The 260,692-nt window shown below is 47.6% G+C and overlaps 2 protein-coding genes and 1 long non-coding RNA gene across 8 annotated transcripts; 2 read left to right on the top strand and 1 right to left on the bottom strand.

Annotated features, from left to right (window-relative positions):
• The first annotated feature begins 23,119 nt into the window (after positions 1 to 23,119).
• ZHX2 (zinc fingers and homeoboxes 2) lies at positions 23,120 to 200,629 on the top strand. Of its 5 annotated transcripts, none has more exons than XM_070477057.1 (5): positions 23,121 to 23,619; positions 105,664 to 105,732; positions 162,402 to 162,476; positions 181,076 to 183,820; positions 199,373 to 200,629. In XM_070477057.1, exon 4 carries the CDS (start codon positions 181,300 to 181,302, stop codon positions 183,814 to 183,816), a length of 2,517 nt encoding a protein of 838 aa, XP_070333158.1. In that variant the 5' UTR covers positions 23,121 to 23,619; positions 105,664 to 105,732; positions 162,402 to 162,476; positions 181,076 to 181,299; the 3' UTR covers positions 183,817 to 183,820; positions 199,373 to 200,629. The 5 variants fall into 5 exon arrangements, with proteins under 5 accessions (XP_070333160.1, XP_070333158.1, XP_070333159.1 ...); XM_070477058.1 differs by lacking the exon at positions 162,402 to 162,476 and adding an exon at positions 90,866 to 91,008; XM_070477059.1 differs by lacking the exons at positions 162,402 to 162,476; positions 199,373 to 200,629 and adding an exon at positions 186,389 to 189,852 and having other exon boundaries at positions 23,120 to 23,619.
• A 31,828-nt stretch (positions 200,630 to 232,457) lies between these two features.
• DERL1 (derlin 1) lies at positions 232,458 to 257,139 on the bottom strand. Of its 2 annotated transcripts, none has more exons than XM_020879032.2 (8): positions 256,765 to 257,139; positions 247,082 to 247,193; positions 243,064 to 243,128; positions 242,005 to 242,031; positions 241,326 to 241,421; positions 239,786 to 239,838; positions 238,239 to 238,349; positions 232,458 to 234,315 (listed from the first exon to the last, which is right to left on the bottom strand). In XM_020879032.2, the coding sequence occupies exons 1-8, from the start codon at positions 256,915 to 256,917 to the stop codon at positions 234,177 to 234,179; spliced, it is 756 nt and encodes a 251-aa protein (XP_020734691.1). In that variant the 5' UTR covers positions 256,918 to 257,139; the 3' UTR covers positions 232,458 to 234,176. The 2 variants fall into 2 exon arrangements, with proteins under 2 accessions (XP_020734691.1, XP_020734692.1); XM_020879033.2 differs by lacking the exon at positions 256,765 to 257,139 and adding an exon at positions 248,583 to 248,708.
• A 53-nt stretch (positions 257,140 to 257,192) lies between these two features.
• On the top strand, positions 257,193 to 258,525 carry LOC139038443 (uncharacterized). The gene is made up of 2 exons (XR_011491411.1): positions 257,193 to 257,348; positions 257,724 to 258,525. It is a non-coding gene; the product is annotated as an uncharacterized lncRNA (long non-coding RNA).
• Positions 258,526 to 260,692: the final 2,167 nt, after the last annotated feature.

Below are 260,692 nucleotides of genomic sequence, written 5' to 3'. Positions count from 1 at the left end.
TCAAGAAAATCCACCCCAAGTACCAGCAGCAGCCCGTGCCGCTTTGTCTACAAACTGGAACCCACCGCCTGTAACGCCTTTTCAATACTCTCCGGTGACCTGTCCGCTGCCTCCCAGCCTTCCACTGGGTGCCACATGCTAAGTGGTGGCCACCGGCTTCCTCCTACCATCGGAGCCTCGGGCTCCTCTACCTGCTGGGCATCCTGCCAGGTATCCTGCCAACTACACCAATTGTCTCACTGTTTCCAAATTCGCTGAACCCAGGGTAGGCAAGACACAAGTGGGGAAGCGGGAAGAAAACTCGAAGGGGTATAGGATATGCAGACATGCGCTTTCTCTCTGGGCTGGTGCAGCAGCAAAAGGGGTTTCTCAGGTGGGCCTCATATAGGCCTACAGAACAAAAGTGGCCGGTGGCCAAGCAAGTACATCGTGACCCACACGCACGGTGCTATCAGTGTTCTAGCTGTTACATAACCATGCAAAATCATTGTTTACAGGATATGGGGCGAGGGCGGGAGGGCGTGGGCCGAGAGAGTCTGCCTGATGCCATCTTGGCTACGTGCTATTTCCCCACACATATATAAGTGATATATGGTATTTGTCTCCCTCCCTTTAGTTTTTTTGTGGTTGGTTGCTTGCCTGGGGTGGTGGTATTTAACCTGATCTTTGACAAGGCATGTGGTATTAAAGTCTGAGATACTTGGGTATCACAAGTTGCTACACAGCTCTCTGGTTAGGCTACAAGGGACATAGACTAGTTCTGGATGACAAATTCTAGAAGCAGCAGAGCTAGCCAGGGAGATAAGTATTTTCTTCAAAGTACTCTTGATATAGAAGAAATTTTCAGATCATCTAGTCCAACCCTGTGCACTTTCTCATTCTACAGATGAGGAAATTAAGAATGATCAGAGAGGGGAAAGTGACTTTCTTAAGATCACAGAGCTTTTACACGTCTTTCCTAAGCATCTTCCCTGTGCAAGGCATTATTCTGAGGCAGAATAATGGGACCTGGGGCCCTTTGCTGCAGTGAGGCAATTCTTGCACCTGGACACACCTCTCCTTGAGTTACAAAGTACGAAGAAAATTTATGGAATTAAAAATAACTGCGTGCATGTGCAGTTGGAACAAATTCTGGACCAAAAGTCATGTCTGACTCTGCAACCCATGGACTGTAACCTACCAGCTTCCTCTGTCCATGGAATTTTCCAGGCCAGAATACTGGAGTGGGTAGCCCTTCCCATCTCCAGGGGATCTTCCCAATCCAGGGATCAAACCCGTCTCCTGCAGTTCCTGCATTGGCAGGCTCATTCTTAACTCCTGTGCAACCTGGCAAGCCTAAAAATTACAAAGACAAAACAAAAACAAAAACCCAACCGCCATTCTGGAGAGTTACAAGCAAAAAAACTCAAGTGTTGGAAGCAAAAGCAGGGTACTGCCCATACCCCATGCACTCGACACCACAAAGGGTGGACAAACTACCTAAGCCACCTCTCCAGCCCAACCCCTGGACACACTCTTACCTTCACCCCATCCATGGAAGGAATGAGCTTGCACCCACTCAGGGAGTCAGCAAGCAAGGGAACTTACTTTTTTGCTTCTTCCTGCAGCCAGCACAGGAGCCCCAGTAAACCCTTACCTGAATTTCTTGTCTGATCTCTAGTCAATTTCTATTGATTGAGGAAGAGCAAACACCCTGGACAGTATCCATTCTATTGCTTGAGATGATTCCAGGATGAAAAAGAGCATGATCTCCATCCTCAAGGAGTTGAGGGTCACATAGGGGAGCATGTAACACAAGGCAGTGAAATCACGACTAAGAAGAAATGCCTGAGAAGGTTGGAAGAACTGAAAGACCTTCTGATTGGGAAACGAGACAGGGTTTCACAAAGAATGTGGCATCTGTGCTGAACGTCACAGGACGAAAGCACTGGGGACCCATGGCACCCACACCGGAATATTTATTGTGTCACTGGTTGTCTCAGGCACCCCTCTTGGAAAACAAAACCAGAATACTAGGAGATTAAAAAATAACAATAATAAGGCAAGAAGGGAAATTGAGAAGAAACAGACTGGGAAAGGACAAGCAGAAAGCAGTACGTTAAAGGTAATAAAGGGAACATTGTCTTTAGGAAAATAAATAAATAAACACAAAACACCTGCTGGGGGCTCACATAATTTAAAATGCAAAAAGCAAATCAAAGAGTAGGTCTTTTCTGATCATGCTAAGAAGTTAAAGCAACTTGGTAGGATTATTCAACATAGTTATGGTGCACTAACCTTCTCAGATGTATAAACTATCCATTAGATCCATACTTGAGTTAAGGCAGAAAAGACCAGATAAGAGGGAAAAATACAAAGAAAAACAACTTTGAACTACATTTCAAAATGTGCATGGGCTGGAAGAAGAGCCACTTGTGTGTGGAGATCCTAAGCCCTGCCGCAGGGGGCCAGGTCAGCCTAGAGAATAGGAACCTGAGAGATCAACAGGCATGATGTCATCAACATGAGTGATTGATTATTAAAGGCCCGGGTAGGGTAAGAAGACCCAGCGAGAGTGCGTGGGGTGAGAGAAGAACCTGGACCAGGATCTGGGAACCTCTGACCTCTCCAGGGCAGGCAGTAGCAAGGAAGAGTCAGTGGTGACTTAGGTGATTTCTAGGGGAGCAGAGGGCAGAGTGCGGTGGTTTGGGGTAGATGCAAAACAATGAGAAAGCAAACCAAAAAATGTCTTTAAAGCCACCCTCCTGGCATCTCTACAGGGGACAAAAGCTACTCCATCCAGCAGTGGGCATGAATGCAGAATAATTAGACCCTGCCACACACACTGGAGAGCCAGACACTCCCACGGGCCAAAGGAGGAAGCTCACAGGCAGCTCTTGGAGGGTGATTTGCCATCAGACAGCTTTAAAGCTTCAGGAAGTGCTTTACTGTCTGTGTGTGAGCATGCTAAGTCACTTCAGTTGTGTCCAACTCTTAGCGACACTACGGACACACCAGGCTCCTCTGGACCTGTGGACTGACTAGGACCCATGGGATTCTCCAGGCAAGAATACTGGAGTGGGTTAACATGTCCTCCTCCAGGGGATCTTCCCGACCCAGGAATGGAGCCTGCATCTCCAGCAACTCCTGCTTTGCAGGCAGATTCTTTACCGTGGAGCCACCAGGAAAGCCCATTTCACTCCCTACACACCCCCAACCATGTGCACACACACACACAGGAATAATACATTTTAAATTTTATTTATTCATTCGTTGGCTGCACTGGGTCTTCATTGCTACTTGTGGGCTTTCTCTGGTTGTGGCGAGTGAAGGCCACTCTTCGTTGTGGTGTGTGGGCTCCTCATTGCAGTGGCTTCTCTTGTTGCAGAGCACGGGCTGTAGGCGAGCAGGCTTCAGTAGTTGCAGCACACAGGCTCAGTAGTTGTGTCCTGTGAGCTTAGCTGCTCCTCAGCATATGGGATCTTCTCCAACCAGGGATCGAATCTGTGTCCTCTGCATCGGCAGGCGGATGCTTAACCACTGGACCACCAGGGAAGCCCAGAAATAATTCATTTAATTAGGGGACTAAACATCCCAGCATACATCTGCTGACCTGGCATAATAACTGGTGGCATCCCCTTTCATTCCGCAAGGTATATCAGTTTGGAAAATGGATTCCATGTGATTGCAGAGGGTCAGGGATGGTTGGGACAGGGGGTGGGGGTGATTACAGAGGGGAAGCGAGGGAGAGACGATTGTGGTGATGGAATAGTTTTACAGCTTGATTGTGGTGGTGCGTACATAAATGTACTTGTGATCAAAGATGAATAGCAATACACACACACTGTACGTTGACACACAATGTCAGTTTCCTGGTTGCCGGAGGTAAGTGAGATGTGATCACTGAAATTGAGCGAAGGGGACAAGGTCCTCTCAGTACTATCCCTACAATTTCCTGTGAGTCTATAATTATTTCAAGATGGAAGGGCTGGGGTTTTTTAAATGCTCTGGAAGCCTCCCCGGAGCGCTGGAGCAGGGACTTTGGAGAACGGACGTTCATGCCTCCAGTATTTGCTCGGATCTGTGCAGTTGCTAATAGGAACATAAGCAGCTGCTGCAGATAGGAGTTGGAGAAGGTTCTGTTCTTTAAAGTTTGGAATTATAAGACAGGGAGACCAAGAATTCTTGGTCACTCTTTCATGAGCTCTGGTACAAGAAAATAACCATTTCAGTGTGAATCAGCAGAGATAAATGTACCTTGTGGAAGTGGATCAGTGGATGGCCCAGAACAGCTTAGAGACAGCGAAGGGGATTAGGAAGCAGAACGAGGACTTTGGCATCCCCAGGATATGAGCTTCATCAATGTTCAGGAACTTTACAAGTGGCTCAGTGGTAAAGAACCCGCCTGCCAATACAGGAGAGATAAGAGAAATGGGTTGGATCCCTGGTTGGGAAGATTCCCTGGAGGAGGGCACGGCAACCCACTCCTATATTCTTGCCTGGAGAATCCCCATCAACAGAGGAGCCTGGTGGGTCATGGTCCATGGGGTCTCAAAGAGTCGGACACAACTGAAACGACTTAGCACGTGCACAATGTTCAGGAAAATAGAGAATTAATAGTTAACCTCAGACACATAGATGGTTTGGTCAATGGCTTTCAGTTTATTCCTATCACAATTTTTGTCCTTCTCAACCACTCAGCTGATTTTCTTATTTGTGTCACAAAATTAAAGGATCCCATGAGATATTTTTTTAAAACCATTTCCATTTCTTGAGTGTTTTGCATTTACACCATTCATGTTATTTCATTTCGATCTTCACACAGACCTACAAAGTGGATATTATTACCCCCACTTTGCAGAGGAGAAAACTGGTACTCAGAGAGGTTAAGTAACTTGCCCAGTGTCACACAGATAAAAGGAGGTAGGGCCAGGATTCAAGCCCAAGTCATTCAGACTCTGAGCCTGCCTCAGCTCCCCGAGTGCTATAGTGCCTCTCCTGGGGTGAGTTAGACAGGGGTAGTGAGAGTCACAGGGTCACCTGAGCTAGGTAAAGCCAAGTGCCACCAATCACAATGTCGTTGCTTTGGAGGGTGGACCAGAAGTTCTCCCTTGGAGTAAAGCATCGGAGTTGGCCCTGTGCTCTGTCCAGCCCTAGTACCAGGTGGAGCGAGGGATGCCTCGGGTTTGCCCGTCCCTCCCTTTTTCCTCGGAGGTCTGAGTGAGAAAGAGGAGAACCCTCCCTCCTCGCCAGAGCACCTTCAGGCTCTGTGCAGACGTCCATGGACTACGGACACTCAGGGCCACACATTAAACTGAGACCCTGGCAGAATGGCCGGATGCCCCCAGCAACTCTGCATACGGAGGAGGTCCCAGAAACCCGACCACAGTGTCTCTCTCACCGCATCATCCTTTAGGTAAGTGGCATCTGCCTCGCATTAGAGAAGAAAGAATTTTCCTGGCCTGCAAACATCTCCAGCAAGAGCTCCACTGGGGAAAGCCTGCAAATTTCACTCTCACAGTGAAATCTGAGGATTCCAGGCCAAGTCGTTAGATCGGATATTCTGAAGCCAAGAAGGGGAGAGCAGCAGCTGAGACGTGGCTGACATCTTGACAGTTAAACTCCACAAACAGCGCCAAGGATTTTGTCTTCTGCTCACGTGACTCGGATGGGCGAATTGAAACGCCTCGGGGTCAGCCCAGGAGACTGGCGTGGTGACCGTACACAGCTCGAAAGTCTCTCTGCCTTTATCCTCAGACGTGGTTACAGAGGAAAGGGACTGAGAACAATTAGTGGTCAATAAAATATGCTTAGAAACTAGCAGCTACAGTTTCTTCAAGTGTATTTGCAGGACTTGAGTTGCATTTACGTCACTGAGGCCTCACAAGAGTTACACAGATCCGTTTGATTATCATCCCCATTTTACAGGTGAGGAAACTGAGGCCCAGGGGCATCCAACAATTTGTCTAAAGTTCTGTTGATGGGTCAGCGCAGAGAGGATTTGAACCCAGAGCTTGTGCTTTTCACTGTCACTTTATCTCCCACATGGATGATAGTTGGGGTAGAGAGAAGAGAGAAGCAGAACTAGACCCAAGGGCTTCCCAGCTCTAAAGCTTGTGCCTACTCAAAATATTCCATACATGTAGTTGTTTGGGTGTGGCCCACACACTTGTCCATGCACAAGAGCCTACAGCCAGGCAATGAGCAAATACAACCACCTTAGGAGCCTTCACTTGGAGAGGATGTTTTTTTATAATTTTATTGAAGTATAATTGATTTAAAATGCTGTGTTAATTTCTGCTGTACAGATAAGTAATTTATATATATATATATATATATATATATATATATATTATATTCTTTTCCATTTTGGGTTTATCACAGATATTGAATATATTTCCTGATTTAGCATGTACACACACACATCATATCTTGGACTTTATTGTTTATCCAACCTGTATATAATAGTTTGCATCTGCTAGTTGCCAACTCCCAATCCTTCCCTCCCCCACCCTTGGCAGCCACAAGGCTGTTCTGGGAGGGTGTTTCCATTGGTTATACCTAGTCCCAAGTACGCAGGAAGGCCCTCCAGGCTCACCACATTGCGAGTGCCACTCACCTAACCATTAACCAAACTGGCTCTGGCTAAGCTGGGAAACAGACAAAGGTTATCCTGTGGAGTGATTGCATCAGCTTCTCAACCCCGGCCCTGGCACCGGGTGGCCTTAAGCTGACCCGTAGTCTGTAGGACCGCAATTGCTGTGCCCCTTTCCAGGCCCGTTGCCTTACCCTTCTGTTTCCAGTGCCTTAGGGTTTTGCGACCCCAAAGTTAGCAGTAATAATAGCTTACATCTATCATGTATTTAGGGCATCCCAGGTGGTAAAATGGTAAAGAATCCGCTGCCAACACAGGAGACTCGAGTTCTCCTGGGTCGGGAAGATTCCCTGGAGAAGGAAATGGCAACCCACTCCAGTATTCTTGCCTTGAGGATTCCATGGACAGAGGAGCCTGGCAGGCTTCAGTCTATGGGGTTGCAAAGAATAGGACACAACTGTGACCGAGCACACACAGGTACTCACGCAGACACACGCATGGTATACTTACTGTGATCCATGGATTAGTTTGTTTAATCCCCACAAACACTCTGGGAGTTGGGCACAATTATCAGCCAAATTTTCCAGGTGACGATACCGAGACTCAGAAAGGTTAGAGTACCTTTTCCTGGGTCATGTGTGGGCATGTGTGCTAAGTCACATCAGTCATATCCAACCCTTTGCCACCCCATGGCCTGTAGCCCTCCAGGCTCCTCTGTGGGATTCTCCAGGCAAGTATACTGGAGTGGGTTGCCACGGCCTCCTCCAGAGGATCTTCCTGACCTAGGGATCGAATCTGCATCTCTTACGTTTCCTGCAGGCAGACTCTTTACCACTAGTGCCACCTGGGAGGCCTCTTCCTGGGTCACATAGCTTATAATTGCAGAGCTGGTACCTAATTTAAGGTATTTTGATCTTGGAGCTGAAGCTGATCCTACCCTTCATTGCAGCCTCCCTTTCAAAGACTTTGACCCAAGAGTGGGAGGATTAAGCAGCCAGAATGGAGGATAAATGTTGGAGGAAGAACACACTGGGCTGATTTTCATGTCCTCCTGAAAAGGGAGTTCTTCACCATCAGGTTGCCTTCACCATGGGCCAATCATGGTCATGGTCATAGTCATGGTCAATGTGAATCTTAGAAATGATGTGTCATGCTTTCTAAAACATGCTTTCTGAATAGACAGACTTTAAAATTTTTATTTATTTATTTTTATATGAAGGATTTATTTAAATGATAATTCCCTGGTTATGTGCTAAAGTTATCTATATTCACCCCAATTGCTGACCAGACAATGATCACTGACATTCAGAAAGATCAATATCAGACCCTGGAAGTTCACGGTGGTCAAAGATATTAACAGGGCTTTTATCCTTTCTGTGACAGTAAAGGTTATGAATGTATTTTTTAAAAATTTCGTTAAGAATTGAAAGTGAAATGCCTAACATTAAAAATTAAAAAGTAATCAAACAAAATAGCATATTACCCACATATTTCCATCATCTGAGGTATTTCTGTACAACATTTTGACTAAAGTACTGAAAAGACAGACTTTTTTTTCTTAATTTATTTTTTTTATTTTTCCATTTATTTTTATTAGTTGGAGGCTAATTACTTTACAATATTGTAGCAGTTTTTGCCATACATTGACATGAATCAGCCATGGATTTACATGTGTTCCCCATCCTGATCCCCCCTCCCGCCTCCCTCTCCACCCGATTCCTCTGGGTCTTCCCAGTGCACCAGCCCCGAGCACTTGTCTCATGCATCCAGCCTGGGCTGGTGATCTGTTTCACACTTGATAATATACATGTTTTGATGCTGTTCTCTCAGATCATCCCACCCTCGCCTTCTCCCATAGAGTCCAAAAGTCTGTTCTATACATCTGTGAAAGACAGACTTTTTTAAAACTGCAGCATACCTTTTATCCTAGCAGTTCCACTTCTAGAATTTTATCCTTCAGATACACTTGCACATGTGTGAATGGACATATTTACAAAGCTACTCAGTGTTTGTAACGGCAAAAACTTGGGAGAAATCCAAATGTCTATCACTGTGGAATGGTTAAATAAATTGTGGAATATAAAAAAATAGTTGCTCGGTCATGTCCAACTCTTTACGACTCCATGGACCCACCAGGCTCCTCTACCCATGGAATTCTCCAGGCAATAATAGTGGCGTGGGTAGCCATTCCCTTCTCCAGGGGATCTTCTCAACCCAGGGATTGAACCCAGGTCTCCCGCATTGCAGGTGGATTCTTTACAATCTGGGCCACCAGGGAAGCCCACTTGGAAGCAACCCAAATGTCTATCACCATGGAATGGTTAAATAAATTGTGGAATACGCAGATGGTAAAATACTCACCAAGCATAAAAAAAGTGTTTAAAGTGAGCTATATCTGCAGGGATACGGAAGAGATATGTAGGCATGTATAGGATATAAATCTCCACAGCAAACTGCTAAGTGAAAAAAAGTAAGACCAGCTTGTATGTTATGCCTCCACTTATGTCAGATGTGGGGAGGGAGGAAAATAAATGCAGGTGTTTTCTCAGATATGCATGGATGACCTGTAGCAGGAGCTAGAGGAAATGGGTACCATTTGTTGATTTCAGAAAGAACCTAGATGCTAGGGAGACAGAAGTGCAACATGGAATTTTTGTTCTATCTCATTATATTTATCATCTGAATGTGGGCAGCTATACAAAAATAAATCTATCTATATAAATATGCACACACATATGAATAATCATAAGGGAATTTTCATGGTCCATTAAAAAAAAAAAGTCCCTGGACACAGCAGCAGAGACCTCGAATTTGATCATTGTTTCCGCCACCTTGGAAAAGCTACTGGATGTTTCTGAATCCAGGTTTCCTCCATTATAATGGGGATGGTGAAGAGAGAGTAATAACTCTCTTCCCAGGGGTGTTGGGAAGACTAAGAGCAAAATGTATTTGATTCTTACTTCTCCAGATATTTGTAGAACACTTGCTTTGGTCTAGGCCCTGGGGTCTAGGCTCAAAACTACATATAAGGGACTTCCCTGGCCGTCCAGTGGTTAAGATTCCACACTTTCACTATACGGAGTGGAGGTTCGATCCCCAGTCAGAGAACTAAGATCCCACATGCTGTGCAGTCAAAAATTAAAATAAATAAAAATCATAGCACCTCAAAATGAATGCTTTCTTAAAAATGTAAATCATTTAAAAAATAAAGGTAATGACCATGGGAATTCATGTGACATTGTTAGGAATTGGAAGCTGTATAGCAGAGTGTTCTAAAAGAAAAGTGAAAGCCAATCAGTTGTGTACAACTCTTTGCGACTCCATGGAGTGTAGTCCATCAGAACTGTAGCCTTCCAGGCTCCTCTGTCCATGGGATTCTCCAGGCAAGAAAACTGGAGTGGGTTGCCATGCCCTCCTCCAGGAGACCTTTTCAATCCAGGGTTCGAACCTGGGTATCCTATAGTGGCAGGCAGATTCTTTGCCACCTGAGCCATGCACTAGTGGTAAAGAATCTGCCTGTCAATCCAGGAGACATAAGAGATGAGGGTTCAATCCCTGGGCTGGGAAGATTCCCTGGAGGAGGGCATGGCAATCTACTCTAGTATTCTTACCTGGAGAATTCCAAGGACAGAGGAGTCTGGCACACTACAGTCCATAGGGTTGCAAAGAGTTGGACATTACTGAAGCAACTGAGTATGCACACATGAGCCACTTAAAAAGAAAAAAAAATACATAAAAGCAAGGTGTGTCCAGGAGCTATGCTTTCCCATCATGCACTGTGGGATTACTGGCTGGTGGGAAGATGGGCATGAAATCAATACAGAGCTATGCAACCAGCTGCCTGTTGTCAGAAATATTGCAGCAAGACAGAGTGGCTCTGGGAGAGAGACTATCACAGGGCTTATACGAGGCCTTTCCAAGGCAGTCACACAAGCTCAGACCCACAGGCACTTGCCTGGCCAGGCGAGGAGGAAGGAGCATTGCAGGTGAGAATCCTGAACCAGAAATAAACTTGGAGAGTTCAAGGAAGCAGAAGACAAGCAAAATGGCTAGGGAGCAGAGAGCTTGGGGGAAGCAGAGAGCTGGAAGCATCAGGGATGGAAACATCTGGTGCCTCCAGGGATGGTGGGAAGGACCCCAGGGGGTACCTTCCAGGGGCAGTGAGAAAACACTCACTCATCTCAAGGTAAATGTGGCGGGTGCAGCGTGGCAGATGAGAGAGCAGGCTCAGACCACCCACTTCAAATCTGGGCTCTCCCACTTCCTGGTGGGGTACCCTGGGGCAGCCCTCTGCCTCTCAGTAAGGAGGCAAACAGTGCCTCTGGGTCAGCCTGTGAGGTTTAGGCGCATCCTAGGAGGAACTCTTAGCTCCATGCCTGCTGCCTCTCACCTGTCAACAGGTGGCTTCGCAGCAGCAGCAGCCATCATAAGAATTGCGGTACGTTTCTAGAAAACCATTCTAGAGCCCGGCTGGGCCAGTGATGGTCCCTGGACCCAACCTCAGCCTACCTCCTACTTTGTGCTGTCCACAAGCAACGAGTGGTTTTAATTTTTAAGTTAGCTTGACAAAACAAAAGAATAGTAGTAATAATTCATGACATGTGAAAATCTTATGAAATTTACATTTTAGCACCAATAAATAAAGTTTTATTGAGACATGGCCAACACCATTCATTTACAGATCCCGTATGGCTGTTGCCATGTGCCAACAGCATCGTTCAACAGCTGAAACAGAAATCGAGGGGCTGCAAAGATATTTACTCTCTGGCCTTTGAGAGAAAACTTCTGCCAATCCTTGCTCTCCAGATTGGATTAGAGAGGCTCAAAAATACAAGGAGGAAGATTGGTTAGAAGGCTGTTACTGAGAGTGAGCTAGGGAGAACAGTGAAAGGAAGAGAAGGAAAGAGCTGGGAGGAGGGTTCTGGAGAAATGCTTTGAAAACTAGGAAGGGCTTACAAACATTGGGCTTTGCCAATCTTTCCTACACTGGTCACGGTCATGACTACTTCTGTCCACAAGACTTAAGAGGTTTTTGTGGTTTTGACATCAGTTCCAACATTCTATAGTTCTGAGATACTTTATGGTAACAGCAGAGGATGATTTCAGAGTCCAGGTGACTGACAAGCTGGTAGCATGACAGATGTATAATGCTAGCATGCTCTGAGCAAGCCCAGTGCCAGGGTATATAAATAGAAGTCAGAGGTCATTAGGAAGTATTCCTGGGGCTGAGGTCATCCTCCTGTCACAACGTCATGGCAGGGCCAGGTGAGATCTAGGTCCACATCTATTGTTGCTGTTGTTCAGTCACTCAGTTGTGTCTGACTCTTTGCAATTCCATGGACTACAGCATGCCAGGTTTCCTTGTCCTTCACTGTCACCTGGAGTTTTCTCAAACACACGTCCATTGAGTCAGTGATGCCATCTAACCATCTCATCCTCTGTTGGCTCCTTATCCTCCTTCCCTCAATCTTTTCGAGCATCAGAATCTTTTCCAGTAAGTCGGTGCTTTACACCAGGTGGAAAAGTATTGGAGCTTCAGCTTCAGCATCAGTCCTTCCAGTGAATATTCAGGGTTACCCAACAGCAAACTAGAGTCAGGAGAACATGATGGATTGGAGAGGGGGACAAAAAGTCAGCTGGAGAATAACACCTGTGAAAAAGTTAAAACAATTGGATAATTATGGATTATCCAATAATGGTGGGTGACAGGTATGAGGCATCAGATGCCCCAGATGTTGTTGTCAGCTGTTCACATGAATAATTTCATTTCATCCTCACAATCAACAGTACATGGTAGCTACCACAATTAGCTCCATTTTTTAGATGGAGCCAAAGAGAGAAAACCCAAGGCAGTACAACTTGTCCATGGAGGAGTCAGAATTCCATTCCAGGAGATCTGGTTGGAGCTCCCGGACTTAACCACTATGCTTCACTATCCTCTGTTCCAGCCCTTGGCAGGGCGGGGGGTAGACGGGCAGGGTGGTGAAGACAGGGGGTTATTTAGGAACTATATTTAGGGTCCTTTTGTTATTTCCTGTCACAACGCCCACGGAGTATAATATCTACAAGACAGCATTTATTATCCTGTGATCGATTTATTGCTTTCTTGAAGTCATATGTGACCATTTAATCCTTGCTCATCAGTCTGCAATGCCATCCTCAAAACGCACGCACACACACACATCTCATCAAGGATGGATTAGGATTTCCAGTGGGCTTTTTTACAAACTGCTGGTAACTCTCAAAGCACCCAGAGCACCCCTGGGGGCTGTGGACAGAAGGCCACCGCTAGATACACAGCTCAGACCCTCTCCAACTCCCCCTGACGTATCACCGGGTCAGCTCTTCCACTTAAACCCAACCAAGTGGTATGGGCATGCTTATCCGCATAAGAAACAGAAGCTAGACCAACGACAATGATAATTAGAACTGCCAATCATTAAGTGCCCTGTGCCTTCAATTTAATCCTCCCAACCATTGAGAAACTGGGTGGGGATCATCATCCCTGTTATTCACAAAGGAAACAGAGGGTCAAAGAGTTCAAGCACTTGCCACAAACCCTCAGGGAGAGGATGTCTGAGTCCATATCCATGCTCAAAACTTCCTGATTCTGAATCCTGCCTCCAACTGCAAGGCCATGACGACTCCACAAAGGAATGAATGAGCAAGGTCTAAGGAGCAGCTCTGTTCAGTGGATGGTTATTGATCACACACTACATGTCCAGTATTGTATTAAGCCTTGGAGATGCAATAAGACAGAAATGGTCCCTGCCTAATAGAATCTAGAGTCCAATGAAGACAACTACAGAATTTATTCATTCAACCAATATTCACTGAGAGTCATCATGCCAGAGCCGGACACAATTCTAAGTGTTTAAAGATGTGGCAATGAACAGAAAAGGCAGGAATACTGACTTCATATTTGGGCATTTCAAAACACTGTGATGGAGCATTTTAGACAGGCAATAGAAGAACTGGAAGGGGAAACAAGTCTGGGATGTGCCTCCCCAGCCCTCCAGGGAGCCATCCAGTGTTGGTGGGAAGTCTGGGCTCTCAAAAGGGCGGTCACCCACCCAGGCACTTCCCAAAGTCATATCCCAGGAGAGGGTCTGGGAAAGACAGGCGGGTTTCTAGCCCTGGGTAGCTAAAGAATCCCAGTTGTGCTGAATGCCCTGGGATTCTCCAATTATTAATATTTTTAAGAGATGTCATGAAGTTCTCCTCCCAAGTGCTCCAGAAGAGATGAATTTTAATCTACTTTTATGTAAAGAGTGACTAAGTTGGCAAACAATATTCTGTCATGGGGTGGGGATGAGTGGCATGAAAGGCAGTGCCATGATATTTAATGCCTGCTCCAAAATGTTTGAGAATAAAAGAGATATTTTTAATTAAGCATCTTAGAAGTGGATGCAGAGAGAGGGGACATGGTTGGAAATTTTCAAACAAAACAAAGCAGGTTTCCCCTCTACCACCATACTCCACAGAGTTCAAGACAACAGTGCATGGAGGTTTTCCATAACTGAACCACTGCAAGGAGGACATGTTTTATCAGAATCTGGGTTAGGGTAGAGGTGGCACGTTGACATGACAAGCTCCAGCCACCATCTCCTTCAAGTTGGGACTGGGACCTCAGAGGACTCTGAGACCAAATGCTGGTCCTGGCTGTGCCAAACTAGCCTGACCTTTCTCCTGCCACATTGCCCAAAGGGGCACACATTCCATGGCCATGTGAAATTTCCTCTTTAAAGTGAGTCAATTTGGAGGGAAGTATTCCATATACAAGGAAGCAGGTGGTCCTACATGACAAACTCAAGCTGGTGCTGGATAAATGGTTTTTTTAAGTTTGAAAACCTTGATTGGACCTGTCCCCATCTTTCCTGAATTTGAGACGGAGAAACTGAGGCTCCGAAAGTTGAAATGAATTGCCCAAGGACACACAGCAGGATGCTTCTACTCACCCCTTCTTCAGTGTGCTGTTCACATCTGTCACACAGGAAGCTTCAAACTTTCAAGAAAGAAATGGGATTCAAATGTGGAAGATAAGCTAAGAAAGCCTGTGTCAGTGGAGGAGGGGCCAGGGGGGCACAGATGGAAATGTTTCCTTTATTTCTCTAAAAGGGAAATAGATCAAGATCCTTTAAAGATACAGGGTACATCTAAGGCAAGTCTTCCAATCAAGATGTCCCCACAACGTCTAGTTCCCTTCATAAGAGGAGCTGAGCATCCTCTACAAAGCAGTAACAGTAGATTCACCATTGACACCCCAAGTACACATGGTAATCCTACAAAAATGGCTTTAAAATTCCATCACTTAGGAATTCTGCCTCTGGAAAGATGGAATAGATGTAATTTTCCCTATTCCTCCTGCAAAGGACAACTAAAATCCCTGGACATTACAGGCAAAACCATTTGCAAACCTACAGACTCTGAAAGGTTAAGAGAAGAAAGCAAATCAATTAAGAATCTCAGGATCTGAGGAGTGACATGGCTATGATTTCCCTGGGTTTTCTTTTGCTTTGTACACCCCACAGTTGAAGCTGACAAAACCAGCAACCTGCAGGGACCAAGAAATGCTGGGAAAAAAAACTCCAGTGAAACTCAACCAAAGCCTGCTTTCTCTAGTCAAAGGACCAGGAATGGAACAGAGTAGCAAGGCAAAATTTTAAGACAAAAGTATCTCTACCCCAGTCAAACAACACAGAAAAAAACTGTGGCCCAGCCTCAATGGTGCCTGCAAAGGCCAAGTGAGCAGCCCAGACTTCCACTGGATGAAGGATGAAAGACTAACAGAGAAATAATGCCCCAAACATCCCAAATTTCATAAAACAACATAGAACTACAGATTTAAGAAGCTGTGCGTGCTTAGTTGCTCAGTCATGTCCAACTCTTTGTGACTCCATGTACTATAGCCTGCCAGGCTCCTCTGCCCATGGAAATTTCTAGACAAGAATACTAGAGTGGGTTGCCAAACCCCAAACAGGGTAGTTGTGTATGTACCAAACAAAGGAATGGCAAAAACTGATAGAATGGAAAGGAGAACTAGACAAGTTCACAATCACCCTTGGAAATTTCAACAGCCTTTTCTCAACTTATAAAACAACTAGATAAAAATTAGCAAGGGTATAAAACATCAACAACATCATCAACCAACAAGATCTAATAAACATTTATAGAACACTTCACACAATAACAAAGGAATACACATTTTTTTCAAGTGGCCATGGAACACATACCAAGATAGACTATATCCTGGGTCTTCCAAACTCAGCGGTTATTGGCAGAATTCAGTTCCTTTTGGTTGCAGGACTGATGTCCTCATTGTCTTGACTGGCAGCCCAGGACTGCTCTCAACTTCTAGAGGTAGCTTTCAGGTCTTTGCCATGTGACCTCTCTACCTCAGCAGCAGAGAATCATCCTTTTTTCACACTGTGAATATCTCTGAATTCTTCTTCAACCAACTCTGCTTTTACAGAGCTCATAGAATTAGACAAAGCCTATCCAGAAATCTTCATAGTTTCCAGGTTATAAGGCCAACTGATTTGATATTTTAATTAGGTTTCTAAATTCTTTCACAGCAGTACCTTAGTTAGTGCTCAGTTGAATAAGCATGGCTGGGAATCTTGAGTATCTTAGAATACTACTACCCTACATTCTATGTTAGGCAAGAAATGAATACACAGAGATGGCTGGTAAAATACCCATCCTCAGGGGGTTACAGTCAAGTGAATGTAGCAAATACAAAAAAGTAACTGGACTACAGGGAAATAATTGCTAATTCAAAGAAAATGCAGTAAATATCCTGTTTACTTCAGAGGAGGCAAGACTAACTCTCTTGGGAAGAATGCAGGCAAGCTTCCCAAAGGGAATGACATTTGATCTGAGTCTTGAAACATAGAGGAGAAGGGAAAGCATTCCAAGCAGAGGGTGCATGACTTAGAAAGACGGAAAAGACCACAGCAAATTTAGGGAGTGACAAGTAATCTAGGGCTGAATCTTAGAGGACAACATTAGAAGACATGGTTTTAATTGATGCATGGATGTAGCATTAAATGGTCCTGGTTCTGAAAGAAAGCTATTTTGTTGCAGTTCTCTTTCCATCCTTTTAATTAGCTCAAGAAAAATTACTGGTTTGTTGTTAATACCTCTACACCTTTACCCTCTGGCTCTACCTTCTGCAAATGAAAGTGTTTAGCTAGCTTAATGGCATTCTTTCTTTCTGTGGATTATTTTTGTTGTTACCTTTCATTTGTTACAATCAGTGTTGGATTTCCTTTTCCCATTGTAATAAAAAGCTTATTATTATCATCATTATTAAATAGATACACACATTTAAGTTTTGAATATAAAATGTTAAATAATATTACAGATAGTACATACACCTCTGGGGCAAAAATTGTGAAGGTGGTTTGTAAATGAGCTAATTTAGGACACAAAGGTGTAATGAGAAGCAATCAAGATTAGCAGTCAGGATTTACAGTCAGTCAAACTTGAGTTCAAGTCCAACTCCTCTATGAGTCTTAGTCTTCTCCTACAAATTAGGGAAATGATACACCTACTCAGACAGTTGTGAAGACTAAGTGAAACCAAGTGAAGAGGCATCTTCAAGGTGTCTTCATGCAGCAGCTTTTAGAATCTGTATCACAGTGCATGTCTCTGAAGAATGGAGATACGGGCAACACCAAACAGGCACTAAACTCCAGCACCTACTGAGTATCTGTGCTAAGAGTATTCATCTGCTTAGGATCTGGGATGTGTGTGTGTGTGTGTGTGTGTGTGTGTGTGTGTGTGCATGCGTGCGCGCGCTGGGGGGAGGGGTGGTTCTTAGGCTGAATTCAGCTGTTTTGTGAAAAACAACTAATATCACAACACTTTTGTGAAAAGGTTGTCACTCAGAGGAGTGACCAGTGCAGGCATCATGGACCAGTCCCTCCAATCCCTTGTCTGGCTTTCTTTGTGATCTCAGAATGCTACATCCTACAGAGATCAGTGGGAAGTACAGCTGTAATATTCAGACATACATGCAAATTAAAACACCAGGAAAACACCTCCCATTTCAATTATCTATTGCTATATAATAGTCTAACCTTGGTGGTATTGAACAACTAGTATTTTATTATCATCTCCCATGATTCTGTGGGTTGATTGGGTTAAGCTGGGTGGATCTTCTGCCCCATGTGATGTCAACTGGGGCTGCAGTCAAGTGGGAGATCAATTAGCCTGGAACACCCAAGATGGCTCACTCACGTGGCTAAAGTCTGACTGGGAATCAGTCAGAAATCAGCTGGGGCTATTGTCCCTAGCATCTTGGTTTCCCACAATGTGGCCTCCCCTTGAAGCTTGGGCTTCTCACAACATGGCAGCAGGATTCCAAGAGGAAGGAAGCAGAAAATGCCAGACTCATAAGGCCTGGGCTCATATGTCTCAGAATATCACTTTCATAGCATCAAAGCAATCACAGGACTAGTCCAGATTCAAGGGGAGGTGAGATAAACTCCACCTGTTGATGGCAAAGTGTCTTTCATAAAGGGAGGGAAAGGATTGACTGCAGTCATCTTGGGAGGCCATGGTCCATGCCCCCTGAAACTTTCATTTACTGCAAAGGGCTTTTACCCTAGAATTATGTGTGTATTTCAACCCAGTAATGAGCTATCAAGGAATTTATTGTGAGTAAGCCATCTTGAATGGTTCAAGAGATTTGATGCAAGGTTTTCTATTGCTAGTGTTTTTCATGTTGAGAATACAAATGAGGACTGACTACCCATGCCGTGTCTCACCAGACACAAAGCCTATGCACCATAGAAATACAAGCCTGGATCCTGGTAACTGATGTGCTTAGCTAAGGCCATTCTAGGTAAACAGAAGATGTGGATACTCTTCAAAAACACTGGCTCCCTATAACTGGATAAGCCTTGACAAGCAGTGCATTTATTCCTTCCTTCCTTCATTCAGCATTCATTTGTGGTGCACCTGTGAAATGCCATGTTGGTTTAAACATAAGGATACAGCAGCAAGGAACTAAACAAAGTACCTGGCAGTAGGAAGCTTACATTCTAGTGGGGATTTAACCAAATAAATGCATAAGTAGATATAATAATGCTCCTCCAGGGTTCTGTAAGAAGAGACAGACAATATCTGATAGGAGCCACATTTAGACCCCTTTTGGTATGATTAAAAAGTGATGAAGATGGGGCATAGGAATAGCATTAGTTTTGCAGTTACAAGCCCTGGATTTAAATTGTGGCTCAGAATTTAGTTTGTGAACTTGAACTAATGATATGATCTTTACGACCCTCAGTAACCCCCTCCATAAAATGGGAATGATAATGCCAGTTCTGCTTTCCTGATAGAGGTGATGCAAGGATCAAACCAGACTGTAAAAATCAAAGAAAAAAATAAGCTCTGAGTTTTCCCCATTTGGTAAACTTTTAGCTCTCCACTCCAACAGGATCAAGTCGCTGCCAAGCCAAGCTCCTGCTGTAAACTTGAAAACATCAAATCCCAGCTCCAATGCTATCAATGCCATGGGGTGGTCTCAGGGCACGAGACATTTTACATCAAGCCATGGGGTGGGGAGATGCAGACATAAGGAGACAGCCTCTGTCTAGCATGCCTCCTTTCTTCCTTTCACTCGCAGGTATTCAGTAAAGCAATCTGAATGTTCTAAAAGGTCACACTCTGTCTCGCTTTGTTGTAAGTTGTGTCAGTGGTAGCCATTCCATACCACAGTTGGTAAATTGATATTTAACTGTTTTCATTTCTCTTAAGAGTTTCATAATGGAAAAAGTGAATAAATGTAATATATGGAAAGATACATATCAAAATTATAACCAGTGCCTGGTCAGACTGCTGATTTTTTTTTTTCTTGTTTCTCTGTTTTCTTTTTTCATTCATTTAGAAAAATGCTTATCTAGCATGTGAATGCAGGGATCAGATAGCTGCAAGGGGTGACCCCACAACCCCCATCTCAATTTCAAATCTTTGCCACCCCCCACCACATCTCTTTTGAGTTTGCAAGCCAGTGTGGATTTGTTGTCATTAGATTAAGGGCCCCATAAGGGTAATGCTGCTTTTTATTTCTTCTCCTCCTGCCATTTCTAAATTTTTAAGACTTCTTAACCTGGCCTAGTTCTCACCAAATTATGAACAGAAGCTGCTTCCTCCCTACTCGGCCTCTATAAATCACAGTGACAGACTCCTGTCTCTCCTTGGTTTTGAAGCCACCAGACAAAGATTGAATCCAGATTCTTCTGCTTACTGGCTGAGTGACTTTGAAGAAGCTTCTTAAGTTCTCTGAACTGCAGTTTTGTCATCTGTAAAATGGGAGAGAGAATACCCACAGGGAAGGTTGGTTGTAAGGATTTAACAAGATGATGTGTAAGAAGGGCTGATACATAATAGAGGCTTGAAAGACAATTGCTGCTAATAAAAGCAGTCCTGGGAAGCACTGGAGGCTGTTCTAGGCTGAGGGTGGAGCTTGAGTTGTTAATAAAAGCAGAATTGTACAATCATTAAGAACTCTGGCTCTAGCCTCTGAAAAATCTAGTGTAAATCCTTGCTCCCTCCATTTGCCTTGGACACATTACTACATTTCTAAGAGCCTTGGCTTCCTCACCTATAAAACGCACATAATAATAACTTACCTTAACAGTGGTTCTCAAAATCTTATCCAGGGATCCTGGAGGGCCCCAAGACCCTTCCGGGGGGTCCTCAAGGTCAAATCTATTTGGGTTATAGGGCTAAAATATTACTTACCATTTTCACTCTGATTCTTTCTAAAGAGTACAGTTGTTTTCCAGAGGCTACGTGACATATGGCGTCATTGCTCTGATGACACTGTGTACATTCCTGTTCCTTAATTTTTTCAATTTCTAATATGGAAATGTCAAGATGTATAAAACTCAGGTTAACCAAAGCTATTTGGTGTCCGCAATAATACTAAAAGTCTAAAGGAACCCAAGATAAAATATTTGGAGAATCACTGCCTAAGGGTGGTTGTAACGATTAAGTACTGTACCCCTGAAACAAATACAATATTACAAGTCAACTATACTTCAGTTTAAAAAAATATTCAGAAGCAACTGGTATATGTATACAAAGCACTCAGTAAACATTATCCCTATAATTATTGGTTCCAAAGCTCCTGAATCATATCAGATAAGGGTCTGCCTACTCCACCTACACATAAAGCAAACTGAAATCAAATCACAGCACTTAAGGCAAAAGTCACCTTTGTTTCATCCCCTCCTGTTTATTAATATAGCAAAGGTTGAGTCCATGCTAAACTCTGAACAATTTAAAGACACTGAGGCACATAAGAGGCCCACACAGTGCCCATGAGATCCAAGTGCCCTGAAGATATGGGAACTCAGGGGACAGTCCAAAGGGCTTACCCTGCTGGCTCAGCTGTGACCCTGCCATCCTATTACTGGCCCAGAAGAAGGAGGTAAAGGGGGGGGGGGGCAGAGGAAACCTGGCTTATAGAAACCCCTCCTAAGTGGTTGACCAGCAAAAAGGAGGTGCAGCCTCAAATAGGAAGAGCTTCCTTAAGGTTTCAGTAATTCCCATGGAAACAAATTGAGAGCTCTTATTTTCAAGGGAAGGTGGCGAAATGGTGAGATGACCTGGAAGAGTCAAGAGTAAGCAATATAAAAATATTAAGAGTTGGGGACATCTTTTTCTTTCACTCTTCAGACACACCCTTGAGGGAAGAAAAAAACAGCATCCCTAAATTCTGATTTTAATGGCAAGTAACAGATTAGGATTTTAGACAGTAGGTATCAAAAGAGTTTGAGAAAGATGCGACATGACCTGGATCACAATCATCCAGCAAGTTCTTAACGTAACACTTTAAAAGCCTGCCTGCCCGGGCAGCTCAAGCCTCAGGTGCCAGAGGGTCTCGGGAAGAGACACCCCCTCCCAGGCCAGAATCTAATTTTATGCACTGTTAACAAGCAAACCCTACATCAGCAATAACGGAACAAACAGGTGCAAGCCAGTAAGAAAGTTTTGCATACGAGCTATTTTTATTGCAAAAATTCCTGGGGACCCAAAGGAGATTCTGTTGGAGAAACGAGTCTCCGGGGAGATCCTGGGAAAACCTTTTGGCTTCTTTCTTCTCCTCAGCCTCGGAAACGAAAATGCCGAAAGGTCACTCAGTGCCTTGGCCACGCGGTCAGCCCCAGAGCCAGCCGTTTGCACCCCAGTCCCGGTCCTCGCCTTCAGCCACTGCGCCGCACCCGGCCACCTGTTGCTGCCCTCGCGTCCGGAGCGGAGTCGCAAGCCGCCGCTAGAGTTCGTTCTAATTCCCTGGAGCAAAGGCTGGCCGGGAAACCCCGACGCTCCGAGCCTGCTAATCTTCAGGGCAGGCGGGGACTCCGCAGGGCCTCCCAGTCCCAGGCTCCCTTTGTCTCCTCGCGGCTCTCAGAACATCAAAAGTCACCCCCAGACAGCATCCTCTCGCCCCCTCTCGGCTCGTGCGCGCTCGCGCTCAGCTCACACCTGGGAGATGCTGACGCTCGAGACGCCAACGGAGGGGGAAAGGGTACATCCTGGCAGGACCCAGAGGCACAGACAGGTTGCTCTCCGTGAGATTCCAGAGCGTCTCCTGAATCCCAAATCCCTTAGAGCTTCTTAGCTGAGCACTGTAGCTGCAGCGCCGCGCCCCAAACGCTAGTTCGCGGTTGCGGAGGCCGTAGGCGGAGAGCAGCGACGTCCTGACTCGCCTTTGCTCTAAGGCGCCCGAGGGAGGTCCAGGGGTAGGAGACAGTTAGGGATGCCCTCCCGCCAGGAACGCCGGAGTCGCAATTTCGAAAGTGACCCGCCTCGCTTCCGAGGGACTTGCTAGTGAGCGCCGCAGGGGTGTGCATTTCTGGAAGTCTGAGAATCCCAGCGAACGCTAGCCCGGCAAGAGTTTTTAAGTCAGCTCCCGGGGCGTCTGTTTGTTTATTGACGCTTGGGGGAAAAGTCTGAGGATGTTTAACCAACCTCAGACCTGGCGCAAGCGGAAATCTCAGACTCTCTTGGGCAAAAGTCCTCTAATTTCGAGTCGTTATATAAGTAGGGGCTCTTTCTTACCCTGCCTACCCTAAGCGCTCTCGTTCCTATTCCAGGAGCTAAATGTGTTTCGCTTAAAAAAAAAAAAAAAATTTTTTTTTAAAGTTGTCATTATTTCCCTGAGTCCAAAGGCGGGAGAACGCGCAGGCCGCGCCCCAGGGCGCGCGGCGGCCCCACCCTCGCGTTGCGGGAGGGGCGCGGGGTCCCTGGTGCCGCCGGGTCGCGCCGGAGCAGCCGCGCCCCGCAGTCCCTCCGTCCGCCACTCCACGTGGTCGGGATCAACAGTTTGCTGAGCTCATCAGTGACACCTTGAACTTTTAATAAAGAAAATGGGTATTGCACCGGGAGGGTTCGGCCGCGGCCGCCTCGCCGGGTCCTGCTTAATATTCAATGATCTTGCTCGCGCCTCCCCCTCCTCCCCTAGCAGAAATTCCACCGAGTCCGTTACTGGGCTCAGACTTTTAAGTTAATTTACGGGGCCCCCACCCCAACCTTGGCTAGTAACCAGCGCCTTGAGGGCTCGCTTCCCACCTTCCCACCCCTCTAGCTCCCGCCTGAAAATTGACATTTCGCCTGCGTCTGCGGAGGGGGCTGAATTTCACTTTGTAACTTTCTGCGGAACCCGAGCCCGGGTGGCAGCTCGGGTGGTGGTATCGTATGCAAATACGCATGCTGACGTTACAGATCATGTGGGTTTTGGCGTAGATTCCCCACTGATCGAGACATTTTTTTTTCCCCCTTTTTTTTTCCTTTTTTTTTTTCCCCCCCTTTTTAAAAATTTTGGCCACTGTTCTCCGTACGGGGGCTTCTGTCTGTCTGGCTGGCTGGCAGGCTGGCTTGGCCCCCTCTTTCCCACGGAGCCCGAGCCGGGCGCCCGGTGGGGAGTGGGGAGTGGGTGGGGGGGGAGCCAGCAGAGTTCCATTTTGGAACGCCCCTGTGCCGCGTCTCCGCGTTCCCAGCCCGGGTCCCCGCGCTCCCAGCCCCCGGCGCAGGTAAGAAACTTCGCCCCGGCGCGGAGCACCCCCCCACCGCCCCGGCGCCGCCGGCCCCGAGCCCCGCACGCCGGGCACCGGCCACTCCAGCCCAACTTTCCCACCGCCGCCGCCGCTCCCGAAAAATGTGTTGTTAATGGGACTTGGCCGGGTGTGTGATTGCAAAGGGGGGCGCGGGAGGGGGGTGGTAGGTAGTGTGCAGGCTTTTTTTTTTTTTTTTTTTTTTTGCGGGTGGGAGGAGATCAGAGGAGCCAGAGGTGGGGAAGATTTTTTTTTTTTTTTAAGAGTTCTGATTACAAGTTTGGATAAATGGGAGGCCGAGCGAGGAGGAGGAGGAGGAAAAAAACATGTCTACGTTTCCCTATGTCGACATAAGCCACAAAAAAATATGGCGTCCGCTTTCGACAGGGCGTTACGTAGACCCGACTGTGTTTTTATTTATTTATTTCGGGGCCGGCTCCCTCCCTCCTTGGCCCGAGCGCGGCGCTTTGTGCGAGCGGGGCCGGTCCCGCGGGGACTCGGCCGGGACGTGGCCCCGGCTCCGCGGGGTTCGGCGGGCGGGGGGCTGCGTGTGTGCTCCCCGGCCCCCCCCGCCCCGCGCTCCCCGCGTCTCCCCGCTCCCGGTGACGATTCGCCGTAACGTGGTGGCAGGAAGCATGACGCCGTGGGCTGAGGCTCGCCTCTCCGCTCCGCGCTCCTGGCGGCTGCCGGCGGCGCGGGCGGCGGGCGGCCGAGCTACCTGCCGCGCGGGCCGGGCCGGAGCGCGGCGCTGTCCCCACGCCCCGCTCAGGTGCCGGGGAAGCCGCGTGGGGAGGGGCGGCGGGGGACACCCCCCGGGGACCCCCCTCCCCGCAGGGCCCGGCGGCCCGCCCCAGCCCACCGTCGCCACCCCCCACCCCCCGGCTCGGAACCGCAGGGGGCGCGTTTCGTCTCGGCCCCCACGAGAGGTTCAGCTTTGTTGGTGTTACGGCTCCTCGGTGGGGTCCCCGGGACTTGGTCGACTCTTCGCCTTTGCAAACTTGCCCCTTTCCCAGCCGCTGTGCATGAGGCTGCGGAGACGCAGATGAGCGGAAAGTTGGAAACCAGTGAGCATCACAGGACGGCCCCCGTGGGCTCGTCGCTGTGCGGAGCTCGGGAGGCGGCGGCGGAGGGGGACAGGGGTGTGGGAGGCTGGGGGGAAAACTTGACTGGGAAGCCAAGTTGTGATTTGCTTAGGCTTCCACCTGATGGATTGGTTTCCAAGCCACTGGGGTCTCTGCCTTCACAGCTATTTCCGCGATGGCCTTTTGTTTGTCTGGGAGGTGGGGGAGGAGGAAGGTGGGGAAACCAAGACTTTCCCTGGACCCCTCCCCTTTGAAAGTGGCGCTGCCCAGCTTGGGCCCCAGGGGTCACCAAGTCTTTTCGGACCCTGGAGTTCTGTCCTCCACGATCCTCGACGGTCTCCCTCTGTTATCAGTGTTAATGTTGAAAGTTAGTCGTGTCCGACTCTTTGCGACCCCAGGCTTCTCTGTCCATGGGGATTCTTCAGGCAAGAATACTGGAGTGGGTTGCCTTTTCTTTCTCCAGGGGATCTTCCCAACCCAAGGATCGAACCTGGGTCTCCCGCATTGCAGGCAGATTCCTTACCGTCTGAGCCACCAGGGAAGCCGCCTGGTGTTGTTAATGTTATTAATAGCAGCTCCCCAAGTCTGAGGCAGGCCCCGGGGTGGGGGCAGGATTGGGGGAACAGGCATTGCCCCCTTCATTCCTCCGGTCGCTCAAACCTCCCACAATTATCCTCTTAAAACACACACATACAGAGACTCGTGCACTCACTCACTCACTCACATGCACATTCTCTCTCCTGTCATGTTGAGCAGAAGGGAATGCCTTGAAGTGTAGGGAGTGAAGTTCTGAGAGCTCTTCAAGATTTCCGTCAAAAGGTGATTTTCTGTTTATGAGGGCAGTGAGTTAAAGTAGTGTTGTCCCAGGGCAGTAATGTCAAAAAGCATTTGGATGACAACCAAATGGAATAAATATCTTGTAAAATGGCATGTTTAATAGTAAAAATAGATTAATGGAGCCGTCAGGTGCTTGAACGGGACTCACATGAAGGTTTAAGTTTAAAGGAAAAGTTAATATAAAGCTGTAGACACATCTTCTTTTAAGGCCAAAGGTGAGAAATCTACAAGTAAGATTGAAATGTGTCCCTGACAATGACTGGACCCACGATCTGGGAATATCATTGCTGTTTGACCACTCTGCTCCAGTGACTGTTCTCATGTGCGTGTTCACCTTCTGGCCAGGTTTGGTGTCAGTGAAGGATCCACTTGGAAGTTAACAGCTTCTTAAGGGGAAAATTCAGAGGCCAAGGTTTGGGGGTAAATTGAATATACTAATTCCCGTTTAAAGGCAAAAATCAAAACGCCACAAATGTTTGTTTGCACACAAGTATTCTGCCAGTGTAAATGCAACGTATCTTGACATGCCAAAAGGCAACCCCACCTTAAGTGTCCTGTCCCCGTCAGGACCATGAGAAATCAGTGGCATGCTGTGCATTTGACAAAAAGGATAATGACAGTGTTTGATAACAGTTGCTAACACTGTTTCAGTATGCCAGGCATAATGCTGTATATTTTACATGCTTTACCATTTAATTCTCACTATAACCCTGTGAGATAAATAGGATTATTATCCCAAGTTTACAGTGGAAGAAACTGAAGCTCAGAGAGGGGACAGAGACTTGCCCAGAAGCCACACAACAAGAGTTAGACTCTGCATTTGAAGCCGAGTCTTACAGCACTCCAGTTATAGCAGCTCCTCAGATATGGAAAGTTGTAGTTAGAATGAGAAGTAAAGGCAGAAAAGAGGAAACAGAGACCACTGCCCAGTGGTCCAAACTTGTAGGAATTTTCCTGGGTTTCATCTCTTAAGTGAAAGAAAGTGAAGTCTCTCAGTTGTGTCTGATTCTTTGCAACCCCATGGACTGTAGCCTACCAGGTTCTTCCATCCATGGGATTTTCCAGACAAGAATACTGGAGTGGGTTGCCATTTCCTTCTCCAGATCTTCCTGACCCAGGGATTGAACCCCAGTCTCCTGCGTTGTAGGCAGACACTTGACCTCTGAGCCACCAGGGGAGTCCTAATTCATCTCTTAATTCATTTATATTTAGCAACTCTGTGTTGATTTGTTTATTTCATAACTACAATATTCATCACACTAATAAAAGCCTAAAGTCATTAAGCACTTTTATGTGTCAGGGACCAAGTGCTTAGAATTAAACTATTTTGTCTTCATGACAATGCAGTGGAGCAAGTACTGTTATCCTCTCCTTTATATAGATGAGGACCTGGGAGCACAGAGAGGTTCTCTAACTTGCTCGAGGCCAAACAGTAAACAATTAGCAGAGTTCCAGACTCCAGAACATGCGCCGTACACATGCCAATACACTATTCTAGACATGATGGAGATGCTGAAGAAATGGAGCATCTCTCTAACCTTGATGTAAAGCCCTGCTCCGGGCACTAGGGAGACGTTAGTGGACTGAGACCCCTTACCCTCTAGGAGTTTGAGCAGCCAGCAGGCCACATCAAGCAGAATTAAATAGGTGCTAGAATTGAGAAAAATAACTACTGTGGAAGTACCATGAAGGGCACAGTTCTTGTGCTGTGGGGGACCCCATAGAGGATTTCCTAGGGCGGGTAGCTGGGAAACTACCCATGACTGAGGCGGAACCATGTCTGGAGCTGTGTCCTGTATCATTGCACACAGCTGTTAGCACCAGAAATTCTGCCCATCCATGACTTAGCCAGATGGGGGCCTATTTATGTTGGACAAGAAGAAAGTGGGTGAAATGGTGCCTCAGCTGTACCACTGGGGACCGAGGCTCTGTCTTTCTATTCTGCCACCCATAGAGCTATAGGCATTTGATCCCAGGTCTATCACCTCATGATGGGAAGGGGGCTGCTGCATCTCCAGGCCTCACATCTGCATTCCAGGAAAGGGGAAGTAGGATGACTGAGGCACACAGAACATTTACCTAGCATGGCTTTCCTGTTACATTTGGAAAGGGACACCCCTCTCAGGGACTTCTGTCCTTAGTTTGACCAGAACTGTGCCACATGGTCACCAGAACCTACCGGAGAGGGACAATCACATGTTTTTAGTTAGGCACATCAATGCCATAAACACACTGGGGTTCAGCTTGTAAGGCAGAATGGGTGAATGGTGTAACTGTTGTTGAGTTGGCAGATAAAGTGTGTGTGGCCTCAGATGAGAAAAGGGGTATATTCTGGATGAAGTTAAAACTGAATCCTAGGAGCCATGTGTGTGCTGCTGAGGTAGAGAGGGAAATGCAGGGAAGATTGTGCAGAGAGGTGATGCCAGACTTGAGGGCAGACGTGGAGGAGGTTGTTTTAATTTGTAGGTACTAGGAAGCCATGGTAGGCTTCTGAGGAGGGACTGTCCGGTGTTTAAAGAAGGTAAGATTGACTGACAGCCTTATGTAAAGAAATCAGCTTGGTTCTTATCTGAACTCAAATGAGTTCTGGAAAGTTTCAGACCAGGGGACCAGTTCTGCCTTAGGGCAAAAAGAAGACAGCACACTAAGAAAGTGAGGGAGATTTTCTTTTAGGTTTTGCCAATAAGAATCCAAAATTAACCTGATGTTAGTCAGCTATTGTGTGCATGCTCAGTCACTGCAGTCATGTCCAACTCTTTGTGACTCCGTAGAGTGTAACCTGCCAGGCTCCTCTGTCCTTGGGATTTTCCAGGCAAGAATACTTGAGTGGGTTATCCATTTACTTCTCCAGGGGATCTTCCCGACCCAGGGATCAAACCCCTGTCTCCTGTGTCTCCTGCATCAGGCAGATTCTTTACTGCTGATCCACCAGGGAAGCCTTTAGTCAGCTCTTACCAGGAAGCAGCCAGCTCTCCTTTTGCAGTAACTCAGTGAGTGGAACTGGACGCATTGGAAAGGAGCACCAGTTGACTCCCCAAACACGTTGCTTGCCTTTCTCCTGACTCTCAGACTCCCCGGGTCTCACCTGTAGCTCCAGCACTCATCAGCAGAATAATTTTGGTTGTGACCCTTCAGCTTTGCTTTTTTTTTTCTTTCACATTTGTTTAAAATTAGAGGATAATTGCATTACAGTGTTATGTTGGTTTCTGCCATACAACCTGAATCAGTCATAACTATGTGTATAAACGGAAGGGATGCTATCAGAGGCCCTCTGTCAGTTTCCCCACACTGGCTTCCTCCAGCAAGGCCACCATCCCTGATTCTCTTCTCAGTTAATCACTTTATGATTTGGGGCTGTTACATATAAACCTCAGTTTCCTTAGCTCTGAAATGGAGATTATTCCAGTAGCTGCTTTCTGGATTGTTGTGAAGCTGAAGAAAACTTACGAAAGGGTTTAGCATAGCACCTGACAGGTGGATTCTGCTCAGTAAGTGTTACCTCTTGCCACCATCCTCACCTGCCATCATCATCACTGCCACCACCTCTAGGATGTGACTTTCTTGTATCCTTGAGAGGGGCTAGGTAATTAACATACATGAATTTGTGCCATAGATTTCAAGACCCCAACTGTCCCCAGTTCATTGCAATTCTCCTCCATCCTGCCCTCCCCTGCCCACACTCATATGTGCCCATTTGTGGCAAATCTGAGCAACTTCTGGAATATGGCAGAATATGGCAAGCTCTCCTGGAATATCACAGTGGGACCCTGGTGCAGCATTCAGGTAATGTGCTGTGTCATGGTCAAATCCAGGCAGTGCCGTTCTGAAAAGATGCGCAGCTGCTCACATACCCCGGTGGTAGACAACAGAGTGGGCATTGTTCTGGGTACTGACAAGGTAGTTCTTTTGTAGTTGAAAAAGAGAAAGTCCTCTCGATTCCCCACCCCCAACCCTCCATCAAATAGGTTGTGATTTTAAGAACATCCACCCCAATCTGTTTCCTGTTTCTATGCTTGAAGTCATGCGTTTAAGAGGGGTTGATTGGCAGTGGGGTGTGTGTGTGTCTGTGTGTGTGTCTCCTACACACACACATGTAACAGACCCCCAAGAAGAAAAACTTTCTTGGCGACAGTCCATCATGTTCCACCCAGACTTTAAAAGGGAATCAAAGAAGACCAGAGTCGGAATCAAGTTTTCTTGCTGACACCTCTCTTTCCCCGCCACCCCACCCCTGGTGAACAGTTAACCTGTTAAAAGCCAAAGTTCACACACTTTCTTCCTCTTCCTGCCCGCCTCTTGTCCCCTAGTACTGAAACCCTTAGTGGGGATTAAATCTTATTCACAGTGTTTCAGTACAACAATATTTACCACATGAAACCTGTAGTGAATGAAATGCTTGTGTTGTTGATTCATGGGGGATCGATATGAAGGAGTGTGGCCCAGTCATTCACTCACTTTGGTATAAGAGGTTCAGAGTAGACTTTAGAGGTGCACAGGCTTGGTTTGGGATGGAGAAGTTCGAAGCACCTGCTGGGTTTACTTTCCTGGGTTTAAAGCCACGCCTGGCTCACCTTGCAGGGGGAAATCGGCAAAACCCTGGGAGCTGTTTGCTGTCAGGCTCCGGGCTGGGAGTGGATGCCTGTGCTTCTGGGGCCTCGTAGGGTAGCCAGGCTGATTTAGCTCTTTCTCTGGGAGGGACTGCTCCCTGTTGGGGGCCCAGAACAGACTCTGTGGGAGAGAGAAGTAGCCTGCTGTTGAGAAGGGTAGCGAGAAAAGATGAATGAGATTTCCTGGGCTGGTTGGATGCCTGCACCTGTGGCTTCTGGACTCCAAACCAGCTGCAGAAAACCGAGGAAGGACCAGATTCTCCACGGAGAAGCCTGCAGGCGTGCATGCAGGGGTAGTGCTAGCGTGACGGTTTAAATCACTGTTGCAGAAAGACTCAGGAAAACCAGTCCTCAGCGGGGCTGCCATTTGTATCCCTCAGAACCATCTCCCTGCGCCCCACAGGCCCCTGACCGCAGCTGTGTCCACTCTGGCTGGTGAGATTGAACAGAATACAAAGCCCCCTGCCCCCCCACCCCACAAACACAGTGCCCCCATCTTCAGGGCAGCAAGAGCATCCAAAACCTGAGTACCTACTGTGTGCCAGGCACCCTGCTGAACGTGCTCTCTTCACTGTATGCTTCAGGGTGACTGAGGAGTGCCTCTGGGGCCACGGTGGAGCCTCACCTCAAAGGCCGAAGGAGACCAAAGCGCAGAGCGGTCAGGTGCTGGCTCAAGGTCACAGAGAGGAGGTAGCCGAGATTCGCGCTCACATCAGCGTGATTCTAAAGCTGATGCTCTTAGGCATCACCAAGTCTTTTTTTTCCATTTATTTTTATTAGTTGGAGGCTAATTACTTTACAATATTGTAGTATCACCAGGTCTTTGTATGTATTTGTAACTATATTTATGTGTCTATTTTTGGCAGTGCCGGGTCGTGGTTGCTGCGGGGTCTTTAGTTTGGGTGAGCGGGGGCTACCCTCTAGCTGCGGTACTCGGGCTTCTCGTTGCAGTGGCGGCTTTTGCTGTGGAGCAGGGTTTCTAGAGCATGTGGACTTCAGTGGTTGCGGCTCCCGGGCTCTAGAGCACAGGCTCAGCAGCTGTCACACTCGGGCTTAGTTGCTCTACAGTATGCGGGGTCTTTGCAGATCAGGGATCGAACTTGTGTCTCCTGCGTCGGTAGGCTGATTCTGTACCACTGAACCACCAGGAGAGTCCCTCACCAGGTCTTTCTGATGTCTTCTGGAGGCCTGGAACTGTATGGGGGGAGAGGGACGGTTTTAGAATGGGTTTCTGAACAGTCTGACAGCTTTTCTGCTAAAGGAATGGAGGGGTCAGTGCACACAAGTGCGTGCACGCGCGCGTGTGTGTGTGTGTGTGGCGTAAGATTAGTTAAAAAAGAGAATTCCAGATCTGTGCCTGTTATCCTTAGCCACCGAACCCCACTCCCAAGACAATTCTAAGCGTCTGTCAGTGTCTACACCAGAACATTCTCCGGGGGGCACGCCACCCTCTCCTCCCTGGCTCTGGCGAGAGAAGGAATCCCAGTGGGCTGGCAGCTGAGACTTGGAGACGGAGGAGAAGCTGGGTGCTACTTTCAGGATACTGAACAGCCTTGCCAGCCAATGGGGGCAGGAGGTGGGGGGAGCAGGCGTTGGGAGGGTGGAGAATGGCTGGGTTGCTGTTTTTATACAATAAAAGAGGATCATTGTAATTGGGAGCCCTTGAATCATAACACGTCTGCCCATGGTTCTTTCCAGCTGCAGAGCCATTTAGTTAAATAGCACACAGAAAACTCCTTTCAGCTGACATTACGTTCCCGCTGTTCTTAAACTACAAGACCGGGCTGAATCGCTTGAACGAAAAAGACATCTCAGGCTCCCTTAGCCCCTGTGGGTATGCAGAGCCCCCATGGAATCTTCCTGGCCTGTGCAGGAGGAGGTTGAGAAATTATTTTCCTGTGCACTGCACCCTTGTCTTTTGAGGAGCAGCATCTTTAAGATAATTGCAACCCAGTCTGGGCAGAGCTGGATGTCGCACATGGCCAAGTTGTTTAGGATGGGTGGTGGCCCAGAGAGGGAAGGGAAGGGCCTCAGAATGACCAGGGCTGGAGGAGGCGGGGTGTGTGGACTGACAGCCAGAAGATGGAAAAAGAGACTGCCCCCCTCCTCCCAGCCAAGAAGCCAGGGGAAGGGATGCTGGTGGCTGCAGACAGGAGCACAGGCCCTCACCAAACCTTCCCTGATAGAGAGCACCGAGGTGGCCTTATCCTATAGAACAGCAGGAATTTAATTGATTCTGAGCGTGCAGTGAATTTCTGCCAGAGCCACACAGTTCAGGAGAACTAGAAGACTTCATATCGTTTCCAAGAGCAGAGACTCCAGGGTGTAGGAAGCCACAGAACAGAAAGGGTTTTGATTGCTGGTGGGTTAATGGGAGACCCTCCAAAGATGGGGGGCTGCAGTCGACACTGTGAGATTGAAAGTGGCCTGACTTTGGCACTTTTAGAAACGGGATTAATTGTAAAAAGTCTAATAATATTCTCTGGTGTCCCCAGAGGGGGATGTTGGGAGGATAAAAATAATAGCAGCATGGTGCATGAGTAGGATCAGGGAGTGTTCTAGCAGGAAGGAAGTTTTGGGGTTGCCTGCTCCAACTTGGGGAAACTGAGGCCCAGAGAAATAAGGGAGTTGACCCAAGGATGCACAATCATATGGCAGCGCGTGACTTTTCTTCTTCTGTGCTGTCTAGGTGAAGATCGTCTGTTTCCTTAGGACTCCTCTGACCAGCCAGCTCCATCACAGTACCCTCCCTGCCCCCTTCTCTTCCTCTGTCCAATCAGCGGACACTCACTGAGCACCTGCTGGGGGAGGAAACAACATCCCTGCTCTCAGAAAGGTCATGGTCATTTGGCACTTAGCAGCAACTGCTTCCTGACATCAGAGGCGCAGGGCCCAAGTGCTTTCTGTGGGTTAGCCCACGGCATTTCTGGGAGATGGGAGGACTCTGTTATCCACATTTAATCGATGAAAAAGCACAGAGTGGGGAAGTCCTTTGTCCAAGGTTTCTGGAAGCCAGGCAGTCCTGCACCACACCCAGTGCTCTTAAGGCTCAGGCTCGTGCATTCTCGCCTACCCTCTTGTGCACCTGCGGTTCCAGCAAGAGGGCTGGGGCCCCACCCCATTGATTAGCGCCTGGGGGGTCGAGCCACCAGCCCTTGCTGAGGATAACACAAGGATGGGTGTGTGTTCAGGGCTTGATGAAGAGCCTTCTCCTGCATGGGGGTTGTTCCCGATGTAATGAATGTCAACTCTGCATAGGCTCTGGGCCCCTCACACCTCACGTCATAGCCCAGGTCATCTGTATGGCAGTCCTGCTGAGCAGATAGTGGGGAGGGCAGAGACGGAACTCCAGCACACGTCTGTGCAACCCAAGACCAGAGCAGTTTCAGCTACATTGGGCAGGCATGCTGCAGCCAGAAGATGCTGGTTGGGGGTCCTGGGTGGGCAGGCCACTTAGGGACACAGCATCACCAGTGATGGGCCAGCTTAGTTTTCCGTAAAACTAAAGGTCTCTCTAAAAATAAAGGAACTTGGAAGCATTTTGGCAACTTTCAGTTGAGCAACAGATACTTACTTAATTTAAGCATAATAAAAAGTCCCAAGTGCTGTGTGTCGGGCACTGGGCATCTCTATAGCATAGATGTTAATACTAGTCACATTTTAAAAAGTAGTTTGAGAACAGCATTGAAACATGTGTATTATCATATGTGAAACAGATCGCCAGTCCAGGTTCGATGCATGAGGCAGGGTGCTCACAGCTGGTGCACTGGGATGACCCTGAGGGATGGGATGGGGAGGGAGGTGGGAGGGGGGTTCAGGATGGGGAACACGTGTACACCCATGGCTGATTCATGTCAATGTATGGCAAAAACCACCACAATACTGTAAAGTAATTAGCCTCCAATTAGAATAAATAAATTTTTAATAAATAAATAAAAAGTAGTTTGAGAAGTAACTTATATAGCTTTACATCCACCCATTTAAAATGTACATTCTACTGACCTTTAGTGTGTCTGCAGAGGTGTGCATCCATCGCCAGGGTCTAATCTTGGAACATTCCCATCGTCCCAAACAGAGATCCTGTGCCCCTTCCCAGTCATTCTCCACCCTTGTCTCCCATCCTCTCCCCGCCAACCCTAGGCAGCTACTAATCTTCTTTCCACCTGTATAGCTTCGCCTTTGCTGACATTTCATATAGAAGGAATCGTAGAATATGTGGTCTTTCATGTGCTTCTTTCACTTAGCATGTTTTTGAGATTCCTCCATGTCACAGCATGCATCAGGACTTTCATGGCTAAATGACATTCCATTGTATGCATAGACCACCTGGGGCTGCCATAGCCAGATACCACAGACTGGGTGGCTTAAAGGACAGACATTTATCTTGTCACAGATCTAGGGGCCAAGAGTCCAAGCTCAGGGTGTCAGCATCAGCAGGTCTGATGGCTCATGAGGTCTCTCCCATCAGCTTGCAGACGGCTGCCTTCTCTCCGCGTCCTCACCTGGCCTCTTTTCCGTGCACCTGCCCCCATGATGTCTCTTCTGTGTGTTCAGCTTCCTCTTCTTGTGAGCACTGGACTAGAGTCCACCCTTTCAGCTTCATGTTAACTTGATCACCTCTCTGAAGGCCTTGACTCGCATTCTGGGAATAGGGCTTTAACAAATGAATTTGGGTGGGACACAGTTCACATCAGACCACGGTGGCTGTTTTGTTCATTCAGTGACCTGCTGCTGGGCAATTGGTTATGTCTACGTCTGGCCGTTATAGTAACGTTGCTGTGAACATCTGTGTGCAGTCTCTGTGTGGACATGCGTTTTCATTTCTCTTAGGTGGCTATCTACGTGTGGAAGTGCTGGGTCTTGTGTTTCACTTTTTGAGACACTGCCAAACCGTTCTGGCTGTTTCCGTTTTACATTCCCACCAGCAGTGTATGGGGATTCTGATTTCTCCATATCTTCCCCACCTCCTGGTATTTCCAGAAGCTCCATTTTACAGATGAGAAAACTGAGGCAGCGGGTGGAGAAGGTCAGTCACAGGGCTAGAGAGTAAAGGGAACAGGCTTCACACACACACGCCACACACACCAGTCTGACCAGTTCCCTACCCAGAGCTGGGACTGATTAGCAAATGAGGCCCGTGTGTGGCATCCTAGATGGCGCTTGCTCTCGGGGTCAGCAGGTGCTGGCTCAGCATCCTGGTTTGCCGCTTGCCTTGCCTTTGTCCTGGCCCGGCCGCCACCCTGCCCTTGCATATGGGGTTCCGTGCTCCACGTTGCGGTTGGGGAGCGATGAGGGTGGGGACACAAAGGACCAAGCCACCACCCCTTCCCGGGAGGGGTCCTCCGTCTGGCTGGAGACTTTGTGCGTTTGCAGCTCCACCCAGCGAGCTGAGCTGGACCTGTGGAGGCAGAGTCCCTGCTCACAGGGTTGCTGCGCAAAATCACAGGGGCTCATACCTACGAGAGGCTTCCCTGGTGGCTTGGCAATAAAAAGCCCGCCTGCCAATGCAGGAGACACAAGTTCAATCCCTGGGTCGGGAAAATCCCCTCGATCCCCCTGCAACCCACTCCAGTATTCTTGCCTGGGAAATCCGATGGACAGAGGAGTCTGGTGGGCTACCATGCATGCGGTCACGAAGAGTTAGATGCAACTGAGTGACTATGCAGCAACAAATGCCTGTGAGGAGCTGAGCGTAGCACCCAGCACCCAGGCAGTGCCCTGGATGTGCTGGCCAGCGCCGTGGTGTTGGCACAGACGTACCTCACACCTGTGTCCGTGAGGCTGCCTGTGAGTCACTGTGGCTGAGGGAGGTCCTGATGCTTTGGGTCTGTGACTGGCAGCCTCATCCCCACCCCCCGGGAGAGCCGTCACCCAGCAGCCAGAGAGTGACCTGAGATGAAAGAAACCGACCATCCACCCCCTCCGCGGACCTGCTCAGCCTGTCCTGGGAGTGGTGGGTCCATCCACAGAGCCCAGCACTGGCTCTCTTTCGCCTCACGTGTTTCCCGGCTGGGCTGTAGACACTCCAGGTCTGGCTCTGTTACCATCAAAGCCAGAGTGCAATTCCTGTGCTCCCAGGTTGAGAAAGTACCTGATGGGTAATACCTGTGGGGATCAAGGTGAGCCAGGGAAGGGATGCTCTTTCAGGGTTGGGAAGACATATGCTGATTGGTCCTAATAGGAGATCTGGGGACTCAATTTCAAGATTTCTGGATATAGAAGATGTTTCAGTTACAAAAATGATAGAAATGATGAGACACTTCTTGCTCAGTTTGCTCAGAGGCCATGATGATGCTGCAGATGGCTTAAATGGACTCACCTCTCTTAATAGTTTTTTTTTTTAATTGGAGTATAATTGCTTTACAATATGTTAGTTTCTGGCGTACAACAACATGAATCAGCAGTACATGTACATACATCGCATCCCTCTGGAGCCTGCCTCCCACCACACCCCCACCCCAGCCCTCTTGGTCATCGCAGAGCGCCCAGCTGAGCTCCCTGCACTATACAGCACCTTCCCACTAGCTGTCTGTTTGACACATGGTGGTGTAATGTGTCAGTGCCACACTCCCAATTCGTCCGTCCCATGCTCCCTTTCCCCTCTGTCCACATGTCTGTTCTCTGCATCCTGTATCTGTATTCCTGACCTGCAAATAGCTTCATCTGTACCATTTTTCTAGATTCCATATATATGCATTAATATATGTATTTGTTTTTCTCTTTCTGAATTACTTCATTCTGTATGACAGACTCTTGGTCCATCCACATCTCTACAAATAACCCAGTTTCATTCCTTTTTATGGCTGGGTAATATTCCATTGTAAATATGTACCATATCATCTTTATCCATTCATTTGTTGGTGGACATCTAGGACTGATGTAGAAGCTGAAACTCCAATACTTTGGCCACCATAATGCGAAGAGCTGACTCATTTGAAAAGACTTTGATACTGGGCAAGATTGAAGGTGGGAGGAGAAAGGGACGACAGAGGATGAGATGGTTGGATGGCATTACCGACTCAATGGACAGGAGTTTGAGTAAACTCCGGGAGTTGGTATTGGGCAGGGCGGCCTGGCGTGCTGCAGTCCATGGGGTCGCAAAGAGTTGGACATGACTGAGCAACTGAACTGAACTGAACTGAGGTTGCCTTCTTGTCCTGACTACTGTAAATAGTGCTACAGTGAACATTGAGGTATGTGTGTCTTCCTGAACTATGGTTCTCTAAGGGTGTACGCTCAGTAGTGGCATTGCTGGCTCAGTGGTCCTGCCTCAGGGGAAGGCGGCTTGCTGGCAGTTCAGACCTCCTGGCTGACACCCTCCCAGCTCTGCACATGCACCATGCCAGCCACGCACCTGCCGGGAGCCTCGGTGGCCTGTGCTATGGCGTTGCTGTGTGTCTCACCAGTGGTCTCAGGTGTGTTCTGGCACCGTGACAAGACCTCAGTCTTGCTGGACATGGGGATTTACACTTTGATTCCTCCACCCCCACCCCCTGCCACCTGAACACTTAGCTCTGGTTGAGTGGTGGCTCAATACACCACTGCTCAATTGATAAAACAGAACCGAGTAAAATAGAATCTGTATGTATGTTGAGATAGGAGTGGGGAGTCATACTGGGTCTGACCACCCAAAAAGAAACAGAAATTTTTCTGGAGTTGGTTTTTCAGTAAGAGAGAAGGAGGAAGTCTTATGGTAAGGAATACGTATCATGGCAGACGTCACCATTCCCTCCCTACCTCCACTCCAATGACATGTGGCTCTAAAACACCAAATCTGATCATGTTCCACTGACCTCCGAAAAACCTCCCAGGAGTCATAAACCCAAATGCTCTTAGGAGGTTTGCAGGCAACAGAAACAGGTAAAGGAGTCAGTTGCAGGACAGTAGGAAGTGATCGTACATGCTAAGTCACTTCAGTCCTGTCCGACTCTTTGTGACCCCATGGACCATGGCCCACCAGGCTCCTCTATCCATAGGATTCTCCAGGCAAGAATACTGGAGTGGGTTGCCATTTCCTTCTCTGGGGCATCTTCCCAATGCAGGGATTGAACCCACTTCTCTTGTGTCTCCTGTTAACAGGGAGGTTCTTTACCAATAGCATCACCTGGGAAGTGGTAGGTAGTGGAGCAAAGTAGAAAGCACATGTCCAGCTGAAAGGCACCAAACCCCAAATCCAAACCATTTGAGTGGACTTTCCTGTCCATGGCAAGGACTGCTGCTTAATAACTTCCGACCCATAGGATCAAGCCCAGATTCTTTGAGAGCTGCCCTCTACCCACCAGACATATTTTGCCGTAACCACTGCCCGCTCCGCTCTGTGCCCCACACTTCAGCCATTCTGAACCCCACATGCTCCACCTTCTCCCCCTTTTCTTTCCTTTTCCACATGTAGGTCCTTCTCCCCAGCAAGACTCACCCCCCAGACTTAGCAGTTCCCTGGTGGCTCAGACCGTAAAGAATCTGCCTGCAATCGAACCTGCAGGAGACCCGGGTTTGATCCCTGGGTCAGAAAGATCCCCGGGAGAAGGGAATGGCAACCCACTCCAGTGTGCTTGCCTGGAGAACCCCATGGAAAGAAGAACCTGGCAGGCTGCAGTCCATGGTTTTATGAAGGGTCAGACACAACTGAGTGACTAACACTTTCACTCATTCATGCCCTGGAAATAACTGCTTAGAAATCCTAGCATGTGGATTTTGACCTTTTTGTACCTCTGTATCCCTGAAAAACCATGGACTACCCTCCGCCCCAAAGGAGAGTTTCCTCTTTGTCTTCATGTTCCCAGCACCAACCCAGGGCTGGCCCAGTGAGCAGGTTCCAAATACCTGTCCCTCGAGTGACTGATTGGTTCTACAAACGAGTGAATGATTGTTTGGCCTGTTTGGGAGCCTGTGTTCTGGGTCAGAAGGAGGTAAAGTAGCAGTTGCTACCCGCTGCTGCCCCTGGTGGCTGGCATTGCCAGTGCCTGGAAGGACAGTCACTGGACCATTTCGTCACAGGAAGCTGGCCAGACGGCTTCCGTCCCAGGCTGCCCTTGTCCCAGGTTTGGGGGCCTCTTGGCCAAATTCTGACGATCTGCCTGCCTCCCTGGCTCCGCCCAGCTGCCTCATCTGAACATCTGGCCTCTGTGTGCATCCTGGGTGCACTTCTTTCCTCTGACGTGGCGACAGCCTTTGTTTCCTTCCAGGAACAGCATGTCCACCGTCCTGCGTGGCACCCAGAGCAATACCACAGGTGCCACGGCAGTGTCTTTCTACCGCTTCCAGTAGTAAACAAACATTTTTTTTTTTGGCCAAGTCTGAACTTGAAAGCAAACTCTAAAGGTGGTAGAAAGAAGGACACGCATTGATTGAATGCCTGCTGTATGCCAACCATTGAATCAAGCATGTTGTCTACCCTACCTTATTTTAATTTCTTTCATTCCCCCAACGACGCCACTTGGTAGACATTTTTATACCCATTCGACATCTGAGGAAAGTGAGGCTTTATGAAATTAACTTGATTTAAAGCCAGGCCTGAGTGACCTTAGAGCCCAGGTACTTGCCACACTGCAGAGCTGGTGTGTTAGTTAGAGGTTATGAAGACTCTGTGTTAAGTGTGTCAATGAGTGGGATACACAGACGTTGACCCCACATTTCCTTCCAGAGTTTACTATTTTGATTATAAAAGGCTGCATGGCTAGAATGAGTAACAGAGGCGTCTTTTCTCATTCCTTAAGAAGGCTCTTCCTGGCACTAACACAGCTCCTCAGTCTCAAGAAATGTCCTCATGTGGTATTTTTAAAAAACAATTTTAGTTATTGACTTATTTTTTGGTTGAGCTGGGTCTTTGTTGCTGCCCAGACTTTAGTTGCAGCAAGCAGGAGTTCCTCTCCAGTTGTGGTGTGCAGGCTTCTCATTTCGGCGGCTGCTCTTGGTGCTGAGCATGGGCTCTGGGGTGTGCGGGCTTCAGTAGTTGTGGTCCCCGGGCTCTAAAGCACAGGCTCAGAACTGTGGTATACAGGCTTAGTTGCTTCATGGCATATGGGATCTTCCCAGACCAGGGATCAAACCCGCGTCTCCTGCTTTGGCAGGTGATTCTTTACCACTGAGCCACTAGGGAAGCTCCCTCACACAGTTTTGTTACCAATTTTTTTTTTTTCCTCTATGGAGAGGAGGAAAAAAAAAATTGTCTCAAGAGAGATGGCCAGTTTACTAAATCTTACAGGATCATCTCACAGGTTAGGAAAAATAATTATATGTGTGTGTGTGTGTGTGTGTGTGTGTAGTAGAGAATAACTGGCCATTCTGTGACAGACAGGCATGAACACTTGGGAACAAGCACTGAATAAGATGTGTAAGTAGTCAGGTTAGGCTAAGCTATGATGCAGTGACAAATAAACCCTGATATCCTACTGGCTTAACCGAACAAGCATTATTTCTTACTTTCATGAAATCCACCAAAGGGCAAGAGCTCTTCAAGGTAGCTGTGACTTAGGGATCCAGGCAAGCTGAATTTTTTTGGCCACATCATTTCAAAGAATTGGCTTTCAGGCTCCTAGAGAGGAAAAGAAGACCAAAGGGTCACACTCTTTAAATACATCAATTCTGCTCACACAACCCTGCCTAACTGCAGGAAGTCTGGAAAAACACAGGGGAACACATGGATGTTTGTCAAGTAGGATGAGCAAATCCTACTTTGCTCTATCCAGCAAAGTCCTGGGCATATGGGATCTGGGCATATGGGATCCTGAGCATATGGATAGAGTAAAGGATGACTTTGCTCTATCCAGCAAAGTCCTGGGCTCACTGGCCATGTTGAGTCTCGCAGAGTAAAGATTACCAGTAGCAAAGCCCTGAGCTGAACAGAACTTCCTGCCACTTAGTCGAATGCCACTTCTAGCTCTAAGAACAGTGTCCAGTTATCCTGCCCAATGGTATGTGAGGAAGTGGTCCTGGTGATCCAAAAGACCACGAAACATAAAAGGTTGTTTTTTTTTTGCAGCATATTTATTTTTCTTACATTTTGTGGAGTACTAATCCAACTTGGTTCTGCCTTAAGCATCCAGTCTGGCACAAAGGAAATTAAAATTTAACGAGGCCCTATTTACTGCCAGGCACGAATGCTACTAAGTACAGGAGTAACTCTAATGGCTGGTATTTACCGTGAGTGAGCGTGCATCATGCCACATGGATTCTCAGCACTGGTGGATTGATTAATTTATATACTCCCGCCACCTCCCCTCGGAGGACCTGACCATTCCTTTCCTCCTGAGAAAGGCCTGGTTATCTGCATGTAATAGATGAGGAGACTGAGCCTTGGCAAGGTGAAGGAACACAACCGGGAAGGGACAGAGCTTGCTGAGCAGGATTGTCGTTGTTGTCTCAGTCCCTAAATCACGTCCGACTCTTTTCGACCCCATGGGCTGGATCACACCAGACTCCTCTGTCTTCCACTATCTCCCAAAGTTTGCTCGCGTTCATGTCCGTTGAGGCAGTGACGCTGTCCAACCATCTCATCTTCTGTTGCCCTCTTCTTCTGCGAGCAGGATAGCTGATAGCCAGCACTTGACTTGTGAGATTGGGAGTGTGGGGGGGATGCAGGAAAGGCCAGGGATTAAATATTAGTGTCATTCAGGAAAGTAGTTGAAAGCTTTTTGTGGATTCAGCTATGCATATACATTCCGGCATCACCGACTCAATGGACACGAGTTTGAGCAAGCTCCAGGAGTTGGTGATGGACAGGGAATCCTGGCGTGTTGCAGTCCACAGGATTGCAAAGAGTCGGACACGACTCAGCGACTAAACTGAACTGATACATTCCGGGGGAGGGGAAGGCAGTGTCAGAAATGTTCTGGGTGTTGGACACTTTGGTTATTCATACAAGATGTATTCCAGCTCCTACTATGGGACAGGCACCATGCAAGACAGTAGGAATGCCATGGTGGTGAAAAAGATACTACTTCAATCTAGATTTATTTTTCTATGGAACTTTCTAGATTTATTAAATGTCTTTTTAAATTTTTTAAGTATTTTTATTTATTTGGCTATGCCAGGCATTCTTTGTGGCATTAAGAATCTTTAGATATGGCATGTGGGATCTAGTCCCCTTGACCAAGGATCGAACTCAGGACTCCTGCTTTGGGAACACGGAGTTTTACCCACTGGACCACCAAGGAAGTCCATAAAAGTCCTTGAAAAGTAACTTAAGAACCTTGATCCTAACATCCTGCTCAGGAATGACCATGTGTTTGAATTTTAGCTCTGAAAACATTGAATGTAGCCCCTGGGACTCTGCTCAGAAAATAAACACCCTCTTCAACCAGTGGATCCCATAGTCAACCAGCCAAGTATTTGTTGGTAATCACCTTTGCATAGTTCCTGTCTTGGTCAGTCAGCCAATATGAACCCGTAGCCTCCAAGATCATCTAGTCCAACCCACTGAGGTCTTACAGGAGAGGAAACCCAGGGTTGTAAAAAGCTGAAGGCCCTTCAGCTACTTTAAAAGGTTCCAATATCAGCCCTTCTTCTACTTTAAAAGGTTTCAATATCAAAGCTGGGTCCTGAATGATGCAGTGAAACCAAAAGCGCTCCTCTCTCCTCTACAGTTACATTCAGGAATGTTAAGATAAAGTGTTTCACCTCTCTGAGCTCTTAACACCTTTGCCCATAAGCCTTTCCACCAGCCCAGAGTGCCCAGGGCAGGAGAGCTAACAAGCCTGTCTCCCCACCCAACTCCTCGGTTTAAGCAGGAGGGAATGAAGACATTCTGCCCTCCGCTACAGAAGGTAAATGACACTTGCCAACATCAAGTTACCAGCAGTGAGAACTGGACTAGAACCCTGTGCCTTTTGCTTGTGTTTCATTATTTTCTTTCTTTCTTTTTTTTTTTTTTTTTAGTACTAGAATTTCATGCCAAGTTCTCTGACCAAGTTACTCACTTCAGACTGGAACAGGGGCGGGGCAGGTAGAAGAGATACAAATCCAGAGAAGTCTATTAAATATCGTTTTGGTGAACTTCACATTTTGTAGCTGGTTTGATGTCCAATAAATCCTGGTGTGTCCTGGTTACCTCTGCAGAGTAGAGGGCTTGGTTGGAGTGAGGCTGGTTGTCCAAGGAGGGAGCCGGACGGTGCCCAGTCTATTAGGAGAAGCTCTTGTTCTCAGTGACCCTGCTGGACGCTGATGTGTGGTCAACTTTTTGTTTCTAACCTTTTGGATGAGTCCCATCCACCTGGCTCCCACCAGCCCTCTGGCTTTGCTTTGCCCAAATAACGGCATTTGAATTTACTTTTGAGAAAAAGAAAATGCTTTTGGTTTTTGCTAGCTAGTCCGGTATAGCTGGAGTCTGTCTTGCAGTTCAGGTGACTTTGCCGACAGAAGAGGCCGGTCACCATTGGGTGTCTTTCACCGTGCCCCCTTGCATCCTGTTCTCTTCCTCTGTCCTGTGTTCATATAGAACTGGTTGCCGGCATCATGGTGGCCCCGTAACTTTTCTGCTCTGCTGGGCGCCCACAGAGGAAGCTGGCGTGGGGCCTGTAACCCTTGGCTTCTGCAAAAACAGTGGAAGGGTGGAGAGGGGAGGTGGTTTCTGGATCCTGGATGGCAAGGTGGAGCCCCCAAGCTGTCGTGGCCACCCCCGTGCTCAGTAAATATTTGTGGAATTCCTGAGGCAGGCAGCACCAGAGGGCCCACCGTGACCCTTATCTGGGAGTTGAGCTGTTGGAGATTTGACGTTCCGTCATTTGTTCTGGCAGCTGATGAAACGTCTTTGCACCACATGCTCTCCGTCACCCTGAATGCAGGTTAACAGTGAAAGGCTTGCATTAACCGTGAGAATAGCTAGTGGTCACTTAGCCGAGTTTTTTTTTTTTTTTTTTTTTTCCTGAAGGGGGCCAGGAGATGAAAATCCTATTAAACTCCAAGAGCTAAAGAACAAAGAACATGTTTTGTTTTGTTTTTCCCCCTTTCAAAACCGTGTGGGAGGCTTGCCTGAAAGACTTAGAAAAACAAAACAAAAACCTACGACTGGAAGTTGTATCATGTGTAGACAGGTGCACACACACAAACAGAACTAAAACAGCGCAGCTGGAAAGATGAATATTTTTGAGTCTTTTCTTTGCTGGTGCCTAGGTATTGTAACCAACTTTAACAGCAGAAAATAGACATTACGGCTGATAGTCTGTTATAGAAGTTCCACGTTGTAGACCTCCAACTCTGTAAATCAAGGCTTTCAAGGAATGAAAAAACTAGACATTGGTGGTTGAAAATAACAACGCATAGAAAAATTCCTGCCCCTGGGTTTGCAGGGAGGGTTTACTTATTGCAAATTGCCTACTTCATTCTGGCTGTCTGTAATAAAACTCTCAGGGCAGCATGGGCAGATTATCATTTTTAGCAAAATAATTTTAATTAAACGTATTCCAGCACATTTCCCCCATAATGCCCCTTCTTGTGAAATGGAGTGCCGGAAGTTGGGTCTGACAGCTGTCCTCACGAGCAGGTTTTTTGACCCGGGGCTCGTGCCGGGGGACTCAGGGAACCGAGGGCAGCGTGTTCCGTTCAGAGGAGAACTCTACAGACTGAGGGAGCAGAGCTGTTCAGCGGCGTCCTCCGAAACCCAGAGGCTCGCTTGGAGGAAGATGGCTGCCGCTTCCCAGCCTTCTCTGTCTTTCCGTTTCGAAGAGTCGATGTGGAACTTTCCCACTCTTCTGGCACGAGTATGTGTCCTGAAAGAAATTCCATACACGGGTGAGGGTCGGGAGGCCCGGGGTCCCGCGCTGCCTGCTGGCCCACTCCCTCTCTGGCCTCAGGGCCCCTGCTCGTCAAGAGGACATGGGTTCACAGCCTCGGGGTCACTCTTCCTCGCAGGGGTCTGGCGCTTGGGTTCCCTCTGCCCGCTCCGGGCTGGCAGGGCTTCTTCAGGTCGGGCTGCCTGTCAGAGGCCCGCTGCCACCCTGGCTGCCTCAGCGGAGCCTGTTGACTCAGATCTTTCTGGAAGCCTTGCACGTTAAGAAACTGCCCGCGGAGCTGGGATGGCGTTTCCTCGGGACGCCCCTGGGGTGTGTGGAGCAGCAGTCCGCTGTGCGCAGCTCCCGAGGCGGTGGGAAGATTTATAGGGAAGAAGGGAGAAAGGGGAAAGAGAAGGGGCAGCTGCTGGGGGGGGGTGGGGGGAGCGGGCTGGCATGCTCTCAGGGCCCAGCGCCTGCTGGAAAAGTTAATGGGCCGGCTCAGTGAGGGTGAAGGGGGAAAGCTGGCCCGGCCGCCCTGCCGGCCCTCGGCCTCTGGAATGCTCTGTTTATTTACGACTTCGTGGAAGCCTGATGCCTGTTTCTCTTGGGAAATCACTTCTTCCAGGGCTACGGGAGGCTGGCAGGATGTCTCCAGAGAAATCTTACCCCCAGCCCACTAACTGGAGCTTTGGGGGGACCAGGGGAAGGCCGCGGGAGATGCTTTCGGAGAGAGGAGGAAGGGAGCCCGCAGGTGGAGGTGGGGGCCTCCGGCGGTCCGCCTGAATGAACACCCTCTGCTTCCCTCTTTCCGGTTCTGAGCCTGGGAAGGGGGTGGGGACTCCGGGCTCTGGGGACTTAAAAGTGAAAGCAGCCCAGCAAAGGCCCCCACCGGATTTCCCTCGCCCTTCCCCCGCCCAGCCCAGCCGACACCCCCAGATGACACCCCGAGCAGAGGTGTGAGAGCTCGCAGGGGGCATGAGCGAGACTCGGCGGTTTAGCCATCTGGCGTCCTTCTGTGCGAGGCTGTGACGGTGGGCTCCGGGCGCAGCTCACACCCCGTGCTCCTCCGGGCCAGCTCCGGGAACGGGCTGGAACTCTAATGTCACCTCCACAGGGTGGGGGGTCTCTGCGCCCCGTCGTCCCCCCACAGCAGGATTTCTTCCCCTCGCCGCCGTTGCCCCTGGGGATGGCGAAGTCTTTGTCACGCAGGCCTCCTGTGCGTTACAGGGTGTTGGTACTCAGAGCGCCTTTCCTCCAGTTCTCTTCAAAAGCATCTCCAGGTGTTGCCAGATGTCTCAAGGGAGCAAAATTGTCCCATCCTTTCTTCCCCTTCTATTGAGGACCACAGACTAAATCACATCCTCTGTTTTATTTTCATCTCAGCCCTCTTCACTCTCTGAAAAAATGATCTTACTTTAAAAAAAAAAAAAAACCTTTTTATTTTATATTGGAGTGTAGCCGATTAACAGTGTTGTGAAAGTTTCAGGTGAACAGCAAAGGGACTCAGCCATACATACATATGTATCCACAACCCACTTAGGTACTCTTGCCTAGAGAATTCCATGGACGAACAGCCGGGCAGGCTACAGTCCTTGGAGTCGCAAAGAGTCAACACGGCTGAGCAACTAACTTTCACTTTCATTCTCCCCAAACCGCTGCTCCCACCCAGGCTGCCGCATAACATTGAGTAGAGTTCCCTGTGCTATACAGTAGGTCCTTGTTGGTTATCTGTTTTATTAATAAATATAGCAGCGTGCCCATGTCCATCCCAAACTCCCTCTCTTCCCCCCTGCTTTCCCCTCTGGCAACCGTAAGTTTGTTCTCTAAGTCTGTGAATCTGTTTCTATTTTGTAAATAAGTTCATTTGTATTATGAAATGATCTTACTTTTTTTTTCCACTGGATCCCTCTGATGCACAGCCCAGAAGCACATTATATTCACCTGAGAAACATATATTACCATATGTAAAATAGATAGCCAATAGGAATTTGCTATATGACTCAGGGAACCCAAACTGGGACTCAGTAACAACCTAGAGGGGTGGGATGGGAGGAGGGAGGTGGGAGGAATGTTCAAGTGGGAGGGGACGTGGGTAAACCTATGGCTGATTCATGCTGATGTTTGGTAGAAGCCAACACAATACTGTAAAGCAGTTATCCTTCAAATAAAAATAAATGTTTGACAAACATTCATGAAGTGCTTGCTCTGTGCCAGGTGTGATGCTAAATATACAGGTGATGCAAAGTTGAGCAAAACATGACCCCCATCTTTTAGGCACCTCCAGTCCCCTGGGAGGCACAAAAATGCAAAGACACAGGGTTTCCCATCTCAGTGCTAGACTGGAGGTATATGAACGGCAGTTAAAACAGAGAGTAAGCAGTTCCTTAAAAGACTCTAGAGAGGAACCTAGTTTCTCTCCATGAATTGTCTTACTTATATTTCACACTTGAACATCATCACAACCTTGCACAGTAAGTGTGGCCCCATTTTGCAGATGGACAAACTGAGGCACTGCATAACTTCTGATAGGGGCCACCTGCCTGCATGTGGCCCAGCCTGGACTCTAACCGAGGTGTGCCTCTCTCGAAAAGCCCACATTCTTTCCAGCACATGACGCTGCATCCAGAGCTGAGGCTCGAACAGAGGATCCTGAATTCTCTTGCACACACAGCCTGCGCGTAAGATCGATCCTGTGTCTGCCATCAACCACCTACTGACTGTTTCCTGCCCGAGAAGTTACCCCTGAAGTCCCTTTATTCTGTACTCTTTCATTCTGGGAAACCGACAATTGGCCTGTCTTTGTCTGGGTTGCCCAGAAGCACCCCCCTCAAGACAAAAATCTAGATGTATGGTGTTTATCTGAGAAGTGAAGGGACCTGGAGCATTTTCAAGAAAGTTACCACTGAGGGCACCCGGGACTTCCTCCCATGGGGACCTCTGGTCACCTGATGGCTGAGACCTGTGCGGTATTTACTCGACAGCTTCCATCAGCCATGGCTGTGGGATGTTCCCCAAGGAGCCAATACTGTGCTTCAGGCCTGCCCATCAGGAAGCAAAGGGGGCCTGGAACCAGGGAGAGACTCCAAGCAAGGAAACCCAGGTGTCAGCAGTTGGAAGGAAGGCTGCGGTGCACTCGAGCGGGAAGGACAGGGGGACATGGGCGGGGTGTGGGCAGCATCTGCTCAGAGGAGCAGCTCTCCACGCTCTCTTTTTTTAGTTCTCAGTCTCACTTATGGAGCACCTGTTGAATGCAGGGGCTTCCCTGGTGGCTCAGGCAGTAAACAATGCCTGCAGTGCAAGAGACCCGGCTTTGAACCATGGGTTGGGAAGATCCCCTGGAGAAGGGCATGGCAACCCACTCCAGTATTCTTGCTAGAGAGTCCCATGGACAGAGGAGTCTGGCCGGCTACAGTCCGTGGGTCACAAAGAGACACAACTGAGTGACTAAGCACACACACATAAGAGTGCTATAAAATAATAATATTGTATGCAGAGCTCCAGGCTAGGTTTGACATAGAAAGACATTCTGTTCTGATGGAGCTGGCCATCATGGACAGATGACCAGAGCACTTCCTGTCCAAGCATCAGCACCAAAATGTCTCGGGTCCTAGCTCCTCAGCTCAGGGGTCACACCTCCTCCTCGTCAGGACAAAGACCCCTCTCTTTCTTCACCTCCCCTTCGAGTTCTGTGCTTCAGGACTTTGGAACTGCTTGTAGCTCCTGATAAAACTCCTCCTCTCTGACTGTCCTCCCTCTGAACCCTTAGGCCTTCCAGTTCTCCCTTGGGAATAACCCCCACCCCCACCTCTTATGACTCAGGTTAATATCACCTCCTCTGGGAAGCCCTCTCTGATTAACTCCAATCCCAGGTGCCCTTGGCCTTTTGTCAGGGTCACTGTTCTTATTCCTATCAGAGTAGTCATCACTGCAATACTGTCATTGCCTTTTCTCTGTAAACTTTGGGGAAGTCAGGGATGCATGTGTCATTAACACTGGGCGTTAAAGCCAGGCCTGGGCATTAAAACTCAGCCTGAAGTTGAAACTCAGCTTCACTACTTCCTAACTGTGGGACTTGGGTTGGACTTTAAGCCTCAGTTTTCCTATCCTTAAAAATGGGCACAGTAATGCTTCTTTCATCGAGGGGTAGCGGGAGGCAGGGAGGTGTTTATAAGCATTAGAGAAAATTCTTGAAAAACTGAAAAAACAAAAAACACAGTATGTACAAGTGTCTGAGTTAGGGTCCCAGCATGTAATGGGGAGGTAAGAGGAGCTAATGAATGGTTATTGACAGGCAAGTGGGCAGGCTTATGCAGGGCCAACAAGACATGGGGAAGCCCTGGGCTAGCAGCAGCTGAGAGCCCCGCCTCCCCTACACCTGATGGGGCAGGAGGCCTCTGGAACTCAAGAGTCGGGTGGCTGGAGCAGAATGGCCCTGTTAGTTCTTACTCCAGATAATAAGGATTAGTAAGAACTAACATTTACTATGGCCAGCACTGTTCTAAACATGTTAATTAATTTCAGCCACATTCATGGGGTAAATGTTGCTATTTGACCCATTTGGCAGATGGAAAAACTGAAGCACAAATTCTTTTTTTTCTGGATCCCACAGTGGGACCCCACTCACCTGGACATAGTGGTTAAGGACCCCACTGAAACAGTCCAAGGGGTTCACAGAGCAGGGTGAAGAAGGGAGGAAAGTGGATCTGCAGGGGAAAGGGAGGTGATCCAACACAATAGGTGACTGGTAAGTGGGAGTGCTATTGCTAGTGCTACCACTATTATTGTCGTTGTCGTCGTCGTTGTTGGGTCATCAAAGTGTGGGGCTGTGCCTGGCCCCTGGGGGGCTCAGATATTTTCCAGTGGAATAAATGAACCACTGTCCTGCTAACTACAAATAATAGCAGTGTGGCCCTAAATAGCATTTTTATTGAGTAGTATAATTGAAAATATTATCCCTTTGCAGGGCTTCCCAGGTGGCGCTAGTGGTAAAGAACCCGCTTGCCAATGCAAATGTAAGAGATGTGGGTTTGATTCCTGGGCTAGGAGATCCCCTGGAGGAGGGCATGGCATCTCACTCCAGTATTCTTGCCTGGAGGATCCCATGGACAGAGGAGCCTGGCGGGCCACAGTCCATAGCATTGCAGAGAGTCAGACAGGAACGAAGAGACTTAGCACAACATCCCTTTACGCTTCTGGTGAGGTAGGAAATGGTTCACGCCTAAGAGTTTTAAGACTATTGACTCAGCGAATTCTTTTTGACATTTATTCAGGACTTTCAGACTGTATGGGAAGGAAAGCAAAACACCACCATCAGTGTTTTATAGGCAGAACAGAAAAGTAGATTTTTCCATTCGAGTTGAAATGTTAGGCACTTGGAGGTGGCTTTTGGATTTAGGTTGACAATTTAACACTCCTGCCTGCAGCCACCTGGAAACCACAGGTGATGCCCTGCCCAGTGGGCACCTTACAGTCAGGAGCAAGGGCGTGGTGCTGATACACACGGCGTAGGGTTGATAGGATGTAGGAGGCCAGGCTGGCCACCCGAGGCTTAGGATCAACAGCTGACACTCACCGTGTGCTTCCACAGGCCAGGTCTTTTCCTGAGATGTTAGCAGGGTTTTCTCATGCAATTCCCCTGACTACCTTCTACAGTGGATTCTGTTATTAGCCCCATTTTGCAGATGAGGAAGCTGAGGACCAAGGAGGCTAGATAATTTGCCCAAAGTCATCCAGGTAGTAAGTGGAAGACCCCTAATTCAAGTCCAGAGTCTGACGTTGGGAACTTAGGAGACCTTTCAACTGCAGTGCTGATCTCTTCTCTGTTAGAGAGTGGTGGAGAGGCCTTGGCTTCAACTCTTATTTTACAAAGGAGTCTCAGAGAGGTACAGTGATTTACCCAAAGGTACCCAGCCTTAGCAGGAACATTAAATGGGTCTTCATGACTGCTTCTGACTCTGTGCCATCCTGTACCTTGGGCAGGTCACTTTTTTTTTCTACTTACTCATCTGTAAAATGGGACTAATAATTGTACTTTTTTTAGTTTGCTTATTTTTAATTGAAGGATATCTACAATATTGTGTTGGTTTCTGCCACGTATCAACATGGATCAACCTCAGGTATACATATGTCCCCTTCCTTCTGAGCCTTCCTCCCACCTCCCACCCCATCTCGCCCCTCTAGGTTGTCACAGAGGCCCAGCTTGAGTTCCCTGAGTAATAATTATACTTTTAAGAGATATTATCACTTCTGCCCTTACTCCTCTTAGATACGAGGACATCATATGATGTGTACTGACACCTTGGGTAAACTGCAAGGTGCTCATCAACAACAACAGTACTGATAAATAATAGTAGTATGTCTGGAGCCCTGGTTCTGGTCAGTAGAGTTCAAAGCTCTCATCTGTTAACCCTTGTCATTCATTATTCATAATCCATAGTTCTCACCACACTCCTTCCCAGTTTACAGTTGAAGAATCAACTACAGAGAAGGGAATAACTTGCCAGATTTCCAAAGCTAGTGAGCAAGTGCCATTACTAAGATTGGAACCTGACTAATCGGGGTTGGTGCTCTTAACCAGTAGCTATATTATCAACAGATATTGTCCATGTTGTCACACTTTTTACTGCAAATGCATGAAACCAAGAGAGCTATTTCTTCATGAACCTCAAATCTGGAAGGGACTGTTCTTTCTTGCAATGTCCCAGTGAAGATGGTGATAAATACTATACAGACCATCTTCTAGGATAAGAGACAGGAAGACGTGAGGTTCCTGGAGAGGAATATGAGGGTCCCAGAGACTTGCCCTGTGATGTCACGTTGGCTGTTGTATCATAACAGAAAGGGCAGAGATGTCTGAAGTGGCTGGAGGAGGACAGGCGCAGAGACTAGAAAGAAGAGTTGAAAACAGACCTCCCAGGAAGAAAGACAGCTCATGTGTGTAATCCCATGATGTCATTTGGTTGTGTCCTCCACATGTGATTTTGGGCAACGAGTGACCTTAGGAGCCATCCTGGGCCCCTATGACCTGAGCCATATCCTTCACTCGGCTTCAGATGTGTCAGCCACAGAGCCTCAAGTTTTAAGAGCAGACCCTGGAGGGAGGCAGATGTGAGTCTGACTCCGGGCTCCACCCCTTTCCAGCTGTGTGACCGGAGGCTACCCCACCCTGTCATCATCTGTGAAGAGAGGTAATAATTCTGTCTGCATCATCAGTCTTTTGGAAAGTTAAGAGAAACCCTGTACTCAGAGAAGTCACCAGCAAAAGAACTGGAAAACAGAAAGACTTGCTTTTGCGGGGTGGCTAATTTTTATTATAATCTGGTGGCTTTCATGATCAATCTCTGTAGTTATTTGATTTCTTGACCATGAACATGTATTTCTTTGCAAATATATATATATATATATTTTTTTTTTTAAAGCATTTTAAGAGGTCCTGAAAATCAACACCACACACAATGCTTGACAAATAGTAAGTGCAGGCTGTTGATGTCTGTGTCCTCTGACGGCTCTGTCAGTATTGCCCAGATGCTTCAAGAAGGGTTGGCGGGGGTTGCTGTTTCTGCAGAGAGCTGCCAGGGCTTCAGAATTACAGTGGGAAAGGCGAACCTGCTGGCTTGAGACCTCTCCTTGCCAAATGGATTGTCTCGCTCCCTTTAGTTCAGTTCAGTCGCTCAGTCGTGTCTGACTCTTTGCGACCCCATGAACTGCAGCCAGGCCTCCATGTCCATCATCAACTCCTGGAGTCCACCCAAACCCATGTCCATTGAGTCAGTGATGCCACCCAACCATCTCATCCTCTGTCGTCCCCTTCTCCTCCTGCCCTCAATCTTTCCCAGCATCAGGGTCTTTTCCAATGAGTCAGCTCTTCCTATCAGGTGACCAAAGTATTAGAGTTTCAGCTTCAACATCAGTCCTTCCAATGAACACCCAGGACTGATTTCCTTTAGGATGGACTGGTTGGATCTCCTTGCAATCCAAGGGACTCTCAAGAGTCTTCTCCAACACCACAGTTCAAAAGCATCAATTCTTCTACGCTCAGCTTTCTTTATAGTCCAACTCTCACATCCATACATGACCACTGGAAAAACCATAGCCTTGACTAGACGGACCTTTGTTGGCAAAGTAATGTCTCTGCTTTTTAATATGCTATCTAGGTTGCTTATAACTTTCCTTCCAAGGAGTAAGCATCTTTTAATTTCATAGCTACAGTCACTATCTGCAGTGATTTTGGAGCCCAGAAAAATAAAGTCAGCCACTCTTTCCACTGTTCCCCATCTATTTGCCACGAAGCGATGGGACCGTGCCATGATCTTAGTTTTCTGAATGTTGAGTTTTAAGCCAACTTTTTCACTCTCCTCCTTCACTTAGCCTGTGCCACTCTCACCTCTGTGCCACTGACTTGCTGGTGGGCAAGGTCTTACTCCAGTTCTAAGCTTCTACCTGGACTCAGCTAGTGTGATCTTAGCTGCTTTAAATCTCTTGGTTCCCGGGCTGTTTCCAAGGCTGTTTTGTCGGGGCTTAGAAAGGGCAGAGGGGCTTCCCGGGTGGCTTAGTGGTAAAGAAATCTGCCTGTTAAGCAGGAGATGTGTATTCGATCCCTAGGTTGGGAAAATCTCCTGCAGAAGGAAATGATAACCCACTCCAGTATTCTTGCCTGGGAAATCCCGTGGACAGAGGAGCCTGGCGGGCTATAGTCTATGGGGTCGCAAAGAGTCAGACATGCCTTAGCGACTAAACAGCATCAGCAGAGAAGGGCAGAACTGTGCTCACTGGAATCCAGCTCCCTGGACTCCCTGGGTCCCTGATTAACTCCCTGATTAACTTCAGGTTTTTTCATCGCTTTTTAGCCAGTAGGTATGTGTTGGGGGGAGCCACAATGAGGCATCGCTCGTTGTCATTACGGCGCTTGAGAATGCCACTCGTGAGCGCCTTGGGAACATGCTGGAAAAATGTTGGACGGGTCCTTTGGAGAAGTCTGCAGGTTAAATCACCACCCCAAAGGGTGCCAGTGGACCTGAATGAAATTGCCTGGACCAGGATTCCTGGGAGTGAGCCCGGGGTCTCTGACTCACCCCCATTCTGTCCATATGTTTATCTATGGCTTAAAGGAAGACCTAAATGCTTGCTCTAGAAGCCATTCAGTCTAGACTTTTGAATTCACACTACTGCTTACAAGCTTACAATGACACGTAAAGACTCTTCACTTCTGAAAACCTCAATTTCCCTGTCTGTAAAATGGGACATAGTAACACCTGCCTTGTTGGTTTCTTTTGAGGACTAAACAGGTTCAGATAGGTCTGAAGAGAGCTGGGCCCCAAGCCTGAGACCTTGCAAGCATCTAGGCAGCTGTCACTATCATTTCTCTGTGGTCAGAGATAATGCGAAGCTGGGAGTGATAGTATACGTCTTAGTGGTACTAACACGTCGGCTGATAGTACCCTCGAAGATCTCAAGGGACAGGGAGAAGGAGTCAAATCTAGTACAGAACAGCAGGGGAACAGGGGATGGAGCCCTGAGGTATCTCAGAGTCTGGGTGGAAAACGGGTCAGTGGACTGCAGGTCCAGGAGTGACCAGCAGTGGAAGCACGGGTGTGGAAACATCTTTTCACAGCATTGATAGAGTGGGGTCCAGTCGGTGAGCGAATAACAGCCCTTCTCCCCTGGATCACAAACCTCACTGTAGAATCGAGCTCAGCCTGCAGTGTTGTATGTAAAGTGGGACGTCCACAAACTAACACATCAGAGACAATCCAAAAGGGGAACCACGAGGCTTAAGACTGACCTCTTTCTTGCCAAATGGATCGTCTTGCTTCCTTATCCTTTGCGATTCTCACGTTCCTGCCACTGACTTGCTGGTGGGTGCGCAGTACCTTGGTGCTTTGCTGCTGGCTCAGTGGTAAAGAATCTGCCTGCCAACACAGGAGACACAGATTCGATCCCAGGGTCAGGCAGATCCCCTGGAGGAGGAAATGGCAAGTCACTCCAGTATTTTTGCCAGAAAAATCCCATGGACAGAGGAGCCTGGTGGGCTACAGTCCACGGGGTAACAAAAGAGTCAGACATGACTTAACAACTAAATGACAATAGCCACAAGCAATGCCTTAACTCCAGGTCTAACCTTGCACCTGGACTCAGCTAGGGATGGTCTTTGCTGCCTTAAATCTCTTGGCTCCTGGGCTGTCTCCATGGCTGCTTTGCCAGGGCTTAGAGAGGGCAGAATGGTGCTCACACTGACTTCACGTCAGACACCGGGACTTTCAGAGCTTAATTTCAAGATGACTTTCAAATCCTTCCTAAAGAAAGAAGTCCCAAGTAGATCCCGTCTCCCGTCCCTGCTTTTGACTTGAAGCATGACTGTTTCTACTTAGAGTCATTTGAGAAGAGAAAGAAACCATCGCGGTGGATTGAAAACAGGACTCAGTGTATCCGCTCTGTTCATCATGGTGATGATGACTAGCACTTATGCCTCATTCACAGTTTCCAGCAGACTGTCACCCATGGTCATTAGATCATTCTGCCTTGCGAGGTTTATAGGTTGTCACCATTTTATGGATGAGGAAGCTGAGATGAACTGGGGAAGCTAAAATGATTTGCTTAGTCACGGTACTGATAAGGTAGGTGGAGAGAGACTTGGAGCAAAATCTGGAGACAACATTTGAGCTATGACTCAATGCTGGCTCAACAACCACACTCAAAAAACATCTCCCTTAAGGCTATGGGAGTCCTCCACGCGAGAGAGAGACTTGCATCCTGTCTTTCTTCCTGAAAACAAGCACAAAGAGTCATGGCAAATTCCTAGGGGCATCATCTCAGACTCAAAAAATATTAGAGAAACCAGTTTCTAGGATTGAGCCCCTACTAAAAAAATCGTTTTCATTCCCTGGGATCTGGCTGGCTGTGTTGGTTTTAGTCACTTAGGTTTGTGAGAGATTGACACCATTGCCACGTTTAGGAGTTTGTGTTGATGTAACTGTTGTGGAAAAGCACATATTGGTCCCCACCATCTATATGCCTGCGACTAATTTTTTTTTTCTCTCTTCAATTTCGTGCAACTTTGCTTACAGCCTACTTGGCATAATTGACACATTGGCTCAGACCTCCAAGGCTGCCAACTTGGAGCCTTGGATCAGTGAAATTAGTTATGACAGATGTGATTATTTACAAGAAAATAGAAATCACTATAATTAGATCTTTGAAGGAGTACATTTGGGTAGAGAATGAGGAAGCCCAAGTGTAACCTGGCATGATATGTCTGGATGTCAGCCCTGAGCAGGTCCTTCTCCATGCCGTGAAAGGAGGTGTTGAGGGTGGCTGACACCCTCCATAGACAAGGCCACTTATCAGTGCTCAGGGCACAGTTCTCAAGAGATGGAAAGGCGGCTAGTAGAACGAGCATTAGACATGGCACCAGAAGTGGCTTCAGTTCTCAGCTCACTCATTTGTCCTCAACATTGATTTCTTTTTTCGGCTGTAATATGGGGATGACAGAAGCCCCATCTCATCACAAGGTTTTGAAAATTAAAAGTGATAAAGTAAGACAGGTGTCCAGCATTATGCCTAGCATGAGCCAGCAGGCAGAAAGCGCTGAGTGGTAGATGTTCTTACCCCTCTTGAACATAGCACTTAATCTCCTTGAGCCTCGCTTCTTTTCATTGGAAAATATAGATGAAACCATCTCACACAAAGGATGTGAGCACTGGAGGAAATGAGGTGTGTGAAAAGGGTTTCATAACCATTTGTGGCTATTTCATGTGTCCATCTTCCTATTATTATTTTTTAAATACCCATAATAATTATCATTTATTGCATGCATCAGGAGCCAGGCTTTGTAGTAAGAAGGATCAGTTTCTTCATTAGGCACAATAGGCATGGTGCCCAGAGCCCACAATACTTTTAGGGCCCCAGAAAATGTTTCATTTTAACTTCTCTTAGAATTAGAAGAAAAAACATAATGTATATTAAATTGAATATTAAAATAATAAATAATAATAAACAAAATGGTTAATCCAGCCTGGAGTGTATTTGTCTTTATATCAATGTAACATTAAAACCTGATTTTTTATGGGTTTTGAGTTTTTTTTTAACATAGGAAGGGACATGCAGAGGCAAAAATGCCTAGGGCTTGCAAAAGTCATGGTGCACCCTTGGTTTGTGGGAACTTTACAAATGTAAATCCAGTCCTTCTTAGGAAGGTTTTTTTAATTCTCATTTTGTAGATGAGGAAATCTAAACTTAAAGAGGTTAAGAAACTCATCTAAAGGTTACGTGGTAAATGAAAGTCTATATTAGTCAGATTGAACTAACAGCTGTTAACAACCCCAAAATTTTAATTGTGTAACAACTTAGGAGTCTATTTCTGCTCATACCACAAGTCATTGTGTATGTCCAGCAGACCGTGTTCCACACCGTGATTCAGGCACCCCGGCTCCTTCCCTCTTGTGGCTCTTGTCTCCCTCTAGTCCTGGGAGCTCTCTCCATTCAGTGGGTGGGTGGAGAAAGGAGAGAACCCCAAGTGGGAGGTTTTTAGGAGCCAGGTCCGCATCACTTCTACTCATTCCATTGGCCAGAAAACTGTCATATGACCACCTGTCACTGCAAGGAATTCTGGGAAATGTAGTCTAGCTGCTGCCTGGTAGGAAAAGGAGAACGTGGATACTGAGGAGTGCTCCCAACCCCTGATGCAGGGATAGTCAGTGTTGGATGCCAGCCCATGTCTTGTGTACACAAAGTCCATGCTCTTTCCACTCAGATGGTTCTTGTCACTTTTATCTTCCACAAAGCCCCTTTATGGGCCCTTTTCTCTTGCCAGACTTGCCTACGCACTGTTGGCAGCACCAGACCTTCGCCTGCTTGGTCCCCGTTGCTGTGGTAGCACCGGGAGGGAGCTCCTCCCTGCCCCAGCTTCCCTTTCAGGTTACCTTAAGAAGGCTGCTGTCTCTATCTCCCAGTCCCAGCTCCCTGGCTACTTCTGGGCACGTGATGAAGCCGGTGACCACCTCCTCAGTGTGAGAAACGGGGGCCCACAGAGGGTTTCAGAGGCAAGACAGAAGAAGTTTGAGCTGTAGTCTTGGCCGGCCCATGAGCTGTGGGCACAGCACAGCAGGAAGGGGGTGGTGCCTGGCGGCTGGGCAGCACCAGACAGCTGCAGTCTTGGTGGTGTGATCATCTACCGAAAGTGACTCGTGACGTCTGCCCCGAACCCATTGATGTGTGCTGCCTTCGAACGTCCGTGATCGTAAAGGACAAAGCTGCTGGAGCCAGCTGGAGGCTAGATGCCCTGTGGGCGCTGTAACTCTTGGGCAAGCCCAGCGACCCTGGCAGTGTTGTGGTAGTGCTGGTGTTGGTAGGCACCCGGCTCCTGTAAGACCAGGTCACAGCGATCTGTTAGGAGACCTCTGAGTTGGAATAAATCCCTCCTCCAGGAAGCACTCGGTGATTCTCCTTCTCTTCAGAACTCAAGGGCACTTATTGTCATTCATCTAAAGGCCCTGCTGTGCTTTGTGACATCTCTCACAGTCGTCCTCTCTTTATCTACTGTTAGCCTTGGAGGCAAGGAACCGAAACCGTGTGTGGCCAGAACCAAGTGGTCAGGATGCTCTGAGCACTCTGTAGGCCTCACAGACTCAACAGGATTTAGTCAGTTCTAACATTTCATCCAGATTCATATCCATGACTGGTCTGTTGTAAGAAGAAAAATGGTATCCAGGCACCATCCTTTCTTTTTATTTGATGGGAAAAGCACACTTTTTATTTATGTGATGGGAAAAGCATACTAAGGGGAAAAAAAAAGATTCTGCCCATCGTCATCTGAGATGCTCGTGGTCATCCCCCTCATCTCTGTAAGGTGAATACAGTCGTAGTGGATAACCTGTGTCCCTATCCAAAACAGTACAACTTCAGGCAGACCTGGTCACGTGCTGGGCTGCCATTCGCCAGCTGATTGGCCCTGGACACATTCCCTCATTTCTCTCTGTTTCCTTATCTGTCAAATTCAGATCAGACTGTGGCTAGCTCGTGGAGTGGCTGCAAGTTTAAAAGAAAAGCATATCAAGACAGCTCTTGGCACGCAGTTCTCCTCCCAGGCCCCCCCCCCTTAGACTCTCACGCAGGCGCAAAACCTTGCTTCATAATGTGTCTTGCAAGAAGACTTGGCATCCAGGACGCGCCCTGGGAAGAATTTGTTTTTGTTTTAATGCCGAGGACGTTTGCATGAAAACAGGATCTTCGTTGCTTAGGAATTGATCAACTCCTGCTGCTGCTTTTCCCCTGCTGAAGTGCCAGTCCCATATTTGTCGCAGGCAAAAGAGGAATGGTAGGGATGGCTGGGACCTCCGCAGAGGCAGGATCGTGTGGCCCCTCGGGGTGGGTGACAGAGGCCACGGAGTCAAGAGATTCAGGAATCCATCCCAGGGTGAAAAGAGCTCACAGGTAAAGGGTGTCTTGGCCAAAGGACTGCCACATGAGCAGAGATTTTCTGCAGGTCTCATTTGACTCTGAGAAGAGAGAAGAGAAGACGGGGTTTAGACAGTGGCCTCCACCTGCAAGGATAAAATGCAACAGAGAAGATGGCAGGCAGGAGTGATAGGAATTACTGTGTACAGTGGAGAAGCTGGGAGTGAGGAGCCGGACAACCTGAGTGGACATGTGCTTAACCTCTCTGCTCCCCCATTTCCTCATTGATGAAGCAACATCCTCTTTCAGGGTCATTATGGAAGTTAAACGAGATGTGTGTGTGTGTGTGCTAAGTTACTTCAGTCTTGTCTGACTCTTTGTGACCCTATGGACTGTAGCCCACCAGGCTTCTCTGTCCATGGCATTCTCCAGACAAGAATACTGAAGTGGGTTGCCGTTCCCTTCTCCAGGGGATCTTCCCGACCCAGGGATCAAACCCACGTCTCCTTTGTCTCCAGCATCGGCAGGCGGGTTCTTTACCACCAGCACCACCTGGGAATGAGAGTTAAATGAGATGCTCTGTGTTAAATGGCTGGTGTTGAATAAGCCCTCAGTAAAGTCAAACCATTCATATTAACAATAACCATTCATGACAATACCAGATGCTCTCCATCCTAAGGAAGAGACAGCCAGATAACCACAGAAAGCTGTTCAGAGGAAGGACTTGAACTTGATTTGGTACAGCTGTGTCCCCTGCAGACCATTCTGGAGGAGGTTTGGAGATACTTTCTAAGACATCGAAGTAAAATTGCCCACGTGAACTTAGAGGAGGGTTCCCAGGACTCCTGCTCCCTGGGGCCATGCCCCACCCACTTGTGGCCCCAGCCTGGTCCCAGGAGCATCAGCACAGAAAGGAGAAGATGAGAAGAGCCTGGAGTGACAGCTCAACCGGTCAGGTCCTTCTTGCCACTGCCATGCTTGGCTTCCTGAAGGCAGTTGGGTGTTTGTGTCCAAATGCCCAGGAGAGGCCAGACACCTTTCTCTTTCTGTATCCTTAATATATGCTAATCAAAGCTGAGAGCCTGCAGAAAATATCAGCTTGGCCAAGCCCTGTTCCCTTGCCTTGGCCTGCCCACCCTTCTCTGGGCTTCCCCTCCCATCTGCCCATCCAAGGGTGTCCATAAATCCAGCTTTTGGAGCCCTCGGGGGCTGGCAAAGCCGCCACGGACCTCAGTCACATCGCAGTGGAAACAATTGAAAACCACTTGGCAAAACTATGGGGTGATCTCATGTTTTATAGGGAGAATACATTTTTCCCTCCCCATTCTTATTCAAGCCTTGGGGGGAAAGCCGGCCTCCCTGCAAGCTCCATCAGGCTGGTACCCCAGGCTTCCTGACTCTTTCCTCTTCTGTCTCAGGTCACCCCGCCATGGGGAGGCCAGGCTGCCCAGCTGGCTCTGGCCTCCTTGCAGGCCCCAGATCTGGCCTTACCTTCCTGGCTCGCCTGGCTGCCTGAGTCCCCTCAGAGGTGCGGCTGTGGCCACAGGGGCCTGTGGGGAGGCCCATATATGGAGCCTGGGGAATGTGGGCTCTGGCAGGTGGCCTGGAAAAAAATGGCCGTGTTCTGAGGGTGAACTCCGCCGGATTATAAATAGCACCGCCTCCCTTCCCCTTCCAACTTGCTGTCTGTCACCGCAGGGCTGAAGGTTTCAATTCAAGAGGACGGAGCAGGACCAGGTGCGGGGTGGAGAGTGGGGAGGAGGGGGAGATGCCGGATTGTGCAGGAGGTTCCACTGCTGTCTTGGGGTTGATGAAGAGAAGCGTCGCCAGCCAGACGGTGGGGCTGAGAGAGGGGGACGTTTTTGTAGGGAGGGGAGCAAGATGACTCTTGATTTAATGCATTTTCATAAACCGAATAAGCACTGGGGTAAGACCAAGGGAAGGTCTAACTTCAGGAGGTGGTTTTAGAGAAGCTTTAGCGCCTCTAAAAAATAATAATGAAAAATCAGCTGCCTCAAAATATAGATGGTTTCTCCTTGGTTCTGAAAGGTCAGCCATTCTGACCCCCAAATCAACACCTACAGCCAGGTGCCCACAAAGGCCCAGCCCTTGAGCCTTCTCTCAGAGGGTTTCTCAGTGGGTTTTTGTGTGTCTCTGATGCCAAGGAAGCAGGGTCGCTCACTGCTTCTCTGCGGACCTCAGCACATTTTGCTCACCACGAGGAGGGGGATGAATTTAGAAGGTGCTGGAAAATAAAGAAGTAAAGCAGTGTGGGGCCCTGGCTATAGAAAGCCACCCTGTCCTTCACACCTGGGGAAGAGTGATGGGGGAGATTTTTCAGCGAATTCTGAAGGAGGAGGGGAGGCCTGGGTCTGCAGAGTCCTTGTCTGTGTCTTTGGCTCTGTGCTCCTAGGGGCCAGGTCTCCTGACTGACTGCCCCTCTTCTGTGGTAGGCACTCCATGGTCGGGCCTCCAGGAGCTCTGCTGGGTGCCATGTGGGAACACACGTTCCTGGGATCATGTTAGGGGCGAGCATGCCTCCACTCGTGTTGGCGACTCCTCCGTGAGCAGGCAGGCTGGCCATGCTCACTCATATCCTTCCTTCCGGCACTTGTGCCTTTTGCGTCACTAGCAATGATTTGGAAATGGGTTAATTGATAGAGTCCTCTCCTACCTTTGTTGTTATTGTTCAGTCGCTCAGTTGTGTCCGACTCTTTGCGACCCCATGGACTGCAGCACACCAGGCTTCCCTGTCCTTCACCATCTCCCAGAGTTTGCTCAAACTCCTGTCCATTGAGTTGATGATGCCATCCAATCATCTCATCCTCTGTCGCCCCCTTCTCCTCCTGCCCTCAGTCTTTCCCAGCATCAAGGTCTTTTCCAGTGAGTCATCTCTTCGCATCAGGTGGCCAAGAGTATTGGAGTATTGGCGTATTGGAGCTTCAGCTTCACCATCAATCCTTCCAATGAAGAGTCAGGGTTGATTTCCTTTTGGATTGACCAGTTTGATCTCCTTGCTTTTATAATCCTCATGTCTTGTGCTCTGTGGAGTGATGTTTGAAATTAAGCATGTGAAAACCGCAAAATTAAGGAGGAGCAGGTGAACTTTTGTATCTTTTGAATGCTTCTCAAAGGATCTCTAACCCCACAGAATATAAGCCCCGAGCAGATGTGAGGTGGGTGTGGGTGGACATCAGAACTTGCCTGGGTTGGATTTGGAGCGACCATCTAAGGGAGTGGTTTTGAAGCTCTGCCTCAGCAGCTCTGTTGGGGGAGGTGCCCCAGAGGCCAAAACAGAAAGAGCCTCCCAGACCCTCGCTCCTATTTTAAGCCAAGCAACTCCATTTTTACCTGTTTTAGGTTATCAGATTACTTTTTTTTTTAAATGGACTTTATGCCTTAGAAAGTTTGGAAACCAGCATTGCAGCTCACTCAATCATTTTAGTGCTGAGTAAATGGAAGAGAGGGAAAGGGAGTTTTTCAAGGTCATGCCCCAAGGCCAAGACCTCTGCTTGGGTACATCCTCATGGCTCTTGTGTTGAGAAGGGAAATCCCAGGGTCCTTGGACTAGAAAGGACCACAGAGAGCATCTTATCAACACCCTTTCTTCAGTAACTGAGGCCCCAGGAGGTGATAGGATTTGTTCAAGGCACAGTTAGTGCCAGACCTGGGATTTGAAGCCATCACAGGTACTCATCAGAGAGGCAGGACGTGCTGTAAGAACCCCAAATGGCAGCGTCATCCAATCTAGACAGCTTCCCAGAGGAAGCTCATACTGAGCTGAGATGAAAAAGATGATGGGCGGCTGGGTGACGAGGAGCGAGGAGGGCATCCACACAGAGGAACCAGACTCAGGCTTGGTCCTTTGCCCATCTCACAGCTTCAGGCAAGCAGAGGCTGGGAAGGGACAGCAGCTCTCGTGGGCGGGCTGCTCCCACCTGTCTCTGCGTTGACCTGTCGCCGAGGAAGCGTGGACGGTGAGTGGCATCTCCACCTGCCAGGTCAGGCCATGTGCTGCGGCCTCTCGGAGCGGCCCTCTGGCAGACCTGGAGCCCAGCTTATCAGGAACAGAGCCGGAGCAGGATGGCGGCTGCTGGGAGCTTCCTGCCCGCAGGACTTGAATGCATAATGCACCGCGTCTGATGTGAGCTCTGAGAAAGTCCAGATGCCTGCCTGCTCCAGACAGGAAAGGACATCGCGGGGACGCCGGCGTTCACTCTCAGGGCGGCTCCCTGCAGCTCTTTTGCAGACAGACACTGTTAGTCTCTCCCTCTGGACATGAACTTTCCACGAGGCTAGGATGTGCCCCGGGTGGACCTCGGATCTTATTTCTGGTCCTAGGGAGTAGAATGTATTCCTTTATCAGGACCGAAAGAGGACTTGGGTAAAGATCCCTGGAAATGGGCACATTGCTCGTCATCACCCAGACACAGTGTAAAAACAAATACATGTTCTTTAGGATGCAGCATCCTAGGAAAAGGATCCCCGTTCTCTGCTTTCTGGGACGTGTGAAAAACAGCACATGCTCATGCCTACAGAGGCCGCGTTGTCTAATCTTGGGCTCTCAATTATTCTCTCATCCAGCAGCACCAAAGGGGATCTAGGGCCACCCAGGAGGGAGTGTGAGAATTGCCCCAAACCCAGAAGTCCAGCAAAGACTTCCCGGTCACTCCCATCGTCTGATACGCCTTCAGAGGGGGGACTTCTAGGTGACGTGTCCTCCTTTGTTTTCATGAGATTCACAGCCTCCATCCTGACATGCCCACCTCAGTCCTGGGAGCCTGCGCGGGTGCCAACATCACCCTCCAGCTTTCTCTGTGCCAGCATTTCTCAAAGCCCATCTGAGGAGCAGGAGTCCTGCAAGACACGTTATGACACAGGGTTCCATTCTCATGTTAGCTTGGGAAGCGCTGCACACGGATTCCTCCTGCTTGTGAGGACCCGGTTCACAGAGCATCACCTCCGAGGGGTCTTTCCACACCTCCACCCACACCTGCTCTGTTCCTGAGTCCTCTTCCATCCTGATTTTACACGTGTCTGTTTACTTTTGTGTAGTCCATCTTCCCCCACACTAAGTGATCCTCTCCCCATTCTTGCTTGCCTGTTTTTGTTCAGGCCTGCATCGCTCGTGCCCTGGACACTGCCTGGTTCAATAAGAGAATGTGTCAAGTGTACACATGGACCAATTAATGTATTCAAACCCTCCAGGGCTCCTTCATGTAGAATTCTGTTTAACTCTGTTTAGCTCAGTATTTTTTTTTAATACTTATTTTTATTTATTTATTTGGCTGTGCCGCCACATGGGATCTTTGCATGGGATCATTGCAGCATGCAAGATCTCTTTTAGCTGCAGCATACAGGAACTTTTTCTTAGTTGCAGCATGCTAAATCCCTTAGTTGCGACACGTGGGATCTGGTTCCCCGACCAGGGGTCGAACCTGGGCCCCCTGTGTTAGAAGCATGAAGTCTTAGCCACTGGACCACGAGGGAAGTCCCAGCTCAGTACTTTTTCCTACTTCTTCCCCCTTTTCTTTAATTGCCCAGCTTGTCGCATCACCTAGGACCAAGTCACATTGGGCCCTGGGAGGCCAGCCCTGCTGAGAGTAGCCAGCTTCCCAGTCCCACTCCATCTCATCCCCAGGCCTCACTTCCTTTGTGATCTGATGACCAGTGGAAACTGACCACTAGTTCACTCACTCCTCTGCTCTGAGCACTATGAGGGCAGGGACCTTGCCTATCCTGGTTCACCACTGACTCCCGCATGCCTCGAGCAGTGCCTGGGAAGTGCTCGGGGTGATTTCCTACATGATTAACCCCCTTTTCTGACTCCCCGTCATCCACAGCCCATAGGACTTCAATTCTATCAAACACGCTCCGGGACATGTGATTTTCTTTTTTTGGCTGCATCATGCAGCTTGCGGGACTTTAGTTCCCTAACCAGGGGTTGAACCTGGGCCCTGGCAGTGAAAGGGCTGAGTCCTAGCCACTGGACCACCAGGGAATTCCCGGGACATGCTATTTTCTGTCAACACTCACAGCCAGCTGCCAGCCATCTGGTACGGTGGCGACTCCCTTTATCCATCAAAACACCAAGTGTCAAAAATGGAAGAGACCATGGCGACTGTCTGCCCAGAGCCCCTGTGTTTTGGAGGGAGAAATAGAGGTTCCAGGAGGGCAGTTGGTTCCAATTCAAGACTGGTCCCCCAAGACTCCTGTCTTACTTGCGTTGTCCTCCTGCGTTAGTCTTCCAGGGCTGCTGTGACAAACTACCACAAACTTGGGGGCTTAAAGCAACATGCAGGCTTGTTATCTGACAGTTCTGGAGGTCAGAGGTCTGAAGTTAGTCTCACTGGGCTAAAGTGAAGGTGTCAGCAGGACTCTGCCTTCTGGAGGTTCTGAGCGAGAATCCAGCTCCTTGTCTTTTCCAGATTCTAGAGCTGCCTGTATTGCTTGGCTCGTGGCCCCTTCCTCCATCTTCAAAGCCAGCAGTGGCCAGTTGAATCTTTCTCAAGCTGAATTGCCCTGACCCTGACCCTCCTTCCTCTTTCACTTTTTTAAAAAAATTAAATAACTTCTTTTGCTGCTCTCGGTCTTGGTTGTGGCACTCAGGGTCTTCACTGATCACTCGAATCTTGTGTTGCTGCATGTGGACTCTCTGATTGTGGTGCCCAGGCTTAGCCGCTCTAGAGCATGTGGGATCTTAGTTCCCTGACCCACGTTTTAACCGCTGGGCCAGTCAGGGAATGGAAATGGAAGACAGGACCAGATCTTCATGAGGTGCCACTATTCGAATGCTCTAGGATTCTGTGAGGCCAGGATTGCTGGGGAGAGCGGAAGGCATCTGCTAGGAGGTCCGGGAAAGATCTCCCTTTTTCACGTCTAAGGACCTTTGTGATTATATTGAGCCCATTCAGATAAACCAGGATAATCTCTCCATGGCAACTTCCTTAACTTAATCACATCTGCTAAGACCCTTTGCTGTGTAAGGTGACATATTCACAGGTACTGAGGATTAGGTCATAGCATCTCTCAGTCAAAGTATTTGTCACATCACTGTATAGCTCCTTCAGTGTCTGCCTGCCTGGCTAAGCCATGACTATCTCACAAGCAGGGCCTGGCCATCTCTGTGCCCAGCTTTGGCACATTTCTGGCACTGAGAAAGCACACAGGGAGTGTGGGTCTCCTTGGCTGAGACAGAAGTGGTCCTTGTTCATTTTACTGCACTCTCCCCACCCCCATTTCCATTCAGTGATGAAGGGGCCGCACCCCCCACCCCAGGTTCTAGTGTCCAAGTTCTGCCATGGGATCAGTCCTCACCAAGATCAAGAGAGATCCAGGCCACATCCACATTTTTAGACTCCTCACATGCTAAAATATGAAGAAAAAAATGCAAGCTGATTATAGACATTGTAGATCTGTAAAATAATTAAACTAGTAAATTAACTCTTTTGACATCTAAAATACAATGCAATAGAATTGTCTTGCAAGCTTACTACAGGTTTATATCTAAAATACATTCATTCAGGGTATTCTCTGGGTGTGCATGCTTCAGTTGTGTCCGACTTTTTGCGACCCTATGGACTGCAGCCCGCCAGGCTCCTCTGTTCATGAAATTCTCCAGGCAAGAATATGCAGGCAAGAAAACTGGAGTGTGTTTCTGTGCCCTCCTCCAGGGGATCTTCCCGACCCAGGGATCGAACCAGCATCTCTTACTTCTCCTGCATTGGCAGGTGAGTTCTTTATCACTAGTGCCCATTCTGTGGGTGTTAGAAGCCCAAATTCAGATTGCCGCATATGTGTCTTAGGGGACTGTGAAAAGTTCAAGTGTGTGCCCTTTCATGAATGAGAGGCCTGGCCCAAGAAACCTTCCTATTTATATCTCCAGGCCTCTGGCCTTTGCTTGGAATAAAGGCTGCAGGAAAGGCCTCTGGGGTGCTGTGTTTAATACTCAGAGTCAGACATTGGGCAGGTCACATCCCTCATCCAAACTACTTGTACTTAGCTGGTCTGGAGCCCATGTTCCAGGTTCCCTTTTCACCAACATCTTGTCACCTGGAGGGACTTAGGACAGATTCTGGCACCTGGTTTGAGGTTCTGATGTAGCCACAATGACAGTTCTGGTTCTGGCCTGAGCCACTAAGTGATTGGATCACTGACCTGCCTTTCCCAGACCTCCTAGCAGATGCCTTCCGCTCTCCCCAGCACTCCTGGTCTCACAAAATCCTAGAGCATCCGAACAGTGGCGCCTCGTGAAGATCTGGTCCTGTCTCCCCATCTGCAGTCAGAGAGGGCAAACTGCCTTCCCCCTGCACCCAGGTTGGGATTGAATACCAGGTCTCCCTGCTCACCCCCTAGTATTTCAGCTACACCATATCAGCCTAGAAGTAGGGTGGTTTCTTACTCTGCAGGGAGTGCAGATTGAAAAGCACAGAAAACCCTGATTTTGAAGCAACTTTGATGGCTTTTTGAAAGAAAACAGAACCAAAGGCGGGGGCGGGGGGGGGGGGGGAATCATCATAAACAGTTGAAAATAATTTGTATGTTATATGCTTTTCTATGTCCTATTTTACAATAAAAACACAATTTAATAAGCCACAAAAACTAAATAAATGGTGTTCCAGGCCTCAAGTCAGCCAGGAACCCTTAACTATTTTTTCTGAGCTCTCCCAGGCCTGCTCTTATTCCACTCACATTGCAAAGCCTCCTTAGCCTGCTGTCCACCATGGAGCCTGCACGCCTGCATCTGTGGTTTGGGCTGGTCCCTCCATCATTCATTTGCTCCTCAAAGTAGTTGTGATGGTCCTCATTTATTTAATGCATCATATACCCCCAGGTTGGGCTTCCCTGGTGAGTCTGCAGTAAGGAATCTGCCCACCAGTGCAGAAGATTCAGGAGACAGGGGTTCGATTCCTGAGTCAGGAAGATCCCCTAGAGAAGGAAATGACAGCCTACTCCAGTGTTCTTGCCTAGGAAATCTCATGGACAGAGGAGCCTCAAATGCTACATCCCATTGGGTCACAAAGAGTCAGACTTGATTTAATGACTAAAAACAACCCCTCGCTTGCCCCTGACAGCACACACAATGTAACATAGTAAAAACAGCACGGACCCAGGTGTCCAACAGAGACCTGTAAGTCTCCTGTCTTAATCTCTCTGAGCCTCAGAGTCCTTATTTGCAAGTAAAGGGCGTGTCCTAAGTCAGGCTTGCAAACCCAAATGCATACATAGGCCAGGCAGGCAACAGAATGCAGGAGGCTAGCCAGGGGTGAGTAATAGGGAGTGGTGGTGACTTTGGCAAAGTAGAGCATCCATGCCCAGTCTAAAAGGGACACTTGCCACCGAGTTCCCACTGAGTGTCCCCATGCAAGGATGTGGATTCAGTGAGGTCGGGGAGCCCCTTTTGAATTTTTCAAGAAGACCTAGAAGTCTTGATTTTTATGAGATACTCCCAAAATATTTAAAGCATTGTTTACAGTCAAAGAAAATATATCTAAGGGCCAAATCCAGTCCCAGGCACCTGTTTGCAAGCTATGGGCTGGAGCCTCGATAGACCGTTTGACTTTCCCAGTCAGATAGGGGAGACGCTGCCATGTCGGCCTCACTTCCTTTGGGCCTGGATGTGTGTTTCTTTCACTGCAGTCAAGGCTTTGTCCCTGGAAGACAGCAGAGGCTCAGTTAACTCTAGGTATAAAGGGCTAGATCCCCACATTATACTCCTGTGTGCCATCCCCACCCTCACTGTAGCCTGCCAGACTCCTCTGTCCATGGGATTTTTGCAGGCAAGAATACTGGAATGGGTTGCCATTTCCTCCTCCAGGGGATCTCCCCGACCCAGGGATCGAACCTGTGTCTCCTGTGTCTCCTGCATTGCAGGCAGATTCTTTATCCACTGACCATCAGGGAAGCCCAAGACCAACACTGCACTGGGTATACAGAGATACGACCAAGGAGTATGTACTCACTAAATAAGCAACAACAGCAACTTGTAATGATATTATGGAATCAGTTATGGAAAAGGAGGTGGACAGAAGCCCATGGATTTTGGCAAAATAGGTGTAATGTTTGGTAAACAGGCTGATTCACCTAAAACCTCTAAGATTAGAGACGCTGGTCTGTGATTGATCCTCCTCCCTTCTAAAAGTGAGAGAAATGGAGTCTTGCTGGCTTCTGTCATTTTTCAAAGGCTGCAGCAGCCCCTCCGGGCCTCAATTAATTTATTCCTTCAAGCCATAAATTTCTCTCTCATCCCTTCTTTATTTCCTCCTTCATTGTCTCCTGCTCCCCAGGAGGAGCCAGTAGACTTCTCAAGGACACGTCTTACTTACCAGGGGCAGGACTTGGGCTTTGGGCAGAAAAGCAGCCCATTATGCCCCAAATCTGTGGCTGTGAGAGTGATCACACCTTCTGCGGCTGAAGGGAGCACAAAGAAACACTTGAGCCCAGTGGCATCAGCTGCTTTTCTTCCCCGGAGGGAAAATGGGCCATTCTTCTAAATGCACTCCATTCCCACCAGTCCTCCGCTTAACCTCCAAGCAAGAGAGGCCCCAGTTTCTAGCAGGTTTCCCGGCTGGACACTCCAACAACATATTAGCATATTTTGCATTAAAAAAGGACTTGGAAATGAATTAAATGATTGGCACCGTGTTTCTAAAGGTTTTTTCCAAACTACTAGTAATTGTGTGGTTTTAGAATTCACCACCCCTGGCTGAAATACCCAGGGCCTGGCAGCCAGCTTAATCAGGAGACATTGTACCAGGCGGGGGCATATTTTAGGGCTCGTGATACCCAGTGATTGCCTGAACAGTACCTGGAGACTTGCTAAAGAGAACCTTGTCCTAGTTTTTCAGCAGAGCTGGCAGTTCATTTTCCTTGCTTACAGAGAGAGCTGAGATTTACGCCCATTCAAAACCTCTTTTTATGAGAGGGGCTGGATCTGCCCTGGAACCATCTGCTGAGGCGCCAAGCAGTGTAGACAGTATCCAGATCTGACAGTGAGCTAAGTGAGGTGGAGCTAGGTGCTCAGTTGGTCACTTATGGCCCTGCTCTGAGCCAAGAGAACTCGAGGTAGGGGAGCAGGGGTGTCTTGGAAGGCGCAGGTGTGTTGGAAGCTTCCAGAACATGCTTGAAAAAGTGTTAGTCAGTCGTGTCTGACTCTTTAGAGCCCCATGGACTGTAGCCCACCAGGCCCTTCTGTCCATAGGATTTCCCAGGCAAGAATACTGGAGTGGGTTGCCATTTCCTACTCCAGGGGATCTTCCTGACCCAGGGATTGAACCCAGATCTCCTGCTTTGCAGGCAGATTCTTTACCATCTGAGCCACCAGGGAAGCCCAGAATATGCTTAGGAAAATGCTATTCTGGTCCAGTTCAGTTCAGTCGCTCAGTCGTGTCCGACTCTGCAACCCCATGAACCACAGCACGCCAGGCTTCCCTGTCCATCACCAACTCCCAGAGCTTGCTCAAACTCATGTCCATCAAGTCGGTGATGCCATCCAACCATCTCATCCTCTGTCGTCCCCTTCTCCTCCTGCCCTCAATCTTTCGCAGCATCAGGGTCTTTTCAAATGAGTCACCTCTTCTCATCAAGTGGCCAAAGTATTGGAGTCTCAGCTTCAACATCAGTCCTTCCAATGAACACCCAGGACTGATCTCCTTTAGGATGGACTGGTTGGATCTCCTTGCAGTCCAAGGGAGTGTCAAGAGTCTTCTCCAACACCACAGTCCAACCTCTTCTTTTTTTCAAGTGAAAGAGATGGAACCCAGAGAGACTATGACTTGCCCAGGGTCACCCACCATTTTCACTAGAAAGAATTCAGATCTCCTGACTCTTCATCCAGATTTGTTTTTTTTTTTTTCAAGTCCAAAAAAGAAACCAAAAAGAAAAGATAACTAGGAGATCAGGGTGTGGGGTTGGAAAAGATTCCTAGGGGCAGATTAGGAAGGTTGAGATGGAGGAATTTAGGAATGGCAAACTGTGGTAGAATCTCTGGTTTTTTAGAATAACAGAGGGTTTTTAGTCATTACTTTAATTAATGATGATAATGATAAGGTAATAATTGGTAACGTGTGTGCTTTCTTGGAGCCAAGCACTGTGCCTGCTGCTCCACCTGTTACATCTTCTTTAATCCTCACACAGCTCTGGGAAGCAGGTCAGTACGGACATATCCCTGTTTTACAGATGGGAAAACTGAGGCCCAGGGTGATCCAGCTCTGATTTCAGAACCAGAGTCTTTAGGGGAAAAAAAAGAGACTCCGTAAGTAAGTGATCAAGAAATGGCAGCAGCAGGCCCTGGAAAGTGTTAAGAACAGAGCCAAGATGAGGGAGGAGAGAGCGGGAACACAGGAGGGCGCCGGGGGCAGCCAGAAGGCTCCCGTCCCGAGAGCAGAGTGAGGCGCGGCCGCAGGGGACAAAGGGGCCGCAGAGACCCCGGCCCAGGTCTGTCTGCGCAGACCGCAGCTCTGACCTCAGGGCCGAAATGCAGACCTGGGCTCAGGAGGAAGGAAGCCGGAATCCTTGTTTTTTTCAGGAACTGGAGAGAGAGAGAATACCTGAAATGTGTGTGTGTGTGTGTGTGTCTGTCTGTCTGTCTGTCTGTCTGTCTGTCTGTCTGTGTGTGTGTGTGTGTGTGTGTGTGTGTGTGTGTGTGTGTGGTCATTTTGGGCAAAAAGAGAAACCAAACAAAACCTGGGAGGGCAGGCAAAGCCACAAGCGCTGCGTGTCCCCCAGTGTCCATCCACAGACCCTCAGGAGAAACATCCCGCCCTTGGCGAGCTGCTCGGCCCCGCTGTAGAGAGAATGTGCGGGCGGCTGGGCGGGAGATGAGCGTGAAGGCAGCCCAGTGCACGTGGGGCCGAGGCGGACGCCGGCATGGTGGGGAGGGGCCTGCCCTGAGGGGCTGCGTGATCTGTTTCATCTCAAATATTTCCGCCACCCCTTCCTGGGCTTCATGGATGGTGTGTGTGAATGGGTCCCTGGTTGATTCACTCCAGGTTATTCTCATTGGAATTATAAACTAAATACTATGGGTTTGGGCTCTACCAGGGCCTTGTGGGTTGGCTTATATTCTACACAAGAGCACCCAGGAGATGGCAGATACGAATTCACTCATCCTACAGATTGAGGGTTTTGTTCTTTTCTTAAACCATCGCTGAAACACTGCATTTCAGCAAAAAGTTAGAAAACATTGACTTAATGAGTAGAGTATTGAGTAGAGTATTGAATGAATGAGTATTACACAACTATTTCAATGTTGGGTCTGAGGACTGTGTAATAATAAGGGTAGATACTTGCATGGAACATTAGGTAAAGCAAGGAATATATAAAAGTGTATTGGTAGTAGAACATTTTTTGAAGAATCTGGATGTACCCAAAGTCAGAGAGGTTAAGTAACTCACCCAGAGTCACACAACTGATAAGTGGCTGAGCCAGGATTCAACCCAGATTGGGGGCCGGGGGGGGGGGTGGGGGTGGATCCTCTCAATCACCACTACAGTATACTACCAAGGGCATCTTATGATACATTTTTAGCTCCAAAGCTTCAAAGCCAACATCATTTGTTTTGATTCTGCAAGATGTGCATGTAAGCAAGGCCTGTGACCTTTGCTCTCATTAAAGAACTTTAAGAAATTACAGCAGCGATTAGAGTGGTTAGAGTTACACTTTTCAAAATTTATTTACTGAGCTTATACTCCCTTTAGAAGGATATGCACATAAATCCATGCATACAAATTGGAAAATAAGAAAAAAAAAAAAGCAACAGGAGAACCCTCCCACCTTATTCCAGGAGCAGAGCAAGTGTCTCTACTTAGGCACTGTTGGAACTCTTAGTCCCTTTGGGCTTCTATGATAAAATACCATAGACTGGGTATATGTATTTTGGGTTTATGGCTCATGAACAACAGAAGCTTATTTCTCACAGTTTTGGAGGCTTCAAGTGCAAGATCAAAGGCTGTCAGATTCAGTATCTGGTGAGAGCCCACTTCCTGGTTCACAGACGGCTTCTTGTGGGGGTCTTACATGGAGAAAGGGGAAAGGGCGCTCTCTGGGGTCTGTGTTGTAAAGGCACTAATCCTCTTGATAAGGGCCCCATCCTTGTGACCTGATCACCTCCCTAAGGCCCCACCTCTTAATACTATCACCTTGGGCATTAGGATTTAACATGTAAATTTTGGTGGAGGGCACAAGCATTCAGTATAGCAGGGACTGAACATAAAAGACTGGCTCCACCTTCACCTGCTAAGGAACTCAGAGGTGAGACCAAATGTATAAGTGAAGTCATGTGACAACAATCACAAAGCAACAGCTTCGGGAGTTGAGATCTCTGAATATTAAGGGTGCTGAAAGGAGACTTCCCTGGTGGTCCAGTGGCTAAGACTCAGCGCTCCCAACGCAGGGGGCCTAGGTTCGACCCCTGGTCGGGGAACTGGATCCCACATGCCACAGCTAAGAATTTGCATGCCGCAGCTAAGACCCCACATGCCACAATGAAGACCAAGTGCAGCCAAATACATAAATAAAAATAAATACTTTTTTTAAAAAAAAGTGCTGAAAGGATACAGAATAAATGACACCACAGATGGAATTCAGTCTGATGGGTTTTCTTCTTATGAAAAGTTACATTTGGAGGGGCATTGTGAAATATCAGTGGCAGAAGCAATGGCATGGACTGATTGCAAAGGGTATATATACTATTGTTGAGGAAGTGGGCTTGTTGTTCTAGACAAAGAATCTGAACTTGCCCTGTTGAGGTGGTTGAAGTGAAAGTGAAAGTTGCTCAGTCATGTCTGACTCTTTGTGACCCCATGGACTATACAGTCCATGGAATTCTCCAGGCTGGAGTACTAGAGTGGGTGGCCTTTCCCTTCTCCAGGGGATCTTCCCAACCCAGGGATCGAACCGAAGTCTCCTGAATTGCGATCTTCCCAACCCAGGGATCGAATCGAAGTCTCCTGAATTGCAGGGAGATTCTTTACCAGCTGAGCTGTGAGGATTGGGGGACATTTCCCCCCCTACCATTCTTGAGGTTTTTTTGGTCTGGCCTAATCATTAAAATGAAACATGACAGATTAATGTGAGAAAAAAAAAGTTTTCTCCATAAACATAGAACTGCCGTAGAAATGGAGCACCTTCTCTCAAATGACCAAAGCAGGCTGTTTGTACATCATTTTTTGACAAAGAAACAATTCTTGGTGAAGATAAGGCAGAACAAAGGGGCTTGTGCTTGGGGTAGTAGACTAATGGGGAAGTAACAGATTGTTTCTGTAAACAAGTTTCTATAACTTTCTTAGCCTTGAATTTGCTAACCCGATGAGAAGGATGCTCTCTATCCTTCTGGTCTAGGAAGGGTCACTTCACGTGGGACGTTTATATCCCACTTTCAGGGGGAGAGACAGAGTTGGAGTAGGTGTTTTTTAAATATTTATTTTACTGTGCTGGGCCTTAGGTGTGGCACTCAGGATCTTCCATCTTCATTGCAGCATATGGGATCTTTAGTTGTGGCTTGGGAACTCTTAGTTGCAGCAAATGGGATCTAGTGCCCTGATCAGGGATCGAACCTGAGCACCATGCATGGGGAGCATGGAGTCTTGGCCACTGGACACCAGGAAAGTCCCCAGAGTCAGTTTTTTTAATGTCATTTTTTTTTTTTTTTGCCACCGAGTGTTTCTCAGGTAACTTTAAATCAACATAATCACTGTGTCATTGAGACACATCAAGGGGTAATCAGCCCTCCCTGCCTAAAGGGACTTTGTCCTGTGAAGTTTTGCATATGACTGGACATCCAAAGAAAACCCACCCAGGCAACCAGCAGCAGACCCCTCTTTGATCTTGGTTATTGTATAAACTAGCCTGACTGCAGCCCTAGCAGCCTTCAGGTGTCCACCATCCTTTCCAAGACAAGACCCGGTTCAGTGAGGTCACCTACTGGTCACCCCACTTGCGTTTGGTGGTCAGTGCCACTTCCAGTCGCTCAGTCGTGTCTGACTCTCTCTGACCCTATGGACTGCAGCACGCCAGGCTTCCCTGTCCTTTACCACCTCCCAGAGTTTGCTCAAACTCATGTCCATTGAGTTGATGATGCCATCCAACCATCTCATCCTCTGTCGTCCCCTTCTCCTCCTGCCCTCAATCTTTCCCAGCTTCAGGGTCAGGGTAAATTCAGCTAAATTAATTTTGCAGATTCCTAGTGTTTTTACAGGTGGGAATGGAGGCCCGAGAATTTGAGATTTAGAAATGAATTTCAGACATACCGTCATGTTAGAGCTTCGTTTTGGTCCGTTGGGGGTGGCCACCAAGTAAACAGCTTGATTTCCCTCCCCGCTGGAGGTACAAAACGCAGCATTCACATTCGCCAACAGATAAATGTCTCCAATCCCTGGCAGTGCTTAATGGCTTTTAGTAGAGTTAAGGCTGGGAAAAAAGAAACGGACTTCCTCTTATTGGGTAAAATTAAAACCCCGAGGAGACGATTCCATTTCAGGCAGACCCTTTCCTTCTCCGATGACTCATCCACAGCCCAGCCAGCTCCCTTTCAGCTTATTCAGGTAAAAATGGAAGATAGAGGCCACCCGCCTGGGCAGGCGGTGGGGGTGGGGGTGGGGGTGGGGCTGATGATCTGGGTGTTGGCGGTGTGTCAGCTGAGATTTGCATTTCTATTAAGGGCCACGTCCTGGGGAGCTGCAGCCCAGTGACTGAGTCTCTCTCTTTTTTAAAAAAATAATTACGTATAATTTTATTTTTATTCTTTAATTTTTACAGGGGTATAATTGATTTACAATGTTGTATTCATTTCAAGGGTACAGCAAAGTGAATCTGTTATACGTGTACATATATCCATTCTTTTTTAGATTCTTTTCCCGTTCAGGACATTAGAGTATTGAGTACAGTTCCCTGTGTTACACAGTAGGGCCTTACTGTGGCTATGAGTCTGTTTCTCTCTCAAAGTGCTCTGTTTTGCAGGGACCAATGCAGGAGTCTTCATGGCTCAGATGGTGAAAGATCTGCCTGCACTGTGGGAGACCCGGGTTTGATCCCTGGGTCAGGAAGATCCCCTAAAAAAGAGAGGGAATGGCTACCCACTCCAGTACCCTTGCCCGGAGCATTCCATGGACAGAGGCTCCTGTCCATGGGGTCGCAAAAGAGTCAGACATGACTGAGCAACTTTCACTTTCACTTTCTGAGACCCTGTACTGAGACCCTGTAACAGGGTCTTCCTAGGGAAGACCTTCCTGGCCTGAGCCTGTAAAATTCTATTTTAACAAGATGCAGGGCTCACTGGGGAAGAGTCCTCACCAGACTGTCCCTCACCTCCCTTTGTCTTTGTAAGAGAAACATGAAATGGTGCACTCCGAGATTTTGAGATTTATTGTTTTCTCCGAAAAGAAGTCCCCAGGCATGTCTATCCCAGCATTATTTATACAGTAAAAAAATTAGGAAAAGAAAAACAATGTTCAACAAGAGATGAATGATAAAAAATTCAATGATTAAGTACATTAATCATTAAATAAATAAGTAGTAGAAATCCCTAAGGCATACAATAAGTCTGTTAAGTAATGTGATTTTTCTAAATGTTAAATGAAAAAAATGCTGTACATAGTTTTTATTTTTTAAAAAACATACACACAGATGGAAGTATAGCAAAATGTTGAGGTAGTTCATCTGGAATCAGATCTTATGTTTCCTCTTTTATTTCTTAATTTCCTATACTACACCTTTTTTCCCCCTGGTCATAGAAGTTAAATGTCACAACAGGAAACTATCATATACCCTTGTTTCTTTTTTTCTTTGTTTGTTTTCCTTCCTTTTTTATCTCCTCACAGGAGAACATCAGTTATGCTGTCAGTGGAACCGCCTTGTTCTGTGCAACAAACACTGTATTGCTAACAGGAACCAGAAATCCACAGGGGTTGGGACAAAACCTACCCCTCACCCGTCGTTCCCTCCTCCTCCGTGAGTCCATCTAAACCCTTCTTGAGCATGTTTATAGTTTTAGCTGGTACAGCCTCTCGGGCCCAAGGAGTTCCCTGTGTTTTCCACCCTCGGTGTGAAGTGGCAGAGGCCTGCACGAACGGTATCCTCAGATGACCTCCTTCAGAGTCCAAGGGTCCTCCCTGGTTTTGCATTTCTAGGACTGAGCAAACAAAATGAGAGCGAAGACTACACATTCGCAATTAGCCAAGTACACGTCCAGACAGCTTTGTTGAACTTGGTGTTGGAAGAGACCTCAGAAATTGTTTAGGCCAGTGTTTTCCTAAAAGTCCACATGATGGGAGTCAGTATTCCAGAAACCAGTGGAAGCTGTTCACGACCCAGGATATGGTGGCACTGGCTGCCTAAAAATATCATTTGGGGGGAAAGGGGGGGCTGTTTTCATTTTGCTCTGGGCTGGAAGCAGATAACAATGGCTACTTTGTTTGGATCAGAAACTCCAGCAGTTGCACAAATGCTTCACTGCTTTGTTAGTGGAGAAACTAATTAATGTATGAGAGACAAAATCTTTTAAAATTGGGTGTGTGGGAAGGTGGACATGGATACCGCCCATTATCTGGGTTCTACCTAATAGGTGGCAAAGGCAGGAATATCCCCCATGCCTGATGGATGAGAAAATGGATTGAGGGCGGTGCCTCACCCCAGCTAAGTAGGCTGCCATGGAGACCAGTGGCTTAGAATCCAGGTGTCCACCTTGGAGACCTGGGCTGCCTCCAGGGCACCCAATCTGCCTGTTTAAACCAAGCCCCTGAGTTGCATTTCCTGTACTGAAAATAACTTAGCAGACTGAATTTTTGACTGCTCCAGCTGTGATCTTTTTTTGTAGACTGAGTCCTGAGTCTGGAAAATTATTATTTTCATTGTCTTTCTACATCTTCTCCCATCTTTCCCAGCTGTGGAATACAGACTTCCAGGTTCAGAAGATTCCAGTAGAAAGGCAGATGGGCTCTGGAATCTTGACAGCCTGGGTTGAAATCCTGCTTCCCCCACTCACCAGACTCTCATCTCAGGTGTAAACTTCTCTGAGCCTCAGTTTTCCCCCAACTGTAAAATGGGAATAATGATAGTATCTGCCCTTAGGATCATTGTGAGGATTGAACCACTTAATGAATGAAAAGTGCTTGCCTGATACCTGGTGCCCAGTACGTACTCAGTAAAGATGAGCTGTCACCCTCAGCACCATCGTCATAGTATCAGTTTTCCGTGGAAGAACCACAGCCAGGACCCAGAGTCAGCTTTGAACCTATTTTGCTTGGCTGCACTAGGGACAGTGACTCCTCCTGCTATGTTGCTTTATCTTCCAGGGCAGAGCAATTCTTTAGCTCCTAGTCACCTGGTACCCATTTTCAAGGTCCTGAGAACTGACGTAGTTTACTCAATCAAGGTCACACAGCTCCTAGGGGCAACGGGAGAAATCTCCCATGCAGCTCTCTAGAGCTCATCACTCTGCAGAGCTCTGCCCCTTGTGGACACCTCCTCAGATCCTCCAGCCCAGGAAAGGAGGGAGAAATAGGTGAAACAAATGACCAGATTCTCAGGAATGCTCATTGGAATAGCCAAGTGTCTCCTGCATGCCTGCTGCTTGCTTAGTCGCTTTCCTTTATTCAGGAGGTTTCAGTGGAGCTGGTGCTTCTTGTTCCATGCTCCTCCCCTCCTGACTATGCCGGAACCGCCAGCCACACCTGAGCGTCTGGGATGCTGGGGTGGATGATGGGGACACTTGGGGCCTGTGGCAGGGCCAGGAGTCGGCTGGTTTGAAGCCCTCGTTCCTGCTCTGCTTACCCCAGCATGGGGTGTTAAAGGAACTCTGTGAGGCAGGTGCACCCCTGAAAAGGCCCTCGTAGGTCTCTAAGTCCCCTCTGGCCGGAAGCCTCCCTACCTGCATCAGCCACTTCCCGAGCACACCTTTGAGATGGCGAACAGTCTGAGACCACAGAGCTGAATGAATTGCACTTCCTGCTTTCATGGCAGCTCACTGGGCAGGGAAAGTCAGGCCCAGACTGTAAGCCGAATCAGCGGGGATCCTTGCGCCTATAGGGTATTGGGGGACGACATTCCTAAGCAAAAGCACTGAGATGTGACCTTGCACGCAGCGGGAAGCCCATCACTTGCTTGCTGTCTGGCTGCTTTGAGTGTGTTTCTTCTGCCCTGGCTAGATGGTAAGTGCCTCTAGGCAGGAGATGTAATGAGCCTTGCTCCTTCTCTAGTCCTTGTGCCTGTGGGCTGATAGACAGCTTGGCAAGCACCTTCACTTGAGTCATTTTATTTGACCTGCTCAGCAGCTTTGTGATGTCAGATTTTATCCCCATTTTACAGATTTGGAAACTGAGGCATTGAGAGGGCAGTTTGGTGGCTCAACTACTCAGTGACTGAGCCTGGATTTTGCATTCAGGTCTGAGCTCCAACTTGACCTCCTCCCCAGATCTCACCCTCATGGTCAGCACTGGGGGAAATGCACATGGATTCAGTGCTTGGCAGAGAAGGCGAGACGCTGAGAGGTAGCCAGCATGAGAGCATGAGCTTGAGGGGCTCAGTGGAAAAGACTTTGGCAGGGAGATCCCTGGCTTAAGTTCCTGCGTCTCCAAGCATGAGCTATCTGCACTTAGAATAGTCCCTTCCCTTCGGGGCTCAGTTTTCCTGGATGGAAAATGAAATGATAGTAGGAGATTCCATCTCGCAAATCTATAGAAGTACGATTGAGAACTTTGGTCTTCAGCACTTTCTCATCTTTCAGCAGCCCCGGTCTACTATGCCCGCACTCCCAGCCTCCTCCCAGGCATCCCCACCCCTGGGTCTCTTCCAGCCTCCATGTGTCCCTCTCTCCAACCATCCCGGTCTCTAGCCCAGTGGGATCACCTGGGAGCCTGTTAAAATGCTGACTCCCAGGCAGCAACCCAGAACCTGATGGCTCTGAGTCCCGGGGAGATGGGCCCAGGAACCTGCATTTCTCCTCTGAACACTTCCAGGAAATTCTGCTCATCAACTAGTCTTGGCAGTCATTGGGTGAGCTCAGTAGTCCTCCAACTTTGGCAGACATCAGTCCCTTGGGGCAGGGTGGGGGTGGGTTATGAAATGACTGAGCTGCACCCTCAGAATTTCTAATTCAGCGTTCAGAGGTGGGGCCCACAGATGCACTCTTCAAACAAATTCCCAGGTGATGCAGGGATCACACCTGGAGAACTACTGCCCTAGCTCATTCCCTAAGCAAAGCAGCAACGACATCTTAACTCGTGGGCGACGGCTGGGTGGAGCGGTCTTGTCAGCACATGAACTTTTAACAGAGACCTTCGAAATTACTGAATAATTATAATAACAGCTACCGTTTACTCTGACATGTGCTACATGCCAGATCCTGGCCTAGATGTCTATGCTCAGTGTCTCGTTATTATATCTGGGTTTACAGATCCAAAAACTGCGGATGCAATGAGGTGATCATCTAGTTTATTGTTGTTTATCAGTTGCACAGTCGTGTCAGCTCTTTTCGACTCCATGGACTGCAGCACGCCAGGCTTCCCTGTCTTTCACCATCTCCTGGAGCTTGCTCAAACCCATGTCCATTGAGTTGGTGATGCCATCCAACCATCTCATCCTCTGTCATCCCCTTCTCCTCCTGCCCTCAATTTTCCCCAGCATCAGGGTCTTTTCCACTGAGTTGGCTCTTAGCATCAGGTAGCCAAAGTATCTATAAGTGCCACCAGGACTTTCTGGAGGAAAGCCTGGGCTGTGTTCTTTATCCCATGAGGCCTCTCTTTGCCGTCTCTGGCAGGAGTATCAGGAGAATGTCAGCCAGGTTCAGAGAGAGGTCACCACACAGGTTGAGGGTGGGATTTTTGGCTGGAGGAACCTTTCATTAATTCCCCACAAATCGTCCCCTGCTGGTGGTGGCCCTTGGCTCACACCCTCGGGACAGCCTGTCTGCTGCTCATCTGCTGGTTTTGCCCACTTTGAAGGGGCCCCTCATGTAAGCAGGGGTCCTTGCAGCTCTAGCAGCCTGAGCCCCTTGGGTGAACCTGTTTGTTCTTGTTGTGCATGCATGCTCAGTCGTGTCTGACTCTTTGTCACCCCATGAACGGTAGCCTGCCAGGCCGCTCTGTTCGTGGGATTTTCCGGGCAAGAATACTGGAGTGCGCTGTCATTTTCTTCTCCAGGGGTCTTCCCGACCCAGGGATCGAACCCCCGTCTTCTGTGCTGCTTACCTTCCAGCCCGCTGGGGTTTCGTGTGGGGTCTAGCCTGGCTGATGTTCTGTTTGCCTGTAAGGGCCTTGGGGTCTCAGGGAACATTCAGCAGGTAGCAGTGGAGAAGGTTGAGTCGTGACTTCAACTCTCCCAGCTGGTGCATCTTAGCAGGGGAGCTTTTTTCCCTCTAGCATGTGAAAATTGGCCTGTTGTTTAATAAGAAGCTCACTGATTTGTGAAAACATGTAAAACACAGAGCAACTAGAAAATACAGGTGGCCAGGAGGGTTTTATCCATGCTTAGCGCACAGATCATCATGCTGTGTCTGTGTGTTGTTTTGGTTTGGGTTTTATTTCAGTTGTATCTAGCAGGGATCTCAAGCTTTCTAAGGCAGCTAATGCCTTTCCTTCAGCTCGTCCTACTTCTTCTAACTGTTCTCTTCTCTTTGCAAAGAGAAGAAAGGAAGGGAAGAAGGAGGGAAGAAGGAAAGGGAGGGAGGGAGAGAGGAAAAGAAAGAAGGAAATGCCCTCAGACACGGATCCATTGGGGTGGCCAGGGACCTCCATACAGTGGCTTCAAGGTGTTAGCGCTTTCTGTTTTAAGAGGATAGACGTGTATAGTACCAGCCCAAACTCTGTCTGCACCCTTGAAAGCCTCTTGGTGGAGTCCATCCATATTGGAATTGGCCTTGAAAGTCAATAACTCTAGTCCAGAAACTGCCGCTTAACCATGCCAACTTCCCCCAGCCTCCCGTGAACAGACTGACCTGCCCCGTCTCCTCGGGGAGGTGGTGAGGGCAAAAGAGATCATGGATCTAAAATCTTCTGTCCAGTCAGAGCTGGGTGGAATCCCAGGAATCCAGGTGTTTTCCTGAGAAACCTGAGGCCCGGAGAGAGGAGGTAACCTGCAGAAAAGCAGACCTGACTTCAGTAAAAGAGAGTTTTGTCCTGGGGGTCTTGTGTTTTGCAAATGATGAGTGAGGTATCAGTGAAGGGGAAGAAAACTTCTCTGTGAATCTCTCTGGCCAGAGCACCTTTGCCAGCTGCTAAAACTGAACACTTCGAGACTAAATACTCAGTTTGTCTTTATTTCCATCTCTCTGTCTGTCTCTCTCACACACAGTCACATGCATGCACACACATTTCTTGGTATAAATAGCAAAAAGGCAGTGACTATTCTTTATAAGGAAAGAATTATACTCTTTTTCACTGATTATGGGGAAATGTATTGAACATTGTCTAACTTTGCAAGACAGAATGTAAGACATGAAGGAGTGAAGCTTGACATTAAGAAGAATCTATTGCCCAAACTCCCTTGCATCCATGGAACCTGGTGGCCTTGTATTTGCCTAACCCCCAGTTTCCCTATTATCTGTATCCTCCTTTCACAGACAGACACATTCCTGGTTCTTCTGTCCCCAACACACATAGGGTAAAACAAAAGAACGTGGGTTATTAAAACAGAGGAGTGGAACTATTTGTCAGTAGCAGTGTGACCTTGGGTAAGTTACTTAACCTCTCTGAGCTTCAGCTTCCCCATCTGGACAATTGTAACACCACTTACTGTTCTTTTAAGGACTGATAAAGGTAAAGCAGTAAAAGTGCTTAGGGTCTTCCTTGGCAGTCCAGCGATTAAAACTTCACCTTCCAGTGCAGGGGATGCAGGTTCAATTCCTGATCAGGGAGTTAAGATCTCACGTGACTTGGGGTGGAAAAACCAAAACAGAGAACAGAAGCAATGTTGTAACAAATTCAATAAAGACTTTTAAAATACCACCCCCCCCCAAAAAAAAAAAAGTTTTTAAAAAGTGCTTAATCCAGCACAGGCACAGTGTAGGAGCTTAAGAAGCGTTATCTGCTGCTATTGAAAGTGTTAGACATTGAAGATCATGTTCTTGCATCGTTTTCATAAGGGAATGGCCTGGTTTATCATTTAAATGAGATCTCTCTCTAGGCCTCTAGCAATCTGACTGCTCAGTAAAAATTCTAATTTTTCTGCCCAGGGCAGAACAAATATGGGCCTGGTTTTAAGCGCATCATAGCTGCGTTGTTATCTTTGGAATACTGAGACGCCGGCATGGGAGTTTTCAGTACTATCTTCTGCATATAGATATCCTTATATCTGAAAAGGATATAAAATTGCAAACACTAAAAGATAGAAATGAACTGGAAATCATGAAAACAAGAGTGAAAACACAAAAGCCCAATTATAATGGAATAGAGGTTATGTGGCGTGCTTGCATGCATGTTCAGTCGCTTCAGTCCTGTCTGACTCTCGGCAACCCCATGGACGGTAGCCCACCAGATTCTGTCCATGGGATTCTCCAGGCAAAAATATTGGAGTGGGTTGCCACTTCCCTCTCCAGGGCATCTTCCTGTGCTGCATTTTCTGGTTTACAGAGCAGTTTTAGCTGTTTCTCATCCCAGTGGCTTCACGACCAGCCTGGAAGGCAGGTGTGATTCTGCCCATTTCACAGGAGAGAAAAGAGAGTCTCAGGCTGATGCTGAGTGGGAAAGACAGGAGCCACGTCACACCAGGCCTTGCAGAACTTGGTAAAGAAATCTAAATTGTTCCCAGTTCAGCGGGAAACCTTCAAAGACTTAAGCGGGAGAGTACTGCAATCTTATCTACATTTTTAGATCTCTTGGTAGCGAGGGGAAGGAGCCAAAGTGAAGTCAAGGAGGCCACGTGGAAGGTGGCTTTGGATGTTCAGGCAAGAAGTGATAGACTCCCCTGGTGGTCCAGCGTGAAGAATCTAGCTGCCTGGGCAGAGGACACCGATTCAACCCCTGCTCTGGGAAGACTCCTCATGCCGCAGAGCAACTAAGTCCCTGAGCCACAGCTACTGGATCTCAAACACTCCGGAGCCCATTCTCAGCAACAAGAGAAGCCGCCGCAGTGAGAAGCCCTTGGCACCGCAACTGGAGGGTAGCCCCCAATCGCCGCAACGAGAGATAGGCTGCTTGCAGCAATAAGGATCCAGCACGGCAAAAAAAAAAAAAAAAAAAATTTTTAATTGTTTCTTTCACCCTGGTGACAGCAGGGGCTGTTGTGGTTTTTTTTTTTTTTTAATATATATAAAGAAATTGTATAGCACTTATGGAGGTAAACTTCCCTGGTGGCTAAGCTGGTAAAAAATCCTGAAATGCAGGAGACCCCAGTTGGATTCCTGGGTTGCAAAGATCCACTGGAGAAGGGATAGGCTACCCACTCCAGTATTCTTGGGCTTCCCTGGTGGCTTATCTGGTAAAGAATCCACCTGCAATGCAGGAGACCTGGGTTCGATCCCTGGATTGGGAAGGTCCCCTGGAGAAGAGAATGGCTACCCACTCTAGTATAATGGCCTAGAGAATTCCATGGACTGTATAGTCCATGGGGTCACAAAGAGTCAGACATGGCTGAGCGACTTTCACATGGAGATAAAGAGAAGGGGGTGGTTGGAGATGTGGTGGTCACAGGGTGGTCTTAGGGTGGGTTGACTGTGGATGTTGATGAAGAGGGAGAACCAGGGGTGGTGCCAGCTTCCTGGTGGGTCAATGGGTGGTTGATGATGGGCATGTCTGCAGAGGAACAGGTTTCTGTGGAGGTGGGGGAGGCTTTACTTGGATTTATTTTTGGAAGGAGGGTATCTCCTTCCAATCACTGGGCCTTCTTATGGCAGAGAACAGGCTGTATTTTCCTGCTCCTGGGCACTGAATAAATGCTTTCTGTGAGCTGGGTGCACTCAGGTCCAACCCAGGGCAGCCTGTCTGCAAAGAATGCCACCGTTGGCCAGGCACTGCGTTCCTTCTGCCGCCAAGGAACCAGGGAGCCATTAATGACCCCTTCTGAGAACTCTGGGCCCCCGTACAAGAAACAAACAAAAAGCCCTGATGTCCTGCCTTCTCGTGTTTCAGGCTTTGGTAGCTTTTTCTTTTGCCAGTCTCCACGGGATCTTTCCTCTGCTAATGTCGGAAAGCGATGCTGTTTTGTTTTTTTTTTTAATGTTGTACTCAGGCCTTAAATAACCTTTACCATGAGTAGATGAAGCCTAGTAAAATGCTATTAATATAATAACATTGACAATAATGATGAGCTTTGGTAGAGTGTCCTCTTTTATATACACTGTTTGAGTTTAGCCTGGAGACAGTCAGGTGAGCTAAGTGGCAGGTTAAGCTCTGTTTGGGAGGCCAAGGAATATAGTAGCCACGGGCGTTAAAGGTGCAATAACAATGGCATTGCTGAGACTTCCCTTGCTGTCCAGGGGTGAAGACTTCGCCTTCCAGTTCGGGGGGTGCAAATTCAATCCCTGGCCAGGGAGCTAAGATCGCGCATGCCTTGCAGCCAAAAAACCAGAACATAAACAACAGAAGCGATCTTACAACAAACTCAATGAAAACTTTAAGAATGTTCGACATCAAAAAATACCTTTTGGAAAATGGCATCTCTAAATTATAAGAATTGAGGTCCTTGGAATGGGGCTGGCCTGTAAACAGCAGCTGTTGTTGTCTACATGGTTAGTTTATAGATAAACAGAGACACAAAGAAACTGCGACATACACACAGCAGTGGAATCAACCCTGAGTTGTGTAGTTCAAAAAAAGTTCAAAGTGTTAGTTGCTCAATCATATCCGACTCTGTGGACCCCATGGACTGTAGCCCACCAGGAAAGTTGTGTAGGATCTGTGATATTTCTGGATGCCATTCTCATAAGGAACCCATGTTCCAAAGTCATATTCAAGGGGATCCAGGCTGCTTCTGGGCCTGGACCCCCATGGAATCCCCTCCCCCATCCCCCTCTTTGGGCTTCCAAGGTGGCACTAGTGGTAAAGAACCCACCTGCCAATGCAGGAGACATAGGAGACGAGGGATCCCTGGGTTGGGAAGATCCCCTGGAGGAGGACATGGCAACCTACTCCAGTGTTCTTGCCTGGAGAATCCCATGACAGAGGAGCCTGGCGGGCCACAGTCCATAGGGTCACGCAGTCAGACACTACTGAAGCAACTTAGCACGCGTGCATGCACACCCCTCTTCAGCAGTTTCCACACCTCCCCCTTGCAGATGTCCTTCCCAGGTGAGGTGGGTCGAACACACCACCCAGGACTGCTCTGGCCTGGCCCTGCCTCCCTGCCTCCCACTTGGGTGCCCCCTTCCGATGCGCCCCATTCTTTGAAGTAGGGTTCAGACCCCACCTCCACCTCCTCCTTCCCTGAGCCCCACCCTCATGGCACCCTTCTCCAGTGGAGTTCTGCATCGAAGCCCTCCCGGGCCCCACCTTACCCATCCCAGGCGTGAGTCTTGGCTCCACTATCAGAAGCCCTGCCTTGTACCTTGTGATTCTCCAGCGCCCGTGTGCCAGAGCAGGTGCCATGATGTTATGAAACTGCCTTGTAGACAATAGTAAAATAACCATCCCCAGGACTCGCCTGGGCAGAGGAGCAGTGTGTTCATCCAAGTCATCCTGATGGGAAGTCTACTCCTTACTCCAAAGGTGGCACCTTGACCCAGAGCCTCTGAGGCCCCCAAGAACATTCAAGAACATCCCCAAACACATTCAAGAACATCCCCGCACACTGCACTGTTATCCTCCATGTCGTCAAATCTCTGCCCTTTGCAGGTGGCTCCAGGGCTCACATCTCTGGAACATGGACTGTGTCACCCTTTAGAAATACAGTTATGGGGGAGGGGTAGTCAGAATCGGGGTTAATTATACAATAATGTGCCCACTTTTACACTTCGCCTCCTGTCCTGCCTCTGAAGACAGCTCCAGAGGAGGTTTCCATACTTGTCCTGGGCACCGTGGAGATGACTGTGCAGGCTCTGCTTGTTGAGACAGTGCTTCGCTTTGGGCTGGGTCAGTTCTGGGACCGTGTTTTCAGTTGGCCCTCAGAGAGGAACAGACCAGTAAGTGTGTGCCTGAGTAGGACTTGGCTGCACCGCGTGGCCCAGGCATGCTTCTGAGGGTCAGCGTGTGATGTGCTTAGGCTGTCTGTGTATGGGCACCTTCGGGGAGAGAGCGGGGGTCTGCTGGGCCAGTCGGCGGGCCGGGGAGACAGTCCTGTTTTTGGAGCAGCCGTAATGTTCCTCCCTCCCCAGCCCCCAAATTTGTTTCAGCCCAGTGGCTCCCTCCACTGACCTGGACGTAATGATTGTATTCTTCATAAACAGAACATCCCCCCACCACCGATTCCCAGCCCACCCCCGACATGAACCGCCCTCTGCTCATTAAGGGCTCTAAAAACACTCTTCTCTGTGGGAAGACGCCTGGGCCCCTGCACAGGCCCTAATTGTCACAAGTCCCTCTGTCCATCTCTTAAAATGCTGAAGCTTTGACGAGGCATGGGGATGGGGGGAGGTGGGGAAGGATATCATCTTCCCTGGATCCCCAATATTTGGGTTTTGTCCGGTAAAATATTTTCCTGGGCATCAGACGGAGAGAAAATGGACCCTTTCTGCTTCTTCCAGGGCTGATTTCAGCTGCAGTCAGAGATTCAAGAGCAGTGGGTGTGCCCTGCCCCAGCTCGCCTCCCTCTTCAGTCCCCGTGTCCCCAGTGGGATGGGAGCCAAGAGGTTTTCAGGGTTGGTATCACAGAAAGAGGAGGTGGTTTTGCAATCCAAACGGTAGGCTGTTGTTAAGTGACTGTTGTGAACCTTGGTGGCACTGAAATCTATGTACCGAGGTCGCCACCCCACCAGGGTCTCTCTGGGGCCACTTGTTCCTGGACCCAGAGCAGCGGAGACTAGAATCTCCAGATTGGACGGCATTCCCAGCAGAGCCCTGGATCCACGTGGTGGCGGCCAAGGGGCACTAGACGGTCTGGACAAGGGCCTTTCTGGGTTTTTCAAAGTGGAGAGGTGGGGATCGAGAGCAGGGAAAGGTGTCCGCCCTCCCTGCTAGAAGCCCAAGGGAGCCTGGTCCTGTCGTCCACCAGCTCTGTTCCAGGTATGGCCTTGTGGCTCTGACCTGCAGTTCCTCGTTGGAGACACAGGGTGAACGGCACCCCCCTACTGAGTGAATGGCTCAGAAGGCAAACATTCCCAGCTCTGCTGCTCTCTTGCTGTGTGACGTTGAGCAAGTTACTTCATCTCTCTGTGCCGGACTTCCCTTGTTTTAGTTTCCTGTGATTGCTAGAACAGAGGACCACAAGCTTGGTGACTTAACAAAAATCTAACCTCTCAGTTCTAGAGGCCAGAAGTCCAAAATCCAGAGTCAGCAGGGCCCTGCTCCCTCTGGAGGCTCTAGGAGAGAGTCCTTCCTTGCTTCTTCCAGCATCTAGAAGTTGTTGGTGTACCTTGTATCTGTATCACTCTCAGCTCCGCCTCTGCCTTCACCATCACCTTCTATAGGGGGTTCTTCTCCAGGTGTTTCTTATGAGGACCCTTGTTGATGAATTGAGGGCCATCTGGAGAAGCTAGAGTGATCTCATCTTAAGAGCCTTTACTCTACGAAGACTCTTTTCAAATAAGATCACATTCACAGGTCCTGGGGACTAGGACATAGACATATCACTGGGGGAGAGCGGCACAATTCAACCTACTACACCGGGTTATTAAATGAGGGTGACGATGGAGATTACACAAATTCATGCATCTCATGTTCTTTGCACTGTGCCCAGCATACAGCAAACCTTCAGTGTCATAATCCTCACCAAGTCACATTTCATCATCCCCATCACCACCACCGTCATCACCATCACCACCACCATCATCACCATCACCACCACCATCATCACCATCACCACCACCATCTTCACCATCACCACCACCGTCATCCCCATCACCACCACCGTCATCACCATCACCACCACCATCATCACCACCACCGTCATCTCCATCACCACCATCATCCATCACCACCACCATCACCACCATCATCCCCATCACCACCACCATCATTGCCATCACCACCATCTTCACCATCACCACCACCATCATCCCCATCACCAACACCATCATCACCATCACCACCACCATCATCACCACCACCATCATCACCACCACCATCATCCCCATCACCACCATCTTCACCATCACCACCACCATCATCCCCATCACCAACACCATCATCACCATCACCACCACCATCATCACCATCACCACCACCATCTTCACCATCACCACCATCTTCATCACCATCCCTAAAGTTTGTGAAGAGGCTTCCCAAACTGGACACATCTAAAATTAACTCTTGACTCTCATTCTTCAACTTCTCAGGAAACAGGTACCTCTGTTTAAATAATCCTGGTTTCCTCTTTCTCTCTCCCGCTTCATTACATCTAATAAGTCCTGTCTATTCTGCCTTCAAAATATATCCCCAGTGTGACCGCCGTCTCCCAGGATCACCACGTCGCACCCCTCCAGGGGGCAGCCTTCCCATTTTGGTGGCAGTGAATGCCACCTTTGGGGTCATATTCAGCCCCGTGGTACTGCTCCCTGCCACCTCCATCCCAGTCTCCCAGTTCAAGCCCCGTCACCTCTCACGTGGGTCATTGCAGTTGCCGTTGGCTGTCCTCTTGGCCCCTCTCAGCTGCAGCCCTCCGCTCGCTTCATGCACAAAACCCCGACTGTTTCCTCTCCTGAAAACTACAGACCTCTTAAAAACACAGGTCAGATTGTCAGTTGCTACCCGAAACCCTACACTGGCTCCCCCATCTCAGAGCAAAAGCCAAAGTCCTTATGGTAATCCCAGGTGCATCGCCTTTCCCTCTGCCACCAGCCTTGACACACGCACTTGCCCTTGCTACTTCCTCAGTCTAGAACACTCTCTCCCCCATTATCTTTGTGGGAAAGGTCTCCCTCGTGTCACTCAGGTTCTGTTTAGAAGGCACGCTGTCATGGAGGACTTCCCTGCCCACTTCCGGGTCATAGCTCAGCCAGAACCTCTCAAATCTCCACCATCTTCTGTTTGTTTTTTTTTTTTTCAAAGCACATCTGGCTACCTGGCACTGGCTATTTATTTGTCACATTGTCTACCCTTCCCCATCACATTCCTGGAAAGAGGCACTGTGTTTTGATGGCTGTTGAGTCCTCAGCCCCGAGGAGCTGTTAAGCTCGTGCGAAGCACTTCCCGGACGAGGGAGTGATGACCGTGGGGCTCTGGGGCTCTGGTTTCGTGTGCATCTTCCAGCTCTCCTAACAGCCACTGGCGTTTGGTCCCCTCCTCATTTTGTCGGGCTCAGACAAGATTAAATAAACGTCCCTAGACTACTGAACTCAAGATTGGTAGCAAAAGGACCTGAACCGACTAGTCTCTTGCCAGAACCCACTTTCCGAATCACCATCTGTCAGGAGGCAGAAAGGAAAGACTGTCGTGACAGACCTTTGGAAATGGAAACAAGAGTGCAGCAGGGCGACAGTAACCCAGCGCAGCACGTCTAAGCAGATTGCTCCGAAATTATTTGGGTCTCTTTCCTGTTTAATTTTTTAAATTGTGAGAGCTTTTTTTTACTGCCTCCCCAGACAGTACAACATGAGGGGGAAAGAAACGTGTCCAAGAGGCCCTGTTGCTCCATTGAATTTTTACTGTCAGACTTCGGTGGCCCGGAATGTTCTGGAAATGGGGCACTCAGGCTGCATGAATGTGCCCTTTATTCCAAAAACAGGTCAGTCCATTTTCTGCCTTGAGTAAACATGGTGTGTTGATAAGAATCAAATATTTCAGTGTGGGGCTGTGCAAAGATGCATTCTCAACTCTACCACTGAGATAACCTGTGCCCTTAAACAGTAATAATAGTAACTCTTACTCCCTGAGTCTTACCAGGTGCTAGGGACATTCCAAGTGCTTTATAGGTATTAACTCATTAAGCTCCTCAAACCAATCTTGGGAATAAGTACTCTTATTAACCCCAGTCACCCTAGGTGGCTCAGTGGATAAAGAATCTGCCTGTAATGCAGGAGACACAAGAGATGCAGGTTCGATCCCTGGGTTGGGAAGATCCCCTGGAGGAAGGCATGGCAACCCACCCCAGTATTCCTGGCTGGAGAATCCTGTGGACAGAGGAGCCTGGTGAGCTGTGGTCCGTGGGATCACAAAGAGCCAGACACTACTGCAGCAATTGAGCACAGCACAGCAGTCCTAGTCACAGAGACACAGAGATGTTGGGCAACTTGCTCAAAGTCACACGGCAGAGCCAGGACATGAACGCGGGCCGTCTGTCTCCCGAGGATGAGTTTTAACCAGCTCTCTTTTGTGACTCTCAGCTTCATCTCTAGATTGTGGGAAATGCATTCAATCCTATTTCCAGTTGGAAAAATCTATGCTTTTAAGACTGAGAACCTGGCAGGAGTTTTGAGTGGTCAGTGTGAGTGCAGAAACGATAGGCAACTGGGCTGCAGCAGGAACAAGGCTATCCCAGTAAGGTCCACCGTCCTGGCTCCCTTTCCATCATGTTCTCACTTGTGTCTACTCTCCTGTCATTTGCTACTTTTCTTGCCTGATGTTTGCAGAAATAAGAGCCCATGTGTGCATGTCTACCCCCAGACATCTTTCCCCTCGGTGTGAAATTAAAAAAAAAAAAAACACAAAAAAACAAAAATGAAACTCTTGTGGTCCCTTGGTGTTGATTAGCTTTAAAAGCACTCTCACATGTCTGTTCTTACTTGATTCACATAGAAACCCTGTGTGGACAGACAGGGGAGAGTCCCATTTTACAGGTGAGGAAATAGAGGTTGAGATGGCTGATCTTAAGGTCGCAGTTATCTCCTGCTTCCTGTATTTCCTGGGTCCTTCCTCAGGGTTTTTCTTACATTTCTGTACTAATCTTAGCGGACAGAGTCTTCGATTGATCCCAGCCACTTCCCTCGCTATTGTCACCACTAGATTAGTTATAAATTCCCACCAGCATGGCAAATATCCTTTACTGAGTGCCTTCAATGTGCTAGGAACTGTAGTAAGGACTTTTCACATTTTATGTCCTTCTAATCCCCACGATGGGGCTTCCCAGGTGGCTCAGCAGTAAATAGCCTGCCTGAAAATGCAGGAGACGGGGGCTTAATCTCTGGGTCGGGAAGATCCCCTGGAGAAGGAAATGACGGCCCACTACAGCATTCTTGCCTGGGAAATCCCATGGACAGAGGAACCTGGCGGGCTACAGTCCAGAGGGTCGCAAAGGATCGGACATGACTGAACGGCTGAGCGTGCACGCAGTCCCCACAATACCCCTTTGAGATGTATAGCACTGTGACCCCCATTTTACAGATGAGGGGCCTGAGGCCACATGGCCCCAGGGCGACCCGTGCATGTAGTCACACAGTGAGGAAGTGGTTAACCCAGCATCCGCCCGTGTTAACTCAACTTGTCTGGTGACCCCTCCTGGTTAAAGCCTGCCGTGACTCCTGGTCGTGACTCCTGGATAGAGGACAGTGCTCAAACTTCTTGGGGTGGTGTGCAGGGGTCCCTGAGCCCGAGGCACTCACCCCTCTGGCCCGTGCCCTAACCCCTGCACCTTCACACTCAGCCACACTCAACCACCCTGCTCAGGCCATGCCCTTGTCCTGCACCATGCCTCTCCACTGCCCTCCTTGGAATGCACCCGCCTTCCCCTTCTGACTGGTGATTTCCTGTCCATCCTCCAGGGCCCAGGCCAAAGCCGCCTTCTCCCTGCAGCCTCCGGTGACCCGCCATCCCCCATGCCCTTCTCCCTGCCCAGTGTCACTCTGCCCCAGGGCACCCCGAACCACGCCCCTCTGCTGCATAGCTCACCTGCTGTCACTGGCCCCAAACCCAGCCCGCAGAGAGAGGGACAGGGACAGCAAGGAGCAGTGTGCTTGTGCAAGGACCGGGCTAAGAGCTATCTGATTCCTTGTGGTTTTTTAAAAACATGTGCCAGCCCAACAAAACAGCTTTGTGGCTGGTGCCCGGACCATGGGCCACCAGTGTGAGTCTCCTGGGAGCTCCTCGGGCATTCTTGTGCTTCAGTGCACTGTCGGTGCTTAAACGAAGGAGGGACAAAGAAGGAGAGGAGAGAAGGAGGACTTACCCTTTCTAGACCTGGCAACTTGGCTTCCATAAAACAAACTGTATTCATCTGCTCGAGCTGTTGTAACAAAATACCATACACTGGGTGGCTTAAACATGTATTTCCTTGCAGTTTCTGGAGGCTGGAAGGCCAAGAGAAGGTGCCATCCAGTTCTGTTTCTGGTGATGACTCTCTTCCGTGCTTGTAGGCGGCTACCTTCTAGTTGCGTCCTCATGTGGCCTCTCCTTGGCTTTTGTACTCGGAGAGAGCAAGCTCTCTGGTGTCTCTAAGAACACTAATTTTATGCCATCAGGTCCCCATTGTTATGACCTCATTTAACCACCGTTAGAAGTCCCATTTCCAAATACAGTCACACTGGGGTTAGGGCTCCAACATGGCTTCCCAAGTGGCGCGAGTAGTAAAGAAACCGCCTGCCAATGCAGGAGCCGTAAGAGACGTGGGTTCAATCCCTGGGTCAAGAAGATCGCCTGGACTAGGAAATGGCAGCCCACTCCAGTATTCTTGCCTGGAAAATCCCATAGACAGAGGAGCCTGGTGGGCTACAGTCCATGGGGTCACAAAGAGTTGGACACAACTGAAGCGACTCAGCACGCAGGCATATAAATTCAGGGTTTGGAGGACACACATTCAGTCCATATCACATGGCATGCAGATCACTCAATCCACAGGTCTTCCCTGTGTCCTCACTGTGGGGATTCTGAAAGCACCAAAGGCAAACAGCAGAGTCCGGTGGTCAAAATCACGGGCTTTCCTATCAGGCAAAGTCAAGTTTGATACCTAGTTCCACCACTTGCTGGCCGAGTGACCTTAGACAATCCACCCAACTTCTCTGAGCCTCACACCCCTTATTGTGAAAGGAGGAAAGTGATGCTGACCACACAGGGCTTGTGTGAGGATGAAGCGAGATCCAGGCATGTCCACCACGCCCAGCATCGCTGGGGACCCCACTGCAGGAACAATTACTGAGTGTATCCTCTGTGTATTGGGCTCTGAGCTGGGTGTGGGGTATCCAGTGGCAAGCAGGACAGAGCGATGCCTTCTTTTCATTCTCCCTCAAAGAGCCAGATGATAAACAAAGCGAATGGGATATGGGCTGTAAAGAAATAAAACAGGTAGAGGGCAGGATGGAAGGAAAGCCCTCACTGGGGAGGTGACTTGGACAAGAAGCTGAGGCCAAAGACTTGGGGCAGAGTCTTCCAGGTGGGGAAGCGGCAGTCGTGAAGTCCTGAAGGTGGGCAGGTTGGATGCCTGCACGAGCAGTTGGCATTCATCGTGATGGCTGCGGTTGTATTGCATGGGACCCCACCCTCGGAGGCTACCACCCCTCGGGGACACAGGACTGTTGCCCAGCCCTCCAGCCCTGGAGCAGGGCCGAGCCGAACCAGCTCTCAGAGGGGAGCAGAGCCTTGACTGGCATGCTGGGGATGGCAGGACAGGGGAGGAGGAAGATTTGGCATTGCGGGCTGGGTGGGGGGGGCAGCGAGCATCCCTGTGGGAAGAGGGGAGTTTGGTTGAAGAGCCTGGAATCTGAGGGACCCTCGGAGATGGCTCAGGCCTGAGCCCAGTCCAAGAGCAGTGTCAAGCCAGGAGCCCGAGGCGCCCCATGGATGAGCTCAGCGTGAGCTGATGAGGGCAGCAGCCCCCATTACCACAGCCGGGTGGGCAGGGTGCTCGTTCTGGAGACTGGGCGCCCCACTCGAGATGCAGGGCCCGGGTGGAAATCCAGCGCTGTGAGTCACGACCAGACATACAGCATGTCAGGGGGATCGGGGCCGAGGAGAACAGGTTTCCTGGAAGCTTCCAGAGTGTGGGGGAGGGGTTGCTGAGGACAGGTGCCGGTGGGGGCAGGGCCGAGCCAGGAGACCCGCTGGGGGGCTGGGCCAGCTGCACTGGGGCTGAACTTTCCATGGCCGCGGGAGGAGTCAGAGCCTGATGCCCGTGGACCCAACTGAGGCACGTTTGGGGTCCTCCATCTCCCTTCCCACAGTGTGTCTGGAGTTTCCTGGACTTCTGAGAGGTCGCATGCCCCTCGGGGTGTGGATGTGGGAAGAGCAGCCCAACTGGGACTTCTGCGTTGTCATCCCATAAACTTGGATTATGTCCAAGGACATCCCCAAGCCCAGCCCCTCTCTGGTCCTCCATCCTCTCACCTGCAAATCAATGGGATAAATTGGTAGCTCTCCAAGGTTCCGCCCAGACAATTCCTTTGTCTTCCTCCCTATAGATAGGAATGGGGGCTTCCCAGGTAGCCCTAGTGGTAAAGAACCCGCCTGCAGTGCAGGAGACATAATGAAACACGAGGTCGATCCCTGGGGTGGGAGAATCCCCTGGAGGAGGGCCTGGCAACCCACTCCAGTATTCTTGCCTGGAGAATCCCACGGACAGAGGAGCCTGCCAGGCTACAGTCCATAGAGTTGCAGGGTGTCGGACACGACTGAAGCGACTCGGCACACAGATGAGAGACGCTGAGGCCACGGAACAAGGAGCCTGCTCTGGGGAAGCCCATTTGGAGCTTGACGACATCTGCTCCCTCCCCCACCCCACCCCATGTTCCAGTGTCCTGCAGCCCCTTCCCGATCTCCTTCCTGGCCACCTCTTACCCTCCTTCTACCCGTGCTCCTCATCTGCAGACATGGAGGCTCAGCCATTCCTGGGGTGGGTGGATCCCAAGTCTAAGCCAAGTGAAGAACTCCCAGGGCCACGGCCATCTGTGTGTTCTCACTGGGATAAGCGGGCAGGACCTCCTCCAGCCACCTCCTGTCTGAATCCTACACATCCTTCAATCCACTTCAAATGGCACCTCCACCAGGAAGCCTTCCAGATCACCCCTACCAGAGTCATCACCTTACCCAGCCTCCCCCAGGCATCCCACTTTACAATTCTGCCGGTGCCGTTTTTACTTTTGTTGTTGTTGTTTAGTCGCTAAGTCGTGTCCGACTCTGCGACCCCATGGACTGTAGCCAGCCAAGCTCCACTGTCCATAGGGTTTCCCAGGCAAGAATACTGGAGTGGTTGCCATTTCCTCCTCCAGGGGATCTTCCTGATCCAGGGATCAAATCCACGTGTCCTGCACTGGCAAGTGGACTCTTTACCACTGAGCCACCAAGGAAGCCCCATTTTTTTACTTACTGGTGTTGTAATTGTTTGTGCAAACATCATAGCTCCTGTACACAATTCCAAACTCACTGGACACAGTCACCAAATTGCCTGGTTTTGCCCATGCTCATCAGCAGCCGCCTCTTTGGCATCTGATGTGGTGTTTGGATTCTAGTTTGGATTCTAGATATTTGCAGAATAAATGGAGTTTTCTTTCTTCTGTGCAGCAGAAAGATTCTTTCCTTGCAGAATGAACGGTTGGATGTGTAAGAGCATGTGTTCTATGACTGCGCTGGGTAGAATCTTAGCTCCACCACTGACACATGGCGGGACCCTGGACAAGTTACTAACACTCCTGCCTCAGTTTCCCCACGTGTAAAGCGAGGATCATCATAACCTCCCTACCTCACAGGCTGGCTGTGAAGGTTAAATGAGTCATGCTTGTCAAGTGCTTGATGTCATGCCCAGCAGAGACCTGATTCAGTAAGCAAAGTTGTTAGATTTTGGCAGTCTGATATGTAAATTTTTCTTTGATTTTTTTTTTTCTTTTTTTAATATTACACCGTCTTGCAGAATTCGAGTTTGGCTTTAGGTAGCTGCCAGGTCCTGTCCAATCCTTGCATTCATTGAACCTGTATCGGGTATTCAGTGCCATCTGCGGACCCTAACGCTGGCTTGGAGCAGGGGGCAGGGAAGGGAGAGACGCGCCTTCACTGGCGTAACTGCTCGCCAGCTCGGGGCTAGCAGCCACATTAAGCGCTCTTACTCAGTTCATGTGACTCGACAAATTTGGAATGTGTTGGGGAGAGAGAGTTTTTCCAGCTATGAGTCAGTACATTTATGCTCTCTCACACACACATTTAAAATTTTTAAAAAGAGACTTCAGCGAGAATTCATTTATGAGTGCAGAGTGGACATCTCTGAAAACTGTGTTTTGACCCTGAAGGCAAATAATACTTAAGATATTTAATAAAGAGTTCAAAATAAGAGTCAAGGGAGAGAAAACACAACTAGCTGCTTTTTTCCTTCTGTATTCTTAGTCGCTGAAGTGCACGTTGGAGGACCCAATATAGCATGGGTTTATAAAGCACCTCCTGGATACCCCAATTTATACTCAGCATAGTGGGGAAATAGACATATGAAAGAAGGGAGGCAGAACCAGCATTTACTAAGCACCTGTTATGTGCCAAGTAATCGGAGCTGGGGTCGGGGTACATGTCCCAAGTTCAAGAGACAGCGTGGGGAAAATGGAATAATTGTGTTCAGTCGCGCTTGGGCTCAAACCACAGCAGCCAACTTTTAGAATGTTTATATAAGTCCCATCTTAGCCCATTTTGTAGATGGCAAAACTAAGGCTCAGAGGAGAGAAAATAATTTGCCTATGGACACAAAGCTCTTAAGTGGTGGAAACCATATTCTAAACAGGGTCTGTTAACCTTCTGCCTTATGCCAGACAAAATATGTGATACAGCAGTTTTCAGATATCACACGAGACAACACAGTATTGTGCTAGCTGGGAGAAGGGAAACAAACAGCGAGTTCTACAATTGCACCAGCTTGCTGCCTCAAAGCAGTTTCCAGAATGCAGTATGAGGAGGAATCGCCCCCCAAAAAGAAAGATAAATAAACAAACTAGGTCTGTGAGTCTCCCTATGGTGAAGAAATTTGGACTAAATCAGTGTCCCTGAGGCTGAGTGTCCCCAGGAAGGAGGGAAGCTGGCACACCCATTCTCGGTGATCACACTTGCATTTCCTAAGCAGGTACCACTTTCTCGTAGACCAGTCCCTTTAACCACCTCCAGACACGACTGAGCGCGCGCGCACACACGCATTCACACACACACTTGACACAACTGAGCGCGCGCGCACACACACACGTTAGGGATGATGAAGAACCCGCGCGCGGCGCGCACACACACACACGCACACATTAGGGATGACGAAGAAACTGCTTTTCGTCCAGGCTGGTCCAGTCTGCTGTTGTTTACTTTAAAGAAAGAAACCAGCACCCGCCCAGAGCGCTCGCGTTTCCAGCTCACTTACATCTCTTTTGCACGGGCTCATTTTCATAGACTCCCAGTCTCCAGGGAGCCGTGTCTTTCCCTCGGAAACATGAGCTGTAATCAAAGGTGTATTCATCCGCACACATCTGCCGACAACCACGCCGGAGCCATGGTTCCCCAAGGCCTGACAGAAGGAGGCTCAGGCCGGGTGCCCGGGGACAATTTTTCCCTACACAAATCAGATTGCCCTGTGGTTGCTCTTTGTAAAGATGGCAGAGTCCCAGGCGGTGCTTCTCACGTTGCCAGAGGACCTGAGGGGACCAGGGAGCAAATAGGATTCCACCATCCGTTCAACAAAGACTGTTGCGGGTCACCATGTGCCGAGAACTACAGACCCTGAGAATCCAGCTCTTCTGGTGCCTTCTCATCACTGACAGGTATAAAGACACAGCTTTTTAAAGGCCAGCGAGTCCCTGGAGGAGCTGGCTGCTGCTCCTTCTCTGGCCTGCTCAGCCTTAGCCACTCTGGCCAGCTTCCATTGCTGGATGTCCCGTGCACCTCCTTCTGCCTCTGCCCTGTATACATTCCCTCTGGCTTTCTGGATTCTTCCTTCCTCTCTTGGCCAGGTTTGCTGCCGCTTGCCTTTCAGATCCAGCTGCCCTCCCCCAGGCCCTCCATCTGCCTCCCTGATGATCTTGCCACCATTGTGTGTGCTTCCCCATCACGTCATTGGAGTCTCTTCTCTGGCCCAGCTGCAAGGGTGCATGCGTGCATGCTAAGTCGCTTCAGTCATGTCCGACTCTGCGACACTATGGACTGTAGCCCACCAGGCTCCTTGGTCCGTGGGATTCTCCAAGCAAGAACTCTGGAGTGGGTTGCCATTTCCTTCTCCAGGGGATCTTCCCCACCCAGGGATCGAACCCACGTCTCTGAAGTCTCCTACATTGCTAGGCAGATTCTTTACCACTATCACCACTTGGGAAGTCCTGCAAGGGTAGGGCTCACTTTATCTCCCCAGTGCTGGCCCAAAGCCAGTGCCCCACAGAGAGCTGTTGGAGGGAGACTTCCCTGGTGGTCCAGTGGTTAAGAATCTGCCTCGCAATGCAGGGGACTTGGGTTCAATCCCTAGTCGGGGAACTGAGATCCTACAGGTCAGGGGGCAACTAAGCCCATGCTCTCTGGAGCCCACGCGCCACAAAGATAGATCTCAGGTGCTGCAACTAAGAACTTGTGCAGCCAAATAAATAAAGAAATATTTTTTAAAAGATTGCTGAAGGAATGAAGAGACAGCAGTGAGCAAATTAAACACTGCCCTGCCTGGTGCTGGGCGCATCTTCTTAGAGTGTTGATTATATTTGACAATTTTCAGGGGAAATATTTGGGAACAAACACAGACCAATTCTAGAGTAGCATGCAGTGTTCTCATCAATGTTCAATGCTTCAAGTTGCACCCACACACCCTGGGGAGGTTGTGAACTCAGCCTCCTCTATAGTCTCGAGTGGGGACATAGGGTCTTCGTGGAAGAGTAGGTTGGAGTTGGTGGAAGAGCTGGCCCAGTTTGCCAGCAGCTCCAGCCATGGAGTCAAAGTTTAAGGGGCAACACTAGGAGTAGTGGGGAATAGAAAGACCGTTCAGTCAGGCCTGAGTTCAAACCTGTCACTGGATGTTTCCTCTTGTGACTCGGGGTGATATGTGTGATCACTCTAAGATTCAGATTTGTTGTCTGCAAAGTGGGTATTGAGTACTTGCTCCTCAGAGTTGCTGTGATGAAGAGAGAGAAGCCGTGGAAAACCCACTCAGTGCCCAGCACAGAGCAAGCACTCAGGAAGTGGTGACCTTTGCGCTCGTCCTTCGCTGATCGCTCTTATGAATTAAAGGTGTTGTTGGTGTCCAAAGTGGAACATTTCCTGGTGCAAAGACAGGCAACTTAAGAGCACACTTCCAGCATGCAGACTTATGGCTGCACAGAAGTGGCCTGTAACCTGCCACCTTCTTTGAACTTGACCTTCCTCTCTTGTGCTCAGTCCACAGTAGCCCCAGCCCAAACCTGCTGATCCCCAGTACTGTCCTGCATGGGTTCTTCATTCTCTCCTCAATATGAGGCCATCACCCCAGGACATCATGACCTGTTTACTAGACCCGGAATTTCTTACTCATCTGCTAAATATTTGCTGAGTGAAAAAATGGACTGGAATAAACTGCAAGAGAGGGAGTAACCCTGGGTGTTTTTCTTCTTCTACGAACGGTTAAAACACTGTTCCTCTTTTTCCCCTGCAGTTGTCCAGCCATCCAATGGGGTTAAACGAGGCCGGCGGGGTCGGGATGGGGTGGGGGGATAGGAGGGACCTGTAGGGAAAATCCTATGGGCGGATTTTTCCTCATTGGGATTTTGCGCCTTGTGATCATTTCCTGGGGAGAGGTGTGCTGAGCCAGGAAGACTGGGAGAGCTTGAAAGGCAGTGGAAAGCCTTTTCCTTCATTTATGCTGCTGCTCACAACGTGAGCGTCATTTCCACATTCAGGAACTGCTGTGGGCACCACGGCGCTGAATCCCTGTGCAGCCAGGAGGCAGGTTCTCTTTAGAGCTCTACTTGGCTGGTGAGGAAATTAAGGTCCCAGGGAGGGCAGGGCTCAGCAGCAGGTCACAACACAAGTGCATAAGAGAACCAAGACCAGACTCAGATGTGTCATGTCCGAGACCAGTGCCCTCCCCCCGACACTGGTGAGGAAGGATCAAGTGTCTAGTGGGTGATGCCCCAGTGCTGAGTTCAAGGGGAGAGACTTCATTCATGGTCCTGTGCCTCCAATGCAGGGGAGCACAGGTTTGATCCCTGGCCAGGGCACTAAGATCCTACATGCATGTCCAAAAAAGTGAAAAAATAGAAAAGGCTAAATGGGAAAATGGAACTGATTCATTGAGACTCCCCAGCTCCAAGAAGAATTCACTGTTTGCAGCTCCAGCCAAGCCCCACTCCACATCTCTGTGCCCAAGAATAAACACCTAGTTAATTGGGGATAATAATAAGTATCACCAATAGTAGCTAACATACTATTCTGTGTACATGCATACTATATCTAGTGCTTACATGATTCTAAGGGTTTTGTATGCATTACCTTCCTGGGTCCTGCAGGGTAATTCAGAGTTAATTTGGGGAAGTGGGAGGACAGAGCATTGACTAGAGAGGGTCTAAGATAAGGTAGCCACATGGCTGCATGGAATCCAGTGGGTTCAAAAAGCTTGGGCCTCGGGAGCCCGTAACACAGCAGGGCAAAGGGAAGGGGGAGCGATGAGCGTTGGCCAGAGCCCGCAGGGTCAGAGGCCCTGGGTGAGGAGTGTGGTCTGTATCCTGAGACAAATGAGGGCATCCGTGAGCTGCTCCCACCTATACCACCTCTGTATACATTGTCCTTCCTCACCTTCAGTCTATTACGTATCTTTTTCCTTTTATATACTGTGACTTTCCTAAGGGTAGGGGTTGGATCTTATTTATGTCTGTCTACTGCCTAGCATAGAATCAGGATATGGGATTACTCAATGTGTGGGTAGTCAACAGATGATTGTTCATCAGATATTTAATATATTCAACGTTTAATAATGGTTTGTTGTTGTTGTTCAGTCGCTAAGTCGTGTCTGACTCTTTGTGACCCCATGGAGTGCGATGCACCAGACTTCCCTGTCCTCCACTATCTCCTGGAGTTTGCTCAGATTCATGTCCATTGAGTAGGTGATGCTATCTAACCATCTCATTCTCTGCTGCCCCTTTTCCTTTTGCCTTCAATCTTTCCTAGCATCAGGGCCTTGACATGGTAATATTTAATAACTATTGCAGTCCAAGGGGTCGCAAAGAGTCATACACAACTGAGCAACTGAAGTACAACATACATACTATGTGTTTGTTATACACAGATGTTAGTACCTAAAAGATAACTTCTGTTATGCAGGCAATTCTGCTCTAAAGTGTTATGTGCATGCCTATAAAACCCTGCATTCTGATAAATTAAAAAATCACAGCATTTGGGGGACAATTGGACTAAAGCAGAGTATTCACAATTCATACAACTCTGTAATGAAGCACAGTCCAAGCGACGATACCAGTCCAGTTCAAACGGCGTTAAGTTCGGAATTAGAATAAACAGTAACTATAGGGCCTGAGTGACTATAGGCCAATCAATATTGTTTTAAAGGGGGGAGAACTTGATGGAAGGGGCTAGCGAAGGGTTGAGGCTGCTGGGTGTAGAGGCAGAAGCGGGCAGATGTCTTCATCCCAAGTTCCTGGGGCAGAGCACTTTCAGGCCCTGCTGGAGTGTGGCAAGGGCGGTGGTCTCTTGAGCCCCCGGCCTTTGCACAAGGACCGGGGTGAACCAAGCAACACAAGCAGCTCAGACAGAGTGCGTGGCCACTGGAGCCCCGAGGAGGAGCCGGGAGGAGCCCTGTGGCTTGCCCTGCTCAGCTGTGTGTACCTTGCATCCGGCCACCCTCACTTGGTGGTGCAAGGTATTAACGTGCCAGGAACGTTTGCCGATGAGCCAGTGCAACGTCCAGGTTTTGTTGACGTCAGTCGCCTGTATGCCTTGTGTACACTGAACCTCCTTGAGGAAGCATGTACAGCAGAACAAACATTACATAACGGAATACATGACCGATACACCAAGGATGCCTGCTGGCCAGTTTACATCAAGGAACATACCAGTCACATACCCTCTCAGGGTTGTGGACTGTTTTCTTCTTGGTCCACAAGTCTATTTAGTAAACCCATTCTGTGAGCAGAGAGTAAGGCAGGATGGAGTTGGACACTAATCCAAGTGAAAGTGTTAGTCACTCAGTTGTGTCCAACTCTTTGTGACCCCATGGACTGTAGCCCCCCAGGCTCCTCTGTCCACAGAATTCTGCAGGCAAGAATACTAGAGTGGTTGCCATTCCCATCTCCAGGGAATCTCCCCAACCCAGGGATCGAACCCGGGTCTCCTACATTGCAGCCAGATTCTTTACCATCTGAGCCACCAAGGAAGCCCCCTAGACACTAATGAAAGTGAAAGTCATTCAGTCGTGTCTGACTCTTTGTGACCCCACGGACTATATAGTCCTTGGAATTCTCCAGGCCAGAATACTGGAGTGGGTAGCCTTTCCCTTCTCTAGTGGATCTTCCCAACCCAGGGATCGAACCCAGGTCTCCTGCATTGCAGGCAGATTCTTTACCAGCTGAGCCGCAAGGGAAGCCCAAGAATCCTGGAGTAGGTAGCCTATTTCTTCTCCAGCGTATCTTCCTGACATAGGAATTGAACCGGGGTCTCCTGCATTGCAGGCGAATTCTTTACCAACTGAGCTATCAGGGAAGCCCTAGACACTAATGAAGGGTACCATAAACCCGTGATGTGATCGCTTTCCCCATCAGAAGCAGCTGAGCTCACACCTCTGGACTTGGATTCAGAGGACCTCAACCCCATCCTGCCTGAAAGCTGTGCAACCTCAGGAGAATCACTTAACTGCTCTGTGCCTCAGTTTCCTCAACTGCAGAATAGCACCAGTGATACTCCCTGAGTCCTTTGAAGGAGCAGATGAGCTAGTGGATGGAAAGTTCTTTCCAAACTGTAAAGGGCTTTACAAGGTATTGTCCTTCCTGCTGATCAGTGCTGGGCTACCCAGGTCAGCTTGCCTCCTGGGGTGCCTTCTCCTGCCGGATGGTCAGTTCTAAGGGCAGAGGGCAAATCCAGCTACACTGGAATCAGAATAAATTAATAACTGGGATTAAATGCAGATGTTTGGATGAACTTTGGGAAATGTTGCTGGCCTCTGAAGACAGTAAGGAGGAGGGGAGCCCGGCCTCCCTCCCTATCCGATGCCTCCCTCACTGAGCACTCGCCCGTCAGCCTCCGTCTCCAGGCCTGAAGTCATCAGCCAATCCCTGGCCCACTGCCTCGCCCCTGGCCCCTCCCACCAAGCCAGGCCTGCCTGTCCCATCACCCTCTCATTTTGCTTCCCCAAATAGCACAGAAGAAGGGAACACTGATTCTGGAATCATGTGAACTCAGGTTTGGATGAGCTTTACCACTCAGCATCATTACAATCCTGATAGCCAAGTTGTGGTTTCTTGAACCTGTCTCTTCCCCTGGGGAATGGGCTATGACTTCCTGACTTCCTTCCTTCCTTCCCTGATGAAGTGGATTAGAAATGCATGCTTTGCAGACGTTAATGTGCCACAGAATCACCTGAGGAGCTTAAGATGCAGGCTCTGATGCTTAGGGTCCCGAGGAGAACCGGCCCTTCCAACAAGCTCCCAGGTGATACAGTTTCACCTCTGACATATGGGTCCGTGTTTGAAGTACCTGCCATAGTGATAGTACTTCGTGGTATGGCCATAAAGATTCCCCCCCCCCAAAGGGTGCTCCTTTGAGCACAGGGAGAAATGAATAGAGAAACCTCTGCTCCCCTCAGAATTCCAAGGGCAACAAGAAAAAACAAGCTTGGCTGTAAAGGTGGGCAGGGCATGGGGAGCAAGGAGAAGCGTGGTCCCAGCCGCGGCTCAGAGGCAGACTCGCCACGCGCACGTGTGCGCTGCAGGTGGGCCTCAGCCGGCTGCAGAAACCTCTAGAGCTCAGGCCTCGACTTGCCACGCTGGGAACGAACGCATCCTCCGAGCTGGGCGCTCGCCTGCTCCTCTGGCTAGGGCTCTCCTCAAAGCGCTCAGGGCTCGCCCAGCAGGAGTCTCCCAGGGCGGAAATCCACATTGAGGGCTTTTGTTTTCAGGGCTGCAGTATCTTTCGGACTTGAGGCCTGTAGGCAAAGCTTTCCTTCTCCACCCTCACCAACCGTGAACTGCTGCTGCCAAGGAACCGACACCAGGGACTGAAGGCAACTCGGAGTGGGGTTCAGGAGACGCCTCCCCAGCCCCACCCAGCACATCTTGCTTTTAGTTTCACTCTCCTAAAAGGCCTGCTTCTCAGAAAGCTGCTGACTCACCCAGAGTGTGAGGGTCTTTTTTTTTTTTTTCCTTCTTCTCAGCATCATCACAAAGCCCCGAGATTCTTGAGGTCAGTTTAACGAGTGGCTGGGCCTTGACCATTTCCTTTCTTCTCCCCATCTCCATCCCAGGATCCCAGGGCCTCAGACCTTCTAGAAATGGGAGTTGATACCCCCATTCGCCTTGTCCTGCTTTTAATATTGATTATTTCTTCTCTGTAGGTCTTGACGCACTGACTGCTCTGGAGTCAAAGTAAAAAGATTCCCAGGATGTAAGCAACACGGGAACTGGTGAGTGACCATGTGTTTGGCGAAGGTCGGGGCCTCCGCTGGATTTCAGGAAGGGAAGGGAGATGGAAGGGAGCTGGGCAGGGGAAGCGGGGTCCGAAGCCCGTCCAGGGGGTAGCTGAACTTTTGCACCTCTGAAATTGTTTATGTCGAGATGCACCTGGAAACAGCGTGGTGCAGAGAGACTGTGGGTCCCTTAGAATTCGCTTGGTCCCTGTCCACACCTCCCCAGACGCAAACTGGAGCCTGCAGGTGGCTGTGCTGACCTCTCTCTGCTCAGATGCCAGCATCTCAGGCTCACCCTCCAGAGGGCATGGGCTGGGGACTGTTCTCACAAACCTTGTAACCAGGGTTAGGGACGCATTCTTAGAGCACAGAGGGAACTCCGTGGTTCACACCAGTTTGTAAACCATAGCCCCGAGGAGACATGAGTAAATGGAGGTGAGAAAGCCACCTTTGCTCCTTTGAACGGCTGTCACTGGCAAGAGGCGGGCGGGCAGCTAGTGACTCAGCCTAAGGAGAAATTCCTACAAGAGGTCGGCAACTGTAAAAATCGACATCTTTTAGTAGTGAGTTCCCTGTCATTGGCAGAATCCAAGCACAGGTTGGAGAAGCGTGGATGGGAAATATTGAAGTGGGGTGGGGGGTGTTCTGACAGGGCAGTGTTTTACAGACTATTCCGTGATGACCAAGAATCCTGGAGGGGCAGGAGGATGAGGGGAGAGTTTAGGGAGAATGAACGACAGGACTTTGTAAGCTTACACGTGCATTCCTTCAGTGCTGTCTGTTTTATGGGGCAGGCTCCTGCTTTAAGGGCTTCCCAGGTGGTGCTAGTGGTAAAGACCCTGCCGCCAATTTAGGAGATGTAAGAGACACTCGTTTGGGTCGGGAAGATTCCCTGGAGGAGGACACAGCAATCGACTCCAGTATTCTTGCCTGGAGAACCCTATGGACAGAGGAGCCTGGTGGACTACAGTCCATGGTGTCACAAAGAGTCAGACACGACTGAAGCGATGTAGCGCACACACATGTCCTGGAAGTTGCTAGATGAGATGGTCTCTCCCCAGATCTGTTTCCACGGGCCAGCTGTAGCTGAGCTCGCCACACATCACACATGTGACCCCAAACACCTGATCAGTGTGAAGGGTGGGCAGCTCTCCAGGCATGATGGGGTCTCTGATCAGAGGCTCTAGAGAGCTCACTCCCATCCCAGGACCACCAAAGAAAAGAGTTGCCAGCGCATCATGCCATCGAGAGACTTGCCCAGATCCAGACCACACAGACCAGAAGGAAAGGCAGGGTGGGAATGCTGCGCTGGGTTCCCCCGAGTCCCCAGGCTTTGAGAGGACAGTGAGCGTGGCTTCCCCAAGGGAGCGGGCGTTCTCCGGCCCCACATTGTCCAGTGACCAAAACCTGGCCCGATGAGCATGAAAAGAATCGCTCGGTGGAGAAATTGCTCAGAAAAGACACCCGTCGCAAGGGAGAGGGGCTGAAGGTTTGAGTAGGGAGCACGGGGGCCTCCTTTGTGCTTTGTCACCGGATCTTCTTCCCCCTGGGCCTGGGTCAGCTGCCGCAGTAAAAGTGCACCGAGGGCAGGGCGCTGTGGGAGGCCAGAGATGCGGTTCTTTTTCAAGAAACTGACGGCCTGGATGAGAATCAAGTTTGACAGCCCCTGTGCAGAAGCGGCGTGTTAGCTGTGTTCTGAGTGCTGTGTGCAGGGGGTGGGAGAGGAAAGGGAGGGCGCTGGACAGCAGCTGGAGCTGTAACTTGGTGCTTCCTTGCAGGTCTGGAGGCACAGGTTGGGCTTTGAGGACAGAGGCTGTGTCCTTGATTCAAAGGACCTGAGATATGTGCTCAGGAAGTGACTGTTGAATAATTAAAGGGAAAAGGATAGAGAACTCAGGAGGCTGTGTCTGTGGTTAACATCAGACAGCTCGGGTTCAAATCCTGTTTCCTCCACTAGCCATGGGGCCTCATAGACAGAAGTTGCTGATCTGTCTATGCCTCAGTCTTCCCGTCTGCAAAATGGAAGCACCTACTATATAAGAGGGCCGGGAGGAGTCAAGGGAGTGATTCATGCAAAGCTGCTTGGTCCCCTGCCAGTATACTGTTAATGCCCAATAAATATTAGCTCTTATTATTCTTGTTCTGGAAATAGGATGTGATCCCGATTAAGGTTCAGTGTTGGGACAGGAAATAGCAGCATAGGCGAGAGGACAGAGCAGTGGGCCGGGAGTCAGAAGCCCTGGCTTAGCTGCAGGGAGGGGCTGCGAGAAGCATCACTCCCCCCAGGCTTACTCTACAGTGGAGATGTAGCGAGAAGGTGGTCAAGGGCAGCTCCATCTTTCCTGCTCTCTCTCCAGTGGTCCTGGCACTGTCCAAAGGCAGAGGCCACTCAGCTCTTTATTACCTGCTAGGGGGCCTCACAGAGAGTGGTTGGACTTCTCAGGACCTTTCCTTTTCCCAGTAAATGAGAAACCAACGTGAGCCGCCTTCCCTTGCAGAAGTGAAAAGCTCAGGTACAAGAGAGAGTCTGCTGGTGCCAATGGGAAATCATTTAAGACTTGCGCTTGGGTAGTGTCATCTGGGGCCTCACAGTCAGTGAGCATTGATTTCCCAGCTCTTCCCCAGGGAGCCCTGGCTGTCTCCTCAACTGGAAGATAGATTGTCCAAGTGATGCTTCACTATGCAGAAGGCATCATTCACCATCCCAGGATTTGTAGCATATTTCAAATAAAAATGGCACTTGCCTGAAAATTTGTCAGGGTCACCTTTCTTGCATTAGTGGTGGACATAGAACTCTGGAATGGGCTTACTTGGTGGCCTACCTTTTTCCTCTCCTGCTTCATCATGCTGTGATCCTAGCTGGATAATAAGATGGTTGTTGTTCAGTTGCTAAGTCGTGTCTGACTCTTTGTGACCCCACGGACTGCAGCCTGTGCTTCACTATCTCCCGGAGTTTGCTCCATGTCCATTGAGTCAGTGATGCCATCCTTCTTATCCTTTGTTGCCCCGTTCTCCTCTTGCCCTCAGTCTCTCCCAGCCTCAGGGTCTTTTCCAATGAGTCAGTTCTTCGCCTCAGGTAGACAAAGCATTGGAGCTTCAGCATCAGTCATTTCAATGAAGATTCAGGGTCGATTTCCTTTAGGACTGACTGGTTTGATCTCCTTGCTGTCCAAGGGACTCTCAAGAGTCTTCTCCAGCACCACAATTCAAAAGCATCAATTCTTCGACACTCAACCTTCTTTATGGTCCAACTCTCATATCTGTACATGACTACTGGAAACAACCATAGCTTTGACTTTCATTATATGGACCTTTGTCAGCAAAGTGATGTCTCTGCTTTGGTAGTTTAAACCAAAATTGTTTATGGCATAAGCACAGCCCCTGTACCTACAGGGCCCTAAAAACTGTCACTCATGTCAGTCTCCTTCTCTCTGTGTGCCCCCTAACATCCACCAAGTGACCCCAGCTTCAGTTTTGCCTTTAGTGGGCAGGAAACAGGGATGAGGCAGGGGGCAGCTTCAAAGACAAAGCATCAGAGAGAGGCGGTCCCGATTCCTGGTTCCATCAGCCATTGGCCTCTCTCAGCTTCTGTTCCGCCTCTTTTCAGATAAGGTGACTGGGCTAGGTCAGGGGTGGCAAGTAGATTTCATCTCCTGCCAATTCTGATCAATCGGTCATGGCTGCCAAGGGCACTGCATGGAGAAGGACTCTGAGGCATACCCAGGAAAGAGGGTGCTACAATGGATTAGTGATGTCTGCTGGGGAGCAGTAAGGAGGACGTAGCCCACATGCCACCTTTTGGCCTTTGAGAAAAAATGATTTCCAAGGCCCCTGCCTGCTTCTGCACATCGTGGTTTTACATCAGGGGGGCAAAGCACAGCAAAACCTCATTAATCTGGACCACTTTAGGGCCAACCCAAGTGATTGAAAAAGTCTTCATCTGAGGGTGCCTATTGCATGCAGGTGAGCTTTATTATCCTTCAGTTTGCAGAGTCAGCTCAGCCCAGCTAGCTGACAGGTGCAGAGGCCAGGGTGGTGGTGGTCTGTGCTTGCAGGTCTGACCATATGGCTGAGCACACCTGACCTGTAACACTTCTAGGGCACTTACTCTGTGAGTTTTAGATCAATACCAATGAAACTCTCAATGAAGCAAGGCTTTTTTGAAGTAGAAAATCATTCCATGGGCAGCTTTACTTCTGTTTCAAATTGCCAGGGGATCTGAATTAGAGAGATGTCACCGCACTAGCTGGGAAAAAGCTATTTTTCCAGAATTACATGCAGAAGATGAGACCAAGTGGTTCAGAACTACATTTCCTCTGAGTTTCCTGATCTGTAAAATGGGGAATTAATATACCTCACAGGGCTCTGCAGGAGGGTAATTGAGATAAAATGTGGAAAAGACCCAAATCGAAGATCTTGCTCACAAACTATGGTCAAAAGATGCTATTTCTGCCCCCCCCCCATCCCAACCTCTACCTCCATAATTACCTGAAAGCAGAGCTTTCTCCTTGTCATGCATTGGAGAAAAATGAGGTTACAGATTGTCTTAATAGTATCATAACTTCTCAAATGATTCCTGTTAGTTTTTCAGAGGCTCTTTTTTTTGTTGCTGATGATTCTCCCCTAGGAGCGGTCCAGGTAACTCGAGTTACTCTACTCTCAGTCTTCCGCAGGGAGTAGCTGATGCCCCGGGGGTCTGACGTGCATGCATAGGAATGCCGTGGTGACAAGTGTCTCTAGAGGGATTGAAGCCCATTGTGACTAGACCGTGTCTTCCCTTCAGCTCAGCAAGCATCACCACCTGAATTCACCCACTATAGGCAGAGTCCAGACAGCCAAGGGGGAGAAGAGCAAGTTGGAACCCACTGAATTTGAGTGGGAGCATGTCTAAAGGATGGGCTTTACTTGCTCAAAATGGGGAAGAAGTTGGAACTGGAACTCCTCTTTCAGCCTTAGTTTCTGAGATTCTTCAAGATTCAGTTTATACTTAAAAAAAATCAAGACCAGTTAAATCCATATGAAGGGGGGATTGGGACCCACGCACAGCTGGAGGAGCAGCGCCTCTGATCATGGAAGCCGTGTCGGGGTGGGGAAGTCCTGGAAGCCCAAGTGAGCCCGTTAGGACCCCTGGGTGGTTAGCCCAGAGCTGAGTTCTAAGGGGGCAACAGGCAGGCGCATACCTGTTACTCTGGCCATGCTGAGCATCAGTCCCCAGTCTTCTCCAGCCCCTGGCCTGTTCTGGGCTGGATAGCATCATGCTTCTCTTTGGTCCTGTCTCTGGGGCCTATCCCAGAACAGCTTCCCTGCCGCCTAAAGAGCTGTCCCACCCCCAGAGGAGGCATAGCCAGTGGTCACCCTACTGTCCCACAGGCAGGGATGCAGGGAGTGGGGCCCAGCCTGCCCTCCCGTTCTTCCCACTGAGGCTCCACTCCCTGCTGCAGGGACCCTGTCCTCCGTCCTCTCCCTTCATCCTTGCCTGGCCTCAGACTCCTAGATACTCCTTTAGGTGGAGCTGAGGGCACTGTGGACCAGGCAGGACCTTAGGTTTAAAGGTCGTAGCCCCGCCTCTAGAGGCCTGGGCAGGCACATCACGCCAGACTCAGCAGGTGCTGCAGCGTCCCCCTGAGGCCCGTGTCCCCTCTTGGGGCTCCCACAGAGGGTACCGTCTACACCACCCAGCGTGAGGCAGTGCCGCAGAGCACTTAAGACCACACACTCTGGTGCCAGATTGGCTTGGTTAGAATCCCAGCTTGTAGCTTTGCTAGCCCTGTGATCCTGACCAAATTATTTAACTTCTCTGTGCCTCAGTTTCCTCATCTGTAAAATGGGCCACCAGGTAGGGTAACGATGATGACTACGGAGTTTATGAAACATGCATAGAACAATGCCTAGCACTGAGTAAAAGTGTTAGTAAAATAAAACCAGTAGGGTAACTACGTGCAGAAGTCAGTTTGTTGTGTGATCGCCCAACCAATACCAAGATGGTCAGTTTCCTACCCGCAGAAATGAAGTCCCTCATTCTGCCTGTGGGTTCAGGGAGCCTTTCACTTGGACCCTGAGGAAGGGGCAACATTTCTGCAGAAGGAGAGGAAGGGGCAGCCTGGGCAGAGGTGCCGAGGGAGAGTAAGACGTGTAGAGGTTTGCCGGAAGGCTGATGGTGCTGGAGCTGGGAGAGCCTGGTGCGGGAGCACACGCAGCTGAGATAGGCAAGCTCGGCTTGGTCAAACCACAGACGTTCTCGAATGCTACGCTCAGGATTGGACTGTTGGCGGGAAGTAATAAGCAGGTCTCGGGAGTTTTAAACCAAATGATGCCGCCTTGGGTTCAGGAACCTGACATGGTCACAGTGTGGAGGTGGGGCTGCGAGTAAGAAGTCAAAGATGAGGCAGGAGGCCAGAGGCATCTCCAGAGAGGTGACCCCTGGAGAGAGGATGTGGCCACAGCAGGGGCCACAAAGAGGCGGTCACAGCAGGGGCTAGCAAGGGGGTGTCTGCAGAGTACCAATTCAGAGAAAGCATTGCCGGGACTCGAACATGGAAAGTGAGGAAGGAGGGGTCAAGAGCAAGCCCCAGACTCCCAGCTTGGAAATCTAAAAGAATGATCCTGTTAACCAGAGAGCAAACAGAAAAAGAAGTGGATGTGGCAGAAGGTGCTGGGAACATAGTACTGGGCACACGTGTGGGACACCCAGGGTCTGGTTGAACAGGTCATCTTGGAAATCCAAATGGCTTGCATTCAAATCCTAAGGGGTCGTGTAACTTTCATGAGCCTCAGTTTCTCCATCTGTATAATGGGGATCATGCAATTATTACCTGCCCAAGAGAGCTGTGTTGATCAGTACATGTAAAGTGTTAAGGGCTATGCCTGGCACAGACAGATTGCTCAATAAATATGCCCTGGAATTACATTAGTATTAGTATTGATAGTAATCCTAGGATTAGTGTTTGTATCATCATCCTAGTGGAAATGTCCACCATGTGCCTGGAACCCAGAAGCAAGCTTGGGTCGGGATAGATTAATTCAGGAGCCATACGTATATAGGTCAGTGATTATCTTATCAGCCTGGCCAGTATGTTCTTGGGGGAGGAAAAGATGAGCCTGACCTAGGTGCTTTTCTTTTAATGTTTATTTTTACTTGTTTATTTGGCTGTGCAGGGTTTTAGTTGCAGCCAGTGGGAACTGTAGTTGTGGCATACAAATTCTTAGCTGCAGCATGTGGGATCTAGTTCCCCAAGGAGGGATTGAATCCAGGCCCCCAGCATTGGGAGCATGGAGTCTTAGCCACTAGATCACCAGGAAAGTCCCTGACCTAGATTTTTTTCAAATATCACCTTCCCTAACTGCAGTTTAGCCCCCACCCCACCCTTGCTGCCCTATGAAAAATCAACATGGGCCAGCATCACCATTACCCAAAGACACATGCCACATCCCCCAGGCCTATTGGAATGGAACAAGGATGGACAGGCAGCTGATGGAGGAGACAGAGGGGCCATGGGGGACTGGACGCTCTCGGGGGCAGCTCAGAGCCAGAGGACAGAACCCGGGAATGCTGTCAACATGTAAGAGGCAAGCCCAGGAGAAACAGCTCAATCAAGGAACCAAGTCACAAGTGTCCCACATGACATCAGCGTGAAAGCCGCTCAACACGTGGACTAGATGTGAAGACTCCACCATAGGCAGTTGTTTCGCCTGCAGATCCAGGCGCAAGTTCAAACCATACTCCCATTCAGTAGCAGGTTGAGGGGTCTTTGGGGGCTTCCCAGTGACGCTAGTGGTAAAGAACCCACCTGACAATGCAGGAGACTTAAGAGAAACAGGTTTGATCCCTGGGTCAGGAAGATCCTCTGGAGGAGGGCATGGCAACCCACTCCAGTATTCTTGCCTGGAGAATCCCAGGGACGGAGGAGCCTGGCAGGCTATAGTCCATGGGGTTACAAAGAGTCAGGCATGACTGAAGTGACTTAGCATGCATGCACGTGGGGTCTTTACTCCCAACATTATAGCCGTAGAGTCAATGTCTCTGAGCTAAACAGGAGTGGGGAGAAGAGAAGTGAGAAATGGCAGCCCGCCCTCCCCCTACCGTCCACCTAAATCTTCACCCTAGGTGCCCAGCCCTAAACTCCACTCCACGTTCCTCCAGAGCCCAAAGTGTCAGCCAAGGAAGGGTTGACACCTGAAACTGGTAGGAAACAGTACTGAAGTGGATATTGGATTCTATTAGTCAGACTTTTAGTTACAAAATAGAGATCTAATTCATATTGACGTAAGTGCAAAACAGAAAAGCAACTCATGTAATTGAAAAGTCTGAGCTGGTCTGGCTTTGGGCCCAGCTGGAGCTAAACAGTGTCGGCGGGTGTGGTTTTTCGCTCCATCTCCTCCCCCGGCTTTCTTCTATGCGAGCACGTTTCCCCCACCGACCCAGCCCCTTCTCTCAGCAGCCCCCACAGAAAGAGGGCCTTGCGTCTGCCATCGTCATTCTAGAAAATACTCCGGACTTGAGAGAGTTGGGCCGCATGTCTGTCCCTAAGCCGAGGGGGGCTGGCTGAGCCCCAGCAGAGGGACCGTGCTGAGGAGGCCCTGCCTCCCCCAGCCTGTGTGGGATGCCATCCTCGCTTCTGGTTGCCCTCCCAGCTTTGGAGGCCTCTCGTGTGCAGGAAAATGGTTTATTTCCTCTCCCTATTGCTGCTGCAACACTTTCCTTAGTGGCTTCAATCACACACATTTATTATTTTACAGTTTAGGAGGTCAGAAGTGTAAAACGTGTCTCACTGAGCTAAAATCAAGGTGCTAACAAATTGCATTACTGTCTGGAGACTCGAAGGGAACACCTGTTTCCTTGAATTTCCAGCTCTTAGGAGCTTCCTGAATTCCTTTGCTCATGGCCCCTTCCACCTGCAAGGCCGGCAGTGACCAGTTTTCTCATGGCACGTCTCTCTGGCACTAGCTCTTCGGCTTTTCTGTTCCATCTCTGGCTTAACTCTTGTGATTACCTCAGCATCATCTATTTCAAGGTCAGCTGATTCTCAGTCTTAATTCCCTCCGCTACCTTAAGTCCTCTTTGCCATTTAAGGTAACATATTCACAGGTTCCAGGGTTCAGGGCAAAGGCATCTTTGGGGGCTATTATTCTGCCTACCTCAGTGATTGTTACCATCATCAGTTCTAACCTTGATCCACCACTTACCATGTACAAGGTTGTTTCCTAAGAAGTCCTTTATTGTTGTAGTTTAGTCGCTAAGCCATGTCTGATTCTCTTGCAACCCATGGGCTGTAGCCCACCAGGCTCCTCTGTCCATGGGATTTCCCAGGTAGGAATACTGGCGTGGGCTGCCATTTTTTTCTCCAGGGATCTTCCCAGCCCAGGGGTGGACCCAAGGATCTGTATTGGCGGCAGACTTTTTTATCACTGAGCCAGCTAGGAAGCCCAAGAAGTCTGTTAGGTGCCTTTAATTCATTTCATCCTCATAAATCTCCAGGGGTGGGGGGCATAGCAGGTCTTACCATTGAGGAAACTGAGGCACTGGAAAGTTATTCATTTCCAAGGTCATGGATGCAGTAACCTTAGAATTGAGGCTGGAGTTGGACCCCAAAGTCCAGCTCTTCACCAGGAAGCCAACTGATGGAGAATGTTGGAAGTCTTAGAATGATGGGAAGTAGAGATACTTTCCTACAGTAGTCAAGGTAGATGAGGTGGTGGGGAGGTTGTCTGGTGCCAGACACCCTGGGTTTATGTCCCAGCTCTGTCCCTTACTAGTGATATGACCTTGGCCAGCTCTCTCCACTTCCCTCTGCCTTCCTGTCCTGGACAATGAAATGAGCATTGCAAGACTACAGTGAAGTGGTAGCTGGTTTTATTTTTGTTTTTTAAACTAAGACAAATTCTGGACCCCAGTTTTCCTTTTCTACATGTAGTTGCCACCTACTTTTAGTGGGGGGAGAAAACCCCATATCTACATCTCCCTGTTCTTTTCTTTTTTTCCTCTACTTCCCCATAAGGCAGCATGGCAGGGACGAGCCAACCATGACTCTCTCTGAGCAGCCTGTGAGCTAAGAATGGCTTTATATTTTTAAAGAATTGTTTTTTAAAACAAAAATAAAGAATGTGACGGAGACTGCGTGTGACCTACCAGGCCTAAAATATTTGCTCTCTGTCCCTTTCCAGGAAAAGTGTGCTGACCTCAGAAAGCACAGGGTTGGAGAGCCACGCAGTCCCGGTCTGCACTGGCTGCTCGGGGCCCCTTTAGACCGTGAGCCCTCCGGTCGGGAGGAGGGCCTCTCGTAACCACGGTGGCAGAGTAGCGCTGGTAGCAGCAGCGGAGGTGGCGGCAGCCAGGATTTATTGAGCATTTACTCTGGGCGAGCGCCGTGGTAAGAGCCTCGTGGCCTTAAATCAGACCCTCCGCAGCGCTCTGAGGAACACACACTGTGAATGCCTCTGATGTGCGGGGAAAACAGAAGCTGCTTGGAGGAACAGGGCACCGACTCGTGGTGACACAGGAGAGGGACAGGGACTTGAACCCAGGCAGTCTGGGTGTACACTTCTCCTCTGCCACCCTGTTGCCGCCATCACCTCTCCTTTCAGGCAGAATCAACTTTGACCACGCCTCTTGCGTTTACTTGCCTCACCTCTTTCTCCCGCTTCTCCCACAAAATTCCCTTCCCCTGCAAAAGAGAATCTGAAAAATGGAAGAGCTGTGAGGAACGACTCAGACTTGAACATGTAAAATTTTATTGCCAGCATCCATCCCTCCATCATCCATCTGTCCATCACCCATGCATCCATCTATCCATTCATCGAGCAAACACAGCACAGCACCAGGGACTCAGGAGCGCCCACATCTTTGGCAGTGCCAAGTGGGGCAAACCTCAAGGCCCCAGGTCCCCCAGATTCACTGTTGTGGGGAAGCGCCCAGAGGAGCTCATTAAATAACACCGAGCACTTGATTCACATGCTTCAATTCGGGGCAGCGCCAGGCTATCCCAGCACCCTCCCCCCACCCCACATGGTTACCGTGACAACATTATTTTAACAAATAACTCCTTAATATTTAATGAAAATTACGCTCCTGACAGGCAATCAGAGCAACCACACTGCAGAGCGCTTAGAGGGCTCCACGAGGACATTTTTGCACGAAGCCTTCAGTTTCCCCTGATGCCCGTGTACCATCCATTGCCAGAAAATGCAAGTGTTCTGGGGGCTGGGAGCCAACACGATGCCAGGCCTCCATTGCACGCAGCAGTTGAGGGTTGTCACTTCTTTAATGCAGAATGTCACAGCGGCTACCCGCGGACGGGGGAGTGTGATAGCAGTATTTAAACGCGCCTTTGTACGCTGATCTACTCATTTCACCACTGCTTGCCTGCGGCTGCTGCAGCCTCATCTGCTTTCTGTGTCTTGAATCTCGAGCTGGGTTGTGGAACCATGTGCAGGGAGCCCAGAGCCTGCGAGCACCAGGGTGAGAAAGAGCTGTTTCCTTTTCAAGGCACCATCTGGTCCCAGCTGGTTGATTCATAACAGCCAGGTGCAAGGATGGGAGCACCCAGCCCTCTGGCCTCCAAAGGGCTAATGCCAAGAGAGCAGAGACCAGAACATTCTGTGGCAGCCTCCAGCACTCTGATGGGCCAGCTATGGGCTGAGCCTTGGGGGGGGGGGGGGGGGGCACAAATTAATTCATACATTGGAGATCCCCATTGGGAAAGATGGGTGATTAACAAAGTGGGGAGAGTGTTAGTGTAGTGATCTGTTAGCTGTGTGCCCTTGGGTAAATTTCTTAACTTCTCGGTGCTCCAGTTTTCTCATCCATAAGTTGGAGATGATAACGCTAACCTATAGGACAACCCAACTGTGGTTGTGAGGTTTAAAAAAAAAATGAAATAAATGTATAAAAAGCACTAAAATCATTCTTAAAATACTCAAAACAGTGGGCACATGGTAAGTATTAAAAAGCTGCTAGCTGGGATTTCAGGTTCCCATGGTACCCTGCATACGATTATAATAATAGCTGATGTCTGTGAAGGGCTTACTGTCCCTCAGGCACTAAGCAGTGATGGAGGGACACGATGTCATTTAATCTTCACGGGCAATCCTGTGAGGCAGATACTCTTATGATTATCATCCTCACCTTGCAGAAGAGGAAATGAGCCCAGAGGGGTTGGGGAACTAGTCGTGAGGCTATAGTAAGAAGGGATTTGAATCCAGTTTGTCTGCATCTGCCTCCTGACAAAATGCACACAGGTGGGGCTGGGACCACAGGTACCTTCCTGGAGGCTCTGGGGACAGCTGTCTGGGGCAAGTGGCCATGGATGTCTTGAAGGCGCATGGATCTTCATGGACAGAGGATGGGACTTGAAGGTGGAGGAGTGGTTCTAAGTAAGAGGACCCTGAAGAGCTTGGACAGCCTACACTGAGGAAAACCACAGCCTGGTTGCCTATTCAAAAAGGCAGACTCTTGGCATTGAGAGGGAGCTTATCTTAGATAGTGACCTGCATAATTTGCATACATTTGATTTTTATTTAAAAGGACTGAAAGAGAAAGCATGAGACATAAGAGGGAGGGCACAGTCTTTGGAGTTCTCCATTTCCTCATGTAGGGTTTGATTAGGTCATGTGTCTGTGGGGTTTCCCTGTGGCTCAGCAGTTAAGAACCCGCTTGTTCAATTCCTGCATCAAGAAGATCCCCTGGGGGAAGGAAGTGGCAACCCACTCCAGTATTCTTGCCTAGGAAATCGCACAGAGGAGCCTGGAGGGCTATAGTCCATGGGGTTGTAAAAAGAGTCAGACACGACTTAACAACTGAGCACCCACGCAAAGTGTCTGTAGCAAGGGTGTGTGTATATGGAAAATGAAAATATTTTGTGCTTGTACCTCCAAAAGCAAAGAAAGAAAAATGTTTTAGGCTGTGTAGCAGATTACAATCAAAGACATAGTGTATCACATATTTTAATATATATGTGTGTGCATGTATCAGCTATTAATTGTCACAGTAGTGATTCATAACAAACCTCTACCAAACTCACTGGGGAACAACAGGAAGTAATTGTTTAGCTCCCAGTCTGTAGGGTTCAGCCTGTCTGTGTTGGTTTTGCTTATGAACCTGAGGTCAGCTAAGGGTCAGTGGCTCTGCTGGTCTCAGATGGGCTCACCATCACCTGTGGGATGGCGGGAGGGTGGCTGCTCTCAGCTGACCTCGGCTGGGACGACAGGGGTGAGCTGACCACACTCCACACGTCATCCCTCTCCAGCCGTCTTGCCCAGGCATGTTCTCGGGGTAGGCAAGTGAGAGCTCAAGCAGAGAGCTGCCAGTGCTTTCCCAAGCCGTGGCTTGCGTCCCATCTGCTAACAAGCATCCCGTGAGCCAAAGCAAGACACATGGCCAGAGTGGCAGTGCGGAGGCTCTACAAGGTTTAGCATCAAAGAGTACAGACGCTCGGAGGGGCAGAGAATCAGGACCCTTATCACAATCAGGAACACTTTTCCCCGATATGTAAAATAGATGGTCCGTGGGAAGTTGCTGTATAATTCGGAAAGCTCAACCCGGTGCTCTGTGACAATCTCGAGGGGTGGGAGGGAGGTTCAAGAGGTAGGGGACATGTGTACACTTACGGCTGATTCTTGTGGTCGTATGACAGAAACCAACACAGCATCGTGAAGCAATTATCCTCCAATTAAAAAACTTTTTTAAAGAAAAAACATGTTTCCCAAAATCCACATGACGAACCATCAAGCCATCAGGGAGAAGAAGTCCTCAGCGATGGATTGGAATAGTCACATAACTTCTTCTGGCCCTGGAGCCACAAGATGAACTTGACCTCAAAGTAGGTCTTCGGTGCACAGCAATGAAATCAGCATCTGAGTCTTCAGCATGACACCTGACCCCTGATTCAGGGTGTCCGCAGTGATGAGCAGACCCTTTGGCCAAGGAATGGGGACTGGTGTGCTCCCATAGCACTCGGCTTGGATGCCTTCTTGTCCTGAGCTGCTTTCTCCCAGAGCCCTGAGAACTTGGTGTGAGCCTTGTTTCCCAGCAGAACTTTGTACTCCAGGTGCTCCCTGAAGGCAGTCTGCTTAGAAACATAGGGAAATGAAAGCAGACCCTGTCTAAATATTTTTTCTTAATTCCAAATCATTTTTGGTTTGTAGTAGCCCCGGGCTTCCCTTGTGGCTCAGCTGGTAAAGAATCAACCTGCAATGTGGGAGGCCTGGGTTCGATCCCTGGGTTGGGAAGATCCCCTGGAGAAGGGAAAGGCTACCCACTCCAGTATTCTGCCCGGAGAATTCCATGGACTCTATAGTCCATGGGGTCACAAAGAGTCAGACATAACAGAGCGACTTTCACTTTCAATGCATTGAATGTAGTTTGCACTTGATACTTCGCATAACGTGAAGGACTAGAATGATTCCCATTTCACAGGTCAAGAGACTGAGGCCCAGGGACCCGCGTGACCTCTTCAGAGTGACAAAGCCAGGTGTGCAACCAGCCCTCTCTCTCTCCACCCCCAGCGATCTCCAAGTTAGCCCCAGGGACTGCGTTCCCATCTTGATTCTGGCTCTTGCAGACATCTGATCTTGGATATGTCACTTACCCGCTCTGAGCCTCTGGAGAGAATTCTACTCCCTGATAGGGTTTTTATTTTTTATCTTTTTTAAATTTTATTTATTTAGGTATTTATTTTTGGCTGTGCTAGGTCTTCACTGGTGCTTGGGCTTTTCTCTAGTTGCAGGAAGAGGGAGCAGCTCTCTAGTTGCAGTGCATAGGCCTCTCCTTACGGTGGCTTCCCTTGTTGCAGAGGACAGGCTACAGGCGCACAGCTTCAGTAGATGGGGCCCGTGAGCTCCGCGGTTGCAACTCCAGGGCTCTAGAGCACAGGCTTAATAGTTGTGGCATGTGGGCTTAGTTGCTCGGCAGCATGTGGGATCTTCCTGGATTAGCATTAGAACCCGAGTCTCCTGCATTGAATGCAGAAGGATTCTTTCCCACTGAGCCACCAGGGAAGCCCCCTGATAGGGTTTTTATGATAAGTAAATGAATTTAAAATTAACTGAGATTCTTGAGTGCTGCCCTCCAGTCAGAAATGTTCCTCATGCTCTCACGTAATCCTCAAACCACCCTGAGAAGTAGTACTGGTATTATCCCATCCTTACAGATAAGCAGCTGAGGCTCACTGACCCCCAGTGACCAGCCGGAGGTCACACCGTGGTAGAGCTGGGACCTGCAGAAGTCTGTGTGCCTCAGAAACCAAGGCCCCTCTGCTTCCTATGAAGAAGTTCAGAAAGGATGCTGTCATTTTCCTCTGGGAACCTGGAGATCGAGCAGCACATAAGGGAAAACCCTGCTGCCACCCTAAAAATCATGTAAAACTGGTGTTTCCCCAAGCATCTAGCCCCTTCAGACAACAAGAATGTTATTTTAGAGCTGGGGTCGCTGCTTCTGGGCCACGGACCTGTACCTCCTGTCAGATCAGTGGTGGCATTAGATCAGATACAAAGTACAAAATAAACAGGGTTTCCCTGGTGACTCCGTGGTAAAGAACCCTCCTGCCAGTGCAGGAGACATGGATTCGGTTCCTGGATTGGGACGATCCCCTGGAGGAGGTAATGGACAACCCACTCCAGTATTCTTGCCTGGAGAATCCCATGGACAGAGGAGCCTGGCAGGTTACAGTCCATGGGGTCGCAAAGAGTCGGGCACGACTTATGACTGAGGACATGTGCATGTAGAGTAAATGTAATGTGCTTTAATCATCCCGAAACCATTCCCACCCACCCAGTTCGTGGAAAAATTGTCTTCCATGAAACCAGTCCCTGGTGCCAAAAAGGCTGTTGACCACTGCTTTAGAGAATCCCTGAGCTCATGCCCCAAGGACCAACAGGGGAAAAAAAAAAAAACACACTACTCCAGCTAAAGGTTGAGTTCATTGAACCCAATGATTCAGAAGGCAGTAGCATCATCTAGCACTTGAGAAACACTGAATGAATTACGTGCCCAAATTCCTCTGGCTCAGATGTAATATCACCGCCAGTTTCATTTACCAGGCACGTGAGCGTTACTAAAAGGATCCACACTGGGCACTTAGGCCCCTGACACCTCTCCTATCTATAAAGCTTTCTGAGCACCTTGACGGCAGAGTCTTTTAACTCATGAAGGGTGGTTAGAGCACAGATGAGTGCCTGTGTTCCACAGATAAGAAAACAAAGGCTGCAGCCCGTTAAATTTTGGCAAAAGAGGTCAAGGCCAACACTGACTAAAACTGTTTCTCTGTGTTCACTCAGAATCGTGGGTCCAGATTTCTGTTCCACCATTTACTGTCTGTGTTGGCGCTAGTGGTAAAGAACCCAGCTGCCATTGTAGGAGACGTAAGAGACGAGGGTTCGATCCCTGGATCAGGAAGATCCCCTGGAGAAGGCAATGGCAACCCACTTTAATATTCTTGCCTGGAGAATTCCATGGACAGGGGAACCTTGCAGGCTGCTAGTCATGGGATCGCAAAGAGTCAGACGTGATGGAAATGACTGAGCACAACCTTGGGGAAGTTACTTTCCTTTTCTGTGCCTCTGTTTGCACCTCTGTAAAATGGGGATAATAGTGATTACCTTTTAGAATTGTTCTGAGAATTAAGTAGTTAATCCATGTCGTGTGCTTAGAACCACAGTACCTGAAGCACCCAGGAAGCCTGTGATATATACTGCATCTTGCTATTACTATGTGCATGTTGATTAATCATTATTGGAAATGAAGCTTAGTAAATGTAGTTTGGAGACAAAATCCCTAGGGGGCGTGGGAGTGGAATCACAACAGACGGCTCGTGTAATGAGCACATTCCAGAGGCCACTGGGATAGGTGACTTGCCCAAGGTCATCCTGCTCGAGAGAGGCGGCGTGGGAAATAGAAGCCAGTGTCCCTGACCCCAAGGTCAGGGTCCTTTCTGCTTGTCCACAGCTCCTGAGAAGGGGCTTCTGCCCCATCCCTAAGTCCTCTCTTCTGCTACTCTGTAACTTACCATGAGAAAAGGGTCTGCGCTCACATATCTGATGGAAACCTCCCCGAGCTCCTTAAACCTTCCAGCCAGCAGATTCAGTGGTGCTGAGAACCTGTGTTTGCAGTAACCATGCAAAAAGGAGATAGTCTGTATGGAAGAGCACTTAATTAAGCACTACGTTTAATTAAATCAATCTTCCTCTCTGCCTCCATGCCCCCCTCAAACCAGAAGCCTGTTGAAACCCTTAACTGGAAGTCCTGATTTGAGCCGTTTCTAATCAGACTCAAAATTGCTAGCTTGTTGTCTTAATCTGCTCTGAGATATCAGGCTTCCGTATGTGATTCATCTTTCCTTTCCTTGGCCATGTTTCAGACACAGACAGTCATTGCACTATGGCTTATCATGTTGTGGTTGTTGTCCCCTGAAAGGAGTGAGTGGAAACAATAACTTCCTTGCGTATTTCTTCAAGCACCCACACACCCCTCTTTTTAATTCCAAAGCCAAAGGATGAGCTTTGCGCATTATTTTTTTTTTTGCAACCACTGTGACCAAGGTCCTTTGCCTCCACCCTCAAGAATCTTCATTAATTTTTTTAAACCTTCTTTCTTCCCTTTTCTGAAGGGTGGTGACCTGCCCCAAGTTGTGAAATAATGACAGCATGCAAAACTGGACCTTGGGTCCCCTAGAATTTCTCCCTCCCCTCCCAAGTCCGGGGGTGCCTGCCACTTCCTGAAGCCCACTTCTGCCACCCTGGTCCAGTCCTTGGGACTGGCCAGGTGGGGCCTGAGTGAAACTGCAGAGCTCTTGTGTTGAGGTGTGATGGCCGTGCTGAACGAAGCCTGGCCCTCGTGGAAGGAGTGGTGGTGGGAACACTGAGAAAACTCATGGAACCGGAAGCAAGCAGTGGAAACCCTGGGTGCAGGTGGCCATGCAAATTCAGCCCATAACGGGGGGTTGGGGGGGTACCTCCACTGGGCCCAGCACCTGTGCTTTTTTTTCTTTTTCTCTTCTCTTTTTTTGATCGAAGCATAGTTGGTTTACAGTATCCTGTTAGTTTCAGGTGTGTACAGGGTTTACTGCATGACCATGCACTTTTCTGATCCTTACATGGCCAACCTCTGATTCTTCCTATTTCCACTTAAAGACACCTCTTCAAGGATAGAGGCAAGGATGGTAGACAGAGGGGTAACAATACTGCAGAAAAAAAAACAAAAAAAACAAAACCACTGGAGCTGGGGGTGATATGACCTGGGTGAGATTTTTCAGTGTTGCCCTGAAGTGAAGTGACAGTCACTCAGTCATATCCAACTCTTTGTGACCCCATGGACCGCAGCCCACCAGGCTTCTCTGTCTATGGGATTCTCCAGGCAAGAATACTGGAGTGGGTTGCCATTTCCTGAAGCAGCGTAGAATTGTTGGAAAACAAAGGCCAAAACAGGAGAGCAGGCAGAGGGGCGGTGGCAGCTTGAACCAGGAAAGAAAGCAGTGGGAAGCGGTCAGATTTCAGGGTGTATTTTGGAGGAAGAGACAACAGGAGCTGCTGATGAATAGGCTGGAGTAAGCGGAAGGGTGGGTTCTTGCCTGTCTGGACTCCACTGCTGAGACCTTGCTGGCTCATGAAGAAGTCACCGGATTGCAGTCAGGAGACAGGCCTGAGCCATGAGCAGTACGGTACTTGGCAAGTCAGCGACAGCGTCATAGCACCGAGATGTTGAATTTCTCATTTCTAGAGGAACCACCCAGGGGCCCGTCTGCACAGTGACAGCATGTGGCTGTGATTCACGCAAACACACCCAACGAGAATGAATACAGAGGACATCAGGAGGCCGGGCATCTTTGTCCTGCTCAGTAAAGGAAGGGCCCCTCTTAGGAGGCACAGTGTCACATTGGAGGTTTGGAGTGGCATTGAAAGTCTTCACTGTAACAGCCCTGACAATAACAACATATTTTAAACAGTGCTTTTCAGCAGTGGGAGGAGGCAGGGGCAGCTTTGTCCTCCCAGAGGACATGGGCAAGGTCTGCAGACATGTTTAGTTGTCACAGCTGGACGGGGGTTGCTCCTGGCATCTACTAGGTGAAGGATTTCAGCATGCTGCTGAACACCCTACAACACACAGGATGGCCCCCTCAACAGAGAGTGAGCTGACCTAAATGTCAACTGTGCCAAAGCTCAGAAATCCTGATTTTTTCCCTCAGTTGGCATAACATAATTTCTTTTATTTCTCGTATTTTATTGACATGTAGCTGATTTACAGTGTTGTGTCAGTTTCAGGTATACAGCAAAGGGATTCAGATTTTATGTATTTTTTCTTTTACAGATTCTTTCCCTTATAGATTATAGCAACATATTGAGGACAGTTCCCTGTGCTATAAAGTAGGTACTTATTGGTTATCTATTTTACATATAGTAGCATGTGTATGTTAAGCCCCAATTCCTAGTTTATCCCTCCCCCCTTCCCCTTTGATAGCCATAAGCTTGTTTTCTATGTTTGTGGGTCTTCTACTAGTTTACTAGTAGAAGTTAATTTGTATCATTTCTTTTAGATTCCACACATAAGCGATAGCATATGACATTTGTCTCTCTCTGATTTACTTAGTATGATAATCTCTAGGTCCATCCATGTTGTTGAAAATGGCATTATTTTATTCTTTTTCGTGGGTATGTAGTATTCCACTGTGTGTGTGTGTGTGTGTGTGTGTGTGTCTGTCTGTCTGTCTGTCTGTCTGTCTGTCTGAGTAACATCGTCTTTATCCATTCATCTGTTGATGGACATTTAGTTTGTTCCCATGTCTTGGCTATGGTGAGTAATGAACAGTTAATAGTACTGCAATGGACATTAAGGTGCATGTATCTTTTGATGAGGTGCAATGAACACTGAGGTGCGTGAATTATGGGAGAAATCCTAATTTTAAATATAGACATCCCACGCTGGGGGGAAATGGTTAACCCTATTCAGGCCTGCTGTAAAATCCTGTGGTTCAGAGCATGGGCTTTGTGGCCTGGTGGGCTCTGCTGGTGTCTACACCTGACAGAGGAGTTTCTTGCTCTATATGCTTAGAAGGCATTGGTGAAGAGTTAAGTATGCATACATTTATAGTAACCTGTCTGAAAGGCTGCCAGTTTCAGGGAAATATTTCTTTTAATTAAAATGCACAAAAATGCCATTAAAAGTTAAGCAACATGTGCCAAAAATTGGAAGCAACTGAAATGCTGTTCTGTAGGTACCTAGATAAACAAACCATGGTGCATCCACACAGTGGGGTGTTACTCAGCCACAAAAGGAAATGAGCTCTCAGGCCAAGAAAACACATGGAGGAACCTGAAATGCATCTTAGTAAGTGAAGACAATCCAGCGTGCTTCCATATTGTATGAGGCCAGCTCTAGCACATTCTGGTAAAGGCACAACTACAGGGAGAGCAGAAAGGTCAGGGGTTGCCAGCAGTAGGCGGGAGGGAGGGGTGAATATGTGCAGCACGGGCGGTTTTTATGGTGGTGACACTCCTCTGTATGAGACTGTGAATGGACATGTGTCATCATAGATTTGTCAAAACCCATTACATGAACAATACAAAGCATGAACCCTACTGTAAACTGTGGACTTTGGTTAATGATCAGTTTTGTTGGATCAATATTGGTTCATCAAGTTGTAACAAATATACCATATTAGTGCAGGATGTTAATAGTAGGAGAAACTAGGGGAAGAGAGGTAAGGAGGGATGTGGAAACTCTACTTCCTGCACATTTTTTCCATAAAACTAAAACTGCCCTAAATATTACATACTTAGTCACTCAGATGCATCCAACTCTTTGCAACTCCACAGCCTATAGTTCGTCAGGCTCCTCTGTCCGTGTCATTTTCCTGGCAAAAATATTGGAATGGTTTGCCATTTTCTCCTCTAGGGGATCTTCCCAACCCAGGGATTGAACTGGTGTCACCTGCATTGAGGGCAGATTCTTTACCGCTGAGCCGCTGGGGGAGCCCTGCCCTGAATATTAGTCTATGAATTTTTTAAGTTAATTTGAGCAATATGATATATAACAGAATTAACAAAATTACTCATTCTAATAGCTAACACGTACCGAGTGCTTCCAAAGCAGCAAACACATCATAAAATTTTGTTACTGTCATTATTGTGGGCGAGGCTCTAACAGAAGACCTGGGAAGGAATGGCAGCTCTCAAACAGCACTCACTCAGGTCCAAAAAGGTACAGTGTTGAGCCTTAGAGATTTGGTCCCCACCACAGCCCTAGGAAGAAGGTCCTAGCATCATCATCATTTTATAAGACAAGGAAATGGCCACTCAGAGAGGTTCAGTCATGTAAGCTGTGTCACAGCACTGGAGGCGGGATGTGAATCAGATCTAATGAACTGCGGGGCCCGTGAGCCTGACCGTGTGCTCTGCCATTGTGCACGCGCGCGTGTGTGTGTGTTCTGTGTGTGTGGTGTGCATCAGAGAGAGAAATGGAAGCGAAACGGGGGCAATTGGTGAGTGTAGATAGAAGGAAAGAGGAAGGAAGAAATGCATCAATAAATGAAAATATCCCTTCCCCTCTGGTAACAACCATTCTATATCTCCATGTTTGCTTTCGCTTGGTCTGGAAGGGTAGCAGGGAGGGTGAAATGGGTAAAGGGGATCAGCTGTAGGTTGATGGATGGAAACTAAACTTTTGGTAGTGAGCACCCTGTAATATATACAGAAATGGAAATATAATAATGTTGTACACATGAAACCTATATGATGTTATAAACCAGTGTTATCTTCATTTTAAAAAAGAAACTACACAAATGAAAGAGAGGGGGAAAAAAAGAAAGTGTCAGAAGAAAACAGAGGAAAAGGGCAAGGAGCCACTTTCCCTGGAGCTGCCTGGAGCTGGTGGCTTGGGCTCAGGAAGGTTTTGCCAGCGTCCCCTGTCCACAGCCCCCGCCTCGTGTCTGGGTCTCTTCCTGTGGGCGTTGCGACCTTCTACCCCACTTGCCCACCAGGGTTCATCACGGGGTAGTGTGCAGCAGTGACCCAGGCCAACCAGTGTTTCCCTCGGGCCCTGGCCAGCCTGAGAGCTGAAGCCAGCCTCCATCCTGGGTGGTCCTGGATTGCTTCTCTTGTCCAAAGTTGCATGGCGGGTTCCCAGCCAGCTGCAGAAGTCCCCCCTCCACCCCCGCTTCTCCAGAGGTGGTCTCCGTTCAAAGGGGAATACAAGGACCCGGCAGCAGCCATCACACTCTTAAATGAGCATGAGCAACCCGTGATCCCAAAGAGCCGCCTCCAGCCCCGCAGACAGCGTCAATGCCTGCTGCTTTCAGACACCAGAAACAGCCACTTGCCTCTTTCAGAAGGTGCCAGAATGAATTGCCCTGAGGACTCCCTCCAGCTGCTGCACCTCGCATCTTCCCATCCTCTATAAGGTGATGTCATGCATGGGAGACAAGGTGGCATTCCTCTCTCTCAAGTCACTTTCTCAGTTCTACATTGCCCCTCCTTTTTTATTTAAATCCATCTTAGTTAGCTTCACCCTAGTCCCCCACTCACTCACAGAGAAACCCACATGAGGACCTGGATGTTGTCCTGATCATTTCTGGTCCTCTCTGTGTCTGGAACCGTGCCTAACACAGAGTGTGTCCTCAAGAAGTGCTTGAGTGGCATTGCTCTGAATGAGTTAATGGTGCTACTTTGAGTCTCAGCCAAGGGCAGAAAATCCAGAGGGGCATTACTTTTTGTCCATTCCAGAAGACTTCAGATTGTTGTTCAGTTGCTCAGTTGTGTCCAACTCTTTGCGAACCCATGGGCTGCAGCACACCAGGCTTCCCCATCCTTCACTATCTCCCAGAGCTTGCTCAAACTCGTGTCCATTGAGTCAACGATGCCATCCAACCATCTCATCCTCTGTCATCCCCTTGTCTTCCTGCCCTCAATCTCTCCCAACATCAGAGTCTTTTCCAACAAGTTGACTCATCGCAGCAGGTGGCCAAAGTATGGTAGCTTCAGCATCTATCCTTCATTCTCATATATTGTTTTTCAACACCCCCACATTGATTTCTCTCATCCCTCTCCCCAGGGCCATCACCAAGGCGCTGCATTATTGACACTTCATGTTAACACGTGTCTCCCTGTTGCCCTCCCCTGTCTCTTTAAAGGGGGCACTTAGGTGGGGGCAGATTGAAGAGCCAAGAGTAATCGCTTCATAGGGGAGGTCTGAGCCCTGGTGAGGACATTTGCAATTATATTAGGTGGGGAAAGGCACTTTTGGAAGAAGGGACACCTGGGGGTGAGGCTTCTGCAGGGGAGCTGGCTTCTCTTCAGAGGCGCTGCAGGAGATGCTTGCTGAGCTGCACAGGAAGAGGGTGTGGCTGCTGGGATTACTTCCAGCATAATTGGCTTTGCATGGCTCACGTATCAGCAATCAATTTCTGTATTTCCTTTTACAGTTGGAATTCATAAACAAATCTGTGTGTTCTCACCCTGTAGCATTTTTTTTCCTGCTTCTTTCTGCTGTTTTGCTGTTCATCTCACTAGCACTTAGACTCCTTATGTCTCCGATATGGACCAAACATTTCATATCTGGTGGCTCAAATGGTAAAGAACCTGCCTACATTTGGGAGACCTGGGTTCAATCTCCAGGTCGGAAAGATCTCCTGGAGAAGGGCATGGCAACCCACTCTAGTATTCTTGCCTAGAAAATCCCATGGACAGAGGAGCCTGGTGGGCTACAGTCCATTGGGGTCGCAAAGAGTCAGACACGACTGAACAACTAACACGCACTCAGACACACACACGTTCAGGATGCTAGATGTGAGGCAACAGGGGAGTAAGGTGGGTGCCCTTTAGGTGCCCACAATCTAGCAGCCAGGCAGTTTTGAGATTGTGTGGAAAATGCTCTGACCAGTGTACACACAGAGGAGAGTCTTCTGCAGGGTGACCATCAGGACCATCTTTAAAAACCTCCCATCAGATCCCAGGAAGATCCTCAGTCCTCCCACCTGCCAAGTCAGACCCTCCCCCAAAGAACAAGCTTTTATTAAGAGTTTCAATCATCTCACTCTTAATTTTTCTCTCTCCTGCAATCAGTGAGTCATCAGGCTGTAATTCATTAGGATTACTCTTATCGTCGGTGAGAGCACAGCTGGGCACTCTGTCTCGGCCGGAGCTCTCTGCAGACAGGAGGGGCCAATGGCAAATGCAGGGGTGGGGGCACACCCTACCAGGTCCTGGGATGCCCCCTCGGAGGAGGAAGACTCAGGAGGGAGGCAGAGACACTCACCAGTCTGGATCCAAAGCCCAATTCCCACAGCTCTTGTATAGCTCTTTTCTATGACCCTTTTATTGAAGGTACAATTTTTATTAAAAGGGATGAGCTCTTCTCTAAGAATTCTTTCACTCTCTGCCCTCTTCTCTGGTTTCACTTTGCATCAGATGGGCATAGCTAGACCTATTTCATGGGATTCTGGAGAGGATAAATCAAGATAATGAATATGAACGCCTGTGACACAATGGTGGAGGTGATTGGCATGTTTTGAGCACTTGTTCTCCATTTTTTGCACCATGCATGCAGTGTCTCATTTAATTCCTACAGAAACACTGTGAAGTGGGGCTTCTTTGGTTCATTTATCTATTCATGCTTTTAAAAAACATTTATTGGGCATCTACTATGGCCAAATATTATGCAACTGGGGATCTAGCCATGAACAGGCAAAGTCATTGCATGCATGCGTTCTAAGTTGCTTCAGTCATGTCTGACTCTTTGTGACCCCATGGACTGCAGCCCACCAGGCTCCTCTGTCCATGGGATTTTCCAGGCAAGAATATTGGAATGGGTTGCCATTTCCTCCTCCAGGGGATCTTCCCAACCCAGGGATCGAACCCATGTCTCTTTCTATTTCCTGAATTGGCAGGTGGGCTCTTTTATGACTAGTGCCTCCTGTTACACCATTTTATAGACCAGGACACCAAGACTCAGAGACAGTAAGTCACTTGGGCAGGGTCACAGCACCACTTGGCTGGCTCTGATGCCAGTCCCTGCTCTGCTGTGAGGGACTATCTCCCCAGGTCTGAGCACAGTGCTAGGAAAGGAGAGAATTTTGTTGATGTCTGAAGCTTCCTTCCACCCTCCCCCCGGCTTTGTGTAGATTTGATTACGGGACATCAAGGAGAGGACTGCCTGGGGATTAGGAGTTAACGGGTGTGACCTCAGAGAAGTTGTTTAACCCCTCTGAGTCTGTTTCCATGGCAGTGAGTTGGAGAGGAAATTAACAAGGTTGGATGGCCTTCCAAACAGCCAGCATATGGGAACATGCTTGAAAACCTGATGTCCTGGGTCTTCCCTGGTGATTCAGTGGTTAAAAATCCACCTGCCAATACAGGGGGACGGGTTTGATCCCTGGTCCAGGAAGATCCCACAAGGCAGCTAAGCCTATGCGCCACAACTGCTGAAGCCCTCACACCCTAGAGCCTATGCTCCACAACAAGAGAGTAGCCCCTGCTTACCGCAACTAGAGAAAGCCCACACGTGTTAATGAAGGCCCAGTGCAGCCAAAAATAAATGAATACATTTTTAAAATACACTGGTTATATCACCTTCAGCAAGTTACTGACCTCACTGTGCCTCAGCTTTGTCATCTATGAAATGGGAAAAATACAGCACATAATGAGAGGGCTGTTCACTAGAATTAAGTAATCTTATTCTAGTGCTAACCACTGTGACCCCCTACTGTCCAGCACCTTAACTTTGTTCCTTTCTTCAAAAGTGCAGCAAAACCCTGATATTCTGAGATGGTCCTAATGATTACATTTCTTACTCTGAAAATCAAGCCTATTGTTTCTGGAAAACATCATGTCCCACTATTCAATGTGGAATTTATAGCCTTCAGACTGGGAGGTTTCTGCTTTGTCTGTTTGTTTTGTTTTGTTTTTTTAATACGACATTTAGAAATTTAAAGGAGCAATTTCATTTCCATTGACTGAAGTAGATTGTTGAAAGAACAAGAAAGCTAAAGAGCAGGTTCTCATTCCAGGACACAGCCTCATACATGGAGTGATTTTTGTGTTTTCCTGACAAAGAACTAAGACTTTGTTTTTCCTTCAGACAGTGGTGAAACCTCCTGTCTCAAACCCAAGTCAGTTTTGTTTAACCAGAACAACTGGGAGTATGGACCAGGAGATGACCAGTCTAGGTGCAGGGACAAGTCCCGTCCACTGTGCAGAGGACAGGCTGGGTCCTCTTGCCAGGTGTGGTGGTCAAGTCACTGCAAGGCCACGTTTGGGCTTTTTTGAAATCTCAGGTTGTTCACCTGTAAGCCTAAACTCATGAAAAGTCATAGCTGCCCATCCTCTTCAAGTGAACAGTACATTTCAGGACCTTCATTCCAAGGGATGGCAGCGATGGGTGCCCGCTGACTTGTCTGCACTGTGACAACAAGCCACTGTGTATTCAGCATCACCATGCATGTGACAAGCCCTTCCCAGGCACTTTGTGTAGCCATCCCCAGTTGTTATCAGAAACCCATCTTACAGATGAGGAAACTGAAGCTCAGAGAGGGGAAGTGGCTAATCCAAGGCTACGCAGCTATGAAGTTAGCAAGCCAGGTCATTTTTATTCCAAAGCTCTTTTCATTCTAGCACACAACCAAGAAAACTTAAAAGTGGGAGATGAGGAAACAGTAGAAAAAGCCTCAGGGACAGGTCGTGATGGTAGTGTTAGTAGTATTAACCATCAGTAGAAAAGTGCTACTGTCCATTATGGTAATAGTGATGTCACTAACTATTCACTTTTAGAAAAGGATCTAAAAATGGATGAAAAGATACTTAGTCAACTCTTTTGAAAAGACTGGAGTTTGTATGCTTGAATTCCCAATGTCAAAGGCAGAACTTAGCCTGATCAACCTGCTTCTGGATTTTTTTCCTCCCTGCCTTCATGCATCACAGGCTGTACACTGTAGGCCACTTTTTGCTTCTAGTCTAAATAGAACCAAATGAACCCAGTCTGTCCTGCCCACAGAAAAATGAGAGCAGCTGACACTTATTTAGCGCCCTGTGTGCCAAGCCCTGTTCTCTGCACTTTCCAGTCTTAACTCCCTTAAAGCTGCACAAGGATCCTGTGGGACAGACCCCCTTATCATGATCTTTTTGCACAGATGAGAAAATCGAGGTGCAGGAGAGCCACGTGACTCATGGAGGTGACTCCCCGGAGAGCAGCCAGGATGCGCGCCCAGGCAGGCTGGTCCTGAGGCTACTCTACCCGCCCTGGCCCAGTAGGACCTGTTCCCAGCCTCGTTCTTCCAGTCGAGTGGTGGTTTTGCAGAGACTTGTCCAGTACTCACTCCCTGGATCATCTTACAGTTTTACAGAAGTCCTGGGTATCCAGGGTTAGGGGGTTCCAACCACAGAACAGCCATCTGCTCAGCACACCTGTACCGAATCCCTACGGGGGCCGAAGTACCAAGCCCTGTGAGTGCAGGTTCTCGGCCACACCCTCATGGAATTCCAGATTCCCAGAGGGCTGGAGGGCTGGGAGCATCTTGGACATTTTTATCTTCCCCGCCCTGAGCTACAGTCTTCCTGTATCTCCTACACGGACCCGCTCATCTGCCTCTTAACCCTCTCCCACAGCACTGAAAGCACTTCTTCCTGACATACATGTTTTTTTTACATTGCAGTACAGTTGCAACCCACTCCAGTATTCTTGCCTGGAAAGCCCTATGGACAGAGGAGCCTAGCAGGTTACAGTCCATGCGATCACAGAACCAGATATGACTTAGGGACTAAACCACCAACCACCACCACCATAGTTGCTTTTAGGCTTCCCAGGTTGCAGAGTGTCAAGAATCCACCTCCAAATGCAGGAGACACAGGAGATGCAGGTTCCATCCCTGGGTCAGGAAGATCCCATGGAGTAGGAAATGGTACTCCACTCCAATATTCTTGCCTGGAAAATTCCATGCATAAAAGAGCCTGGCAGGCTATAGTCCATGGAGTCACAAAGAGTTGGACACGACTGAGCGACTAAGCATACATTACACACACAGTTGCTTTACAGTGCTGTGTTGGTTTCTGAAATACAACAAAGTGAATCAGCTGTAAGTATACACATATCCCTCCTCCCTTGGACCTCCCTCCCCAGACTCCTGATATACATTTTCACTGCTTTTCTTCCCCACTCCTGCTCAATGGGAGTTGAATTTGCCCTCAGCACATGGAACCTAGTTGTTAACTATTTGTTCATACCCTGCCTTGTCTTTCTGGTTGGAGCCAAACAGGCATGGTTTCCAACAGCACAAAGAGAGGAGCTGCTTAAATAAGCCCTTGTGAGGCTGGAGCAAGAGGGTGTTCATTTATGGCCTCATTCAGAACCACTCCTGTCTGAGTCCCCAAAGAGAAATGCTCTCACATGTTTTCTTTCTCTCTCTGCATCCGTCTTACCTGAGTCTAGAATGTGATGTCTTTCCCTCCTCTTAACCCAATTCCACAGTCACACCTCCCATGCCACTTCCCCATCTCCTGACTTACATGGAAAATCAATGTATTTCAAGTAGGAAATAACGAAGGCAAAGAGCTTTCACCTGAGGTGGAAATTATGCCGCCAGCTTGATGCAAATTGGAAGGAAAGACAAAAATAAAGTGGTGTTAGGTAGTACAGGCGCACTCATAATTCCGTGCGGTATTTGCTGCGTTTGTAGCAAGGTGGGCTGGGCACAGAGCCCAGATAAAACTAACGTTGTGTCAAGTTTAGGCTTTTTGGGAAAAGATGTCGGTGAAAAACAGTGGATATTTGTTCAGATTTTTGCAGAGACATGAATTGTTTTGTAGCCTTCAGTGTCTCAGGCTTTTCCCTCTGTCCCCCACCCCCTAAAAAGCAGGGGGCACTCAGAATGGAAAGATGATCAGTTTATGGTTGGAGCGTAACTTCTGCTCATCATACATGTGGGTTCCAATTTCTGAGAGTCAAAATGTATTGGTCCTTCATTTTGTCCCCATGCTGGGTTTAAGTTGGTTGTTTTCAAAGGCTCATAGATGGGAGCTGGCAGCTGTGGATGAGGCCACAATGTCACGGTCAGGTGCAAACGCCATTGCCCACTCTACTCCTCCTCCTCCAGGAAGCATCAGGGGTTGTCATCCATGTCTGAAAAGGAGGTTCCAAATGAAGAGCCATGCATGTCTGCCTTACAGGGCTTGCAGGCGCTGTTATCAGCATTCTCCTGGCAGACAGTAATTGCTGTGCCATAAGGCACTGCCTCTTACATGTACCGCATGCTGATTTTAAGTGACCTGGATGGATATTGATAATTTTCACGGTTAGGTATATATTCTCAAGAGTAATAGGAAAAAAGATAACCTGTGTTATGTTGTAACCTGTTGTGATACATATTACTGCTTAGAATGATGCTAGACTTTGCAAGACAATTTCTTTTATTAAGAAAAGGGAATGGGTGGTATTTGTCTAGGGTGTAACTCACAGTAGTGTGGTGCAGATGACTGAAGTTAGAGGAGCCACACTAGAATGTGAGCATTTTTAGTTAACTTTTCTAAAAACCATCATGCATATGGTCGATCTGCCACACTCCTCCCCCACCCCCCAATTTATCTCCCCTATTTCTGGAAGAATGAAAGAAAAATGGCAGTGTGCACACGAATGACTTTGGGGTGTCCTAAAACCAGAGATCCTTCATATTCTCACCAAGAGAGCCTAATACAGTGGGTTCGAGGGAGGCCCTGGAATCTGCATTTAATAAGCTTCCCTGGTGGCTTCGCAGTAGGAGGTCCTTAGGACCTTACTTCTCAAAGCACTGCCTCAGAATATGAGCCCAAACAAAGCTTTGGCATAGAAGGCATCCTTCTATTTTTTCCCCAGTGATTGATGCCTGCTCTCTGGGAATAAAGTCTCATAAAACCTAATTTAATTGTTGAGCAGTGCTTCCTCTTTAAAACCTCTTATACATGCAGGTTGGAGGGCCACTTGGCTCATTGGGATTTGTCAACCTCAGCACTATTGACATTTGGGGCTGGCTGACTCTTTGTCGTGATGGATTATCCTCACATTGTAGGATGACGCAGTACCCCCTGGCCTCGACCCTCAAGATACCAATAGTGCCCCGCCCCCACCCCCATCCCGCCGCTGTTGTGACAGCCAAAACCATCTTCAGATGCTGCCAGACGTCCTCCAGGGGACAGACTCATCCACGTGGAGAACCACTGGCTTACGTTGGTGCCTTCCTCCCACTTTGATAAGCCTTTCAAGTCACCACTGGGCTCAGAAAATGGTGCTAAAAACGCATTTGCCAGCCTCCTATTTCTAGGACCAAGTTACTTGAAAACTCAGGTCCCCAGATGGAAAAAGTCTGCTCCAGTAGAAATTATTCATAGCTGTATACCCCCTTGAATTTGTATTCTGTGCATAAAACAAAATGAGAAGCCTGCAGCCTGGCATCAACCTACTTTAGATCAGCTGCAGATTCAAGGGACTTCATGAACTCAGAATATAGCTGGGACAGGGCAGGTGGCTAGTGGACTGCCCTCCCAAGGGAATCCAAACGATCCAGCATGTGTTTCAGGCTTAACGTGTGCCTGCGCTACGGTAGCTGGTAAGGATACAAACATGAATGAGATGGAGCTCTGTCCCCAGAGAGGCTTAAGGCTATTAGGAGGAGTCAGGCAAGCGTGACATAATGGTTCTTTGCCACGTGGCCTAGCTTCAGATCCAACTCTGTTTATACTAGCTCTGTGACTGTGGGCAAATTACATGGTCTCCCTGTGCCTCTGTTTCCTCAGAGGCAGAAAGGGTACCTACCTCAGGCGGTTGTTAGAAGTGGTACGTACATCACGCAGTTGTTGGGAGGGTTCATACACGTAAGGCTTTTCGAACAATGCCTGGCATGTAGAAAAGGCTATGTTAGAAAGCCCAGTAGTGGGCTTCTCTGGTAGCTCAGTGGTAAAGAATCTGCCTGCCAGTGCAGAGGACACGGGTTTGATCCCTGGTCTGAGAAGATCCCACACGCCGAGGGGCAACTACTGAGCCCATGAGCCTAGAGCCTGTGCTCTGCAACAAAAGCCACTGCGATGAGAAGCCAGCAAACCACAACTAGAGAGTAGCCCCTGCTACTCCAGTTGTGATGACAACTAGAGAAGCCCGCATGCAGCAATAAAGACCCAGCACAGTCAAAAAATTTTTTAAGTTTAAAAACAAAATTATGTGTGTTAGTCACTCAGTTGTGTCTGACTTGTTGCGACCCCATGGACTGTAGTCTGCCAGGCTCCTCTGTCCATGGGATTGCCCAAGCAAGAATACTGGAGTGGGTTGCCATTTCCTTCTCCAGGGGATCTCCCTGACCCAGGGATTGAATCCAGGTCTCCTGCATTGCAAGTAGATTCTTTAGCAACTGAGCCACTGGGGAAGCCCTATCTATCTAAACCCAAATTCAATCTTGGATTAGGTAACTATCATCAGTGGACCATGAATATAACCAGTTTTCACCGTGGCTGAGAGTCTGAGACATAGTTAACTCTAGCTCTTTGAAATGAGTGGTAGCAAGAGGAATTGAATACAGACTTTCCTGTAGCTCAAACGGTAAAGAATCTGCCTGCGATGCAGGAGACCAGGGTTCGATCCCTGGGTTGGAAAGTTCCAGTATTCTTGCCTGGAGAATTCCATGGACAGAGAAGCCTGGTGGGCTGCAGTCCATGGGGTCGCAAAGAGTCTGATCCGACTAAGTGACTGACACACAATAGGAATTGAATAGAAGCCATCAGTTAAATAAAGCTAGATAAGGAAGCTAAGAATTTAGTGAATGTTTGAGAGCTTACAGCTCAGGGATCTGTTACATTTACAACTATGTTCAGTGCAGAATTCATGAGTAACTGAAGACAACATAAGAGTCTAGCCATAGGGGGTGGCGTATGCTACCTTCAGACAATGAAATCTGGCCAGGAGGATAAGGATTACTCTTAACGTGTGGATGGGGAATGGTAACTGTGATACATGGTGACGCGAAAAACGCAAGTTGCTGAATAATGCATCTGGTGCAATCCCTTTTGTGAAAAATAATCTCTGTGTGTGGGTGTGTTTGTGCTTGGGAAAAGGATAGACATTAAACCGTTAAAAGCAGTTAGCTCTGGGGGGAGTGGAAATAGAGAAGCAGAAGTGGAGGATCATTTTCCCCTGAACACTTCTGTTATCGTTTAGATTTTCAGAAAAATCAGATGCTGCTGGTGAAATTTAAAAATTCTAAAAAGAAATTTTTTTAATTTAGCTGCATTGGATCTTAGTTGCAGCATGCAGAATCTTCACTGCAACACACGAGCGCCAAAGTATTCAGGCCTGGTTACCCCACCGCATGTGGGATCTTAGCTCCCCTACCAGGGATCAAACCCATGTCCTCTGCAATGGACGGCAGATTCTTAACCACTGAACCACCAAGGAAGTCCCAAAAAACTGAAGATGGTTTTAACTAAAAAGGACAGAGCATGAAGGCTGCTCGCATCCTAGGGGTCCATCATCAACTTGCTTAAACCCTTCTTGGCCTCAGTTTCCTCAAAATACAAAACCTCCCAGGAGTGTTGGGAAAATGACAGACGTGCAGCTATAATGAAAGTGCCTAACTAGCAAGTATCAGTCCTGCACAGCCTCTTCGTATGGAGGCCCAGAGCCTGCACGTCAGGTCAGAAGATGTTTCCCCGTAATGACACCCACCTCGTAAGGGTGCTGAGAGAAGTAAGTGAAATAAAGCTACATAAAATGCCTAGATCTTAAGTACTCAGAAGACGTAGCTGAGTTAGTGCCTTTATACCAGCACAGAGCCCAGTGAAAGGCACGTGACAAGCACCACCAAAGTATGGCATGGTTCTTTAATTCCAAACCAAACTAATTCAGGGACTTCCCTGGTGGTCCAGTGGTTAAGACTTTGCCTTTCAGTACATGGGCTGTAGGTTCTATTCCTGGTCAGGAAGCTGAGGATGGCCAAAAAAACAAAACATAAAACAGAAGCAATATTATAACAAATTCAATAAAGACTTTAAAAATGGTCCACATTTAAAAAAGAAAAATCTAAGAAAAAAACCACACCAAACTAATTCTAATGCCTGTTGCTGCATTTCTCAAACAGACACATTCTCAAGACAGATTGGGGTCTCCCTGGCTAACAGCGTGATGGGAGGACAGATGGCAAAAGACACAAGACCTCCCTCCATACTTGCCCTGCGACCATGTAACTCCTTTCACAGATGGCGCGGGTTCTCCGTGGGTGAAACTGGATGTCACTTCTTACCCCCCTTGATCCTTCAGGGCTGTTGTGAACACAAATGAGACGGGAGTGTTGTGTAAACTTTAAAGCCCTGTCCACATGGAAAACTCTCATTATCACCATCATCCTTTTTATTTGACCTTAAACTGTAAGAAGGATCTGTCTCACAACTAACTAGCACTCACATATCAGAGACTTCAGCTCCAAAGTTAATTTTTCAGAGTACTTAAAAACAACTTGTCACTTGGGGGGTGGGCGACGATGAACTGGGAGATTGGGATTGATGCCTGTGCACTGCCATGTGCAAGACAGATAGCTAGAGGGAGGGTCTGTATAGCATAAGGAGCTCAGCTCAGTGCTCTGTGATGGTCTAGATGGGTGGGATAGCGGGTGGGAGGGAGGTCCTACAGGGAGGGGATGTATGTATACATATGGCTGATTCATGTCTTTGTATAGCAGAAACTAGCACAACATTGTAAAGCAACTCTACCCCAGTTAAACACAAAAACCGCCTGCCAGTGATGGCTGCAGCTAGGGTAATAACTGCAAAGTGAGAAAGCAGAGAGAACTCACACCTTCCAAAAAAGAAGGCCGTTCTTGGCGATGCTCTCAGAAGATGATGTTTGGCTCCTGGTCTGATCTGCTTTAATGGCAGCCCGCCCCAGTGTTCTTGCCTGGAGAATCCCATGGACAGAGGAGCCTGGCATGGACTACATGGTCCATGGGGTTGCAAAGAGTCAGACATGACTGAGCAACTAACACGATACTGGTCCTCTGTGCTCTGAGCACACTTCCCAGGCCAACCTGCACTCCACGGGCAGATGGAGACGTGCTTGCCCAGGGGACGGTGGATTCACCACGTTTTCAGTCTTCTTGGTGATTTCCTCCTTCCACAGATGTCACTTAGTTCTAACTTGTTCTGTAATTGAAAACATCTTCTCCCTTGTTCCAGAAATCTGTGGCACTGAGCCAGTGGCAGGTAGGACTCACCTGCACAGCAGCTTAAAGGAAGTTTATCTGACTGGGGCTTGGTAGCCAAAAGGAGTTCAAAAAGTTAAAAACGTTGTAATTATTCATTGCTATTTAGGTTCATGTATAGACTTTTGGAGGTTTCCAAAAACAGACTAAATACTCATCCTTCTTACTCGGTAACCCTCTTCTAGACCTCTCTTCGCTCTTGCTTCCACTCACATCGCCTCCCACATTCACGCCAGCCTCCTTGGTGACCCGTCAACCCCAGCTTTCGGCCCGACTGTCACTCTCTTTGGCAGGACCGTGCATCTCATGCCTAGCCTCTTCCAGAAGCCTCTGGGTTTACCCTCTTCCATCCATCTTCCATCCCACGGCCAGGGTAACCTTGGAAAGCACAGGGGTTTCTTGTGCTTGCCAGTCTAAAGCCCTCCCTGCCTTCATTGGCTATCCGGTGAGTCGACGTTGCCCAAGGCCCGCCTCCCCAGGATAAGCCCCGCCCACCTCCCCTCCCCCACCCAACCCGGCTTCCCAGTGGCTCAGCTCCCGGCTCCCAGAAGTGCACACGGGCGAACTGGCCTGCTCCCGTTTCCCTTAACGTACCAGGCCTCCGAGCCTCTGCTCTGCAGCCTGTCTGCCCGGTGTCCTCCTTCCCTCTCTCGTTCACCTGGTAATCTCCTGCTTGCACCTCAAAACCCAGCTCAGAGATCCTCTCCTCAGAGAAGTACCTCAAAGTGAGAAAAATCAGAGCCAGGCCAAAGACCGGAGGGACCACCAATCACCGTTACCGCTTGTTTTCTTAAATCCAGGGCTCTGCCCTTGCATGTTTCCTTGTTTGGTCAGGCCTCACCCGACTCTCAGGGTAAATCCTATCCTTATCCTGGTTTTGCAGATGAAGACACAGAAGGTGAGAGCGGAGTGACTGGCCCACAGTCACACAGCCAGCTCGCTGTGGAACTGGGATCTAAATGTCAGTCTGTTGGAGGAAAGCTTGCGGTTCGGTCAGCTATCTGGGACAGTGTTTTTCTTACTGCCTGTCACAGTTCACCAAGTAGGTGTGAAATCGGTCTAGGAGGCAGGGCTAGCTCCATAATTCGTGGGGCCCAGGGGGAAACGAAAACGCGGGGCCCTTTGTTCAAAGAGGAACAAGCATTTTCCTTTCTTCTGCAGTCTCTCCACTTGTCTTGGCTTCCCATGGCCACAGCCTTGACCCTCACGCAGCTGACTGTTTTGAAAATACCGTGCCTTTTCCGCATGTGCTGCTCACGGGCAGTGTGGCCTCGGAGCTGGCGTCAGCCCTGACCGGCCGTGACAGACAGTCTGGGAGAGGCTGTCAGAGGCCGCTCCTGACAGAAACAGCAAATGCCGTCTGCTGTGTCCACCAGCCTCCTGCTGGCTGGGGTGCTCGCACGGGGCAGCCTCTCACAAGCTGACTCCTGAGCGCCTGCTGGCTGCGGTGTGTGACAGCGTGGCCACTGGGCTCTAAGAATGAATGTGTGATAAGAGCTGGGTGAGTGGCTACGAAACAGCATTCCCAGTGGCGGGGACCCAGCCTGTGTAGCCTAGTCAGTGGTCACAAATCCACGGACCACCCTTTAATCAGCCCAGCTGTGTGCCCCAGACCCACCAACAGCCTCCAGTACCTTCTCCTAATCAGCAGCCCTTTGCAAGAGGTGTCTTATCTCCACTTTGCAGATGCAGAAACTGAGGCTGAGAGAACCTAAGGGTCTTGCCCAAGGCTCTGTATTCATTCACTAGCAAATATAAAGGACTATGTGCCAGGTCCTCAGAAGATGGGCAAAAGAAAGCGGTCTTCGCTTTCATCAGCTTTAGTCGAGTGGGAGCCAGAAAGAGGTGTAAAGATGCCAGCTTTATTGAGAGACTGTGTAATGCACTGGATGCAGTGCACCAGTCAGCAGGTTTTCTTCTATTCCAGAGTTGCGCACCCCCAGCACAATTTTAGACCATTTCCATCACCCCAAAAAGAAACCTGGTACCCCTGTGCAGTCACTTCCCAATTCCCTCCCTTCCCCCAAACCTCCCTCCCCCTAAGCTCTTGGCAACTACTAATCTGCTTTCTGTTGCTATAGATTTGCCTATTCTGGACATTTCTTACAAATGGAGTCATACAGTTATGTGGTCTTTTGTGACTGGTTTATTTCACTTAGCATCATGTTTTGTAGCATGTGCCAGCCCTTCATGCTTTTTTTTCCTGCCAAGTAGGACCCCATTAAATGGATAAAAACCGTATCTTGCTTGTTACGCATCAGTTGATGGACATTTCCTGTTTTTGATGATTAGGATAGTGCTGCTGTGAACATTCACATACAGATGTTTGCACAGCAGAAACACAGATTAGAACTTCGTTCTGCCCATCTCCGAAGCCTAGCCACTATTTCTCAGCCTCCTCCATGCCCTCCAGAAATCATGCCTACACAAGCCTGTCTGTCTCAGAGCTAGGTGGGTTTTGAGGGAAAAAAAATTCATCCACAGTCTTAGCTGAGCCTAGAAGACTTGTTGGCAGGGATGAGACTCCCAAGAGTCAGGCAGGTGAGGAAATTCTTCAACAGTCGTGTTGTTCTCATCCTGCCCTTCATGATGGGAACCAGCAGAGAACAGAGGCTGAGTGAGGGGCTATGTCCTGGGCGACCCTAAACTCAGAGGACTGACCAGACAGGACTAATTGAGAAGTCTGGGCAGCGTCTGCAGTGGAGCCTGAATGCGGTGCCCTTCTGGCTTGGTTTTGCTCACAGACCACAGAGCATGTGCTTTAAGTCACTCATGGTTCTTTCCTGAGCCAACTACCTCTTATGACAAAAGAAAGGTTATGACACTATCCATTCTTGATAGAAAGGAAGGATAGTGCATAGAGTCCAGCAAGTTCCAAGTCCATAGGTGAATCCATCCTATTAACTATGACTTTAATGAGTTCAGTGGGCTCCTGGGGCAAGCCTTTCCTGATCTCCACCCCGCAGAACGTACCCATTCTTTGCTCTGTACTCCTTTCTGTTCTCTTCATTCACAGAACATAATCTGTTGTCACATCTCTGCCTGTCTTCTCACCTGCCTCCTCCTCGAACACAGGAAGGAAAAGACTGCTCGTTGTCAGAGTCAAAGCACCTAGCACAGTCCTTGACACCTTGGAGGTGCTCCGGGGAGGCTGGGGAAGGGAGAAGGCAAGCCAGCAAACAGCCCTGGGGAGCGCCTGCTCTCACCTACTGTCTGATCCTGGCAGCCAGCCCTCTGCCAGGCTGCCTGGGCCAACATGGCAGCGTATACTGAGCCAGAGGGACAGAAGGACACTAAAGGAACTTTCTTCCCACCAGCCAGGTCACTGTAACCACAAACGGTAAAACAGAGAGAAGGGGGCCGAGTGGGCAGCAGCCAGAGCAGATGGCATTTGTCTACGACTGACAGGCACAAGGGCCCCACTGGTTATTTCTCAGCCACGCCTGCGGCCCCAGTTCAGCCCTGGCCTAGTTTCAAGATGATTATATGCCAGTGCCGAAGCAAAATGCCCACCTTGTCCCTGGTTCCTGAGACCTGCCCTTTCAGTCCCATCACTTGGCATTTTACTGCTTCTAAGATCCGCCACTTATCAAAACCCCAACTAATTAAAACTTGCAAGTGATTTCTTACACTCCTCTGTTTCCTAGTAAACGTTACAGGTTAATTCAAATGCTTCCTTCAACTCCTAGAGAAGTGGTTTTCTCCCTATTGCTTTGTTATCTAAGCTTTTTCATCTTTTCTTAGATTTTTCTGACGTTCATAGTTTACAATTCAGTTGTTCCCAGAGAAACTGCTCTGTCTTTATGGGGAAGCACATCTCTGTTTATGATGGTTCCTATGGCAAATATTTTAATGTTTTCCCCAAAGAGGAGCATCTTGCTTTCTTCCCTGCCTTCCCAAAACCTAACTCTAGGCTGAGTCTCCTGTAGCTGGTTCTTTGCAGCCATGACTGTGCACCTACTGGGCACCCTTCCCTGACTTCCCGCTGAGTCTCCAAGATTCTGCTTCTTCACCTTTCTTGGACCAGCTGTTAGCATCTCAGAGCCCTGGGGGCTGGAGCTAAATCCTGAGAGCTCATCCCATTCAGTGCCCATGCTTTACAGTTGATGCAGTGACACCTGTTAGGAACAGTTCCAGGAAGAGCATTCAGGTCTTCCAGCTCAGGGGCCATCTCCATGCAGACGCCTTGCCAGAGGTACAGCAGGTAACCAAGAGGCCACATCTTATGAACACAGCTGCGTCACGCCATCAGGGTGCGTGACTCTGAACTCAGCCTTCTTCCCACTTCACTCTACCTCCTGTGGCCCCCGAGGCCTCTCCCACCATCACGGTGATTCATAGCCGGAAAGGACAACAACGTGTTCTCTTCAAACCTGTGGATCTCCCCAAGTCCTCCTCCTAGATCGTTTATGGAAAATAGAAGATGACTTTGTCAGAAATTCGTCAGAGGTCCTGTGCTGATCATTTGGGCTTGGAAAATTGCCCATCTCTTTCTGCTTTTGCTTTCCTGGCTTTCTGCTGTGGGAAAACATTCCCTCTCTCAGTTGTGAGTGGTTAACAGGAGTCTGGGCAAACCTCGGGTTCTAGCAGGGCTGCAGAATTTCTCGGGATAGCAAATAAAAGCAGCAAAGCCTCCGTTTGTGTCCCATCAAAAGCAGGCTCATTCTTTTCTCATTTCTGGCAGAGTCTCATTTTGTGATGCCTTGGGAAATGACTCACTGGTGGTAGTGGGTTATTTTCCCCATTGTACTGTGTGGCCTGAAGGCCACGGAAAGTGATAAATACTGTGTCAGGCAAGGAATGGAGGTGATGGGTTTTTAAGTTTCAGCTCCCCTAAATGTGGATTTCCAGCTTGGGGCTTCGATGATTTACCTGCCTCTCCTCCTCATCCTCCTGCAGCCCACGGGATACACGACCAACCGACCAGCACCCTCTGGTCCCCGGGGCCATTGCTCTCCTGAGCCGGGGCACACTGATGGGGAAGGACAGGCAGGCCTCTTGCCTTGGTGGGTTTCAAACTGCCTGCCTTGAAGTGCAAATGGCAGGTGCCGATTCCTCTGTGCCTTTCAGAGCCTCCGCCTGGCTCTTTTATGAGATTACAGGCACTTTCATCTCAGGTTTGGCCCCGTTTTCGTCCTTCTCAGCAAGGCTCCAAAGACGACAGCGAGGCGAGAACAAGGAGAGGAGGCCCATTCGTGGCCGCAGCCCCGCTGGGCAGGGCCACCTGGCCTGCGCATCCTCCAGCCGCATCCCTTTGAACCTCGGAGACTGAGAAGGGAGCACTGGGGACCAGGTTAAGAGGGGTCCTTTCCCCCTTGGCGCCTGGAGGAAGTTGCAGTGCATCCTGGGAAGGCTCTAATCATCCCATTGCTTTGTGCTGTTCACTTCAATCCAGGGAAGCAGGGCTCCGGAGCTTTTCTTCTCTTTTAAACCCAGAGGTACTTTTTTGAGGCTCAGGGCTGAGAATACAACCTGTCTCTTACGCTTGTGCTTTATGTGCATGCCCGCACACACGCCCTCTTCTTTGCTCTATTTGCTCATCACCTTGCTTGTCAGGTTTCCTATCCTTTAAAAGTCCAACCTGGGTTTCCTTCCCGTTTTGCTCTCAATAAAGGGAGGGGGAGCTCCTACCTTCTCCTCAATCCTGATACCTTCCTTCCATCCGTTTGTCCTCTTTTTGAACCGTTTCTGTGGAGCTTTCCCTCGGGGCTAGCTTCTGTCCTTAGGAACAGGAAATGCAACAAATACCAAGGTGGAGTCCTTGCTTTTTGACTTCACAGTACTGATCGGCCTTCCCCACTCCCAGCCCCTTCCAGCTTCCCCTCGCAGCACTCCTCTCCGGAGCCCAATCCACCCAAATCCACACCATTCCTGGGCTCAGCCTTCCTTTTGTGCCTCGGTGCGTTTGCTCACGCATTCCCTGGTTCAGCATGCCCTTGCTTCTCTAGGTCCCATCCTCACCTTCACCTGGCTCCACCCCGCTCTCTGTGCAACCTTCCAGCACCTCTGCCCCCACCCCAGGCAGCTGGCACCTCCCTCCTCTGTGCACTCCCGAGGCAGTCTAACCGCGACCTGTGTTCCTCAGGACTCCCAGCCTTGGGCTCACGTTTGGGTCCCCACGCGTGAGGCTTTGTCCCCGCCCACTGTGGTGGGACTCCCCACCTGAGCATCTCCAAGCCCCTAACCAGGAGGAAGAGGGGATGACAGAGGATGAGGTGGTAGGATGGCATCACTGACTCAATGGACATGAGTCTGAGTAAGCTCCGGGAGTTGGCGATGGACAGGGAGGCCTGGTGTGCTGCAGTCCGTGGGGCTGCAAAGACTCGGACACGACTGAGTGACTTAACTATCCCTGGGACCCTCAACAGACGTGATAGTCTTTACTCCAAGAAACTACTGTGACCCTACCTCCTGTTTCTGCCGGAGTTGAGCCTTCTCTTCTTGCCCCTCTGAGGCCCCACAGCATCTGACAGAACACCCAAACCACCACCGCCCCACCCCACAGTGAACCCTGTGACAAGGAGAATCCACCCCCACCCTATGTCACATTCCATCCCGAGGCCCTGGCAGTGCTGCTTCACGCAGAGATTTTTCTTGAGCAAACTCTCCGTTTTTGCTTGTCCCCTCCTCTCAGAATTAGGCATGCATCCTTGCGACCTGGGCCAGAGGACGATCTGACAGAGATCAGGCACCAGGCTGCAGTCATATTTCCTTCTGATGACTCAGGCGATGTTCCTGAGTCAGGGTATGTGCCTTCCCTGAGGAAACGTTACCTCCCAAACAGCTCTGGGTTCTTAGAATTCAAAACATTATTAGCAGGTCTGTCCTGCCAGAATTCCAAATGTGCCCTAAGGTGTCTGAATCCTAAAACAAACAGTACAGGCCCCGGAGGCACAGCCACCACCCTTATACTCTTCTTGCCCAGAGCAGACATCAGTAATCAATTACAGTTCACTCTCTGCCCAGAGAAGCCGTTAGGATTCTTCCCAGACACTGCATTCTAAAAACCCCGCAGACCAAACCTCTACTCTGAAGGCTTCCTGGATCCCCTCAATGGAAATAATTTCACCCTTTTATTTTTTTAACCTTTCATAACCCTCAGGATTTCACTGCTGATATCTGGGCCCATCCAGATTATACTAATAAAACTAATGACTAACATCCACTAACTTTTTTTTTAAAATTGAGGTATAGTTGATATGCAATATTATATAAGTTTCAGGAATACAACACAGTGATTCACAATTTTTAAATATTGGGCTGTATTCCTTGTTTGTGCAATACATCCTTGTAGCTTATTTATTTTATACATAGTTGTTTGCATATCTTAATCTCTTACTTCTCTTGTTCCCAACCCCCCACCCCCACACACACTGGTAGCCACTAGTTTGTTCTCTATATCTAGGAGTCTGCATTCTTTTTGTTATATTCACTAGTTTGGTGTATTTTTAAGATTCCATATATAAGTGAGATCACATGGTATTTGTCTGATTTCTTTAACTAAGTATAATACCTTCCAAGTCTATCCATGTCATTGCAAATGGCAAAATTCCATTCTTTTTTTAATATATGTATCTCACATCTTTATCCACTCATCTGTTGATAGACAGTTAAGTTGCTTCCATATCTTAGCTATTGTAAATAGTGCTGCTATGAACAGTGGGAAGCATGTATCTCTTCAAATTAATGTTTTTGGGTTTTTTCAGATATATACCAAGGAGTGGAACTGCTAGGTCATATAATAGTTCTATTTTTTTTAAGATTGAAGTATAGTTGCTGTACAATATTATGTAAGTTACAGGTATACAGTATAATGATTCACAATTTTAAAGGTTATACTCCATTTATAGTTATTATAAAATATTGTCTGTGTTCCCCATGTTGTACAAACTGTCGTTGTAGCTTATTTGTACCTCTTAATCCCTGTCCTATTTTTAATTTTTTGAGATGCCTCCATACCATTTTCCATAGTGGCTGCACCAATTTACATTCTTATCAGCACTGTGCTAGAATTCCGTTTTATCCACATCCTCACCAACATCTGTTATTTATGTGTTCTTTTTGATGATAGCTACTCTGATAGGTGTGAGGTGGTATCTCATTGTGGTTTTAATTTGAATTTCTTTGGTGATTAATGACGTTGAGCATCTTTTCATGTGTGCCTGTTGGCCATCTGTATGTCTTCTTTGGAAAAAATGTCTGTTCAGGCTGTCTGACCATTTTTCACTTGGGTTGTTTGCTTTTTGGGTGTTGAGTTGCATGAGCTGTTTATATATTTTTAATATTAACCCCTTATTGACATTTCATTTGCCAATTTTCTCTCCTATTAAGTAGGCTCTTTTTTCTTTTTATTGATGATTTCCTTTGCTGTGCAATAGCTTTTAAGTTTTATTACACCCCCATTTGTTTATTTTTGCTCTTATTTCTTTTGTTTCAGGAGACATCCAAGAAAAAATTGCTATGATTTATGTCAAAGAGTGTTCCACTGTATTTTCTTCTAGGAGTTATGGTTATCAACTTTACATTTAAGTCTTACATCTATTTGGGTTTATTTTTGTATGTGGTATTAGGAAATATTTTAATCTCATTCTTTTATATGCAGCCATCCAGTTTTCCCAGCATCACTTATTGAAGAGATTGTTTTTTCTCCGTTATGTATTCTTTCCTCTTTTGTTATAGATTAATTGACCATGAGTGCCAAGGTTGATTTCTGGACTGTCTGTTCTGTTCCACTGATCTACATGTCTGTTTTTGTGCTGGTATTATACTGCTTTGATTATTGTAGCTTTGTAGTATTCTTTTGAGCTCTTGCCTTGAGTCAGGCTCTATTCTAAGTGACTCTTGTTAACTTCATTTAATCCTCACAGTCATATAAAGTAAATGCCATTGTTGTTTAGTCACTCAGTCGTGTCCGACTCTTTGTGATCCCATGGACTGCAGCACACCAGGCTTCCCTGTCCTTCACCATCTCCCAGAGCTTGTTCAAACTCATCTGCATTGAGTCAGTGATGCCATCCAACCATCTCATCCTCTGTCGTCCCCTTCTCCTCTTGCCTTCAATCTTTCTCAACATCAGGGTCTTTTCTAATGAATCAGCTCTTTGCATCAGGTGGCCATAGTATTGGAGCTTCAGCCTCAGTCCTTCCAATGAATATTAGGATTGATTTCCTTTAGGATTAACTGGTTTGATCTCCTGGCAGTCCAAGGGACTCTCAAGAGTCTTCTCCAACACCACAGTTCAAAAGCATTGATTCTTCAGCACTCAGCCTTCTTTATGGTCCAGCTCTCACATCCATACATGACTACTGGGAAAACCATAGCCTTGACTAGATGGACCTTTGTCTGCAAAGTAATGTCTCTGCTTTTTAATATGCTGTCCAGGTTTGTCATAGGTTTTCTTCCATGGAGCAAAGAGCCACTATCATCCCTATTTTACAGAAGAGGCATCTGAGACCCAGGAAGGACATGGTCCCCAAGACAGAAACTTTATCCTACCCACCCTTGTCACTTCAGTGGTTCAGCCAACATTTTTCTTAGGCACCCATGCACACCAGGTCCTGCAACAGACCTTGAGGACAAAATTAGAACCATGTGTGATGCTTGGGTGTACCCCTTAAATCATTTACTTTGAGCACAATTTTCATGGAGATAGGAAGATGGGAGCTAAATTCACGAGTAGGGGAGTAGAATTGAAGAGTGAAGGAGTAAGTTCATTCAAGGCATTTAAAATGAATGAACCAGAGAGGAAAGAACAAAACTGGAGTCTAACTAATGTCTTTTATCCCCTGACAGCCCTCCCTGTTCTCGTAGAAGCAGGTTTTTCCGTCTCCAACACCCCCAAGCTCAGAGGATGGCCTCAGAATTCGTGAAAGAGCTGTAGACACCTGGGGTGTGGGTGGGTGCTGGTGCGGAGGGCCCGCCCCCACACCCCCTCAGCCTCACTCTTGGGGCGCCTCTTCCGCCCCATGAAGGATGACGGAGACACTGTAGGCCACTCTCATACTCCTGGCTGGGGGGCCATCACACCAGGCCCCCTCCAGGACTGGCTGTCGGCTGGTCCAGATCCCTCAAACCTCTCCTTCCCCACCAAATTCAGCAATGCTGTCTTACTTCCTTAGAAACAAGAACTTCAGTCCTGGCATCTACCTCCCTCAGCACCTTCCCTGCCCCATCTTTTCCTTGCCTCCCATCTCAACTTCCCCTGTTACATCCAGATCCCCTCCCATCTGGTCTTCAGCAGATACCACGGTTTGTTCAATCCTCTATGTCTTGGCCCAAGCGAGAGCTCAACCCACCTTGTCTGACAAGGGGCAGATAGAAAATATTTTTGACTGTGCAGATCAGAGGGTTTCTGTTGCAGCTACTCAAATCCTCCTTGGAAGGGTAAAAGCAAACATGGGCCTAGTTGTCTGTGTCCCAACAAAGCTTTATATATAAAAGCAAGAGATAAGCATAGTCAAACCTCGACCAAATTTCTCCCGTCTGGAACATCCTTCGGCCTCGTTTGGTAACATCCATTCTTTCCTGTTTTTCAAGGTTCAGCTGTAGTCCCACCTAGCCAGGAAAAAACCCCTCCCCACCACCACTCCCCTATATGCTAATCTCCCCTTCACCAAGTCCTTTTCCTTATCATCTGTTACAACTTTGCATGTGTTACCTCACTCTACTTAGATGGTTAGCTGCTTGAGGTGTACATCTTAAAAAACCTAATGGTGCCATTAGATATAGCAATGTTCTGAATTCATAATCAGTACAGAGTATCGATCCACCATTTAGGAGATTTGCTCAGTTGCAGTGGATGAGCAAGGGCGTGGTTTGCTGTTTTTTTCTGGTACAGCACGTGGAGGATAGCATGCCATTTATTCATTCCACATGTATTTATTAAGTACTCACTACATACGAAGTACTTTTTTTTTTTTATAAATAAGTCATGTGCTAACTTCAGGCTTTTACTAGCATGAATATGTAATGACATCATGTTTTGAAAACCACCAGATTGAGAAATCAAAGACATTCTCAAAGATGAGAGGATGGCAGTGATGACTAGTCGAGCTGCATCTTTCAATTTATGAAGTACGTCTACAGCCATTTTCTCATTTAATCATAGCGACAACCCTCCAAGGGGAATGGTGTTATCCCATTTTACAGATGAGAAGACTGGGCTCAGAGGCTTATGGCCCTGCTTGTTAGAAGTCACACAGCTTCTAAGAAATGGAGCTTGACTCCAAAACTGTTTCAGCCATGTTTTCCCTACTAAAGCAAAGTAAAACCACTCCTCTGATTCTAAAGATCACAATCTAGGTTGTCATAGAAATTGTTGAAAAAATATAAAACAAAAAATAAAAAATTATGAATACTCTCTCAGCTCATAGACAACCCATGTTAATATCATCTGCATGTTTTTACATGTTTGTGTGTGTTGACACAAAATTGGAATTCTCTTGTATATACTGATGTGCTCAGTCATGTCCTAATCTTCATGACCCCCTGGAGTGTAGCCCACCAGGCTCCTCTGTCCATGGGATTTCCCAGTCCAGAATACTGGAGCGGGTTGCCAGTTCCTTCTCCAGGGGAGCTTCTCGACCCAGGGATCGAGCCCACATCTCTTGCATCTCTTGCATTGCCAGGCAGATTCTTGACCACTGCACCACCTGTGAAGCCCCATATACTGATATGCAGCTGCAATTTTGGGGGGGGGCATTTAAAATTAAGGTATAATTTGCATACAGTGATACTCACAGTTTTTGATGAACAGTTCTGTGAGTTTTAATAAACCCACGTAGTTGAGTAACCATCACCAAAGTCAAGATACAGAACAATCCTATCACCTCCAAAATTCCTTTGTGCCCCTTTAATGAACCCCCTACCCCAGCCCCTGAAAACCACTAGTTTTTCTCTAATTTTCCTTTTTGCAGAGGTCGCTTAAATGGCATCATACAATACATTGCAGCTTCATTTTTTCCTTAACGTTTTATGAGTATGTTCCCACATCATTATATATTCTCTGAATGGATTAATTTTTTTAATGACTCCCAGGCACTCACCCTCCTACGTGCTCTCCCACTCAGTACTGCAGCCCCTTGGAGAATAGAAATGAGAGGTAGAAGGTCATGTTGTAAAGAACAAGGGCAGAATGCACCCGCTTGGGCTCTGTCAGCCTTGATAGGAGGAGCCGGCTTTTCTGCCTTCAGGCCAAGGTGGCTGAGTTCCATGCAGGCACACCAAATAATACCACATCCATGATACGTGACAGCAACGTGTACCCCGCTCTGTGCCTTTCAAGCCTTCCCGAGGCATGGCAGCTTCAGATTCTTGGCTTCAGATCCAGAGTTTCCTCAAGGAAATGGAGATAAGAGTTTCCCCCCGCACTGGTCCATTGTGAGGATGAAAGGAGATGGTGTGTGTGAAATTGGGAACCACAGTGCCCTTGAGCATGGACTGGTTTTCCTGTTCCTTCCCCAGATGTCCGGATCCACCTTCCTTTAAAAAAGAGAGATGAGGGCTTCCCTGGTGGCTCAGTGGTAAAGAATCTGCCTGCCAATGCTAGAGACACGGGTTGGATCCCTGATCTGGGAGGATCCCACATGCCACGGAGCAACTGATCCCATGCGCCATGACTATTGAGCCTGTGCTCTTGAACCTGGGAGTCGAAACTACAGAAGCCCACACACCCTAGGGCCGGTGCTCTGCAACAGGAGAAGCCACCACAATGAGATACCTAGAGAGTAGCCCCTGCTCTCCACAACTAGGGGAAAGCCTGCACAGCAAAAAAGACCCAGCACAGTCAAAAAGCAAAATTATTTTTTTTAAATGGAGAGATGAGCTGATGTTATTATGACAGGTGGTCACCTAGTTGAAGCTGCCTCTCTCCCAACATCAGAAGGATCAAGAACACATTGAAAGTAAATCAACCCTGAATATTCACTGAAAGGACTGATGCTAAGGCTGAAGTTCCAGTACTTTGGTCACCTGATGGAAAGAGCCGACTCATTGGAAAAGACCCTGAGGCTGGGAAAGATTGAGGGCAGGAGGAGAAGGGAATGACAGAGGATGAGATGGTTGGGTGGCATCACTGATGTAATGGACATGAACTTGGGCAAGCTCCGGGAGATGGTGAGGGACGGGAGGCCCGGCATGCTGGCTTGTGGCAGTCCATGGGGTCACGAAATGTTGGACACGGCTTGGTGACTGAACAACAACAAGCACTTTGGAAAGAATGGTACAACTGTCAGAATCATTTTCCTTTGAGAGCAGATACACAGGGGACTTCAGAACGGGCCCCGAACGCGCAAGAGGCACCCCTCAATGCAGGATATGGGCGGGAGCTGGGATGACACTTGTAGCTCTTAGGACTGAAATGGCTCAAGGCCTTTTCTGTCTTCGTTTGGGGTGTTGGAGTTCTAGTTCTAGCCATTTCTTCTCCACCCCAGCCCAGCATTTTCTTCTCCCTCCTCCTGGGGGATATCTTAGACTTCTCCCAGCAAAGCAGAGTCAGTATCCTAGAGTGTTGCTATGGAAGAATGGCAACATCCCTTGCGAGTTCGTGAAGAAAAAAAAAAGAAAGAAAAGGAAAAAAGAAAAAAAAATAGGACAAGCAGGATTTTTTTTTTTTAAGTGTTACAAAACTGGGAGAAAAACTGTTCCACCACTAAATATAACCACTTACCAAATCAGCAGATGTTAGGGTTTATACAGCGTCAGACTGTCAGTCCCGCAGAAGACTCCTGGCAGAGCATTTTCATGGCTGTAGCTCCCACAGAGGCCTGGGAGGCTGCTCGAGATTTCTGGGTTGGTGACTGGGATCTTCTGTGTTGGCCAAATGGAGGATGTGGCAGTCATTTCCAGGGGTACCTCTCAAAAAACTAGACTCTGTTTTATTTCTAATAAAGACCTTCCTCCAGTTCCTCTTGCCCCCTGCCATTTCCTGTGTCAGGTCACCCAAGGTTGGACTCCCTTGGGTTTTTTCCAAAAGCCAAATCTTGGAGTCTGAGATTGAACCCGAGCCCTGCCTTGGACTAGCTCTGGTTCTGGAGCATGTTTTTCTGAGCTCGTCATGAGCATCTGAGCTGAAGTTCCCATGTTGGTAAAACACCTACTTTCAAAATATTTTTGAAATTTAACAATAACTCATGAAGCTCCTAGCACAGTGGCCTGCACAGAGCCATTACTAGTGGTGTTGTGTAATGGAGAGAGATTCTCCTGCCTTCTAGTCACATTTTATGTCTGCCTCGGGGACTGTTGGGGGCTGCAGAGAGGGCAGGTGAACTTGGGTCTCTCCTCTGCTGATGGAGCCAGCCTGGTGGTCCATGAGGTATGGACCCCACCTCAACCTCAAGCCTTCCTTGGTGTCATGTAGTCATTCTTAAAATTACTTCCTGGCCTCAGATTCCAGATGCAGAGCATCTTCTCACACTCTTGGTTGATATCTTGGGCCCTCCTCTATTCTGGTTAACTATTGCTGCCTTAAAAGTGAAAGTGTTAGTCACTCGGTCACATCCGACTCTTAGTGGACATAGACCGTAGCCCACAGAGCTCTTCTGTCCTTGGGATTCTCCAGGCAAGAATACTGGAATGGGTGGCCCTTCCTTTCTCCAGGGGATCTTCCCAACCCCGGGATTGAACCTGGGTCTCCCGCATTGCAGGTGGATTCTTTACCGTCTTAGCCACAAGGGAAACCTTAAAAAATGCACCAAAACTTAGGAGTTTCGATCAGAAATCTATTGTCTCTCACAATTCTGAGCGAGAAGTTCAGAGGGTAGCAGTTATGGCTCATCTCTGCTCCATGCTATCTGGGGCTTTGGTTCAGAGGACTTGAAATGATGGGGCTAGAACCGTGGGGGCTGACAGAGCATCTCTCTGTCTCCTCAGGTAGCTTGAGTCTCCTCACAGCATGGTGGCCTGAGGGCAGTCAGGCTGCTCATATGGTGGCCCAGAGCTCCCAGGGGAGGAAGCAGAAACTTGTTCTCTTAAAAGTCTCACCCAGAGCTGTCATAGTGTCACTCCTACCACATTTCATTGGGCAGAGCAGTCACAGAGCAGCCCTAGCCCAAGGGAACAGGGATAGGACACCTCTCAGTGTCAATGAATGTGTGGCCATCTTTAATCTGCCACAGTGCCGGCATGCATGCTGTCGCCTTAGTCGTTTCTGACGCCTTGCGACCCCATGGACTGTAGCTCGCCAAGCTCATCTGTCCATGGGATTCTCCAGGCAAGAATACCCGAGTGGGCTTACAGGCCCTCTTCCAGGGGATCTTCCCGACCCAGAGATCGAATCTGCATCTCTTATGTCTCCTGCATGGGCAGGTGGATTCTTTACCACTAGTACCACCTGGGAAGCCGTGATCTGCCACAGTATCTACCACAAAATCACTGCCTGCCTGCCTGCCTGCCCGCCCTCGAAGGAGAGTCTCGGAAGCTGGTGGTGGCACCTGAGTGCAGAACCAGAAGGCAGGGCCCACATCCCTGGTCACAGGTGAAGTTGTAGCTCAGAGAGTGTGCCTTTCAGGGTAGCTGGCTGCTCAGAGGGTTATGTGCAGACTGTTCCTGCTTTGGGTAGGGTACTAATTTCCTAGAGCTGCCTTCACCAAAGTACCACTGATGGGGTGGCTGAAAACAGTAGAAACTTTCTGTCTCCTGGTTCTGGAAAACCAAAGCCATGCTTCTCCTGAAGGCACTAGGGAAGGATCTGTTCCACACCTATCTCCTAGCTTCTGGTATGTATGTGCATGCTAAGTCACTTCAGTCATGTCCAGCTCTTTACAATCCTATGGACTGCATCCTACCAGGCTCCTTTGTCCATGGGATTCTCCAGGCAAGAATACTGAAGTGGGTGGCCATGCCCTCCTCCAGGGGATCTTCCCAACCCAGGGATTGAACCCATGGCTCCTGCCGCATCTCCTGCATTACAGGTGGGTTCTTTCTTTACTGCTGAACCACCTGGGAGGTGGGAGGGATGTAAGGAGCCTGCTGGGGGCAGAGGTTTCAGGGAGAAGAGTGTGTGAGTTTTAGTTAGAGTCTCGGGGGCCCTGAAAGCTCATCAGACAAGTTGGAATGGGATTCATGGAGCATGGGAACCCAGACTGCTTGTTACTGACATAAGAGACAGAGTAAAATCAGAGATCTGGAGAGATTTGCCTGGTAGAAGTCACAGGCAGACTGGAATAAGGAAGACCATGAAAGGAAAGATCATCATTCCATTTCAGCAGTCGAGATGAGGTGTGATGATGGCTTGAACCAGTGTATAAATACCTGTGGTGTTACAAACAAATGATAGAGCTTGGATTCAAATTGAAAGAGAGAGACAGACTCATGAACTAGGGTAACGTGCCTTGGGCACACACAGGACAAATGACACCGGAGGTAGATGCCAGCATGGTTTTGTGTCACCAGCATGAGTGACAGAAAGTCTGGTGGCCCTGCAGGCATGGGAGAAAAATGAGGAAGCCAGATGATCCTCTTGGCTTGCAACAAGTTGGGTGTGCAAACTAGATGTGTGCTAAGTTGCTTTAGTTGTGTCTGACCCTGTGCGGCCCCAAGGATTGTAGCCCACCAGGCTTCTCTGTCCATGGGATTCTCCAGGCAAGAATACTGGGATGGGTTGCCATGCCCTTCTCCAGGGGATCTTCCCGACCCAAGGATCAAACCTGCATCTCTTACGTATCCTGCGTTGGCACGTTCCTTACCACTGGCACCACCTGGGAAGCAAACAAGACATCCTATTATTCCTGTTACTGTTTTTGCTATTTCTGCTTTTATTCTCTAGTTAACTAGATAGAATACATTGAATACTTTCTATATACCAAGCTGTATTATGCTTTTCTTTGATTGATCATATTATTTGATTCTCACAACAACTGTCTGAGGGATAATTTCAGTTATTATCCCCATGATACAAATGAGAAAACTGAGATATCCTTTTCTCTCTGAAATGCTCTGTCCCTCGAACAAGATGTTATTTTAACATTTTTCATTTTAATACCACTCATGACACTGAGCCTTCAATTTTTAAAAATTTCTTCCCCTGTGAGCGTGCTGATATTTCATCAAGCAATGCTCAGTGACCATTCTGACCCATTCAATCAGCTGAGAAATAACCCCATTTCTCATTTGTATATAGGGTTTTGCTTCTTGATATTCATCAGCATGTTTTTAATATTTTGACCAAGCTCCCACAGCCAGGGTCATAGCATGTTGGAGCCTCATGACTGTCAGCTGGAAATTCCTCTGGAAAAGGACAAAAAGAAATCTCAAAAACAGGCCCATCATATGTGAAAAAAAAATCCACTAAGTATATTGTTTCCTGTCCTTTATACCCATAACACACACTCTATCTCACACAGATTTATGGAGTATAGCAGTTGCCATAAAGATCTAACTACCAAGGAAGCTATGGAGGCCACAGAGGTGGTTATAATTAATTAATGTTGTATCCCACCAAAAAAAAAAAAAAGGCAAGACAAAGATCAGGGTTGGGTTCAAACTTCAATTCGGGAGACCACCTCAGCACTGTACCACCTGTTGACGCAACAGGAAGGGAACAGCAGAGAGCTGGTGTGAGGAAGGTTCTGAGACAATCACCAAAGGAAATCTCAGCCTCAGGGGCCTCGTGGGAGAATAGAGGCTATAGCATTTCCGGCTCTGCCTCCTCAGAATTAAGAACTCCTGACATGGGTACCAGTGTTCCGTGAACCGTAATGCATGTTCCAGACCTGAAGGATGTTGATTCCCAGCAGCATCGTTACTGTTATTATCACTGATGCGAAAAGGAGGGGCTGGGCTGTTGGCAAAAAGGGAGACACAGATTGGTAATTTTCTACCAAAGAGCAGCAGCTTGCAAAATTGCTCAGAAAATGTGAAAGGGGAATTCTGGAAGAGTAGGGAACCCTACAGGTTCTTTCTCAAGCTTTAATTGTTTAGAAAAATCATATTTTTCTAGAGCCCTTCCACCCAGGACTGACTTGGTAAGAATTCTGCCTCCACAGTGAAAGTGAAAGTCGCTCAGTCGTGTCTGACTCTTTGTCCCCATGGACTACACAGTCCATGGAATTCTCCAGGTCAGAATACTGGAGTGGGTAGCTGTTCCCTTCTCCAGGGGATCTTCCCAACCCAGGAATCGAACCAGAGTCTCCTGCACTGCAGGCGGATTCCTTACCAGCTGAGCTACCAGGGAAGCCTATGGTAGTGATCCCAAAAGGGACTCTGCCTTCCAACTTTCCCTCTGCATCCCAGACATGTTGAGGGTGGGGAAACTCCGGACATGGCCAGCCTTGTGTGCTGGGAGAGGGAGAGGGCAAGCGGCCCCCCTGCTCATCCCCCACCCCCACCCCTGCCCAGTCCTTGGTCTGTTCAGCCAAGACATCACATCAGCAAAGCCAACCAGAATCCTCACCCTTTCAACCCAAAGCTGGTCCTCACCTCACCTCAGAGGTGTCCCAGGTCCAGGTGGGGCAGCCCTCGCCCGTGGCTGCCAGAGGCCACTTGTCCAAAGCCTCCCTGGTCCATGTACCCTCCAAGGAGCCTGGGTACCTCTCTAAGCCTCAGTTTCCCCATTTGTAGAATGAGTGGGGCTGGACAAGCTCGGATTCAGGTTTGCAGTCTGTGGCCCCTAGTTATCCTGAGGTACTGGCTTTCACCCTGCCTGGCTGAAGCTGTTTAATTGTGTTGGGGTGCAGTCATGCAAGGGGCTCCGTGCCGGCCCCCCCCCAGGAGCCAAGTGTATTTCTGTAGGAGCTCTGTGCTGCTGGCTACAGGGAAGGGGCTAAAGCTTGTGCCTTGGGCCAGAGAGGAACCTGCCATTGTGTTAGTGGCCTGCCACAAGACATCCATCCCTTGTGTGACCTTTTAAAAAAATTAATTGTTTAAAATGTATTGCCTGTGCTGGGTCTTAGATTCTGCATGCGGGCTTCCTCTAGTTGCGGTGAGCAGGGGCTACTGTCTGCTGTGGTGTTCAGGCTTCTGTCTGTGGTGCCTTCTCGTGTTACAGAGCACAGGCTCTAGGCGCACAGACTTCAGTAGCTGTGGTGCACGAACTTAGCTGCTCCGAGACATGTAGGGACCCTCCCAGACCAGGGATCAAACCCACGTCCTCTCCATCGCTAGGCGGATTCTTAACCACTAGACCACCAGGGAGGTCCCCCTTACATGACCTTTAAACGCAAGAAGGCAGGACGTGGGGGAAGGAGGGGGAAGGGAGGGGTGAAGAAAGCGGACGGGAGAAGGCAGGTAGCCCCCTCTGTGCTCATCATCTCACATGATCTTCCCCACAGCCAGCCCTGGGAAGAGAGAAGGGAAATACATTTGGGGCGCCTTCACGACAGCTAGGCTTTAACACACTCAGTAGGGATGAGGTCCTCTGCCTCCAGGAGCAAGTGTTCTGAACATGGGGTGCAGCTGAGGGTGCAGGCCAAACATGCACCCCGTCATCACTCGCTTAGAGCAGTTCCATCAGCATCACCCGGGAGCTTTGAAACACACTGAGGCTTGGTCCCAGTCCCAAGATTCTCAGGTCATCGCCCTGGGGGTTTAGGCAGAGCATCAGGGTATGTGAGCAGATGTGACTTGTGATTTTACAAGATCTTTCTGGAGGATGAGTTGAGGAGGGTAGGGCACGAATGGGACTAGCTAGGCGACCAGGGAGGAGGCGATCACAGGGGCCCAGACGAGAGGTGATGGCGACTGGGGTCAGGGTGGTGGCCATGGAAGATAACGGAGTAAGGGGGGTCAGGAGCCTGATATGGAGGGAGAGCAAACAGGCCGTGCTGGTGTGAGTCTGTGCACATTCACGTGTGTTTCTCTAAAGGCGACCATTTCAGAAGCTGAAGCAGAGAGCATCGTCCTAACTGGGACAATTTTATGGAAACTGAAGGTGGCAGATCTTGGCCTTGTGGATCAGAGCCCCACAGGCTGTGGTCTCCAGCTCATTACTCATTCCCAAGGCAGCAGCCAGCTGCTCATTCCCAAGGCCCCCCAGTGGAAGGGGGGGCCTCTAACTTCTGTCTGGAAACAGGGAGCAGCTCACCAAAGGGAAGGTCAGGAGTGACAGGAAAGTCCCAGGCTGCAAACCCAGCTCAGCTGGCCCACTGCAGGGTCGTCCCATGGATGCTGTAACCAGTGACCACAAAACAGCACTAGAGGTCAGAAGCCGACAATCAAATCTGCAGGGCTAAAGTCAAGGTGTTGGCAGGGCTGATTTCTTATGCAGTCGTTCTTGTTCAGTTGCTAAGTCGTGTCTGACTCTTTGCTAAGTCTTTTGCTAATTCTCCCTGGTGGCTCAGTGGTAAAGAATCTGCCTGCAGTGCAAGAGCCCCGGGTTCAGTCCCTGGGTCAGGAAGATCCCCTGGATAAGGGCATGGCAACCCAGTCCAGCATTCTTGCCTGGAGAATCCCATGGAGAGAGGAGCCTGGCGGGCTACAGTCCTTGGGGTCTCAAAGCATCAGATACGACTGAGCGACTAATGCTTCTGCTAAGTCGTACCCAACTCTGCTTCTGCAGTCTCCTAGACTTTTTCAGCATCTAGTAGCTGCCTGCATTCCTTGGCTTGTAGACTTTTTCAGCATCTAGTAGCTGCCTGCATTCCTTGGCTTGTGGTGTCTCCTTCCATCTTCAAAGTGTATCACTCCAATCTCTGCTTCCATCCCCATATCATCCTCTCCTCATCTGTAGTCAGATCTCTCTCTGCCTCCCTCTGTAAGAATACTTGTGATTATATTTAGGGTCCACTTGGATGATTTAGGATAATCTCTCCACCTCACTGTCCTTAATCACTTCATTAAAGTCCCTTTTGCCATGGAAGGTCACATTCCCAGGTTCTAGGGCTTAGGACCTGGATGTCTTTGAGGACTACCATATTCAGCCTATGATACCCTTGGCTCCTGGGCAAAGAGATGCAGAAATACAGCCCCTGGATGTGGCTTTAATCTGTGTGATTTTGTCTGGGATCTAACCAGCTTGGATGAATGGCTTTGTGAAGGACATTCTATCAGAGAATACGAGTAAACCTTCAGCCTTTATTCCAGGCTTTGAGATGAAGGGAAGTCTCTTCGAGGTAGAGATGAAAGAGGTTCAAGAGAAAGCTCTGGGTTTGGGGATGCAAAGGATGAGCTGGAGGGAGGGGGTCGGGGACAGAATGGAGAAAGGGATCTGACAGACAGAATCTAAGAGTCTGCTGAAAAGCCTTGTCTCGCCCTGATCCGTGTCTGGGGAACAGAAAAATCTCACTTCTCTCCCAGCTTCGAGAAGATGAAGTGTGCACAAATCACCCACAGGAGCGAAATGAAAAGGTTACACCAGGAATTGTCGATATGATAAATCCCTGTGGTCTCACAGCCTCTCTAAACGTTTTGATAGCAGAATGTGATGGATCATGAATCAGAGTAGGCCCATCTTAAACACCTGATACCGCCTTATTTATGTATGTATGTGATGCGTAAAACCAGAATTGATTCCTTTTTCTTTCTGTCTCAGGGATATTTTTTTTTCTTCTTTCAGAAATGCATCACTCTTTCCCCAGCCCTGGTTTTCTGTGTTTGTGGGTGTGTGTGCCTATATGTGGAGGTGGATGTTAGGATTCTTTCTACTCAGAAAAAGGATGATCTGTCTTGAAGATGATGATAGTACCAGGAATTAACTGCAAAACTAATGAAGCCACTTTGTTTCAAAATATGTCTTAATCTTGTTGCCTTCTTTGTTTTTTGTTTGTTTGTTTGTTTGTTTTTAACAAGATTACTGCTCCAAGAAAGAGGGAGTAAAGATGGTACAATATGAGAGATTTTCCATGTGAAACCCAGGCAGACACAGGGACTATTTCCCAATTGTCCTGGCTTGGATCTACAGTCATAAGCTACTGCAATCCCCTCCATGGGATCAAATTAAACTTGCTTTGTCATATGCTTTCTTCAACACTAATTTCTGCTTTATGATTCATTACAGTTGTTAAGTGTTGTATAGAGCCTCATTTCCCACCCAAGTCTGGTCTAATTCCAAAGCTAGTGGACTTACCCACTCTGCTTAACTGGTGTCTTTAGGACCAGCTCAGCTCAAAACACCTGGATCCTACCATGGCCTTGAGGACAGATAGCCACCCAGCAGAACCCATCACCCCAACACAACCACCTCTGGGAGAAACTTCACCTACCTGCCCAGTCAGAAAGGCCATAAGATTCAGGGTCCTCTCACCAAACTCACATCCTGTCGCTTCCCAAAGCTTGTGGTTGGCCTTGCCTTGTAGGCCAGCTCAGGTTACCTCTAAGAGCCTCTCAACCCCAGTGCCGTGTGACACTTCTTGATTCTGGTTTTTCTCCTTTAGCTTCTCTTGCTAGAAGCAAAGAATGGCATTTGGGTGTAAAGTCTTTATTTATAAGTCATCAAGACAGTGTTTCATTTTAACTTTAAAAAACTGTAATGCTGCAGTTTTGTTTTTTAATCCAGTCTATAAAAAGTACTCCTTAGGATTAAAGTATCTCTTAATATTTGATCTATACTCACAGGTGACTTTTTCTTCCCCCTGTTTGGAGATGTTTGGAGCTCTCATCTCATGTTCATCTACCCCTGAATGGTCCCAGGTAGGGAAAAGTAAAACATTTTACCATTTACAAAACCATTGAAGAGTTTTGTTTACATATTGGCAAGTGAAAAGTTGTACTTTTCAATAAAACTTGTAAAGTTCTTTCCAAAAGAAGTATTTTGAGGGAGAATATGATTTTTAAATTAGAATAGTTTGAAAATTACTTTGCAGAGAACATCAAATGCTGTGGTTAGTCGGTGAGTCTTTGCCTCTGTTTTCACGGATGTTTGTTATTGTGTTGAGGTTATTCATGCTTGATATGAAGATCTCAGCTTACATGTCCTCTCCTCAAAGAGGCTTTCCCTGAATATCTCATTGAACTTTAAAAAACCACCAGGAATTCCCTGGTGGTACAGGGTTAGGGCTCCACACCCTCACTGCCAAAGGCCAGGGTTCAATCCCTGATCAGGGAACTAAAATCCCACAAGCTGCATGGATCGAACAGCCAAAAAAAGAAAAAAAGGAAAAGAATGAAAGTAGGTCTTAAATCACCATCACATTATTTCTAAGAGCTTTTTGCAGAGTACTTGGGCTTAGTCACTCAGTCGTGTTTGACTCTTTGTGACCCCATGGACTGTAGCCCACCAGTCTCCTATATCCATGGAGATTCTCCAGGCAAGAATACTGGAGAGGGTTGCCATGCCCTCCTCCAGGGGATCTTCCCAATCCAGGCAACTTACTACTATCTATAAGTTCTTTGTTTTCTATTTTCTGATTTCCCCTCCCTAGATCATGGGCACCTTGAAAGCAGAAATCTTATGTCTTACTTCCTGAGTATCAGAGCAGTGTCTGGCATAGAGCAGGCACTCAAGGAGGAATGAATGAATGAATGCTTGAGCTGTGTTTTCTTTTCTGTGGTCCCATGTTTCTGCTTTCAAAAAATCAGTCTTCTGCTGTATTTCCCTTTTAAAATATTGTAGGAAGCAATGGGGCATTGAGGTAGGATTGGGTGGTGGAAAGCGCCGCTCACAACCAGCTCTTAATACTCCCAGGGAGGTCTGAAGGTAAGGACGACATGGTCAGATTCAGGTTTAGAAACATGACATTCAATCATGGCATCAGTTGTGACGTAGGCAGCAGCAAGAAATCTGTTTCCAAAAATAAATATTGACGTTCGGGATGTGGTGCGATTAGCAAGGATTCAAGGTTAGCACTATATGAACGTCACTCCCACTAACATCCTGAGATTCTTTCTCAAGGGAACGCAAATGGTGTGGCAAGAATGAGAGCCCCCATGACGAGAATGAGAGCACGTTGCAAATGGGCACGCCACCCAGCATGTCAGCCATGGCAGGGAAGGCTAAGGATTGCTGTTTAATTTTTGTTTTAATCTTTATTGAATTCGTTACAATATTGCTTTTGTTTTATGTTTTGGCTTTTTGGCCACAAGGCATATGGGGTCTTAGCACCCTCACCAAGGATCAAATCCATATCCCCTGTGTTGGAAGGCAAAGTCTTAACCACTGGACTGCCAGGGAAGTCCCAGGATTGCTGTCTTAGAAAGAGTGTGGACTTACCCTGATGGTCCAGTGGTTAAGAATTCGCCTTGCAGTGTAGGGGACATGGGTTTGATCCCTGGTCGGAGAACTAAGATCCTGCACACTGCAGAGGAACTAAACCCACACACCTCAACTACTGAACCCACACGCTGTAATGAAAGATCCCACATAACACAACTAAGAGCCAACACAGCCAAATAAATATTTTTTTTAAAAAAAAGAAAGAAATGGTGGCAGTAGGGAGGTAGGCCTGAAACTGCATCTGTTGGGACCTTTTCAGTTATAGGTGCCAGATAAAGTCCCATCAGAGTGGCGTCAGCAAACTGGCTTGTGGGAAGGTCCCTGCGTGCATCAGATCCAGGCATGGCAGCATGCAGAGGGATGCAATCATGACTCTGCATCTCAACTCAGCTGGTTCCAACCAGCTCCACTTGGGTCATGAGCCCACCCCTTAATCATTCACTCTCGCTGAAGAACGTGATGCAGTGAGTGGTCAGGACTGAATCACATGCCCGCCATTGGAGGATCCACAGGGGCCAAGAGTGGGTGGGAGCCTTTCTCTAGAAAGAAGTGGACTGCCACGGTCAGCGGAGTAAGGAAGGCATGCCGGACAGGCAGGCGCTGCCTGGCACAACCAGGTGAAGCCAAGGTCAGACCATGATGTAGGGAGTCGTTGCGGCTGCAGGGAGAAGCCAGGAGGAGGAGGACTCCTGGAGCAGAGGGATGAAGGATGGGACACCATTAAGGAAGCAGAGTTGGGAGGGCCTGGTGCATGGTCAGCCATGGGGTGGCAGGGGGAGTGGAGGTGCAAAAGCAATCTGGGTTTCTAACTCGAATGACTGAGATCATGATGCATTTATTTGGGATGAGGCGTGTTACAAAAAGATCAAGTTTGGGAGACAGGTGAGGAGCTTGGTGCTAATGAGTTCAATCCTGAAGCACCTGTGAGACTCCAGGTGATGATCAGAGATGCATAGAATCCACACTTGGAAGAGGTTCTAAGACCATCCAGTCCAGCCTCTGCCAAGTTTCCCCTTCAGATCCACCTTCCAAATGGGGATAACTAAGTAGTCTGTTTCCAACCGAATGCGACTGGGTCATCCACTTTTTTGAATTCATGTATTATTTTTCTCGGTTTTCATGAATCATCTTAGCTTGTTTAAAAAATCAAGTTTCAGTGGACAGTGGCTGGATACAAGTCTGGGTTTTCATCCTTGCTGTCAGCCAGAGGTGGGGAAGGGAGGCCTGAGGCTCTGCAGCGAGGAGTGGGGCTAGAAAGGCTGGGTTCCTAGATGTCTGTCTGCAAGGGTGAGTGGAGCTCTGGGATGGATGAGATCACACCAAAGAGGATGGAGAGGAGAGGGATGAGGAGGAGCCCAGGGCATGGAGGTGACAGTGGAAAATGGAAAAAGCAGCAAACCAGGAGCTGCTGGAAGGAGATCCAAGGGCACCACCCGGGAGAGCCAAAGGGAGGCAATGTGAGGAAGGCGGTTTGCCCCACAGAGTCAGTGATGTGGGATATATTTGGTGTTTTAAAAGAAAAGCATTGACAGAGCAAGGAGGACGGAATGTGCAGAGGTGAGGGATGAACAGGGTAGTAACAGGAGGGATAAGCTGCAGTCATCTCAAACTTCCTTTGAGACATTTTTTTTTTGATAGTTACATGATATTAACAACAGGTACCTTCCCTGAGTCGCAAGCTCAGAGCTCATCATATTGGAGCTTTGTTGTTGTTATTCAGTCACTCAGTCGTGTCTGACTCTCTCTGACCCCATGGACTGCAGCACACCAGGCTTCCCTGTCCTTCACTATTTGCTGGAGTTTGCTCAAACTCATGTCCATTGAGTCAGTGATGCCATCAAACCATCTCATCCTGTATTGCTCCCTTCCCTCCGACTGCTCACTCTCACTGGGTACCCTCATCACCCTTCGACGTGGGTACCATTTTCATCCCCAGATTAGATAGAAAGGCTGAGGCCTCAGAGGAATGTGACTTGTCCAGACCCACACACCAGTGAGTGGTGGCCCCAGACCCAGAAAGCCAGTCTCTTGCACTGGGGAGTCTCTCTGCCCCAGGAAGCAAGAGTTCGCATAATACTGGGTGATGATGGTGTAATTGAGCACCTTTGGGAACTTTGATGTTGCTTACCACATTTGTCTTGCTTTGTCTACTTTTTTAGGGAGATGGCAAGCTGAAGTGATCATAACCCAAAGGGAGGGGATCCAGTGAAGGGAGATAAGAGTGGAGGGAGCCAATGAGTGCTAGGCTGGGGTCCCTGGGGACCAGACGGCAGGCCTGAGGGTCGGCTGGAGGTGTTACCTTATAACAGGGAGACCCGCTACCCACTCTGAGGTGGAGAGAAGAGAGATGAGTGTGGAGATGGGGAAGAAAGTGATCATGATCTTCTCGGCAAGATAGAAAGCAAAATCTTCACACACAGGCAAAGTTGGGAGAACTAAAAACACTGGCACAGTTGCCATAGAAATTTCTATGGGCGTGAACAAAAGATGAGTAAAAAGATGATGGAGCAGCATGACTCAGGTGAGATGAGCTGGTGTAAACACACAACCCCTGGCACGGGGGTTGGCAGCTGAGAGGGGCTGTAGGGGAAAGAATGCCCTGAGGGGGCACCGAGGGAGGGGCAGGGGCAGAACGGTACCTAGGAACCTCACTCTGCCAAGTCCCTCATCACTGATGGAAGCGATTAAAGCTAGCTCACTGGCTAAAGTCACCCTTCTAGGTAACTAGACGGAGTCAGCGTTAAAGGGTCTCTTCCAGTCCAATCTGCAGTGGAGGTGGAAGTTCACCCATTTCACAGTTGCAGAACTGAGGTTGGCCAAGGGAAATGAGTGTGCTGCAGCTGGCATTCTCCAGGCCGCCTGTGGGTTTGGGGCCTTAGGCGGTGGGCATCCCGGCTGTGTACAGCCAGGGCAGACTCCTATGAGTAAGTGGCAGAACCAGGATTCAAATCAGAAGCCTGGTTCTAGCCCATGGCCCCTTCCTCTCACCTAGGGAAGAGCCGAGGGAGTCTGAGCTTGGAAATTCATTGCTTTGAGTAAAAGTAAAGTCTGGGCCCCAGGCTCACACGGGCAGATAACGAATCTGGCTTCTTTGTCTCTGAAGACTCACTCCCCCACCTGGAGTCCCCACTCCTACCACTGCTAGCAGGACACCAGCCTCCTCTCAGCATCACCCAAACACATGGTGATGCTCATGTCACGATTTTGTCTACAGTCTTACCGCCTTGAACACACTGGATCTCCTCTAATGTCACCATTTCATTTCAGGAGCTTCATTTCATCCACTGAAATATTTTGGCTGCAGGAGACCTTGCAAGCCCTTCTTCCTAGTAAGAGAGTGTCTCAGTATAGCAAGTTGAGAAAGACATTACAATTCAATCAAAAATCTTACTCCTTTGAACACCCCCAGTGGGGAAGATCCACTCGAAACTTGTGAGAAACCTCATTTTTAGACCCAGTGTCAAGAAATGGAATAGCTAACCATTAGCAGCTGTGTGTTACTGGGACCCAGCAATGAGTGCAGAGCCAAGGGTGATCTGGGCTCCACCCTCCTCAGCCAGCAAGCTAACCTCTCTGAGCCTCAGTTTCCTCATCTGTGAAATGAAGAGCATTACCGTCTATTGATGTTGTGGGAATAATGAAGATTTTACATGTAAATGGCATCTTGTTACTATGTTATCCACCTACGCTTAACCAGATCAGCACACCCTTCTTTAAAAAAAAAAAAAAATGAGAAACTGAACAATAAAAGTTAAGCACAAACACACATAATGGGAAGTAGCTTCTTAAAACTCACCTCACCAGCCACGACTCTGCTACTGCACACACTGTTGATTCTAAGGATGTCTTACACTCCATTATCCAGTGCCCAGCATCCTTTTCTCTTCCAGCATCATTTCTTTCTACAATTCTTCCCCTATTTTTGCGTCGTCCTCCGAACTGTCATTTCCCCCGGGAGCTTGCTAATTCATGCTAGTCCAGCACAGAACACAGCAAGAAACATTTGCCATCTTCACAGTGCAGGGTTGGCTTGGGCCCAACCACTTCTGAATCAGGAGAGGCCATTGATGCCATCAAACCTGGCTGATTGCTAGAAATGCAGATTCTTGGGCCTGCTCCTGGATGCTTGAGTTTAATAAATCTGGACTGGGGCTCTGAACAAAGCACCCCAGATGGTATCTGATGGTTAGGGAGCCACCCCATAGGCCCACATCCAGAATTCAAGTTTAGATTTAAAGTTAAGCTGGGGAGAAATCAGTAAAGGTCAAGAATTAAGCCAGGGTCACCAGTGACATTTCAAAAGCCTCTCCCATTTAACAGATGAGACAAATGGAGGCAAGAATGGAGACAGATGAAGAGGGAGCTGGGAGCTTAGAGCAAAACCCAAGATCCCAGCATCCCATTCCTTTCTCCACCCACGCGCCCCCACCCCCCACCACCATCACCACCACAACATACATTCCCAGCAGATTTCCTTCTCCTGGGGTGCGGTGCTGTGAGGAGAGTGTTGTGACTTTAAGACATAAAGGAACAATCACACACACAGACACAAAAGATTTACCCTTGATGAACTGCAGTGGAAGCTGCTAACAGCTCTGTCAGAAGACCCAGCAAAGCTAAAAGCATCCTCCTGGGCTTTGATATCCTGACAAGATGCTTCCTTTGAAAGCTCAGAGACAGTCCTGTAATTTCCTTTGACAGCCCTGGTGAAAGCTCTGAAATAAGAAGTGGCGTCCTGCCAGAGCCCGAAGGTGTGATTCCTTGAGAGCGGCACGTGTGTCCTCCCTGAAAGGCCCAGGCTCCTCCACTCACCTCAGGCTGGAGACCTCTGTGGCCTGACTCTTCACCTGCCCCAGTGCCTCCCCTAGGGAGCTCAAGGCCTGGACATTTCCCTCATCTGACAGCTAGGCTGCATGCCAGCCACCTTGCAAAGAGTTTCCAGGGACTGATCTGACAGTATGACCCATTTTTCCTCCCCTGAGGGCCCCAGGTCACTTCATAGGGAAAGGTCAGGAAATACTAATGCCCCGTGTCTGGAAATGAGCAGGGTGATGGGGAGGAGGGAGATCGAGGGGGTGACAGTGGGAAGTTGCTCACCTGGAGAGGCTGACAGAGCCTTCTGCTCCAGGTGTCCACACATGCAGTGTCATCCTTACCTGGGAGCTTGTTAGGAAGGCAGAGTGTCAGTCCCGCCCCAGACTTCCTGAATCTGTATTTTAACAAGATCTCCAGGTGATTTGTCTGCACGCAAAGAACTGTATCCCAACTCTGCTGCTCTCGGCTGTGTGATTATGGCCACTCTCCTTAACCTCTCTGAGCTTCAGTGTCTACACAGGGTTCCAGAGAAATGAAACACACAGCACTAGGCTCATACTAAGCCTTCAGTGAATGTTCACCATCATTGTTATCGAGAAAATGATTAAGGGAGAATCCATTGTGCCATATTTAAACCCAAATCATCCAGCCGCTCCTTGGTGGAGAAGGAAGTCCAAAATGAGTGGGAGAAAGTCCGGACAGAAAGTAAGGAGCCCTCAACATCTATTTAAGGAGAAAGCTTAAAGGCTGGAGGAAGGGGTGTCTCTTAGCAGCCTTTACTCTGACTATTGAACTTGGGGCTAGTAAAGATGATGCCTGATGCTTGGGGGTTCTTACCCTCATTAGTGTGCCTACCCTCATTAATGTTTCCCTGCCATCCCCACCCCTCAAACTTATCTCCCAGCCCCTGCTGCTTCCATGATCCTGCCTAAAAGGCCTCACCACTCCTTCACCAGCAGAATGAAACCCCGCCTCTTCAGCATGGCATTCAATGGCAGCATGCCATTCACAATTTTGCCCAAGCTGACTTATCAGGTGCCTCGAGGCTGCCATCACACCTGCCCTTTAGTTTCAGTCCTTTTCATTCCTCTGATGTTTCCTTCTTCTGACTGCATCCTCTGCCTGGGAGTATTCTGTTCCTCTGATCGGAATCATTACCCTTCTCTGTGCCTGGCAGGATCCAACTCTGCCTTTGGAGCCCTGCCTCAGATTCCCAAGGCAACAGAAATAAAAGAAAAACTAAACAAATGGGACCTAATCAAAAACTAATCAAAAACTTGTAAGTTTTTGCACAGCAGAAGAAACTGTAAAATGAAAAGATACCTGCAGAATTGGAGAAAACATTTCCACGTGATGCCACCGACAAAGTCTTAATTTCCAAAATATACGAACAACTCATACAACTAAATATCAAGAAAACAAAACTAACCAAAACATGGGAAGAAAACCTATATAGACTTTTCTTCAAAAAAGACATACAGATGGACATCAGGCACATGAAAAGATGTTCAACATCATTAATTAGAAATGCAAATCAAAACTACAATGAGATATCACTTCACACCGGCCAGAATCATTAAAAAGTATACAAAAAACAAATACTGGAGAGGGTATAAAAAAACAGGAACCTTCCTATACTAGTGCAGCCACTGTGGAAAATGTGGTGATTCCTCACAAAGCTAAAAATATAGTTTCCATATAATCCAGCAATCCCACTCCTGGGTGTATAGCTGAAGAAAACTATGAAAAGATATATGCACCCCAGTGTTCATAGCAGCACTATTTATAATACCAAGACTTGGAAACAATATAACTGTCCACCAACAGATGAATAAAGATGTGGTGCCTATATACATTGGATTTCTACCCAGCCAAACAACAAAAAAAATGAAATAATGCCATTTGCAGCAACATGGACAGACCTAGAGATTGTCATACTGAGTGATGTAAGTCAAAAGAGAAAGACAAATATATGATATCACTTATATGTGAAATCTAAAATATGACACAGATGAATTTATCTATGAGACAAAAACATAATCAGGGACATAGAGAACAGACTGGTTTGTGCCAAGGGGGAGGGGGTTAAGGGAGGAGTGAATTAGGAGTATGGATTAGCAGATGCAAATTATAATATAGAATGGATAAACAGCAAGGTCTTACTGTATCACATAGGGATATACAATATAGCACAGAACTGTATTCAATATCCTGTGACAAACCATAATGGAAAAGAATGTGAAAAAGAATGTATATGTGTGTGTATATATATGTATATGTAAAATAACATTGTAAATCAGCTATACTTCAACAAAGTAAAATTTAAAAATCAGAGACCTCCCCACTCCCCTCGGCCCCATCTTCACTGCCTGACTTTTCTCCATCATGCTTTTCAGCATCAGCTTCTGCCCGCTCATTTCATGAATGTGAGCTCCTCATGAGCAGAGACTCCTGTCTGCTCGCTCCTGCATCCTCGGCACCCACAGTGCCTGACGTAGGCTCTTGGGCAGGATGCGACGACTGCATACATAAGTCACTGTGTGCCATCGAGGGGTGTTCAGACGGCCCTGCCCTGCTAAGTTGGGAAGAGCTGAATTATTCCCCACCCCCAGATTCACATGTTGGAATCCAAACCTTCAGAATGTGGCTATGTTTGGAGATAGGTTTCTTAAAGGGGAGTGTGTGTGTGTGTTCAGTCATGTCTGATTCTTTGCAACCCCATGGACTGTAGCCCAGCAGGCTCACTTAAGTCACCTTAAATGAAGTCCTCAGCGGGGGCCATAGTCCAATCTGACTGGTGTCTTCATAAGAAGAGGAGATTAGGAGATAGGTGCGCATGGAAGGGAGACCGTGGGAGGGGACAGCGAGAAGAGGGCCATCTGCAACCAAGGGGAGAGGCTTCTGAAGACAGTAACTCTGCAGACACCTTGGTCCTGGACTTCCAGCCTCCAGAACCAAGAGAAATCCATTTCTGTGGTTTAAGCCCTACTCTCTGTGTAATTTGTCATGGCAGCCTGAGCTGACTACTACACCAGCTGTGAACTCCTTGAGGACAAGAACCCATGGTTTCTTCATCATTGTATGCTCCACATCCACGAGGTTCTCGTCCAAACCCATACTCAGTCAACAGGGCGCTAATCAAATTGCATTCCCCTCGCAACAGAAAGATGATGATGGAAGAAGTGCTGGGCAGTGAAGGGAGAGCCCGGCATAGACAGCCAGAAGCAGGTTCACCATAATTGTCTACACAGGCCGGCCATTTTCTTTACATCTTATCTATTTCAAGGTGGTGTCGTCTCTCACTTGCTATTGGGTTTCCTTGTGGGGTGTGATAAATGCCACGGTGGAGAAAAGGAAAATCCAGTCAATGGCAAAAACAGACAAAGGAGTCAGGAGTCTGTACTCAGTGGAAGGGCTCCCTTTCCATGTAACAGGTATGTGTGATGCTCTTAGCAGTCGTGCGAGGGGTGGGATTCAAGACAGAAAGAGGCACGATGGAGAAGTCCCAGAGGAAGGCCACTTCTCACCTCTCCTCTGCTTCTGGGCTCCAGGATCTTAAAGATGTTTTAATCTGCTTGGGTCACCCCTCCAAGGGCAGCAGTTGCCTCTGAGGCTCCCCCTGCCAACCCCGGGGACCACTCAGTGCTGCTTTGGAGTCTGCAGGTTGGTATACAACACGCCTGTGCCCAGTTCGGATCCGCTGGGAAGCTGGTCCAGAGCAAGGCCCGTGGCATGGAGCCAGTCTGTTGTCATACTCACCACCCACCACGGAAGGGACTGTGTTGGAGTTTTAATGTGCATTTTAAATACGCATGCTAAGCAGAAATTTTGGTTCATTTGACTTGTTAATTTTTCTCTTATGATGCTCACACCGAAGACTGTACTTCTGACAATTCTGGTTGACAAATGTGTGAGCCACCTCCCACCCCCACCCCCGCCAAGTAATTCTCTGTGACATCAGTTGGTGTCCTATAATTTAACTCAGTTCTGACACTGTCTACCTGGAGATAATGCCAGGTTCTACAGGGTAAGGATTCAGTCCTCCAGGACTTCCCTGCCCAACTTTAGATGCCAGTCGAAGTCCAGGTTGTCCCCTGTGCTTCTGATGACTCTATCAACTGGAAGTTTCCATGACCTCCTTCTTTAATTAATTTTAATGAATTAATTTGCTAGAGCAGTTCAGGAAAACAGTTTACTTACTAGATTACTGGTTTGTTATATATATTTATATAAAAAATACAACTCAGGAACAGCCAGATGGAAGAGAGACACAGAGCAGTGTATGTGGGAAGGGGCTCAAACTTCATGTTCCCTCCTCTGGCACCTCCATATGTTCATCAACCCAGAAAACTCCACGATCTTGTACTTTGAGGATTGTTATAAAGGCTTCATCAAGTAGGCATGACCAATCGCTAACTCAATTTCCAGACTCTGTCCAGAGAATGTGGGTTGGACCAAAAATTCTATGCTTCTGATCATGGCTTTGTCTTTCGGGCGACCAGCCCCCATCCAGCAGTCCATCAAGAGTCACCTCATTAAAACAAAAGACATTCCTATGGCCCAGGAAATTCCAAGGAATTTAGGAACTCTGAGCAGGAAGCGAACACTTTTAAGTGTATATTTTTTGTTGTCTCACATTTTATCTACCCAAGTCTCAAAGATGTCATCTTCTGTTTTCTCTGGAAGTTTCATGGTTCTAGCACTGTATTTAGGTCTCTGATCTATTGTTAACTCATTTTTTGCATATACTGTGAGGTAGGAGTTGAATTCTTTTCTTTTTCATATGGATATTCAGTTATGCTCTCAGCATTTAAAAAAAAAAAAAAAACTTTCTCCTATGGAACTGACTTGTTCAAAAATTAACTGACCATAAATGTGGATTTTTTTTTTTTGATGTCCTATTCTGCTGTATTCACCTAATAGTTTATTCTTGTATCAAAACCATACTGAATTGATTACTGTTGCTTAATAGGAAGTCTTGAAATTAGTTTATAGCCCCCAACTTTGTTCTTTTTCAGTACCAAAAGGTACTTCTAGGTACCTTTTTGTTCTTTTTTTTGTACTTTTTCAGTACCAAAAGGTTCTTCTAGGTACCTTGAATTGTCATATGTTTTACAGTCAACTCATCAGTTTCTTCAAAACTCCTCTTGGAATTTAGGATTGTGAGCTACAGATCAATTTACAGAGAGCGGATACCTTAATAACACCAAATTGTCCAATCCATGGACACTGCATATCTTTACATTTATTTAGGTCTTTAATTTCCCCCCCTGGTGGCTCAGCTGGTAAAGAACCTGCCTGCAACACGGGAGACCTAGGTTCAATCCTGAGGTTGGGAAGATCCCCTGAAGAAGAGAACAGCTTCCCAATCCAGTATTCTGGCCTGGAGAATTCCATGAACTGTATAGCCCATGAGGTTGCAAAGAGTCAGACACGACTGAGCGACTTTCACTTTTAACTTCTCTCAGCAGTCTTTTTTTTTCCCCCCACATTTTAAAAATTACTTTATTTTAATTGGAGAATAACTACAATATTGTGATGGTTTTTGCCATACATCAGCATGAATCAGCCACAGGTATACATGTGTTCCCCATCTTCCTGAACACCCCCCTCCCCCACCTCCCTCTGCACACTACATTTTAAAGATCCTTGAAAGACAGTTTGAGAGATTTGCTCTTTGGGCATTGTGGAATTCTTTTCTTTTTTAAATTAATTTATTTATTTTAATTGGAAGCTAATTACTTTACAGTATTGTAGTGGTTTTTGCCATACATTGACATGAATCAGCCATGGGTGTACATGTGTCCCCCATCCTGAACCCCCCTCCCACCTCCCTCCCCATCCCATCCCTCAGGGTCGTCCCAGTGCACCAGCCCCGAGCACCCTGTCTCATGCATCGAACCTTGACTGGCGATCTGTTTCACATATGATAATATACATGTTTCAGTGCTATTCTCTCAAATTATCCCACCCATGATACATATCTCTAGCCAGGGACTCATATACAGAATCTATAAGGAATCCTACTAATCAATAACAAAAAGACAAGTAACACAACTTTAAAAACGGGCCAAAGACTTGAAAAGACATTGCACAAAAGAAGACAGATGAATAGTCACTGACATGAAAAATGCTTAATATCAATATTCATTAGGAAGTGCAAATTAAAACCACAATGAGATACATTTCATAGCCACTAGAGTTTTTTTGTTTTTTAATGACAACAAAAGGGCCCTAGGAATCTTTTTTGGAGAGAGGGGAAATATTCTAAAATGAGAGTGGTGATGGTTGTACAACTTTACAAATTTACCCCCAAAAATCATTGAACCATACCATCACAATAGGTGGATTTTAGGATATGTAAATTGTTCCTCATTAAGCTCGTATATTACTGATGAAAGTGTTAGCCATATATTACAATTTAAAGACACAAGCTGGGCTTTGCTGGCAGTCCAGCGGTTGAGATTCTGCCTTCCAATGCAGGGAGCACAGGTTCGATCCCTGCTTGAGGAACTGAGGTCCCACATGCTGCGAGGTGCAGCCAAAATTTTTTTAAAAGACACAAGCATGTGGAGAAATTGTAAACAAATGCTGGAGAATGATTAACATTAAAATTAAGGATAGTTTTCACCCCTAGGAGGAAGGAGAGGGGGATGGGAAGTGATACGGGCAAAGAGGGAACTTCAAAGATATTTGTCATCTTTTTTCCCTATATTGGGTGATGATACACAGTGTTCATTGTATCAGCAGTTTTTATAGCTCACCTGTAGTCTATAGATTGTTATTTTGTTTCTGTCCTGTAGTTAATAACTACTACTTCAAGTGGATAAAATAAAGCATAAAAGAAACTAAAGGCAGGCCTGATTAGAATACTTGACACAATAACACTATCCAGTGGGGAGTAAGACACAACCCAACCTAAAAGACTGGATAACAGCACAGAAGGCAGAGTTGGAAGACGGTCCCCAGAGATGAAAGCCAGTGGGCATTCACACAGACTTATAAGGCAAACCGATGGGCATGGCGGACCAGATAGTGAGGAAGAGGATAACAGGTTGGCGGAAGGTCATAACTTCTCCACTTTGGGCTCACAAGGGGTCGGGGGAACACAGCACCCCATCTGTCCTAAAAACATAAATACGCATGCATGCCTGCACGCATTCATTCTTTTTTGCTAACTTAGGCCAGTGCACTCCTGAACCTGAAAACCTGGCCGGAAATATGCAGCCCTCATGCTGGCGAGTGGCAGGCGTCATGGCACTGGTCCTGACCTCTCACTGGTGGCTCACAGGCTTCCAGAAAGACAGACGCCAACTCTCCACCACTCTGCAGACACTCTCCCCCTTGTTGTGCCCGGATTACTCTTCCAAAGGCAGTGGTTCTTGCAGCTCCATTGGGAGAACCCTGGGAGAGGAATGCTTCAAAGACCCAGTGTTTTATGAGCCCTCCCCACCCCTCTCTTTCCTTTCTTCATCTTTCCTTCTTTTTAATCTGCTGTGGTTTGGATCCCCGGTTGCCAAATACATTTTAGAAGATATCGTCTATTCTGAACCACAGTTTTTAGAACATCAAAAAGCTTTTAGGATATTTCACCACTGTTTGGCTCATTTCTTGGCCTCACTTGTCAACAGATTTAAATAATTATAGATATGAGGAGTTTCTGTGAAAAAAAAGTCTCTTCTCTCCCCTGAACCTATTTCTGCCTCATTTCTTTGTTTTGCAGCAGAAAAGTCTCCTTTTGCTCCCTCTCTTTTAAAATTCATAATTCAAAGACCCAAGCCTCTTGGCTAGTGGGTGCAAATTTGGCCACATTCTGCTGTATCAGTGATACCCCCTGCAGAACTGGGTACCTCCTTTCCCATACAGATTTCCTCCATCACATAAACCCTGGTGTACACTCAGCATACCTTCACACATGCATAGACACATGGGCATGCACACAAACACATGCAACATGCATGCACTTACATGCAAGTGCAGGCATGCTCATGTGCACTCATGCTCATTACTGAGCATCCATGAGAGATTTTCCCATAGTTCATGCATCTGCATCAGTAGCAGTTCCCATGGGTAGCCATCTTGCAGTTACTTTAACATTCAACCAATCTTTATGGAAAGCATATTGCAGACTGAGTATAGGTCTAGGCTCCAGGGAAACCACAGTGATGAGTTCCTGCCTTTGTGGAGCTTATATTCTAGAACAGCACTGCCCAGTAGAAGGTGCCTCAATAAGGGCAATGTCCCACACTGCTTAATACAATAGCCACTAGCCAGGTGTTGTTACTGAGCGCTTGACATATGGCTGGTGCAAATGAAAACTGGAGTTTAAATTTTATCTAATTTTAATTAATATAAAGAGCCACATGTGGCCAGTAGCTGCTATATTAGGAGAAAATGGATAGACACTTTCTCCTGCCTCTTCCTCTTTACTTATTTATATAAGTAAATTTTGAATATTAAAAAGTACCATCTTAAAATCTCCTTCTGCATAACTCTCATCAAAAAGAACACAGATAACAAATGTTGGCAAGGGTGTGAAGAAAAGGGAACCCTCATACCCTGTTGGTAGGAATGTTAATTGATATAGCCACTGTTGAAAGTAGTATGGTTGTTTCTCAAAAACTAAAAATAGAACTACCATTTGACCCAGCAATTCCACTCCTGAGTATATTTCTTTAAAAAAGCAAAACACTAATTTGAAAAGATACATGCACCCCAATGTTCATAGCACCATTATTTCCAATAGCCAAGATATAGAAGCAACAGATGAATGGATAAAGAAGATGTGCTACACACACACACACACACACACACACACAATGGAATATTACTCACCCATAAAAATAATGAAATTTTGCCATTTGCAGCACCATGGATGGACTTGGAGGGTATTATGCTAAAGTGAAATAAGTCAGAGAGAGAAAGACAAACACTGTATAATATCAATTATATGTGGAATCTAAAATATACAACAAATCAGTGAAAATACCAAAGAAGAAGTAGACTCACAGAGAACAAATTAGTAGTTACCAGTGGGAGAGGGAAGGGAGAGAGGCAAGATAGGAAGGAGTAAGAGATTAGGGGGTACAGACTATTAAGCATAAAATAAGCTACAGGATATATTGTACAATGTAGGATATAGCTATAATAACTATAAATGGAGCATAACCTTTAATAATTGTGAATCACTGTGTTGTACACCTGTAATTTATATAATATTATACAGCAACTATACTTCAATTAAAAAGAACTTTGCAGATTAAAAAAACATTTAAGCCCTTTTCAGTATCAAAATGAATTTCAAACCATAAATAAAGCCCATCAAGAAGCTGAAAAAAATTCCTCTGCTGCTCCAGAGAGGAAAGAAGCAGGAGGCCCGTGGGAGGTTTCCAGACGGGAGATGGACATGGCTTACTCAAGGCAGAGAGAGGTGGAAGTGGTCTGATACTGGTTTATTTTGAAGACAGTCAACAGGATTGCTGGTGGATTAATTTGGGGGTGGGGTGAAGAGCGTTTTGGCCCAAGTGTGCCATGATAGAGCCATTGGTGGAGATGAAGAACTTGAGAAAGAGGAAACCCATGTTTGAAGGGGAAAATCAAGAACCTGATGTTCAGGGACGTCCCTGGTGGTCCAGTGGCTAAGACTCAGCACTCCCAATGCAGGGGGGCCTGGGTTCGATCCCTGGTCAGGGAACTAGACCCCACATGCCTCAACTAAAGGTCAGCGTGCTGCAACTAAGTCTTGGCACAGGCAAATAATTAAATTAATTTTAAAATAAGAGTCTGATGTTCAGCTGAACATGTCAGTTTGGGTGTCATCAGCAAAAAGACACTTCCTCCCTGCCCTGCTGTACCCATGACCTGTCCTCCCCAGTGCCTTGAGGGACCCATACCTACTGCTGAGGAAATTGTCCAGCAGGAAAATGCCTGAGAGTGGCCAGGGTTCTGGGTTCACTGGGGGGGCGGGGTCCCCCTTCCCGGGTCCTGCTCAGGTTTGTCACCTGACCCCCTAAGCAGATAAGTGGGCCCCCACGGCCTAGAGGGTTACTCTTGAAAGTAAGTCTGTTAATTCTACCTTGAGACCTCTCTTCAGTGGGACTTGAACCCACGCCAGCGAGAGAGACAGAAGGGGATATGCCATCTGCATCCCTTCTCCCTGGATGTTGGCTATCCCTGTTTCAGAACACGTCTCCCCACTCTGGTAGACGCATAATGAAAGGCTGCCCTCTACAGAAGTCCATGCATTCAGACATTCAGCATGGTCCAGTCCATCACTTCCCCTGTTGGGGTTCTATTAACATATCCTACCTCCTTATAAGCAAATTGTTCTTGTTTAGTCAGTAAGTCATGTCCGACTCTTTTCCACCCCATGGAGCCACCGCCAGGCTCCTCTGTCCATGGAATTCTCCAGGCAAGAATACTGTAGTGGGTTGCCATTTTTTCTCCCAGGGGATCTTCCCGACCCAGGGACCAAATCCTCATCTCCTACATGGGCAGGTGGATTCTTTACCACTAAGCCACCTGGGAAGCCCCAGATTGTTCCTGCACTCCTAAATTAATATTTGTTTAATGAAATTCCAATCAACATTCTAACAGAATTTTATTTTACAGATGATTCTGATTTATGAGAACTGATTTACATTAATAGGTGATCAGAAAAAAAACAGAATTGTTTGACAAAAGAATAATAAAGAGGAACTCTACCTGATACTAAAACATGCTCTAATCTATGGGGAAAAAAATTTAAGTGAAGCATAAGTGGAAGCCTTAATAGCTAGATAAGAGATATAGAGCAGATATAATCAAGAAATATCCTATAAAAATTTAATGTATGACCAGGGTGGTTTCACAAATTAGAAAAAAATAACACTATACATGCTACTAAGATAATTGATAACTTTCTAGAAAAATGCTTAGAATTGTATCTCACAGCTTACCCCAAGATCAATTCAAGTCCATCCAGATGAGTTAAATATAAAAAATAAAGCCAAAACACTCTAAGAAAACATAGAATAATAGGTCTCAGCTATCAAAGCAGGGAACCACTTTCTAAAATCACTGTGAAAAAGATGGATAAATTTGCCAGCTAAAAATTAAAAATTCTCTACCTGTAAAACATGAAAAATAACCATAAGCAAAACTAAATGACAGACTGGGAAAATTTGCAACAAACACAGAAAAGTACTAATATTTTTAATATGGAGGTAACACTTGTAAATTAATAATAAAACCACTGGGCCTCACAATACAAAAATGGCATAAATCCACAATTCACAAAATACAAATGGCAAGTGAATCTTTGAAAACTGTTCATCCTGATTAGCAATCAAGAGAAGCACCAAAGCATATTAAAACAGTTTTCCCATATCTAATTGGCAGGGCTTTTCATGGTAATATTTTATGTAATCTCAGTGGTGAGTCAGGCACTCATTCACTGCCGGGGAAAGGCCAAGAGGAGCAAAAGCTTGGCCATAGGAGTCAAGAGAATTTAAAATGTCAACATCCTTGGACCCACTGCTTTTATTTCTAAGCATTCATCCAAAGCTTGTTATCAGAAGTGTGGACTAAGCATGTTGACTGCAATTTTGTCAAGAAGAGTCAGAAATTAGGAATAGAAGTCCAAAGGCAAATGCATCATGTGTGGTGTATCCCTAAAATGTAATTTCATGCTTTAATCATTCTTTTGCTCAATGTTTGTGAAAATGGGAAATGTTCAAGGGAAATGAAGGAACTGTGATATCTGGGATGGTGTTTTTCTTTATTATACTTTGATGCATTTTCTATAGTGATATTCCTTTTATGATAACAAACAAAAACATTCATATCCATTTTCTAATGCCTGTATACATGCCACTTTCCAGCCCCAGATAAGCATCTTGTTTCTGATATCCCATCCATAAAAGTGACTTGCGAACCCAGCCAGCACTTCACCAGCAGAGTTCCCTCCGCCACTCCCACCACTTCATAAGATCACAGCACCCTTGTTGCTTTTCTGTATCCCTTGGTCTCTAAACATGAATGAGTGCCCTGCATCCTCATTTGTTTGTTTTGGGCTTGTTCCCACTGTCCTTCCCAGAGAACGGAAGAGAAGAAGAAAGTGATCCTTCATTTTTATGTTCACCTGCTCTCACGCCATCTGTGCTTACCTGGGTGTTTGCTTTGGGTGCCAGTTGGGATGGGTCACAGGAGCAACTTGGAAAGTATCGCTAGTTTCTTTTGTCTTTTTGAGGAAACTGACACTGTCTTTGTTTTTGTCCCATAGGTAAGATGCTGCCTCTTGCGTTCTGCCGTTGGAACAGTTAAGTTTTCTGTGCTGAAAGCATTTCGGGAAACTCAAGCACTAGACTTCAGCGTTCAAGGGAAGCCAAAGCCATTGGAGGGGGCAATAAAGCCAAAAACCTTTTATCTGAGTAGTTCCAAAAATTTCACTGCCCCTTCCCAGCCGCCCCCATCCCCCAAATAAGCCATTGCACACAGCCAGGCAACATGGCAAGCAAACGAAAATCCACCACCCCGTGCATGGTTCGGACATCACAAGTGGTAGAACAAGATGTGCCCGAGGAAGCAGACAGGGCCAAAGAGAAAGGAATTGGCATGCCACAGCCTGAATCAGCCAAGGACACTTGGGCAGCAGAACCTGAAAACTCTTCCAAAGACAATGAAGTGATAGAGGTGAAATCTACAGGGGAAAACCAATCCAAAAAGCTCCAAGGTGGTTACGAATGCAAATACTGCCCCTACTCCACGCAGAACCTGAACGAGTTCACGGAGCACGTTGACATGCAACACCCCAACGTGATCCTCAACCCCCTCTACGTGTGTGCCGAATGTAACTTCACAACCAAAAAGTACGATTCCTTGTCTGACCACAACTCCAAGTTCCATCCCGGGGAGACCAACTTCAAGCTGAAGCTCATCAAGCGCAATAATCAGACCGTCTTGGAGCAGTCCATCGACACCACCAACCACATCGTGTCCATCACCACCAGCGGCCCCGGAAGCGGGGATGGTGACCCCGGGATCTCAGTGAGTAAAACCCCCATCATGAAGCCAGGGAAACCGAAAGCCGATGCCAAGAAGGTGCCCAAGAAGCCGGAGGAGGCCACCCCCGAGAACCACGTGGAAGGGACCGCCCGCCTCGTGACAGATGCCGCTGAGATCCTCTCGAGACTCGGGGGCGTGGAGCTCCTTCAGGACTCGCTAGGACACGTCATGCCTTCTGTCCAGCTCCCACCAAATATCAACCTTGTCCCCAAGGTCCCCGTCCCGCTGAACACTACCAAATATAATTCTGCCCTGGATACCAACGCCACCATGATCAACTCCTTCAACAAGTTCCCCTACCCGACCCAGGCAGAGCTGTCCTGGCTGACGGCAGCTTCCAAACACCCAGAGGAGCACATCAGAATCTGGTTTGCCACCCAGCGCTTAAAGCACGGCATCAGCTGGTCCCCGGAGGAGGTGGAGGAGGCCCGGAAGAAGATGTTCAATGGCACCATCCAGTCTGTCCCCCCGACGATCACTGTGCTGCCTGCTCAGTTGGCCCCCACGAAGATGTCACAGCCCATCCTCCAGACGGCTCTCCCATGCCAGATCCTTGGCCAGACCAGCCTGGTGCTGACTCAGGTGACCAGCGGGCCAGCGACTGTCTCCTGCTCCCCCATCACGCTTGCTGTGGCTGGAGTGACCAACCACGGCCAGAAGAGACCTCTAGTGACTCCCCAGGCTGCCCCAGAGCCCAAGCGCCCCCACGTCGCTCAAGTGCCAGAGCCCCCACCCAAGGCGGCCAACCCCTCGCTGACCCCAGCCAGCGATCGCAAGAAGACCAAGGAGCAGATAGCGCACCTGAAGGCGAGCTTCCTGCAGAGCCAGTTCCCCGACGACGCTGAGGTCTACCGGCTCATCGAGGTGACTGGCCTCGCCAGGAGCGAGATCAAGAAGTGGTTCAGCGACCACCGGTACCGGTGTCAACGGGGCATCGTCCACATCACCAGCGAATCCCTCGCCAAAGACCAGCTGGCCCTCGCCGCCTCCCGCCATGGCCGCACGTACCACGCGTACCCAGATTTCACCCCACAGAAGTTCAAAGAGAAAACCCAAGGTCAGATGAAAATCCTGGAAGACAGCTTTCTGAAAAGCTCTTTCCCGACCCAAGCAGAACTGGACAGGCTGCGGGTGGAGACGAAGCTGAGCCGGAGAGAGATCGACTCCTGGTTCTCAGAGAGGCGCAAGCTTCGGGACAGCATGGAGCAGGCCGTCCTGGATTCCATGGGGTCCGGCAAGAAAGGGCCAGACGCAGCGGCCCCCAACGGTGCCCTGTCCCGACTTGACCAGCTCTCCGGTGCCCAGCTGGCGAGCTCTCTGCCCAGCCCCTCACCAGCGATTACAAAAAGTCAAGAGCAGGTTCATCTCCTGAGGAGCACGTTTGCCCGAACCCAGTGGCCGACCCCGCAGGAGTATGACCAGCTGGCGGCCAAGACCGGCCTGGTGCGAACTGAAATCGTGCGCTGGTTCAAGGAGAACAGATGCTTGCTCAAAACTGGAACCTTGAAATGGCTAGAGCAGTACCAGCCGCAGCACGTGGCAGACGATCACGGCTACGACGCCTCATCGAGGAAAGTGGTCAAGACCGTCATCACCGAGAACCCGAAGAACGGGAGTGAGGGGGGTCATCAGTACTACAAGGACCCCAAAAAGCTCTGTGACGAGGACCTGGAGAAGCCAGGACCCAGAGGGAAGGCAGGTGGCGAGCAGACGAAAGACAGTTTGCCGGCAAAGCCCTCGGAGGCCACGTCGGACCGGTCAGAAGGCAACAGCCGGGACGGCCAGGCCAGTGATGAGAATGAGGAGTCGGGCGTCGTGGATTGGGTGGAGGTGACGGTCGGAGAGGAGGATGCCGCCTCCGACAGGTCGGACAGCTGGAGTCAGACGGCGGCAGAAGGCACGGGGGAGCTGGCCGACACGGACTCGGACAGCGGCCCTGCGGAAGCCGGCCAGGCCTAGACAGGTAATGCCACCTGTTCCCGGGGAGCCAGGGAGGGAGGCTGGGCTTCTTTCTGTCTATTGCCTGTGTCGGCACAGTTATCGGGTACAGGGCTGTTGACGCAGATGATGTGTTCGCCTTTCAAGCTCTTTTAAAACAAAGGAAGAAAAACAGGGGCTGGCAGATTTTCATCCTTATTTGCAAGGCGGTGCCCAGGTGGTGCTAGTGGTGAAGAACCTGCCTGCTAATGCAGGAGACATAAGAGATGTGGGTTTGATCTCTAGGTCAGGAAGATCCCCTGGAGGAGGGCATGGCAACTCACTCCAGTATTCTTGCCTGGAGAATCCCCATGGACAGAGGAGCCTGGCAGGCTGCAGTCCATGGGGTCGTGCAGAGTCAGACACAACTGAAGTGACTTAGCACACACAGGAACGCTGGTTGGCGGAAACATCACTGCCTGTGGCCTTTGGGCGTCTGTCCATTCTAAAGTCTGGTAACAAGGTTACACAACACAAGGCCTGTTTTGTGTTCTCTGCTATAAGAAACCAACATGAAAGGATATGTCTTTTCCTCTTCCTTTTGGATTTTTTTTTAACAGTTAAGTGTCCAAGTTTACTGAATAAAAACGTGGGATTGTTTTCTCTAACCTGGAAGGTTTTGAAAGCCACTGGTGTTTGTGTTGTGGTAGCTAAAGGCAGGGGCCCCCGAGTATGTCTGATTAAGTAACCCTGCTTGTTGCTGCGCTGATGGGGTCCCCAGAACCCCTTCAAATCTGGACAAGACTGGTATAAATTAGGTCTGGGAGCCACAGAAGCCTGGGAAGGGAGGTTACCATGGTTACTAATGGCCATGTCATCCACGTAATGGGACGTGCCACCGAGCCCTTGGTGTGTGCGCTTCACCAGAGGTCTGTGCAAATCAGAGCCTGCGGTAAGTTTAGAAAAGGGGCGAGGGGGTGGTGGAGAGGAATAGTAGCGGGGAGGATAAAGAGGGAAAGTTCTACCTTGGCCAAAGTCAGGGTATGCCAAGGGCAGCTTAGGACCAGCATGGAGATGCACGATTTACAGTCTGCCTGGGCTGACGTCTCCAGAGGTTACTTAAAAGACAACAGACACCCCCCGTTCCCACCCATGTCATCTTTAAACATAATGAAAGGTAGAACCTCCAGAATGATGGATAAGGTCCCCAAGAGAGCCCTGGAGATTACCGTACCTCTTTATTTATGAACTCAGACAACTTTGGCCAGCCATGTCACTCATTAATTCATTTATCCAGTCAGAAAACGAGGCACCTGGAAAGTAAAGTCCTCTGGAAACCTTATTTTAGCCAGTCCTATCAGCTATTAGAAGAGCAATTTAATGAGCAGCCAAGCACAGAATGCCATCATGTCTTTCTCCTCCAACTTTTCCAGAGGAAGTGGTAATATGTTGGGGGTGAGGAACAGGGGCTGGTGATAGGAAGGGGTTAAAGGGCATCATCCATGGTGCCACCTCCCCATTCTCCCTCTGGCCATTTTCTTGCTTCTTATAAGACCCTGCTGGGACTTCCCTGGTGATTTAAGTGATTTAAGACTCCATGCTCCCAGTGCAGGGGGCCCAGGTTCAATCCCTGATCAGGGAACTAGATCCCACATGCCACAACTAAGAGCCTGCATGGTGCAACTGAGACCCATCACAGCCAAATTAAAACATAATAATAAAGTAATAAATTTAAATTAAAAAAGATCCCACCAGTCCAGCTCATATCTCCCATATTGAAATGAAGGAGCAATTTTTTTTTGTCCAGTCAGACTCTGTGTGAATACTCTTAGTTTGCCCGGCCTTCTGCCCTAGATTTCTTCTGGTGCATAAACATGTCTACATGATGCCTTTTTCCTCCTACCACACAGTAGACAACTGGGTTCCATTCAACTTAACAGATACATTCTGAGCACCTACTGTGTGCGGAAAACTGTGCTAGGCACTAGAGAGAACAGGGTGGAGAAGACAGAGCTCTCATTCCCCTGGAGCTTAGCCAACCAACAACAGAGGAAATTACTCTTTCCTTTACTCGCCAGGGTGTTCCATTGTGTGATGGAGACGTGCACAGCTGTGGGGGAGCATAAGAAGGGGTACCCAGGCTGGGGGTCAGGGAAGGCTTCCTGGAGGAAGGGACAGCTGACTCAGCTGATTAGGAAGGAATTAGCCAAGTGCACAGATAAGGAGAAGGGCTTCCCAGGTGGCACAGTTGGTAAAGAATCTGCCTGCCAATGCCAGAGACGAAAGACACGCGGGTTTGATCCCTCAGTCAGGAAGATCCCCTGCAGGAGGAAATGGCAACCCACTCCAGTATTCTTGCCAGGGAAATCCCATGGACAGAGGAGGCTGGTGGACTACAGTCCACAGGGCCGCAAAGAGTCGGACACGACTGAGCGACAGAGCCGCAGAAGGAACTAGCCATCTCCCTGAAAAAACAGGAATACACAGGAACCTCTTTTTATTTATGGCAAACGCCACAAGAGTGTGCTAGAAAATATCCCTGAACAAGATGCTAGGATCTACTCAACACCTGAAGACTCCTGATATCCCTAATGGGCCCCCTGATATTTTTCAGATGCCATCGTTTTAAGGAAGGGGCCTCAATCTGTGCTGCTGCTGGTGCCTGAAAGTTCTCCTGACAAGACACCCCTTCGAGGAAGCTTTCAACCTCAAGGGGGAAAAAAAAACTCTCCAAAATTACTTCACAGCTTTTATGAACCAAGCACAGAGGTCTCTTGAAATTCATAAATATTCAGTGATGTCTTTATTTAAACACATATTTATCCAGGAACCTGCAGTTGAGTGCAATTGCCACACATATAATCCTAGAAATAATGCATGGTTTTGATTTCATTAAAAAAAATAAAAACTTGGGTAAGCAGCTAAGAGCTGATTCTAGGACGGGATTTCCTCTGTGGGAGTGAGTGTGTCCCCCCCCCCCCCGCCCCCACTACCACCCCGCCCCCAGTCAGTTCCTCAGGCTGAAGCTTGGCAAGGCTCAGAACAGTGTCTGACTGTCCAGGCTCACCTGGCCCTGAGATTAGATGCAAAGATAAGGGATCCTTCCCAAGCCGTGAACAGGATCACCTTGATTCAGTCTCTGGGTCCATCCATTATCAAGCCATTCATTGAGAGACCTGTCCCCATAAGAAGCCAAAAAAGAAACTCCTTTCCTAAAAATGAGTCAAAATACTTGAGCCAAAGATTGTCAGACGTATGCCTTGATGTTTGGCCAGATGGAGTAGCCCAGCTCTACTTCCATGAAGAATTTCTGTATTTGTATAGGCCATGTGCTCAGCATTCTTGCCAGCACATCTATTAAGTTATTTAAACTTCTTGACAACCCTCTGACACAGGTACGGCTCTTTCCTCATTTGTTGCCATGCTAAATCGCTTCAGTCATGTCCCTCTCTTTGTGACCCTATGGACTGTAGCCCACCAGGCTCTTCTGTCCATGAGATTCTCCAGGCAAGAATACTGGAGTGGGTTGCCATTTCCTTCTCCAGGGGATCTTCCCAAGCCAGGGATCGAACCCATGTCTCTTATATCCCCTGCATTGGCCGGCAGGTTCTTTACCACTAGCACCACCTGGGAAGACCATTTCACTCAGTTGTGTCTGACTCTTTGCAACCCCACGGGCTGTAGCCCACCAAGTTCCTCTATCCTTGGAATTCTTCAGGCATGAATACTGGAGTGGGTAGCCATTCCCTTCTCCAGGGATCTTCCCAACCCAGGGATCAAACCCTGGTCTCCCACATTGCAGGCAGATTCTTTAGTGTCTGAGCCACCATGGAAACCCATTTTACAGGAGGCCAAACTAGGGCTCAGGAATGCTTGCCCTGGTTTCCTCAGCTAGTGACTGGTGGAGCCTGTAAAGCCCCTCCTCACCTGTCAGTTCAGTGCCTGACCCAACCACCATGGCCCACCACCTTGCCAACAGTGCACCACCATCACCACCCAGGCTAGACCAACAGGCTGTGGTCAGGTCTTCATTCTATACGGAACTGAACTCTAGTATGCAACTATTCATTCACTGCTTTGCTGCCTCCTGATTTCTGCCAATTTGCATCTCCTGATAATTAGGGATGGCTTTGGGGAAGAGGTAAATTCTGTGAAAATGTCAGGAAAAAAATTATTTTCCATAGTTCAACTTGCTTAAAATATTCAAGGCTGCCAATTCTTGGAGCCTAGCTACAATTTAGGATCCAGGATATGTTTACCCCCATAATCTGTTCAGATTAGCCATCTGAATACAGATGTGTGAATGGATGGATGGAGAAGTGAAAATGTTGTAGTTAACTATTTCCCCGTCTCTCCTCTACCAGATCCTTGAGGCAGGCACCATTCCCAATTAATCCCTGAATCCCCCAGCACCTGATTCAGAACAGATGCTCTACAGTAGTTTATTGAACCAACCTGAGAATTACTAGAGAGAGTTGGCTTTCAGTTACCCAGGGTGTGGTATTTCAGTCCTCTGCTTCTCCTCATTCTTTTTCCCATCACTCACTAGTCCCATCAGATGACAGCCGTCAGGGGAGAGGAATTGGGGACAGTTTGCTTTCTGTGTGTGAGCAGCTTGAGGGAAAGGTCTATTGGAGAATCAATCACTAGCTATTTACTGGGTGATGCCTCTCAGGGACTGTACATTAGCCTCACTACCCTGGTACCTCATGGAGAGTTAACTGCTATCACTTCCTTTTATCTAATTCCAGAGCTTCTCACACTAGGAATTTCCCCCGCACTTTAGGCAGCTTGTAGCAACTTAAGAACATAATGAAATCAAAGCCCCTCATTTTTCAGAGGAAGGATGCTGGCCCCAAGGAGGAGAAATAACTAGCCCAGAGACGCTCACAATAAGTGCCTTGGCCCATTCATCCATCAGAATTTGTGGAAAGCCTGCGGTGCCAGGCTCCAGAAGGCTGCGGCACTCAGCGTGTCCCTGCTCTCATGGAGCCCACATGCTGTGTGCTAAGTCATTTCAGCTGTGTCCAGCTCTTTGCAACCCCATGGGCTGTAGCCAGCTGGACTCCTCTGTCCATGGCATTCTCCAGGCAAGAATACTGGAGTGGGTTGCCGTGCCTTCCTCCAGAGAATCCTCCTGACCCAGGGATCGAACCCACGTCTCTTACAACTTCTGCATTGGCAGACAGATTCTTTACCACTAGTGCCACCTGGGAAGCCCCGGAGCCCATAGTCTTTGATCAAATCATCTTCCATCAGACAAAAAGGAAACGCTGCCAGGTGACAAGATTTTCTGAAGGAAAGGTGCATGGAACTGTGAGACTGTAGAGCACTTTGACCTGATTTAAGGGGTTGGGCAAGTTTTCTCTGAACAGGAAGTGGATGAATTGAAATCCAAAAGGTTAAGTAGGAGTTGGCTGGGCAGAGCGGAGAAGTAGTCCAGGCAGAAGAGACAACATACTCAAAGACAACATACTCCCTGAGACAGGAGGGAACTTGGTGCATCAGGGAACCTGAAAGGTGGCTACTGTGGCTGTGACTTGCCTGAGTTCACACTTCAAAGAAGCACAGGAGATAAAAAATGGAATGCTAGGTGGATTCACAAATCATCAAATTTTCCCTTGAAACTCCTCTCACTTACCGATAAAGACTATATGTGATTCTGCTTGTATAACCAGTAGACAAAGTTTGAGACCCTCTGAAATGCTTAAGGAAGGAGCAAAAGGAAAGTCATCGGGCTTCCCTTTACCACTGGCTCAGTGGTAAAGAATCCACCGGCCAATGCAGCGGACACAGGTTCAATCCCTGGTCTGGAAAGATCCCACATGCTGCGGAGCAACTAGGCGCATGTACCAAACCTATTGAGCCTGTGCTCTAGAGCCCACGAGCCACAACTACTGAAGCCGGCGGCCCTAGAGCCCATGCTTTGCAACAAGAGAAGCCACCACAATAAGAAGCCTGAGCACCACAAGTGGAGAGTAGCCCCCACTCACCACAACTGCAGAAGGCCCGCATGCAGCAGTGAAGACCCAGTGCAGTCATAAAAAAATAAAATAAGTAAATCTTTTTCGAAAAAAAGTAGAAGGAAAGTCATCTTGCAGATGTCTGGATGTTGAGAACTTTCTTCCCTGGTGGCAGATGGAAGATGGATGGTAGAAAATTCTAGAATACCCACATGCCTATACATTTTATTCCTTTTTCTGGTTAAAGTTTCTACAGCCTTAATACTCACTGTATTAGTCAACTAGGGCTGCCAAAATAGCAGAGCATGGACTGAGCAGCTTAAAGAACAGAAATCTATTTTCTCACAGTTCTGGAGGCTAAAAGTTCAAATCAAGGTGCCGGCAAGGTTAGTTCCTGACGTGACCACCCTCCTTGGCTTGCAGACGGCCACCTGCTTTGTCCTCACATGCCTTTCCTTTGTGCAGCTACCCTCCCGCTGTCTCTTGCTTACCTTATAAGGATACCTGTCCTGTTGGAGTGGGGCTCCACCATTATGAGTTGTTTAACCTTCATTACCTGCCAATGTCGGAGATGTAAGAGACAGGGGTTCAATCCCCGGGAAGATCCCCTGGAGGAGGAAATGGCAACCCACTGCAGTATTCTTGCCTGGAGAATCCCATGGACAGGGGAGCCTGGCGGGCCACAGTCCAGAGGGTCGCAAAGAGTTGGACACAACTGAAGTGACTTAGCACAGCACGCACACACCTCCTTAAAGGCCCCGTATCTCCAGATACTGTCACACTGGGGATTAGAGTTCAGCATAGAATTTGGGGTAGGACACAGTTCAGTCCATAGCACTTACCAGTAGCCTTGTCTGTTGATGTGACCAAGTGAGATAATATAAATGAAAGCCCAAAAATAGGGGCTGGCCTTGGCATCAGCACCTGCTCAATGGACGCAACTCAGAAATTGCACAATCTTCTGCATGTGGAGAACTTGGCCGTCTTGCCTTTCCAAATTGACTGTTTCAGTTGGGGCCACACTAGGACAAGCTCATGATTTGTGTTCATTGCACCTGCATCTCAAGGTGGGGACAGGGGGCAGAAGCAACAAGGGGTGACATTTGCTGAGCACTTACTATGCCAGGCACTGCTCAAGCACTTCACGTGTGTTAACAACTCTCCAAAGACATTATTTTCATTGTCTGATGAGAATGAGCCACAGAAGAGTAACTGGCCCAAGGTCACTGAGCTAGAAAACAGTGGAGCCAGAATTCAAACCCAAACTTGTAACTGTGTCGAGAGTCTGCCTGGTGAGTTTAAAATAGGATTCCAAGGAATTTCCCTGGTGGTCCAGTGGTTAAGAATTCACTGTCCAGTGTAGGGGACTCAGGTTCAATCCCTGGTCAGGGAACTAAGATCCCACATAGTGCAGAGCAGCTAAGCCCACATGCCACAACGAGAGGAGCCCCCTTGTGCTTCAACAAAAAGACCCAGTGCAGCCACACACAAAAAATTAATGCACAAGTAAAATATAATTCCACTTGCTCAGATTCTTTGAGTTCCACAGGATAATATCCACTGATGGAAAAGGAGCAGGAAGACCCAGTGGCCCCTGATTCCTTCTGCCTTTGAACATCTCCACAAGCAAGGAGACCCACCTGGCGTACAAGTCTCTGCAAGGTCCCCAGGAGGTCCCTAAACTGCTTCAGAGAAAGAGCCTTAGCCAGACGTCCAGAGTTGACCAAGGCCGAATGTAGGGTCAGTTTGGGATAGTGTGAAATTTTCCACATCCACTGGGAAATGACTTATTCTTTTTCCTTGTCACCCATGCCCCCTCCCAGCAAAAGAAAGCTGGACTCAGAAATATTACTGAGCTAACGAATCACAGTCACACTGCTTGTGTTTCTGTCTCAGGGACTGTGGTGTTCTCTCTCAAGTCCAGAGGGCCCAGGGGAAATCCCTACAGGGAAAATTAAGGAGAAATAGGAACAGAAAGCTGGCACAGGGGAAAAGAATTCTAATTGTCTTATGCTTCCCCAAAGGCAGAGTAATAAGGAAACAAATTTTGCTAAAGAATTAGATAGTGCTTTTAACATTCCAAGGTGTCCCCAAGATAGAAAGGGACAGCTGTAGGAGGCAGTGGGTCCCCCATCCTAGGCAGTGTTCAGGGAGAAGTGCGACATCCACTCAGTGGAAATGTTTGAAGAGTGGCCACGAGGAAAGGGGCCCAGTGACTTTGCAGTTTCCCCCACAGCTGCGATCTGGTGCCCTGGGACTCAGTGACCCATTGGGCCATTGGTTCTCTGCAGGAATGAGTGTCCCTGACCAAGTGATAAGGCTCCAGGTAGTAGCCCAGGGGCTTAGCAAGAGGCCACGTAAGTAAAGATCACTGTTGTTGTTCAGTCACTAAGTGGTGTCCAACTCTTTGCAGCCCCGTGGGCTGCAGCACGCCAGGCTTCCCTGTCCTTCACTGTCCTCCCAGAGTTTGTTCAAACTCACGTCCATTAAGTTGGTGATGCCATCCAACCATCTCATCCTCTGCCGCCCCATTCTCCTCCTGCCCACTCTTTAAAAAATGAACAAAAAATGAAATGTGAACTTTGTCACTGATCTTGTTTAAGCAGCACTGTGCTGTCTTCCCGTGTTTCATTCATTAACAAACATTTGAGTATCCTCTGTGAGCCAGACGCAGTGGTGGGAGGGATGGGGGTGGGCAGGGGATAGCAGTGAACACTGTGGACGTACGATTAAGCAGGCAGTTTGAAGACATCGTGATGACAGCTGTGCCGCGCAGGCCCCGGCAAGGGAACACTTAACAAGGTGAACTGAGCATGTCTGGGAGCAGGGTCTTCTGGGGAAGCGGCCAGCTGCTGGGACAGTGGCGCTGCCCAAGGGGCAAGGCCACAGGACTGGGCTGTGTGCCCTCTGTGTCCAGGATCTTCCCAGCCTCGCTCTGAGAGTGCTGCCAGCTCCCACAGCCCAGCTCCTGCCCACCACAAAACACCCTGGGAGAGGTCAAACGAGAACTGAAGCCCAGCAGTTCCAAGAGTGCCGGCTGGGTCTGGAGCCATCCACAGACATCTGGGAATACTGCAAAAACCAAAAAACAGTGACTTTGTCTCCCCTTCTCCAGGTCACCCTTTGGCCTTGCAATCTGGTTTTTGTGGCTTTTTTAATGGTCTTGTTCAGCATTTATTTTTCTTTATTAATACATAGTTGGAGGATTATACATGTTCATACCCATAAGACAGGGAAAAACACATTGTCATAAAAGAAATGAAAAATGATTCAAAGAAATAGAACAACATCCCATGCTCCTGGATTGGAAGAATATTGTTAAAATGACCACACTACCCAAAGCAATCTATGGATTTAATGTGATCCCTATCAAAATACTCATATGACATTTTTCACAGAACTAGAACATATAATTCTAAAAGTTATACAGAACCACAAAAGACTCAGAATGGCCAAAGCAACCCTCAGTTCAGTTCAGTCGCTCAGTCATATCCGACTCTTTGTAACCCCACGGACTGCAGAATGCAAGGCTTCCCTGTCCCTCACCAACTCCCAGAGCCTGCTCAAACTCCTGTCCATCGAATCAGTGATGCCATCCAACCATCTCATCCTCTGTCGTCCTCTTCTCCTCCTGCCTTCCATCTTGTCCAGCATCAGTGTCTTTTCTAATGAGTCAGTTCTTTGCATCAGGTGGCCAAAGTATTGGAGTCTCAACTTCAGCATAGGGGGGTCAAAAAAACAAAGCTGAAGGCATAACCCTCCCAGACTTCAGACTATACTGTTGATACAAAGCTTAAATAATCAAAGCAGCATGGCATTGACACAAAAATAGACACACAGATCAATGGCACAGAATAACCCAGAGATAAACTCACACACCTATACTCAATTCATCTTTGACAAAGGAGGCAAAACTAGGCAATGGAGAAAAGACCGTTTGTTTGGCAAGTGGTGGTGTGAAAGCTGGACAACTGCCTGTAAATCAGTAAAGTTAGAACACACCCTCACATCATACACAAAAATACACTCAAATGGTTTAGAAATCTAAGTGTAAGATATGACACTATAGAACTCATAAAGGGGAGTAGGGGCAAAATATTCTCAAACATAAATCAAAGCAATATTTTCTTAGTTTCCCAAGGCAAAGACATAAAACCAAAAATAAATAAATGGAACCTAATCAAACTTAAAAGCTCTTGCACAGCAAAGGAAGCTATCAACAAAACAAAAAGGGAACCTCCTGAATGAGGAAAAAAAAAATTGCTGATTGTGCAACCAACAAGGGGTTGATATCCAAAATATACAAGCAGCTCATACAGCTCAATATCAAGAAAACAACCCCATCAAAAAATGGGCGGAAGACCTAAAGAGACATGCCTCTAAAAAAGTCAGAAATGGCCAACAGGCACATGAAAAGATGCTCAATATGCCAATTATATTAGAGAAATGCAAATCAAAACTACAGTGAGGTAACATACCTGTCAGAATGGCTATCATGAGGAAGTCTACAAATAATAAATACTGGAGAGAATGTGGAGAAAAGACAACCCTCCAACACTGTTGGTAGGAATGTAAATTGGTATGTAAATACTATGGAAAACAATAAAAATATTCCTTAAAAATCTAAAAATAGAACTACCATACGATCCAGCAGTCCCACTCTGGAAAAGATGAAAACACTAAAAGATACGTGCACCCCCAACATTCACAGAAGCACTATTTGCAATAGCTAAGACGTGTAAACACCACAAGTGCCCAGCAACAGACAACTGGCTTAAGAAAATGTGGCATATGTATATATGTATATAACTCAGCCATAAAAAAGAATGAAATATTGCCATTTGCAACAACATGGATGAACCTAAAGAATATTAGTGAAGTCAGAGAAAGACAAATATTACATGATATCACTTATATGTTAAATCTAAAAAATAACACAAATTAATCTATATAAAAAACAGAAACACATCACAGACACAGAAAATAAGCTCATAGTTACCAAAGGGAAAAGAGAGGGGATGGATAAATTAGAAGTATGGTATTAACAGATACACACTGCTATATATAAAATAGATAAGAAGTGAAGATACACTGTATAGCGCAGGGAACTCTAATCAATATCTTATAATAATAATGGAAAATAATCTGGAAAATAGTGTGTGTGTGTATATATATATATATATATATATATGATCACTTTGCTATATACTTGAAACTAACAGAATATTGTAAATCAACTCTACTTCCATTCTTTTTAAAACATGCCAGATGGAGAACCACCTTAATTTTGAGGTTTATCTAAAAGGCAAATTTTTACCAACATGACACAGTAAAGCAATTTTCCTCCAGTTAAAAAATTTAAAAATGAAAGGCAACTTTTTACCAGTCACTTAGAGACAAGGTTCAGCTTTCTGTATGCGAGACAAGATGTGTGTAGTCTCACACACAGGTGAGTTCATGTACCTCTAAGGCCGTAGTTCTGCACCTGGCTTCCCTCAAGGGAAAATGAAACAGAACAATATTTCTGGAGCACCCGTATGTTTTGCATACCTCAACTGTTACCCTCCCAGCAGCTGCCTGGTTGTGAATTGTGGAAATGAGGCCCCGGGAGGCTAAGTAACTGATCTCAGCACACAGCTCAGAAACGGCTGGCCCTGGACCCAGTTTTCTCTGGCTCCACGGTTCTTTCCACTCTGCTCCACCGTGGGTGCCCACAGTCCTGTGCAGAGCTGGCGTTCTTCCGCCTGGTGGGGAGTGCAAACAATCACTCTTTACCCACCTTGGGCCTTGCTTCCTGGAGTCTTTATTTATTTATTTATTTATTTATTCTTACCTTGACTGTGTTTGGGTCTTCCTTGCGGCGCGTGGGCTTAGTTGCCTGACCAGGGATCGAACCTGAGTCTCCTGCATCGGAAGGCAGAGTCTTAACCACTGGACCACCAGGGAGGTCCCTCCTGGAGTCTCAAGAGTTGTTCAGATGGACTTTCAGCCAGGAGCAGCCTCCTTTCCAAAGGCAGTAAAAGACCCCGTTTGCTGGGGGAAAACTGTTCTTTGTGGAGCCCAGCAGGCAGCTGGCTGTGGCCCAGGTACCTGTCCTGGGTGTGTGTATCTCTATGGTAACAGCAGTAGGCCTGTGGTCCTCTCTGGGTGCCTGGGACCACCAGCCCCTGTCTATTTTTTTTTTTTTTAACTGAAGGATAATTGCTTTACAGAGTCTTGTGGTTTTCTGCCAAACATCAGCATGAATCAGCCACAGGTATGCATCCCAGCCCGTGTCTCATAGCAGACCTGCACTTTCCTGTCACCTCGTGGCTCCCTGCAGGCAGCATCTATACACAAGGCAAGGAGGCCAGACCCAGCTCAGGTGTTGGGAGAGGCAGTTAAAGTTGGACTGGCCCCAGCGGAATGCAGGTTCCACCACTTACCACTTGCCTGACGTCATTTGATCTCACTAAACCCCATCTCTTCACCACAGAGCAGGCCTACCTCCGAAGTTACCAGGTTACCATAAGGAGTAAATGAAATGACCCCTGTTGGCACTTAGTATCAGGCCTGGCTCATAATAAGCATGAGATACATTTAAGCTACTCTCACTGTTGTCGCAACCATGATTGTTATTACTTTTGACTCTGCTGCTGAGCAGTCATGTGACCTGGGGAAATCACTTTTCCTCCCCAAGCTTCCTTTTTTTTCCCTTGTGAAAGAAGTGATGTTGGCAGCATCACCTGTAAAGATCCCTGTGGCTTTTACAATTTGATGACTTTTCCTGGATCCCTTTTGGGTGGTACCAGATCCCAAGCACACCCCTGGAATCTGATTTCATTCACAGAAAATTTCTTTTACAAGTTGTTTTTTTTAATTGAAGGATAATTGCTTTACAGTATTGCATTGCTTTGTGCCATACATCAACATGAATCAGTCATAGGTATACGTATGTCCCCTCTCTCTTGAACCTCCCTGCCACCTCCCCCGCTTCAGGCTATTACAGAACCCTGGTCTGAGTTCCTTGAGTCATACAACAAATTCCCATATTTTATATATGAGTAGTGTCCCGGCTCCTTCCTCCCCTCTGCCTTCCCGTTACAAGTTGGTTTCTTAACTGCAGTATTCAGTCTTACTGTCAGGAGTACTGACGAAATGTGGGTACCTTTGACATCCAGACATTAGGAACGACATACTATAGATGATCTGCTGATGCCTTTGGCTGAGAAGTCTGGTCTTCTTGCTCTTGGTCCCCTGCATGCTGCTGCTGCTGCTGCTAAGTCACTTCAGTCGTGTCCGACTCTGTGCGACCCCATAGACCGCAGCCCACCAGGCTCCCCCATCCCTGGGATTCTCCAGGCAAGAACACTGGAGTGGGTTGCCATTTCCTTCTCCAATGTGTGAAAGTGAAGTCGCTCAGTCGTGTCCGACTCTTAGCGACCCCATGGACTGCAGCCTACCAGGCTCCTCCATCCATGGGATTTTCCAGGCAAGAGTACTGGAGTGGGGTGCCATTGCCTTCTCTGTGGTCCCCTGCTTTAAAAAAAAAAAAAAAAAGGCTTCTCAGGGCCTTCTCAGCCAGAGAAATGACCTCACAATAACAAGCTGCGACACGGCCTTACCAGGAACGGGGCAATGAAAAAGCCAGTGGCTTCAGGACCGCCTTCCAGCCTCTCATGGAACACTGACTGCGTACTTCACGGCCCCCAGCCCGCCCTCGGATTCCTGGCTCAGGATCCCTGGCTCCCCGGAGCCCACAGTGGAGATGGAGCTCTGCCTTGGTTTGCCAAGGCTGCCATCCAGCACCACAGACTGGGTGGCTTACACAACAGGAACTGATTCTCCCACAGTCTGCAGACTAGAAGGCTGGTGCTGGCAGAGTTGCCTCCTTCTAAGGGCTGTGAGGGAGCATGTGTTCTTCACCTCTCTCCTAGCTTCTGGCGGGTTGCTGGCAATCCTTGGTATTCCTTGGCTTCTAGATGTATCACCCCGGTTTCTGCCTTCATCTTCCCGTGATGTTCTCCTTGTGTGTGTGTCTGTGTCCAGAATTTCCCTTTTCATTAGGACACCAATCCTGTGGGATCAGGCCCCTCCCTATAGACCTCATGGTAATGGTGATCACCTCCATAAAGGACTCTCCGTAGGGTTACATTCTTTTTATATGTATTTATTTATTTATTTATTTGGCTGTATCAGGTCTTCACAACTACATCAGTTGTGGTGCGCAGGCTCTGGTGCGTGTAGGCTCAGTACTTCTGGCGCATGGGCTTAGTTGCCCCACAGCTAAGGGGCAATTATGGAATCTTAGTTCCCTGATCCGGGATCGAACCCTCATCTCCTGCATTGGAAAGCGGATTCTTAACCACTGGACCACCAGGGAAGTCCTCAAATAGGGTTACATTCTGAGGTATTAAGGGTTAGGATGTCAACACATCTTTGGGGATAAAGAAGGGACAATTCAACCCATAAGAAGGTCCTTGGACTATTTTCATTACTTCAAAGTCTGTAAGAATTAAACACTTCTCCATGTTGATTCTTAATGAACACTATTAAGAGAACGGGCTCTGGAAATTGCCTGAGCTGGAATTTGGGTTCTTCCACTTTCTAGCTGGGTGATCTTGGGCAAGTTTTTTAGCTTCTCTGTGCTCAGTTTCCTTACCTGTAAAATAGGAATAATAATTATATCTACACCTCTGAGGGTTGATAGAAACATTAATACATTTTTTTCTCTTTTTATTTTTTAACTGGAGTATAATTGCTTTACTGTACAACGAAGTGGATCAGCTTTGTACAACAGAAACTAACACAGCATTGTCAAGCAATATTCCAATTTAAAAAATAATAAAATTTTAAACATAAAAACAGAGAGATAAAAAGACACTTAAAATTTCTCATCTTATGTATTACCGTTATATAGACTATCGTATTTGGAAAAGGTTTCATCTAACAAATACAACACAAACACATATAATACCACATGCCAGACACTATTTTAAATACTATTTCATATATCAGCCTCTCATCACAACTACAGGTGGATGCTATTACCATCCCTGTTTTTACAGGAGCAAAACTAAGCCCTAGAGAGATTGTGACATGTGTACGCCCCATGGCAATTATATAGAGAAGTGTTGGTCACTCAGTCGTGTCCAACTCTTTGTGACCCCATGGACTAGGGCCCGCTGGGCTGCTCTGTCCATGGAATTCTCCAGGCAAGAATACTGGGGTGGGTTGTCATTTCCTTCTCCATACAGAAAAGTCAGGACCAAAATCCAGACTTGTCTGATTCTGGCATCTTTGAGGAACCATGGTGACTGGCTGCCTATCCAGGAACAAGAAAAGGGTCTTGTCATGATGAAATGAATCACCTCCTTCACTTGCCCAGAGAGTCATCCTGTTTTCAAAGGCCTTATTCTGAAGGCGCTTCCCATAATGTCAGACCATGCTCAGGACACACACTCATTTCTTTAAAACAGGCCCCACATGTGAAGGGCATCTGTCCATCCTCCGACCCCAGGATGGCTTGGGAAGTGTCTCCCCAGACCAGCCAGGGAGAGGCCACCTCCCCCACCCCAACCCCGATGCCTTGCATGCAGGGAATGACAGTCATCTCCCTGACATCTTGTCTCTCTGGTCTCATGTCGTCCTTCTAGGGAAGTCCATCAGAACTGCCGTGCTGATGCAGGGAATAATCTGTCTTCAAAGAAAGAAGAGAACTTCCCTCCCCAGCTGAGGGCCGCCCCGGCCTGAGACTCCAAGTGGAACGACTGCTGCGTGTGCCTGCCGCTGCCTCTGCGCACACGCACCTCCCCGAGGCCCGGTGGGAACTGCTCCGAGTGCCAAAGTCCTACTACTGCGTTTTCCACGGGTCCTTGTAAATAGTTGGCTCCTGCGCCCAGGCCCCCACCTCTTGCTATACTGGAACCAATTTGTACAACATGGGAATTTTGTTACCTTTTTAACTGAGGGCAACTTCCTTTTCCAGCTCTACCATTGTAAGGTCTTTTTTCCAGGAGGGAGGGCTGATCACATGTGCTTTTCTCTTTTTTTCCTTTCTTTTTTTATTTTTATTAATTTTGGGGAGGGGGGGGTGTAGCATTAGTGCCATTATATCTACTGGATTTTAGGTAGGGCGAGTTCGTTTTTAAAGATAGTTTGCAATTTGCAAGATTTCTTCCGGGGAAAAGGGCTGGGATTCAGGCCTCTGTCTGAGCTTGGAGAGGGGTTTACGGACGACAGATCTTCCAAATCAAATCCATTTCTATAGTTCTTCCCCAGCTGCCCTTGGGGGTCCCTGTTTAGCCACGCACAAGGCTTTCTGAACTGCCCCCAGGCCAGTCTGGTTTTTTCTGATGGCCTGGCCTCTGAGGTCAACCCTTGGGCCAGGAGAACTGGGTGGCAGGTGGCTACCCTCTGAGCCCCTTTTTAGAAACCAGCAGAAAGGGCTCACAAGTGCATTAGCGTTATCATTAATTTTGTGAAAGTAAAACAAAAAGAGATTGTGCTATCTAGATAGTACAAAGATGAACAGCTTTGATTTTCATTTCTGTTCCTAACTGCCTTTTCTCAGTGTGGTATTGGACAAGATTTCAGCTTGAAGCTTCACCACGAATTGATTTTTTGTTTGTTTTGTTTTGTGTGTTTGTTTTGGGCCAATTTTAGATTCATGAGTGCACTTTTTTTTCTCAGTTAGTCCTAACTTCTAAAGAAGAAAAACCAAGAGACACATCTGGTGTAAATGTTGCAATATAAATTGTGTTTGCAGTCCCCTCCCCCCATCCCACTGCCCCCTATTTGAGTACACTGCACAAATAAAATGTTAGGGAGTTTAAAAAAGAAAAAAAACAATTTTTCTAACTTGTTGCTCATTTGTTGTAACTCAATAAAGCAAAGACTAAACATTTTTATAACCTTTTCCTCTGTTCCTGGTTCTTCACTGCTGTCTGTTTCCCAGGGCACAGCACAAGAGTTCCAGCTCACCCACCCCACCCCCGATTCAAATCCATTATGGCCACATTCCTCATCGTTCATCCTGCCTCAAGTGAGGTCATCGCAGGGTTTTCAGCGCAGGGGGGACTAGAAAAACCAGGGGTCGGTGTCAGTATGGGAATCGTCAGCACATCTCTGACACAGAGAAGTGATAGGCCCACACTTCTCCTGGGTCTTCATAAATAGATTCATAAAATACTGCAGAGGGGACTTTCCTTGTGGTCCAGTGGCTGAGACCCTGCGCACCCAATGCAAGGGACCCAGGTTTGATCCCTGGTCCGGGAACTAGAGCCCACATACCATGACTAAGTTTTCGTGCCACAACTAAGATCCAGGGCAGACAAATAATCCTCTTTTTCAAAATTAAATTAAAGATTTAAAAATGCCGCAGAGCGTGGGTGTGGGAATGAGGCCTGTAGGCCACTGCTGCTTCTCGGGTGACCTCAGGTAAGTCTCTTCCCTCCTGGGCTGCTGGGGACCAAGATAACTGCTGTTTCTCCCAGAAGGTCAACTTTTGTGCCTCTGCCCAGGTAAGGTTTAAGGAGCCCCTCACTGTTCAAGGTGACCCTCATTTAGGCCAGTGCCTTTCAAGCTCAAGCAGCCCACAGAATCACCTGGATGTTTGGTTAGAGTTTCTGATTGAGTCGGCCTGGGTGGACCAGAGAACATCCATTGCTCCTAGTTGAGGCTGATGCTGCCTGCTTGCGGGGCCCCATGTTAGGAATCTGTGGTCTGGATCAGCAGTCCCTAACCTTTTTGGTGCCGGGGACTAGCTTCCTGGAAGACAGTTTTTCCATGGACTGGGGGCCGGGGGGTGGTGGTTTTGAGATGATTCAAGTGCGTTACATTTATTGTGCACTTTATTTCTATTATCATTACATCAGCTCCACCTCAAATCATCAGGCATCAGATCCTGGAGGTTGGGGACCCCTGGTCTAGATGTTTCATCTTCACAGAGACTTAAAGACTGCTGGCCAGTTTATCTACCCCTCCTCTAAACTCTACTATCTCCTGCCAAAAAAAACAAAAAGAAAAATTCATCCTGTACTTTCCTATTCCAAAAAAAAAAAAAAATTGAAAAGTGGCTGTAGTTGGCTCCTCTCCTGGTCCTGCACTGCTGATCCTGCCTGTGCTCTGAGCGGTGGACCATCCACAGCCTCATCTCATGCTGTCCTGTCCTTCCAGCCCATTAATAAACATCAGCCCAAGCGCCCCTATCCAGCTTCTCCCCTGGCAGTCAGCTGCCTTCCCATCCCACTATTCACCACCCTTGCCATTCAGCTTGCCACTCTCAAGCAATTTAATTCTCCCAGCAAGGCAGCGTAAGATGCTATCAAATGCCTGAAGAAACCAAAGGGAAAACCTTGCCAGAACTTTTGTCTTAATTTTATATTTAATTTCTGCACCAAAGAGAAAGCCTTGCTAATTAGTTGCAATGAAAATACACAGGGCAGAGGGTTGTGCTCTTTGAAGCACTCAGCAAAACATGTCAGGCTGTGTCTTCTCCCCTGGGAATGATTAAAGGGTGGCAGAAACTAGGAGAAAGGTGGTTAAGGGGAATAGATGGACAGGTGGGGTGGAAGCCACGGAGGGGCAGGAACACCCGCTGGTCTTGTCTGCCCCATACCTCTTCACACATCTATTCCTTTAGGGTTACTTGTCTCCCCTTCTGTTCATCTAATTCTGGGGGGCTGCCCATCACAGGGACCCACTCCCTTCCCACAAAGCAAGCCTGGCACTTCAGCCATCAAGCCGGGCACAGTGTGATGCACAAGCTCTCAGATGCTGGGAGAAAGTTCTCTTTTCCCATTGAGATGGCGAGTGTGATATTAGCCCAGAGCCACCAGCTAATTCCCTACCCAAGAGAGGAAACCAGCCTGCAGATAGCAAGAATGAGGCTGAAAAAAATCAAAGAGGCAGAGGAGGAATGAAAGAAGAAAGAGGTGATGATGGTGGTGATGACAGTGGTGACATCATTTGGGTCCCTGGGCCCCACCATTCCTGGCCAGCTCCCTATCTTAACTGTTTCATAAAAACCAACGTATTTCTCTTCTTGACTTAAGTTCAAAACCTTCTGAGTTGGGTTTCTGTTCCTAGAAACTCAGCATTTTGATGGTTTGATAAGATTATGAGATTTATAAAAAGGAAAAGACAATAAATATAAATAGCCCCACGAGGCTGGTGGTTACCATGCTGGATGCCCATCTCTTAGTCTCTGCTACTCAGGTGTGTGCCCAGCAGCAGCATCCCCAGGGTGCTTGTGAGAAATGCAGAACCCAGCCGCTACCCCAGACCTGTTGGATCATAATCTGCAATTTGACACCATGCCCAGTTGACTCATCCGCTCATTCAAGTTTAAGAAACACTGCTCTGAAGGCTCCACAACCTCCTCCACAACCGGGGCATGGGGTGGGATCCGATACATCATGGAGCCTGTTCTCAGAGTGTGGACCCCCCAGGCCTTGCGGGGGCAGGAAGGCAGAGGCAGTAACAGGATGGTGATCCCATGGTACCCCAGCTGCGGGTGCCCTTGTCCTTCCAGACCACCAGGTGCACAGCCACTTCTGACCAACAGCCTGCGGAAATGACAGCTCTCACTGACCAGCCACGATACAATCTGGAGAGAACCAGGGGAGACATCAGTTCCCTCCTACTGATTCCTAAGAGCTCCCCATCTGGAGTGCCTTGCAGCTGGATGTACTTACAAACCACAGTAGAGGGCCCATCATTACCCCTGGGGGCTTGATTAGTAAAAATGAATTTAAAAAGACATCCAGGAGCATCCCATGACATGCAAGTCTGGTATCCTGTAGAGGTTAGGAGGCACATTGCCCTGGACTTTGAGGAGTGGGGAAGACAAAGGTCTCCATCCATAACTCTCACACCCTCCCCCAGAACAAGCCCCTAAAGCATTACAGACTGCCTCGGGCTGGATCTTTGAGAAAAAGAGACAGGGCACAAACTGAGGGATTTAAAGGAAGTGCATTAAAATGATGCTTACAAAGGGGTGGGCAGGGCTTGGAGAAGCCAAAAAGGGAGGATGTAAGGAGCTTGGTCTGAAGGGGTAAGGGGTGGGGCAGTTACTGGAACCTACAAAGGAAAGATGGACAGAAAGGGGTTTCTGAAAGGAGGTGTGGCCTTCAGGAAACCATGGTGACCCAACAGGAGAAATACCCTGATATCATTCTCCTCCCATCCTCTGTTCTCCAGCCACCGCCTCTCAGTGGCCAGATCAACCCACAAGTCAAAGGGTAAGGGGATCTGTTGGTCCAGCCCATCGGAGTCTGCCTCCCAGCACACAGAGCAGGTGGGGCAAGTGAGGAGGGGGAAACAGATGGTCCAACACACAGATCAAACTAGGGGCCGGATCCGAGATGACAATACACACCAAGAATGCTATATGGCCCACTCCACATTCACGCAGACATTAATAATCAATTGAAGTGCCTTTGCCCGGTGGACTTGGACAGCTTTCACAATTCTGAACACAGAGCCTCACCTTGAATCTGTTAACCTATGAGATGACACAGGCGGTGGGTGCCACTTGTTGCCTAGCTAGTATCCATCCCCTCCTTTGTCCTTGCTAACAGAACCAAGATATTGCTCAGGAACTGACTTACCCCAAACCCAGGTGAGAAAGTCAATTTCTCTTGCAGCCAGGAGTGGCTAGTAAGACGCACGCAGAAGACTTGCATAGCCGATGCCAGTCTCCTTCCTCCCTGTTCTTACCTTGGGTGCATTGCTGATCTTGACAGTAAGTCCTTGATAGCTTCTTTTGAGTCCCTGAACTAGTGCCACAGCTGAAAATTTTCAAGCAGTTTGATATGTGAGAAAAATAAATACCTATAAACCCACCACTCGTTGGATTTGACTGACACTTGCATTAAAGTGCACTCATAAGTGACACAGAACCTACATGCCATCCTTTGGCTGGATGGATATGAATCCTCTCATTCATGCACGAGTTCATTTCTCCCTGTGCCGCTTGCCAGGTGAGAGACAAGTTAGGTATAATCTCTCTCAAGGAAACGTGATCTATATTTTGAAAGATGAGTAGGGGTTGGCCAAATGGATAAATCAGAGGATAGTACAAGGAGCAGAAGTGAAAAAGTGTATACAGTGTCAGGGTGTTAAGTAGTAGAAATTCAACAAGGAGTCTGTTAACGTGTAACAAAACAAGAAACCATCAGTTTTGAACAACCCACTTTGAAAAACAACCGAATCACCCTAATTCAAACACAGTCACAATTCAAACACAGTTTCAAACACAATTCAAACACAGTCACAAAGAAAACTAAAGTGATTATCCACTTGGAAAGACCCTGAATAACTGCCAAAGAACTATGCTATTTGCTTGCTGATGGGAAATCAAAACCATAGTTTGGGATTTACCAAGATGAGTAACATATTACATAAAAGATATGTAAAGTGAAACAAAATAGGTTCCACATCTTTTACCTTGGACTTGCTTCCCATCGCTGAATTTGGGTCACAGCCTTGGGCTCGGGTCCATCTCTCCAAATGATCGCCCAACTCCTCACCCATTCTCTCTTCCTTGGGGCCACTCTGGTCTGCTTGCTGACTGGTGAGCACTCCCTGAGTCCAGGCAGTTTCCCCTCTTAGAACTCACCCCTTTCCCATTTCTTTTCCAGTCCCAATTAAAGTTCCACTGACCAAACACAGGTACATCTTGGGTGACAGAGAGGCTGGATTTAAGGAAGACACACTGTATCCCAGCTGGTTCTTCGGAAGCCCTACTGCTCTGAACTCCTGCATTCACGAGATGTAATCTACTTCTACCCAGGTACTGTTTGGTTTTTCAATCTTCTTTTAGTATGATGCTCCTCCTGACCAGGAAGTGTACTGAACATCCATCCAGCATTCCTTTCATCCTCTCTTTCAGCAACACTCACACCTCATCCCCCAGGAAAGTCTTCTATACACCTGCTTTTCCCCTGTAAGCCCAAGACCAGACCCTTCTCTCCGTGGGTAGTCATCTGACTCAAGCCCAGCCAATCAAGTGAGTGGCCCAAGGGGCACACACGTGACACCAGCTAGGTTAATCAGAGTCTTCCCTGAGGTTTAAAGAAATTGAAGCAAAGAGAGCTGGGAGAGAGAGAGAAAGAGGTAGAAAGAGACAGAAGCAAGGACAGAGACAAATGACATAATTTAAGTATTTGGATCCAGTCAACCTTAAAGTTAGGTCCACCCCATATTTCCCAGTTATGTGAGCCAATAAATCCCCCCTGTGCTTCAAAACTAGTTCAAGTTGCTTTACTGTCATTGAGAAATGAAAGAGTCATGATTAAAGCCTACACTCTTACCCCACTGCTCAGCAAATGTTTGCAGAACTGATAACAATTAAAGATGCAGGGCAGATTGGATTACAGTTTGAAAATATACTCGCTGTGATTCCACTTATGTGACACGTCCAGAATAAGCAAGTCTATGGAGACAGAAAGTGGGGGTTGATGGAGCAGAGAGAGGATTGGGGGTGAGGGCTAGGAGATGTGAGATTTCTTTGTGGGGTAATGAAAATGTTACAAGATTGATATTGTGATGGTTGCACAACTCCAAATATATCAAAAGCCATTGAATTGTACACGTCAAATGGGTGAATTTTATAGTGTCTCAATTTTACATACATAAATATATATTTATATTTTTAATTTTCATATATATTTATATTTTATAGTTATATTATATATGATTATGTATTTTTAATACATAGCTTTATATGTAAATATATATAGAGAGAAAGAGTATGATGGTAGAAACTAGAAACTGAATAAAGTTAACTCTTGAATTATAAGAAACATTTGATTTAAGGAACATTTAAATTACTACAAAATTAACTGTATCTTTTCCCCCCAGAACCTGCTCCTATATTTCCTATCTTGGTGAACAGTGAATGGCAGCAGCTTCCAATCGCCCAAGCGAGAAACCTGGGGGCATTTTTTACATCCGTGTGTGTGTGTGTGTGTGTGTGTGTGTGTGTGTACACGCGCACACAAAAGTTGCTCAGTTGTGTCCGACTCTTTGCCACCCCATGGCCTATGCAGGGAATTCTCTAAGCCAGAATACTGGAGTAGATAGCCTTTCCCTTGGGTTTTTTTTTCCCCCTTGGGTTTTAACCAAACACAAATTTCTCTCACTTCTAGCTCCCAAATCTCTCTCTGGAGGACCCTTCCACTGCCCCCAAAGCCACGGTCATCACGCAGACCCCCCCTCGTTTCCCTGCGCAGCCTCCTAACCCACCTCCCTGCCCCGTCTCTCCCCACAGCCCCCTCGGTGTTCCAGGCGGCAACCAGGCTCATGTCTACAGCAGAAGCCCCATCACGCCTCTCTTCCCTCACAGGCTCCCAAGCTCCCCTTGCTGCTCTTCCTGGCACCCTGCCTTACCTCCCAACCTCCAACCCCCTGTGTCCCCCACCCCGTCTCTCCCCACATCCCCTCTCTCTCACACACACGTGCATGCGTGCACATTATTCAAGCCCACCCTCAACTACTCTGTGTCCCCAACTCCCTCCAGGTTCTCTCCTTCCTGACCCAGAGGAATAATATCATGTCCTCCAAGAATCCTGTCCTGCCCCCTTCCAGGCAAGTCAGGGGCTTCTTTCTCTGTGCTCCTAAAACCCTCTCCGTATGTCTCTATTATAACTCTAGACACACAGTATTATAATTGTCTCTGTGCCTCTCTGTCATATAACCTGTGATCTCCTTGCAGATAAAATCAACATCTTCTTTTAGGTTTTTTTTAGCCTTCCAGTTTTATTGAGAGAGAATTGACACCCAGCACTGCACACATTTAAGGTGTACAGCATAACAATGTGACTTGGGTCTTCTTCATCTTTACTGCTAACACGGGTTCAGGATGAGGCCAGCATGCAAAATTCAGTTGTGTATTGTATAAATAAGGGCTTCCCTGAGAGCTAAGTTGGTGAAGAATCCGCCTGCAATGCAGGAGACCCCAGTTCGATTCCTGGGTTGGGAAGATCCACTGGAGAAGGCATAGGCTACCCACTCCAGTATTCTTGGGTTTCTCTTGTGGCTCAGCTGGTAAAGAATCCACCTGCAATGCGGGAGACCTGGGTTCGATCCTTGGGTTGGGAAGATCCCCTGGAGAAGGAAAAGTCTACTCACTCCAGTATTCTGGCCTGGAGAATTCCATGGGCTGTATAGTCCATGGGGTCACAAAGAGTCAGACACGGCTGAGCAACTTACACCTTCATTGTATAAAAAAAATCTGCACTAGCCATATCAAAAGTTTAATTATACTGGGGACAGTAGTAAGATATTTGAAAAAAATCATGTGTGGGAAAATACCCATGATGGACAAAACAGATTACTGTTTACAGACTTTTTCCCTTTACCCAACCTGCCCAAGAGACTCCTAACTAACAGCCTAATTCTTCCTCCCTCATCTCCCAAGAGATCAAGTCCTAGATGTTTCTGGTGCAGAGTCTAGAGCAAAGGGGTTGAAGCAGAAGGATGTAAGGGAAACAGGCCAAATCAATACAAGTAGTAAAGAATGGAGAGAGAGAAAAAGAGGAAGTTCAGTAAGTGGAAGCCACTGCATCTGGTGGAGAAGGAAAAAATTCTTCAAAGTTCTGGTAAGGGGACAGCTTCAAACAGAGTGTGAGATAGAGATAGATAGATAAAATTGAGCAAGAGTCCAGAGAACATTAAGATGTGCTACCAGGCTTCCCTGGTGGTCCGGTGGTTAAAAATCCACCTGCTAGTGCAAGGGACACAGGTTCAATCCCTGGTCCAGCAAGATCCCACATGGTGCGGGGCAACTAGGCCCATGCACCACAATCCCTGAAGCCCACTCTCTCGAGAGCAGCCACCACAATTAGAAGCCTGTACACCCCAACTAAAGAGTAGTTCCCACTCTCCACAACTAGCGAAAGCCCACACACAGCAACGAAGACCCAGCACAGCCAATAAGTAAATATTTTTTTAAAAAAAGAAGAACTCACTATGAAAAAAATTTAATTAAAAAAAAAGACATGCTGCCATGGGGTATACATGGAAGCCTGCTGAATGTCTTTTCCGAAAGATGAGAAAAATATTAAATTCCCTTTTCATGGTTTGGTTTATTTGGATTATGCTTCTGTAACTAATCCTAGGACTGGACCATGTGGCTCACAGCTTCAGTGGGGTTACATGAGAAGTTGTTTCAGTAAATGTGAAATGAAACTGGAAAACCCACTGAAAGCAGGTCCTGTTATTAATAGGTTAAGTCTCATTACCCATTTCTATGGACCATGCTCATCTTCACATCTGTTCATAACTGTTCTCTGTCTGGCAGGAATTCTCATGAGACCAGAAACAGACAGAAAAACAGTTAAGCAGCAGAGGAAAAGTAACTTCTCACAATCACGGGGAGTATCCATGGCAAGCGTACTATGTTGCTTCGGTCGTGTCCAACTCTCTGCAACCCCATGGACAATATAGCTCACCGGGCTCCTCTGTCCATGGGATTCTCCAGGCAAGAATACTGGAGTGGGTTGCCCATGCCCTCCTCCAGGGGATAGTCCCACCCCAGGGATCAAGTCTGAGTTTCTAATGTCTCTTGCATTGGCAGGGAGGTTCTTTATCACTACCTGGAAAGCCCCATCCATGCCAAGGCTATCCCAGAATAAAGGGACACCTGTTTTTACTACTAATGGCTTTCTCAAGCCTGGGAAAGTCACTTCCCCTGTTTAAGCCTCAGTTTCCTCATTTGGAAAATGAGGAGGTTTAAACCAGACAACCACCAAATATTCATTCCAACTCTGAGATGGTGTGATCATATGATCCTAGGAATCTGGGCCAACATTCTCTTAAAAGTCTCCAGACTCCAGCTCACTTGGCCAGCAGTGAGCTAAAGAAAGCTTTAGGGCAATAGGTCTAAAGCTTTTGAGCAAGGATTGTCAGCACCGCCCGAGGGAACTTTGAAGGTGCTTGTGTGCCCATAAACGGTGTTTAATTAAAGAGCAGCTAACAGCAACACAGAAAGCTCAAAAGTAGGCTGTACAAGAATATTTTCCCCAACCCAGGGCCTATCACTCTGCATCTCTCCTCAACCAAACTACATGCACAATGGTATTTGTTAGAGAAATAGAGAACCTTTGTTTGGGGCCATTTGACCAGTTGCCCTGGAAAGACAGCTGCCCTTGCTCTCTGCCCGGACGCTGTCTGCTAGGCACTGTCTCCAGCCTACGGAGGTGAATAAACCTCCAAGGCTGCAACACGGGAATCAGGCTGGGAACTGGGCTGGTCTTAGCAGGATGAAGCTATCAGGATGGCTAGGACTCCAGGGAGGAAAGATTTCCACGGCACAGGGAAACATTGAAACCCTGCAATGGAGAAAGTGCATCATTTTCCACATCAGAGTAAAGTTTAGACTTCAGAATGATTTCATCAAAGTCGGATTCAGGAACCTGCCCAAAGCCACAGAAATGGGTGAGTGTCAGAGCTAGGATTTGAACCCAAACAAAGAAAGTGAAGTGGCTCAGTCGTGGCTGACTCTTTGTGGCCCCATGGACTACAACCTACCAGGCTACTCTGTCCATGGGATTTTCCAGGCAAGAATACTGGAGTGGGTTGCCATTTCCTTCTCCAGGGGAAATTCCTGACCCAGGGATAGAACCTGGGTCTCCCGCATTGCAGGCAGATGCTTTACCGTCTGAGCCACCAGGGAAACCAGGATTTGAACCCAGATTTCTCTGAAAGGAAAGCTCATGCTGTTGTTCTTTTTTTTTTACTTGACTGCCCTGGGTCTTCCTTGCTGTTCACAGACCTTCTCTCTAGCGGTTCCTCTTGTTGCTGAGCACAGGTTCTAGGGCATGCAGGCCTCAGGAGTTGTAGCTCCCAGACTCTAGGGCACAGGCTCAGTTGTTGTGGCACATGGGCTTCATTGCTCTGCAGCGTGTGGGATCCTCCTGGACCAGGGATCGAACCCATGTCCCTTGTGTTGGCAAGCGGATTCTTAACCACTGGACTACCAGGGAATTCCAAGCCCATGCTTTTAACCACAAAGCTTCAGCCCCTCAAGTGTTCAGCAGGGCTTGGGACCCATCACAACCCTGGAAGCAGTACATAGGCACACGCACTCAAAACAGCTGGTATACGGGATACACGCCCCAAGGGTCATAGCCCCTGAGGACTTCCCATCCTGTCTCAGGCCGCCGGTATAAACCGTCCTCCTTGCTGGGAGCCTGGCTTTCATGTCTGCGGTCATGGAAGGCTGGCTGGAACGAGAGGTGTGGGTTAGGTGGAGTCTTTCAAGGAACCTTGAAGAGAAAAGCAGAGTGAGTAACTGGGGGGGATTATCAAGTGATTTTCATGATCATCTCCTGTTCCCTCCCAAGAATGAAGGACCAAGAGACTAAGGGAATTTGACCTCCACGTCATGACCTGGAAAACTTTTATTTAGTTGTTTTTTCCAGCTGCCTCCTTGAACCAATTTTTCTTTCTTTTCTTTCCTCCATCATTTGATGGAAGTTGAAGACTTGTGGAATACCTAGTGTCTGTCTCTGGCAGAGCTCTCACACGCTGATTGATCGTTACCTATTCCTGTGACTGTTCCTCCTTTGTTAGGCCCAGAAATCCCCAAGGCAAGGATCTGATTCATCTGTGTATCCCCAGATGAATCACCCAGCATAAGGCTCTCCATCAATAACTTGGGGAAAAGGAAGGAAAGAAGCACTGAAGGGAGGAACTACTCAGTAGAAGGAGATTAAGAAAGCCAGGATCTAGGACAAAAATTTCAGGCTTTTCTTACATAACAACTAAATGTGGTCTTGAGAGGATCCTGGTTTGACCAGAGAAACTAAGATAGACATCGAGAGGCAAATGGGAAAAGCTGAATGTGGATGGATGTTAGATGATACTAGGAAATTATCATTCATTACTATTATATTAATGGTCTGGCAATTGTGTAAGAAAATGTCATCTTTCAAAGATGCATAATGAAGAGGTGAAATATCACCCGTGCATGCATGCGAAGTCACTTCAGTTGTGTCTCTTTGCAACCATTTGAACTGTAGCCCACCAGGCTCTTCTATCCATGAGATTCTCTAGGCAAGAATATTGTAGTGGTTTGCCATTTCCTCCTCCAGGGCATCTTCCTGACCTGGGGATCAAGCCTGTGGCTCTTATGTTTCCTGCATTGGCAAGTAGGTTCTTTACCTCTAGCACCACCCATGAGATATACATAACTTACTTTTAAATATTTAAAATATTTCAGAAAACAAAGGATGGCAAACTCATGGTTAACACAAGGTAATGAATATATACATATTATACTCATTTTTCTGTACATTCAAAATGTTTCATCACACAAAATTCCAATAAAGCATAATAACCATAACACCCTTACCAAATTCAGGCAAGTATCATTACTATGATCCTACCATCTCATATACAATCCATAGGTATCATCACTACAATCCTACTATCTCATATACAATCCGTTCTAATTTTGCCTATTGTCTAGTACTTCCCTTTACACCAACTTTTGTTCCCAGGATCCACCCCTGAATTACATTTTGCGTTTACTTGTCATGCCTCTTTTCCTTCTATTTGGAACCATTCCACAGCTTTTCTTTGTCTTCTACATTTGAAGACAATGACATCCTTAACGAGTCAGGTCACCGTCTTGCTGCAGATGTCTGATGGTGTCCTCATGATCTGGTTCTCGAATGCTACAGGACTCTGCAGGAATATGGCATAAGATGGCATGGCCTTCTCAGCGCCGTATGTCAGAAGGTACCGGATGTCAGTTTATCCTCTCACTGGTGATGTTAATCATTTGGTGAAGGTGGTGTCTGCCAGGTTTCTCCACGGTAAAGGTACCATTTTCCCCTTTGTAAATAATCTGTAATCTCAATATCTGTGGCAGATATCTTGAGACTGTGTAATATCCTGTTCTCTAAGGTTTCACCCAGTGATGTTGGCCTGTGCTGTTGATTCTCAGTGAACTTGAGAATCGAGTTGAATCACATCTGCTTAAGTCAGTGAATACTTGGATGGCTGCAGAACGGTGATTTTTGTAGCTCTGTCTTTCCTTCTGCTTCCCTGGTGGTTCAGATGGTAAAGCATACCTTTCCTTCTATGTTTATTAGCTGGCATTCTACTGAGAAGAGCTTTCTCTTTTCCCCCTAGCATAATGGACTCAAAAATGTTGTTTCTTTAATATAAGCATTTCCATGAGATATTAGAAAGGTGTGTTCTACAGTTTAGCCTTTTTTTTGGCCATGACTTGTGGATCTTTCTTCCCTGACCAGGGATCAACCCCCCAGCCCCTGCAGTTGAAGCCTGGAGTCTTAACCACTGGGCCACTAAGGAAGTCCCTACATTTTAGAGTTTTTAGGTCTTAGTGCCAATTTCTTCTGCCTCTAACATTATGTGTAGCCTCAGCAGGGCCCAGACTAAAGCATATATGTGAAAGAAACTAAATCAATTTTTCCCTTTCCTCCAGCATCCCATCTTGGTTCATTCACTCATTCACTTACTCTACAAACATACGTGCTACATTTAAAATAGATAACCAATGAGGACCTACTATATAGCACAAGGAACTCCACTCAATATTCTGTAATAACCTAAATGGGAAAAGAATTGAAAAGAATAGATATATGTATCACTGAATCACTTTGCCGTACACCTGGAACTAACACAACATTGTTAATCAACTATACCCTAATAAAAAATAAAATATTTTAAAAATACAACACATACTAAGGGCTGAGCTCTGGAGCCTCCAAATTGAATTCACATCTTCACTAGTGAGGAAGGCAGGAGGCTAGATGACTAACTTCATCCCAATGCAATGGGCTGTCACAGCAGTGAGCAAAGTGGTCCAGGAAAGGGCATGGGAAGAAGGGATGGGAAGATGAATGGGAACCGTGGTGAAGGAAGAATAGGAACAACCACTCCCAGTCCCTGCCCAGTAGGGATGGGGAAATGGGCCTTGCCAGAGTGTTTGGGACCAGTGAGGAGTCAAAGGGCCTAAAGTTTGCAGGTTATAGTTTTGCCTGGTTGGATGTGGCGAGAGAATAAAACAGATCAAGATTATTTTTTATAAAAACTGCATCCCACCACGTGCACACTCTTATAACCCAACTCCTTTCCTTTCACAACTTGCTCTGGACATTGTTTCCATGTCAACACATGCAGATCAGTTTCAGTGGATTTTCAAATGAGTCATTTTCAGTGTCAGACCATGATTTATTTAACCAACATCTTGCTGATGGGCAGGCAGGTAGTTTCCAAGTTTTTTACTACTGCAATCCTTGTTCATCCTTTGTCTCCTGTGTCTCTGATTATTTCCTTAGGATAAACTGGGGAGAGGCTTTTGGCTTCCAAGATCAAAGCCAAACCTGAAGGATTCAAGGCCAGAGCCAGAGAGGACGGCGTTAGACTGCCCACTGTTTTCCTGTCCCTGCTTCATCCCCACAGCAGGAGAACACTCCTCCCTAGGATCATGCCCCCTACCTGCCTGGGCTGACTGTGGACGAGCATGAGAGCAGGGTTTCGACTAACAGCTCTCACCAATTATTGCCAACACAGATGAGCTAAGACTCCAGGTGGGCACATTGACATTTTCTAGACGTAAAAGTTAGAGCCTGGATAGACTAACGTCCTGTCCCAAGATACCAGAAAGGAAAACGATGGTGAATGGAGAGGTGGAGAAGCCTCTCTGCCTGGAAACAGGGGAAGAGATGAGGATAGGCACGACCAGCAGTTGGGACAGGAGGAACACTGATGTCGGAGCTGGGCCATACAAATCCTGTCTTTGGAGGCAAGTCACTGAACTTCTCTGAGCCTTGGTTTTCTTGGGTGTAAAATGGGAAGATGATGGCTGCATCAGGGAGGTTTGTGAGGACCGATTAGATAACAAACGTGAAGCCTGGATGCAGTGCTTGAGGGTCAGAAGCCCAAGAGGAAACATTACCCACCACAGGTGGTTCAGTTGAAGACAGCACGTTGAAGGGACTGTTTAGATGAGTGTGGGCGAGGCTAAAGGAACAAGCAAGGCACCCGGGTCTGGCCAGGCCTGTAGGGCTGAAGGAACCTCGGGGGAAGAGTGTTACCAGAAGCCAGTGATGGTTAGTGCCACGTAGGAAGGACCACTAGCTGGAGTCCTGGTTGTAGCTACTGCTGGTGACACACCACCAAAGAGAGAGAAAAAGAAAAATGAAGGAATAGATTCCGTCTCCCCCAACCCCCAGCCTCCAATCTCCTGCCATTGCCTCCCAGGGCCAAGCCCAACCAGAAGCCAGTGACAAGGGGCTCTGGGTGATACAGCCCCGGAGGAGGTCCAGTCTGTGGAAGGCAAACACTCAGATGGACTCCAGGGGATTCTGGCCAAGGAATCCAGGTAAACAAGCCATTGATTCAGAGACACCAAGATACAAGGTGGCAGAATTCATTTAACCCAGGCCTCCTTGTTTCAGAGATGGGGAAAAACAGTCCAACATGAGTCATCCGCCTAAGATCATCTTCTAGTTAGTTACACACCCTAGACCAGAACTGAAATACTATACTCCAGAACCAACTTTTTTTTTCAACCCACTCCAGCATTCTTGCCTAGAGAATCCCCATGGAGAGAGAAGCCTGGCAGGCTACAGTCCCTGTGGTCGCAAAGAGTTGAACACAACTGAAATAATTGGCATGGCAGGCATAAACATCTTATTGCAGCCATGTAGCGAAGTTGTCTTTGGTAGAGCCATCAGTTCACTTACTCCTAAAGCCTCTGAGCCATAAAAGGTCCACTGTCCCTTGCAAAGTATGAGAAACCAGAGTAACCTCCCCTTTCGTGGGCTCAAGCAAGTAAGAATTACAAACAGTCTTTAGTTCTCAAGTAATTATCAAGGACAAATCTTCCTTCAAATTCAAATCAGTCCAAATTCAAACCGAAGCTTGGTGGGGGAGAAATGAAGTGAGTATCCTCTGAGGCTTCTCTGGTGGCTCAGAGTACAAAGACTCTGCCTGCAGAGTCTGATGGGGGAGGCACAATGGTCAGCAACAATTACAGCTGGACACCAACACGGAGACCTGGAAAAACAGAAGAGAAGCATCACTTCAAAGCAGGAGCACGGCACCCCGATGTCCATCGCAGCACTGTTCATAACAGCCAAGACATGGAAACAAGCTAAGTGTCCATCAACAGATGAATGGACAAAGAAGATGTGGTGTGTATGTGTGTGTGTGTGTATGCTATTATGTATATATAATGGAATACTACTCAACCATAAAAAAGAATGAAATAATGCCATTTGCAGCAATGTGAATACAACCAGCTAAGTGAAGCAAGTCAGAAAGACAAGTACCATATATCACCTATATGTGGAAACCCAAATATGACACAAATGAACTAATCCATGAAACCGAAACAAAATCAGGGACACAGAGAATAGACTGGTGGTTGTCAAGGGGGAGGGGGGTGGGAGAGGGTAGGAGTTAGAGGTTGGGATTAGCAGATGTAAGCTTTTAGATATAGAATGAATAAACAAAAAGTCCTACTGTATAGCACAGGGAACTATATTTAATATTCTGTGATAAACCATAATGAAAAGGAATATAAACAAGAATGTACACATAGGTATAACTGAGTCACTGTGCTATACAGCGGAACTTAACACAGGGCTTCCCAAGTGGCACTAGAGGTAAAGAACCCACATTTCAATGCAGGAGACACGAGTTCAGTCCCTGGGTCGGGAAGATCTCCTGAAGGACGGTAAGTCAACCCACTCCAGTATTCTTGCCTGGAGGATCCCATGGACAGAGGAGCCTGGCAGGCTACAGTCCATGGGGTCGCAGAGAGACAGACATAACTAAAGCAACTTAGCACAGCACAGTAATTAATACAACCTTGTAAGTCAACCGCACTTCAATAAAAAGTAAATTTTAAGAAAGGGGGAGGCATGGTTGGCTTCCTGGAGGAGGTGCCACCCCCCCCTGAGTTCAGAGACAAAGAAGAACAAACCATAAGCAGCAGCAGGTGGCAGGGGAGAGGGTGTAACAGAAACACTGGTAACAAGTTTTTTCTCTTCTCACTTTCTCTCCTGCTTAATTTCCATCTGCCTCCCTTGCACAGCTGAAGGGGTTTTTAACTCTCTGATGGGAAAACAACCTTGGTTGTTCCATAGAAACAAAGAATCCGCCTGCCAGTGGGGTTCAATGTCTGATCTGGGATGATCCCAGACACCGCAGAGCAACTGAGCCCGGGAACCACAACTACTGAAGCCCACGGGCCCTAGAGCCTGTGCTCCGCAACGAGAGAAGCCACTACAAAGAGAAGCAGCCCACGCCCTGCAACCAGAGAAAAGCCCTTGCAGCCAAAAATAAACAAATAAAATTATTTTTTAAAAAAGATACACCACGGTAAGCCCTTCTGGTCTCTGCATGTGAATCACCTGTCTGGAGGGCACGTGGGAAACCACAGTGCTCATTCCTGCCTGACTTGACCAGTGAGGAGAGAGAGAAGACCTCAGATTTTGATAAAGCGCAGGGACAAGAGGTGAATAGAGGGTGGAGCGGGTCCTGGGAGGAGCCATTTCCATTCCTGGAACTTTTCTCCTGCCGAGAACCAAGGCTAGAGTCCACGGGGCCCGAGGCAGCTGGGGTTAACACTGGACAAGGGACAGAGAGCACTCGCCCTGGCCCCTATGTGCCTCAGATTTCAGAACAGGTGACGCGCCCACTCTTGGCACTCGGAGCTGATAAATCAGCCTGGTGCTGCGCCCAGGCCAGTTGGGTCTCTCCTGGGGCAGTAAATACAAACCTCTGACTTAGCAGGATGTGATTGGCCTCCCTGCTCCAGCCCGTCACCTCCCAGTCCTCACCCTTTGCCTGCACGGGCCTCCCCCTTTCCACAATCCTCCACGTCTCTTGCCTTCAGACCCTAGCAACGCTGCCCCATCTACCTGAGACCTTCTCCCCAGCCCTGCTTCCTTTATCTGGTTAACCCTGCTCATCTCTCAGGTCTCAGCTGAGCCACGCCTCCTTCCAGAAGTTTCCTGTGATTTCACCCCCAAGTCCAGGGCAGCTGCCTCTGCTTTGAGCTCCCATGTGTCCTCCACTCACTCCTTCAATGCATCTCTCACGGTGACTTGTGATCTCTCCGGGTTGCGTGCATCTCCAGTTAGGGCTATTTCAGGGCAGAGACCGAAACTTTTCCACCTTAGGGAGCCCAGCACAGCACCAGGCCTACGCACGTGCCAGGCCACATGGACACATGAGCATTCACCTTCTCTCCTTGAGCCACCACCTCCCATCAGGAGGATCAGAAAGTCCAGATCACTCCTCGGCTGAAGGGTCCTTCTCCAGGGCCTGAGAGTGCTCCCTCCATATGAAAAGACACTCCCTTCTTTCTGTTTGCAAAGGGCTTTACATGCACTTTTCTACCCAGCTTCCCCACGACCCCCAGAGGCAGGTATCTGTCTATTGATTTTACTGATAGTGAGCCTGAGACCCAGAGCAACTACAGGAGCTGAGAGGCATGTGGGAGATGGTGACCAGAGGACTGGCCCCAGGTCTGTCTGAGTCCGGCTCAACACTGTTCCCTAGCTCCTCTGGTTTCCCATCAATGCATCCTGGGCTCTGGCATCGCCGGGTTGAGCCCACTAGCCTGAGATCCGGGTGAGCCGTCACTGCTCAGGCCCCTCTAGCGACATGGCATCCACTCCACGACTCCACAGGGGACCCCTCGGACGGTGGGAAAGCCTTGATTCTCCCCGCAGTTTCATGGCTCTTCAAGTGCCCGTGGGGACAGGCCCATGTCCACCAGGAACACAGGGCTGGGGTGACTTCAGAGAATCTACAACCAGTGCTGGGAGGGCTGAAGACACTCCCCGAGGAGAGCCGTCTTACCTGCTGCCAGAAGATAAACAGCTTCTACGTGCGGAGTTCCCACAGGTGACTTCCATTGCAATAATTAACTGAAGCCCAATTGGCAAGGGAGTGAATAAGACAGCTCCTCAGCCGTGGTGGTACAGGGAAAAGTATCAAAGGGCACGTATCAGGCTGAATGTGTGTGTGCTCTGTCACTCTGTCGTGCCTGACTCTGCAACCCTGTGGGCTATAATAGCCCGCCAGGCTCCTCTGTCCATGGGATTCTCCAGGCAAGAAGACTACAGGGGGTTGCCATTCCTTCCCCAGAGAATCTTCTCAACCCAAGGAATGAGCTCAAACCTCCTGCATCTCCTGCATTGCGAGGCAGATTCTTTACCCCTGAGCCATCTGGGAAATCCAGCAAGTTGAACACCAATAGACAAAACCTGTACCTTTCTAGGGTCGTTAGAGAATAAGGTGATGTCCCCAAAAGGCCCTGATTTGGGCCATGAGCATGGTGCATATTTACTTGCCTTGTGGCCATCCTGTGCCTGTCGGCAGTCTTCTTCCATTTGTGGAATTCCTGCTTTCCATCTCAGCAAGAATTTTCAATCACCTTTTGCCAGCCTCTCTCGCTGCTGGGAACAAGCACCCACTCCACAAAGCAAGTAGAGCCAGGGGGAGCGATGGGTCACCACCTTCGGACCCTCGGTTTCCTCATCCGTAACAGCACCAACCTCACTGGGCTGTTGTGAGGGTCAAACTGATGACTGATCTGAGGACTGGGAAATGAATGTTTTCCATGGACAGTGTCTGTACCCAGTGATCCCCAAACATTCGCTCACTGAAATCTCACACCAACCTGATGAGGTGGGCCTCATCTTTCAAGGTTCAAGGAGATACATTAACTGGCTTGAGGCTCAAGGGCTGGAAAAGGGCAGTGTCAGCAGTGCCCAGGTTGGCTGGACCCCCTAGTCCATGCTGAATATACAGAAGGTATAGGGGTATGGGTTCTGCCTCTAACTGAGAAGGGGGTGGATCTTTGGCTTCTTCTGAGCCCCAGCATCCTCATTTGCAGTATGAAGATGGTACTACCCTCAGTTCAGTCGCTCAGTTGTGTCTTACTCTGCGACCCCATGGCCTGCAGCACACAAGGCCTCCCTGTCCATCACCAACTCCCAGAGCTTGCTCAAACTCATGTCCATCCAGTCGGTGATGCCATCCAACCATCTCATCCTCTGTTGGCCCCTTTTCTTCCTGCCTTCAATCTTTCCCAGCATCAGGATCTTTTCCAATTAGTCAGTTCTTCGCATCAGGTGGCCAGAGTATTGGAGTTTCAACTTCAGCATCAGTCCTTCCAATGAGTATTCAGGACTGATTTCCTTTAGGATTAACTGGTTTGATCTCCTTGAAGTCCAAGGATTCTCAAGAGTCTTCTCTAAAACCACAGTTCAAAAGCACCAATTCTTTGGCACTCAGTTTTCTTTATAGTCCAACTCTCACATCCATACTACCCTCAGAGTGTAATGATTGTGGGGATGATGTGAGTTCATGGTTGGGAAGGAAAGAAATAACATTTCCGAGCAGAGTTAAATTATTTACATATACTCTCTGACTTAACAGGGTTTCCCAGGTGGCTCAAGTGGTAAAGAATCTGCTCGCTAATGCAGGAGTCACAGGAGACACAGGTTTGATCCCTGGGTCAGGAAGATCCCCTGCAGGAGGAAACGGCAACCCACTCCAGTATTCTTGCCTGGAAAATTCCATGGACAGAGGAGCCTGGGGGCCCCATGGGGTCCCAGAGAGTCAGACACAACTACACACACACACACACACACACACACACACACACCTGACTTAACAGACTTCCGAGGTGGAAGCCGGATTATTTCCTTCTAGTTTGGGCTTCTGGGTGTGTCAGGACTGTGTGACTCAGAAGTCCTGAGGGAAACCAGTCCCCAGCTGCCCTCACCACCATTCCTGGAAGCTCCAGCTCTTACCCAGAGAAAGGCACCTCAGAATTGAACCTGCAGGGCGGACCGTCTTGTCTCCCGCTGCCAAGGCCAGGCCCACAGCTCCTCCGATGGCCTTTGTTCCTCAGGCCCTGAAGCCAGGCCCACACTCTCGATACACACACACACACACACACACACACACACACACACACATGTGTGCGCGCACTCTCAGAGCCCTGCACTTGACACACACACACACAAACACGTGCGCGCGCTCTCAGAGCCCTGCACTTGACACACACACACACGCACGCGTGCACGCGTGCACTCTCAGAGCCCTGCACTTGACACACACACACACACACACACACACGCACGCGCGCACGCTCTCAGAGCCCTGCACTTGGAACTCCCCTCCGAAACCCCACTGCTATCAAGAAAGCCATTGTCAAATGCACACACTTAAAATGCTTAAAGGCTGCGTTTTTCTTCTTCAAGGGCCCATTCCTAATCACAAGAGGCCACTTAGTCTGAGTGGGGCCCGGTGATGCTGATTAATGATTGCATGTTTCTCTAGAGTGGGGGCCATTCAGCTGCCTCCCGCCTCAGCGCCTGCCTGACACCTTTCCCAGCCAGGGTCACTCTTGGGTTCCAGAGGCCTTTGCTCAACACCCGCTTCAGCAGGTCCTACGCCCCCCTGCCCCTTGCCTCACCCTGCCGCCCCCCTTCCCTAAGGGGCTGGGGTGGTGGAAGATCTGGGGAGTTCATTTCCCCATTTCAGTCCCCCTCCATGGCCCTCCCCGCCACCACACCCCATGTGCGTGTGAATATTCATGCAACCCCACGCTCCTCCAGACAGTTCATCTTAATGATTTTTAAGGGTTTTCTTTCATTCTCTTTCTCTGTGTGACAGATACAAAAATTATTAATGAGTGAGTGTTGCCAGCTCCCCACGCATACCCCCTCCATCTCTAAAGGAAATTTTATCTCTGCATATTCTCCTTCCTCCCCCTCACCACAGCCCATCCCTCCCACCACCTCCTCCACTTCCTTCCAGCCAGGCTTATTCCCACATTTGGGGAACAGAGAATCGGAGAAAGAGCTGGGAGGCACCAAAGAGAAGCAAGAAAGTGAAAACAGGGGTGAGTGGAGAAAAGTTGAGATTCAAGGATTCTGGTTTGGGAAGCAGTTTTCTTGGAGGTGGGGAGTTAGGGGTACAGCCTCCGGTATGAGGGTCAAAATGGAACAAAACGGATGAGGATTTTAAGACACTGGGGAAAGAAAGATAACCAAACGTTGGTGCCTTTGTACCCCATTCCCAAGGCGGAGGGGGGAGGGGGTACTATCTCTTTGAGAAACTGGTTGTTTTCTTCTAGAGTGGAACTCGCACCTGCTCTGTGATCCAGGGATTCTCAGTTCTAGGAAGGAGGCCCTGCCCAGCAAATAATGTGTCCCTATGTTCACCAAAAGATATGTGCTAAAATGTTCACGGCAGCACGGCTCACTTTATCCTAAAATGACCCACACGCCCATCAACAGTAGCATGAGTAAATAAATCAGGGTGTGTTTACACTGATACAGCAACAAGAAGGAAAGTGGGACAATTATGCACAACAATGTGAATGACTCCCACAAGTCATTTAATGGTAAACGAAAGAGGCCAGACACAAAAGAACTCATGATTCCATTTATAGAATATTCACAACCAGGCAAGCCCAAAAAGTTATCTATGTAGTTACAAGTCAGGATGGTGGCTCACTTAGGTGTTGATGACCATTGGGGAGTTCTAGACGGCTGGTTAGACGGGGATGCTCCGTTTGTAAAAACTCATCAAGTCCTATACTTAAGATGTGTGAGATTTTCTAAATGGACCCAATTCAATAAAACTTTTTGGAAAAGCGGCAGCCCTGCAGTGGATCTGTCCTTTGGACTCCTCAAAGATTGGGATCACTGTGAAGCTGCTTTGGTGGCTGGATCATGTTTCTGTAAATGTGATACTGTGCTGAGGCTTCATGTTCTCTCAGTTCCTTTGATGGTCCTACACCACCAAGGAGATTGATCATCCTGACTCCCCCTTGGGATTAGCTGGGATCACGTGACTGAGATGGTTGGATGGCATCACCAGCTCAATGGACATGAGTTTGAGTAAACTCCAGGAGTTGGCAATGGACAGGGAGGCCTGGTGTGCTGCAGTCCGTGGGGCCACAAGGAGTCAGACACGACTGAGCGACTGAACTGAACTGAGTACTAGCCAACAGAACGTAAGCAGGAATGACAAATCCTACTTTCGGCCTGGCCGCTGAAATCTCCTGCACATTCCTCCACTTGCTCTGTGCCTCAATCTGCTCACCACTGGCCAAGAATTCAGCGGAGGACTCTGAGGTCCCAGGAGGTCGTAGAGCTACTATTTCCCACCACGGCACAAAAGTAAGTTTAAAATCCTTGCACTAGAGAGAAGGAAGCTGAGTCCCTGAATAACTGCATGGAGCAGAGCCCCCTCCTCATTCCTGCCATCCCACCTGCCTACCCACAGTGGACTATGATGTGAATGAGAAATATTCTTCTGTCATGACAGAGATGTGATGGAGACTTGGGGGTTGTTTGTTACAGCTATTAGCCTGACCTGACTCTCTAAGACACAATATGTCTTCCCAAAAAATGCCATTTGGGTTCTGGGTTTCCAAATGGAATTGTCTTTTGTCAATGGAATGAAAGTGAACATTCTCAAGGAGAAATACTTATTCCTCCCTCTGGCATTTTCCTAGTGAAAGTCGCTCAGTCATGTCCAACTCTTTGTGACCCCATGGACTGTACAGTCCTTGGAATTCTCCAGGCCAGAATACTGGAATGGGTAGCCTTTCCCTTCTTCAGGGGATCTTCCCAACCCAGGAATTGAACCCAGGTCTCCCACATTGCAGGCCGGATTCTGAACCAGCTGAGCCACCAAGGAAGCCCAAGAATACTGAAGTTGGTAGCCTATCCCTTCTCCATCTTCCTGACCCAGGAATTGAACCAGGGTCTCCTGCATTGCAGGCAGATTTTTTACCAGCTGAGCTACCAGAGGAGAAGGGATGTCCCAGGAAGAAAAAGAAACTGGGACTTCCCTAGTAGTCCAGTGGTTGAGAGTCCGCCTTCCAATGCAGGGGACGCGGATTCAATCCCTGGTCAGGGAACTAGGATTTCACATGCCATGGAGTAACTAAGCATGTGAGCCACAACTACAGAGACTGTGTGCCACAATTAGAGAGTCTGTATGCCAAATCAAAAAAGATGCTGCATAATGCAGTGAAGGTCCCATGTGCTGCAACCAAGTAAATTAACTTTTTTTTTAAGTAAGCAAGAAACTAAATTTTCTCCCCACTGGAAGACCTGTGTGATTGGTGAGCAGATGAAGGAACTGACCTCAGCCCTTGTGAAGCCAGTGAAGCCTCGGAGGGCCATCCTCTCTCCTCCTCCCTGTGATCTGTGGTAGGCTGTCCTGTCCCTGCCTGGCTGTGCCAGGAAGAAGGGACTCCCAAATTCTGGGGATCCGATTTAGGACATCCACTTGATGACGCCGCCACTTCCCTATCTGCCAAGCCAGCTTTTCTCAGTAATGAAGCTAACATTTTTACCTAGGTCTGATAACTGTGCTTCTGTGTGTCATTCCATACTGAGAAGGAAATGGGGAGAGTGACGTACTGGTCCCTAGAAAAGCAGCAAAGACTAGGAAAGGAGCTGTTCTCTGTAGCCGTGGTCCATAAATGAGACCAACTTAGAAACATCATTTTTAAGAACAGAAGTCAGGGAAATTTCAAGGGATTTATTATTTTTTTTTAATAGGCATAAAGGGACTGAAATAGGAGGTGGACTTGAGCCAGCACTAGCTGTGCCCCTTCTCTCCCCTCCCAATTTAGATTAGCTTTACCTTTGTCTTTTGCATATTAAGATTGGGGATTTCATTAAAGCAGAGTTCCATGTCTAAAAATCACTGTAAAAATCTCTGATTTAGATCATCTTCTCAGGACCTCCTAGCCTAAAGTGTCTTTGAGATTATATAAGAAATCCAGGGACTTTACAGGTAGCCAGTGACTAAGACTCCAAGTTCCCAGTGCAGCGGGCCCACACTCAATCCCTGGCCAGGACAAGTGCTGCAACTAGGACCCAGCACAGTCAAACAAACACATTTTTAAAAAGAAATCCAAATTGCGTTTTTGTTTTGACAATGATTTTTGCCTGTGACAAAAGTAGACAGACACTGGGATGCAGAGAAAAACCTCACGGCTGCTTCTAAATTAGTTGAAGCTCTCTCGGGAAGCAAAGAGATGCATCCAGGTGGCCTCAGCTGGCCGGACATCGGTGGTCAACCTTCTGTCCTGGACTGAGTTTGGTTGGCTTGCCTGAAGGGATGAAACATGATTTCCAGTACCCCTTGTTAGGTCAGAGATTCTGACAGTGTTCAGGTGTGAAAGGCAGAAAGCGGCACACGGCATTTAAGGCATTAAGAGAAGATAGCTGGCAGTTTGGGCTTCCCCGGAGGCTCAGTGGTAAAGAACACACCCGCCAGTGCAGGAGATATAGGTGACTCAGGTTTGATCCCTGGCTCGGGAAGATCCCTGGAGAAGGCAATGGCACCTCACTGCAGCACTCTTGCCTGGGGACTCTCAGGGACGGAGGAGCCTGGTGGGCTACAGTCCATGGGGTCGCCAAGAGTCAGGCATGACTGAGTGACTGCGTAGCAGCAGCAGCTGACACTTCACTGCAGCACTTCCGATAGGGAGGGATTCATTTCCCAGGGCTGCTGTGCTAAGTCACCATAAACCTGACAGTGTGAAACAATAGAAATTCATTTCCTCACAGTCCAGGAGGCCAGAAGTCCAAATCAAGGTGTCAGCAGGTGCCACAAGGTGTCACACTTACTCCAAAAGCTCCAAAGATTCTGTTCCTCGTCTCTTCCAGCTTCTGATAGCTGGGTATTCCTTGGTTTGTGGCCACATCACTCCCAGTTCTGCTTCTGTCTTCACACCACCTCCTCCTCTGTGTGTCTTGAGTCTTTTCTTCTTGCATCTCTTAAATATCCCCTGTGTGTCTCTTTCAGGACACTTGTCATGGGATTCAGGATTCATCTAGATGATCCAGGATGATCATCTCATCTCAAGATCCTTAATTACATCTGCAAAGACCCTTTTCCCAAACAAGGTCACATTCCTAGGGTCTGGGAATTAGTCCATGGATGTATCTTTTCAGGGTCCCCATTCTGTGCACTACCAGGGTGCATATCAGAATTTGAGGAGCTTGTACATAATGAAATGATGTAAAATTTTTAGCAGCAGAATTCCCCTGCTTCACTGACCAAGAGTCTCACTTTGTATCTGTTGAATAACTTTGATAAACCTTTCTGAGGTGAGTAGGTCTGATTAACTGGGAGGCTTTTATTTTGCTGAGTCAAGAGTTCTGGGGCCGGAGCTAAATTGACCAAGACTTTAGAGAGGACTGGAAAAGCCACATGAGAACAGGATGAAGAGAGAGGCAGGGAGCCGACTGACAGCTAAAGAGAACCTAGGCTATCAAATGGGTTCCTTGCTTCAACAAATATTTATCTCAAGAAATCTATGCATCCAAGCTTGGTATGAGGTACTAGGGAAGCAGTGATGAACAGATACAGTCCCTGTTCTCCAGAATGTGGGGACTCACTTTCCTTTGATGTTCAATACCTCTCTCCTCCAAGTGAAAGCCGCTCAGTCGTGTCCAACTCTTTGTGACCCCATTGACTATATAGTCCATGGAATTCTCCAGGCTAGAATACTGGAGTGGGTAGCCTTTCCCTTCTCCAGGGGATCTTCCCAACCCAGGGATTGAACCCAGGTCTCCCGCAATGCAGGCGGATTCTTTACCAGCTGAGCCACAAGGGAAGCCCAAGAATACTGGAGTGGGTAGCCTATCCCTTCTCCAGCAGATCTTCCCGACCCAGGAATCAAACAGAGGTCTTCTGCATTGCAGACGGATTCTTTACCAACTGAGCTATCAGGGAAGCCCCTCTCCCCAAAAATCTTCTGCAAAATCTACACTGCTTATGATCTGTAGACAGAGGGAAGAGATGGGAACAGGTATCATCTTGTTCCTGGTTGGAATGAGGCAAACCCAGAGGCTCCTCCAGGAGGTCATGCGATTTACATGCATCAGTAGGCCAGCCAGAGCTTTTCAGGTATCCATGTCCCCCTTCTCAGGAAGCAAGAGAACTTTGATTTGCTTTTAGAAAATTACCTCTCCCCTGTCAACAGGGAATGTTTTTGTTTTTGTTTTTGCCATGCTCCAAGGCATGTGGGATCTTAATTCCCTGACTAGGGGTCAAACCCATGCCCCCTGCAGTGAAAGGGCAGAGTCTTAGTCACTGAACTGCCAAGGAAGGCCCTAACAGGGAGTCTTAATTGGATTTTCAATCAAATATTTTTCCCTAATTTCCTAGCAATGGGAAAGGCACAAGGTCCAAGAGAGATCAATAAGACCCAGGAATTCAATCATAAAGGCAGAGATGCAAGTACAGAATAAAAGGTGGAGTTGATTTAGCTCAACAGATGTGCCGAGATCTGTTCCTGTTCCTTAGACCCCTGACACCCTCTCCATGTCATGTTCCTCATCAGACGCTTAGGATCTCTGAAATAATCTATACCCTTCCAATAAGTTCCCTCTGGCTTGAATTAACCAGTCCTTGGACTTCCCTGGTGATCCAGTGGTTAAGAATCTGCCTGCCAGTGCAGGGGACATGGGTTCGATCCCTGGTCCAGGAAGATTCCACATGCTGCGTAGCAATTAAGCCCGTGAGCCACAACTACTGAGCCTGTGAGCCCTAGAGCCTGTGCTCCACAAGAGAAGACACTAAATGAGCAGTCTGCGCACTGCAAATACAGACAGATCCCGCTCGCTGCAACTGCAGAAAGCCCTTACACAGCAGTGAAGACCAAGCACAGTCAAAATGAATAATTTTAAAAATAAATAAATTAACCAATCCTTTTGGGGTACCTTAAATCAAAGGACTCCGATGAGAAGGATCATGAGAAGCCCCCATCCCTCCTCTCCAGCAAGAGGGTACCCACAGGGAATGAGGGCCTGGCTACGGGGACAGATGCATCTTCCATCCTAAGCACCAGATTCGAGACTTCTGTATCAGGACAGTTTTGATCAAAATCCAAAATCTCTCTTAAGCTAACCGTGACTGCCCTTCATTAACAAGGACACTCACCATATCAGTGCCAGCCCTTAGGAAGAGGCCAACACACTGACAGGGGAGAGAGAGGGATCAAGTTCTTCTGGGTCAGGTTGAGGCTTCAGATGACACATGGCACTGAGTAACATTTCCTGAGTGTTCCTGAAGCCTTGCACCTCAATTCAACTCTGCCCTGGTTGGGGGGGGTCTCCCTCGTGGTGGGGGGTCTCTCTGGCCCGGATGCCAGAGCAGGGGTTTCTCCTTCTTATTAAATGCATGCGCACAGGCCACAGGGGAAGCCCTCAAGGGGAGAGAAAGTGCAATTTACACCTTCCATTAACCTTCCCAAATGTTCTTGCCCGCCTTCGGTCTATACTGAGTCTCCTTTTGCCCAAATCAGCCCAAGTATACCCACCCATTAACATAACGACAATTACATGACTGCAAACATAAGCTATTAGCTGCCTCTGTAAAAAAGTATCTCAGTTTTGAATCCATTCTTCCCAGTATCTCCAACCTCTCCTAACACCCGCTTTCAGAGGACTGATTCCTCTCTATGAACAATCGCCCCTCCTAAAAAAAAAAAAAAAACCATTAAGGCTCTAGGAGATCAGGCTGTTTGCTTTCTCACTAAGTAGGCCAGATTCCTGCCCAACCTCTTCCCTGGTTCAAATTTCAGTTCAGGTGCACCAGACACAGAAGCCACTGTGCTATGGATGGGAACACAGCCTTGAGTGAGGTGCAGTCACTATCCCCATGATGCTGAGACCACAGGAGAGAGACAGGAAGCAAGTGATTATAAGACGGGTCTGATTAGTGATCAGGTACCAGTGGCCACGTGGGGGAACATTCTACCTGACCTACAAGCCTAGAGAGGCCTCTCCTTGATGAACTAATGTGGAAGCTAGGGGACCTGAAGGCTGGTGCCAGGGTGGGCAGCAGGAGTCAAGAGAATTGCTTCTCCTTCACTGGGACTTTCTGGAAAGCCAGCCCCTGTTCAGAAAGTGTTCTAAAAGTTTGTTTTCAAGTTCATGGGTTCAGAGCTCATTTCTTTTTCTGCAGAAATACACTTACAAATAGTGACTAGGTTTCCAAGCTGGTCCACTATCACCCAATTATCTGCAATGTGCTGCACCATATATAGCATTTTAACCAGGCAACCTGTTTCTATGGAAAACTTACGTTGAATCCCGATGGAAACAGTGCTCACAAGGCCTCCTCTTCCTCACTGAATTCCAGCAGTTCTCTCAAGGAGGTCTCCCCAGCCCAGCACCTAATCCCATGGCTTTAGTTCAGGCCAGCCTCATACCTACCCATGCAGACCTTGGATCTGGACCACAGCAACCAACTCAAAACTCAGTCATCTGACCTTCAGTTGCTCCTCTCTCCAGCCCTTTCTCCCACTCCCGGTGCTCCAGTTATTTTAAAGGAACAAATGTGAAAATCTTTCAGTGGTTCTCACTGCCCATTTGTTTTTCTCAGCCTGGAATTTTCCATCCATTTTTCAAGACCTAACCCCTCCATCCAATACAAATTTTTTTACTTATTTCTATTCTAGTATCTTGGCAAGTTGTATTATAATTTTTATTCACCTATTCAACAAATACGTAAGTATGTACAACAGGCCAGGCTGTCTGCCTTAGGGCAAAGAAAATGGTATGAAGACAGAGTTCAGGTCCTGTTTGCATCTGCCCAATCACTACTCAATAGACACTATTTTTGTTATTCAGCTGTTCAGTTGTGTCCGATTCCATGCGACCCCATGGACTGTAGTACTCCCGGCTTCCCAGTCCTTCACCATCTCCCCGAGTTCGCTCAAACTCACGTCCATTGAGTCAGTGATGCCATCCAACCATCTCATCCTGTGTTGTCCCCTTCTCCTCCTGCCTTCAGTCTTTACCAGCATCAGGGTCTTTTCCAATGAGCCAGTTCTTCACATCAGGTGGCCAAAATATTGGAACTTCAGCTTCAGCATCAGTCCTTCCAATGAATACTCAGGGTTGATTTCCTTTAGGATTGATTGGTATACTTATTACACTATATTAATTTTTTAATATAATTTTTTCTTTCCAGGCTACAAGGCAATTCCCCCCAAGGATGAAAGGATGATAAGAATTTATACCTTCAATTAATATTTCCTACTGTGTTGGCCTGCCCTCAACCTGGCAAGAAAAGAATCTTTTTTTTGCCACTTAATACCAGATTCTAAACTTTGGCTTCCTCAACTGCAAAGCAGCCTCTGAGGTCTTAACTCAGAGTTGAGTTCATATCTAATCTTTGGTACCTTCTAGCTGCTTGCTCTTAAATGACTTAATCTCTCTTAAGTGACTTAACCTCTCTTAAGTTTCCTTACTTGGGAAATGGGGATAATACTACCTACTTCACAAGTGGGTTTAAACATTAATTCCCGAACCCAGCTGAATATCAGAATCACTGGGAAATTTATATAATTTTATTTTTGGCTGTGCAGGTTCTCCATTGCAGTGTGTGCGCTTCCCATTGCACTGGTTTCTCTTGTTGCAGAGCACAGGCTTCAAGGAGCAACGGGCTTCAGCAGCTGCAGCACGGGGACGCAGTAGTTGTAGCTCTCGGTCTCCAGAGCATAGGCTGAACAGCTGAGGAACACGGGCTTAGCTGCTCCATGGCATGTGGGATCTTCCCGGAGCAGGGATCAAACCCATGTCTCCTGCATTAGCAGGCGATTCTTTACCACTGAGCCACCAGCGAGCCCCATTAGGAAATTGAAAAAGATGCAGCATGAGAATAAAGCAGGAAATCTGGCTTTTTCAAAAGCCCCAAGTGATTTTCACATATAGCCGGATTGGAAACCAAAGATTGGAGGATGAAATTATTGGTGAAGTACCTGTCACATGAATGGTCAATACCCAGGTGTGCTGCAGAAAATAGGATTCTACCCTAAGGAACTGCTGCTGCTGCTAAGTCGCTTCAGTCGTGTCCAACTCTGTACAACCCCCACCAGGCTCCCCCATCCCTGGGATTCTCCAGGCAAGAACACTGAAGTGGGCTGCCATTTCCTTCTCCAATGCGTGAAAGTGAAAAGTGAAAGTGAAGTCACTCGGTTGTGTCCAACCCTTCATGACCCCATGGACTGCAGCCCACCAGGTTCCTCCATCCATGGGATTTTCCAGGCAAGAGTACTGGAGTGGGGTGCCATTGCCTTCTCTGACCCTAAGGAGCAGAGGTGGGAAAGTAAGAGGAATGTATGAAAGGATTCTGGGTGTAAACCATACATGGAAGGAATTATATGATGTGACATTCCCTCCAGTTCCATTTCGAACCACCGGAGCCATTATGGAAAGCAGACAAACGGCCAGGAAGACCATGTTCTCAGCCCAGACTTTCAAGACACTAACAGGACAGAGAGGAGTAAATTTTTCCAAAGGTTAGGCTTTGTTGTGAGGTTAATGTTGAAAATTTCAAAGGGGCCAAGATCTCAGAAACAGCAGACTGCAGGTCCCACTGTTAGCAGCTGCAGCCTCACCTATTACATTAGTGTTACTCCAAAGGTATCAGCGCACCAGGCTCCCCTGGCAGCTCAGATGGTAAAGAATCTGCGTGCAATGTGGGAGATCCAGGTTCGATCCCTGGGTCAGGAAGATCCCCTGGAGAAGGAAATGGCAACCCACTCAAGTCTGGAGAATTCCAAGGACTGATGAGCCTGGTGGGCTACAGCCCATGGGGAAGCAGAAACTTGGGACTTGACTGAGGGACTAACTAGCTTAGCACATGGTGATACTGGCAATGTGCTGTCCTCCAAGACAAGTAGACCCGTTCCTATTTTTTCAGCCTTTCTCCAGTACCAGAAGACGGGGATGCACAGCCCTGCTCCTTCCCGTCACCCAAATTTTATGGCGGCTTCTCTTATTGTGTACAGGCTCTAGGACACACAGCTTTCAGCAGTTGCAGCAGATAGGTTCAACAGTTGTGGTTCCTGGGCTCTATACAGCACTATGGAGCACAGGCTCAGTAACTGAGGTGGATGGGTTTAGCTGCTCTGGGACATGTGGGATCTTCCCTGCTTGAACCTGTCTTCTACACTGGCAGGCAGACTCTTTACCATGAGCCACCAAGGAAGCCCCATCCTGCTTCATTATAATGAAAACCTGTAAACCCTGCTTCCAAGAATGAATTCTACAGGTATTTTCCTGTAGAAAATTTTCCTGTAGCACGTGAACGAAAGTAGCTACAAAAATGTTTGCTGTGTCACTATCATAGCGACACACACTGGACACCAAGAGATGACTGGCTACATAAACCACATCCCATCTAGAAGAAGGAGCAGAGCAGCGATACGGAAACTTAAGACAGACGACCATCAAGTTGTACATTTTAATTTATAGTTTTTATCAATAAAAAGATTAGTTACAAAAAAGGAATCTCTATACAAAATTAGGATTTCTTTTTCCTTTCACAAAGAGAATCCACTGTCATGTCTTGCCTTGCCAAATCAAATCTCAAATAGCTTGCGTAGGAAAAATTATTCCAAGAGAGGTAATCCAGACAAAAATGAATATTATCAGCTTCTTAAATTTGCTTGAAAGGAAGAATGAAATGAACACTTGGCTTTGAAGAATTCTAAACAATACTTGGAACCTTCACAAAGACTCTTGCTCTTGGGCATTTGAGCTGCTGAGAGGGCGTGCAGGAAAACTAGCTCACTTAGCATGAGATTCTTCTTACACGCACACACACACTCACTCACACACACTCTGAGTCTCCACTCCTGCTTGGTGGGTGCTAGGGCGACATAACAGGAAGAAGGGCTTTTAAAATTTCACAAGTAAATTTTATTGTGGCCACAGGTCAACAGCAGAACACAAAACAGCTGGGGTTCATATTCTCCCCATCTCTTATTTTATCATATAAATTAAATATGGAGAGGTACACGCAAACAAGCCTCATGAAAACCGAGGAGCTGTTTTCAAATCGCCATTTCCTAGAATAACACACATCACTGCTTCAGAGTGGGGCAAAAAGTCATCCTACTAGTGCACAGTGCTTCCTATACAGAACCACTGGGCAAATGTTCAGAGCCTTTTTAGTTGACTCGGAGTATGGCAGCACTCAGCACTGCTCCTAGCAGTTCACTTTCAGAATAAAAATATAAAACGAGAAAACTGCAAAACATCATAGCCTTCAAAAAAAAACTATTTGGTGACAAGCCTAGCTCTGATGGAAAAAGCCCACCTTGGCGGGGGGGGGGGGTAAAAAAAGACTTGTGGGTGTTGAAGTTGGTCTGAGGTACCTTCATGACTCAAAATAAAAAAGCCCTTCAAACACAGATGAGTCTAAAGCCATTACAACCCAGAATTATGTGATTCACTGAGATGTGCTTATAACACCTCCTGAAATAAGATCTACATACAAGGAGCTGCACACTCCTCACAACTAACTGAAGCATATGGCCATGGGGGTGAAAATGGGGGGATAGTTTACCCCCCCAAAAAAAGACAACTTAAATAGGGTTTAAAGTTCTCCCCTCCACTCTACTCAATAAACATACACCCAGAATGAGAACAAAGTAGAATCAATGACCAGGCGCCTTTCCAAGGGAGCTTCTCCCTGTGGCCAATGTGGGCTAGAATTTTCTAGCACAATGCAAATCCACTACACTGGGTACACACAGCGCCCTACACAAGATGCCCACCCCGGGTTAAACCCAGCCCCTGTGAAAGGTGCAACTCCACTAGAGTTTTGATCACTTAACTTAGGATAAAAAAAATGCCTAGCAATGACTCTCATGCCTCATTAATACCGATCTGGAGTCCTCACTGACTCAGGGGTGTTTTTTTTTTTAAATCAAAATAGCTGATGAGGTGGCAAACGGTGAGAACTGACAGCAGGTCACGGCAATTCCAAAGGCCGAGGAAGCTTCATCCACTGCTCTGCCTTCTGCCTGACGGTTACGGTTCTGCCACTGTGAAACGTCATGAACAGGTCTCTGTGGCCAAGCTGTGGCAAAGGTCAGTAAATAAAGAGAGCTGGTCAGAGGCAGAACCATTTTACGGGCAGACTCCTCTAGCTGGGAATGTGAGGGAGGGGAAAAGGAGGAAGGAGACGTGTGTGCGAGGAAGAGGTAAGAGCCCCGTGGACAGGTCTGGTGACCCAATGCCAGACACCCCAGCTTGTTGCTGGCAGAGCCGGACCTGCCAAAACCCATTACTCAGATGGAAAAGGAAGAAAAGACATCAAAAAACAAAACCCAGTAATAATAATGATAATATGACCAGTTCTGAAACTTGCACAGTTGGTAATTTGTTCTTCTTAGCAGTAAGGACTTGAATGAGAATAATGAAACTCGAGGAACACTCTTTTTTTTTTTTCTCCAGGATTTAAAAAACTGTTGTCTTGTTCTGAAAGACTACATTCAGTGTGGGTCAGATCCAACAGCATCAGCTAGAACTCGGTGGTGAAGGTCACCCCGCGCTGGGAGGAAACGTCATCTGAGTGGAGAGGCTGGTGGGCAGGCCAGAGGCCGCTCCTTCACTGGTCCCCGAGCCGAAAGCCCTGGCCCCAGTTGTGCCGACCGCCTCCGCCGTTCTGATCGGCTGCTCGCCTCATGCTGGCCGGGGGCACGCCAAACCCTGACACCCCTCCTCTCCTGCTGGGTAGCCAACGGTACCTGTAGCAGAGTGGGCGAGACACAAAAGGAGAGAATCACAGTCACTTCCACGTAGCTGTCCATCCTCATCTCTCTTCCTGGGGTGCCCACGACACCTGTCACTCGAATTACATTCGTCTGTGGCCACGGAGAGGCTGAGGACAATGTCCTATTAACTCTGTGTGAGGGCTCAGCAGGCAAAGAATTCACCTGCAACACAGGAGCCACAGATTCGATCCCTGGGTCGGGAAGATCCCCTGGAGGAGGAAATGGCAACCCCCTCCAGTATTTTTGCCTGGAAAATCCAGTGGACAGAGGAACCTGGTGGGCTACAGTCCATGGGATCACAAAGAGTCGGACACGACTGAGCGAGCACAGGTGCGAAGCATCCTTTCAGAACGTAGCTGAATGCCCTGACCACAGAAGGCACTCACTTTTTATGATTTTTTTTTTTGAACTAAGATTTCACACTAACTTCACACTCTAATTTTTTTTTTCCTGATTACAAAAGCAATTTATGTGGGAACAGTAAGTATGGAAACAAAAACATTAACACCCACAAGCCCAGGAACTAGAAAAAAACCATCTATATAGCATATAAATATGGAGCTAGCTTGCTCAAAGGACCCTAAGTAAATTCAGTTCCAAGGACAAATCCACAACCAGTGTGTCTGAGCACCTCACGGCATCTCCATGATGCAACTGGGTTCTTCATGTCCATCAAGGGACAGGGGAGAAGGTGGCTTTCTGTCCTGGAGTTTGGGCATGTTTTCAAGTTCATTCATTGTGTTTCCTCCAACTGCATTCTTTCCATCTCACTGATGGTGGGAAAGCTGAGGCCCAAAACGGTTAGCTGATTTCCCAACTTTCAAATTAATAAATTCAGAGTCACAGAACAGCTATGAAAATGTAAGCCTAGGACTCTATGTTCTCAGTAGTTTTTCCAACTATTTTCCTTCCTTGATTATTCATCAACTGAGCATCTATTTTCACCTGTTCCACTTATCAGATCCTGATGGTTTGATTTTTGGCTTGAAGCACAGAGACTGTGATCTGATATCCCGTTTTAAACCCCTCATGGCACCAAGGACTTCCCTGGTGGCTCAGAGGGTAAAGCGTCTGCCTGCAATGAGGGAGACCCAGGTTCAATCCCTGGGTCGGGAAGATCCCCTGGAGAAGGAAATGACAACCCACTCCAGTACTCCTGCCTGGAAAATTCCATGGATTGAGGAGACTGGTAGGATACAGGCCATGGGGTCGCAAAGAGTCGGATACGACTGGGCGACTTCACTTTTACTTGGCACCAAGAACAAACCACGAGGGGTGACTTGCCCACAACAGGAAGCCTGAGGAGCTCAACTTTATCATAAGGCATTTCCCTCACACTGGGTACTGCTTGTTTAAAAATGCATCTCATCTTCACAACTGCCCTCAACAGATACTATTATTACCCCATTTTATAGATGGGAAAATTGAGGGAGAATTGAGTCAAGCTCTTCTGAAGTGACAGGCAGGATTCAAACCCACGCAGCCTGACTCTGGAGCTCATACCCCAATCCACAGCCTGCACCTCACGCCATCCATAGGATACACAGTGTTTGATTCAGATGACAGCAGTTAGTGACCAAAGTCCTCATATCTTTATACATCAACCCTGTGAGCTGCACACTGCCTCTCCAAAAAGACAATTAAACTCCTTGTAAAAACAAAAGTAACAGAAGAGGATCTGTCTACCTTTTCTTTTTTTTTTTTTGGCCATACTTCTCAGCATGCGGGATCTTAGTTCCCCAACCAGGGATTGAAGCCCTGCCGCCTGCAGTGGAAGTGCGTTTTCTTAACCACTGGACTGCTAGGGAAGTCCCTGTCTACTTTTCTAAGCAGAATGCAAAACAGTGATACGTCTTAGAATTCTATAATTCACATCTTCCCTTTTAAACAAATTCAGCTTGATCATTAAATCAACATGTATTTCCAAGCACTGGTTTCCCAACATTCATAACATTCTGGCACAAATAACATTCCTCCAAAGTATATAATAAATTGGAAGACTTAAAAAAGGCAACGCCAGGGCTGTCTTGCTTTGCTTCTGACTCTGAGACAATATGGAAGCCATCGCCACTGCTTAAACAGATAGTGAAATTAAATGCAAGTAATTAGTATAAAAAGATACCCAATTATACATAATCAACAAAGATTTATGATAATTTCAAAGCAGTTACTGCTTCTGCAAGGAGCTACATTTTGTCATCTGATCTTTATGCAAAATTTCACAGAAGGGCTTCCACCAACAGGGAAAGCTCATGAGGAAGGCAGGCTCCAGTGGGCTGTTGGTTTTGCCACTAGAATCTCATACATGTTGTTGCCCACAACTGAGAAATGTCTCCAAGCTATTAAATCAGAATATGGCTGTTTAAAGTAAAATAACTCTTGGCTGCCCCCCAAAGCAACAAGTTTTTTTTTTTTTAATGATGCATCTGCCATCAGACTTGATAAACCTAGATTAAAAATCCAAGCCTGCTGTTATTGTGTCCTTTGATAATTAGAAAGCAGATTGGTCATCCGTTTTTTTTTTAGCCTGAAGGCAACTCAAGACTCAGAAGAGAAACAAGTTTCTTTTCATGCTCTTAATGAAGGGGGGGGGAAAGCAAAGAAAAAGACACACATACACAACAACAGTGTTCTTCTCTGTATATTTCACAATGAAGGACTTTCAAATACCTTCCTCCAACCTATGAGAGTGAGGAGTAGGGGGAGGTACTCAAGTTTTACTGCCCTCACTGACCCCTTAGAAGGATGGCAAACTGCAAAACACTAAAATGAGCAAGATGTGAAAAGCGCGTCTTTGCCTTTTTTTTTTTTTTAAAGCTTCTAAGTGCAAGCTATCACCACATATGCCCAACCAGAGATCAGGAGTGACTGTCAGGCTGGCTGCGACACCAGATGGCGAATTTACTGGTCCCTTCTCCAACAGCCATTTGCTTCCCTGACAGGACGGTCACACTGCTTACACACTTAAGCGTGTCAGCATCTCTGAGGGGGTGGGAGGGTGCATCAGAATCCTGCCCCCTCTCCCCGCCCCAACTTCAGGAGCAAGGCTGAGAGTGCTTATATTTACTGAGCACCCACTCCTGTGCTGGCGAGGGTGAACCCCACTTCTGGCTGTCCTGTGAGACGGGGCCACCCCTCAACTCATAGACTCAAAAAGAAAGCTGGGGGAAATTTACTGAGTCACTTTCCCAATGTCCACACTGGTCGATGAGGGGAATGGGACTCTGACCCAAGTCTGCCTCCAAACCAAAGCTGAGTCCTCAGCCTCCTCACTAAGTACGCCGTGCAAACAGAAAGAACGGGCTGCAGGACAGAACCCTCCAGTCTCTCATTTCAACATGAAAAGACCTTTAAAGGTTCTAGTCTATGATACTAAATATAAAAATGTTTTAAACTGCTAACCGATGAACCTGCTTACCCTCTTACACCTTCCTCAGCTGTACCTCCGTCACCCTGGGCCGCGGAGGCTCACCCTGGAAACACAAACAAGCGCCCCGCCCGCCCAACAGAGCCCACGGCTCCCTGTTCTTCTCCTGGAGCCTGGATTCAGGCATCACAGGGAGCCGTGGGTCACGGCTCCCTCACCTCTTGTGTCCTTGACTGTAAGACACCACAGAAGTCCCTCTGGAAAGCTGACCTTCACCTTGTAATCCTAAAATAAACACAGCCCTTCTTGAGTTTACCCATGGCTGACATACAGGCCACTTTGGGGTTTTACAGGGAGAAGAAGGCTCCAGGAGAAGAGCAGGCCTCAGCTTGGAGTGACCAGGGCAAGTCCCTGGCTGGCTCACCCTTTCTCCATCAGACAAAGAGGGAACTCCTACCCCTCACAGAGTCTTTATCGGGAGGCAGACGAACATGGAAACTGTCAAACGAGAGGGGGTAGACGCACTTACAAAAACTGAGGCGTGGACAGAAAATTCCTCCCTCCCAAGTCCATCGGGTATCTGAACATGAGGAAGAAATAAAGATGTCCGACAAGATTCCCAATTAGCTCGTTGATGACCCTGCAAACAGAGAGCCAGATGAGTTTGAAGACATTCAAGCAGCCAAGTGAGCCGCAGCAAGTTTTAACTAACAGCAGCGGGAAGAGATCCCTCGTGGCAGCTCATTTCCGGTCCCTGGGAGTCTGACAGCCCAACAGTGAGCCCTTGCGCAGTCTGAGGGGCGCGTGCATTCCGAATGAGAAGCGAAATCAGTCCTCCTGAACCAATGGTGTCTGGGCTCTTCAAGGCCAGCTGCCTCTCTGACATCTCTTCCAAGCCCCAGCCCATTCTCAAAACATTGTTTTTGCCACTTTCCTGCCTCAGGAAGGGGTGGGGGGTGGGGGGAAGTTGCAAGCTTCTGAACACTTTCAGTCACAAACACCGTGTTTGCAAAACGGGGGCATGTTTGAAGGCTGGCGAGAGACAGGCACAGGAGCAAGGAAGGATTAAAAAATGTCCGCTCCCCTGTTCCTGCAGCCACGGATCACATCTCCCTCACCTCTTGTATCCTTGACTGTAAGACACCACAGAGATCACTCTGGAAAGCTGACCTTCACCTTGTAATTCTAAAATAAACATGGCCCTTCTTCAGTTTTCCCATGGCTGACATATAGGCCACTTCAAGGTTTTACAGATCCACTCTTACTGTTACACATCCTTCTCTGTCTCCGCCTGCAATATCATTCCTGTTAGGGCCTGATCAACATCTACAACTGCTCCCAGACCAATGCCCAGGACTTGCTTTGCTCTAAACTGAGTCTGTTTACCCAATTCATTCCCTTCTGCCTAGGGATACGCAGCAGAAGTTAGAACCCCATAGAGCAAAGACATCATCAGGTTAAGAACTAATACTATCAAAATCTGTTTTAAAACATTAAAAATATTTTGAAGAGAGGAGTTGTTAGAAGAGCTGCATCTTGAAATCCTCCTACCAAAATTGTGAATGGATCCTTTCAAGGTTTTCCTAAGCCTCAGGTCTAATTCCAGACTAGAAATTTGACCCTGTTTGGCCCAAACTTTCATACTATCAAACCACTAACAAAACTTCCCATCTGAGAATCTGTGCACTCCTGTGACTGGTGAGCAGTTTCCAAGGCATTTTGGAAATGCCTTAAAAATAAAAACATGAATTTTATGCACAGAGGAGTCGGCTTGGATAAAATTAAGTCTATACTTGCTCAATCTGGACAGTGAATCCAGAAATAAATATTTATTCAAAAATGCATATAGGGAAGCTATCCTATGACAACAAACTAACAGCAACAAAAAAACCATTCAGTGCTAAATGTGCTTAAAGCCCTGGGACTTTAATCAATTACATCTAAATGAAATTATTTCAAAAGCATCATCAATGCTGAGAATCTTCAAAGTGTTATAAAGATTAGGGAAGGAAGATAAAGAATAATGGAAGTCTTCCAAGGGTTAATTTGAAATTAAACAAATCTACTATCACTTACGAGCCTCCAATGATATAGTTGAATCCAAGGATAACCCAAGGTAAATAGCAAGCCTAGGAGAGAATATACAGAAACATGAATAACCACACCTGCAGAGGACACAGCTGCCAGGGGGCTGAACTGGGTAAGGTTGTCCCGACAAGGGTTTTTATACATCCTTTGGAAAGTCCTGCAAAAATTCCTTAGTTCAGTCTAGCATCACTCCTAGTATACCTGAAACTTCCCATCTAAAATTATACTCATTCATATGTTGGCAACTGGAGAGACAGTACTTTACTCCTAGTTTTCAGATGCAATACATGACCTGCTGAATTATAACAAATAGGTTTAGAAAGTAGATGAATGTCCTGTGGATGCTAATAAAAAAATGGTCCATAACAGATTCACAGGAAGGCTCCGGCCAGCAAATTGTTACCAATCAACTAAAAAACAGCTCATTGTTTTAGGTTCTCCTTTTACATATTTCAGTTACTTTGAATTCTTATCGAATTCTACGTCAGTATCCTGAACTAATACTCTCCCAAATAAGACAGCTCTCCAGATGCACCCAACATTTGAGCCCCTGTGAAAAATTTATAAACAGAAACCTCAATTAAGTAGGGTTGAAGACCAGAAGGGGGAGCTCTCACATCCTGTTTCAACAGCTGAGCCCAACAGGAAGCAGCCAGACTTCTTTCCTTATAAGGACTCAGCCAATGAAAAGCTTTGTCTATCACGGCCCGCCTGACTTCCGTTTCCTCTCTCTATAAACATACTCTCCTACCACCGGCTGCAAGGCCTAGGATGTGGCTTGCCATAGCTATAGACCTCGAAATGCAGCTCTCCCCGGTAAACTCGTCTTGGCTGGAGATATATCTAGCGGCCTATTTACTTGAGGTTAACACCCCTTAACAGAGTCAAAGACATCATACTTAAGAGCTAAGGGAGTTACAAAAATATCACAAACTGGGAAAGAAAGGGTTACATATCAATAACTTGAAGGTAGAATGTGGTAAGGACTGTAAGAAGAACACAAAATATTTCAGAAGCCCAAAGGCAAGACCAATTCCAGGCAAGAAAGGAATAAATATGTTCAGTACCAACTCAGATTAAGAATGGGCAGGATTTACACGAGGAAGAAAATCAAAACGATGTTACAGGAGGAAAATTGTGAGAGGAGACACAAAGGGAGGTGTTGGGGGGCAAAAAAAACCAATCTGTTTCAGCTTAAGTGTAAAATACCTAATGGGAATGATCAGAGATTTTTAAAGGGAGGGCTCCATCTGAGTATCCTTCCTTCCCTCCCTCTACCACACTCACATCCATGAGCTCACTCAGGACCCACGCCTGAGGGACCTGAGGTCCAGAGCGAGTGAGGTCGGCAAAGGAGGCCGGGCTGAGTAAAACCCAGGGGAGCTATGGAGGGGAGCGGGGGCCTGCCGATGGTTCGCTGCTCTGCAGTGCCCTCTGCCGGACATATCAGAAAGCACACCTCTGGCGGGAGAGCAAGATCTCTGCAGAGACGGATGAAAAGGCAATTTTTTCAACTAGGTTAGAGTACCTTAAATCGTGTTCCAAACCAAAATGACACAATCATGTCTCGATTCAGCTGGGCCCAGACGTAAAGTACCGACATGATCAGAGGAATCATCAGCAACTGCAACAAAAGAAGCGAACATGTAAAGATAAGGATAAAAACAGAGGCTTAGTGTGAATCTCTTTTTTTTGTTTTTAACCTCTCCCCTCCAAGTAAACTATCACATGGCTATTCAAAATGCATTGAAAATGCAGAAAAGAAATTAAACTCACCACAATTATAAATTGGCCCTTTTACTTAAACATGCAATGCATGCTTTAAAATCCTCTAATAAAATACATTATTTGGGATAGATTCAGAAATACCAGGGTCAAGTTCTGTTACTTGAAAAAAGTATGCAAAAAGCTTTACTTATGGTGTATTCTCATTTTTTAAAAAATACACATCCATGTACATGCTCAGAAAATACTGGATAACCATCATTCTCAACGTTCACACATAATAAAGAAGCCAGAAATGAGCAAAGAAAGTAATGATTTAGGTAACTCACGTTGGAATCTTCAAAATACCATATAATTAATGCAATTTAAACTTCTTTTGAAGTTTAAACTTCTGTTGAAGGCCATTAAAAGTAAATTTGAAACATACAAAAGGGCAAACACTTTTTTTTTTTTTTGGGCAAACAGTTTCAAGGGACACTTACCTGCATATCCATTGCTAAGCCAGTAATCTTGGTTTGTCAAGTTAAAGATCAGGCACAAACAGAGCATTCCACACCTAATAAAAGTTCATTTCATTCCGGTTTCCGGAAGGAAAAACACTTCTCTATAGTTCAGGTTGCTTAAAACACCCCAGAACACAAAGGTATCTAGTCACTGTCACTGTAAGCACACTATTAGACTCTTCAATCATGAAGAAATAGTAGAAATTAACTACTTTGGCCCATGACTCAGTTTGGTCGCCTGTGTCCTCTAGGCCTTGCCACTGCAATTAGGAGATGGAGGGGCCTGCGCTCCCTGAAATAGCTAATGCTTCTCCTCTCATTCAGGGCTCCCCAGCACAGGTGAAGTCCAAAACAAGTTTTTGATCTTCCCTTAAAGGAGGGGAAAGGCATGCAAAGTGCCACACTTTTTGGGCTCTTGGCCAGGTTTCAGCGGACGCTGAGCCCCAGAGCCACTCTGAGCTCACCAACTCTGCACAGGGCTGGAGCTGACAAGCCCCTTCTGCCGCACTCACCACCTGGGAAGGTCCGCAAGCTGAAAGGCTGCTGACAACCGCGGCTGACGCACAGCAAGCAGAGGCCCGCTGGGCCTCTCCCAGAGCCGGGTCCTCACAGAGGGACTGAATCACCGGATGGCACTAAAGTGAGGCAAGGGTGCTGGTTGTAAATTAGTTTTCTGATAAGGACCACAGCTTTCAAAAGCTGTCTCATGGCATGGAATCTCTTTGTGCTGCAGTCAACAAGCTGTCACACCCGAGAACATAGAGAACTGGGAACAAGAAGAGGGAACGGTAATAAAAGTCAACCAAATGTGGAAAAACCCCACAAAGACAACAGCAAGGGAAGGCGTCACTCTGGGGCTCTGTGATTTACAACCGCTATTGAGAAGAACTTTAATGATTCTTAACTATTAACTACAGTAAATAAAGATGCAAATAACTACCACTGGAAATGTCCTACAGATTACTGCCTATTTCCCCAAACCTGAAAAAAGAGCCAAAACTGGTTATTTCTGGCCCCAGATAACAGACGAAAGGATACCACGATGCAAATCCAGTTGAAGAGGAGCATGAATAAATAGTCTGCTGGCCTCCCATCAAAAGCTCCTGGAAACAAAAATAAGTCAAATGTCATGGTTCGGAATTTCAGAACAAAGAAACTTCAATGTTCAGAAATACTTCAAAAAACTACAGAGGAAGCAAAAACATGAGAATATTTTTAAATCACTCCTCGGAAGCAAAAGAACATTTTTTTACTATCTAAAACCATGTCTGCAGTAAAGCCCTGAAGTAAAGTCACGGGGCATCCAGGCTCATCTGGGCCCTCTTGACTGAAGTCCAGTCCGTTACACACTCTGCTCGGCCAGCAGGAGCCAGGACAGATCCAAAGGGGGGAGAGTCAGGTCACAGCTACTAAGGCCCCACGCCCCGAAGCCCCTCACGGCCTGCTCGCTGGCCTTTCCTTCTCAGCTGTCATCACGAGATGGAGGCACATTTGTGATCGCCTGGTTCATCCCTTCTTCACCCATTTGACCGCAAGCTGTCGGGAGGAATCTTGTCCACACTGCCTACCGCTGTGACTCCTCCCCGCAACGAGGCTGTACTTACTGTTGTTGTTATTACTGAACACACACACACACACGCTCTCTCTTGGTCCGGCACTGGACTTACTGAGATACCTCAGTCTCCATCTTCCAGGAGCTCACACTCTAGCAAAGGACGACAACGGTGGGGAGAGCAGTGGAAAGCCACACCTTTCTGCAGCCTTGATTCTTCCTCCTCCTCCCCCAAGTGAGGGAGAATGAGAAGACCTGTACCCCCTTTTGACAGACGAGGAAGTAAAGCTACCCGACCAGAGCCACCTGGGTTTTAGAAGCAGAGTAAGTCTAACTGCTAGTTACGTGTTCTTTCCGCTACACCACGTACTGGGCTCCGCCTTATTACTGGGCCGAAGAATGGACAGCAGCCCCGCTTTCCTGTCTCAGGACGGTCCTCACACCTCCCGCTGGCAGATCAGGAGAGGGGCAGAGAAAAGAATGGAATGAGGGCAAGGTCCCTCTATCTCAGCCACTTCTCCACACCCCATCACAATGACATGATACAGGGTCCACTTTTTAAAAATAATCCTAACAAGCTAAAAAAAATACAAGAAACTAGTGAATGTAACAAAGGAGAAGCAGACTCACTGATGTAAAGGACAAACGAGGTTACTAGTTGTGGGGGGACAATATGGAGTTGAGGAGCAGAAAGTACAAACTACTAGGTGTAAAACAGGCTCGAGGGTGTGTTGTACAACATGGGAAATGTAGCCCATACTTTTTAATAACTATACATAGAAACCAGCCTTTAAAAACCTAAAATTTGTTAATTAAAAAATAAATTCGGGCTTCCCTGGTGATCCAAGAGTAAGGAATCTGCCTGCCACCGCAGGGGACACGTTAGATCCCTGCTCTGGGATGATCCCACGTGCCATGGGGCAACTAAGCCTGTGCCACAGCTACTGAGCCCACATGCCCTAGAGCCCGTGGGCTGCAACTAGAGAAGCCACCGCGATGAGCAGCCCTCGCACCACAACGAACTTGCCCCTGCTCGCCGCAACTAGAGAAAGCCCAAGCGCAGCTACGAAGACTCCCCGCAACCAACAGACAAAAATAAAGTAACAATCCTAACCAGTATCAGACAGGCAGAAAGAAAATCGACCTAAAAGAAACTAGATTTCAGGCAAAAGTCTCTTCTCTTTTCCTCATCCGCCCCCACCCCACCTCGAAGGCACACTCTAGCCACAGTTTTAAGGATGCTTAATGGAAGGGAATCAGGATGATGTACCAGAGCTGAAACTCTTCACAAAATCTTTAAATTCTAGTAACAGCTGTGCTTCTTTTGCTGTGGTTTTGGCTTTGTGATTTCTAAGGATTCTTTAGATTGAATATTTAAAATACTGTAATTACACAAACGACAGTACTGTATTATTTGGCAAGCTTGCAACTGGAAATTTACAAATTAACTGGTCCTCAAATTGCAGTCTTCTAGTTTCACCATCAGAATCCTTATAAACCAGTCAACACTGTGAGATACTTAAAACAGCCAAGCGGGGAAAAATGCAGGTGGCAAACATTTTGTCGCAATGCTATCTTAAAACTGTATGGTGGAAGGTACACGGGGGTCAGTAAACTGGGTTCCAGCCCTAGCTGTGTTTCTCAAACGGCTCTGTGATGTGGGGCATATCACCACCTCTCCAGACCATTGTTTTCTTGTCTGTGAATTAAGAGGGTTAACTGAAAGATCTCAAAAGTTCCTCTCTACATGAATGCTTGTATAGCATTATTCATAACAGCAAAGAAGAGAAAACAAGTCAAATGTCCATCAACTGATGAATGCAACAACGAAATGTGGTAAATCCATACAACAGCATCTTAACTTGGCAATTAAGAAGAAATGAAGAGGGACTTCCCTCGTGGTCCAGGGAAGACTGGACTCCCAACGCAGGGAGCTCCGGCTCCATCCCTGGTTGGAGAACTAGATCCCACATGGCGTAACTAAAGATCCCAAATGCTGCAACTAAGACCCAGTATAGCCAGATAAATTTTTTTAAAATAATTTTTAAAAATTAAAAAAAAGAATACATGTAAATCCATGGCTAATTCATTTCAATGTATAACAAAAACTACTGTAATGATGTAAAGTAATTAGCCTCCAACTAATAAAAAAAAAATGAAATGAAAAAAATAAAAAATAAAGTGAAAAAAAAAAATTTAAAAAAAGGAATGAAGTGCTAATCATAAATACTACATGGAAGAACCTTGAAAACACCATGTTATGTGAAAGAAGCCAGTCATACAAAACACTGCAGATTATATGATTCCATTTATAAGAAATTCCGTAAGAGGCAAACCTAAAGACGCAGAACATGGGTTCGTGGTTGCCTGAGGGCTGCAGCAGGGTCAGGAGAAATGAGACTGAATAGAAATGAGGAACAGCTATAGTGATGAAATGTTCTAAAGTGGATTATAGCAATGACTGCACAGCTCTGTGAATATCATTGAGTTATATACCTCAAGTGGGTGAAAGTGTATGATATATAAATTATAGATCAATAAAGTTGTTTTTAAGAACCCCTCTCAGGGGACTGCCCTGGTGGTCTAGTAGTTGAGAATCTGCCTTCCAATTCAGGGGACACAGGTTCGATTCCTGGTCAGGGAACTAAGACCTTACCTGCTGTGGGGCAACTAAGCCCACATGCCACAGCTACAGAGCCCACATTCCACAGCTCAGACCCAACACAGCCAAAATACACAAATATGTCTTTAAAAATGCCTCTCAGGACTTCCCAGGCGGTCCAGTGGAAGACTGCACACTTCCAATGCAGGGGACCCCGGTTCAATCCCTGCGTGGGGGACTAAGATCCCACATGCCACACAGTACGGCAAAAAAATAAATCCTAGCTGTATATTTTTTTAACAAGTTGAGTGTTTCACTTACAAAGACTAAGACTAGGCTTTTACTTGCAATAAAGTAGTGTTTTTCAACACCAATTTAGGAGATGTATACACTTCAGCCCAACTGTGCCTTGAAATACAGGGATTGCCGTGTGACACAAATGAGGGAGATGTCGCGATAAGTGAGAGGTATCCTGTCCAGCCACACAGGATATGAACAAAATGCAGAAACTTCTGCCCTTGTGTCTTTTTCACCTATAAAATGGTGATGCTGCTGCTGACACCCCACGGTGCTCCTGTGGGGATTAAAAATCAAACAGTCTAAGGGCCTTGTAGAGTCCTGGCACAGTTACTACTTACTGAACATTTATATCACTATGCCATTTCTTCTTTTTTTTTTTTTTGGCCATACTGCATGGCTTGTGGGATCTTAGTTCCCTGACCAGGGATTGAACCTGGGCCCCCGGCAATGAAAGTGCTCACTCCTAACCACTGAACCACCAGGGAAGTCCCTGAGTCATTTTGTTATATATGCTAACTGCCCTCAAAATTCCTCCAGTACGTAAATACACGGCTTAGCAAAATAGACAAAAACAGCACTTTAAAAAAAAAGGGATGACATACCTGTTTCGAGTCGAGTGGAGTACTGATATAAGAAGTATAAATTGACCAAATAAAGAAATCCAGTGCCTGGACCCACAGGGAAGTAAAAGGTGGCAGTGATTGGCCTCCAAATCTGTCCAGATCAAAATAAAACACAGCTGTTAGTTTCTCTGAGATTTGGTTTTTCTTTTAACTAAATAAAATTAACCCTTGCAAAACATTCTCCTCAGTGATAAGAGCTATCACCAATATAATTTAAGAAAACAAGTGAAGAAAAGTTTTATCAGCTACAGTCCCATCAACCTGTAAGTCCATGGAGTTAAGATGGCATCATTTAACAAACAATAAATACTTCTAGACAAGTTGAAAACAACCAATACAACAGAAGTATATGGGCAATACTTATTAGAATCAGGCTTACAGCTATGCCTATCACAAATGAATTACAGGCCACTTCCCTGGTGGTCCAGTGACTAAGAATCTGCGCTTCCACTGAAGGGGGCGTGGATCCAATCCCTGGTTGGGGAAACCAAGATCCCAAATGTGCGCTGCATGCTAAGGGCTTCAGTCGTGTCCGACACTTGCCACCCCTTGGACTGCAGCCCTCCAGGATCTTCTGTCCATGGGATTCTCCAGGCGAGAACACTGGAGTGGGATGCCATGCCCTTCTCCAGGGGATCTTCCCAACCCTGCGTCTCTTACATCTCCTGCATTAATTAGCAGGCGGGTTCTTTACCACTAGCACCACCAGAAGCCCAAGATTCTGAATACTGTGGCCAAAAATAAATAAATAAAAATTTTAAAACTGAATTACAGTATCAGGACTTCCCTGGTGGTCCAGTGGTTAAGACCCTAAGCTCCCAATGCAGTCCAAGTACTCAACTCTGAGTAAAAGTGAAAGTTGCTCAGTCATGTCCAACTCTTTGCGACCCCATGGACTATACAGTCCATGGAATTCTCCAGGCCAGAATACTAGAGCAGATAGCCTTTCCCTTCTCCAGGGGATCTGTTCAACCCAGGGATTGACCCCAGTTCTCCTGCACTGCAGGCAGATTCTTTACCAGCTGAGCCACAAGGAAGCCCAAGAATACTGGAGTGAGTAGCCTATCTCTTCTCCAGCGGACCTTCCTGACCCAGGAATCAAACCGGGGTCTCTTGCATTGCAGGCAGATTCTTTACCAACTGAGCTATCAGGGAAGCCTGTAAATAACATTTTGTATCTTATTCTTGTCTAATTTATTGGCTAACACTTCGAGAACATCAAATAGTAGTGGTGGAAGATGGCAGCCTTCCCAGACCTTTGGAAAAGCCAACGTAACGCTGGCTTTTGGCTTGACGGCCGCGTGTCTAACTGCACGAGTATGAATGATGGGGTCCCTACATCCAGGAGGTCTCAATAATGGGGAGTCTGTTCGCAGAAGCAAGAGTGGGCACAACGAAGGGAACTCTGGTCTCAGAAAAATGAGTACAAACTCTCAAAGAACTGTGAGAGCACGATAAATGAATGGGTACGGCTAATAACCTGGGTGTGGCTGGAACAGAGGGCATTCGTTGTGGGGCCTGGCCAGGCACGGCTGGCAGGTCACACGCTCCAAGTGCAGACTGTGACCCTCTGAGCTTCGCTCCCAGTGGGTGAAAATGCACTTTCCATACCGTGAAGTCACTTTCCAGCAACCCTGTGCCTAAAGCAGTACAACAACACAAGTTAAAATTCATTTGGGTTTATTCACAATTTTATCACAGAAACAGAACAGTCAGACGGAAAGAGCCCTGGAAATGGTTTGAAAAGACAAGAGATTTCAGCCAGGGCTTACATGCTCTCACTCTTCAGCCGCAGTTTCCACTGTAAAAGAAGAATGATATCCTCTTTGGTTTTATCCGTTTTAGTCAATGGTTAAAAAAATAAAAATAATGGGCTCTTATGTTCATGTGCATGCCCTAATTCAAGAGGTGGATTTTATAGATGAGTCAACAGGATGAAAAACGGTTAAGCAATAGCTAATAATTGGTAGAGCTAAGAAAAGTTTGTCCCAGACAGCCAGACTCTGGAGTTTATGACACTAAGCCCCTATTTTTACAACGCCTCTCACAAGTGACATCATTATTATGAGGTATAATTAAAATCGGTAAAAATTCTCAGTACTACTATACTGCTTGTAGAATCCTCAAATGAACTGAGAGCAAGCCCACAAATTCACTCTCTGCTTCAGAAAATCACTGGGGGGAAAGACCAGAAGCAAGTGAGCTATAGCCTTGGCTCTTAGGAACCCGTGGGGCCTTGGAAACATCTAGACCTTTGAGTTTGCACCTTCATCTACCCTGTGACACTTGTCTTTGACTCTCTCCTTCCTTGACTCACAGATTTTTGTCAAAGCTTGAAATTAAGAAAGTAGATGAAAAGGTGCTTTACCAAAAAAAAAAAAAAAAAGAAGTGTGGGGTGTACTATCATTACAATATCTTTTAGAAGACACGTACTGACCTGGTTTTTACAAATTCCCATTTTAATCTACCCCCACATTCTTCTAAGTTACTCCAGGCCTGATTTTGGAAAAGAAACCTCCAGGTTTTCCCGACTACATTTTTCATTAACACTGACGACACAACACTATTTTTAGCCACTGTGTGCACCTGTGCTTCGGAAATCAGCGACTGTCAAAATACTGCACTTCTTTTCCCAGTTCATTAGGCTCACCCTTGAGTTATACTTGCTCTCACTGATCTAAGGGACTTGGAATTATCTTGTATTACTTTAAAATTATAATATGAAAATACCAGGAGATAGTTCATCATTTCAGAAGGACACAATGTAATAATTTCTGAAATGCCCATTGAACAAGTACCCAACTAAATGCCCTCCTCTCCTCTAATGGGTATGGAGACAGTCAAGAAATGGAAATGGCTTTATTTTCAGGGCTATGAGTGGTAAAGGCACTTCTTCGACCCTAGAAAGCCTGCACTGATCCCCTGATCCCTAAGAGGCAGCCAGGGGCAGTACAAAGGGCATGGGATTTACAGGCAAGCATCTTATTTTAACTCCACAGAAACCTCAAGGCAGGAAGAATCACCACTCACCTTTTCACAAGGAAAGCCAGGCCCCTCATTAGAGTTAAGGTATCATGCCCAGAGTTCCTCACCTAATGAGGGCAAGAAAGCCATGTGCTCCCCAGCATAGAGGCCTTCAAAGAACACCAGACACTGTTCATCAGGGTCAGCTACTAGTCCAACAACTTCTGATGAGCGTTTAGTCCAACCATCCCTGAATGAAAATCTCCCAAACAATGTGACAACGTGCTACTGAAATCATTACAAATGCCATCCAGAGTCTAGGGCAGTTGTTTCGTTTTTTTTTTTAACTATCAAAAACAAAAAATTTTCTGAAACAGTAAGGACTGGTTGATTTGGAGTTAAAAAAAAAAAATTCTACATGGGTCATCAAGTAAGTAAGAAAGAAGAGCACCCATGTGCCAAATGCTGGTATTAGCAAACTCCAGCTTTTCCCTTTTTTTGGGGGGGGGAGGGGGCAGGGGCAGGGGGAGGGAATACTAGACAGGCAAGAAAAACAAATGAAAGGCACTCAATTTCAATTGTGAACTTTAAACTAGCTATTAGGAGTCATCAATTCTACTCCTAGGTATATATGTATGCTTATGTTCACCAAGGAGTGTGCACTATTCATCCGAGTCAAAGCCAGAACTCCCCCAAAAAACCTGTTACCAGAAGAAACGGTAAATAAATGGTGGTGTGTTCAACACAAGGGAACAATGTAAGAATGAGCAATCTATAACCACGCACAACAATGTGGGTGACTCAAACTGCTGAAAAGAGGCCAGACATACAAAAATAAACATTTGTGTAATTGCATTTATGGAAAAGTTAAGAAAATTGGCAAAAACCATCTACAGTATTAAGAGTCAAGACGGTAGTTACCCCTGGAGATGAGAGTGGCCAGAAGGGAACAGTAGGAAGGTTTTGGGGGATGCTGGCAATGTTCTGTGTCTTGATCTGGTTGCTAGCTATATGGCAATTATTTTACATATATATGAAAGTGAAAGTCACTCAGTCGTGTCTGACTCTTTGCAACCCCATGGACTATAGTCCATGGAATTCTCCAGGCCAGAACACTGGAGTGGGTAGCCTTTCCCTTCTTCAGGAAATCTTCCCAACCCAGGGATCGAACCCAGGTCTCCCTCATCACAGGCGGATTCTTTACCAGCTGAGTCACCAGGGAAGCCCATATGTACATATATCCTGCTTGTATACTGTAACTCAACAAAAAGTTTAAAAATGAAGCTATGAGCTAAAGCGTAACCTTAGCTATAGACCACAGCAGAACTGTATAATGTGGACAGCACTGCAAAGGAAAGATTTAAAAACTGTACATATCAGAACACTTGCCACTAAAGCTCTAAATCCAAACCCTGAAGCTACTTCTATGCTCAGCCCCCAGCCCAAGTTCATTCCCCTTCCAGTTATGTGTCTATATAATTCTTCCCCAACACACTCAAGTGTCAGTCTGCTAGGCTTGCTGTCATCAGGCTAAACACGATAACATGAGCAAAAGCTTGGCAAATGTGGCACCAGGCCCGAACACCGATTTGGCTGGTGCCAGTTCTTATTATTCCTGGAAACAAATTAAGAAAAATTGAGAGTTCGTATCTTTTCATTTCCAGTCAGGACGCTTTTAACAGGACCAAAAGAACAGGAAAATAATTCAGCAGTTACACAGTTATATTTCAATTACAAATTAAAATTAGAATATTACTGCTCAAGGAGAGAAGGCAGCAATGGCAGGAATTGGCTAATAAATAAAAATAGATACTATTTTTTTTAATAGATACTATATTTTAATCGATTATCCACCAGACTATTTACTGGGCACTTCACAAACATTTTTCCATGTTTTTATATGAGAGAGGGATGAAGTAGATAACATTTTTCCTCGATTTGAAGATAATCATTTTTGTTTCCAAAATTAGGATGAGCCTTATAATCAATACATTCATTTAGTGTAATTTGTACTTTCCTACTCTTCCAAAAAATATTAAAGGAGCATATCATAACCAGTGGAGTGACAACAGAGGTGACTTATGGTATTAAATTATCCCTGCTTTCAGTGAAGAGAGGGCTTCCCTGGGGGCTCAGACAGTAAAGAATCTGCCTGCAATGTGGGAGACCCAGGTTCGATTCCTGGGTCGGGAAGATCCTCTGGAGAAGGATATGGCAATCCATTCCAGTATTCTTGCCTGGGGAATCCTGGCAAGGATATCCTGGCAATTCCCTTGCCACCAGGATTCCAGGATCCTGGTGAGCTATATAACCCATGGGGGTCACAAAGAGTCAGACACGACTGGGAGACTAACACACTTTCAGTGAAGAAACTGATACTCAAGAAGGATGCACAGCTTTTCTGGGGGCATGCCACTAGCAAGGGGGCTGAGGCAGGCCTGGGGACCGTGACTCAATCACTTGAAATCCGCGGTCTTTCTACTGTCACAGAAAAGGAACAATAACTCGCTGTGCCTGGTTAGAAAGAAAGCACCCTCCAAAATGTTTTGTTAAATACGTCATTGTGTATTTTGCTAGATATTATGCAAAGGAGTTAAGAGAACTATCTGGAACCCACCAAAATAGAAACTGAAATGGCAGCTATCAACTGGGGTAATGCTGACCTCAATGAGCGGGGGCTCAATGAGGTTAACTATGAAGAAGCCAACACAGACATAAGGCGGTGATGTTATTTTGCCCAAAGAAATGAAACATCCCCATGCAGGGAGCCCTGAAAGACATTTCAGAAACCACAAGGGCAGCAGCAAATTGCCATCTCTCTTCCAGTTAATCAGGGAGCAATATGGAGCCATTTCATCCCTGTGGACTAACTGATTGATGGGTGTGAGATGGGAGGGATGAAGAACTGTGGACAACTTACAAGGAGCCTTAACACACACCTGTGCCTTTCCATCTACCCTAACGAAGGAACCAACATTACAAATGTGAGGCTTCCAAACCAACAAGCTTCTCACAGGAAACCCATGGATAAGGAGGAAAAGTAACTTTCTCACTTCCAACATGAACTCACAATTTTAAATCGACCATTCCCAAATTGTTCAAAAATGCAGCTTTTAAAGAAAAAAGGAGCCTCTTGCAGAAAGCACATCACACACTGTTTGCCACCATCCATCAGTCTCTCAAATGCGGTTCTTCCTTCAACTGCTTCAGCTGAAAAGAGCTCCTCCAGGTGGGTCTGAAAGCTAAACTTGTTCAGAAAGAGCAGGAGTCAGAGCAGCAGAAAGAAAGGACAGATACTGGTCTCTCCACACCTTCGCAGTCAGGGCACGGTCCTGCCTGCTGCCAACAGCTTCCCCCACTTCTCAGGATAATAAGCCTATAAGAAATAACCCAAGGAAGATGGGAACACTATGCAAAGTGTGACATGAATGATGACCTTTCTGATCAGTTCACCATTTTTAACATTATACACCTGTAATCTATTAGAGGGCTTCCCAGATGGCGCTAGTGGTAAAGAACCCACCTACCAATGCACCAGAGGAGCCTGGTGGGCTACAGTCCACGGGGTTACAAAGAGTCGGACACGACTGAAGCGACTTGGCATAGTCTATTAGAGAGACTTGCTTTTACTAAGCTGACTACAGAAGTAACCAAGGTTTTGCAAGGAGAGCCGAAGAGCCAGTTTGACCAGGCCCTTCTCATTTATTACCATTTACGATTTATGATCATTTATGACCACTGCACATTACCTAACATGCCACTGGGCAAAAAGTTCACAGCATTCACCCAGGCAACAAACATTTCAACAAAACAAATAGAAAAGAACATGCAATTCTGGCTGCACACTCAGATCGTACTCTAATACCCAACTGCCTTACTCAACTTCACCCAGATGCCTACAGATCTTTAGACTTACTGTGGCCAAAATATAACTCTTTATCATACCCCCCTCCACCCCCAAAACTAGGCCTCCCTAAACATTCCCAATCTCAGAAAAGAGCTCCACCAGCTACTCAGCTGTTCCTGTGAAAACAGTGACCTCTTCAAGACCTGCTTCTTCACCCATTCACCCTTTGCATCCATTGTGCTGCAATCTTGCCCACTCCAACTCCCAAACCTATTCACTTCTCTCTCTCAGACACCCTGATCCAAATCACCATCTTTCTTGCCCTCTAACTTATCTCTCTGGTCCTGTTACCTAGCCCTCCCTTGCCCCCATTCACACCACCAAATCCATCCTACAGAGTTGTTGTTTAGTCGCTAAGTTGTGTCCAACTCTCTTTGTGACCCCAGGGACTGTAGCCTGCCAGGCTCCTTTGTCCATGGGATTTTCCTTGCAAGAATACTGGAGTGAGATGCCACTTCCTTCTCCAGGCAATCTTCCAGATGCAGGGATCGAACCCACATCTCCTGCAATACAGGCAGATTCTTTACTGTTGAGCCACTAGGGCTCCCCTCACCCCCCAAAGAGTAGCCAAGAGAATAGTTCAGTCCTTTGCTCAAAGGCTCTGCCTTTCTAGTGCCTTCAAATTAAAGTTCAACCACAAAGCCGTATAGGATCAAGCCCCAGCCTACTTTTCCATCTTTGCTTTATTGTACTTACTCCTGGCTATCTCTCGGTCCTCCCTACTAATCCGCATCCCTCCCACTGACTCTGTACTAACCATTCAGTCTTCTTCCTGAGTCTAGCTCCTGCCTCTAAGGCTTCCACTTATTATTTCTTCTTCTTGCAAGACTGTCCTCAGAGCCAGACGTTCCCAAAGCTGGCTCATCTTTCAGATTTCAGTTCAAATATACTGAGGCCTTTCTAGAATACTCTATCAAAGTCGCATGCCTCTCTCTTATTACCTTCCTGTTCACTGTTGTAACCCTAGTGCCCAGCACTGGTTCCATGCATTCAACCAACAAGTAAGCACTTGCTATGTGCCAAACATGGATCCAGGTAACAAAGACAGTGGTACACAAGACAAGTGGTGCTCATGGAGTTTTATTCTCTAAAGAGAAGCAGGCTGATGAACATCATGGGGTGATATGCAGCAATTAAAATTATGGGTAAGGGAGACAGAGTGAAGGAGAGGCACTATTTTAGGCAGGGCAATCATAAATGCCAATAAAGTGGTATTTGGGCAGACTTGAAGGAGGTAAGGAGGTAAACTATGTTTATCATCCTCAAGCAAGAAACATCACGTGCAAAGGTCCTGAGGAGGGATGGAGTTAGGTGCTGAAGAAACAGCAAAGATCCCACTGTAGAGCCTAATGTACAAGGTGAAGAGTAGTAGGAGATGAGCTCAGAGAGGCAGTAGGGGGCCTCGCAGGCCAAAGGACTTGAACTTTACTCAGTTAAGACATGAAAAGGATCTGGGCAGAAGACTGAGAGGACATGGATTTATGTTTTAAAAGGATCACTCTAACTGTCTAAAGACTGAAAGGAACAAGCCTGATATGATAATGGCTTGCAACAGAGAACAAAAAGGGACTGCATTCTGGATATTTGTCTAAAGTAAACAGAATTTGCTAACAGACTGTGGGATGTGAGAGAAGTCAAAGATGACTCCATGACTATTAGCTTGAGCTCCTATAATAATGGAGTTGCTATTTACTTATAGGGGAAAGGGTATAGTGTTGGACACATTAAGTATGTGATGTCTGTTAGTCATTTAAGTGGTCATTTCAAGTATATGGTTGGACATACAAGTCTGGAAGTGAGACAGATCTGGACTGAAAGTATGTATATTTGTATTTGAGAAACTTCAGCTTGTAGATATGATTTAAAGCCATGAACTAAACAAGATCACCTGCAGCTAGGGAGAATACAGGAAAGAGGGCCTGGGGTACAAGATGAGGAACCAGCAAAGAAAACTAAGAAATAGCCAATGAAGACAGAGAAGACAAGAGTGTTACCCACGGGCCAAAGAATGTGTTGAAATTATGTCAGATCTTAGGATCCAACGCACTGATAAAAGATTTAAATCACAGAATCCAGTGAATAAAGATAAACCTAAAACTAATATTCGCTTACCAGGAATATTACCCTGAACTGTTCCCTTAATGCTTTAAAAAAAAAAAAAAGGATTCCATTTCTGGAGCAATTTATTCTTTACTCGGTCCTTCATAAATTCAACTACGACCTCCCAGATACTAAGGACCTGGGAGACACACAAATAAACAGACTCACTCTTTGCACCTCGGACTTTCAAATCACTCCTGCTGGGAAGAAACTCTATTAACATAAAAAGAACTCGGCTGGTGGTTGAGCAAGGCGACGTCCACATGCCACCCACGTGAGTGGCAGAGGGAGGTCGGAGGGCAGGTGCTCCAGGTGGCCCCAGCCTGCCACTCACCGGCGTCCCACAGATAGACAACTTACCAGTCTTACCTTCCCACTGCCGCCTTCTCGGAGCACAGAGGGAGGGGAGCACAATCTTAACAGAAGGACGAAATCAGTCCCCTCCCACCGGGCCAAACCGTGGAGCCTCACGTCTCCAGCAATCCAGGCCCACGCTCAGACCACTTGCCCAGCAGTCCACCCGTCCGTTCACTCGACCCCCGGACCAAAGGACCCCGCCCTAAATCGCGGGAGCCTCTGCACTACAAGTCCCACCAGGCACCGCGCGTCCGCAACCGGCCAGTCTACGCTCCGCCGCGGCGGGGCCACCTGGGGTCTGTACGCGCCACTTGCCCCGTCGTCGGTCAGTACCTGGAAGCGATAGAGGAAGGCTTCGGGCCAGAGGAAGAAATAGGCCGGGCTGATGAGACCGAGTTTGCCGACCAAGGGCACCGCGACGGTGGCGGCGAACCAATAGCGCGTGATGGTCGGGATGCTCCTAAACCAGTCCCCGATGTCCGACATCTTCGCCTCTGTGGTGGCCGGGATGCGCACAGCCGCCCGACTCCCCGTCCCGGCCCCCTCGCGACGCGGCCTGCTCTGCGAGTGAAAAATGTCCAGGCGGAAGCCGCCCCAGCCCCCGGTGCAGAAGGCGGGGACCGGCGGACGTGGCGCCACCGAATTCGGACCAGCAAGGGAGAGTTTGGCGGCGAAACTTCCCCTTCCGGCGGCCGCCGACGAATTTGACCAGAAGCCCCGCCGCTTAAAGGGCAAGCGTAGTTTTTCACTACTGGGTAGGTGCTCGGCGTCTCGGAGGCGGGACGGAGAGGGGCGGGGCCGGGCCGGGCCGACAACACGACTGGTGGGAAACAGTGGTTGCCATCAGCAACGACAAATATTCCAGCCAATGGCGAGGCTGAACGCCCTCTACCTAGTCCTGCGGATTTATAATCCAGGTGGGTCTACTTGGAGGGTATTTAAAGGAGAAGGAGGAAATTAAAGTACCACGTAGCTCCTCATTTGTTGATTGTTTCGGACCGAAGTTTGTTGAGGGCTTGGTAAGTGCCGGATAGGGTTCTAGACCCTGGAGGTGATGCAGTCATCAGAGCTGTTGTACCTTCTTCCCTAGAGCTTACTTACTAACCAAGATAGGGAGGTAATGAGCAAATAATCGAATAAGATAATTACAAGCTCGTGATAAGAAAAGTAAGGAAGATAAATTAGGATAGTGGGGGTAGACTGGCAGGGTGGGAGTGCAGAAGTGTGGGAAGAGATGGCCACTTTAAAAACATTTTTTTCAGGTTTTATTAATTTTTGGCCGCACCCTGCAGCATATGGGATCTTAGTTTCCCAACCAAGGATTGAACCTACACCCCCTGCAATGAAAGACTGAGTCTTTACCACTGGACAACTGGAGAAGTACCTGAGAGAGGGCCACCCTAGATGAAAATGGTCAAAGAGAACTGCAGGAGGTGACCCTTGAGCTGAGCCCCCCAAGCAAAACTGTGAGGAGTTTTCCAGGCAGAGAAAATAGCCACTTTGCACACACACAAAAATATTCCCTGCCATGTCAGTAAACAAAGAATGTTGACTTCCATTCCAGTAAACAGTGACTATTGCCTGCCGTCAAGCCACCAGCCACTGCAGCACCCAGATGGTGGGTGCCCAGGAGAAAAACAGGATACTGGCTCTAAACAGTTGAGCCAGATTCTTGCCTCTTCCTGTAGATCGAAAAGCACTAAACCATTAACTTGAGATGTCTGGTTTTTGTGATTAGTAGTAATCTTTTTATATTTGACTGTGTGCTTTGTTTCAGCAAAACCTCCTGTACATTCTGACTTCTCCCTTACCTCTTCAGAGCAGTTCTTCAGAGCTGTCTTGTTGTTTAGTCACTAAGTTGTGTCCAGCTCTTTTGTGACCCCCATGGACTGTAGCCCCGCCTGGCTCCCCTGTGCATGGGGTTTCCCAGGCCAGGTTACTGGAATGGGTTGCCATTTCCTTTGGCAGGACATCATCTTGATCCAGGGATTGAACCTGTGTCTCTTGTGTCTTCCTCAGTGGCAAGCAGGTTCTTTACCACTCAAATTACCTGGGAAGTAAATTTCTCGAATAAAACCTAACTTGTGACCTTTAGGTTATGCAGTTTTTCTTCAGTCAACAGCTCCAACTGGCTTGGATTGTTGAAGGAACTGAAAGCAGAAATGATCAAGACTCAATCTAGTTTGCTGAGTAGGACTTAAATTACAAGTAAATGGAAATCCATCATGCTTTTAAAGGAATATATCAAAGGATGCAGAGTAGATATTTTCTGGTTGTTTTCAGATGTAGGATTGCTGGACTGCACCCTGCAGACCCTACAAGTCCCTTACATGCCCAGCTTCAAGACCAAAGAAATGATGATCTTTTACTTTTATCAGTTCATTTCACTTTTTCTATTTCATATTTAGTGCTTCCATTTCACTTAGTTTATGTTTTCCAATTTTCCATCTCTTTTTTTGTTGTTACTGTTTCTCAAGACTTTATCAAGCACAGTAGAAAAGCTTTTGTATACATTTATATAAATAGTATGTATAATATATCTTTTAGAAAACTTGTGAATTTTTGTCTAACTAAAAAAAAAGTATGATATTTTGATTCCACTTGTTTAACTTAGTATGAATAGAATGCTACGCTTCTAATTAAAAAAAAAAGATATGAACAAGCAACAAAGGTTTACTGTATAGCACAGGGAACTATAGTCAATATCTTCTAATCACCTAACAATCTGAAAAATAATATATGTCTATATGTATAACTGAATCACCTTGCTGTACACCTTAAACACTGTAAGTCTACTACTCTTCAATAATATATATATATATAAAGAAAAAAAACTAAAAAAAAAAAAAAAAAAGACCAAAGGAAGAGCCCAGACTCAATCATGGAGACATCAGTTGTTTAATGGATAGAGGTAATTTACACATCTGAAGCAAGGTCCTGGAGCAACACCTCACCATATGTGGCAGGCGGTGGTCAAGACGTGGTAGCAATTTTCGCTACTTGGGAAAGGGAGAAGTTACCAGTTATGGGGAAATTGGCATCAGATTGGGTCATCGGTTACCAGGGAAGCTAGCGGAGGAGTGTGTCCCTCACTGCCCCTTTGAAAAGCTATCCTGGGGAAGATACTTGGATGCAAAGATTAGAACAGTCACTAGCTGGGCCAGGGGTAGGACGGCCAGCCATGGGAGTCAGGTGTAGGTGGAACAGGCACTGTCCAGCAGGGGATGTACAGTGAGCAAGAGAACAGCCATGTTGGTTGGCTGGATCATATCAGGACCTGCAGTTTAAGACTGATGCAGTCAGCCAAGAGAGAAACCAGTAGGAACACACTTGTAGTCCAGAGGGTTGGATTTCTTAATTTGCTGGTGGGGCAGAATGCACTCCAGAGGAAGCTGGGCATCTTGCCAAACAAAAGAGACTAAGGTCATTATTGGATTCTAAGGAAGGGCAGAGTTCTGGTATAATTTCAATGAAGCAGCGTTTTGATAGACTCAGAACAGAGAGGGGCTGTGTGTAAAAGTGTTAACATCAGTCCTAAGCCTAAGCTGAGAAGCTGATCCCGGGTCCTCTTTCCTTGGAAATCTCAAAATTAAGATAAACATAGGATGTTGGGCCTGAAAACTCCTTATCTAAAGCTTTGCACTTGGACTTAACAGCCTGTGTCAGAATGACCCATATTCTTCAGGTCCTTCAGCAAGAATGGGGTGTTCCATCCACCAGGATATAACTTCAGACTGCAAAGTTTTAATCAATCTATTATCTTTGAGAACATTCCTCAGCACCACGTCCTCGATGTTAGTTAACAAAAGCAGTTTTTACAGAACAAAAAGGTACAAAATATTCCATAGTCTAAGAAGCATATGCAATATTTGGGGGCCTAATGGATATCAAATGCAGTAAATATTGGGTTGGCCAAAAAGTCATTTGGGTCTTTCTAGAACATCTTACAGAAAACCCTGAATGAACTTTTTGACCACCTAACATGTGAAGCAACTGCTTACCTGTACAAAGCTGTTGGGAATGTACATAGGTACAAACTTTACAAGATACTTTTGACATAAAAGTAAGAATGTTGTATACATAACAACATTTGAAAAATTTGCCTGTGGTTCCTTCCCAAATCTCTCCCCGTTTTCTTTTAGCCACTACCCATCATAACCCAGGTGGCACTAGTGATAAAGAATCTGCCTGCCAATGCAGGAGACATAAGAGACTAGAGTTCAATCCCTGGGTCTGAAAGATCTCTGGAGAAGGGCATGAC

The sequence above is a fragment of the Odocoileus virginianus genome, chromosome 15 (assembly GCF_023699985.2).
Source record: "Odocoileus virginianus isolate 20LAN1187 ecotype Illinois chromosome 15, Ovbor_1.2, whole genome shotgun sequence".
Taxonomy (NCBI): Eukaryota; Metazoa; Chordata; class Mammalia; order Artiodactyla; family Cervidae; genus Odocoileus; species Odocoileus virginianus.
Note: the sequence above shows the minus strand (reverse complement) of the source record. Positions and strands in the feature narration are given on the sequence as shown.

Bases quoted from the DNA above. Each gene is read 5' to 3' on its own strand.
- ZHX2 (XM_070477056.1), top strand. From the start codon at position 181,300: ATGGCAAGCAAACGAAAATCCACCACCCCGTGCATGGTTCGGACATCA.
- DERL1 (XM_020879032.2), bottom strand. From the start codon at position 256,917: ATGTCGGACATCGGGGACTGGTTTAGGAGCATCCCGACCATCACGCGC. The intron at 247,194-256,764 runs GTACTGACCGAC...TGATCTGGACAG, and splicing joins CCTTCCTCTATCGCTTCCAG to ATTTGGAGGCCAATCACTGC. The intron at 243,129-247,081 runs GTATGTCATCCC...TTTTGTTTCCAG, and splicing joins CTCCACTCGACTCGAAACAG to GAGCTTTTGATGGGAGGCCA.